At 54.0% G+C, this 278,305-nt stretch overlaps 13 protein-coding genes and 1 long non-coding RNA gene across 19 annotated transcripts; 6 read left to right on the top strand and 8 right to left on the bottom strand.

Annotated features, from left to right (window-relative positions):
- Positions 1-9,912: 9,912 nt before the first annotated feature.
- LOC118260403 (potassium voltage-gated channel subfamily A member 3-like) lies at positions 9,913-21,146 on the top strand. The gene is made up of 2 exons (XM_035570601.1): positions 9,913-13,454; positions 20,858-21,146. The coding sequence occupies exon 1, from the start codon at positions 10,075-10,077 to the stop codon at positions 11,809-11,811; it is 1,737 nt and encodes a 578-aa protein (XP_035426494.1). The 5' UTR covers positions 9,913-10,074; the 3' UTR covers positions 11,812-13,454; positions 20,858-21,146.
- Positions 21,147-39,986: 18,840 nt separating this feature from the next.
- KCNA2 (potassium voltage-gated channel subfamily A member 2) lies at positions 39,987-41,495 on the top strand. Its single transcript, XM_035570610.1, has one exon. It carries the CDS (start codon positions 39,996-39,998, stop codon positions 41,493-41,495), a length of 1,500 nt encoding a protein of 499 aa, XP_035426503.1. The 5' UTR covers positions 39,987-39,995.
- Positions 41,496-81,315: 39,820 nt separating this feature from the next.
- KCNA10 (potassium voltage-gated channel subfamily A member 10) lies at positions 81,316-82,866 on the top strand. Its single transcript, XM_035570611.1, has one exon. The coding sequence runs from the start codon at positions 81,316-81,318 to the stop codon at positions 82,864-82,866; it is 1,551 nt and encodes a 516-aa protein (XP_035426504.1).
- Positions 82,867-87,671: 4,805 nt separating this feature from the next.
- LOC118260411 (embryonic pepsinogen) lies at positions 87,672-91,072 on the bottom strand. Its single transcript, XM_035570612.1, has 9 exons — positions 91,017-91,072; positions 90,733-90,895; positions 90,299-90,416; positions 89,687-89,805; positions 89,382-89,581; positions 88,967-89,080; positions 88,339-88,483; positions 88,000-88,098; positions 87,672-87,809 (listed from the first exon to the last, which is right to left on the bottom strand). Exons 1-9 carry the CDS (start codon positions 91,070-91,072, stop codon positions 87,672-87,674), a joined length of 1,152 nt encoding a protein of 383 aa, XP_035426505.1.
- Positions 91,073-93,842: 2,770 nt separating this feature from the next.
- PROK1 (prokineticin 1) lies at positions 93,843-97,884 on the bottom strand. Its single transcript, XM_035570619.2, has 3 exons — positions 97,813-97,884; positions 96,431-96,721; positions 93,843-95,655 (listed from the first exon to the last, which is right to left on the bottom strand). The coding sequence occupies exons 1-3, from the start codon at positions 97,882-97,884 to the stop codon at positions 95,536-95,538; spliced, it is 483 nt and encodes a 160-aa protein (XP_035426512.1). The 3' UTR covers positions 93,843-95,535.
- Positions 97,885-98,235: 351 nt separating this feature from the next.
- Positions 98,236-104,133, bottom strand: LOC118260415 (uncharacterized). Its single transcript, XR_004782227.2, has 2 exons — positions 104,000-104,133; positions 98,236-98,864 (listed from the first exon to the last, which is right to left on the bottom strand). It is a non-coding gene; the product is annotated as an uncharacterized LOC118260415 (long non-coding RNA).
- LAMTOR5 (late endosomal/lysosomal adaptor, MAPK and MTOR activator 5) lies at positions 99,967-101,893 on the top strand. Its single transcript, XM_035570617.2, has 4 exons — positions 99,967-100,117; positions 100,235-100,296; positions 100,927-101,044; positions 101,536-101,893. The coding sequence occupies exons 1-4, from the start codon at positions 100,083-100,085 to the stop codon at positions 101,594-101,596; spliced, it is 276 nt and encodes a 91-aa protein (XP_035426510.1). The 5' UTR covers positions 99,967-100,082; the 3' UTR covers positions 101,597-101,893.
- Positions 104,134-104,142: 9 nt separating the features above from the next.
- SLC16A4 (solute carrier family 16 member 4) lies at positions 104,143-115,607 on the top strand. 2 transcript variants are annotated; one of them, XM_035570614.2, is made up of 9 exons: positions 104,147-104,352; positions 104,861-104,970; positions 105,939-106,071; positions 106,446-106,589; positions 107,066-107,227; positions 107,600-108,148; positions 109,400-109,611; positions 110,372-110,465; positions 114,736-115,607. In XM_035570614.2, the coding sequence occupies exons 1-9, from the start codon at positions 104,337-104,339 to the stop codon at positions 114,888-114,890; spliced, it is 1,575 nt and encodes a 524-aa protein (XP_035426507.1). In that variant the 5' UTR covers positions 104,147-104,336; the 3' UTR covers positions 114,891-115,607. The 2 variants fall into 2 exon arrangements, with proteins under 2 accessions (XP_035426509.1, XP_035426507.1); XM_035570616.2 differs by lacking the exon at positions 107,600-108,148 and having other exon boundaries at positions 104,143-104,352; positions 114,736-115,331.
- Positions 115,608-129,349: 13,742 nt separating this feature from the next.
- Positions 129,350-132,497, bottom strand: RBM15 (RNA binding motif protein 15). Its single transcript, XM_035570585.2, has one exon. The coding sequence runs from the start codon at positions 132,492-132,494 to the stop codon at positions 129,618-129,620; it is 2,877 nt and encodes a 958-aa protein (XP_035426478.1). The 5' UTR covers positions 132,495-132,497; the 3' UTR covers positions 129,350-129,617.
- Positions 132,498-155,509: 23,012 nt separating this feature from the next.
- On the bottom strand, positions 155,510-177,932 carry KCNC4 (potassium voltage-gated channel subfamily C member 4). Of its 3 annotated transcripts, none has more exons than XM_035570603.1 (4): positions 177,282-177,932; positions 169,775-170,711; positions 168,045-168,230; positions 155,510-155,627 (listed from the first exon to the last, which is right to left on the bottom strand). In XM_035570603.1, exons 1-4 carry the CDS (start codon positions 177,930-177,932, stop codon positions 155,566-155,568), a joined length of 1,836 nt encoding a protein of 611 aa, XP_035426496.1. In that variant the 3' UTR covers positions 155,510-155,565. The 3 variants fall into 3 exon arrangements, with proteins under 3 accessions (XP_035426496.1, XP_035426495.1, XP_035426497.1); XM_035570602.1 differs by lacking the exon at positions 155,510-155,627 and adding an exon at positions 162,002-162,138; XM_035570604.1 differs by lacking the exons at positions 155,510-155,627; positions 168,045-168,230 and adding an exon at positions 162,002-162,138.
- A 9,423-nt stretch (positions 177,933-187,355) lies between these two features.
- On the bottom strand, positions 187,356-198,221 carry SLC6A17 (solute carrier family 6 member 17). 2 transcript variants are annotated; one of them, XM_035570606.1, is made up of 11 exons: positions 197,936-198,221; positions 194,560-194,717; positions 194,167-194,293; positions 193,276-193,457; positions 192,055-192,165; positions 190,753-190,994; positions 189,818-190,017; positions 189,257-189,439; positions 188,903-189,062; positions 188,160-188,322; positions 187,356-187,724 (listed from the first exon to the last, which is right to left on the bottom strand). In XM_035570606.1, the coding sequence occupies exons 1-11, from the start codon at positions 198,219-198,221 to the stop codon at positions 187,356-187,358; spliced, it is 2,181 nt and encodes a 726-aa protein (XP_035426499.1). The 2 variants fall into 2 exon arrangements, with proteins under 2 accessions (XP_035426499.1, XP_035426498.1); XM_035570605.1 differs by having other exon boundaries at positions 189,257-189,449; positions 189,825-190,017.
- Positions 198,222-232,396: 34,175 nt separating this feature from the next.
- Positions 232,397-238,101, top strand: ALX3 (ALX homeobox 3). The gene is made up of 4 exons (XM_035570618.1): positions 232,397-232,634; positions 235,463-235,773; positions 236,897-236,991; positions 237,741-238,101. Exons 1-4 carry the CDS (start codon positions 232,397-232,399, stop codon positions 238,099-238,101), a joined length of 1,005 nt encoding a protein of 334 aa, XP_035426511.1.
- A 2,269-nt stretch (positions 238,102-240,370) lies between these two features.
- On the bottom strand, positions 240,371-251,282 carry STRIP1 (striatin interacting protein 1). Of its 2 annotated transcripts, none has more exons than XM_035570582.1 (21): positions 251,145-251,282; positions 249,836-249,905; positions 249,477-249,551; positions 248,804-248,938; positions 248,298-248,418; positions 247,293-247,361; positions 246,953-247,059; positions 246,364-246,491; positions 245,708-245,890; positions 245,358-245,575; positions 244,714-244,779; positions 244,436-244,499; positions 243,908-243,979; positions 243,556-243,630; positions 243,235-243,332; positions 242,842-242,968; positions 242,647-242,747; positions 242,420-242,486; positions 242,030-242,134; positions 241,523-241,727; positions 240,371-241,206 (listed from the first exon to the last, which is right to left on the bottom strand). In XM_035570582.1, the coding sequence occupies exons 1-21, from the start codon at positions 251,238-251,240 to the stop codon at positions 240,959-240,961; spliced, it is 2,430 nt and encodes an 809-aa protein (XP_035426475.1). In that variant the 5' UTR covers positions 251,241-251,282; the 3' UTR covers positions 240,371-240,958. The 2 variants fall into 2 exon arrangements, with proteins under 2 accessions (XP_035426475.1, XP_035426474.1); XM_035570581.2 differs by lacking the exon at positions 251,145-251,282 and adding an exon at positions 250,979-251,124.
- Positions 251,283-251,857: 575 nt separating this feature from the next.
- Positions 251,858-277,005, bottom strand: AHCYL1 (adenosylhomocysteinase like 1). Its single transcript, XM_035570579.2, has 17 exons — positions 276,764-277,005; positions 263,167-263,278; positions 262,287-262,430; positions 261,324-261,424; positions 260,971-261,073; positions 260,631-260,725; positions 259,674-259,780; positions 259,475-259,591; positions 259,218-259,281; positions 257,730-257,818; positions 257,065-257,135; positions 256,516-256,610; positions 256,341-256,439; positions 255,701-255,769; positions 254,397-254,475; positions 253,834-253,954; positions 251,858-253,710 (listed from the first exon to the last, which is right to left on the bottom strand). Exons 1-17 carry the CDS (start codon positions 276,869-276,871, stop codon positions 253,704-253,706), a joined length of 1,581 nt encoding a protein of 526 aa, XP_035426472.1. The 5' UTR covers positions 276,872-277,005; the 3' UTR covers positions 251,858-253,703.
- Between the last annotated feature and the right edge of the window lie 1,300 nt (positions 277,006-278,305).

The following is a 278,305-nucleotide window of genomic DNA, read 5'->3' as shown; positions in this document are numbered from 1 at the left end:
AGAAGGATTGTGTCCCATCACAGCGGTGGCTGTGAAGACGGGACAGGCTGTGGCATCACAGCTTGCTGCCACCCAGGGTGTGGGTAGAGCTCACGGGGGAGGCAGAACTGGTGTTCAGCATTCTACCAAATCCCCAGAGCCTCCGTACCCCTACGGCCTGGGCTTTGCCACCCTCGTGCATTCCCCAGCTGTGAGTCAGAGCTCACCCTCTGCTCTTCCCCCTCCCCAAAACTGTCAGGCACCACAGGAGGCTTTTGGAGGAGGATAATAATGTCTTGGGCTGGGTTTGTTCTGTTGCTCTGCACAAGGGCTAGAAACTCAGCCTTCAAGTGAACGGTGAAGTCTGCCATTGCTGCTGGTGGTATGAGTTGGGGTCAGAGTGAGAGGGGAACCAGCTCAGACACTGTGAAGTTGTCAGCAGTTTCACAGTGTGTTGGGGGCAGCTAGACATCCTCCTCATGATGGACTGGATCCTACAAAAGCAGAAATAAATCCTGGCAATTCCAAAAGCATCTCCAAGATTTGGTATTTCCTACAAGGGGTGTCACTGAGCTTTATTCCCATGGTGGCACCAGCAGGAGTGCATCCCAGTGGGGACCCGTGGCTCCCTCCCTGCTCGCTCCCTTCCTGCCAGACTCCCATTACTCTCCATCCAAAATGACTTCACCAGGAGGAAAAGCTGTGAGAAATGATGAAGTCTCTGACTTCCTCTCTCTTGGCTATTCTGGTTCTCATTTTGTGCTCCTGCAAGAGAGGAAGGGGAACAAAGCAGCAGAAAAAGTGCAAGATTTACATTAAAAAAGAAAGCAAGCAGCAGACAAAGAAATAAGGTCAAAGAAAAGGACAGAAGGGACTTTCAGTTATTTTTGAAGTTATTTAAGATGGTCTTCTCAAGTTTCCCCCCTTTTCTTGCTATATGTAGGCTGTTAATAATTCAGTGATTTAGATTTGCAGCAAAACCATCCATCTCGACAGTCATTTCTGTTTTTAATGACTTTAGTGTATTAATGGTGGGTACTGCCTTTTGAACTGAAATGAGTTCATTTGTGAAATTGAACTTGCCTTGGTGTGCACTGATACTTTTTTCATGTGTTCATTTATAAGTGAGATTTTTTTTTTATTTTTTTCTTTTTTTTGGGCGGCTGGGGGATACAGAGAGGGAAGGAATAGCAAGATTCTTCTGGCAATGCCTTTTATTAAGGGTGAGCTGCGAAAGCGAGGCAGGCAGTGAGTCAGCATCCTCTCCTGCCTCTGCTGGCTGCTGAACTGTTGCTGGGGTTACTGTCACAGGTGACAGCGGATCAGCCCTGCTGGTGTCCCCAGGCTGAGCAAGGACCTGGTTTTCCTGATATATCAGAGAAAAGGAAGCAAATGGCGAAACTGTAAAAAGACCCCTCACAAAAAAATCATCCCCAAGTTGGTTGCTTTGTCATTTGGGGCTTAGAGAAATGGAAAAAAGCAGTTGCTTTTACTTTTGCTTTGGAGGTTAATTAAGAAAAATCATTTGAGAGAATCTTGTGTTAATTGCTAGCAGATCCCCTTCATTTTCACTAGCCCTGCTTGTGCCTTGCCAAAAGACCACTGGCCAACAAAATGAACACAGCCACTGTGGCACCCATGGGTGATCTGGCAGGACAGTGCTACCCCGTTACACAGCTCCCAGCATCACACCCCTGGGTCCCAACAAAGGGCTTGTCTGCCTGCTTGTCTGCAACACAGTGACATGTCTGCCACCCTCCTGCTTTCGGTGTCTTCCTCATTGCAAATGACTCTTGTTGTGGAGGGAATTTCAGAGTGAGTTGCCAGTTTCTCAGAAATGGGCTCTGCAAGGAGGGGAATCCTCAGCAAGAACTGGTAGCTACGAAGCAGAAACCTGTAAAGGATTAAGTTTCAGGGCTGAGCTTCTGAGCTCAGGTCATTGAGCTCTCCTGCACATTCGGCAAGATGCTGCACAATCTCCTCTGGTCTGAATTTCTGCTGGTTTTGTTTTCCCAGCTGGGAATGTAGCCTTTGCCCAAGGGCTGGGAAGCACTAAGCAGCTCCAGCTTTACCTGAACGCAGCGCTGGCTGGCAGCTTTGCAGATTTACCAGGATCCAGATGTTACAGCTAAATGCAAACCAACTTGCTGCCTGGTTTTGAAAACTGTTCTGTGCTTGTAAGCCCTTTGCAAATGCAGAAAATAACATTCAGCTTTGCAACACACTACAGCTGAGGAGGAGTTTTTCATAACGAGCTGATTCCCAGCACTGGTGGTCATGGGATAAATTCACTGTGAAGATGTAGGAGGTAGACAGAAGGGCTTTCAGGTAGAAGTGAGTTTCTTCTGGACTACCAGCTAGAAAGTGAAAGATGACACTATTAGCGTTTAATGTAAGGTTGGTTTGCTTTTGTTTGTTTGTTTTTTGGTTTCAAAACACTGTACAAACATTAATTAGCTTAAACCAGGAAACCAGGGCTACAGTAATATATTTTGCCTGGTGATGTGTGCAAGTTTTAATTTTCTTTTTAGCTGTTTCCTTTGAGATTGAAAGCCTGAGGACCATGTTGCCAGGGGATCCAGCCACTGGAGCATCCCTGTAACACTGCTCTATGTTTGTAGGCACGCAGCAGCTGCCCCATTTCTTTCCTTGACTTTATCAAACTCGAATGGAAGTTGGATGGCTTCAGAATAATTTCACCAGTGAGTTCGCTGCTGTGTTTGTTAGAAGGTGGAAAGGGATGTGCTATGAGGTGTTTTTTTCTGTCTCCTCTCAGCTTTCTCATACCCTTCATGTTCCTCATTGTAACCACCAGCAATTTTACCTCTGGTAAAATCTTCAATGTGATTTTAGTGGAAACCAGAGAGCTTCCTGGATTGGCTTTTTGGGCTGCTTCTGCTACATGGGGTGGTTGGGACCCAGAGCTGGGTAGGTCTGGATCTGGACTCCCCAGTCCTGCCGGCCATAGGGGACTGGGATGCCCTGAGGGACCACCCTGGTTCTCCAAGAACCACACTTGCATGAAGTTGAGTTCCTTGTGCTGGCTCCTTCCTCATGCAAGATTTGCAAAGCCATAGCTCTTCCCCAATGATATTAAAGACCTGGTTAGTGGAAATTTGTACACGTTCCTCCCCCCCCAACACAATGTGATGCTAGCGCATCATCCCACGTTATTTGTTCCCAGGCTGTGTTGATCACACTCCTACAAGCTCAGAGTTCATCCCTCTCCTCTCCAACACAATATTCACTGAACTAGCAAATGAAAAGTCACAACACAATTGGGAGTACTGGGGAAAGGTGAAGAGATCCAAGAGATGCAACATGCTCGGAAAGCCCTTGCCTGCTTACCAGGTGGTGGTGCAGACATCGCGGGAACCTGTGTGCTGGTGAGACAGCTCATGTCCTCCACCGGTCTCCTCCTTGCTCTGCTCGCACTGACATCATTGCTGGGAGTCCCTGGTGCCAGGGACAGGAGGGATAAGGTGGGCTCCCATCCCAAGCACACAGACCGGGGAAAATCAGGCAATGTCTGTGATGCACTTTTTTTTTCTTTTCTGAATATAACTGGCTAAACAGTGGGAAAAAGGTGAAGGGCTCATGTTCCAAAAACAAACATTTGAGCCTTTACAAGGATGTTTTGTGGCATAGCGACAACTTGTAGATTCTCCAGTGTTTCTGTGCAAACCAAATGGTGTTATTTAAGAGCAGAACTGTTTGTGCAGCTGAACAGAGTTGGGCAGCAATTCACCCTGAATGTCTTGAATTTCACCTGAAAATTTCACTTAAAATATTGTTGCGAAGAGATCAGTCCTGTGGTTTAGGGCAGACTGCTCCAACCACATTGAGACGGATGGCTGGGCTTGGCTGTCAGAGAGGCTGGTATCAGAGTTTTTGCTGCTGTCAGCTTTGCTTGGCATAAGTAGGCTGCAAACGCTGCCTTGTACCAGCTCACTGGACGGGATGAGTGTCACCAAACCCAAGCAGAAGTGACATTCCTGGAATAAATTATTCAGCAAAGCACAAGGAATGACTCCTCCTGCCCCAAACAGGTGCTGTCACATTTCTGCACCCAGCTTTTGCCTGACTTAGGGCTGATGCTCTCCCTGCATCATGCGAGAGCCCCCAAGCAGCTGCTTTGCATCCTGCTGACTGTGCCAAAATGCAGCCGTCCAGCACCTGTGTGGATGTTTGTAAGTCCGTAATGAAAACGCAGCACCACTGCCATGCAATCTCCATGGATTTGTGGTTAAATTGCTTTGTCAATGTAATCTTATATCTTAATGACCAAATAATGGCATGCAACAGGAGCTGCATAAGAAGTCACTGGATATCATTTTGCTGTCATTGTGAAGGCCCTGGAACATGATCCTCATTACAGGGGAATTTGCATTAACATTGTTTGGCCAACATAATCCCACCCCATAATCACATTTTTAGTATATTAAAATAGGTCTAACTCTATCCTGAGTTTTAACCCCTTGGTCCCCAAAGCATTGGATGGGATTTAGCTCAGGAGCTCCATCAAAGCCAATGGAGCCACCACATGAAATCACCAGGCAATGCAGAGTAATTTGGCTGATCTTGTTTAGCCACAAAATCTGGTTCTTTGATGGCAAAGTAATGCAATACTCCTGCTAAATCCACAGCATCATGGAAAAAGAAAAAAAAAAAAAAAAGAAAGGAAAGTTCCTGTCTGTGCTTTGCTATTTTGGGATGGCAGTTTGATTTTCACTTCCCCCATTTACTAATAGTAATGATTGTTCTCTAAAGATGTGCTGCCTTTGTTAGCTGGATTGTTGCAGTAGGAGAGGACCCCATGTTTTTGGCACCCATTGTGATTGGTGCTAAATGCCCTGTTAAGGGTTTGTATGGATCTTGCAGGAACACTCTTCACCTGTGCTGACTTTTAAGCAAGCCGCAGTATTCAGAAAGCATTGATTTTTGCTCCCTATCCTAAGTTTCTGTATCTTTCTCATTTTTTCCAACCGTGAGCTCAGCGAAAGACTTCTGGTGCAGGATTTAAATAGACTGTAAGTGGGAGGCGAGAAGTATTCTCCTAGTGTACAGATGAGAAACTGAGGCATGGAGAGATTCAAGGATTTGTTCCATGACTGACCGACACTCAGAGTCTAAGACAGGGACAGGAGCAAGGACCACATGTTTTATGGTTAGAACACCAGATTCGTTTTGGGAAATCAAGATTCACTTCCCATGCCTCCTGCTGCCTCCTGGGTGGCATTGGCAGAGGCAAGTAGGGCAGAATTTGTCACCCCAGAGGTGTTACCCTCATTTGGTGCTTTTGTGGCTTGACAAGGAAATGATGGGATAAGATGCCTGATTTGAAGAAAGCCAGACATCTGTGAGCCCATCTCTGTGTACACTGGGATGACAGCACTTCTCTCCTGGATGGGTCATAGAATCATAGAACGGTTTGGTTTGGAAGGGACCTTAAATATCATCTAATTCCAACCCTCATGCCATGTGCAGGGACACCTTCCACCAGACCAGGTCATTCAAAGCCCCATCCAACCTGGCCTTGAACACTTCCAGGGATGGGGCATCCACAGCTTCCCTGGCCAACCTGTTCCAGTGCCTCACCAGCCTCATAGTAAAGAATTTCCTCCTTACACCCAATCTAAACCTACTCTCTTTTAGCTTTAAGCCATTAGCCCTTGTCCTATCCTTACACCCCCTGACAAAGAGTCTATCCCCAGCTTTCTTGCAGCCCACTGTAGGCACTGGAAGACTGCTGTAAGGTCTCCCCAGAGCCTCCCCTTCTCCAAGCAGAACAAGCCAAACTCCCTCAGCCTTTGTTGGAGAGGTGCTCCAGCACCTTCATCGTCTTGGTGGCCCTCCTCTGGACTTGTTCTAATAGGTCCATGTCCTTCTTATGCTGGGGGACCCAGAGCCGAAAGCAGGACTCCAGGTGAGGTCTCATGAGAGCAGAGCAGAGGGGGACAATCCCCTCCATCACCCTACTGGCCACGCTGCTTTTGGTGCAGGGTACGGTTGGCTTTCTGGGCTGCAAGCGCACATTGCTGGCTCTTGTCGAGCTTCTTGTCAACCAACACCCCCAGGTCCTTCTCCCCAGGGCTGCTCTCAATCCATTCTCCACCCAGCCTGTCTTTGTGCTTGGGATTGTCTGCACAAGAGAGAAGGTGGGGATGGCAGGACTGGTCACTCTGGAGCCAGAGGCAGCAACGTAGGACTTACTCCCCAGCTGCAGAGCAAAAAACTGTAATTAAATCAGGGATAAGCTGGCAGGGAAGAAACAGCTAAAGGTTACAGCAAGAGCAAGCAACTAAACCTGGCTGAAGCAAACTAAGCAGAGCATGGGTATAGCCTCCATTCATCTGCTTTAGCTGCATAACCTGTGTTACTCCAAGTTAATTTTGAGAAGCTGAGTTGGTGCTGAGCTCTCTGATGCTGAAGGTCCTCTGCAGACCCATTTGCAAAAGTTTCAGCTCTGCCCAGGAGGTAATGAGTGACCCAAGTGGCAGTGTTGACCCTTCACCTGTAATGTTTGCACAGAATTAGGATTGAGTATGGGTACAAGCAGCAGAGGTAGGTCAAGGTGAAGTCATGCTTCCAAAACAACATGAGAATTGTCGTGAGTGAGTTAATCCTGTCCCAATGGAGCAGCTGGAGCTTTGTGCTTTCCCTGCTGTGGGAGGAGAGACAATACATTTATGGTGCATTAAGGTATTACTGTAGCAGTGTTAGTGCTGAAAGGTTTCTGATCCTCAGAAATAAAAAATAGCAAATTTGTCCCAGATTTGTCAATGGAGACAGGTTCCCATTCAGAATGAGGGAGGGCAGAACTCTCCAACATGCACAGGTGGTGAGGCTGGAGGACACACAGCCCTGCATCGGGCTAGCAGGGGACAAGGCAGGGGTGGGGTGGAACAAGGCCAAGCCCAAAACGCTCCTTGAGATGGAGTTTGGCAAGGTTTCAAGGCAGGGAACCCATGCCTGGGACCAGCTGGGGGTTGGGATGAAGGGTCTGGAGGCTTTCTGTGCTCAGGGAGGAGTCTGAAGGAGTCCCCCCATGGGCTGGTCTGGCAGTGGGAAAGGTGAAGCTGTGTCCTCTCTGCTTGGAAATCCACCCTGAAAAGGCCACTGAATGAAGAGTGTTGCTTTGTCTTCTGCTTTGTAGTAACTGCAGCTGATGTTATAGGTCTGCCTGTAGATCATTGCACAGGGGAATTTCCTAAATGGCCTTTAGGAATAAAATTAAATTTGTTGAGAACAGATGCAACAGAAGAATTGGATGAAAAAGCAGAGAGGATCTCACAGGGGAAGGATGTGGACATCTTGCATTAAACAGAAAAGCCACAGCCTGGAGGAGCGTTTAATGCTGCACTTTGCAGGAAAGCAATGGGGAGACTGCAGAGATGTCCCTTCCCCTGGGCTTTTATCAGCACTGGTTGTCCTGGACCCAAACTGACCCCACGCCTCTGCAACCATGCTCAAATCTCCTGGTTTGGGACACAACCTGGGCTGCTTGACCAACTGTGGGCTTGGTGCTGTGCCTGTGTGCAACCCCCCCCCTCGGGGATGCCTGCAGGGCTGGCGGTGCTGTCACTCCAGCTGTAGTAAGCTGCTGGCCTGGCTGAGCTTAATTAGATTTGACAGGATTAGGTGGAAGCAGCGAGGAAGAACGAGGGCCAGGCGGCCATGCAGTGCCTTGGGCCATTGGGCTGGAGCCCCCCAGAATTCTTTGAGCCAGGTGATGCTGGACCAGAGCTGCCCAGAGCTGAGGGATTAATGTCTGCTGCTGCGCTGCAGCTGATGGGGGGACCGCTCCGTCCTCCGCCTGGTTCTAAGGGAAGGGCTTTTCCCAGCAGCATCCTGAAGGTACATGGCTCTCTCGATAGGGCTGGCACTGATTTCCAAAGAATTTACCCCCAGCTGAGATCCAGAGTAAACTGTTGCAATTACAGACGTTATGCCTTGTTGCCTCAAGCCTTTTGTCATCACTAAATGTTTATGGTATAAAGCAGCCTTGTTTGTTTGTCTTTGACCAGATGACAGTGATTTATTGGCAGAAATCCTAGCAGAGGAAAGAGATGAGCCAGACAACTCTGTAAGTGCTACACATGTATGCAGGGAGCAGATGATGGCTGTTGCATGATCATGAAACCTGCAGAGAGCAGTGCCTAGGTCTCGGATACGAAGGGTTGTTTCCAGGATTTTTTCCCATACTCTAAACAGTAATGGCACTTCAAGGGTTAAAGATGCCATGGAGCTCGGTTTCCTGCTTTGTCCCATGTGATGCTGTGTGGAATGGGAGGGATGCTTTGCTGGAAGCATGTTGCTGATTAGCATTGTTAATTGCCATAGGAATAATGGGGGAGCAAGGCCGGAAGCCTGTTGCCCTAGCTCCCTCATCCTGGGCGACACTCAGCCGTGAACAGCACAGGACTCAAAAAAGGGGCTTAAAGCTGAGGGGGTGGTGACAAGAAACGCGTGTCCAAGGCCAGGGCAGGGTGACATGGCCTGCAGATGAGTGTCCCTGCATGTGGCTGTCTTACAACGGCCATGCTGAGCTGCTGCCCCGCTGCCGGTGTGAAAAACGCAGCGCCAGGGCAGTGCTGCCGCTGGTGGTGGGTGGTTGGCCACGCACCACATCCAGGAGCTTCCTCTGGGCCAGACACCTCGCTGAGGCTGACAGTGGGGTACCTCCATGACATCTTCTGCCTGGGGGCTTGTAACTCCCTCTCAGACCTGTCAGCAGAAAGGGGAAGGCAGGCTGGGCTTGCTCAGATCTGTTTCCATGTCTAGTACAGACTCGGCTCCTACAGCAATATTTATTGCTGTTTTCCCCCATGGGTTTGTATATTTTGTACAGCTTGTTTCTAATTTAAAGTATAAATAAGTTTGATCTTTTCATCTGTTTCTCTCCCTACCTTCTGGAGGCTGTGCTTGTTAAAAATAACCACGGCGAGGAGCTGAAGCAGGGCTGCTGGCGGGGTTTTCGCCTCCTCCGTGGCGGGGCTCCTGCGGGAGTGGCAGCATGGTGGCCCTTCGTGCACAGCCCCGGCCCGCGCAGTCACAGCAATGGCCTGAATTCCTGCAGCCTCACCTGGCATGTGGCTGGGGTGCAAGTGCTTCTGGGGAGCCATCAAGGGGGCTTGGGAAAATGGGGAACCAGGGTGGAGGAGCAGGGTGCAAGGACTGTGGGGGGTGTCCCTCTGTGCATGTGTCGTGGGGATGCTGCAGTTGCCAGCACAAAGTACCTGCGGAGGGGGCTTCCTCCTTAAAAAAAAATCCCGTTTGACCAAAGCTGAACTATTTGCAAAAGAGATCATTTGAAGCAAGAAAAAAATTGAAAGCCTTAAGCTCTCTTGCAGGAAAGTCTGAAATGCAGACTGGGGTTCAGAGTGAAACTGCCTTTGTCGAGGTGGCTCAGCTTCACTTTGCCATTGATTTTGTTGTGGGGATGCACATGTACACATGCAAGTATGTGCATGCACAGACAGGCTCACACATGTGTGTGTACACATACTTGTGTGCATACATGCACACATGCATGTACAAACGTGCGAACAAGCACACATGCATGCACACATGCATGCACACACCCACACTTACATACATGCACACACACAGGCAAACGTGTGCACACGTACTTTTGCACACACACACCCTTGCACACGCACACAAGTACACACACGCACCCGCACCCCTCCTCCCCCCCCGCTCTCTGCCCTGCGCGCCCCCAGCCAGCGCCAGCTCCGCGCCCGCTCCCAGCCCCGCGACGCCCCCCGGCGCCCCCCGGCCAAGGCGCCGACTCCCTCCAGGCCGTGCCCGAGCCGTGTCCGAGGGGCTCCCCGGGTCGGGGGGGCAGTGCGGCGGAGGGGTGTCTGCGGGGCAGGGCCGGGGGGTGCTCTGGCGGCTGAGCGAGGCGGTGCCAGGGCTGGGGGCGGATTTTTTGAGAGCAGCCTCGGCTGCTCAGAGCCGCGGCGGCCGCCGGAGGAGCGGGGCGGCTGCTTCTGCCTCTGCCTGGAGGAGGAGGAGGAGGAGGAGGAAGAAGAGGCTCCGACCGCCGCCTCTCCCTCCCGCCCCCCCTTTCCCCTTCCGCCCCATACCTTTATGGACGAGCGCCGGAGCTTGCTCCACTCTCCGGCAGCTTCTTCCGCCGGCCGGCCGCCGAGCAGCAGCCACCACAACCTGGGCTACACCGAGCAGCCGCCCCCCGCCGCCCCCCGGCCCCACGAGGAGGAAGAGGGCGAGGAGGCGGAGGAAGGCAGCATGACCGTGGTGGGGGGGGGCGGCGGCGGAGACCCCCTGCTGGAGGAGCCGCAGCATCCGCACCCTTTGCTGGGGGGGGACCGCTACGACCACCCTCCGCCTCCGGCCGCCGGCCCCACCGGTCACCCCGCGGGCAGCGGGGAGCACGAGTGCTGCGAGCGGGTGGTGATCAACATCTCCGGGCTACGGTTCGAGACCCAGCTCAAGACACTGGCGCAGTTCCCTGAGACGCTGCTGGGAGACCCCCGCAAGAGGATGCGCTACTTCGACCCCCTCCGCAACGAGTATTTTTTTGACCGCAACCGGCCCAGCTTCGACGCCATCCTCTATTACTACCAGTCAGGTGGGCGCATCCGGCGGCCTGTCAACGTCCCCATTGATATCTTCTCTGAGGAGATTCGCTTCTACCAGCTGGGGGAGGAGGCCATGGAGAAGTTCCGAGAGGATGAAGGTTTCATTCGGGAGGAGCAGCGGCCACTCCCAGACAAGGAGTTTCAGCGCCAGGTGTGGCTGCTTTTTGAATATCCCGAGAGCTCTGGGCCAGCCCGAGGCATTGCCATCGTCTCTGTCCTGGTCATCCTTATCTCCATCGTCATCTTCTGTTTGGAGACCCTGCCTGAATTCAGGGATGACCACGACTATGAGGGAACTGGGGGGCCCTTCGGGACAGGCGGTGGCCCTCTCCCACCTGATGTCTTCACCAACTCCTCGTCCTCAGCCACTTCCATGGTGTCATCCTTCACTGACCCTTTCTTTGTGGTGGAGACTTTGTGCATCATCTGGTTCTCCTTTGAGCTGCTGGTCCGCTTCTTTGCCTGCCCCAGCAAGGCCACCTTCTCCAAGAACATCATGAACATCATTGACATTGTGGCCATTATCCCCTACTTCATCACGCTGGGCACTGAGCTGGCAGAGAGGCAAGGCAATGGCCAGCAAGCCATGTCCCTGGCCATCCTCCGAGTCATCCGCTTGGTGCGGGTCTTCAGGATCTTCAAGCTCTCCCGACACTCCAAGGGGCTGCAGATCCTGGGGCAGACCCTCAAAGCCAGCATGAGGGAGCTGGGCTTGCTCATCTTCTTCCTCTTCATCGGCGTCATCCTCTTCTCCAGTGCTGTCTACTTCGCAGAAGCTGATGACCCCAGTTCAGGTTTCAGTAGCATCCCTGATGCCTTCTGGTGGGCGGTGGTGACCATGACCACAGTGGGCTACGGGGACATGCACCCCATCACCATCGGGGGCAAGATTGTGGGGTCTCTGTGTGCCATCGCGGGGGTGCTAACCATCGCTCTGCCCGTGCCCGTGATAGTCTCCAACTTCAACTATTTCTACCACCGGGAGACAGAAGGTGAGGAGCAAGCCCAGTACATGCATGTTGGGAGCTGCCAGCACCTCTCGTCTACCGAGGAGATGAGGAAGGCACGCAGCAATTCCACCCTCAGCAAGTCCGAGTACATGGTGATAGAGGAGGGGGGAATCAACCACAGTGCATTCAAACAGGCTGCCTTTAAGACAGGGAACTGCACAACCACAAACAATCCCAACTGTGTGAATATCAAAAAGATCTTTACGGATGTTTAAAAACAAAACAAAACAACAGCAAAACCTGAGGATGTGGTAAAAAATAATAAATGCAAAGTGACTGTGTACTTGGTGTTGTGTGGAACATGCACCATCGTCAGTCTGTGTATGCCCTTGTTTTTATACATTTATTTTTTTAGATCTTTCCTTTCTAAAGATCTTAAAGGGATTTAAATTTCTCTGAAGAAAAGAGGACAGCTAACAGTTAAAGAGGTGGAAGATGAAGACAAAGCACTCTCACTGATGAAGCAGGTGTTTGTTCTGCAACATGTTGCAGGGCTGCTTTTGTTTTCTTGCTTTTGGGGACATCTTGCTTTGCTTCTGATTTTTTTCCCCCCTTCCCTACAGGCAGCGTGGAGCCGATTTCCCTTCCATCACATAAGCTCACTTGTTGGATTAGCAGCCCTGGATTGGGTGGGGAGACGAGGAAAACATGTTGCAGAGCACACTGTAAGGGGGCTGGGAGGAAACAACCATTTAATTTTGCAGAGAGTCTCTGTTACCACATTGTTAAATGGTGCTTAATATTGAAACATGTGGTGTGCCATTACGGGCACATCACAGATTCCCTTTCCTCCCCCACTAGATCATTTATGAAATTCTAATCTGGTCAGAGACCAAGTGCAATCAGTTCTGACTTAAATACAAAAAACAAAACGAAACAAAACCCACTAATTTTCTATTCTTAATTCCCTTCCCCTGCAGCACTATGGCATTATTCCATCCAGCATAAAATTTGTGGCCGCGCAGCTGGTCTGTGTGCTCTGGGGGGAGGCAAAAGGCAAAATTGAATGGTTATGGTGTGCGGGGAGCGATGCCGGCGAGGACCAGAAGATGCCAGCTCTGTGATGGGCTCCTTGCTGTGGCCGTGCAGCCTCAGACCCACCAAGCTGGACAAAAAGGGATATTTACACCTTTTTGCAATGCATTTGGGAGAGATACAGCTGCTTATCGCAAGAAGATTAGAGTGGCGAACACGCCTTCCAACGGAAGTCACTAATTTGGACTGGAGTGATGCAGTTGCCATGGCGACTCTAGTTTCCTGGGAAACCCCAAAAGGTTGTCATGGCATCCTTTCTCCCATCCCCCTTGGTTGTCGTCGTTCCTGCAAAAACCCTTCCAGATGGTTCCAGCCCTGCCATCCCGCAGGATACTGTGTCTCTGCACCTCGCAGGGCACCTGTCCCTGCATCCCCATCCTGTTGCTGCACCCCCTTCTGCACCGTGTCCCCATGAACCAAACACCCACCTGTAGGCAATAAGCACACCCCAAAACTCCCCTCTTCCTCCCAGAGGAGTTCACACCTTGGCGATGAAATCTGGGAGCCGAGCCTCGTACTGCAGACACTAGCAGCCGCTTGGACATAGCAGCAGCGGTGCTGCACCACCAGGAAAGAACCGTGCTTGCCCCACGCTATATGAAACCCCGAGGCTCCCCCAAAGCATCCTCCAAGGGCAAGAATGGCCCCGAGCAGCCAGCGGGAAAGCTCAGCTGGGAAAGCGTGGCAGCCTTTGGAAACAAGGGGGACAAATGCAGATCTATTAAGAGCAGGATTGAAAAGTAACCCAAACCCCGCCAGGGAAAGCGTGCCTCCTTCATCATTCCGTGCACACCAGGGGCCACAGGACATCTGATGGGATCAGGTGAGCTTTGAATGGGGTAGAGATTTTTTGCAATTTAAGGTAACATTGCTTTTGGGAACAAACCTCATGTTTTCCACTGCTTGGTTTTGTTTTCCAGCTCCCCCTGTTGCCTTCATGCATTTTTGTGCATGTCAGGTAAATGGAATACCATCCTATGGCTCCTCTGATTATATTTGCTTTCCACTTTGCTTTTTAGTGCTGCACAGTGAGTTCTAGGCAGGCAGGCGCTGAAGGAAAGCTGTGCTGCTTTTGTGAAGCGGCATTTCTTCAATTCTGCACAAAAAGTAGTTATTTGCAGAATTTTGGTGTTTCAGGCTGGTCCCTGTGGTAGAAGCAAGCTTATGGGGCTGGCAGGGCACAGGGCCTGGAGTGGCTTTGAGCACCTGGTCCCCAGCTGTGCTCTATTTCACTGGCTTTGGGGCTGAGAGCAAAGAGACTCCTTGCAGGCGGTGAAGTGCACAGGAATGCCAGCAAATTCCTCCTTCAATAAAGAACAATTTGACCCTAACCCGTGCAAGTCATGCATTTTCCTAAGGTATGGAAAGGGGGATTTGTTCTGAGAGAGACTGGCCACATTGAAATTGAAGTTTAGCTGGGACTTTAAAAGACCCAGATGTTACAAGGGTCAGGACAGTTTGTAACATATAACACTCTTCCTTAGCCCCAGTGTCCTCACCAGTTAATAAAACGTTAATAACCAAGGAAAACATCAAAGCAGCTTCTTAGCTAATGGTATGTGACAGCTTTATTGGAACTGTGGTAGTTTTCCCCGGCTGAGGATCTGCTCAAACCATCTTTATTAGGGGGATGCTCCACAGCATTGCAGGAGGTGACAGTCCTGGCATCCTTCATCCCGACAGCTTCCCAGGGAGCACTGATGTACATGAGGCTTTCTCGAATACCCCCAAGCACCTTTTTCCCAGGCTGCTGGCAGGCTGAGATGTCGTTTCTTGCTATAAGCTCTCACTTTTATTGTTATTAAAGCCTTTCCACATGCCTGTTTCTAAAAGGAGGATTTGAGTTTAAAAGCAGTGGAAACACTCCCCCTTGGGAGAGCTCACCAATGAGTTTTGCTTCTGCATTTTTTGCTGTGGCAGCTGCACAGAAACCACATGTTTGCCTGGAACTGGCAGCATACAATTTTCAGTTTCAATGCCATCTAAAATAAGCAGAAACTTTGCTGGTTGTTCGTTTGCTTTCCTGTCTAATCCCCGCCTTATTTCGTGGGGCAGAATAGCTTAAAACGGATTTTATTGTCAGTTAGAGATGCTATATCAGGGAGATGGTAAGGAAGCCACTTCATCCGCTGTAGTTGTTAAAGCACGGAATGGCATTGCTGAAAAACATCAAAGCACTGCTGCTCCATCTTTAAGATATGCACAGAAATTGGAGATGTAGTAGCAAGCAGAAAAACAGGGATATCCCTGCTATACTCTGCCCCATTTCTGTCTGCTCCTTCCCTCTGTGCTGTCAGTGTCTTGCTGGGTACCGTACGGTGAGAGAAACACTTCGTGCTGTTGCATGGTCTGACGCTCCTCTGAAAGCGGCTGCTGAGCGTGTCCTGGCAGGAATTGGAAGGAGTGCTGTGAGACTGCTCCCTTCACAGCCAGCCGGTTATTGGGCTTCCTGTGCTGTCTTGCAATGTGCCTCCTCTTCAGTTTTAGGACTGTTTTAACCACGACCTGGGAGCCAACAGTGAGCCCCAGTCTTTGCAGGCTGTGAAGGAACTAATTTATCTGGACACCGAGCATGCCCAAGGCAAGACACAGGGCTTGGATGGCACAGCTCGCTGCGTTGAGTGGAGAAAAGTCATTGCCCAGGGCTCCTGGCTGACATTTAGGGTCCCTGCCTCCCCAGACACTTTTTGGTCCTGAATGCCACCCTGGAACAGGGTCAGCATTGCCTTTGGTGCAGGGGGGCACAAGGGACATGCAGCAACCCCTTGCCTGGCCCCTCTGCTTGGTACTTTGATGTTCTCACTTTTTTCTCCTGCTTATTTACCCATTTTTTGTGTGTTTTCAGGCCTGCATTCTTCTAAAAAGGTTCTGTTGCTCTCCAGCCCAATAGATGCTCTCCAGGTACTAGTGGAGAGAGGACAGGATCTGTCCCGCCCAGGTGGGGACACATAGGAGGTCCAGGGGATATCTCTGCTCCAGGAGGGCCCGATTTCTTTCCAGGCGATTGTTGCTGCTCCATTACTTGACAAAAGGGACAAAAGAAACTGTTTTTTCTTTGTCATCACCAGTTTATGGGCTGTTTAGCGGAGATGAAGGGCAGACCAGCAGCTTCCCCAGCAGAAGGAAAGGAGCCATCAGGAGCTCGTCCGCTGCCAAGGGGTCTCTCCTGGCAGAGCAGGGCAAGGTCTCTTGTGGCAGTTTGTGCTTGTGGATAGCATTCTGCATGAAATCTGTTTAATTGTGTAGTTTGGAGCCCTCTTTCTGCCAAGCTTTTAAAATATGCATATCTGTGTAAGAGCACATGGAGGCTCCCATCCCAGCCGGATGCAAGGCACTGCCTTCTTCCCTATTTCGGTGCTTTAACAAGTGATCTCTGGGCAGGCTGCAAACCTGAAAATGAAAACAGACATATAGGATTTAACCACGAAGCATTCTACCCTTCAATCTCGTGCACTGCGTGTACTGGGAAGGAATGTTCAGTCTGTGGTACACACCTGCGTCCTTGTGCCAAGGCAATCAGGTGGGCGCAGGCAAATAGGGTTTTTCTGGGTGCGGATGTTCCCTGGTGCAGGGAACTGCACCTTCATTGGGGGTGGGGGTTGGAGGGGAGTGTTAGAATATTTTGTAGGAGTGGTGATTTAGGGCTTTCTTAGGGCACAAATAGGACTGGTGTGGAGCTCTGATGAACAGCAGAGCCATTGCACAGTGTGGGGCACATTTGCTCCCGGGAGAGCACTGCAGAGCAGCCCCAGCAATGGCCCCACTGCGGGCAGCTCCTATGCTGTACACTCCCGATTCTGCTGTGACCAAGCCCTGGACACAATCGAGACCTTTTACTTCTGCATTTGGCTTCCTGAGCAGGAAAATGAGTAATGGCGCCTCCGTCAATGCGATATTCATCCCACCTAACAGGACGCGTGTTTGCTGCTCTGTGCTTGGAAGGCGTCAGGGCAGCTGTGCTCCTGCTCTTTGTCACTGGGAGAAAGCAAATCATATTTTTTGCTCATGAGAACCATCCGCCATATGGAAAAAGGATGGGTGCGGGGTCCCATGCTGCTCTTTCAGATGGAGCCATGTTATCCCTGCTGCTGGCAAAACTCATCCAAAAATGCTCTGAGAAAATCCTCTGTGAACCCCCTGCTTACTTTTCCCTCCACAAACAAGGCACTGCTTTTTGCACCTCGCAAGTTTCAGGAATCCATCCGTGTCTCGTTACTCACAGAGCCTGACTATTCAGTGCTGAGGATGCTCTGCAGCAGGACAGGGAAACCTTCATGCATGAATGTCCCTGCAGGGCACCATCAGTTTTCCTCTTCTTATGAAGCAGGACATGCGCCAGTAAATTAAAACCTGTCTGCTATCTCGTTCAGCTTGTCACTGTGGTTGGGAGCAGCTAAAATACTTCCTGATAGCTGCTCTTCACCTGCTCATAACAGGAATAATGTTTGCCCAGACAAGCTGGCAAATGCAAAGACCCCTGGATAAGCGATGCAAACGGCAGCATGTGCTGCTGGGTTTGTTCGGTAATGATTCATTTCCTTGCGACTTGTAATTCAGATGCTTTTCCGAGTACAGCTATGCTTTGTCATGTCTGTTGCATTTGTTGCGCTTCATTTTTAGCATCTTTACACATACTGTGTGGGAAGACTTGATTTGGATGTGCGGCTCACACAACTACATCAGCCACTGGCTATCTCTGCTCTGGCTGTCAAGGAAGCAGAGTGCATTTGGCTTTATTTTGATGCTGACCAGCACCAGCTGTTCTGCTTGCTTCTTCCATAGCGGATAGATATGGAAAATCCTTTTGCGTTGTGTCATGGTTTGATCAGCTGCGGCAGCACTGAGGGCTCAGCTCCAGGGGGAGAGCAGGGCTCCTGTAGCAGCACCTTTGTTCAGGATCTTGCTCTCGTGAGCACCCAAAGGCTGTAATGGAGCACAGAAAGGATGAACGTGCACTTTGCAAAGCATTTTTGCATTTCTAAAGAGATGTATTTGCTGTTTGGCTAGGCGGTAGAAAAAAATGAGCTTAGTACACTGCAGTGTGGATGTTGATGCTGTGCTGTTTTGCAGCTGGTCCATGAAAAATGGCTTCACTGTGGTGCGGACCTGGAGTATGAGCGAGGCCTGGGCTGTGTTTGCTCCTGGCCTGCTGGGTGTTTTTTTGGGCAGGTCAAGTCCTCTGGCTTCAGTTTCCCTTACCTGTAAAATGACACTGAGTGACTTTGCTTAATGTTTGGAAATGCAGCAGTGAAATGTGACGTGGAAGGAAGAGGCAGTTTTAGAGCAAGAAGTAAGAAATCACCCAAAGACTTCATGGTTTTCAGCTTACTTGAAGGTTACAGACTATGCAGACCCCCCAAAACTCATGAACTGAGGTGATTTCCCCCATCTGGAGCAAAGCCCAGTTTTTAACCATGCTTCCCAGGGACACCAGCTCTGCACTATGGCTCCCCTTCCCATTTCCTTTGGTTTCTTCACTCCACATCTTTGCACTTGCATTTCCATCCCTATGCTCCATTTCTCCCAAAATCTCTGTGCATTTGTAGTCAAAATTCTCTTCTCCCTCCTTGCTGGTCTCTGCATCCATTTCACAACTCAGTAATGATTTGGACCTTGGGCTGTCACAGCAGGACAAAAATGCGTAACCCAGGACTTTGGGTTAAACATGAACCTGTGTGCTGTAAATTCAGACTTGGATGTTCATCTCCTGGGACTGTCTCAAAGTGACCAAACCTTTCAGCAATGTCTCTCTCATTCTGGCTACAAAATGTGCTGATCTGGGAAAGCAAAGCATACACAAGGAGAAGCAAAAAGTTATTGCAGCTTGGGTTCAGCTGCTTTGTGAGGTGTCCTGCAAATTGGCTTTATTGCTCCATTTTCTTAACCAAGATGTCATGCAGCTCCCTTACAGGAAAATATTACGATAGCACTTACCTTTATCAGCCATTCTTGGAGCTCAGTAAGAAGAGCTATCAAGTTAATGTGATTAGATCTGTTTTCCCCAAACCTGCATTAATTGTTATCAATTACATCCTGCATTTTAATTCTGTATTCAAAGCCTCAGCCATTCCAGTGTGTTATTTGGGATCAGAGAAAGACAGACAGACCCATCCTTTTGCAGGTCACTTTGTTTATCCCTTAAAAAGTTGGCCCAACAGGAGCTATTTTCCAGTCCTGGACTCCCCCCAGGTCCAGGACTCAAGAAATACTCAATGCACGCAATCTTGCGAGCTGCTTCACCAGCTCCAACCTCTTGGATACAAGTTATTTGGCTTCACCTTTTGAAAAACATCTAGTTTCCGTGGCTGCTGTTTAATATCCTCTTTTTCTGTTGGAGTAGGGAGGATTTCATCACCCTTGTATGCTGGGAATACATCTGCACCCCTTCAGGAATCAGAGCACCACCATCTATTGAATGCTCCTGACTTCTCACTCCCACTACTCTTCTAGCTGAATTTGGTGAAATAACATTATTCTTAGGCTGAGGATTTGGGGTTTCTGTCTTCAAGGGCAGGGATACATCCTGGAAAGACACTGGGGTACCCAAAAGTGCTGGATTGGGCTGGGTCAAGAAAGCTGGGCTCTGCTTGCATTTGTGTCCCTTGCTCTCCGTCCCGGTTCAGCTCACTACGTGCCGAGGTGTCTGTCTCAGCACTCGGGAAGTGCCTGGTGAAACGGCTCCTGCCTCAGCAAGCTTTGCTGTGCTGTAGCCCCTGGGGCTGAGCACGTGCCTGGAGTGTGCCCTTGTGCACCTAGTACTGGGTGTGCAGAGCTCACGCTCTGCCATCCCTCTTCAGTCAAATGAAGGGCATCTCCCAAGCTGCGGCCGTTCTGGCTGAGCACTCAGAGTAAGGCTTCGTTTGGGTTGTATTTGTGTAACCCTCCAGCCATGCTGGGGGATCCCAGCGGTGTTACCACAGATCCTCAGGAAAGCAGGAGTGCTTCCCTGCTGGAAGGGGGGGGTGGGCTGTAACCCCCCCTGTTAAAGGCCAAACCCCAGTTCATGTTCACCACATGACTTGCCTTTCTGGCACAGCAGGATAAGTGGGTGCTTGGGCAGCTGCCTGCCCTGAGACCCTTACAAGGAGCTCTAAGCCCTGCTGCAAGCATATTTCCCCAAATACCGTGCTGCTTTGCAAGGCATATTTGCTTCCTGTGGGAAATCCCACCTCCCTCTTTCCTCTCCCTGCTCTCATCGCCCATGGCATCCAACGAGCATGTCTGGCATGGATCCTGTCCTGCCTTGCCTATCTCCAGCCTGCCTCTCCCCTGGGGAAAAGCAGGCTCCTTTTGGGGAAGGGCTTGGTGGCTGAGCTGGGACCACTGGGTCTGCGTTCGTTAGCACTCGGCTCTGACCCGTTAACGCAGATCCTTCCCATGGCTGTCTCATCACCAGCTGCTAACGAAGCACCCGGCTCATGTAATCTGATTTGGTGGTAGTGCTCATCTTATTAGTGCACACCACACGCTGGTTTTAATATAGTTAATGAACCTCTCTATAGGAAACTTTACTAATTCCCACTTGAAAAATCACCATGAAGGAGGTAGAATTCAGGACCCATTCGGTGTGTAAGGCCTGTGAACCTGCAACACCCTCTAAAAATGGGGCTGTGTCCCATCCATGGGCGGGCAGAGCGATGCTCCCATTGCTGGGCTATGGACTGAAAGCAGAGGACAAATTTTCAGAAGATGAGAGTAATGCAGGCAATGGAATAAAGTTTTTATGTCAGGTTGGATCTCGGAGGGCTCAGCCTGTAGTTTGGGAGCAAGATCAGCCCCTGCTCCTGCATCCCCTTTGCTGATCTCAGCAAATCTGCACCAGATTTATGAGCTCAACCAGTTGCTTAATACCACGTAAATCATATCAAGTCGTCACAAACCCAGCTTGATTAAGATAAAAAAGTTATAAGGAAAACCCACTTCATGCTTATTATTTTGGATTGGATTTGGAACTTGTCATTAATGTGAGATAAGAGTTAATAATTGAAATACGTTTAATGAATCTTTTTCTAGCTTTAGCTCTCTTTAGACTGTGTTGCATTTAGTCCGTTAAGCAATTTTAATTAGCAAATTTTGACTTTTCATTTGTGAGGAATGAGGATATGGAGTTGTCCGAGGGGACCAATGTGCAAGATCTATTCCACTTTGCCTTGAAAAAATAACGATGTGTTGCTTGTTTTCAAAGCCAGGCTGTGCATAAAAACTGTTGTTTGATCTGCCCAACAGATAACAGAAGCTTCGAATTTAAGAGCTTCAGGACTGTGTTGAAGAATAGAACACCTCAAAGGAAATCACACGCATCCCAGCCTCGACTGATGGAAGGTCCGTCGTCCTGCACCCCAACATGTTAAACATTTGCTATGTTATCCGTGTCTTCTAACACAAGTGCATTATGTACCAGGGATCATCTTTTCAGCTGGAAGATTATTTTCAGATCATGTGCAATATGACGAAACTGAACAAAGCCAGAAAAAAGGCAGAGGGGAGGTGGAAATCATTTGGACATTATTTCATTAAAAAAAAATAAAAAAAAAATGAAAGATTAAGTAACCAGAAAGGAAATGTTAAGCAGAGCTGCTAATAAGCAGTCCAAATATTTTGCTTGGGGTGGGAGGGAAATGGGGAAAATTCAGTTGCTCACAGTGTTCCCTTTCCAATGACACAGGCTTTTTTCAGCAGTAGGAAGTGAATAAGTTCAGTACTATTTTTCTGACTTTCCTCTATACACTCTTTATAAGTAGGAATGTGCCACACCAAAGCTGTGATTTGCTTTAAGTCCTCATAATGCACCAGGAAAGTCCCATCTCTACCGACATTGAGGAAAATCATGTCAGACAGTCCACGAGTTGTGCCTTGCTTTCAGAAACTCTGTGAAAAAAAGAAGGAAAGACAGTTTTCCACGGCTGGAATAGCTGAAAAACCCAATCCTGAGTTGTCATGCCCTACTTCATTTCATGAGAGCTCATGTACCTGTCTCTGCTCCTACACAGTACTTTGGTCCCAAGTGAATATTATAGTATTTTATTCCTAATACTATAATAAAAGGGAAATGCATCACTGCTCTGCCCACCACTGGTTTATTTTTCACACTGGTGTTTTTTTGCTCAGCTGGCTTCCCCTGTGGGCTGTCCACTGTGAAGCTGTCAAAACTGGACGGTTCATAACCTCAGTGCATTTTCTAGGACAGTATGGGTAAGCATCAGCCTGGCTCAAGAGGAAAAATGGTCTGCAGAGGCACAATGCAAGCAGCAAAGGGGTAGATGCTCTCTCTTGCTTCTGACTCTTGCTTCATCCACCTCCCCAGCTCCATCTGCACGCTGCTGCCATCCCAGCTTTGAGGCTAAAACATGCCCAGCGCATGCTCCGTTGCAGAAGCAGGGCAATACTTGCAGAACGTTGGATTTCTGTGTGAAACTAATGTTGGTGGGATTGAGCTGGGCACAAGAACCTCTGCACCTGCACTACAATACCTCTCCAGGGATGAGAAAGATTCTTGTAGCTGCTGCAAAAGCAAGTCACTCATCAGGGCTGGCCCATGTGAAATGAACTGGCTCATTCTGAAGCAGAAGATGCACAAGGGGAGGCAATGGGAGCCCAAATGGGAGCATGTGTGAAGTAGACTCTTGAGTCCATGCTTGCTTCGTGTTCATGCCCAGAGGCAGCTTCAAGGTTCCTGCTCCATCATGGAGGGTGACAGCAAAACCTGGCTTTCCTGGGCTGCATCCACCAACGTGCTGGGAGCTGAGCTGTTCACCCACATTTCAAACAAGACCCTGGGCATGGACGGGGAATATCCACGGGAGATGTGTGGGATGCTCTGGGTCACAGCCCAAGTGAGGATGCTTTTAAAAATAAACATCTACCTGGAAGAAAGGCTCTGAAGGGGGAAAGCTCAGGGGAACACCCATGGCAAAGCAACCGTCTGTCTGCACCACATCTTCTTGCAGCAGAGCTTTGAAGACAAACGAAGCCCAGGTGTGCTTCTGAGCTGTCTTCTGGGACTGGGAAGGCTCTGGACTTGTCTGTACTTCAGCAGCAGACGTTGTCCTCATTTCTGGCTAAGCCCTGCATGCAAACTTCAACCAAAGTTAGAATTGAGAAATTCCCTCCACTGCGGGGAGTTGATGTGGTTCTCAAAGGGAAGTGTTGACTTTGGTGAGGTCATGTTTATTTATTAATTTAAAAACAAAACAAAACAATAGCAACAACAAACCACAGCTCATTTTTGGGCTTGAATTCCTCCTCCTGTCATGGCCCCTGCACCCATGGTGGTGGTGGAGCCACAGAAGCAATGCTCTGGGTTCCCAAAACAAAAGTCACTGAAGCTCTGCACAGGTGCAGGACAGGGAAAATGGGCTGGGATGGTGAGCAAAGAAAAAAAGTGAAAAAACAGCAGTGTTAGTCAAAGCTACATCGGTCACCTTGGGGAACTCAGAGCGAGAGTTCATCTGGCCCTTAGTGGGACAGGGTTTCTTGGGTTTGTTTGCATTTATTTCCAGTGTGGTAGGAACCCTGTAGCTGTGGATGCATTGGGAAGCGCCGGTGTGGGTGTGGTGCTGCTGGTACCAGGCTCCACGGTGGCTTCAGCAGCAATGGGGCAGAAGGTGGGCTGAGGGCCGAGGTTGCTGTCAGAAGCCCAGGAGCAGGTCCCTGAGCCCATGAGATGAGCTGGGGGTGCCAGGGAACCATGGCAGTGTAGCTCTCTGAGGTGTGAAATCCATCTGGCAGAAAAGCTCAAATTAAAGCTAATTGGAGCAGTGGCTCTTGTTAGCCTCACCGTTGGCCATGTCCTGCCTGAAGACCAGCCCAAGGGGGCTGGGAGAGGCAGCCCCTCCGCCCCATACATTGCTCTGCCAGCAAATCCCTGAGGATCTGGTGATAACCACAGCATGGCTGCTCTGAGGATGGGCTTGCAGGGATTGTCACCTCATGGCTAACTGTAACTTAACTTGGCACAGATAAAAACCCAATTTCCCAGGTATCCCGGGCATCCGTCCTCGTGCCCTGTAAAGGGGAACTGTGTCCTCTCCCTAGGCTGGTCTGTGCAGCAGTTCCCCTGTACCAAAATTAATGCTTGGACCACAAACGTGTGTCCAGTGTCTGGGGGATGAGCCTGCTTCCTTCACTGTGAGCCCCAAACAACCTAGCAGTGCTCTCTTCCCCACTGCAGAGGATGGAGCTGCCAGCAGGCTCAGGGGAGATGGGCCTGGACTCTATGGGATGATGTCACATCCCAAACTGCTAAATAGCTGCAAAAAAAATTTGCGGTTTCCTCTGCAGCAGAAGGCTTTTGCAGCCTGCTCCTGAGGCTGCAAAGGAGATTGAACAAAAACTTTGGCAAATCTGAAAATATCTTGAGGTGCAAGCACCTTTCTGCCATGCTGGTGGGTTTGAGCTGCAAATAGCCCCAAGTGCTCATGGCAGGACAGATCCAGCATCCCTCAGCAGGTTGTCTGTGTCGCCTGCAGGGCACCAGCACCAGACGAGGTCACACATTGGCAGGAGGAGAGTTGATTTTCTGGACTGCATCACAGCCCCGGCTCTTGGGAAGTCCTTGTCCCAAAGGTGTTAAATTTAGTTTCTTTTGGAACATGAAATAGTAGCCCTTAAAAGGGGGGATAGAATGTATCAGTACAAAAGTTATTTTTATTTTTCACTGGTGTTACAGAGAGTTTTTTTTACGGCATATGTGTGTGTGTGTAATACCCTGTCCAGTTTCAATAGCCACTGTGTTAAAGCGTCTCCCTGTTACGGTTTGAAATGTGTGCTTTGAAGAACAAAGCGACGGGAAGAGCAGAGCCCTTTGACGGGTCAGGTTTGAGCCAGAGCTCCTAAAGCAGAGATGCCCCACGGGTTCTGGCCACTCTTCTTCTTCCATGCAGCCCCAAACCTGCCCAACGGACATCTCAAAGTGATGGAAATTTGCCAAATTTCAGCCTGTTCTTGATATTGTACATAGTGGCTCTGGCAACGAAACCACCATTTGGTAAATGTGTGCTCCATGCTGTTGGATTTCTTTTGCTTGGTTGCTGAACCAGCTAATTGTTAATGTGCTTTATCAAACTAACTGAGAGTTTTATAGTCTTCAACTGTTGGTCCAGTATATTATCTGTGTTGCCACGACTCTGAATATAGTCTTGTGTGTTTTAAAGATAACCATCATGTCAGGAGAGCCATGTTGAAATGCCATTTTGGAAGGGGGGGGTGGGGTGCGGGGGAGAGAGAGGTCTGACTTTGGCAAGGGAAGACAAAAAAAATATATATATCCAGTCAATTAAAAAAAAATATATAAAAAAGAGTGATTTAATGATGGCTGACAGCAAGAAAAAATCCAAAAAAATAGCGTGTATTTATTCCCATAATCATCCTACTGCAGGCTGCTCATCTTTATTCATAGCCCTTCAAAGCTATGTTCAGATGATGAGAACTCATGCATTGTACGTGCTCTTGAGACACTGAACACGTATACATTCCTCCTGCTGTCTGCAGCAAATGCTGCCCACCATCCCTTCTCCCCTTTGATTTTAGGCTGTTATTAAAGTGAACAAGAGCTTTGCTGTGGGGCCCAACCTGGAAGATTTGCAAGGAAGGCCACTAGGATGCTCTAAGCAGCACTGGGAGGGCACTGGAGGGCTCTATCAAACTCCCAAGGGGACAGGGTGGTACTCAAGGCTGTAGGGTTGCATAAAGCCACTAGGATGATGTTCATGCACACCAGCCAAGGGATGTTGTAAGAAACAGGCAAAATTAGAAAGCAAAAGATTTCACAAGGTGTCTCAACTGCTACAAGGATGGTGCTCATGAACGCTCAGGGACACAGTGGATGGAATGGGGCTCAGCAGCATGGCTGGAGAGGGCTTTCAGAAATGATGCACACAGTGCTGTCAGGTTGCTCTGCTTGCTCCCCAAGATTTGGGGAAAAAGTCAGGATTCCTGCAGTACTTGCCTGGCCTCCAGCCTCTCTCCACAGGTGCTGGTGAGAACCCCCAAAAATCAGCCTTTGTGTGCAGATGGCTGTAATTACACACACGGATGTTCTCTGAAACAGATGTTCATGTGCTGCTACCACTACTGAAATCTTTTAAAATTAAGGAATTCATGGGATGGTTTTTCTCTCCCAAAAAAGCTCTGGGAGACAGTGTGCTCCCCACTCTATTGCTTTTCTTTCTGTTACACAGACTCCTCTAGAAGGTTATCCCTTGAGCTGAGATTAAAGCCACATAGTGGCCCCTTTAAATTGCAAAGCTCTGTAATCCTGATGTTTTTGTCTGCCAGCCTCCGATACAGGTAAATTGCCTTTCTTTTTCACACTTTTCTGCCCTCTCCAAGATGACATCATCAGTGCATCTTCAAAAGAAGTGGCCTGAGATGCTGCTGTCCCCATCAGTTGTTTTCCATACCCGTTTTCTCTGACAACTCTGAAGCCAGGCCACTGACACTGTTTCAGATGGATCCTGCAATTTCTGAGGGCGATTTTGGAGAAGAACACCTTACCCAGCATCAGGAAAGTCATTGAAATATCTGGACGTGCACATTGAATTATATTAAGAGAAGTAGCAGTGCCAGGAAATTGCAGACCAGTGCTCGAAATGGGGTGGTTTTAGAGCAAAATGTTGTGTTTGCTGCCATGCCCCTCTTGCTGCCATTAGTGTATGGGGAGGGGGACTTGGCCATTCAAGTTATTCAGGACTTGCAGTGCCAGTAAAGCAGTGCCTAAAAGCTTAATCTGTGTGCACCTAAGATGATGTGTTAGGAAGAAAGTTGCCTTTATTGTTGAGGCTGGAGTATTCCCATGGCTGAATTTAACAACTTTCAAGGAGGTCCCAAAAACATTGCAGGAGAGGGTCGCTGCAGCCTGACTGACTGCAGCCTGACTCCAACACAGGAGGAGGTCCTCATTTATTAATTTCCCATCATTTACTATTCAATTTATTTTCATGGTTTCTTCCTGGGACTGAGATGGCTGGATATAATTTTGACTTTGCTTTCCCTTGTCTGTGTGCACGTCACTGGGCTGTGTGTGATTTGGGTGGTACTGAAAGGTCTCCGTGACTGTTTCAGCAGGAACACATGTGGATATATTTGAACAGTGAAATATTGCCTTGTGAAATTCAGTGCATCAGACTGAAAAACCAAGCAGCCTTCTCTGCAAGGAGGCTAAATCCTGAGTAATCAGGTACCACAGAAACAATGCAATTTTTGACTGGAGACGTAAAGTGCAGTCTTGTTGCTCTGATTTCTTTTTTATTTTGGTTTGGCCAGTGAGCTGTGTTTCACTTGTTTCAACTTGTTCTGTTGATACTGGTCTGATGCTAAAACAAGCCAATGCATCCCGTTGTTCTGGTGACCTCCACTGCGCCATGGGTCTTGTGTTCAGTTACCAGTAAACACGAGTGATTTTTTTTGGTTGCGTGATTTTTTTTACCTGATGTTGAATTTATTTTTTTAATGTTTTTCATTAGAACTTAAAACTGTTATTTCATACACAAAGTTCAATAAAATAGCTAAAACATACCTTGGAGCATGGGGTCAGTGTTCTGCATGTGTAACAAAGGGGTTTGAAAATTAGATGGAGCAGAGGGGAGACATTCAGGTTACAAAGAGTGGGGCAAGGATAAGGTCTGAGATACATTCCCTGGACGAACTCACGACTCATTTTTCATAATGAAATAATCTGAAATTTACTGTGGTTCTCAGGAATAAAATTCACTGTGTTGGAGAAACAAAATCTTGGAGTAAAATCTGAATATTTCCAGCATCCTCACTAGCCTTCTGAAGAGTTGTGCTCTCTTCTTAGAATGATGTCACTCCAGGCAAAGACTTGAAATTTTGATTTTAAATGTCACACAAAGGGATGTCACTGGTGATGTTTTGGCAAAGCCAATGCAAGTGGAGGCACTGAACCACTCATCCTAATCGCAGACGGGGATCTCAACAAATGAGGCTTGAAGCTCATATGAAAACATTGACCTTGGCTTTCTACCACGTCTTTGGGCTGCACCCAAAAGCGAGTTTGGCCATGCAATGTAAGAGCTTTTTTAGGTTACCAGTTGTCTTAAAAATATCGAAGAGTGAGAGGGGAATGGAAAAATAAATTATGATTTTACAAGCTGCATTTAATCTGCAGCAGCTGGAAGCAGTCTCACTTCCACACTTGGGCAATCTGCAAGCAATTAGAGACTGGTGGGAAGCGGGCTTCCTGGAACAGTGAAGACCTGGAGACTTTTTGGGTTCTTTTCGCTTTTAAATCACCTGCCTCTGGTATTCACAGATTCAATTTAAAAAGCAAGAGGGCACATTCCTGCTTTGGGGTAAACATCTGGATGCCATAAAGCAAGTAGAGCCATGGCGCAGCTGAAACCCATGCTGAGATTTAGGATGGGTGATGTGAGCCAGGAAAGTGTGGGAAAGGCTGGGTCTGGTTCAGGACCCAAATTGCCAGAGGGGTCCCCTACATCAATTATCAGAGATGGTGTCAGCACGAGTTGAATTGCAGATGCAAACTCTGCTGTGTTGCATCCCAAAACCCAAGGGCCCCTGCAAGAGGGATTTTATTTTACTTCACTGCTGAGCTGGGAATGCGAGGGCTCCTGCAGTCTCTCAGGTTTTTATCCCAAGTGCTGGGTGTTTTTGCAAATCCCATTCTTGACACTGAAACCCTGGCAGACCCTGTACAAGGCTCCAAACTGATGGTCAGGGCTGGGAGCAGAGCAGCAGGATTGGACCAGGGGAACTCAGCAATGAAGGAGAACTTTGAAGTCTTCAGTTTTACAAATCATTGTCTGACCCTGCTGGCCTCCCTGTCTGCATGGAGCGGCACAGGGCTCTCCAGTGGGGTCTGAGCTCTGCCCTCACCTTGCCTGATAGCTTTGACTTCTGCAGTTGTGCAGGATCCTTGAAAAGCAGTGTTCAGCTTTTTTGGTTTTGTGTGGTTTTGCCTTTCTTCACTCTCTTGGTCTGCTGTCAGCACCAGGGCTGCTGGTGAGCTGGGTGGTGGTGGTGGTGGTGGTGATGGTGGTGAGCCAAGCTGATGAGCAAAATCACTTTGTACCAACTTCAGGGCAACTGTTTCCAAATTGTCTCCCAGTGGCTGTTCTGTGTGGGACCAAACCAGTTCCCAGCCAGAGCCAGCAGCAGCAGGAGGTTGAAAGCCAGGAGGAAGCAGCCTCTGTTTGGGGATGCTCAGAGACAGGCCGTGGGTTTAGCAGCCCTTGGTACATCTCCTCCTGCCCTGACGTTGATTTGTTCCTTTCTGTGTCAGCTCCCCTGAGGGCTGTGGTGCTTCTAGCTGCCGGATTCAGTCATTGTGTGGTTAACCAGCGTGGTGCTTAAGCAAGCGTGAAAAACAGGATGTCTTAAAGTATGAGATGTGAAAGGTGGCATGAATACCATCAGCCCAAACATCCTTGGAGAAAGGACAGGACCCATGTCTGGCACGTGCCACCTGGGTTTACATGAAAAGCAGCACAAGGCACTTGCCACAACACCTCTGATGTGCAGAGGGTGATGTGTCCATACCCAAGACATCACAGGACCCAGGGGTGACCCTTGAATTGAGGCACATGCCCAGACATCATGGGTTATGCAGAATTTCCAGTCCACACCACTACTTGGGCTGACGGACTGCATGGAGAAGACCTTGCACCTGAGCTGCAGAGGGTCTGGAGATAGTCGGTGCTGACAGCCAGGTCCCCCAGGCTGGACTTTCTTTACCAGCGTGGCTTTTGCAGGAGCCAGGAGGAACACACAGGCCATGGAAAGGGGCATGGTGTGACAACAGGATGGATGTCCCTGCTTCCTCTGTGGAGGTTATGAAGGGCAGAAGGTAAATGCCACTGTGGCAGTAACACCCCAAGCCAAGCTTGGTGTTCAGGCCTGGGACCTGAAGGTCGGGCAGCTGAACCCCGGCTGCCTCCAGCAGCTTTGCACACTGAAGCTATGTGGGAAACAACTTCATGTGCTGCCTTTACATTTGCTGCTTGGAAATTTCTCTCTGTCTTTTACTTTTTCTGTTATCATTTCTGTAATCATTCACGATGGTTCAGGATTTTAGTGACCTGTGTCATATCCCTTTCCTTCTCTCCGTTTCCCAGCTGGATCATCCAGCTCTCCCAGATGTGACTTTTCCAGGATGCTGGAGTCTTCTTCAGGACACTTCCTCTCTCGCCAAACCATACCTTCCTAAGGACACCTCAGATTTGATACATCACTTCCTATCTTTTAAACAGATGTTAATATCCAAAAAGATTTTCCTTTCTATTCCGACCGGTGAAGCATGGTTTCTTCCTGCAAGGCCTCACTGGCCATCCTTCTTCTGTCAGGTTTACCCATGGGATTGCTAGGATTATCATATCCTGCATGGAAATCTCTGCTTAAGACCATCTGGACCTGGCCATTTGTTACTATTTATTTTCTTGACAGACTCTTGAATTTCTTCTACCCATGCTTCAGCTCAGGGCAGCTCCTCGGACATCACCATGCTCCTCCAGCACCAAGGCTTTAGGCAGTGTTTCTGTATTTTTAATGCGATTGAAGTGCAAAAGTAGAATTCACCTTCTGCTCACCGAGGCAGATGCAGGTGTGCATGTCTCATCAGCAAAAAACGGGATCATGGACAGGATGAAGATGCCAACATATGCAATGGCACAGCTTGATTTGGGAGGAGGTAGCCCCCAGAGATTTCAGTGGTGGTGATCTCAGATTGACCCCTTGTCCTGCATGCCTCAGGGCAGCCTGTCCAGGCAGGCTTTGAAAGGACCTATCTGGAAGCCCCTCCTGTCTGGTGCTCACACCTTGCTCAACTGTGGAAGCCAGTGACAGCGGATGGACTCTGCTTGTCCCAAAGGATATTGTTGATCCTCTTAAACAAGGACCTGGCAGTGGAACAGTGCAGACTGCAGATGCTTCTGGGACCTTTCTGCAGAACAGAAGCTTTTCCTTTATTTCCATACCCCAGAAAATAAATAAATAAATAAATAAATAAATAAAAAATCAAGGGAAATGACAGGATCTGGGCTATGGACCTGAACATAAGCAGCTCTTTCACCAGCTATGTGGCACCCATGGGTGCTTGGTGGCAGCCGGGTGGGTGCAGCTCATTCAGAAAAGTGTGTGCTGAGAGCAGAGGGTGGGGAGGGGGAGCAGGGGAAGCCGGGGCTAAAAATAGCTCTTTTCTAAAGAAGCAGCTGAAAACCTCTTTGAAGACATGAGGGGAGAGGAGGAGGGTTTCCATAGAAACGGGGAAGTCTGTCTCATCACAAAAGAGGGGGTGGGAGAGGAAGAAATAGTAAATACAGCAGCAAGGTGACAGAAGAGGATGCTGCAGGGCAGCGGTGCTCAAGGCAAGGGCAGCTGAGGGTCAGACGAGGCTCTGCCACTGCCCCCTTGGATACGGCACCTCCTCCCCGATGTCCCTGTGGCTGTCACCTCCCTGAACCACCTGGAGCTGCTGGATCAACTGGGGATGGGCCTGCAGGGCCAGGTCAATGTCACTGCGAGGGGACATCCCCAGCATCTCCCAGGAGCAGGGTGACGGTGATAAAATGATGAATTTCTACCTAAGCTCCCTGTTTCTTCTAGGACTTTTCCACCCTGTCATGGCTCTTTCCAGCAGGGACCCCACAGGGACGGAGCCACACTGGTGGCAGGGACATGCAGGTTGGGGCTGGAAGCTGCTGGCTGCTGGCTGCTTAACATGATGTTGGGAACCAAGGCAGAGGGGGCTGGCACAGTGCGGGATTTGGCACGGCTTGTGATCTGGCACGCTCCCCAGTTTGGCACAGCTCATGACCCAGCGTGGCCCCCAGGCTGGCACGGCCCACACTTGGCACGGCTCACCATTTGGCATGGCTCACCACCCGGTAGGGCCGGCAGCTTGGCACAGCCCCTGGTTTGGCAAGGCTCACGGTCTGGCACGGCCTTTAAGTTGGCCCAGCCCACGATTTGGCACGGCCCGGCTTTGTGCCGTGCCACGCAGTGCCCTCTCCTGGCTGAAGCTACCATCCTGCCCACTCTGCCACCCTGCCCACGGCCTGAGGCCCTGCGGAAGGCACTCCCCAGCCTGAGCATCCCCAGCCCACACCTCTTCTCTGCAGCATCCTCCTCCTGTGGGAGGACGAGAGGATGCAAATGATCCTCACAGAGCACTTTTCCTGCTGCCTGTTTTGCAATCCCACCGCTTCCTGGGGAGGATTGCTTGTGGCCATGCCAGTGGCACCTCTCAGTACCCACAGCAGAGCATGGATTGACATACAGACAGGGAGGCACACAGACTTTATGCAGCACTTGTATGTGGATGCACTGCTACGGCAGCGCCTCACTGGGCAGAAAACAGAAGAACGGGGATAGCAGAGACCACAGTGGGACCCAGCAGAGCAGGATTTGTGCCAGTGGTGTGAGTACAGGCCACCCATGGGATGAACTTTTGGGGTGACAGTAGTGTATCACCCCTCTCCACAGGGCTTGGATCTGACCTTCAGCACCTCTTGGTCCCCACCAGCACCAGCAGATGCTTAGAGTGAGACCCATTAAGTCTAAAAAGAACATCTTCTCCTATCTGTCCTCTGATGGGAGATTCTGTCACCCATCTGGTAACATGCACATGATGTTCTCCATCATCTGCACGGGAAACCAATCCCAGGACTGGTGGCTAAAAGGACGTGCCCCATTATTCAGTGTAAAAGAGACCCCAAGGTCACCTACCCACTTGCCCCAAGACAAAGGTAATCTGTCTGCAGGTGTTTGCCATCTCCACTGGAGGTTTCTTTCATCTTCCCTTAGTCTTACTCTCTAAGCTCAGAAGTTTTCAACATTTGGCCCTATTTCTCTGCCTTTTTTTTTTATTTTTTTTTTTTTTGTGTGAGAATCTCCTTTCCCAAAACTGGAGGAGGAAAGATACACCTTTGGGCAGATGGGAATGACCTGGTTCAGGCCTAAGGAAAATTAATCATTGGAGAGAAAATGAAAAGAGTAGGAAAACTCATCACCTCTCCTCCATATTCTACGGAGTCACACGGGGAGCTCTGGTGTTTGTCAAAGCTGGCTTTCCATCAGCATCACAGGTAAAAGCAGCTATGGAGACCTATAGCCCTGTAGCAGCTCTACTTCTCACTGTGTTTGGAAGGAGTCAGAGGATGCAAGGATGCAGCTGAGTCCCCTCAGTTGCCCCCAGACAGCTCAGGGGAACACAGGGGCTCAGCTGACGCCTCTAATAAAGTCCCAGCCCCAGGGAGGGATGAGGGGTTTTATACACAGGCGAGCATAGGGAGTGAGAAGTGGGCTTGCAAGCAGGAGGGATTCCTTTCCAGAGATGAAAGCACTGATGCCTGGTTCGAAGGAGGTTATTGATTTCCTTTCTGCTCACTAATTTGGCTTGCCCTGTCCTTTTTGTTTGTGCAAGTAAAATAAAGCATCTGTGAGAGCCTTTTAACTGGAGTGGCTGGAGCAGCTGCTCGCCCCATGCCAGCCCTGCCCACCAAGCCGCACTGAAAGGCCATGGGTCCATTAGCTCTCCTGCAGTGAGTGGCAGCATGGCATGAAATATTCACAATCTCAGTGAGCTCCAAAGCCCTCAAGAACTGAAGTTCTTTACTGTTTTTTGGTCAGGCAAAATGTGTTTGTTTTTTTTCAATGAACAGTGCCTGGGCATTGCAACCACTGCCGGCTCCTCTCCAGGCATAATATCCATGCTGATGGGGCATCTTTGGAGGCAAAGGTGCTGCAGCTCAACAGTTTCAATCAAAAAAACATTCAGGGTAGAATCCAAAGGAGTTATTTTTTTAAAATAATCGTGCATTTTATTATGGAAAACACCTTGGAGAAATTCAGAGGGAGAATAACTTAACTTGCAGACAGGCAATACTGGCTGTCTTCCCTTGGGCCATGGTGCACTTTCCTAAAGACCAGGAGATCTTCACAGGGTAGGGACACCTTCCCAGGGACCCGATCTTCACAGGGTAGGGACACCTTCCCAGGGACCCAATCTTCCCATGGACAAGGAGATCTTCCAAGGTCCTGCAGAGCCAAACATCTCTTTTTGGTCTGTTCCTCCTTTCCTGTGTTACCTCAGACCATTCCTGACTTCCCCCCATATCCCCAGATGAGGGGAGCTGCTCCAACCTCTCTCATTATATTTCAGGACTCACCACCAGCAGCAGCTACAGAAAAGCAAAGTGTGCTCCACCTGTCTGTGACACATTGCTCCCTGGCTGCCTCCATTTTCTGACACCAGGCCACAACACCGGGGCTGCTGACAGCTCTCCGTGTCTCCATTTGCCACAACGCATTGATGCGTGGGTTCTCAACACTGGGGGCTCTGTATGAGAGCATGCACCCTGCTCTGATGGCCTCAGCAGGCAGGAGGTGGGATGCTTTCTCTGGAGGGTGACTCAGTCTGGGGAAGCCACTTATAGTTTTCACAGCTCCTAAAATGACATGGGACACTTCCCCATGGAGGCTCAGATCTGCTCAATGCCCTGGCCAACCTGCTCTGCTCAGGACTGCAGGAGCCCAGTGATGCTCATACACATGGACAAGCCATGGTCCAGATCAGCACGGCTGCTGAGGTCCCTCAAAGACCCTCTGACCTTGCAGAAGGTGTCTGGAGGTCCCCAGGAAGGACACCACAGGGATATGCCATTGTCCAGGGACATGTGGAGGTGGTGGGACAGGGTCTGTGAGCTTCTCTCACCACCCCCCAGGAGGGGTTGAGGGAGTAGTTTGGCTTAGGGCAGCGTGGGGAAATGCCAGTCACACGGTGTAGTGCTGGGGCTTGAATTTCACTGCCCTAGATGAAGTCAGACCTGGGGACATCCCACCCTGTGGGTTTCATGTTCGCTGCTGCAGCCATTGCCTTAAAACATCACCAAGCATCCCCAAACCCGCCGCATGGTGCAGTAAGGGAAAAAGGGAGAAAGGAGTTAGGAGTATAGGAGTAAATGTTTGGAAATTTTCAGGTTTTGTCTGTTTTTGGAGGGGAGCCTCGCAGGGGAGGAATTTTTTGTTGTTTATGTGGTGTGGGCTGCCTTCAAACTGCACTTTTCCATAGATATAATGTCTGAAGAGCCCTTAGCATAATGGCAGGGGCTCCCCTGGGACTCAAGGCTACAAATCAGGCGGAGCTCCTCTGCTTCCTGATGGGACCTGGGCACCGATCTCCTGGGACATCCTCACACCAGGTGACCAGCCCAAGTCACACAGGAAAGCTCCAGCTGGAATGGTGCAGACAGAAATTGTCCCCAGTACTCTGATGCCCAGCCCTCTTACACACAGCTAAAAGACTTAAACTTTTTTTTTTTTTTTTTTAGAGGTAAGTTTTTAAGTTAGGAAGGGTATAAATACATTCGGATAAAAGAAATAATCCAGAAGAGACTTTTTTTTTTTTTTTTTTTAGTTTTTGTTTTGTTACAATATTAATGCAAAGGTATCAGCCATTGAAATATTGAAATGCATGTAAAACAGTCTAGTGGGTGCAGTGTATCAGCTTGCTGAATTCTCTGAAATGCTAGGTTACTTCTCAAATTGACAGCGTAGTGGAGAGAGGCGGGTGCAGACATACACATTATAATAATAGCTCCACAATTAGGATAGTAAATCAGAGAGCATCACTCAATTCAGAGAAATTTCCCTGATTTGCTAGGGACAGGATTCAGTCTCTTTGTAAGGAGACAGTTCTGCTTATATGAAAAATCCCACTGGTTTTGCAAAACCTTTGCAAGGCAGAAGAAGGAATAACAAGTTATAAAATCAGCTTCACTTGAATTGTTCAGCCTCAGTTTCTGCATATTGCATAAGTGCTAGCCTTGGGCAAATCATTTTCTGGATCCAGCCTACCCTGCTATGGCAGTTCTACCTTCAGAAAAGACTGAAACAATGCACACAAAATTTTAAAAACCTTCTTCCAGAGTAGCCTCATACCCAGCAGGATGCACACAATAAAAAAACCCTTATGTACAAGGACTGTTCATGGCAGGGAGAGAAGGATTCCCTATTTTGCCATGGAATTAGAAATTCATTTCCAACTCTGGGATCTGGCTGGGAATAGGGAAGTATATCTTTGTTTCTGAAAGGCGAGAAGAGGTCAGGAGGGGCCTTGGGAGGAGCAGCGGATGATAGCATCCCCCTTGCACCCCAGTGATGCACCCAGTATCTGGCCCTGTGCCACCTGCTGCTCCTGGTGCCCCAGAGAGCTAAAATCATATGGTTAGGCCCTCCAAGTCCCCACATTCCTCTGACTGGGCATCATTCTTAGCATTGATTTTCTTGGACTTTCAGGGTGATCCAAGCACACCTTGGATTGGTGTCCTGGGGTGATCGCCTCCAGCACTGGCAGGCGCTTGCAAATCTGACTGCTGCATATGGGAATGGAACTGTTTCCATCAACTCCTCCAGTGCTTATATTTGCTGGATGCCAGGCATTTTGCGGTACTTGTTGCTGCCCTAGTGCTCTCCTTGGATGGTAATGGTGGAGTGGTCCAAGCATCTCCCGTGCATCCCCCTCATGCCCTAATGCAGTGACTGAGCCATAAGTCTTTTATGGCAAGTTTGTATGTTCTTGCCCATCTCCCTCCTTTAGGAATGGAAGATGCCTCTGTGTGCAGGGAGAAGGTCTGCAAATGTGAAGTGATATAAAATTACTGCTTTAAGGGTGATGGAGAAGAGAAGAGGGAATGAGGTTTCCGGGTGTGGGTGCACGGCTCATCCGAGGCTGTATGTGCCCCATGAGATGCTGTGCAAGCAGCTGGGCTGGAGCAGCTGGGGAGCCTTGCACCCAGGGACAGCAATCCATCTTCAACCCCAGCCAACGGCACCATGCCCCCCTGAGTCTGATCCTGCCCCATCACCTTCCCTAAAGGTGCGTGGAGCTGCTGGTTCTCCAGTCCCAGATCCCCCCAAGCAGATGCAGGCTATAACCGAGAGCACGGCATGGATTGGAGCCGCACATCAGAGCAGCAGCATCGCGCACCCAGGGATATGATTATTTCCCAGTGGTTGAAATCTAGGTCTCTTGCTTGGGAGGAGGGAGGGGGGGAGAGATGCTCATATTAATCTTATGAATATTCATTGAGAAGCTCTGCTGCCTTTGGAGGTTTGTTCCTGGGAGCCTGGGGCAAGTTTCAGGGCCAGCGGCGCAGGTGAGGGTGCTGTCAGCGGAGCGGAGCAGAGCGCGGCTGCTTGTGCATTCGCTGCATGCCTGACTGCAGAGCCAATTGTAAGTTGGTGCCTTTTTCTCCCCCTCCCTCCCCCTCCCCTTCCTCCCCGTTGTCCCTGCTTAAATAGCAGCTTGCCACAAACTGTGAAAATGGAGGCTTTGTGTTTTCGGTCGCTAAAGGGAAAGCAAACATGACCTTGTCCTCGAGGATCTCTGACATCCAAAATCCCAACCCTCTGAAAGATAGCCATGGCTCATGTCTGCAGTGATCCTGGGTTTGTGTATGCAGTGAAAAATTGGGGTCTTTTGGCAAATCTTCCTCTTCATCTCCTTCTTGCCCCTGCAGCCCCCAGATTTGCATGAAATAAACTCAGAGATGCTTGGAGAGGTGGCAGAGGTGTTTGCCTCTGAGCAAAGGGAGCCAGGACAGCATGCGGTGGGGAGAAAGTAGCAGAAACAGCACTGGAATCTGTGATGTCAAGCTAGATGATGCTGTAACCATCTCAGATAAGCACCAACCACCACCACTTGGGTTTGGGCTCAGAGAGAGGAGCCCAGACCTCATGCCAAATAAAAATCAACATGTTTAAAAATGAGAAAATGTCTGTACTGCTGAAGAAACTTGGGTTGTTTTGGGCTGGGAGAAAGGGGAGGAGAGAATTTAGGGGCAGGAGAAAAACTGTATTAAAAAAAATGATCAAGATTGGTTGATTTTTGGTGAGATGGGGGCTTGTGACTGCCTGATATTTTGGCAGCAGCAGACACCTGGTGTATGCAGTGTTTTGGCATGGTGCTCAGAGGAGCCAGGGAAGGTCAAACCCAGCAGAACTTCAGAGTGAGCTGGTGGGGAGAAAATGCAGGAAAAGGAGAAAAACTGGGACAAATGCAACCTCCTCTCCTCTGGGCCTGGCAGAAAAGGGTTAAGCGAAGCCATTGAATGCTGCAAGCCTTGTCAGGATTGTACTATTTTTTCTAGTGCATAAAGAGAAGGGAGAGGAGGGTTCCACAGGAAGGGGAAATTTCCAAGAAAAGAGGGATCTGCAGCAATATCTGCACCTGGGGTGATAAAGAGAGAAACCAACAGGCGTAAATGGCCCAGAGGAGAATGAAATCTTTGCCAAGGAGGCTCAGTTCACGGGGTTATTTTCCACCTGCCTCCCCTACCCGGTTCTGTAATCCTGGCTCAAAGTAGACAAGTCGAGTTGGAGCTGAAGAAGGGAGGTTAGAGGATTTTTTCTTTGGGAGAGGAAAAAAAAAAAAAGGGAAAATGAGAGTTTGGTTGGACTGCGAAGGCTTGAGCATCCCGTGGTGTGGGGCAGTGCAGGATGATCTAATTTAGGAGCAGGGAGGCTGATGAGCCGGCGCTGACCAGGGATCGGAGCCTCAGCATCCCCATGAGAAATTTTGCCCACCGGAGTCGAATTCCCAAGGGGGGTGGGTCGGCCGGGGGCTGGCTTTCGGGAGGATGGGAAGAGGGCGGATGCAGGTCGCGCGGGTCCTATGGCCGGAGATGCTTGGGGCTCCTCACCTGCTACTGGGGGAACAGATGGCCTTGGGGGGGGGCCAGACAGGGACCGGCAGAGGGTTTGGTCTCACAGATGACACCAGAGCATCCCGAACTACCCGGGAAGGTGGCGCGATGGCGTAGGGACCACCAGTTCCCGGGTGCTCGGCGAGGCGTTGCAGAGCATCCGTCGTGGCCGGGGGCTGCGTCGCTCCCCCTCCACCCGCTGCCTCCTCCCCTGCGCTGGCATCGGCTCCCGCGGGCGGCCCGGCCCCGCCGCCTTGAGCCGGAGCGGAGGGGATGGGGCTCTGTTTTTTTTCCACCTTGCCGCTAGCGCGCTCTCACCCTCATCTCGTGTTGCAGTGCAGGTTAGTGAGGCGCTGGGAAAACAGCTCGCAGGGAGGAAAAAGGGCTGCCTGGAGGAGCCAGGGCTTTGCAGATGATCCTTCCAAGCCCCCGGCAGCTTTCTACCTTCTCACTGTTTTTTCCAGGCAATGCCACACCTCCTGAGGACACTGGGGACATCAGGTTTTGCTGAGCTTAGCATCTTCTCAACGCTGTACTGAAGACATCAGACAGATGCTCATCTGCCCTGAAGTGCAGACCTGCAACAGCTACTGAGAAGACTCTGTCCCTCTGTCTCTCTTTCTCTCTCTCTCTCTCTCCAGTCCAAACCATTACAAGATCTGACTTCCATCTGGGAATCTCACCCCTTTTATGTCCCTTCTCCTTTTCTACGATGACTCACCATTATTTTTAACTTTGAAGAGAGAGGAAATTATGGGGATCTTGGAAGCCTCTATTTCTCTCTAGGATTTCCCCAAGGGTCAGATAATCGGTCTTACTAAGAGACACTAAGATTTGGCTTCTCCAGGTAATGTGATTTGTTTTCTGTGTGCCATGGTGCTTTGCAGAGAATGACAGAAGCCGGGATGCCAGCGGTCGAGGAGGGGGACTGCAGTGGTCCGCGGGGCAGCTTGTACCGAAATTCAGGCAGCCGCAAAGCCCAGGTCGGCGGTGAGCAGGGCGGGCAGCGTGGCATCCCGTGGCTTTATGGCGAGGGCAGGAGGATGGGGAAGGTGCTGAACTTAAATCAGAGCGGTTAGGGCTTTCCTGGAGGGTAGTGCCGGATTGTCTGCTATCGCATGGTTGAATGTTAACCCTTAGCTGCATGCCTGGAAATGAGCTGAGCCCGTGCTGCCTCTGCCGGGCGCCCTGCGGGTCCCCTTGCCAGTGTAGGGCTGGATGGGTTTTTTCTTCCTTTCCTTCCCTTCCCTCTTTTTTTTTTTTTTTTTAATTAAAATTTTCTTTTTAGTCAAAAATGTTCTGTTTTGCCAATGCCAGTTTTTCACACTGTTTGTGAATAGATGAAGGTTCCTCAGGTGTTTTCTCTCTTCCACCTAATTGGTTTAGATGGGAGTTCTGAACTCTGTCCCAGAGAAGGCAAATTAACCCCTTGAGGAAGGTGGTAGACATGCTAGTGCAGGGAGCTGCTCTCCTCCCCCCAACTTTATTTCATCTCTCTCTTTCTCAGCAGGGGCAATTTTCTTTCCTTTTTTATTTTCTTTTATTTTAACATCCCTTCGTTTTTCATGAGACACTTCCAAACCTACGTACCTGTCCTTCTGCAGGATAGTAGCCGTGCCCTGAGTCCGATCCCACCACCGGGCACTCGGAAGAGTTTAGCATAAGGATTTCTTTTAAACCCCAGTATGACAGTTGCTACCGGAGATCCTGCAGACGAGGCTGCAGCTCTTCCCGGTCACCCGCAGGACACATACAACCCTGAGACGGACCATGAATGCTGCGAGAGGGTGGTCATTAACATCTCAGGGCTGCGTTTTGAGACTCAGCTCAAGACACTAGCCCAGTTTCCAGAGACCTTGCTAGGGGATCCTAAAAAGAGAATGAGATATTTTGACCCTCTCAGGAATGAGTATTTCTTTGACCGGAACAGACCCAGCTTCGACGCGATTTTGTACTATTATCAGTCTGGCGGGAGGTTGCGGAGGCCAGTTAATGTGCCCTTGGACATCTTCTCAGAGGAGATTCGTTTCTATGAACTGGGGGAAGAAGCAATGGAAATGTTTCGGGAGGATGAAGGCTACATCAAAGAAGAGGAAAGACCACTGCCGGAGAATGAGTTTCAGAGACAAGTATGGTTGCTCTTCGAGTACCCCGAGAGCTCAGGCCCTGCCAGGATTATAGCTATTGTCTCCGTCATGGTGATTTTAATCTCCATTGTGAGCTTTTGCCTGGAAACATTGCCCATTTTTCGTGATGAGAATGAAGACATGCATGGCAGCGGGCTGAGCCATCCCCCTTATTCCAACAGCAGCATGGGGTACCAGCAGTCGACCTCTTTCACAGACCCCTTCTTCATCGTAGAGACACTTTGCATCATCTGGTTCTCCTTTGAGTTCTTGGTGAGGTTTTTTGCCTGCCCCAGCAAGGCTGGATTTTTTACCAACATCATGAACATTATAGACATTGTAGCCATCATTCCCTATTTCATCACCTTAGGGACGGAGCTGGCCGAGAAGCCAGAGGATGGTCAGCAAGGCCAGCAAGCCATGTCCTTGGCCATCCTCCGAGTCATCCGCTTGGTGCGGGTCTTCAGGATCTTCAAGCTCTCCCGGCACTCCAAGGGGCTGCAGATCCTGGGGCAGACTCTCAAGGCCAGCATGCGGGAGCTGGGCCTCTTGATATTTTTCCTCTTCATCGGTGTCATCCTCTTCTCCAGTGCCGTCTACTTTGCAGAGGCCGACGAGAGCGAGTCCCAGTTCCCAAGCATCCCCGACGCCTTCTGGTGGGCTGTGGTTTCCATGACGACTGTTGGCTACGGAGACATGGTCCCCACAACCATCGGGGGGAAAATTGTGGGGTCCTTGTGTGCCATCGCTGGCGTATTAACGATTGCCTTACCAGTGCCCGTCATAGTGTCTAACTTCAATTACTTCTACCACCGGGAGACGGAGGGAGAGGAGCAGGCTCAATATTTGCAAGTAACCAGCTGCCCAAAGATCCCCTCTTCCCCTGACCTAAAGAAAAGCAGAAGTGCCTCTACCATTAGTAAGTCTGATTATATGGAGATTCAGGAAGGTGTAAACAATAGCAATGAGGATTTTAGGGAGGAGAACTTGAAGACAGCCAACTGCACCCTAGCTAACACAAACTATGTGAATATCACCAAAATGCTAACTGATGTCTAGTTGCTAAAACCTAATAATGTATTTAAAGCTAAAATGGAACAATTGCAGATATCGAGTGCTGCTCTGCATTGTAGTCAATACAGTATTTTCTACGGTGTATATTTGGTTCTGCATGGGAAGCAATAGCTATGTAAGTGACTTTTAACCTTTGATTTCCACACCGAATAAGTGTTTGTGAAAGCAAACAAACAGAAAAACCAAACCAAACCATTTCGTTTCCCTTCTCCCATCCCAGGCTTGTGGGTTTCCAAAGGTGTGGAGCAGTTAGTCGAGCCAAGCACCGCTCCTGTTTGTGCAATAGCAGAGATGCAGGGAATGCTCCCCGGCTGGCTGGGGGCACGGCTGGGCACAGCTCTGTCCCCAGTGCTGGGTCACTGCCAGCTCCAGGCACAGGCAGCAGCAGGGAAAGGTCAGGCAGGGCTGGGGAGGGCGGCATGCTGCCGGCCACCCCAATTATTTGAAGGCTTGGGTTTCTGCCTTGGGAATGCCAAGTGCGAACGCATCACCCAGGCTCGCGTTTCATAACTGAAAATGCTGCATGCTGCAATAGTTTCAGCCACTGCAGTATGCCAGTGTGAGGCCCAGGGGAGGGATAATTAGTCTGACGGCACATTATTTATTAAGTCTTAAGTTTTCTATGCTAGGCATCAGGAGGGATGAGTAAATAAATCGAGCGCTTGGATTTTATTGATTTATTTAGATGACACTTCCATCACCACTGTTTCCAGGATCACCAAAGACACCTCCACTGACACATTGAAAATTAGTTGGAAAAAGCATCTTTTTTTATATATCTATATATAAAACTGGAGCAACTATGCTGTGGCCTATAATATATTTATAATGCAGTGAAATTTAACCAGTAATACAGTACAGCTGCATGGGTATTTGTTGCATGAATCTGAATATTCAATACACACACAAATATATATTTTCTTAGTAGACTATACAGTATTCATGTTTATAGTGTTTATAGATACTCCAGTGGCTCAAAGGAAATTTATGGAAGCTAAAAAAATCTCTAATATGTTTCAAACTGGATGAGGAAGGCATGTGCTGACAACAGTTTGATAGATAACAAGGCAAAGCCTGAGTGTCCAAGCATCCAGCCACAAGAGCCGAGTACTGCAAGCGAGGGAAGGTGAACTGAAAGTTAAACACCTGCACTCACTATGGGGTGAGTAACTAGTCTTTAATCGTGGTGTCATGAGCAGAAACCACAGCTGATCAGAGAAGGCACAGGGAGCAGGTGGAATAGCAGGTACTGGCTCTCCAGACTTGCTTGTTCAGAAATTTCAGCCATTTCCTATACAATTATTGTGTGTGTGTGTGTATAGATATTTAGAGGGCGACTATAGGGCCAACTCCTCAGCAAATGTGAGCGCTCAGAGCATCAGGGCTTCCTGGCTCAGGGGCCACCAGACATGACCTGTCCTGGGGCACGTTTTGGGCTGGCAAACCCTTTTACAACCATGTAGAGCCCTAGGGCTGGTGGTTTACTTTCCCGCGTGGTGGAGGCTGGGCTGGATCCAAGCTCGCACTTCCAAGACTTTGCTTTTGTTTTGCCTTCTCCCAGTTTTTTTTTTTTTTTTTTTTTTTTTTTTTTTTTTTTTTTAGGGCTGTGTCGAGGTGCAGAGACCTCAGGGCTGCCCATGTTTCTTCTTCATCTCTGATGTTATTTGGGGATAGCTGGGAGCTGTTAGTTCAGGGGTCTTATCTGCTTTCCCCATCCCACCTGGATTTCCTTCTCTGTCCCCACACTGCTGACAAAGCCCAGAATGGGCCAGGGCAGGGGAGAGGGATGCAAACCCCTGCCAAGGTCCCAGCCAAGCAAGTCCCTGGGTGAAGGCTGGCGTTTAGCAGCCCGTTAAGTCAGGGTGAATATAGCCAGAATTTGGGCACAGTCAGCATTTCACCACTGCTGCCAAGCACAGGTGCACGGAAGGAAGCCCATTGAAGAGCATGCCAGTGAAGTCAGCTGGACCCTTCCTGACTTCCAAGAGGAAAACAATATTCATAACAATACAACAAACGGTGCTAATGTATTCTACAGCAATGGTTCAAAATGCTGCTTAGGGTCTGATCCATCTCTTGTGCTGATGTGGCCCCACTCAACCAGGTGGGATCACTCATTTTTACTTAAGTGATTGATTGATTCAGGCCTGGCTCTAATTACCACCCAGTGTTCATGGTGAGCACTCCAGAGTCCTGGATCCTGCTTGGTGCAGAGCAGCACCACTGCACTGCACTGGGCTCTGGGTGCTCAGCACTGCACAGGGTTGAGCATGCAGCCTGTACTGAATTATATCTCATTGTGTTTAGAGTCCTCTCCTCCTCTCTGCTGCTGCAGCTCTGAAATGGGTGTCCCTGAAGCCCATAAACACCTGCAACACACACAAAAGAAGCAACACAACTGAAAGCAATAAATCTGTTTCCGAAGCTTGTTGTTGCATGGGATGGCATGGGTGTGATTTCCCAGCAACCAGCCAGCCTCTGTCAATCCAGCTCACTGCAGGTCTATGGGGATGCGACTTTGCACCCAATGCACTGGGATGCTGGCTGCCCACCCATGGGTGTCCCAGAACTGGGGCAGTCCCCACCCTGCTGTGCGGGAAAGCAGCAGTGCTAAAAACAGGCTGCTACAGGCATTTGGAGAGGATGCTGGCACTCAACAAGACTTTGCGAAGGGCCTGGTTGCTTAACTCGTGTGCGTTTCAGACCACTCACCTCCTGGCCTCTCTGGATCTGGATGGATCCTGCACCTCTTGCAGTCACCCAGGCAGATGCACGTAGGGAAACCAGCCCTGGAGGGAGAGCACCTCAGCACTGGTCCTGGTGCTATGTGTGGGAAGTAGGGGGTGTGCCTGGATGTGTGCTCAGATGGGTTTTCAGGGCAAAAAGGGTCTGTGGGGGCCGTGGTAAGAAGCCATCCATCAGGCTGCACGAAACAGAAGGGTCCAGATTTCTCCCCCGCATGGAGAAATGGTTCCCCTATAGCTTTTAATGGGATTTGTGCCTGCAGGTCGGAGCTCTAGTGCTATTTCTAGCTTTGCTTCTGACTCACTGATGTGATCTTGAACCAGTTTTCAGGAGGAGACTGGTTTTTTTTCTTTCATTTTTTCTTGAGGAATTTGGTTTGAGCAACTCTGGGCTTGCATCCGCAGAGAAAGCTGAGCATCCCAAACTTCCCTTTGCTTTGAATGGGTACAAAACTGGGATGGGAAGTGCCTCAGACTGAGGATGCCAAAATGCAGGGGCTGAGTCTCCCCTCCCTCCTCCCATGGAGATATTGGCCACAGTTGCGATGGAGAACTGAAGCCTTCTGCTCTGTGGAAGTGCCCCTGCATAGGCACCCAGAGGAGGCAGTAGCCATATCTTAAGTTTTATTCTTTGTGCTGTAGCTTTGGAGATGGAAAGTGGTGATTACAGTTGTTTTCTAAAAGCCAGCACTTGCCCGAGCCTATGAACAACCCGTCAGACCTTTAAAATCTTCTGAAATTGCTGTTAAGGGCAGTGAGGGGAAGTTCATGTACTGGCTGCACACTGCCAAGTGATTTAGGGCTGATGGAAAAAAATTATCTGTATGGGGTGATGTGTTTTATCAGGAAAAATAATCTCTGTAGCTTTGTGTTGTGTTGAAGTCTTACAAATTTGAATACAGAGCTATACCAAGAAAAGGATCTCTACATTAGTGTTATGCGAGTGTGGCATGTGGGAGTATAAATATGGGCATATTTGTGCATAAATACACAGAAGGAGAGAAAAAGACAGAGGAGGAGGAGATATTTCAGGAAGGGCCTTGCTTTGTTATCAGATAATTCTTGGGTCAACGTTGAAATTGCTGCCAAAGTCTTGCAGCCTTTCTGGAGTTTGCAACACCCCTAGGGATGGGCCCAAGTGAAGGAGGTCTGGATTTGGCCTTGGTGGTGGGGACCAGTGGCACCCATTTCCGTGCACCCCTGCATCCCAGCAGCTTTGCAGCATTTTTGGTCTGGATCCTGAATCCCTAGCTTGGGCCCATTCTTGATGTTTTTGTGATTGTTCAGGGAAAGCCAAGAAGAAGTTGAAGGGATTTGTTTGCGAGGGTGGTTTTTCTTTTTTTTTTTTTGTTAATGGAAGCACCTCTCCACTTTGGAGCTGGGGTGTGCTTACCTTGGGGTCTGTGTTCATGGGGGGCTCCCAGTGGTTTCTTCAGTTGGTGGGAGGTGGTCAGCATGCTGCTGGGGTAGAAGGGGCTGAGAGGTGAAGAGAGGAGGAGCCAGCTCCAAAGTATTTGTTTCCCCCCCCCCCCCCAAATTCTGTGGCTCTCTCCTTGCACCCCTGGCAGCAGCCAGAACATCCCCCCGTGGTCCCTCCCACTGGGGACTGGCTGCTGCCCTGCTCCAGGAGCCCCGAGGAGGACAAGGGTCTTCATGCCCTTCCCCATCCCTGGCATTGCCTTGGTCTCCCTGTGATGAAATTACTGCTTTGGCTGCCCAAATGTCACCCTCCAAGCTCTTTTTTTGGGTGCCTGCCATCCTGCTGCATCCCATGGTGAGGGCAAGGGGCCGGTCTCCAGCCGTGTAAATCAGCCCTGAGAGCACAGCACAGATTTACACCCAGGGATGAACTCCCCCTGACCCAACCGTGCATGGAGAATGGGAAACCCTTCAGCCCAGTTCCTCTTCTGGATGGGATGGTTTGCTTCCCAGAGCTCCTGGACATTGTATGACCATGGCCCTGTTGCAAGGTCCATGTGTGTGTTTAATGCCCTGCCTGGCTGCTCAGGGCTTGGGGGGCTTGGGCTTTTTTTTTTCTTCTTCTTTTATTTTTCTGTTGTTTATAAGACTGCAATTATCCATTTGCACTTGCTCCTTCATTGCTTGAGACTGTGCTATTGTCCTCCAATGTCATCTACTAATCATTGCTGGAAGCACAAGGGAAAAACAGGCATTGGATCAAGCCTGTGTTTGCTGCCTAATTTGAGCGAATCGATAGGAAGAGGAAATCCAAGAAGGACTCATCCTAACGATGCTGGAGCCGAACCTTTTGTTGCCATGGTTACGGGAGAAATGGGACCAGGAATGGAGAGAGGCCTATAAACTGGTAAAGGAGGACTCGTGGGAATTTCGAGTCATTTAATCATGTGTTTGCTAGACAAAAATTTAGACACCAGCTGTATCTGAATTGCACAGTGTGTATAGACGTTACTGCTCTTATTGACAGCGTGGGGGTGTCCTTGGGGTTGGGTGCGTCTGCCGTCTGAGACACCCGCATCAATAAGGCTGACCATTGTATATAGGTATACAGATCTGTGTATATACGTATTCCAAATGAGCATTTGCTGTCTGATTTATCATGAGTGTACATAATATATTCTTCACAGAGTATCACAAATTTTGTAAATATCAGCACTAATTAAGAGGAAATAAATATGTATATTATTGAGGAGTTATTTTGATATCAGTTCTGTGGAGGGTGGGGAAGAAAAAGACAAGCAAATGTATTTTTGGTAGACTGAGTATTTTTTTTTCTGTGCATCTAAACCTTCTGTAAGAAAAGGAGGAAACTGCAGGAACCATGGAAAAATCAGCCCAGGGGAAATTCCCCTGGATGGACTTCACTCTCGGTGATGGACAGTGGGGAGGACCTGGTGCTCTTCACCCAGACTGCTCCATGCTGTGTCTGCAGATCTCCCATGGGTGCTGTGCTGGGGGATACACCTCTGGGAAAACCTCCAGGCACTAAGCTAGTGGGTTTTAAGGCGGTGATCACTTTTGAAAGAGGGAGAAGCAAACAGGCAGGAATGGTGCTAGCAGCAAGTCCTCAGTGGTGTTTCAAACCTCTTGTCCCAAGATATGTGTCCTAGTAGGACTTCAGGCTGAGAACAGTCTCTGCCACAGGGAATGGGGATGGGTTCCCTGTGAAGGCATCAGCTCCTCTCACAGAGGGATGGTTGCTTTGCTAAATCCCCAGGGAGCAAACTCAGCCCTGCTTTCTCTGCTGCTTTGTCCTCACCTCTCCTACACGTGTTTTGGGGGAGCAAAGGGGAGGGAAGGAGCTGGAAGTTGGTACTTGTGCTTCAGGCTTTTGACAAACTTCCGCAAAAGAGAGAGAGCAATGGGGTCTGAAATGCAAATATTTTATCCAAAATCTGCCCAGGGCAGGTTCTCCTCTCCCTGAAGGGTCTGAGATGAATGCTCAGTGACAGCTGTGCTGTAGGTGTGTCCCCAGGTAGGACTCAGTTTTACCTGCACAGAACCAAACCAGCCCAGTTCTGGGTCGGCATTTTTTCATCCTCTTGCATCTCACTGGGACACTCTTAGCTGCACTAGGGACACTGTGGGAACTGCAGGCAGAGACTTGTTATTTTTCACTACTGCGTATTGGGGAAATGTTTTTTTCTTGCCATGGTGACAACCCAGGCTCTAAAAAATATCCTATCCTAGGCATGGCTTGTTTTTAGATAAAAAAGTTCAAATCTCTCTCCCCCAAGATGGGACTCTTGTCAGTGACATCACTAAAGCCTGTGTTGTAGATTGGTGCTGTTTGGCTGCGGGATGTGGCATCACTTGCTGGAGACCTTGGAAGGATTCAGCAGCAAACCCCGCTGAGCCAGCCCCTTGCTGCAAGCCTCCTGCAACAAGTTGGAGCTCTCAACTTCAGGTTTCCCAAGCTGCTTCCCCACCTCCAGGAAGCCCCCTCACTCTTGAATGTATACACGGAAGAGTAATAAGCCAAGGACAATGCGAAGAGCAGTGCTTAAATTTTGTCTAAACTGGCCAGACACGTACCAGTGGCATTGGTGCTGTTTTCAAGCCTCCTGGTCCTTGCAGAAGTCTATTCTCTAGGGAACCGCTGATTTCCATCTTCCTGGGGCAGCTCTCTCAAGCTCCAAGCCTCTGCACAGGGACTGAGCACCTCAGCATCCTCAACCCCCCTGGCTTCGGTGGTGGAGGCCCCGGGCTTGATGTTGAGGTCCTTGGGTTGGGGTGCCTGTCCTGCCAGCAAGCTGCTGTATGACCCAGGGAACATCACATCTCACTCTGTGCCTCAGTTTCCACACCTGTAACACAGCTTGCTATGCTGTGCCCCAGGAGCCAGCAAATTGCAAAGCTGAGCTCAATACTGGGGCAGAGAAAATACGTAAATGGGTAGAGGAGCCCATGGATGGGTAATTTAGCAGGAAAGGAAGTATTTAATTCTGAACATTTAAATACAGAAAGCATTTGAACCCATGCAAGGTAATACAACTATTTATGAGCAGTGCATCCTGAGCTAAATCGGCAGCACCCCTGTCGCAGTGTTTGCTGTAATGCTGGGTGGAAGCTGTGCCCAATCTGAGCCACTTGGTGCTCCTCAGCCCCATTTCCAAGCCCAGGAGAGGCTCTGGTCAGCTTCAGCAGGCACCAAACCCTTGCTCTTATCTCTGGCTGGCAGGATTCTGGGCTCATCAATATCTAAACACTGCTTGGTGCGAGGGGTTTGCAGAAGTCTGCTTTGCAGGCTCTCTGAGGGGATGTCAGGAGGAGGCGGCGAGGCGGATGCAGTATTTTAAATTGCCAGTCTGTCAGCATGCTGCACCATCCTGGCCATGTGTGGAGGATGCAGGAGATAATGTCAGGGGTGAGCATCCTTCTGTTTGGTCTTTTGCACCATTTCAGGGACAAGGGTGGGGAGGAAGACCTACACATCCAACACAGAGACCTCCCAGAGCTAGCAATCCTGGGTGTGCAGCTGACCCTGCCAGTGCTGCCTGACCTACTTTTCTGCACTTTCTTCACTGTGTGTTGCTTCTCTGCCAGGCAAGAGCCCATGAAACCCTTGTTTATCTGCTCCAGCTCATAAATTAAAGAGGCCTTAAAGGCAGTGGCACAGGGATGCTCTTTGTCTTGGGGAGGACTACACTGCGCACCTTTGCAAAAGGCATTCTGCTCATTGGGGTCTGCGGGTGCTCAAGCCCTCAAAATCCTGTCTGGTTACATCGAGGAAGGAAATGAGCCAAGTGCCAAGAAAACTCTTCCACTGCTGCTTGGGAAGCGCAGGTTGCTAAAACCCCATTACAGCCCATCACACATGCCCCAGGGGTGAGCGGGGATTTTTAGCTGCCCTGGCTGTCTATTACCAAATCCGTTTCCATTTGGCAAAGAGGGTGCTTGGATCCTGAAAGCAGCTTCTGGACCAGGGCTGCAGAAAGGCCATCAATACAATGCTGACAGTGTGAGGGTGGATGGGGAAAGGATGGAAAGAGGAGAAAGGAAAATGGCCCTGCAGCCGAGACACTGCTGCCCTCCCAGTGATGCCCATCACAAAGCGCTGGGTGTATGTCAGTGTGGCAGGACTCGAGCATGAGCTGGTGTAGGATTGCACCATCACTGCTGCAATGCCTCAGATTCAGGGTGGCCTTCACTGAGCAGCTGGGTGCAAAATTTGCAAGTGTGGGTGTGCGAAGAGGGGCCCCCGCAGCCTATCTTTAGGTAACCTCCAGGCAAAGGTTTGGCACTCGCACAGCTCTCGCTGAGACGCACACTTATCCTGCAGCTCTGGAAATCAGGCCAGGTCCCTCTTTTTCCTTCCCACTTTCTCTTGTTCCTTCTTCTCCCTCCTTTGCATTTGTGCTGGGTGTTGAAAAGCCTATTCCTGGGAGCCGTGCTCATCCACACCCCAGCACGAGGTACAGGGCAGGAGAAGGGGAGTTTAGGTAATGGCTACTGGCTGCTTTTTACATGAGAACTATATCAGGGTGTATTAAAGGAAGAAACACGTCCCCCCTTTTACAGATTTAGAACTGATACTGGTAAGGCCCTGGATCTTCAAAGCATTAGTGCAGACAGGGTAATGAGGAGTGATGCAAGGAACAACAGGATTAAAGCCAGAGATACCTAAATATTATTTAGAGATACCTAAACATTTTTCCTTTGCTCTGAGGCTACCCTGATTTCGTGGGGAAGGCAGGCACCCAGTTGCCTTTCTCAGCCCGACTTGCTGAGGTCCTGCTTGGCTGCCACATTGCCCTGTGCCGCTCTGAGCTGGGGAGATGCAGAAATAGAGACACAGGGAAAGTGTCTGAGCATTTAATTTTAAAACCCCGGGTGGGAGAAACTGTATCCAAGGCACCTGGGAGATTTAGCAAAGGCTCAGCAGAAGGTTTGCCCCCTAGCTCACCATCCCCAATGAGCATGAGAGAAGGGGATTAATCTCAAAATTGCGTGATACTCCACAGGTGAGTCTTCGGGATATCCTTGGTCTGATGGGTGATTTGCTGAGCTCCCAGGGATCCCAGGTGACTGGGCAGTGCAGTGTCAGGGTTTGCAGCTAGACCCCAGGGCTGGCGGGAACTCATTGAGTTTGCTTTGCTACTCCTTCAATGCAGCCAAAATCAGCTCCTGGAAGGAGCAGGGCTGACTTGGGGAGCCGGAGAGACAAGGTCACCCAGCTTCCTGCATCCACATGGAGATCCACCATGACCCCTGCATCTGCAGCCATCATCCTCCTGCACCGGCCCCCTTTACCTCCCTGGTGCACTGGCACCAGCCAGGATCAGGCCCTAAGGACATGTTTTATGCAGCAAGAGATGGAGGTGGGGGCAGGTAAGGGAAGCAGAACAAGCATCTTCTGCCAGGCACCTGCTCCCTGCCTTGCAAACACAAACAAAAAACAAACAAAACAAACCTCACCTGCCAACAGCACACTGTTTGAAAGCATAGCCTTTCCTGACTAGGCACAGAGTTGTCTTCCACTGTCCTTTTATCCTTGGCTAATTAAAGGCAAATCTCTGCAGAAGGAACACACTTCTTCACGTTTAAGCGTTAATAACTAGAAAGTGGCTGTGAATGCTCTGAGGCAGCTGCAGAAATCCCAGGCAGAAATAGCATTTTTATCTCACAGCTCACCAGCTTTGGCTCCAGGGATAATAAACTTCTGAGGTTTAGAAGGAGGCAACAGCAGATCCAGCCCCATACGGGTTGAGTTTACAGAAGGATCAGTCAAATGGGCAGACCAAATTCCCAAGTTATCCCTGGGCAGGACCTTGGAGGTGACATGGTCATGGTGAGCTCCTCCCTGTCTCCTGGTTCTGCACAGGTGCTGTGGGGAATGGCTTGGGTGAGCCCCAGGGGAGCAAACAAGGATGTTTGCTGGTCTCTGGGCAGGTGTTTCTAGGTGCAAGTCCTCCCACCCCCAGGGAGATGTTCGCATGGTTCTGTCTGCCTGGCACCTCCAAGGGATGGAGGGACAAGTCTCCCTCTGGCTCCTGGTCTCCCTCCAACAACTGCACAGGGGGTCCAGATGGCTGCAGCTCCTTCCACTTCTAGATTTGTCCCATCCACACTCTTAAGCATTCACATGCTGGTTGTTTCCACTCTTTTAAGGGCAGAATGAGAAATTAACCCTGAAGCACCTCGATTAAACAAGGAGAATGCTCTGGACATTTGTAACATCCCTAGCCAGGCAGCCCAAAGCACTTAATTCAAAGATGTTTTTAAAAGTGTTCAGTTACTAAAATGCACTGAAAACCATACAGATGAAAAAAAAAAAACAACAAACAAACAAACAAACAAAAAAACCACAGTTGAGCATTTGGTATACCAGTACATAACTTTGTGAAGACAAAAAAAAATATTGGTCGTGGCATCCAATAAGACTGGCAAGAGGCAAGTATTGATAGCAACTATTCTTATTCTGATGATGACATTACGTGGCTCTTACAGAGTGCTTTTCATTAGTAGCTCTAAAGTGCTTTACGAAAGAAGAGATTCAGATGTCTTGAAAGTCTGCAGCTATTTCAGCAGAGGAACACAGGTGCAGGGCTCATGCAGAAGCTCTTACCGCAGTTTTACTGGTTGCAGGGCAGGGACCTCCTCTGCTCAGCTCCCAGCCACCCTAATGGCATTTTAGTTATTATTCAGCTTCTGGAAACCTCTCTGTGTGGCATGGCCCTTGGGGGGGTGGCTCCTGACAGACCTGGATGGATCTGGGGAGGACACACTTTTCAATAAATAATGGCCCTGGTGAGCTCCCCAACTGTCCAATTCCACCTGCAATAAATGGGACAGACTGATGTGAAACCCAAGTGTTTTTACCCACTTGCACATTTACATGAGCACCAGCTTTGCCATGGTACCCCAAAGGAAATGCACCCCCATGGTTTTGGTCTCCTGCCCTGGAGGTGTTTGCTCTGCACACCCCGTACAGGGACAGAGAGAAAGGGCACTGCCAGAGCTGCCTGGCACAGCTCTGTGGTACAAATGCCCCTGAAAATGATAAGGTAAGCTGCTTTGGCAAGAACAAAAATCCCAGTCCAAAGGCAGCTGGTGCCTGAGCCTTGTTTTCGGGGCCTTCTGGGCATGCTTAGAGCTCTCATGGATGGCGCTGGGTGCCACAGGCATTCAGCACCCCAGAGGAGCGCGGCATTGATGTTGAGCAAAGCACTGGCACAGCTGGCTGCACAGGCTGTGTGGGGTGCTCGGCTTTGGCGGGGGCTTCCCACAGCTTGGGGGGGTGTAGGGATTTTGGGGCTGCCAGGCTGCCTTGCTGTTTGGCTCTTTTAGCATTGGAAAATGTCTGTGTTCATTGGCAGGTGTAAACCTTCAGCCTCTGCTCCACCATCGCGGGACATGCACATGGATGCACTCTCCTGTGTGCAAACACATGCAAATACATCCATTAAATCCCAGGGAGCACTGATTTCAGATCCCATCCCCTCCATGCCCTAGTTCAGCCTCAGTGACGATGCTGCAGTAGAAAATGTCCCAAGAGTTTGGGGACATCCCTCCAGTTGGTCCCAGGCAGGACTGTGCCACGTTGGCCATGGTGGCAGGTGAGAGCTGTCACAGGTAGAAAACAGCTCCTAACAGCTCCAGGAGAAGCAAAGGCATGTTTGAAAATAGCGCATGCACTGCTCTGGTGCTGTGCAGGATGAACAGGATGGCACAGGAATGCTCTGCTGGAGGAAGAGGGTTTGCTCCCCAGCTCCTCCCCAAGTTTCTGTGGGGGCTGCGGGGGGCTTGCTCCAGCTCTGCCGCATGGGTGCAGCTCCTGCTGGCTTGTCCTCTCCTCCCCACCGGCATCAGCAGAACTGCCAGCTCAGCAGAAAGCTGCAGCATCGCAGCTCAAGGATTAGACATTCATTTGCCATAAATAGAAAATTGGGGGAATGTGTTTTAGCGTATTAAATGTATTCCAAGTGGCTGCTGATGTACAGGAACATGACCGCACTATTGATCCCCGTCCTTGTCCTGCTCCCCAGCTTCCTCAGGCACAGATGACCCTGTCACTCTGCAACCATCCGAGGCCCTGATCCTGTGACCAGGAGCCAGGGATTTGTCACTGTGCTGGGACTCAGGAGCCAGGAGCCCCAGCCACAGCCCCTGACCCACTGGGCTGCTCTCCTGGGCAGTTGTCTCATGCTTACGGTGGGACCCCCAGGAGGACATCTCAATTCAGTCTCAGCGTCAGGAGCCCCATTACAGATAGTGGAGAGAAAAAGAAACTCCCCCGCATGATTCATCCAGCTTAATTTAGCCATGTGCCTCGGGGCCAGAAGAGGCATGCCTTAAAAGAACCCATTTTGCTGCATTCGTGGTGAAAGGAGTCGGGGAAACAAACTCAGATGGATGGAGATGCCTGCTCATGGTGTAAGAGATGCCACTCCGATTTACAGGGCACCAATGACTGAAAGCCCCTTAGTAAAACCTGTCTGCAAGGAGCTGCACAGGATGGAATGGCTTTGATACATGCCTAGGCACCATGGCAGTGCTGAGATGCAGGGTCAGTACAACTACAACTGCTCCCCATCACTGGCTCCAGGACTGGACCTCTAGTTTTGCAATGAAGCCATAAGGGCATAGCTCTACTCCATCAGCTGGTGCCTTTCATGCCTGCAAAGAGGAGACCCCTCTGGACGTTCTCATCTGGGCTGCACGCCTTGGGTGTACACCATGACCGTGTTGTGCCTTCCTTGCTGTTTGTGCCCCACCATCTGCTGCTGTGGCATGATGCCCACCTGCACCTTGATCAGATGTTCCCCAAGGCTCTTTGCAAGGCAAGATAGCTTGCATGGCTGCATGACGCCGTGGTGGCCATAGGGACAGTGGTTTGGGGGGCAGCAGAGGACTGCAGGGTTCTCATGTGGCTCTGCTCAGTGGTATCATGCACACCATCTACATCTATCTGAACTTGTTTCTCTGACTACTTTCAACACAAATGCAGAGAAATGGGTTTTTTAAGACATTCCTCTTCTGACCTGCAGGCAGATGCCTAAATTAAGCTGGATGAATGACAAGGAGGAGGTACTCTGCTGATCATGACAGTGCTGTTGGCAACAAGACCCCATGAAGTCCTCCTGGAGATACCTCCATATGCATGAGATAAATCCCCACAGGAGGTTAGCTGACAGGGCTGAAGGTTCCTGTAGGTGCCATCTCTCCCCACACCAAATATGAGCCACCCTCTCTGCTCGTTGCAGTGGTTTCTGGCAATGTGAGAGGAGGCCAGAGCTGTACCAAGGTCCCATGGCCATGCGAGGGCTGACAAGGCTTCATGGCAGCTCAGCACCCTGTTTCTTTGCTGCTGAGCTGATTCAGCCCCAGCTGTGCAGCTCAGCCTGCCTCTGGCTCCCGGCACTGCCAGAGCCCTGGCACCCCTCTGTCACTGCTCCAGTGCCCTGACCCTGCACATGGCCCTGGACTTCCTCCAATTTTATGCCTTATGAGGCTCAAGCCTTACGTTGCCAGTTAATGGACCTTAAAATGCCTAGAGATCCTGGCTCTCATCCTGGTCCTGCTTTTCTGGCTTCACTGAGGGTGAAATTTTGCTGTGGGGGGTAATGGTGAGGGTGCAGGTGCTCAAGTCCCATAGGAGCTGGAGACTCATTCCTTTGGGTCCCAGGGGAGAGCCCAGACAGTGCCTGGAGGGGAATGCTTTGCATGTGCTTCCATGCAGACTCCTCATGCTATGAGATGTTATTTCTAATGATATCCTGTATTGCTTGCTCTCTTAATAATTGGGTGAAAGCTATTTCCATGGGCATGACCTCATGGCTACACACTCCCAGACCAAGCTGGTGTGTCTTCTCCACCAGTTCTGTCTACAAAAGGATTTCCATGCTCAACAGAGGAATAAAAGGCACTGCGAGGGGGCTGATGAGGCATCCACAGGCAGATCAGGCTAAAGCCAAGTGTCTTGGAGTGAGAAACATCCTTCTCAGCATGTCCTGGTGATGTTTCCACCCTGGAACAAAGCCACTCCTTTTTAGTGACTTCCAGCTTATTTTATAAAAGCATTGGGAAGGATGCAGAGATCTTCAGTGGCCTCAGGAGAGACAAGAAGTCTCATATGGTCCTTCTTCCTATTGATCGGACCCTCCAAAAAAGACCTTCTCCTGAAAGCTATTGCCTTGACTGTCCATTTTTCTTCCAAAATCTTCCTGCCTTGACTGTATCTGGCTGCTGTCTTCAGCATTTCAGCTCACGCTCACAACTGCTGTATTCATAAATGAATGATGAGTGGATTGATTAGTCACTTCCCTCCGACTCCAGGCCTCTCACCCCTGACCATTTGTTGGCTTAAATGGAAACTTCCCCTAAGTCTTCTAGATAGTACCAGTGTGCAGTTCCCCATGGGATGAAGCAGGAGTGTTTAAGCATCAGGAAAATCTCCTCTTCACCTTTTTTTCCCACTTGGTTTGGACATAAGGCTGGCTTTTTCCCCTGCTTATCCATGGCATATGCAGACCCCTGGGATAGATGACCCACCACCAGGGTCCTCACTGCTGGGACTTGTCCAAAGGGGGCTAATTAAAGCAGAATCATGCCCGTGAGCCAGGCTGGCCCAGTGCATCACAGCAAGGGGATACTCTGCCTCTTCCCTGCAGGGCTGCGGACATGTTCCTTTGGCACAAACCCTTCTAAAAAGGGTCTTTGCGTCCTGTGGGTACTTCAAAAGCCCTGTCCCCCTGCAACAGTTCACTTCTTCGTGGTTATGCACAGTCTGATTTTATTGTGGGTGGGAAGGGGTGTTAACAGGGGTTTCCCCTCACACCCCCCATTAACCCCGCACCTGCTGCTAAATATGCTCGCTGCATGAAAAAGTGGGGAAAGAGCCAAGCTGGCAGCCCCTGCCTCTGTCCCCTGTCCCCCCATACCACATTTATGCCCTCCTTGATGTGGCGCACCAGCAGCTGCAGCCTCCTATTTAGAGGAAATCTATAAACCACTCAGTACAGAGCGAACCTGCCAGCCTACCAGCGGCCTTCTGCAGCAAATTGATCAGGTGGGGACTGAATCTTGCTGTCTCTTTTTTTCCCCCCTTTCTCTCTTTTTCTGAAACCACTTGGGACTACCTCCAGTGACAGCACCCAATGCACCCCATCCTGCTCCACCTCTAGTGCAGCGACCAATATTCCACGCCCAGCAGAGTGCCCCATCAGCCCTGGGGTCAGGAAACTACGGACAACAGGGTCTGGGGACCTTTCCACTTCATCTCCAGAGGTGGGGAAAGCAACTGAGAGCTGGGCACCCATCTTCAGCTGACCTGAAGGTTGGTGCTCTGTTCATCTGCATACTTTTCTTGCCCCTTGCAGGCTCCAAAATTGGTGGGTACAGATGGAATACACCAAACAGACAAAGTCTGCAATGCCAAGAATCTTGCAGGTTTGGATGTCAAGCTCAGAGAAAGAAGGAAACACTGCCCAGATAACCTCAACATACACCCATAAAACCCCGCCATCTGGCCAGGACCCACCACAAGTGCTTTGGCCGCAGGGGCTGGTGCAGATATTAGAGCCATTCCTGAGCAGGGAGCCTGGGGAAATGGCTTTTTTCACTGAAACATGATGACTCATTTACTGAATGCCTTTTTTCTGTTGCTGTTGTGGGAAACATATTGTTTTGATTAATATCTTGGCTTGGGAATGTAGACGATGAAAAAGATTTGAAGTTTTCAAAGCATCCTGTTGGGAATTTGCAAAATGAAATGTCACTTTTTCTAGAAAAAAAAACAAAAAAACAAAAAACAAAAAACCGACTCTCCTTGGGTTTAGATATTAAATTGGTTGGGAAAAGGCTTGAAAAAGGCTAGAATGAAGGGAAGCAGTCGGCTTAGGAGTGACACTTGTTTAAACTTTCAAACTGTAAAATTTTTGTTGTCTCAAACTCCAATTTTAGGGAGGAAAAACAACCAACACCCAAAGAGCATCCAGAGGTAGAAAAGCTGTTTCCAGCCCAGAAATTGTCTTAAAAGAAAGATAATAGGGATTTGTGACCAGATCTGCTTCTTGCCAGGAGGAGCACCAACAGCACCATGTGTTCATCCTCATACACGCAGGCTGGTGTAGGGAGAAGTGCAATAACAAAGGGCACTTTGTGCATTTAAAACCGCACTTGCAAAGTTGCAATACTCCTGGTGCTGGTGAAAATGACTTAAATCTCCAGGAAGAAAATGCCCAGAGTTTCCACTTTGGCACAAGCAGCTGAGTGCATCCATGAAGGAGACCTGAAGCCAAACCTTTGGGGGATGTGAGGGCCGGCAAGGGACATGACAGCTGAGGACCCAGGAGCACTGCAGCTCCACAGACACCGTGGCAATAATTGCTGTGAGCCATCACGTACAGAAGGACTGCAAAATACTGAAGCAGGAGGAGACACTTGGGCATGCAGCGGCTTCCCAAGGACTCACTGTTCAGCACGCTGTGAGTGAAAATAAAGTAAACCTGGTATCAGTATGGGGTTTGTCCCCAAACAGCATCCCTGACTCCTGCAGTGCTCCCAATCTGACATACTGGCCCACACCATAAAAGTCCCAAAATAGCTATCCCTCATGTCCAGGCCGGATGCTGCACCAAGAGCTGGGAGATGGCATGGGGCTGTGAGTTATTTTAATGCCAGACATTGTTTTCTTGTTTTCCAGATGAAGAGTAGAATGCAGGGAGCTGCACACCAGAGCAGAGGAAATTTGCTGGTCAGTTTTGTGGTGATTATAAATTTGTGTGAAATTCCAAGGTTTTGAGCCAGGGGAAGGCAGAAGAGAGCACTGAAAGCTGAACCATGTCATTTTGCTGCTCTTTCCAACAAAATGTGCACCTCTTTCCTAGGGTGGAAATATTACCCTTTCTGAGCTGCCCTTTTGTGGGTGGGCAGCAAGGCTTGGATATTTGCTTCTTCCCAAGATATACATCCATTTTTTCCCTGGGGCTCCCTTGTCCCTGCCCTAGTGCACACACCACCAAGGAAATGGCCCATCCTGTCCCCACCAGCTCCCTTTGCCTCCTCCCAGCAGCAAACCATGTGGATGTCCTGCAGGCAGCAGGCTGCAGGCTTGGGTTCACCCTCCTGAAGTTCAGCTCTAGACATCTTGATGCTATTTAAATATTTACAGCTGACGGTGGTAAAAAAGATTGAAACATGAATTATTCACAGATTCGCTTTTATCTTGGCCACGCATTTGTATTTTGCATGGAGGATTCCTCTGGTGGGGGATGTGCTGAGCAAAGTGCTAAAGAAAGCAGGGAGGGAGGGGAGGGTCTCAGGCTTACTGGGGCAGAGTCCATGCATGTAGCATGGTGAGAGGGACCTGGCACCAATACAAGTTTGTTTTTTTTTTTCTCCTCCTTGGACGTCCTTCTGAGTGGCATAGCCCTGGCGCATCAGCACAATGCTCTGGTACCCTGTGGATGTGCCTGGTGCCACAGAAGCTCCAGTCAGCACCAGCAGCAGGGAAAGCCTCCAGGCTCGGGTGCTCCTGTGAGCACGTCAGAGCACGGGATGCTGTGTCACCTGCACGACCCCATGTATGGGTGCAAGTCATGGCTCCAGGCCTGTCCCCAGACCTATTCGTGGGGCAAGGTGGCAATTTCATAAGGCTCTGCATTCCCCTGAGCTGCTACTTCTTTGGGCATCCCTAGCACCAGGTAACTGTAGCACAGCCTGCATGGCTTGAAAGGCAGTGATTTCCCACATAGGAGCAGTTTCCAACAAATGCGAAACATATTGCAAATCCCTCCATATTCTTGTTCACACCAAGTAACTTATCAGTGTGGTGGGGCCCCAGTGATGCTCACAGAAAACATAACTCAACCCTCTACAAGACACTTCTACTGGGGACTCTGAGGATTACTTCAGTCATCCCCTTGAGGCAAAAATAAGTGTTCAAAACCACAAGTGCAAAAGTGGGATGGAAAACCCCCTTTGGCCTGTCTGTCCCTGGCAGTTTCTCCCTGCCAGGATTGCCTCCTGCTTGCCTGCGATACCCAGAGCTGCTTGACCTGGTTGTCTCCCAAAAGGAAATAGCCCATATAGGGCTGCAGATGGGGGCAGGCAAGCTGATGCCTATCTCCCTTGCCTGCTCTGAAAGGAGCTGTATTTGCAAAATATTGTATTTTGCAAAACTGATACCTGTCCCATGGGGTGGGTGAGCAAGGCAGGAACATGCCTGGCAGCTGAGCCACGCTGGCCACAGCAGTTTGCAGTGGGCATGACATCCCTGGCCCTTGGCTACACTGAATTACATTGTGGGAGGATCTGGCCCTCTCTGGCTTTCCAGGTTGTTGCGTTTTATCTGTCTATAGTGGGAGGCACTGAGTGCTTCCCAGCCGCCTCCATGGGACCATTTGATTTGCAGCTCTGTTGCCTTCTCCATCCCCAGTGAGAGCAAAATTTAAATTGGGTTTTACAGCTTCTGCCTCCCTGTGGAAGCTGCAGGTCCTTGGTGGAGCAGCATGAGGGGAGTGTGCAGCTAAGGCGATTCAGTGCCAATTCAGCCCCAGTCAGGCTGCCAGGGTGTGAGAGCACCCCCCAGAGACTTTTTCTCTAAAAGGCATTTTCCCATTACTCATCCTCAAAAATTCCCTCCTAAGCCATCCCAGGCACGGGGGCCAGCCCAGCTCAGTGAAGATGGTCTGTGCAACCCCAACTGGGAATTAGTCTCCTTGGCTCTGGCAGAGGTAGCTGCCGTTGGGGGTGTTCCTACTCCCTGATGTGTTTTGCACCCTTTTGGCGTAGGGCTCAGATCCCATGGCCCCACTGAATATCTGTGCTGGCAGCAATCCCTCTGTTCCTCAGTTTCCCCATGCCTGCCAGAGCCACCATGCAAAGCTCTAGCTTTGCAACTTATGGAACACAAGAGCTTTCAGCCTTTCGTGTGTGGGGTGGTTATTTCCTTGTGTTCCCCTCCAGGTCAAAGTTAAAGGGGACTCTTGGATGCCCTGAAGCCCAGGTGCTCTGATGGAGCAGCAGCATTGCATGCCCAGCCAGAGGCTCAGTGCTATCAGTTTGCAAACAGACAAAACCTCAGGGTTTTGCAGGTAGGAAAGTATGCATTTCACCATTTGTGGATGAGTGGCTATGTACCAGCACCAGGGCTTCCCTAAGTTGTTATTCAGCCATAATCAAAAGAATACTAAATTGATTTTGCTTAATTAATCCCATGAAGATATCCCAGTGAGGGCAGGATCATTCCCATGGGTTGAGAGACAGATCATTCCTATTTAACGGGTGGGGAAATGAGGTGCAAGGAGCTTCTCTGAGCAGGGGAGAAATTCAGGCTACATTGAGGGTTTGCCCAGCCTTGTATTTAAGGGCCATCCCTTCCTTGGGAAAGACCCATAATAATTTCCTTGCTTCCAGAGCAAGGTCATTGCTGGCCACCAAAGGGTATTTCTGATTTTGCCCCTCTCCTTGCAGCAAGGACCGAGGGCCATCCCTCCCCACATGTCCAAACTGGAGGCACCCCATCAAGATGTGGGATTTCAAGGGGTTCCCCCAATGAAACCTCCAAAATCCATGCTCTGGCTACTCCAGTTTCAGCCCCTCCTCAGGCTCCCAGTGCACAGCAGCAGAGCTGTGTCCCGCTGGGAGCTGGGACCTGCAGCCAGCTGGGATTTGTTCGGGAGGTTGTAGCACATATGCAGTTTTATGGGCGCAGAGAGAGGCTCATCTCTCCCAGGATCCTATTGTCAGCAGTGACCAACACTGACTGTCCACAGAAGAACGTAGGAATGGGGACAGTGCCTGCAGACCCTTCCCATGTCACAGCTCCAGGGACATGCACTGCTGGCATTGCTGAACTGCAGAGCCCTGGCTGGCTCAGCATGAATTTGACCCTGCATGAGATCTGTGAGCCTGGAAAGATGTAGTAACCCTCAGATTACAGTCCATCACCTTCCAGTGATAGTCTGGTATCTTCACTACTCCTTTTCACCCTCTTAGTAGGGGCATAGGGAAGGAGGAGGATGCAGCCAGTGGTAGAGCTTGGTTCTAACGGGGTGCCCAATGTCATAGGTGTTCCTCACCATCAATGGCCTTTTCCTTCCTATTCCCTGCTCAGTTTCTAGATTTTCACCCAGATTTTCAGCCCAGCTAGTACATCTGCTCCCGATCAACAGGAAAACCTGCAAATTAGCATCACAAAAGGAGATGCAGCCTTCCAAAGCTGTGGGCTATTTGGGCACCAGAGGAGTGAGGCCAATAATCTGGTGAGCAGCTCCACCTGCCTGAGGTTAGAAAAGGGCCTTGGCCAGAAAGAAACCAGCTTGGGGGCACCCCTGGGACTACTGGTCCCAGTGGAGCATAGCCTAGGCCTGCTCTGGGGTTAAAGCAGGTGAGCAGGGCTAGGAAGAGCTTAGAGGGAAGCTGAGGCTGCATCAGACAGCAACAAAGCCTAGAGTGAATGTTTAAGGGTGTGGAGCTGTGTTTCCCAGACAGCAATGCTGGGGATGTGTGACAGGATTCTGGCAGCTTTGTCTGTGTTGTCCTCCCCTGCAGCATCCAGGGAGGGGGCAGAGGCTGGGTAAATGGCAGGGATGGGGTGGGAGGTGGGGTTCTTTGCTGTGTTCTGCTTTACACCAGCCTGTTCTGCTTTACACCATCCCATTTCACAGACTCGTTTCAGGGCATACGTTGTCAGAGTGACAGGGTGCTAGTGAGAGCTGGTGGATGTGGGAGGAGGGCTGGAGGGGCTGGGGAGGACCCTTTGGGGCAGCAATGAGAAAGTAGCCCCCAAGGATCCATCAGATGTCCATTTCTAACATTGCACCTGTGGAAGGCTGTGTGGTGTAAAGGCCGTTGGGCTGATGAGCATATCAGCATCCAAGTGTTCCCATAGTGTAATGTCCTGCCCAGGGAGTGTGTCATGGTGCTGAGTCCTTTCCTTTCCGCAGAGGGCATTTGTGCCTTAATTTCCAGGAGCTGGATTGAGGTAAGTTTGCACCTAGGGATGATCCATGGCAGCTTTCTAAACTCAGTCTGGAGGAGAAAAAGGAGAGAATGGATGAATATAAGCAAAGGTGCTGTCACTTTGCTGTCAGCTCTCCTCCCGTCACTGCTGCATGGTTGCACAAAGTGGTGGAGGGGGCTTATGGAGGCGGATGTGACAGGGCACTGCTGATCTGCCACAGTGGGGAGCTTTGCTGAAACCAGGTTTTAGAGTGTGAGAGCCCTCTGCTGAGCCTGTGTGATCTGTGAACTGGCAGACCAGTGAGTGGTTTTGGATCAGGTGAGCAAGTGGAGGGGGCCAAGAGAGGGGAGATGGGATCCTTCCGGTGCCTGCAGCATTCAGGCCAATGCAGACCTTGGCAGCTTGTCACCATTTCATAGTTGACAAAACACTGCTTATGTGATAACCTGGCTTTTCATCATGAGGGTGAGCAGTTTTTAGGGGACTATGTAAAGACTTGAGTTCCAGAATATGGAACAGCTGCTAGCGCATCCCTGCTCACCCCCAGCAGCCCAAGTCTGTTAGAGCTGAGGGGTTCATTCATGCACCCTGCTGAAAGTGGGGTGGGTTTTCATGGCTGAGAACATCCTCAGCCCCATGTCACACATGCTGTGTGCATTGAAATGGGTAGCTTTAACCATGAGGAGGCAGAACTGTGGAAATGAAACCTCCGGGACGAAGCTGCTGTATTTCCATCCCCCAGACAGGGGCGCTGTTGGATTTCGTTCTGAGTGCAAGGGATTTTGATCTTTCTAATTTTAGGGCCCTCTAAAGTTCCTCCAGGAGGAGTGCGAATTCGCCTGTGAGTTAAATTTAAGCTTACTGACAGTAACTTGAATTTCCTTGGTCGCTTTTCAGAGCTGTCATTAGCCAGCAAGACCCAGTAACCACAGAGCAAACAAAAATTGCTGCTTTGGAGACACCAGCAAGCACTTTCTGAAGTTACGGGCTTTAGCTGCTGCAGAAACTTCATTTGGAACCAGCAATTAAAACCAGGAGAAGATGAGTGAGGAGCAGCATATCAAGATAGGCCAGGTTTGGTGCCTAAAAGCATGAATGAAGCTTTTGGGTGGGTGGAGAGGTTGTCTTCAAAAAGTTAGTGAAGGAGGGATAGAGCCATGCAAAATACCAGAAGCAGTCAGCACTGCATGAATCCTTCTCTGAAAAATAACAAAGCTTAAGAACATCCAAACAGATCTGGAAAGGGCAAGCCTGGGAGGTACAGATCTCCCATGAAGCGACCCATTGGTGTCTGACCCAGTGCTTGCATTGGGGTCTGGAGCCTGAGGGCAGATTTTGCTGCTGCTTCGCTGCAGCCAGTCATCTTGTTTTTCCCCTGGCCAGATGGAGCTTTTTGTCGCTTCTGCAGCATTGGGAGTTTTCAGGAAGTCTTTGCTGCCTCGTCTCAGCTTGCTGGGAGCTGCCTGATAGTGCTAGCAGAGCAGTGGCCGCAGTGGGCAGAGCTGCTCCCCCAGTTTGCTGCCTGTGTTGGACACACCTGCACCTCCCTTGCTCCCTGCAAAGCGCCGGAGGGCTGATTTTGCAGCTCAGCTTCCTTGCATGCTCCGTGCCTCAGTTTCCCTGTTTATAACCTTGCCTTGGGCCAAGTTTTGAGACAACGCAATAATGTCATGCTTGGCCTAACAACTCTCTGTATGGCAGGAACATCACCTCAGATGGATGTTGCCTTATGCTTGTGTCCTGCACCTTGTCGCAGGAGGGAGCCTTCTCTCCACCATGGCTCCAGTGAGGTCAGTCACAGCCAGGGCATCAGAGCCATCTCCTCACCTTCTTCCTTGCTGCCTTGACCATGTATGAGGAGAAGAAAGGCTCTAGCAAAGGTCCCAGTTTCAGACTTTCCCCTTTGCTCCTCCATCTCTCCTTCCGTAGTTTGCAGGGGCACCAACTGAATTACTACCCTCTCTTCTCCATTACAGATTTTTATTTGCCATCCATCTCCTTTTGTCCCTGATTTTCTGAAAAAAATAAATCTCCCTCTCCTTTGCCTGACAGAGGTCCCAAAATGTACTAAACACGAGACAGCCATGTCCACACCCTTGCACAGCTCCGGCGGTAGAGACAAGGGGAGTGAGCACAGCTCCGGCGGTAGAGACAAGGGGAGTGAACACAGCTCCTCCTCCCTTTGCTACTGATTCCTCAGCCTTTACATGATACAAAATAGGCAGGCAGTGGCCCCTTCATGGAGAAGGCAATTGTGGGAATTAAATAAGGGTTGAAGATGGTTGCTTCAGTGTCCTCCTTCATGGGTGTCAGGGTGAGGCTTCGCTCTCCCCAGGGAGGAAACAGCAGTGAGAGCAGATGTGTGCTCAGGTCAGGGGTGGTGCAGAGAGTTTCCCGTTACTGATACAGAATAGCCTGATTTCGGTGGCCAGGAGCTGCCGTGACGTGAGTTAGGGTTATGCAAACCCAACGAGAAGGTAATAGGCAGGGAACAGGAGCCTGCCTGTTAATGGGGCAGTGTCAAATTGGGCAATGCAGACCCACAGGGTGGAACATCATCGGGGTCAGAGGGGGGTCTGGAGCAATTCGTGACAGCGCTCATAGCCCTCCTGGAGGAGGAGACAGTGATCGGATTGCCAAATGCTGCCCAGGCAGAGGGATATCATAGCACAGCGTCTGAGAACAGAGCAAGAAGAGAAAGTGATCACAAAAGAGTAGTAAAGGGGCAGCATCTGGGAAATGAGGGCTTAGGCACTGGGGCTGTTCCTGGGGGTGAAGAGATAGCACAGGGCCTGGCATTCTCCTCTGGGCTTTTCTTTGAATGCTCCTCACATCTGCTGTGTGCTGGGGATGGGAATTTACCATGGACATGGCCGAGATCCCCAGCTCACCTGAGAACATGGCTTTGTATCACCACCAGAAATGCTGCAATGCCCAGTGATGCGTGGGTGGGAGCTTGCTTCTGAAGGGTTTACCTGTATGAGCACCCCTTCTTTCCTATGCTCCTCCAGGTGGGAGCCAGCCCCAAAGCTCAGGGTCTGCGCGGCAGGCTCCAAGGTGCTCCAGAAGACACGCTGCTGTGCCCCACGCGGGCCTGCAGCAGGCTGAGCACACAGTGCTGGCACGCAGGCTCCAGCAGGCTGTGACCTCCCCCAGAACTGCTGCATGTGGGCTTGTGAGCGGTGTTTGCAGTTTGGAGATGGCGGAAGGATGGTAGTTGAGGTGTTGGCAGGTATCAGCTTCCCACCCTCAACCAGAAGGAAACTGTGGTGGAGTCATGCAGGCAACACAGAACCCAAACCTGCTTTTATGTACTACATTGGACTCAACGTTCCAGCCTCCTGCTTGGGGTTTTTGGGGTGCTGGGGTCTGTAACTCCCACGTGCATGCAGCCCCCTCCAGGTGGGTACGGTGCGCGCCTCTTCTCTCCCCCTGCAGCACTGCCCAGCCTTGTGCTCTCCCCTCTGCCTGCCAGGGACCTGCTGCAGCCTGTAGGGTGCAGAGCTGCTGGTGCTTGGCTGGAGGCACGGCAGAGCTTGGACTGCTCCTGCTGGGGCTGGGCAGATGGCAGACAGGCTGGGCCATATCCCACAAAGGGGCACAGAGAAAGCCTCTGCCAGAAGCTTTTGTTTTGCTGCCGGAGCTCTTCTTTCAGCCTTGGTGTTTCCAGGGCATCAACGGGGCCCTGCGAGCAGGAGCAGCCCTGGGGTGATGGGGGTGTCTGGCCCTCTTCAGGGAGCCTCAGCAGGGCTGGTGGTGTCATTTCCTGGTCTGGATAGATATGGACAACTGAGATGCAGGAGAGAGGCCGGGTTCACTGCTACAGCTTTGAAGTTTTCGAAGCAAACACATGCAAGTCCTGCAAAGCACAAAAATAAAGGAGAAGAAAGAACCAAGCGGGACAGAAACCAGGGAGAAAGGTGGTGATGGAGACAGCAGGGTGCAGCAAGGAGGAAGAAACACAATCCACCCAAGTGGGTACATAATTTATTTACCTATTAGCTATTAATAAGCTGGCCTTTTGTATCAAGTCTCCCGACGTCCTTGTAACAACTTCAGGCCTTTCTGCAGAGCATCACCCTTTCTGGGCGTTCCTATGCCACTTGCCATGCTAACATGATTCTTGATATGTCCCTCACCCGGCACTGCACCTTTGTTACTACCATTCAGCTGAACAAGTAATTAATGTGATTCCCCATTGCTGCACCGTAACTGTAACCTCCAGGAAATACCTGTGAGGTGGGAATATCTCCTAGGGACACTGCGCATGTATTGCTTTGGGTAGTGCCCAAAGATTGAGGGAGGTCTTTGGGCCCTCCTTGTGAGCTGTGTTAAAGCAGAATGGCCAAGTTGATGGCCTGGTTGAGCACTGGACCTTCCCTTCCACCTTTTGTTGTCCATGATTACTGCAGGACTGGTTGTCATACTTGATACCAAGATGCAGATCAGCTGAATGTAGTGAGGAGAAGACCCATCCATCTTGGTCAGCAAACTCACAGCTACCCTGCTGAGCTGAGTGAGTACAGCCTCCAGTGTGTGCCTTCCTCCATCCTCCTTGCCAAGCTTGAAGATGGACAAGAGGTGGGTTTAACCCTTCCCATGTATTCTTGGGAGAAAATGCACTTAGAGGCATATTTACAGGGTAGTGACCAGGACACCATACAGTAGGCTTGGAAGGACCCATTAGAGCAGCCAAGGCCTCCTGTGCCTGTTTCTTCATGGTTCAGGGAATAAGGTGGTACTTTACTAATGGGAAGACACTTCTGTGATCTGGGACACATCACCTCTTCCCTGACGTTGCCTAATGCTGCTGCTCAGAGCTGAGTGCATGGCTGCTTTTTTTGCATTTTCTTGTAGTGAGGGATGTTTGGTGCCACCTGGGAACCCCCTTGAAAGGCTCCCAGGGCCTCCCTGGGCCATGGAAGTGCCACAGTTCAACTGGTCCCCCAAGTATGCACCTGGTCCCCAGAGTATGCACCTGGTATCCCTTGGGCATTGCACAGGACAGCAGCAGTGAGGCCAGCACCCAAGCGTGGAGCCACAGCTCCCGTCAAGGTGGCAACATGCCTTGGTAGGACTGAGCTACAGACCACACCTGGGCAGGTAAAACTCCTTAGAGTCCTTTAGTCTTAAAATGTGAATGTTGCTTCTTGAAACAAGCATTGCTTCTAGATCCCCAAGTATGAAGTTCTTAGTGGCAAGGGGAATCCCTCTCCTTGTGCATGTGATATCCGTGGAGCAACTACTTCCAAGTACTGAAGCAATCAGCTGGGTGACCAGCTTGGGGGCTGAGCTCTCGGGGGTACACCCCTCTTGGGGTCAGTTGCAGAGGAGTTTTGCTTCGTTTGCGGCAATCATTACCTGTGAAGATGTGCCAGGGCTGTCAGCACAGCCCTGCTTGCAGTGCCATGTTTCTTCCCCGTGTTTCCTTTAAAGCCAAGGACAGCAAGGCAAGATAGGGTTTCACGAGGGTATAGGGTTTCTGAATCTGAGTCTTTCCTGAGACAAACTCTTTCTAATCCTTACCTGCATGTCAGAGCTGCACAGACACCGACCACATCCGTAACCACCCATAGGATCTTCTATTGCTGGAGGAAGAACTGTAATTTAGGCTGTCTGAACTTGGCTGCAGGTGAGTGACTGCTTTTAGTTTTATTTATTTTGCTTGTAAAAGTCTGTATGGCATTAATAATATCATGGAAATGTAATGGAGCTGACACCTGTGCAAAGCTCCTACCTACATTAAGCCACTCCTTTTATTTTAGTTCATCACCCATAGGATGCAGAAGAATCACCTGGTTGACAAGGTTCCCATTTATCTCCAGATAAAATGGTGCTTGGCTTGTGGCTGTATACCACAGCTTGTGCTGATACAGGATTTTTGGATGCTCTTGGGTTCGTGCCTGATCCCAGACAGATACGCTCTGTGCTTTCAGCATTTACAGCCTTTATTTCTTTTCCAAGACTTAAATAAAGTAGTTACTCTTGGCTGTGATCTTTTTTTAATGGGTTTGAATGCTTTGCAAATCTTCCATTGGAAATGATCAGCCATTGCAATCTGCTTTATTGGAGTGTATGCAACAAACACTGAAGACACAAGAGGAAATATTAGTTGCATCTAGTCCACTCAAACCGTAAGGACAAATAATTCATAGATATTTCTGACAGGCTGAAAACCATTGCTGCCAAGTGGTCACTTAAAACCCAAAAAAGGGGAAGGAGCATCCATTTGATTGGGATGAATTAAATGCAGAGTGGGTGAGATTCAAGAGCAGGTTACATTAGATTCAGACTGCAATAAGAAGAGATAATGGGGTCTTTCTTTTTAGGTTGGCTTAATCTCACCTGGAAATAAAGGAATGTTTTAGGCAATCTCATGGGACTGAGCATGAGGATCCCCACTGAGCCCTGTGAGGTTGTACAGTGATGCAGAGCAGAATTTGGGGAAGATTAATGTAATTTTGGGTCTAAACTGCTTCTAATTCTGGTGGATTTGGTACAGTTTGCATTTTACAGAGAATAACATGAAATTTTGGGGGAGTCCAGGTTAGGTCATCTTCCCTGGTCTTACAGATCAGTGCAGGAGTGCTGCCTCAAAGCTCTCTGCAACTCTCATACTAACTAGCGCTTCAATCCTCCAAATGCTAATGAAAAAGCTCATTGAAAAATCATCACTGGGGATAAAGGCGGTATGGAAAGGTTCAGAAGGGGCTAAAGAGACTTTCCTGGGTTTGTACTGGGTTCAGATGCAAGCAAGCATCAGCCCTGAGTTACTCTACGAGCACACCCGGGTGTGTTTCTGACATGCGATGAGATGCACAGTCTTGAGGCAAGGCGATCTCAGGGCAGGATGAGTGGTTTCTGGCCAACACGAGCTGATGCTGAGCCACTGTTCCCTTCCCCAGTGTGCACTGCCCAGCCCATGCTGGGGCACAGTTGCAGTTAGTTATCGTCCTATTTCAGGGGGAAAAGTCCAGCGTCGCACTGCCTCCCTGACAGTCTGAATCTGCTCACTCCCACTCCTCAGAGGGAAAGGGGGAGAAAATACAATACAAAGGGCTCAAGGTTTAAGATAAGGACGGGGATATCGCTCAACAATTATCGTGACAGGCAAAACAGACTCAGAGTAGGGAAATAGTAAGATTTATTACCTATTAATAACAAGCTAGAGAAATAAGAAACAAAAGAAAGAAACCAAAAACGCCTTCCCCCCATCCACCCTCTTCAACCTCTTTCCCCCGAGCGGCGTAGGGGAAGGGGAATGGGGGCTGCAGTCAGTCTATGGCACTTTGTCTCTGCTGCTCCTTCTCGGTCCCTCTCTGCCCCTGCTCCCTGTGGAGTCCCTCCCACGGGATGCCGTCCTTCCCGAACTGATCCCTCATGGGCTGCCCACAGGCAGCAGCTCTTCAAGAACTGCTCCCACACGGCTCCGTCCCACGGGGTCCATCCCCCAGGAGCAAACTGCTCCAGCACGGGTCCCCCACGGGCGGCAGCTCCCCCCAGACCCCTGCTCCTGCGTGGGCTCCTCTCCACGGGCTGCAGCTCCGGCCCGGGGCCTGCTCCTGCGGGGGCTCTCCATGGGCCGCAGCCTCCTCCAGGCCACATCCACCTGCTCCAGCGGGGGCTCCTCCACGGGGGGGCTGCAGCGTGGAGATCTGCTCCATGTGGGACCCATGGGTGCAGGGGGACAGCCTGCTCCACCAGGGGCCTCTCCACAGGCCGCAGGGGAACTGCTGCTGCGTGCCTGGAGCACCTCCTGCCTCCTGCTGCACTCACCTGGGGGCTGCAGGGCTGCTTCTCACTCTCCCCTCTGTCAGCTGCTGTGTGGCAGCATTTTTTCTTCCTTAAATACACTCTCACAGAGGCACAAACAACATCGCTTATTGGCCCAGCTTTGACCAGCGGCGAGGCCCTTACCTAACATGGGGCAGCTTCTGGATTCTTCTCACAGAAGCCACCCCTATGGACCCCCCTACCAAAACCTTGCCACGTACAGGCAAACGGGATGTCTCACCATGCCAACTGCCAGGAAAGTATCTCCTTTTGGCATCTGACATATATCAAATGGATGAAGATAGGTTTCCCTACCAGTGTTTTGTTTCTATTGTTCTTCTCAAATTGCCCACTAAAAAAGTTCCAAAAACTTGAGATGCTTCTCACTTCGGATTTCCAAAAATCAAAACACTTGCTTGAAACAGCAACTTCTGCATCCAACCTGGACTATGAACTTGTGCCCTGGTGAATAATTTCCCCTCACACATGGGAGAAGATGCTCAGCCCACAGCACAGCTTGGAAAGCTGTGGCTCTGCCATGGCCACTGCTGCGGTGAGTGGACTCACCACTGGGCTTGGCTGCTGCTAGGCTCAGACATATCTATTTCCCAAGGTCATGGGAAGGAGATTAGGAAATCACACCAAAACAGAAATCAGCTCCAACATGGCACAAGGAGCCCGGGGCTGCTTGGGGGAAATAGCCCTGAGGGGCCACATCTACCTCTGTGCATTGAGATCCTTTTCCCCACATTTGGGGGGAGATTTTCCAGGGCTGGTTTTCCAGCACCTAAAAAGGTAGTTGTGTCCCTTGCCTTTCCTTTTTTTCTTTTTTTTTCTTTTTTTTTCTTTTTTTTTCTTTTTTTTTTTTTTTTCTGAGCAGCACCTCTGGGAGACCCTGACTTTGTGTGCTCAACTGCCAGGGTGCTGCTGAAAGGGCTCAGCACAGATTCACCAGCAGAGTGTGGAAGCCTGTCCTGGTTGCACCAGCTGGAAGGAAGCTCGGGGGAAAGGCTCAGCATCTCAAGCCACTGGCAGGACGGTTTGAGATGCTGGGGTGGATGGGAAATGCCCTGGCTGATGCTTGCCCCACTCCTGTGTGCTGGGTACCCATCTAGGGCAATGCCCCAGTGCTGCCTTTGCTTGGCAAGTTCTGTGGCATGGAAGGTGATGCTGCCTGCATGGGCTGGAGAAAGAAATGGAAAGGGAAGTATCTGCAGTGTTTTCAAATCCTGCAGGATAAGCAGGCAGGGGCTTGAAACAGCAGCTTAGAAGCCTTCATTGAAGGCAGTAGATGATGCTCGCAGCCCTAACAGCCCTTTGGACAGACCCAGTGGCTATGCCTGCATCCAGCAGCCTCTGATCTGCACCTGGCTGGGGCTGCTTTTTGGTTGTGTCCAGGTATGGCCAGGACCCTGTGCTATGTGGGCAGGTAATGCCAATGCATGATCCACAGGGGTGCACAGAGGAATGGGCACCCCTGGACAAGGCAAGATGCAAACTGGATGCAAAAAGCACGCAAGGGTGCAACTTAGGCTCCAGAAACTTCAGTGGTTTGGGAGCCAACAGCAATTGCAGGTTCCAGGAAATGGATTTTCCCATGCACCAGGGCAGAGTCAGGCCCAGCTCTCAGCAGCAGCAGCTGAGGGAATGCCTGGTCAACAGGACCCGTGGCCAGAGGAGCCCCAAACCCCTCCACCTGGAACGGAGACATGCTGGGGGTGGGAGCACCGGAGGGGCTGAGCGGGGGCAAATTAATGCAGCCCATGTGAAACTGGCACCATCCTGGCTGCCAATCAACCCTGCAAGCAGCTCTGCAAAGGGGGGGATGGGGGGGGGGGGTGTATCACCCCATATTCCTTCATTTGATGCTGTTCCTTTTTCACTCTCACTTGGAAAGCAGAGGCCATGCACACATCTGCAGCCAAGAGGGTGGCAGGCTGGGAGCTTGAACACTGCTGCAACTTGCAAGCAGAACCCAGTGATGGAGCAAAATCCCATTTCAGGCACAAGGAGAATGAGGGCAAGGAGTCCCACCGGGCTCACGTGGGCACTGGCATCGCCTTTCCGCCCAGTGCAGGAGGGTACAAACGTCCCGCACCGCCACAGCCACACACTGGGAGAGGTGTGGGGGCTGGAGGAGGCAGCTGGAGGCAGTGGGACCGGGTACCCCGAAGCCGGAGCAGGATGAGGATGAGAATGATGCAGAAGCTGGGTTTGTTGCTCCCTTCCTTTCTTTTTGCAGCAGGTTAAAAGACAGGGGTGGAAGAGAGGAGGGGTTGGCAGGTGGCCTTGAGGGGGCAATTGTGTTCTGCACTCCTTTTTGGTGGTGGTGTTTTTTTATTAATTTATTGGGGGGGGGGGGGGGGAGGGGAGAGGGAGGGTGGTCCTTGGAGGAAAAACCAGGGAGTCAGAGGGTTGCTTCTGAATGCTGGGTGATTGTAGCAAGCAACCCTGGGGTTGCCAGGAGTTGGAGGGTCCCATTGACATTATCCCAGTCCCTTTAAATCTTAATTATGTTCCTGCTGTGCCCAGATTATAATGTCCTCCCCTGGGACCGCAGGGTCATGGTGACCATCCTGTGAGAACCACACCAGTCTCTGCTGAGGCTCCAGCTCAGTGCACGGTGCTGCCAGTATCAAGCGACCCCAGGTCTCCAGCCCCTGTCACTGCCTACTTTTTTGCCATTGATGCAAAAATCAGGATCAATACAGGTATCAGCATGACCTGATTAGCAGCTTCCTATTGTTTTCCATTTATACCACCCATCCACTTTTGGCTGTGGCCACAGCCTCCGGGGAGGGTTTGTACCTAGAGGCTGCCGGTGCAGAGGCAGCTGGTTTTGTTGGGGTGAGGTCGTTTGCTTGTCCCCAGGAGCAGGAGGAGGTCACAGCACTGGGCTCAGTACTCAGATCCCCATGGGGCTGGGCTCTGCCCGCACACACAACCTCACAGCACTTTTGGGCAGACCAGGAAAGTTTCCCATTGATTTGGCATCGACTTGTCTTTATCGCGTTACCTCCAAAAGCCCATTCAGCAGCACCAAAAGGCGCCAAGGCAGGTTTTGTGTTAAATACCCACTTAAACCTTTTTCTGAATCAAGCTAAAACACTGACTCTGGGCATGGGGAAGGTGGGGAGGGCTCCGTTTTAGCAGAGCTTGGATCAGGCCCAGGCGATTGCAGCCAGCCTCGCCGCAGAACTCATTTCACCCCATCTGTCTTTTCCTACTGCCCAAATGGGTTTGCGGCAGCTTTGTACAGGCACCTGAGATTGGGAGCACTGCAGCTTCCTCCAAGCAGGGATGGCTGCTCTCGACCTAGCTCGTTATTAAATTACATCCTGACCTGGTTAATCCATAGCTGATTAATTTGGGCTGTATGGCTGGGTATCAGAAAGGTTTCATCTGTCTCATGGTGTGTACTCTATGTACCAGGTTCTCTGTTAATCTGGTTTATATATATATATATATATATATATGGGGGAAAAAACAAATGGGAAGATGCGTGCAGGAAGGCTGGGCCAGGCATGCCACCCTGCCTGATGTGTTGGGTTGAGGCAGCGAAGGATGCCTCTGTCCTGGACTGGGAATCCAGCTTGGGAATTTCCTCCTATGCATCATTTTCCATGGGGGTCTGGACTGGCTGTGCAGCACATCATGAGGGCAGGGGAAACTGAGGCACGGAAAAGGTTGCAGCCCATAGCAGTTAGTGGCTGCCAGTTTAGACCAAGCATTTCTTTGGTGGTGGGATTAAAAGGTTTAAATGTTGGGGCTCATCCTAGCCTCTCCTTTTTAAAGCGAAGGCCTCTCTACACATGGAGATGTCACAGACTGGATTTTGGGGCCCACTGGTGTTGCGGGGCAGCAGAAATCACGCCTCTCTGTACCCCATGCTGACATGCTTGTATTTCACCATCTCTCAGCCCCTTTTCCATTCTTCTGCTGCTCCCACACTTGAAAGTGGAGGGAGCTTTTGCCAGACCTCTGTCAAAAATTTGAATTAGTATTTCCTACTTTTTATCATCCACAAACAACCAGTGACTCCCTTCTTGCCCCAGCCCTGCTTAGTCCCCTTCAGCTGTGAATATTTGCCTTGAATTTAAGGAACTTGATTTGAAAAGATCTCTCCTGAGGAGGGGAATGCCCCACAAATTTTGTCAGGGTCTTTCTTGGAAACAAAGTCACAAGCAGCTCACTGGTGCTGCCTGACCTCAGTTTTCCTGGAGGGATGACCCCTGTGCTGCTCCCCAAGCCTCTGAGGGTCCTCTGTGACTGAACCAGGGATCTGTAGCTCCTTTAATTATCGCCAGTTCCCCATTTTATTATCCTCGGTGCCAGAGCAGTCCGTCAGGCCGGAGCCAGTCCATTGACCCAGCCATACATTGAGGGGGTTGAAGTTTGGGTCGTGCTCATTCCACATTGCAGCCCTCGTGTGTTCCTCTGTTCCCAAAATCCAGCATTCCCTGGTGCTGGGGGTTTCTGTGATTTAGAGATACTTTGTGCAGCGCTGAGAAATAAGAAAAAGTCACCCCAACGTCTCAAAGATCCACAGAGGTGTCATGGAGTCAGTCCAGCCCCATCCAGTAGCAACATAGCTGAAATGAGTGCTGCACCCCCAGCTAATTAGTTCTGCCTAAAAAGAGAAAAATTAGAAGGGGCTCATTACTGCACTAAATTGATCTGTGGGCTGAAGCTCAGGTCTGGCTGGTGCAGAGCAGAGCACAATAGGCATGGCTGTTCACAGAAGAGTCTGTGAGCATCATTTTGCCCTAGAATTAAGGAAAAATCAAGTTGGGTGCCCTCACTTCATTGCATGGAGTGGTGATGGGGTCTGCAGGACCCCTCCTGGCTTCCCCCTGCTCCCACCCTCCTCCAGTTTGCCCCATGCATACCACAGGAGAAACTGGTGTGATGAGCTGGTTTCTCCTTTGCTGCCCCCTGCACATGTTATAAGCTCCCCACACAAAATAAAACTCGTGGACCTGCTGCAAAAAAACCCTCAGCCGGCAATCCCTCTCTGCAGGTTTGTCCTCCCCATCCGCAGCAGCACTGTGCGTGCGGAGCTGCTGGGCAGCACTTCCACAGCAGCGCTTGCTGGATGTCTGCCTGCCCCTCGGGGGCAAAGTTGCCCCTGGGACAAATCCCAGCAGATGCCAGGAGCTGCTGCTGGGGGGATTAGTGGGACAGAAGTGCAGGAGGAGGACAGGGCGCCCGGCTGTGGGTGTGGAAATCCTTGCGTGTGTAAAATCTCCTCAGCTGAATGTGAAGCAGAACTTTCCCATGGGGATGTGGCGGGTGCGTTGTGTAATGCTGCACGCATCAGCCTGCTTTGACCTCAGGGATGTTGCTGGTCACAGCAGCTTTTCCTGCCAGAGCTGATTTCTCAGCCCAAGCACAATCCAAACTATTGGCATCTTGTGGGTGGTTTGCATGCTTCAGGCTTCCCTCAGCCACAGATGCTCTTTGCCTGGGTGTAGGATGTGACCCTCATTAGCACCAGGGAGATTTGAGAGAAAAATAAATAAATAAATAAATAAAACAAAAAGGAAGTCATTTTTCATCCAAAAACACCATCACCCTGTGTTTGAAGTCCTCCCAAAGGATGGGTTTGGAGGGCAGACAGGCACTGGCTGGGGCTGAATTTAGGTGCTGGAAATATTGCTTTAGCTCCCTTCTACTGGTAGATTCCCAGCAGGTGGGTACATATAAGCACCATAGTCTGTAGGGGTGCAGAAGGGTATGTGCAAAATGATGAACCAGCCCTGAAGAGCCAAAAAAAAAAAATCTGCATGATGTCGTGTCCCATTTCCATCACTGGCTGCAGCTGCAGAGGGTTGGACCTGAGTATAAGATGCCCCAAGCCTGCGGGTCCCAGGCTCTCCTCCAGGACAGGGCACTTTAATGTGCTCATTAACCTCATGGGTGGAAAATATCTCTGAGGACAGTGGAGGGAGCTGGAGGGAGGGAAATCGAGGTGACCGGGTCCCTCAGGAGCAAAGGAGCATCACTGTGGAGTAATTCAGGCTGTGGCACATGGGTAGAAATGTACCAAAACACAGCGCTAAGGGGGGGGGGGGGGGGGGGAGGAGGAGGGTGTGGGGTCACCTGGGTAGGGGTGTAGATGGTATCCATCCTTGCGCGAGTCCACCCAACAGGGCTGAAACCTCCCTAGGGTCCTTATGGCAAGGATGCAGTGGGGTTATGAGTGCAACCAGCTCTAGGAAAGAAAGAAAGAAAAAGTGGGGAAAGAAAAAAAATCTCAGTTACTTCAGTGACTCACGCTGTCCTGTCTGGTGGCATTCCTTGGGGGCATTTATTTAGTTACTACTTGCTGCTCTAAGCCCAGTGGCGCTGGTGCCCCAGCCAGGTGTGCGGAAGGGGCTTGTCCCCGCTCTCATCGTCCCTGCCGATGCCCTCTCAGGACCGTGCTGGCTCTGCCTGCTGCTGCCCCAGCTCCTGGAAATGTCTGGGGGGACGGGGATGTCCCGCGTGGTTGTGGCACTGTGGCCATCCCCTCCTGGAAGGGAGCCCACTGTACCTGCAACCACAGGCAAGAGGTAGGTGGGCATCTGGGGATGCTCCAACCCTTGGGCTCTCCCCTCCCTCCTCATTTTAATGCTGTTATTATATACTAATAACAAAAACAACAACAAAAAAGCCTTATTCCCTGCTGTAAATCTGTCTCCTCATGCCAGCAGTGCTCGGGTCCCTGGCCCCCTCTCCACCTCCCTTCTGGGGACTGGCTCAGACCTCACCACGTCACGGACAAGACTTGTCCCCGCTGGACCAGCCGGAGCATTATTGGGGATTAAAGGTGGCATCCGCCAGAAGGGCACATCCCACCCCGGCCCGCTCCACAATGAGTGGGTGGGGGAAGAAGGTGGGGGGCCAGGGGTCCCTCCAGCCCCCCTTCCTGATGGACCCCTGGCTCTTTTCAGGGCAGAAAGGGTGCTTTTTCCCAGGGCAACGTTGGGGCCAAGGCTCCAAACCACATCGGATCCTGCCAAAGCCCATCCCCGGTGTGCTGGGCTGCCAATTATACAGTGAACCAAATAAGAGGAGAGCGTTCTAAATGACATTGCCTGCTTTATCCCAACGGGACCTCTCAAGGGTATGGCTGGACTTTTTTTTTTTTTTTTCTACTTCCCCTACACATCCCTATGTGTGTTTAATAACTCTCTTCCCAGATGCAGAGAGCATTGGCACTTCCATGCCCTGCGTGGGTAAGTCCCCATAGGTGATGACATGGGGGGGCTATGGAACAAATTGTTTCTTTTCTCATTGAGCACAGGGGTGATGGGGAGGGCATGGGGGGGGGGGGGAGGGGGGAGCAGTGCAGCACCTCTGATTTTCTGGGAGGACCTTGGAGAATTCTGTCATTTGCCCAGGCGTGTGAGGTTTTGCTGGGGAGGGAAGCAGAGCTGGTGGGAAGCAGGAGGAAGTTGTACATGGGGAGGTTTTGACTGCACAGATGCAGAGGGGCTGGTGGAAACCACAGACCCAATTTACTGATTTGCTAGCGGGATGTGAGGAGAAAAACACAAACTCTCTCTCAAATGACCTTTCTTTTTTCAGTCTCTCTCCCTTGCATTTTTTTTCCTCCCAGCCAGGGATTTTGGATGAAGCGTATTAGTTAATCAGATTCTGAGAAGCAGATGTTAGGTGATTTAGGAGGAAAAAATGAGACTTTCTAGTTCGAGCCTCTGCTAGAGCCTACAGTGCGCATTGCAAACCATGTGGCTCTGTTCTTTCTTTGAGAGATTGCTTTGTGCATTTGGGAAGTGCTGGTAATTTTAGCCTAAATCTGAAGTGAGACAGAAAGGATGGTCTGGAGTCTGGGGACAGGTGGGATACCTATCTCTGGTGATGGGGACAGGCAGATGTCAGCATACTTTGTGGCTCTGAATGCAATGAAAAGAAAGTCACAGCCCTGAACCCTCTGGGCAGCTCCCCGATGGCTCAAAATGGGACTAAAAAATTTGGAAAAGAGCTTAAAAGCTTGAAACTGAGCTAAAATGTTCCTTTCCATGCCCTGCTGGCAAAGATGAGCACAACTTTCCACTCCCAGCAGTGACCATGACATGCAAATTGTCCCTTCACAGCTCTCAAGCCTCCATTTTCCCATGGGGGATGATGCTGGGTGGGCTCAGTTCAATGTGAATGCAGGCTTTAGAGCTAAGCCAGATTTCTAGATATTGCAATTCAATATACCATGATTCAACACACCGCAATTGCCTCCGCGGTGGAAATTCTCAGGCTGAACCAGCCCTACCAAGCAAGGGCTTGGGAATTTCCTTGCACAGAGTGCCAGCATGCAGTATTAGGAGTTAAGCACCCTTAATGCTTTTTAAGGCTAAAATCATCTCACGGTGCTGACTTTGGATGCAATTTCACAGTCAGCTTAAGCTGCTCTAAGGTTGCTCTGGTGTTGAGAGAGCTCCTGGGCACAGGCTAACTTCTGGGCTTCCAGCAGGACCGAGGAGCGGTGAACGTGGGGTCAGCTCCCTGCTCTGGCTGAACAGTCCTGTTCTCCTCATTCAAACTGATTTTCTTTTTTTCTCCCTGATTTAAAAATCAGCTTTGGGGTTTAGTATTAAGGAAAAATAAGAAAGCACAAAACAGAAAGATGTGTTGCTTTTCCTTTTTTTCTTTAACACTTTTTTTTCCCTCTAAACGAGCTTTGTTCGGTCTGGGTTTATCTCAGCATCCCTTCTCCCAGCCTGGCTGCTGATGCTGCGGGGTCACTGAGGTGTGGGCTGTCTGCAGCTCTCAGTTGCACTGCACTGTCTGCACCCCGCATTGCCCCGATGCTACATCTCACCCTGTCCACAGCAGCTTTGAGCCATTGAGCTCGGCACCTTACCTTGGATAAGGACTCTGGCTCCTGCACAAAGTTTTGCTTTTGGGCTTATAATGCTGACAGCAGAAGAGCCAGGATGCTAACATCTTCTGCTGCAGATTTGGGTTTCTAGCTGGTGTGTACCCAATTTGGACACCAGTGATTCAGCACAGTTGGAGTCCTCTGCAAAGACAGAGGAACAATTTCAGAACCCCGATGGCTCCAGCTCAATAAGGAGGTTTGGGCACCAGCTGTGTCCCAAGCTGTGTCCCTGTGGCCCCAGCACGGGACCGGTCCCCGCACTGCTGCTGCTCCATGCAGACGTGGCCCAAATTGCACTGCTATTCTTGGCAATTGAGGGCATTTGTGTTTTTCACTCCCTTCTGCTGAACTTCACTGGGTAAGAAAGGCAGCGGGCCCTTGGTGATCAGTGGGCACGCAGAAATCAGAGCCACTCTGTGTCCTTGTGTGGTTTCTTATGTTCAGAAAATACATCTGGGGGAGAAAGAGCTGGAGGGCAAAGGAGGGGAAATAAATTGGGGTGGGGTGGGGTGGGGAACATGTGGGGAAAAGTGCATTTTGGGGGTAAATCTCCTCAGAACTGTTCTCTGTTAACTTCTAATTTCCCTTTGTGGTTCTCCCTGAGGCAGGACAGGTCCTTTCCCGGTTCTATAACGTGGCCTGGTCCCTGAGCTCCTCTTTGATTTTGCCATTGAGCTCAGCACTACAGTGGTGGCCTGCTGGGGATGAGGCCCAGGAGTGTTTTGGGGACATAGTGCCAACAGCACCTGCCGGCCCAGTCTTGGGAAAAGATCCACCCCATGGCCTGAAAAATGCTCTCCAGTCTCTCTGAGTAACCTGAGTGTTTAAACCTCATCTTCTTCCTATGGCTGGGAATATCATTTTTACCACAAGGAAGGCCTAGGAGAGCTAGAGAGGATGTTGGCCTCTGCCTACCCCAAATTTCAGATCAAGACAAGGGGTCCCCATTCATGTCCCTCTTCACGCAGAGTGGAGGGGTTCTCCAGGGCTGGTGGACACGTCCTTCTCCTCCTGACCTGCCTTTCTTAAGTCCCAGCCTGGCCCTCATTTGGGAATTGCTTTCTAAGTGCCAGGTGACCCAACTCCTGGGGTTCCACCAGTGACTCTCCCAGCTGGATCAGGGGCTGTGGCTAACCAGGACACCTGTGTTTAATACGCAGAATCACAGAATCACATAGAATCACAAAATGTTAGGGATTGGAAGGGACCTTGAAAGATCATCTAGTCCAATCCCCCTTCCAAAGCATGAACACCTAGATCAGGTCACACAGGAATGCGTCCAGGTGGGTTTTGAATGTCTGCAGAGAAGGAGACCCCACAACCCCCCTGGGCAGCCCGTTCTGGTGTTCTGTCACCTTCACTGTGAAGAAGTTTTGTCTCATATTTAAGCAGAACCTCCTGTGTTCCAGCTTGCACCCATTGCCCCTTGTCCTATCATTGGGTGTCACCGAGAAGAGCCCGGCTCCGTCCTCCTGACACTCACCCTTTCCATATTTATAAACATTAATGAGGTCACCCCTCAGTCTCCTCCAAGCTAAAGAGATAAATACCTTTGAATCCTGCTCCAAACACTGGACCTGCAGCCTGTGGATTAGTGCACACTTGGAAATGTCTGAAATAGCCCCTCTTGCTCTCAGGGCTGGGACTGGTGAGGAAAGTCTGCATGGGATACCTGAATTCTTCCCTGTCTTCTACTACTGCCTGACTTTTTATCCTTGGATGCTGTAAGCAGTATTGGGAGGTTTAGTGGTGATAGTGAAGCCGTCCCAAAAAGGGGCTTGCAGGATCTGGAGCTGAAAGATATACTGGAAGTATAATGCCCGTGAAATTAATGTTTGCATTAAAACATACAGGGTTTTCTGACCTTGGGTTTGTTTCATTCTTTCCAGTCAAGCAAAGCGATCCACATGCACAGTTCATCTCTCTCTCCCTGTCCATTTGCTTGCAGATCCTCATAGTGTGGGAAAGACGCAAGCTGCTGGTATCCGACCTGGGGATTTATGCTGCTAATCTGATTAGTGTATGATGGACGTGTCCAGTTGGAAGGAGATGGAGGTGGCACTAGTCAGTTTTGACAACGCTGATCAGATCGTGGAGGATCCCTGTTATTCAAATGACCTCAGTCCCGCTGGGCAGTCACGGAAAGGCCATCCCAGCTGCACAAACCTCCTCTCCAACTGGAGAATCCTCATCAACAGCGAAAACGCCAACAATGAGACCATTTTCTCCAGGTTCTCTGCTGAGTTCAGTGAGCACCTGGTGGGGGAACGGGTGGGCATGGAGGAGGGGGACCAACGAGTCATCATCAATATTGCTGGGCTGAGGTTTGAGACGCGGCTCAAGACCCTCAACCAGTTCCCGGAGACCTTGCTTGGGGACCCGGAAAAGAGGATGCGTTACTTTGACTCCATGAGGAATGAATATTTCTTTGACAGGAACAGGCCCAGTTTTGATGGGATCTTGTACTATTACCAGTCTGGTGGGAAAATCCGGCGTCCAGCCAATGTACCCATTGATGTCTTTGCTGATGAAATCACCTTCTATGAGCTGGGTGATGAAGCCATGGACCAGTTCAGGGAGGATGAAGGGTTTATCAAGGACCCTGAGACCCTCTTACCAACCAATGACTTTCATAGGCAATTTTGGCTGCTCTTTGAGTACCCCGAAAGCTCCAGTGCAGCCAGAGGTGTAGCTTTGGTCTCTGTCCTGGTCATTGTCATCTCCATCATCATCTTCTGCATGGAGACCTTGCCAGAGTTCAGGGAGGAAAGGGAATTTAAGTCCACCCAGGAGCTTTCTAAGAATCTGACAGACACCTTGCTGGCCCACAGCACCTTCACAGACCCTTTCTTCGTCATAGAGACTGCCTGCATCATCTGGTTCTCCTTCGAGCTGTTTGTCCGGTTCATTGTGTGCCCCAGCAAGACTGACTTCTTCAGAAACATCATGAATATTATTGATATTGTGTCCATTATCCCCTACTTTGTAACTCTCACCACCGAGCTTATCCAGCAGAGCGAACTCAATGGGCAGCAGAACATGTCCTTGGCCATCCTACGGATCATCCGTCTGGTCAGAGTCTTCCGCATCTTCAAGCTCTCCCGGCACTCCAAGGGGCTGCAGATCCTGGGGCAGACCCTCAAGGCCAGCATGAGGGAGCTGGGCTTGCTCATCTTCTTCCTCTTCATCGGCGTCATCCTCTTCTCCAGCGCTGTCTACTTTGCAGAAGTGGACGAGCCACAGTCCCATTTCTCCAGCATCCCCGATGGCTTCTGGTGGGCCGTGGTCACGATGACAACCGTCGGCTATGGTGACATGTGTCCCACCACCCTGGGTGGGAAGATTGTGGGGACTCTGTGTGCGATTGCAGGAGTATTGACCATTGCACTGCCCGTCCCCGTCATAGTCTCAAACTTCAACTATTTCTACCACAGGGAGACAGAAAATGAAGAGAAGCAAATTCTGCCTGGAGAGGTGGAGAGAATGCTCGCCAGTGTGGTGACAGGAAATGGCAGCATGGAGTCGCTCAATAAGACCAATGGGGGTTACCCTCGAGACAAGGCCAAAAAATGACATTGCCGTGATGGGACTGAGCACTGTCAGGTGGGATTGTCTGCATAAGGTATAAAGCATCCTCACGCTGTGATTTTTTTTTAAACTGAATATGCTGCTGCTATTTTTTTTTCTAGACATTTTTCAATCTCTGATTTCCTGTGGCTGTTCAAATAAATACCATCTTTCTTATCTCTCTTCCCTGCCCATCAGTCTATTTTTTTATTATTTGATGCTCATCTGCTTGACATTTAGCTTTTTTGTCCATGATATCAGAGTGCCATTCCCCATACGCAGAGATTTTCCCCATATACCAGAAGGGGAAAAAAGGCAAAATTACATGAAATGCTTTGCCTGGTGGCACCCAGCTGTCCAGGGGTGGAGCTGGTTGCCATCTCCCTGCTTTTCTTAATCCATTTTAAATATTTCCTCCACTACTCAGAATGTGGGTATCTGAGCAATCCCCAGATCTGGGAGTGGTCTGGCTGGAAAATAAGCTTTTATTTATTCATTTATTTTTCTGGCTGAAAAATAAGTTACATTTTTAGCTGGATGAGTTCCCTGGTATGTCTGCCTAAATAATTTGGGTGACACAGTAGGGTGGGCAGTGATGGATGGGATTGAGCCACTGGGTGTAGGGATTAAGACAAGAAGGATGGGGACCAGCTCCAGTTGCACAGCCACCAAGAAAGGCCTGGGGTGTGGTGGCTCAGTGCCCACGGGCATTCCTGGTGGACAAGCTGATCTCTGAGAAGGACAGGGGGGATTTTTTCGTGCCACAAATGCTTGATGCGTGGGTTATCTGGTGCACAAATGCCTTCAGGGATGAGCCTCTGCGACCTTGTAGATTTTGTTGTCACTTATGTTGCTGCAAATGGGGCACGGAGTAATGAGGGCTGACGTTTCCTGACAGTTTGGCTTTGCGTTGTAAAAATCACTTCTGGTTTTGAAAACATGCAAATTTCCATAGGCATTTTTAATGGGAGAAACAGAAACAAATCATTTTGCTGTTCTCTCTAATGCCAGCAGGTTTTCTTCTGACAAAAACGTTTTGTTCCAACTTCACTGTTTCAGTTGACTTTTTTGGTGTTTCTGCCTACATTAAAATCACAGTTTCTCATACAGTGTCTACACATCCGCTTTTATATCCCACATCTGTTATATATGATGTCTCATATCCTCAAGGTTCAGCATGATCATTGCACAATATGCCAACATCTTTGGTTTGCAATTTCATTCAGAAAGGAGTGATGAAAGAATGTTTATTTATTTTTATACCTGTTCTGATTGAAAATGTGAGAGAGGGTGTGCTGGGATTTTCCCTCTGGCAGAAATCCTGCACCAACCTGCTCTGCTGCAGAGCTCGGTGTCTGGGGGATTCTTATTCTGGTTTGGGGTAATTTTTTTTTGTGGGCTTTCTGCAACAACACCTTTGGTCCACCTGCACCCCAGGCAGGTGGATCTGGAACATGATCAGGACAGGTGTCCTTCAGGGACAAATCTCCCTTTTATCCTAATTTTCTCCCATCCCTCCATGACCCTTTTCCTCACCCCATCCCTTGCCACCCTCAGAGCATCATCACAGACAGAGGAGGAGCAGTGAGAGCTGTTTATGCTCCTTCCCTCTGTGCTCAAGGGGGAAATACCTCATTATCTGCGAGGACGGCTGGAAGAACAGCTGGGCACAGCTGGAGGAGGCACAGCTGGGCACAGCTGGTGAGCAGCATTCTGAGACATCCCCGGCTCCTCTCCAGTCACTCCTCATTTCTCTCCAGCTGTTCTGCCACTTCTCTATTTTTATTTCATAGCAGAAAGAATGAAACTTTTTAAATTCTTTTATTTTTTTGAGCTCTCCTTCCCAAACCTCACTCCCATTATATCAAAGCTGAAGCACTTTTGGTGTTTATTCCTTGGGAAGTGATCATGAGAAACACTGGTGAAAAGGTTTGGGTTGGGAAATATTCAGCCTGCTTCCTATGGAAAAGCTCTGAGCACATCCTCACTGCTCTTGCTCCCTTAGCAATCAGGGAGGGATTGAAATGGAGGGATGCTGGGATGGACAGATTGACAGATGGATGGATGGATGTGTGGAGAGATAGGTAGCAGGATGAACAACTTGATTCTTATTAACCTGTAAATTTTATTCTTTAATAAAAGAGTAAACGCTTCAAAGTAGAGCATACAGAAAATACTGGTTATTTGGAGCCAATGTTCTGTTCTTGTGATTTTGCAATTTCACAAACACCAGGAGCTGGTCCCTGCCTGGGAATCATGTGTGCAGGATGAGGCATGGGACGTTACAGACCTGACGGCACAAGACCTGCTGGATGAGGACAAACTCTGCAACAGTTTCCCCAGCAGTTCAGCTTATGCCAGCTGTCACGGGGTGGGGGACAGATGCAAGGGAGATCCCTAACTTATGCTGTGAGGATGGGGTCAGAGACATTAAACTTGTCCAGATACAACAGCCGATTTCTGATTTATCATAAACGGAACAGTAGAAAAAAAACGGACTATGAATATCCTACTAACACCCATCTAATGTCTGATTAAAAAAAAAAAAAAAAAAGCATTTTCCCAAACAATTTGCAGCTTAGCATTTTCCCAAATACAGCTCCAAAGCTCAAAGGAATCCATAAAAGGCTCTTATTAACTCTACATTTCATGAGTCAAGCCCTAATGAGGCAATCTATCATGTCATCTGGGACACAGGGAAGAATTCCCCAGAAAAAAAAAATAAAAAAAAATCTGAAGATGGCATGAAACCTCTTTCCTTTATCAGAAAGGTGTCCTGGCTACTTTTCTTTCCATGGAGCAAGCCTGAACCTTGGACATATTTGTCCACTAGAAGCATTTTTCTCCTCCTTCAAGCCATAATTTCCAAGCAAACGCTGGAACATCCTTTTGCCACCAAACAGGTATTTCTGTGCATCCCCTATGCACGGTACAGTTCTGGCACCGCAGCCACGAGATGGCACTCCAGGATAGACATTTCCCAGGACACAGTAGGAAACTACTACAGCAGTCCCAATGTGTTTGTTCCCCCTTTTAATTTTTGCTTGGAGGCTTTTAGCTGATTTCTTTCTTTATTGCCTGAGTGAATGCAGATGTGGGAAGGGCTCCCCTGGCCATGGGGGATGCTCACATGGAGAAAGCCCCTTAAAGGGCTGTTTGCCAAGGTCTTCTGGCATCGGTGCAGAATAGCCATGTCCAGAGGATCTGGCTATGAGGAATATGCCACCTGGCAGAGCATTTGGGATATTAGCTCTGCCCAGGCCAAGGGCACAGCTTCCCTTTCCCTTCTTGTTCATCATGAGCATGGGTACAGCCCCAGGTGCTCCTGCTGGAGCTGTGGTTCCAGCTGCATTGGGCCCATTTCATGTTGCTTATAACAAAGATGGAGCCAAGATAAAGCCCCATCTGCCCAAAAGTCCAGCCTTGGTCCCCACCTCTCATGCACTTTCCAACCCCCCGGCGTTAAGTGACCCGGGGCTATGTGAGCTCAGGGAGCCTGGGCATAAATCACATTTCCACCATCCCACATTATATACTCATTATGTTCTCATTATATATCATAGAATCATAGATTCAGAATAATAGAATCCTAGAATCACAGAATGGTTTGGGTTAGACTGTATGGGACCTTAAAGATCATCTGGTTCCAAACCCCCTGCCATGGGCAGGGACACCTCCCACCAGACCAGGTTTTAACAGTGAGGGGAGAGAAATTCCTTTCTGATCACCTGGGCTTGTCCCTCCACATCATCCAGAGCTGGTCCCATTGGGTAAACAGCCTCCTGGCCCATCAGCGATGGAGCCTTGTCTATCAATAAATAATGCAACCAGCCCCTAATCCCCCAGCCCAGCAGGAAAGGCAGAAGCAGTGGTCATGCCTGGAGCTCTCTTCCAGCCTCCTGCTGAGCACTTTCACTACAGCTGCTAGGGAGGAGAGAGACAGCCTCCAGTTTTAACAGGGTTTTATATGGATGGCGGTAATTTCCTTTTCAAAAATGAGAACTGCTCTTTGAGAGGAATGAAGCAAAATTAGAGAAGGAATCATCCTGACCATTGCGGGGAAAAAAAAAATATCATAAAATAAAAATATTAGTTGTTCTTTTTTTTCTTCCCAACAGTATTAAGGACTATAACTGAGGATTAGTTGGTGTTTCCAGTCTCTTAGTACCAGTCTGAGAGCACAGACTGGTTTGTTATTTGGAAAGGGACCTTAAATTGAGATTCTTCTGGGGGGAAACAACTAAGTGTAAATGGATCGCTCTAAACCATGGAAATTGAAATGAGACATCACTGCTACAGACAAGCAGCTGTGGATGCACTTCTGTAAAAGTTTCACAATGGGCAAGCACACAATGGCAAGAACTGTCTCCAAGCTGTCTCCCTGGGTGTGGGTTTGCAGGGATCTGCTCTGAGGTGGGCTGTGTTTGGGATGGAGAGTTTATCCTCCCTGGTAGGAAATTTGGGTTTTTCAGAATTGCTCATTTGATGCAGCCCCAGTACAAGAGCCAGCCTTGACTTGACCTAGTCTTCAGCCCGTCCTGGCCACAACCACAGCTCCCAAAGGCCCCAGCCTTGTGGAGCTGACTGAATGCTCCAAAGCCACCATGAAGCAGTAATTGTATGACACCTCCTTCATAATTCCTGCCTTTTTATCACAAATAAATGTGCAGCCACCATCTCTATATCATCAACACTTTATTCGTGTGTGAGCAAGGGATTCCTTATGAGAGAAGATCTCTTGCTGCTCCAAAAAATATGGTCGTGGTCTGGTTGAGTGATCAAACCACAGCACTGCTGGCATCACAGTGGTTTTAAACAGCCTTGGCCAGTCCAACACGGTTGTTGGCCCGGTCAAAGATGCTGTAGTACACTCTGATGAAGACATCTCCCAAGATCCAGAGGTCCGCAGAGGTGTTCTGGAAGCCACTGATACATGCTTCTTCATTGTTCTGCATTTGAGCAAGAGAAGGCAAATGGGAAAAACGTGGGTTAGTACCTTTTGTCAGGTTGCTCTGGAGGCCCATGGCCGTCCATCTGCTGTCCCCCACAGGAATGGGAGAGGCCAAAGTGATGAGAGCCATTGAAGAAAATAAAAGAACATGGAGACAGGCTCTTGGAAGCCGGGTACTCACTTCTTACCTGCTCAGTGTAAGCTGAGGCGGATACAGGATACTGAACCCCATTGATGACAAAGACAACATCAGGCATGGCAGAGATGTAGCTGCAATTCACATTGTACTGCAGGGAGCAAAGGAAAGAGGCTCTTAGGTAAGAAGCAACACATTCAGGTGGTGAGGAGGGAAGGTTTTTGATTTTTCTGGTAGAGTCTCATGGAGCTCTCTGTTGGAGGTGCCACTGCAGCAGGGCTGCTTTGCCATGAGCAGTGATGCTGTTTGCCTGTGTGTGGAAGCAGCCTTGGATCCAGGCTTGTGCCAGGCTGTCTCCAGGGCCACCAGAGCAAGACACAGATGCTCTTACCTCTCCATACGTGTTCTGCCTGGCCCCGACTGCGCTCTGGATGTCACTTATGTCAGAGGGTGGCCCAGCCACAAGGGACGTGCCCGTGTCAATGATGGCTTGGCAGCCACCACTGCACGCAATCTCCTGCCTGTTCACGATGATGCTGGCAGCAGGGAGGGAAGAACAAACAAGGGAGGGGCTGCTAGGCCTGCTGAATCTTCATGACACTTTCAGACTTGTTCTATAAGAGTTAGAGCTAGGACAACTTTCCTCTCCTTGAGCCCTCTGCTTCTTGGGGTTTGCAATGATGGCTGGTATCACAGCCCCATTGCATAAATGCAGACGGAGGCACCAAACAGCCAAAATCTGGGACCCAACCAAGCCCAGCAAAGTAAGTTGCTCTGCTCATCACCAGACACATCCCCGAGAGAAATAAGCTTTGTGCAAGAGAAGAACTAGGCTGTGTCCCAGCACAAAGCATCCCCAATTCAGATAGAAATTGCCAAAGTTCTGTGGGTTTTGGCTCCTTGGCTTTCTGCACCACAATGTGCTAAATGCCAGTGGAAAGCCCACGATGTTCATGGGTCTCAGTTCTCTTCAGAAGCGATGGCTAGAAATGAACATAAATCAGCAGTCATTTCCTTACCTGTCCATGGAGATCTGCCAGTAACCCTGGTAAGAGACAGGAATCCAGTTGATGGAGCCAGTGAAATAAGCTTCATCGATTCCCCCGAAGATGACCACGCTCCCCATCGTCTCGCTGGATGATGCATAAAAGGAAAACACCACAGGGTTTGCCATGTCTCTTCAGTGCAGTTACCTTAGAACAAGGGGACCGTGAGTCCCGTGGGGGAAGGTGCTGCCCGTGATGCCGCAGTCACATCCTCTCCCCACCTCACTGCTGGGACTACAGCAGCGTGCTCCCCTGCCCTTAGGCATCATGGCACAAAGACAACAGCTGGATAGCAGCAGTGACAGTGGAGGAGCTGCAGTGACCAGCAAATGATCTGAACCAGACACATCTGCTACCTCCCCCAGCTGTCACAGCTGATGCATCTTACCGGGATAGATAAACCGAAAAGAGGTTCTGCTCCAGCAAGCTCTCATTCACCAAGTTATCAAAGACTGGAGTGATCCCATCAGCAGCCAGACTTGGGTAGCCCAGTCCCAGGATCCCATCAAATGTAACATGGACAAAGAATTGGCCGGGCTCTGTGGTGCTCAAGCCAAAGAGCTGGTTGGTGTCCATCAGTGATGCAACCTAGGGATGGGGATGACAGTTAGTTGGATCAGGCATTGCAATATGGGTGTGAATTTGGTGGAGAAGGCACAGAGGAACCCTCTGAGATGCCATTGTGACACTCACAGTGACAGTGTCGCAGCCCACGATGCCCTCCATGTCACCAGTGCCATAGTGAATGGAGAGGTTCTGCCCTGTGCTTTTGTAGGTGGAGGACTGCGATGGGTTAAACATCTGATGGCTCTCTAGAAGGTAAGTGGGAAACCAAAAATGAAGATTTTCAGGAAGGCTGAGCCATCAAGAAAGCGTGGGAGTAAGAACCCTGCTGAATTGCTATTTAGACCTGCCATTTATTACTTGTGCTGCAGGAACAATTTAGCTGTAAACATTTGCCATACGTTACAGCTGCTTCTCCAGCATCCTAATGCCAGGGATCTGCAGGATATTCCATCTCCCCTTTGGGACAGATGGGGAAACTGAGGCACCGAGCCCTAGGAGTATCACCCTGTGGAGTACAGCACTGAGTAGGTGTTACATCCCAAATACTCATCCCAGCATGTTCCGCAGAGTTGACGGGACCCAGCACCATGGGGTCTGCTCATTGTACTGGCTAGGGGGCCCGTGGTCTCCCTGCAGTGTCACCACAAAATTTGGGCTTGATTCTGCAGAGATAAGCCCACGGTGTGCTGTTGGATCCCAACTCTGGCAAAATGGGGAGCCCTGTCTGGTGATACTTACGGCAAGCTGGGCTGGCACAGGAGATGGAGGGAACCCAGAGGTTGGAGGAGCCGGTGTCGAAGACCACTGTGAAGTCCTGCGGTGGGGTGCCAATGGAGATGGTCCCGTAGTACTCCATCTACATGGCAGCAGGACAAAAGGATGCTTTCAGGGCATGAACCCAGGCCTGGAACTGCCCCAGACCCACTTGTAGCTTTTGTGGTCCCCTTCTGCACATGCATGGGACTCATGGGACTCAGAGCTGCTGAGGAGGTATTTCAGAGTCCAGGCTCTGTCCAGGGCCAACAGTATGGGTGGGAAGGGGCAAAGGAAGTGAGCTGAGGGCTTTGGGGGAAAAAATATCAGGTTTGGCCCGCACATGGCACAGACACAGGGATGGGCATCCCACAAACAACCCCAGGGCTGCACTACTGTGGGTCAAAGCCAGCACTCACATCCAGGGTGTTCAGCAGGGGCTCGGCAACCACATCAATCAGACTGGGAAAAGCGTGCGGAAATTTCGTGCCGATGTCATAGCGGTGGTGTTGGAAGAAGTGGCGCAGCAACCCCTTCTCCCGGAGGATCTCTCTCAGTTTCTTCCCCCTTTCCAAGGGCAGCCTGGCACAGGAAACAAGAAAAACAGAGTTAGCCAGGAGCTCACTGCCTGCAGCTCCTGCAAGCAGCATTTGACAGCGTCACCGTTGGTGCTGAAGCCCATCATGATGCTGTGGGGACTTACTTGCTGAAGCCCTCAGAGAGGGCAAGGACCACGCACAGAAGGACCAGGGATTGCATCGTGCCGGGGCTGAGGGGGCAAACGTCCTGTGGCTTATATAGTCCCAGCGCTCTCTGGCTTTGGTGCCAAGGGCGGCTGGGACTGCCACAGAACCATCCCCTCCCTGGCGGGCACCCAGCCAAGACCCCCCCCGGTGACACCCAGGGACTGGAGCCCATGGCAAACAACACCCAATGTCATTACGTCACCCAGCAGGGGGGTGACGGCCAGGTGCTCTGTGCCAAATTCCTACAACCCCTGTGCTCCCCCTCCCTGACCCCCTCATCCTTTTAGCACCCCAAATCCTTCATCCTGACAAGGATCTGCACATTGTGGGCATCAAAATTAGCCATCGCTTTACACCTGGGCATCCAAAATGCAAGCAATAGTGGGTCCCCAGCTTCATGCTTCCCTGCCCCCACTTTAGGGGGGATCTGTCCCTGGTAGGAACAGAGAAGGGGGTCCCACTGGGTGCCACCATGTGCGTACAGTGTGGGGACGTGGGCGTCTGGGCTGTGCGCACGTTTTGGCCCTCCGCCACCTGCTGTTATCTGCAGAACTGATTAGTTAAGTCATATGCAAACAGGCTACGGGAAAGGTGCCCCCGCAGCATGCTGACCCCTCTCTATGTGCTGTGTGCCCAGCGATACAGGGACCATTAAACCAAGATTAAAAGCCTAATGAGCACCCTGCTATCAGCAACACCAACAATCGCTAAAGGCATTGGCTCACCTTTTGCAGTTGGCCAAGAGGGGAGCACAAGAGAGCTCGGCTGGAGGACGGAGGATGCAGGGCGATGCTGTACCCCACGGGATAAGGAGCTTCATATCAGCTCGGTGCTGGCGGCTTCTGTTTGAGTACCTCCAGGCCCCAAAATCTAGAGGCAGCCACCAGCATCGCAGCAGGGTGTAGGGTTTCTCTGACGACAGTGTGGAAAAGCCGTCATGTTCCTTTTACGTTTGTCATTGGAATCCCCTCTCAGACTTTTCACTGCCTGGGTTAGAAGTGATGCTGAGCGCCCCTGAACTGCTGGGAAGGTCCCCTCCCACCGCTGCAGGGTAAGGCAGCTTTCTGCAATGGGCCCTGCTTTTGTAATAGAGTAAAGCAAGAATTAATAGTGATTTCTTCAGCAGCGTTATGGGAACCAGCTGAAATTGTCCTGTTGATTAGTACAGAATTGGGAATGGGCTGGGCTGCACTGGATGGAAAAACAGCCCCTGCCTGCTCCAGGGATCCGTCCAGCTTTGGTCTCACACAAGGAAAGCCCCTTCCCATCTGGTCAGACCCACCATGGCACATCCCAGAAACCACCCTGGGAAACAAAATATCTCTCCAACTGAAGCCCTCAAAATCCACACTCAACCCTGCCTATACCAAATTGGCTTCTCGAGGGCTGCTGTTGGAGTTAGGGCTGTCCCAGTGCCGTTCAAAGAAGGGGTTGCAAGACCCAAACTGCAGCCCACAAAGGGCATCTGATCTGAAGCCCCAGTGAGCACCACGGTTTTGTCTTGCAGAGCCATGCCCCATGCCGCAAAAAAATGGCCCCATCCAACTGCCAGGAGCAGCAAACTGCTCCAGGGCACCACGAGTTGCTGAAGGGAGAGCTTTGTGGTGGGAGCAATGCTGCATTCCCAGACTTGAAAGAGAAATTCAAGTAGCAGGAGGCTTGATTTATTCTCGCTGTAAAAGCAGGGTGAATTTGATGTAGATTTTAGGGGGAAATTGCACGATGCTCTTTAGTAACCACATTGCGGTTACGTCGGGTGTTGAACATCCAGCCCCGGGAGCGAGCATCCCCTGGGCACGGCGCCGGCACTGCGGTGCGGCCACAAGCCGTTTGCTGCTGGGCGCGGTTCACCTTGAAGCCAGGACATTGCAGGGAGGACATCCCAGTGGGCAAGGGGGGGTGCTTGGCACCGCGCTGCGGTGGGAAACGAGCATGTGAGAGGCAAACAGCCACCAGTGCTCCAGGTTAAGGGCTGCGTCGGCTTTTCCCCACGTCCCACGGGAGGACATGAGCTTTTGCTTCGCTACATATGTTTTATCCCCTCTGGGAGTGTGCACAGAGGTTTTCTTGCATGGCAGCTCTTAGGATGAAAAAATGCAGGGGGGAGACTTGCTGCCGTCACTGAGTGATTTCCCATTAAATTGTGATCTCCCGCAGTTTAAAGCCATCAGGAGATTGGCAATGCCAATCTGTAGGAAAAACAGAAGAAGCAAAGTAAAGCAACGCAACATAATAAAAGAAACCTCAAATATGAAGCTATGCATTTTTTACACTGTTACAAAATAGTAACAGTGTTGTGGTTTTTTGTTTGTTTGTTTGTTTTGTTGTTGTTGTTGTTTGTTGGTTTTTTTGATTCCCACCACCCCCATCCCCCTGTTGCTATGGGACCCCTTCCATATGGGGAAAGAGTCTGTCCAGGACAGCTCCAGAGCCCTTCTGCCATTGTGTCCTATGCCAAGCGATGGGGCAAATGCCCTCGAAATCAATAAAATGTATTTGTTTGTTGTTTTAACCAAGCTGCCTATTGAGGTAAGTCTTTCTTCACATAATAAAATAAAATAAAATAAAATAAATAAAATAAAATAAAATAAAAAAATAAAACCAACCCAGCCATTGCAGTGTTTTATTTTCATCCAATTTACAATATTTTTTTGAGGGAGACACAAGTGTGGGGAAGCTTTCACCTAATCTCAGTTATTTTACATTCTCCATTAACACAGCGTCTGCCACAGAAAAACAATTGGTGTCCTTAGAAATAGAAATGGTTGCTACAATAGCACCAAAACCCATCAAAATCCAGCAAAAAGGGGTGCCTAGGCTACAGGAGGGGTTTGCAGCTCAGCTCCCTCCCACGACCCAAGGCGCTGCTCCCGAAGGTAAACCCCTGCAGCTGCCCAGGCAGCAGCTCTGCATACAAGCGCTTTCACACCCTAAAACAAGCTTCTCGCTTAAGCGTTGCCACTTCTTTAAAGGAAACAAATTTTTTTTCTGTTAATGCTGATTATTCTTTTTTTTTAATTTCTCCTCAAGCTGCTGGAGGTTACTTTGGGAAGTCAAAGGGATGGTCAAATGAGGCAGGCTTTTCCCACAATGTGTTTTTTAGGAGGGGAACTGAAAGCATGTGTCTGAGATAACCTTTAGGACCTAAGTTAACAAAAAACATTTAATTAAATTTAATGTCCCATTTTTCCTCTCAAATTTGACCAGCATAAAAAGAGGCCAGCATAGTGCCTGAACCTCAGGCAGCTGCTGAGCCTGGAAAACTTCTCCTCATGTCCCAAAGGCCCGCATCAGGCAGCTCCAGCCAGCTCTGCTTCACCCCCTGCTAAAGAAGTTGCATTGCAAGATGCTTTGCACCAAAGCTTGAATGTTGGGGAAAACCCAACCCTTAATTACACAAGACAATTGATGGACTTTTAATTGCAGGCATTAGCTCATTCATCACCAGCTTTCAGAGCTGCTTCCAGGAGGAAATATGTAGATAAGACACAATCACAACAGGAATTGTCGTTGCATAGATCACAAAGCAGATTTGTGCAGGAGGAACTGCACGGGAGCCAGCACAGCTGGGAGGCTACAGGGGCACTGCAGAGGCATTGGGTTTGTGTTGGCTTGGGAAGAAGCTGAAGTTTGGTTGTCAATCAAAAAGCTCAAATTCTCACAAAGGGAAATTTCTGCTCCTCTGACTTTCCTTTTGTTTTTTCCTTTTGTCTTTTCCTGCACAGTTGAAAAATGCAGAAATAAGCTTTCCATTCCCCTCTTTTGCCTGCAAAATGTGAAAATGGGATGGCTTGGCACTGCCAAAAATCTCCCCTTCCCTGAAATGAGTTTCTAGTGAAAGCAGCCAAAGATCACTGTTCATTTTGGAGGCAACAGGAAGGGACTGTGCAGGAAGGTGCCTTGAGCTCTGCAGCCAACGCCCTTCAGCCTCCCAGAGAGGAGCTCAGATTGCCACTGCCACCTCCTCCTGCTGGCCTCGCTTTGCAGACTCTTTGGCAGGTGAAACGGTGCCGATCAGCTTCACCTCCCAAGTTTTATTGTGCACTGGGGCAAACCCCATGGGAGGAAGCACTTGGCTGCAGAGGTGGGAGTTTTGTGTTCTCACTCTTCCCAAATTTCATCACCCTTTATTTTGATAAAATAAAGGATGGAGGTGAAATGTAGCGGACAGCATCCATTACAGCCGGACAATATCCTGTGAAATGTTTTTTTGAGGCCAGAGATGTGTCCTGTCCTCTGTCTGCTCCTCTGCAGAACAGGGCTCTGCTCTGGGGCAGAGCTTTGCTAACCAATGTGCCAGAGCAGCTTGGCCCAACTGTGCCTCAGTTTCTCCAGATACATAGCTTATAACAATGTTTTCTACCTTGGAAAAGCATTTTTAGGGTTGCCTTGTGGGACACTGCATTAAGCCACAGGAGGGAGCAAAAAATGGGCACTGAGGGCTGGCAGCCAGGATGAAACTCACAGCTCCATCACCTAAAAGTCAATGTTCTTGAAGTCAAGCGAGCAGCGGTAGCGGCCATCGAGGAACCTGGAGCAGATGAAGTTGGGCAAACAGGGGCAGGTGTGGTGCTGGCGCTTCCCCAAGAATGGGACCTACAGAGAGAAATGGGAGAGAGGATGGGGAAATGCCCCCTGCGTCACCCCTGTGTCAGCCCTTGGGATGCAAGCAGGTAAGAAAAACTATCAAATGTAACAAAAGCCCTGGGAATTTCTCTCTGCTGCTTCTCAGGAGTTTAATGGGTATGCCTGAAATGAATTTCTGATCCTTCTGCCTTTGCTCACTCCTCATCTGAGCAGGAAAAGAAGGCATGGCATCACTAAATCACTACCACCATGCAAAATCGATATGCGAGCCCGGAGGCAGAACCCCCTCCTGAGGCCGGGTGTCTGGCACTGAATGCGCGTGGAAGAGGAATGGCAGCTCGGGATAATCCAAATGCTTCGGGGCGTCTTATCCAACAAAGATTGCAGCGCCCGGGTGGCTCTGCGGTATTAACTTGGCTTCTCCTTGCTCGGCAGAGCATTTACAAGTCAGTTTGGAGCACTTTCCTTTAAACGGATGTGCTGGGCGACTCAGCCCCAGCTCCCCAGGCACTGCCGGCGCATGGCAGCAGGGTTTAGGGTGGCGGGGACAGACCGCGGGAGCAGAAAACACTTTAGAGGATGAAAGCAGCTGCATCACACCAGCCTGGGAACCCCCACAAGGCTGCCCCCAGCCTCCTCCCAAATCCATCCCAGCCCCCAGGGCATTAACTGAGTTTTCCTCCCAGCACATGGAGCTCAGTGCCCCGCAAGAGCCAAGCTGGTGCTTGGCCCAGGGTCCCTGAACTGCCCCGTTTCCCCCACCCATGGACCACCCCCCCGGTACCTTGTGGCTGAAGGGGTGGCACTCGTCCCCCTGCTGCCCCAGGGGGGTGCACATCCGCAGACCCCGGAGCCAGAGGCTGACAGCGCAGCACGTCCCGCTGCCGCACTGCAGGTCCCGCTCGCAGGCCTGGGAGAGACACAAAGGCAATGGGGCGGGTGAGGGGGAGGTCAGCGTGTCTGCCCCCAAAATCCCTTGGGGAGCAGCCAAGAAATCTGCTCCTGGCGACTGGGTGCAAATCCCGCATGGGGATTTAAGGGAGAGGTGAGGGATGCTCCCAGCTCTCCCATTCGGCTGCAGGGGTTTTGGGGCAGGGCACGGTCTGGATGCAGGGTGTAAAACCAAGAAAAACCCGTGTGCAGGGAGGGAGCCATCCCTGGGGGAGAAGTTTGCAGCTTCCCAGCTCAAACCCCTAAGGGAACCTGAATCTCGCCGAACACCCAAAGCACTTCTCAGCACCCAAATAATGTTAAAAATCAGGTCCCAGTAGTGATGGACCACAGCTTGGCTCTCGATGCAGCCCCTTTCCTCCAACCACCAGGGCTGCACGCTCAGCTGAGCCCCACCAGCACCCGAACACAGCAGAGAGAGCACCCGGCCTCTTTCTATTCAATCAGACATTTCTCTCCTCTTAAAAACTTGTCTCAATTTGGGAGGGTGAAGGACAATCCGAGATGCTCCAATCCCTTGCTTGGAACACAGTCCCCATCTAGGTATGTTTTTCTCCATTTGGAAAGCTTCCTAAACTTCCCCATTTTCCTGTGTGCTGGATCCAATGCAGTGCTTAGAAGAGAAACGGAGGGAAAAAGCTGTGCTCTGGGGTGACTTTACACTCGTGTGCAAGGAGCAGCACAATCAGAAAAGCAAGGATTGATAGGGAACAGAACTGACGCACTGAAAAAGCAAGTAATAAACTAAAAAATACCTAAAGCAAACAACGAAAGGCACCGCTGGCATTCCAGCGCCTCTCCTGATCATTTTCTCAGTGCAAATAACGGGGTGGGGAGAGAGGCAGGGAAGGAAGTTGGTTTTCCATCCAATTTGACTTTGTGCCACACGGGTGGGGGACGGCAGGGCAAGTTCAAAGCAACTTGAACTCAGGGTAGCAAATTCAGCTGCTGCTCCCTGCGCTACGCTCCACACAGATAAAGCAAGATAAACTGGTAATTGAAAAAGATTAAGCACCAAACCTGTGCAATGAGCTCTGGAGAGCAAGAAGATCTAATTACAGTGTTGTAACCGCAACCCACAGGGTGACAAGCACAATTGCTGCCCTATTTCAAAAAAAAAAAAGGCAAAAAAAAAAAAAAAAAAAAGAAGCATAACAACCCCAAACCCCAAAAGCCATCCCAAGCTGGGCACGGGAGCAGTGAGGCTGCACTTACCCCCGTGATGACAGCGCCACGGAGCAAGGGCAGCAGCAGGAGCAAGCAGAGGGTCTGCAGGAGCCGTCGCATGGTGCCGTCTGCCCGCACCGACTGCAGTCCTGCACCCTATATACCCCTTGCCCTCTCCTCCAATGTGTTTTTTTTTTTTTCCTCCTGATGATCTCAGAATAAGCAGATGAGACCTGAATCTCTAACGTCATAGAAGAAATATTTTCCCCACCTAGGGTGGGGGAAAAAAACCAACACCAAGCAGTCATCCACCCTCATCTATTTCCCAGGATTATTTTTCAGCTAAGCCAACACAGCTGGATTTTCCAAGTACATACATATTTATCCCTGACAGGTGTACTTAAGAATTGAATTAAGAATTTGTGATTATTGAGCTAAAAGAAAATAAAAGGAAAAAGTTAGCCCGGTACATCCATGATGGTAAGAGTATAATGTTTAATAACGTGGGTCTGTGATAAGTACCCTGTAGAAAGATAAGACTCAGCTGCATTTATTTGTGAGAATAAAATGAGGCAGGGAGTGAATAATATATTTTTCAGTAATGAAAGCATGTTTGTAAATGAACAGAATGTATAAATATCTTGATTTATGGTTTGAAGTATGTCCCCCATACCTGTATTTGGAATATCTCTTGAGAGCACGTGGAAACATGACTAGGGATTGCTAAAGTGGCTAAAAAGGCAGAAACAGGTGGAATTACTGCCTTCTGGTTTTGTTTATACATCCTGGGAGGGTGCAAGGGACAGAGCAGTTTGCAGATGCTGGCATCATAAAATAGGCTGTGCCAGCTCCCACAGTGACATCTTCCACATCTGCAAAATTTGCTTTTTTGCATGTGTGCATCAGCAAAACCCCAACACGCTCACTCTGGGGCCCTTCCCCAGAAACACCAACGTGCACCCAGGACTGCATCTGTCAGGTGAGAGAGGAGCCATAAATCCCCGCAGCCTCCACAAGGCGACGTCCCCGCAGAGGTGGGGCCGTTCGTCACTCACTGCCATGCCCCACAGAGCTCCGTGACACGAGCCCCCATCGCGGTCCTGCAACAAGAAATAACAACAGATTTCAGAAAACTGCATTAGTCCGTTTAAATACCCACCCGTGAGCATTGCACGGTCCTGGGCTCCCATGGTCCCGCCTGGATTTGGTCCTGACCGAGCTCATTCCCACCGGCCGGGGCCACGCAAGCCCAGGATGTGGTAAAGCTCCTTGGCACAAGGACAGGAAAGCAAAGCAGGGTTTGTGATTTGGATCTAGTGAGCCAGATTTTGCCAGCCCTGGACTGCGAGATACCACCCCCACGGCAGCTAGGCTCCCCAGCAACATCACAGATTTAGTCCCTGCTGTCTCTGCTAGAAAAGTTTCTCTTGCAGAGCATCAGTGCAATGCTAAACTGTCAACTTAATTGACTAAAAATAGCCCAGCCATTCTCCCTGCCAAAGACCAGCGCTTCCTTTGAAGCCGCAGCTGTTCAAGTCTCCTCCACCTGGCTTTGACCAAATTACTCCCGGCCCCAGAACCCCCCCGCCAGAAATCCCAAAGCCTTGCTCCAGGGAACGGCCCCGCGGGACGCGCCTCGGGGGCGGCTTCCTCGCCGAGGCCCCCGCGGGGCCGCCAGGCCGCAGCCCCGGCCCTGGGCGGGCGCAGCCCCCTTCGTGCCCCGCCCGCCGCTCCCCGGGGCCCCGGGCGGGGCCAGCGCAGCAGCGGGGGGGGCGCGGCGGGGAGCCCGCGGGCAGGAGCGGCCGAGGCAGCGGCTGCTGACTCCCGGCAAAGCCGAGGGAAGAAAAATGTAACAGAAAAAGAAAAAAAAATAATTAAAAAAAGAAAAAATCGCCGCTGCGCTGCACGCCCCCATCGATCGCAGCGTAATTTTCCAGCCCGACGCGGCGAGATCCAGCGCCAGGCGCACCCGGGCGGCCGCCAGCCGGCCCCGGGGCCCCGCCGCCGGCCCCCCCCCGGTGCCGCTCCGCGGTCACGCGTGGGGCTCACGCGCCGCTGGGCCCGGCTTGGGGGGGGGGGGGGGGGGGCGAGGAGCTGCGCGCCCCGCCTTTGTAGCCAGGCCCCGAGGGCTCGGGCCCGGAGGCTCCCGAGCGTGGGGGCCGCGGGGATCGGGTCACGCGTGGGGCCCCTCCCCGTGAGCCCTTCGCGCACTGAGGCCGTTTGGTCCCGCGGCGCCACCGTCCGCGCGCGTCACGTGACTGGCGCCGCTGCCAGGAGCCGCCGGAGCAGGGCGGAAGCGGGGGCGCGGGGCCGGCGGCATGGAGGGGACCCTGGAGCAGCACCTGGAGGACACGTGCGGGGGGGGAGCGGGGGGGGACGGGGGGAGCGGGGGGGGCGGGGGGGGCGAGGCCGCGGGGCGATGGGGGGGAGCGGGGTCGCCCCGGCGCTCACCGCCGCCCTCTGCCCGCAGCATGAAGAGCCCGGCCGTGGTGGGCGTCCTGTGCACCGACTCGCAGGGCCTCAACCTGGGGTGTGAGTAACGGGGCCGGGGCCGGGGCCGGGGCCCCCCGGCCAAGGGCCTGAGGGGAAGGCGCGCGAGGGGCGGCGGAGGGCCCCGGGTTGGCTCAGCCCAGAGCAGGCCGAGGGGAGGCCTCCTGGCGGCCTGCAGCTCCCTCACGGGGAGCGGGGGGCAGGCGCCGAGCTCTGCGCTCTGGGGACGGCGCCGGGGCCCGAGGGATGGAGCCGGGGCAGGGGAGGGTCAGGCTGGGCGTTAGGGCGGGGGTCTGCGCCGTGATTAGGGTCGCACGCTGGGACAGGCTCCCCAGGGCAGCGGTCACAGCACCGGGCCTGCCGGAGTCCAAGAAGCGTTTGCACAACGCTCTTGGACATAGGGTTTGATTTTGGGGTGATTCTGTGCGGGGCTAGGAGTTGGACTTGATGATCTGTGTGGGTCCCTTCCAGCTTGGGATATGCTGTAATTCTAAACCTCAACCTGTTCCTGACACTTAAAATCAATTTTTTTAGAGGGGCCACAGTTTGGGGAGATGCTGTGTCAGCCCGCAGAGGGACAGTGGGACTGGCAGGAGCAGACCCACCTGGCTCTGTGCGGGGGCTGCTTCCTGTGCACGCATGGCTTTAGTCAGCATCTCCCTTGCCTCACAGGCCGAGGAACACTCTCCGATGAGCACGCCGGCGTCATCTCTGTCCTCGCCCAGCAGGCAGCCAAGCTCACCTCCGACCCAACCGATATACCTGTGGTATGCCTGGAGTCAGACAGCGGGTGAGCATCCAGCCCAGGGGTGCTGCTTTTCTCTGCGTTCACCTTTCCCCCCATCTTTTGGGATCTCCTAGGGGGGTCAAATCTAGAGCACTGCTCTCTCTCTTTTAGTAAACCGGCAGGCTTGGAGGAAGCTCCATCTCCAAAGCTACATGGAGAGGGCAGTCACAAATAGGCATGGGAAATATTAGATTAATGGGACCTCAAATAACAGGAACTGTAAAAGCAGAAGGAAACCTTTCAGGGGCTGGTGGCTACTCCAGCATGATACTTCTTCCGCTGTTGGGATCCCCATGGATAATTTAGCCCATGACGTAGTGTCATTTTTTTGCCAGTTTTGTTAGTGAAGACTTTTCCAGCACTCTTCCTGGGAGGGACGGGAAGAGATGCAGCAACTGAGAGGTCTAGCACAGAGCTGCCCATCTGGTTTTCCACCCAAGTCAGCTTCTGCTCTCATAGCTGGCTTCTCAACTGCCTCACTTCCCTTGTTCTAGGAATATCATGATCCAGAAGCATGACAGCATCACTGTAGCAGTGCACAAGCTGGCATCCTGACCCTGACATCCTGATGCTCCACTCCAGACCAGCTCCTCACTGGACGACGACTCTCCTCTCTGTGCTCCAGTGCGAAACATGCTTCTAGTATCAAATCTGGGCTGAAGGCTCTCCCTCTCTATTTAACAGCTCCTGTGCAGCTGTCAGGGTTTCCAATTTGCATTTTAGCACGTGTGCTGCTGAGGATGAAATGTGGGTCACTCACCGAGCTTGTGTAATGATAGATACTACAAAGCGTGTGTGTGTATGTGTGTGGCCTTATTTGTTGGAGAAATCAATAAATGACCTGCAAAAACATGCCTTTGCTTCTCTTTGCTCCTACTTTGAAAACTGTTGCCCGTTGCTTTCCCAAAAGCCAAGTGAGGTACCATCTGCCAGTCCGTTCTTCATTAGCGTTTCTATAGAGAAAAGGAGTAATGCACAAAGTCTTGGATTAATGGCGGGTCCTCCAGGGGAAAAGGTACAAACACTTTCCTAGGAATTTCTCCTGGGAAATGTTTAGCCTCCTGTAGTTAAATTGTCCATGTGAGAATGAGTTGCTTATTAGCTCTTGGATTGAAGTTCAAACCTAAACTTGTTGGCCCTGTCTGTGCTGCCTGCCGTGGCTGCATGAACCGCAAATGGATGTTGACAACATCCTTACAAACCCAGGCCTTTCTTCACTTTATATATGAAATGGTACAGGGAAACAATCCTGCAGAAAGGCTTTTCCCTCGAAAAACTGCTACGCTCAGATGCTTCCTCCATACAGGGAAAAGGAGCTGGCCTGCAGCTGTCCTCATGCATAAAGCAGAAAGGAAGCTTCACGGCGGAGCACAAGCTAACAGGGCTGGGTCAGAGAGAAAATCTGCATTCACGCTGCTTTGACTTTACTACTGCACGTGTCGGTGACCCTCCCAATCTCATAGTCGCTGTTTTGGATGAAACAGGCACAAGGGACAAGCCCACCCTGCCCTACACCCCCGTGTTAAGTTCAATTAACAACGTGGCCTCTAAGCAGGAGCAGAGGGGGATCTGCGCCCGCCCCCCCCCCCCCGCCTTACTGGCTGCTCTGGAAGGAGAGCACTGCCACCGCTGCCAGGTGGCCATCCCCAAAGTCACCAGCACGCTGCTCAGGAAGATGCTGTGGGATGAACAGCTGTGTTTTAGGCACCCAGCCTGCAGGCGTGGAGGAGGGATGTCTGCTGCCTGCAAACTCGAGAATCCTTCTGAGAACTGGCTTTCCTGACTCTCCTCCTCCAGCCGTGGCCAGCCCCTGCCCGTGTCCTGCAGCCACGTACAGACACCTGCCCCAAAAATGAAAAGCTGCCATGTGCCTAAATCACCACGGGGATCCTGCCTGAGCTGTGGAGTAATGAATACACCAACCTCGGGCGCCCCAGTCTGCGCTCAGCTCCTCAAACCTCCCTTTTGGGTGCTATGAACATCCCCAAATTTTGAGCAATTTCATTTCCCATCCATGCCTTGTGTTTCCAGCACCATCAAGGCACAGCACACAAAGCTCTGTGCTATTAACTCATTCCCTCCCCCCTTTTCTTTGTTGTTTGATACTCAAGTTCCAAGCTTATCTACTCAGAAGAGAGTAATATTGCACATTTTAAATAGCCAAAAGCCAGCAGAAGCTGTTGTCCCTTGAAGAGCAAAAAGGCAAGGGGACGGGGCACGTGGCTGGTTTTCGGCACCTCAATGAGCACAGAAGGGCACAGCAGCACTCCGTGCTCCCAGTAACAAGCCCTGGGACCGCTGCACTCATTAACAGGGCCCCGCATTTGCTCCCTGGCCGCACGCAGAGCAGCTCGAGCCGAGGAGGCCGAGCGGTTCCTCCAGGACATCTGGGGCGCAGTCACTGCACCCGCTGCTGCCGCCGCCTCCTCCCCAGCACCCCCGGCCTCTGTGAGCTGCTGTCCTCCAAGCCTTTAAACCACACGCACTGCAAAACCCATCCCACTTCAGTAAAAGCTCAATGCACGCATTACCAGCCCTGCTACAGTGAAAGCTTCTCCCTAGCCCCTGAGTTACCCCGGTCCGTCCAACCCTGTCTTTCTGTCCTAGGATCCTGCAGCGAGCTGGAGTGCTGCCTGCTCTGCCAAGGCAGGGAGGGGACAGATCGTCAGGATCCTACAGTTCCATCTTACTTTAGGAACGTCAATCGGGGTGACAGGTCAGCCGAAATGGGGGCACAAAGCATAGCGGCTGTGCTTGCCCTGGACTTTGTGCATAGTTACAACGGAGGCACGGAGCGAACTCAAATGCACTCGGCTACCAGCTCCTGCCCTGATCCCGCTGCGGAGCACCTTGGCTGTAAAACGCGAAGCTTTCCAGGCTCTCTCCTATTTCTGGGGCCAAGGGCTGGGTGGCCGCTCGCCGCCCAGGGCTTGGCTTCAGGCCACCATTGCCACCTACCGCTCCACTCCATGTCTAGCAGGACCCGGAGCCTTGCCTGGAGCTGGATCCTTGCAGGCTTTTCCTCCAGAGGCTCCATTTCCTCCAGGCAGGATTTCTGCTCGGCGAAAGCCCCGGCCAGGGAAGGGGAGGGACTCCTGGCCTGGAGGCAGTGCAGAGGAGGAAGGCTCCGTCCACAAAGCCCCAGCGCCGACCTCCTGCCTTGGCTGTCCTCCCCGGAGACGGATGAGGGACCAGACCTGGGGGCAGCAGGTCCCAATGGGGGGATCTTGTTTCTGGAGCAAATGAAGAGAAGATTCCTCTTTGCAATCTGCTGTTTCAGGGAAGGTTTTCCAGCATGCAGCAGCAAGACGGTAAGGAACAGTTTCACGTTTATCAACCCCACCACGGGAGGTGCAGCACAGGCGAGGCGATGGGAAGGAGGGGAGCAGAGGAAGGTGGGAAATGGACAGCTTCCCCTGAGAGCTCAAAGACGGGTAACAGACATTGAACCCCCGACTTCGGGCAAACCTGTGCTCTAAAGCACAGACTGCGTGCTCTGAAGCAGCGGGGAGGTGCTTGTCACTTGAAATCACTGAATATTAAGTAGCTTTAGCAATTTGGTGGGAAGGAGAAAGGAGTCTAAGCTGTTTGCAGCCAGCGATTATGTGCAACCTAATATCCATTGGAAAAGGGCTTGGTAAAAGCTTCACCCATCCTCAAAAGCTTTCTCAAGTCGAACACAAAATGCTGCTTCCTGTTCAATGGGAAAGGACCAAAGGGGTTCAAGGGCAGCCGATGCTCTCAGGGAAGCAGCTTCACAGGTTAACTGCAACAGCAAGGAAGCAAGGAGCTACTGCACCCCAAAATTCTCATTTCCAGGGGAAAGGAAAGAGGAAAAGCTGGAGTCAGAGCCACCAGCAGCGATGGGAGACGCAAGCCAAGGCACAGGTGGAGGGTGGGCATGGGCAGCGGTGCTCCACTTCTTCCTGGTAAGCAGAGAACAAACTCATCTAAAACCTTTGGAAGCTGGGGTCTGTGGAAAGTCCCAAGTCTGGCGCATGCAGGACAGGCTAACCCTGTCCAACCGATGGCAGAATAAGATAGGCAATCACTAAGAGACAAAGTGCTTTGCCACACCGCGGACAGGCAGACAGTGGTCCCTGCTTCGCTGCTGGCTGAGCAAAGAGCTCTGTCGCCACAGGCCCCGCTCGCAAGGACGCGACCATCCTCACCTCCCCCGAGCCGCCTCTGTCCCCACGCTGGTTTTGTCACTACGCAGGAGCCAGGAAATCCCACCTGGAAAGCAGTGGTCCTGCACGCCCCCATGCCACGTGCTTCAATACCAACAGCCGAGCCCAGGCGATCCCCCCCGTCGGTGATAAAGAAAACCCCGGCACGCAGCTAGGAACACCGGGACGCGCAGGAAACCTTCCCCCCTTCCACCCCACTGCAGAGTGCATCTGGCAGTGTCCACAGCTGCCAATCGTTAACCCCAGCTCGAGGAGGAGGGAGGCAGGACACCGAGGGCACCAACTGTCCTTTGCCCCGTGGCAGGGCCAGCCAAGAAAATGGGGCTGGCAAACACCCGCGCCTGCTCTGCTCGTCTCCCATCCTCTGCTGGCAATGTTTCATAGCATTGAGACCTGTTCATTATTATTTTTTAATACTAAAAACACAATTTGCAAAGCAAAACACACTGGCAGAGTTAAGCTCTGGTGTTATTTTGCTCTTTTTCTTTGAAAAAGCCAGTTTTGTACAGGATTCGGGTGAGCTTAAAGCACAACGTGGCCACCACGAGTCCACCCTAACGACATTCCCCCAACACTCGCTGCACCCCTGCTCGCAGTTTCTTTCTCCCAGAACACAACAAATTATCCCGAACGAGGGAGCACACAAAGCAGCAGGAAAGCAGCACCTGTCCCCTGCAGCACCTGACCTGCTTCTGATCTGAACTCAGGTTAACGTGCTTGTGATGGGAATGCTCAAGACCTTTGGCATTTTCTTCGTGGCTTTTCAAGAGGAGGTGGGGGGCTCCTCGGAGCAAGTCAGCTGGATCGGCTCCATCATGTCCTCGCTGCGCTTCCTGGGAGGTGAGCAGGCACCACGGGGGCTGGGGCAGTGCTGCAGCCTCGGGTTGCTCTGATGGATGGGGCACTGGGGTGCTCTGGGGGTGGCACCTCCGTCCCCAGCCGCGGGGTCACGGCACCTTGCTGTAGCTGCTTGGTTATAGAGGACACGAGCAAATCCTCAGCCCTAGCAGCATTACTAATGTCTCCAATCAAACCAGCTGCTGAATAATTCACCAGAGCTGTGTTGTGCAGCAAGAAGCAGGTTAAGGAAATCTGGAAGTTTGGGCTTCAATTCCGTCCTCTTCCCCCAGATTTCCAGGGTCCAAGTTTCCAGGCCCTGCGGAGCATCAGCTGTCATTTTGGGGCACAAGAGCTCTGCCTCTTTTCCCTTGCAGCCCCACTGGTGGCCGTGGTCTGCAGGAGGCTGGGCGAGCGGCCGACCTCCGTCATCGGGGCCGGCTTGGTCAGCGGCGGCTGCCTGCTCAGCACGCAGGCCACCAGCGTCCCCTTCCTCTGCGTCTCCATGGGACTCCTCCTGGGTGAGCTGCCTGCGGCACACGGGCGCGTGGGGACCTCGCTGCACACAACGAGCAGAAGCAGCTCAGTTAAACCAGGCTGTGCCCCCACCGTCACCGGTCCCTTTACTGCCACCAGCTCCCTTCCATGAGATGTTGCACGAAACCCCAAAGCTTCGTGCTCAGGAACATAAGATACCAATTTCAACATGCTAGACCACACTAACTTTGTTTTGTTTTCCCCTGGACCCAACATATGCCACAAATCCTGGCCTTTTAATCCCTTCGTAAAAGTGCACAGCCTCAAAAACCCTGGACACTAAACAACATGCCCGAAATCCTGTTCTCCACTGATAGCAACAGCAGTCAGCCCCTGCTTTCATTTTCACCTCCATTGCAGGGAGAATAAGCTTAGGACAGCACGCCTCTGAATCCCCAGACCTCCCAATATGAAGCAGCCGCTTCTTGGCACTAACATCCCACTTCCACCCGTGTCGCAGGCATGGGGTTCTGCTGCCTTTACCAGGCAGCAGCGGTGATGACGGCCAAGCGCTGCAGGACGCGGCTGGCTTTCTCCAACGCCATCGCCCGCTCGGGAATGGGACTGACGTTCCTGATAGCGCCCTTCACACAGCTCCTCATCGATTCCTACGGCTGGCAAGGTGAGCGCATCTCCCGCTTTCCACATCCCTCAGTGTGAAGAAGGCACCTGAGGCTCTTTTTAAAAACTAAAATTGGATGCACCAAGGAACAACTTGGCCTCTTTCTAGGTTACTTTGGGGATATCTACTTTTACTATGCTGTTTCAGGACAGTCCATCATTTTTGATGAGTGAAAATAAAACAACCCACCCCAGATTCTGTTTTCTTTTTGCATGCATCAGAAAGAAAGGGACTTCCAGCCCAAAAGCCAGAACAACGGCTCCGGCAAGGCACCTTTACCTCTTTGCTGATCTTTCTCCATGTCCAACATGGATTACATCCTAAAAAAGATCTAAAAGAAAAAAAAAAAAGGCATCTTTTGTCTTTGTTTAGGTACTCTCCTGATTTTTGGAGGCATCATGCTAAACCTCGTGCCTTCCAGCATGCTGCTGCGTCCCATCAGCACCCAGCTGCCTCAACGCTCCTCTGCTAAAAATCACGACAATGAGTCTTCAGTGCCAAAAAAAGATTCAGAAACCCTTGCTAGACAGCTGGATGAAGCCCCTGACAGGGGAGTGCAGCTTGGCCACACACAGGACCTGCCCATCACAGAGCAACCCGTGGCACACTGCAGTGGACACATCTCTGGGCCGGCAATTGCAGAGGTGTCGGAAGGGCTGGAGAAAGCCCCTGCAGACCACAGCTCACCAGAAACAGCCAGCGAGGCCATGAGTAGCTGTAAACCCCTCCCAGCGACCAAAGAAGAAAATCCACAGCCTCTCCTCGACTTTTCCCCTTTGAAGGATCCCCTCTTCTGCATTTTTACATGGTCTTTTTTGTTCAGCCACTTGGCCTACTTCGTGCCCATCTTCCACCTGGTAGCAAGAGCCAGGACGCTGGGCATAAGCAGCATGGATGCTTCTTACCTCATTTCAGTGGCTGGTAGGCAAAAGAATCTTTTAAACACATTTATAATTACAATGATGCCAAAATAGGAAAGAAATACAACACAAATCTTGCCAAGAAATAGTCCCAAATGTGTTCTAGAATAAATCTTCATGGAAGAGCTTGAGCTCACAGCCCTTACCCCCCATTCTGTATATATAGTGTCGCCTTCTGTACAAGTACAAAGTTGCTCTCACATGGTGGGTGGTTCTCTCAACCTAAGCCAGATGATCACCCATCCCTTCTGCAATGAACAAACACAAGTTTCAAATTGCATAGGTGCTACCAGTCCTCCCAAGCCTTCCCACAAATCTCCCTGCTTTGCTTAAACCCACAAAAGCCACAGAAATCCAGAGTCACTCAGAAACCCAGGACCTCTAGTCTGACCCAGGAATGTATGCAGAGAGAAATACGGTATTAGGAGAGAAAAACAACAAAAACACACTAATAAATTGGATCTAGCCATTTGGATTTGGCATATTCACCTGAAAGGGGGGAAAAAAATACCACCCGCCCCCAAAAAATAATGACATAAAGAAGGCATTACACTGAAGTCACATCAGGTTAAAAAAGTGGCTCCATTCTCAGTCATGATAAAATATTTTATTACACAAAAATAAATTTGTCTTCTACAGTGCTGTATAACATTTAGAAATTATGCATGCTGTGGAAGAGTCTAGAAAGAGATCACAGCAATTAATCTGACATTTTGAATTAAGAGTAGGAGGGTCAGCAAGATAGAGCTGACAGTTATCAGTCCTTTCACCTTTAGTTTATAAAAACACATCCGGAAACATTAAATCAAGTATCAAAGGTTTGCTGACCCTTCAAAAAAATGCTGGGCTTTTGTCCTTTTTTGCTTCTTAAAAAAAACACACACACAAATGAACACTTCTCAGTAGTCTGCTTTTTCTTCCTCTTGAAAAAGATCAAGTGACAAACCTTTCTTTCCTATTTTTACTGAAGGGCACTTCAGAGTTTTCTGTTGAGTGCACAGCCCTTAATTGAATTTCTACAGACCACTTTTGTGCACCCGCAGGCAAAGAAGGCACCAAGGTAAAGAAAAAAGCATGAATTTTACAACAGCCTAAAAATGCCTTCCTGTGGCTTCTTGGCATTGCAGCCCTTTGTGGCCATATCCTTAAAGCAAGTGGCAGGCGGAATGCATTTCACAGCTCCTCACAAAATAGGGAAAAAAATGTAAAAAAAATATCTTCTCAGAGGCTCGATGACCTCCTCTTTCCCCAGGCATCACAGAGACAGTCAGCCAACTTCTCTCGGGGTGGATCGCCGACCAGAACTGGACCAAGAAGTACCACTACCACGCGGCTTACCTGGTGCTCTGTGGCATCACCAACCTGCTCTGCCCTCTGGCGACCACCTTCCCGCTGCTCATGACCTACGCTGTGGCTTTTGCCATTTTCTGCGGTGGATTCCTGGCTCTGGTGCTCCCTGTGCTGGTGAGGATATTTCTTTAAATAATAACAAAAAAATAATAATACACAGTGTTTCCAGCAATATTCCACAAAATACCTAACAACCTTTTCCTAAAGCTAAAGTGCCCTGGGCTGGTGCAGACTTGCATCAGAGGAGTCTCCCCTCCAGACCCCCCAGTTTGAGCCCCTCGAGAGCCCCAGTCTCCCCCCCAGCCTGCTGACTGGCACGCACAGCCCAGGTGCAACAAAAGCACCCAGAGTCTGCTGCAGATTGTCAGCGATTTGACTCAGCTAATTGCTTCCCACATCCTCCTTTCTAAAGGAGATGGCTCCAGCTCCTGGGAACCAGAATGAATCCATTCATTTACAAGCACTCAGGCAAAACCAGGGAGCTGTGAATATCTGGTCCCAACCCCTGAATTATCTGTAACACACAGACCAGTTCCAGCAGGATCTGGATAGGGAAACAACATTACAATTTGGGATTTCCTCCCGGGAAGGAATGCAGTCAGATTTTACACCAGCCTCCTCAAAGCCTCAGCAGCATTACCAGTTTCAGGAGATGCCCAAACAGCGGGATGAGAGCAACGCACCTTGCATCCCTGTAATTTCAGCGCCGACCTTAAGGAGGCGAGCGGATTCAAGGCTAAACCAGACCTACATGTGCAAAGTCCTCCCAAAATATTATAGCAGCTGAAAAGGAAACTCCCCAGAAAAGGTGCTTTGTGCCTTGCTCATTCACATGAACCCTACCAGTAATTATTGATTTGGTTTTTACAATCAGGTAGATCTAGTTGGTGTGCCAAAACTCCACAGCTACTTGGGATTTGCTTCCTTCTTTGCTGGGATAGCAGCCGTCGGTGGACCTCCTCTAGCAGGTAGCTCATACATTACATACCACACATACCCACCGCAGATATCCACCAATTAAATGTACTTCTGGTTCACTCTCCTACCCGTAAGCATCCACAGATGGTCTTTCTGTCCAAGTAGAAAAAAGCATATTTAAGAACATTATCTTTATGCACAGGCAATGTTTTTGCTCATGAATTTGCAAAGCCCAACCAGCAGTCTAACAGCTGCATGGGAAAAAGGATGCTGGCCTCCAACCCCCGCCTCCCCCCCCTTTATAAGCCTGACCACAACAGATCAATGGTGACCACACTACCACAGATTTTACCACTAAGAATGCATTATTAATACTGAGCTAGAAACAGAGGGACAGGAGGGGAGACAGCTTGATAAAGGCAAGGATTGAACAGGCTCAGCAGCAGCCCTACCGAGCAGAGGCACTGAAATGTACAGCGAAGTCCCAGTAATCTCCTGTTTTGAAGAAGATTACGCTACTTAGCCATGAGAGCTCCTGGGCCCAAAGGTAAGGAGGATGAAAAGCCTTTCCTCTTCTCCCTCTGCCAGGAAACCAAGACAGTTTTGAGTATCTGGCAGATTTCAAGCACTCAGAAATGAGCTTCTGTTCACAAGAGAGGGGCTCATTCTCTTCCATACATCCAGGCCAGGACAAAGCTCATCCTTTTCCTGACCCTTAGCCACACCTCATATCTGGAACGAGGATCTTAGCTGTTCCTACAATGAAAGTGAACAGAAAAAGCTGCAAGGTCAAACACTGGTGTGAACGATGCCCCATCACCCACCTAGCAGATGTGCCCTGAACTCAGCCTAAAACCTGGCAAGCTGTTCTTCATCTGCTGTTTCCTGCCCCGCGCTGGCAGCTGCCCCACGCCTGCAGGCACACTTGGCTCCAAGCTGCCAAGTATTCTGCAATACCACCTCCGTGCTGCAAAGTTTTAGCAAGCCTGCTGTACTGCGGGCACGAGAAAGATTGATTTCCCTAATCAATATCTCTAGGTTGGCCAAACTCTGTATATGGATGCAATTTCAAGCAACTTAAGTACTTCCATTGACAGCGTGCTTTACACTGTCACAGTGATACATAGCCTATACCAGGGAAGATCTCTTCTGCTGATACAAGATGTATGTCCACCACAAAGCAATACCTGTAAAACCATCTGAGTAAATTCTCTGACAGTACAAAAAGAAATAAGTTGGCAATCCTTTATCCATGCATCATACGTGCTAACACAGCAGCTACATTTTCATCTGCTTCCAATATATTTTTGCTAATTGGAAGCCTTCTGCATTCTGAAGATGCTAACCACTCACTGCGAGAATATGTCTGGATTTTGTAAAGCAAGCAGGTTTCTTGCAAAAGGCCTTGCACAGAAATCAGTCTTCTTAATACAGATGGGATAAATAAAGGCCAAACAAAGCCAAGAAGCAAAACTGTCACTGATCCGTCTCAATGTAAGCAGAGCAAGAGGGAAATGATTCAGAGATCAGGATCTAGGTTTGTGATACAAGATAATTTTCAGTTTTCTGCAATTTTCTCTTCCAATTCTTTTTCTTTCTTCTGCATTTTTCCTCCTCCAACACAGCTGTATTAAGCATGAATACTGAATGGGACTAGAAACTACTGATTAAGTTTCTAAAAGCAGCTGCTCCTTGCAGGATACAGAATGGGATTTAAATGCTTTGTAATATCTTGGGGTTTAGTGCCTTTGACTGCTGCTGACTTTCCTAAAAGTTCGACTTCAGAAGTACGATTTTTAGAATTTTATGAAGACAAATTTTTATAGCGAACCCCAAGACATAATATTAACACACATATTAAAAAATGCTTATTTTACACACTAGAGCAAAGCCTAATCACAATGCAACGAAAAGGTGACTTACCTGCAAATCTCTTTAACTTAAAGCCCTCGAGTCTGGAGGCAGCCAGCCCGACTGAAAGCCTGGGGCGAGAAGCCTGACGGCTTGCTCACAGCTGTTTGCCTGCCAGCACTGTTGGACGCTCCTGCCCTTCTGAAAAACAAAACCAAAGTGGAACAAGACAAAACAAACATTATTTTGGCAAGCCGCAAGCAAGCTAAGGAGGGAGAGGATATTTTATTTCCATAAACAGGACAAATCAGTAACTCACACTGCAAAAGGAAAAAACCAAACAAACTACGTAATCCGAGATTACAGAATAGATTCCAGCAGCCAGCACACAAAAACTCCAGCCCCAACAAACGTGCGGTGAAGGGGGAGAGGAAGGAATCATTTGAAAGCTGCATTGGCACATACATTTAGATGCTCTCACCTAAATTCTGCCTGTCTCTTCATGCTAGATATTGCTGCTAGGACATCTGTAATAAACAAAACCCCGAGGTGCCAGATCCCTCTGCTGATCACAGAGCAGTGGTGCAATTTCAACAACCCAACCACAGCCCACAGCATAAGCATGTGCAGTGCTTGTTTGCATTGTACCACTTTACATGCCAGGGATTTACCGGCATTGCTTGCAAAACTGCTGCTCTGTTGCACTTTGCAGACCATTGGCTTCTAATTCTGCTCTCTGCAGCAGGAATTTACTTTTATTTTTTGCTCAGGGAGCAGGAACGCAGGCTTTGAAGGCTGGGACGTCTGGTGGTGAAGGCATCACCATCGCTGCTCTGCCAGCCAGGAGGCTATGCTGGTGCTTCAGCACTAGCTTGAGCTTATAGAAAAAAACAGAAAAATCCCACATTTATAAATATCCAGAAGGCAATTTTTAAAAATAATAGAAATACTCAGAGCTCCACAACTAGAGCACTCTGTCCTGGACACCTACATCTTACAAATGACTACATTAGCATCCCTTGTCCACATCTCACAGACTTTCAGACAGGAAAAACTGATCCCACCTCTCAGAATAAACAACCCTGCACAACATACAGGGCCCAGGAGCGGGACCTGCATCACCATGTCCTACACCACAGGGTCCCCTTCCGACAGACAGCACCGTCACAGAATGGCCGAGGTTGGAAGGGACCTCTGAAGATCATCTAGTCCAACCACGATGGGTTCTTGGCTCTGCCCTCTGGCCAAGGCACATGCAGGGCTCAAACAATATCCCTGAGAAAAAAACAGAGCTGAAACCTCACAGCATAGGCATGGGATAACAAACCAAATGCCGCTGGCAAGCCCACAGGGAAGCGGCAGTAGAGCAAAGCAGCACGAGCCTTTCCCCCGTTCTACGGACCTCCATGGCCATACAAATCTACAGGAAGGAAACGTTAGCACCTCTTGCCAGTCACACAGCCACGTCCCGAGCAGCATCACTCCCTTTCCCACTGAGAGCTGGGGTGCTCACAGGTACAGCGGGAACAGTGCTCCAGTGCAAAGCCGGGATCTCTTGGGACAAGGTTGCTGTTTCCACTCCTTTCCAGTTTTAAGAATCCCAGACTCAGGCCAGATCTAACACTGGTGTAAATTGTGTAAATCTCTGGATGTCAGGGAGGAATTCTGGTGTAGACCAGTAGCAGATCTAGCTCAGCTGGCCACTCTGCTGCTAACCCACCTTGTGCATCCATATGCCAGATTTGGGAGTATGTTACAGAATTTATTACACACAGTAGCAACTCCTATTGCTTTGTATATTTTAGATTCAAACAGAGGAATTATGCACATTTAAAATGAAATGTCCAGATACTAGATGATATGATGTAACCAAACAAAACACTTAAAGGTCATTTTTAAAAGGCACTCTGCCCCCTTGCAGATACCTGAGTCTCTACTGAATGTAGGTTTTCCTTTTAAGTGCTGGCAAAGCTACCTTTAAGCAAGTTCACTCCCTGCTCTTGGTCTGGGATCTTTCATATTAGACAGGTTGTGTTAAATTGGGCCTGCTCACAAGGCAGCAGGTCTGGGGAATCCAGAGATTGCAGTACGGATGTTGCAAAGGAGTCAACTTGTTACCAATGGGACCTAACATCTGCTGCAGCAGCTACTTCTTGCCCACCTACTGAAACAGGAAAAAAAAGTTGGGGATTAAATTCCATCAGATTAAAATCCACTTCCACTACAAGGATCCGGCAACATCAGCCCCAGGAAGAACATCCTACACATTTGCCAGTTACACCTATCACAACCATCCTAACCTGACCAGGCACCAGCCGTCCGTGCTGCACAGCCATGGTTAAGGTAACCTAAAGAAAATATCGGAGGCATTCTGAAATGAGAACACACATCCTTCACTTCCCGCCCACCTCCCAAAAGGCTTTTGGTGAGAAAATCCAACAGCTTTACTAACGATCTTTCCTCCCACAGGGTGGCTGTATGACTACACGCAGACCTATGCCTGCTCTTTCCTCTTTGCTGGAGCCTGTGCTCTCATCTCGCCCATGTCCTTCTTCTTTGAGCCGCTGGCCCAGAAGTGGAAGCTAAAGGAAGCCAACCCGAGCAACGTCCCCACGCTGGGCTGAAGCTTTAAGGCAGCAGAAGCTTTGAAGAACCAGCTTCATTGCACCTGCAACCAGACGCAGCGGCCAGCACAGACCTTCTGCACCCAAAGCTACCAATGGCAGTGAAATCAAACCAGGGATTTTCAGATGTCAGACTCACCGTTAGCATTTCTAGATGTTTCTGGTCCACGTGTGATTAAAGCCACCTGAGAACCACGTAGGGTAACACACTGTTTGACAGGAAGGAACACAGCTGGCGGCCGGGGGGACGTGGGGGCTCTGCCAGCTCCCAGCTGGGGACAAGGGGCCTGGCAGCCCCCGGCCCCCCCGTGCTCTGCCCAGCACGAAGCTGCCTCGCCTCCAGGACATGGCGGCCAGGAGCTCCCAAGTGCCAAAGCACAGGGGAAGGTTTCAGCTTATTTACTCAGATATGACTAATTAGCAACGGGGAGGGATGCAGGGACACAGATTGGTACAAGAGATAAGGTTTTAACTTCCAACAGGATGAGAAAATCAGCTGGGCATAGAATATCCTGAGTTGGAATGAACCCATACGGATCATCGAGTCCAACTCCTGGCACCGCAGAGGTCTACCCAAAAATTCTGACCCTGTGACTACATGCACAGTCCAAACGCTTCTTAAACTCCGACAGGCCTGGTGCCATGACTGTGTCCCTGGGGAGTCTGTTCCAGTGGGCGACCACCCTCTCAGTGAAGAACCTCTTCCTGATGTCCAGCCTGAACCTCCCCTGCCTCAGCTTGACACCATTCCCGCGGGTCCTATCACTGGTGACTAAAGAGGAGAGATCGGCGCCTGCCCCTCCACTCCCCTCGCGAGGAAGCTGTAGGCCGCGATGAGGTCTCCCCTCAGCCTCCTCTTTCCCAGGCTGAACAGGCCAAGTGACCTCAGCCTCTCCTCACACGTCTCCCCCTCCAGACCCTTCGCCATCTTCGTAGCCCTGTTAGCCCTATTTTATTAGGCTTTGTGAAAGGAATTTGTTTAGAGAGTTTGGAAACGCTCGAAGGCCGTAGCCTAAAGAAACTCCAGTATGGCATTGGTTGTCATGGCAGAGGACTTGGAACCAAAACCCATGACAGGGCAAGCTTCCAGCCCCACAGCCGCTCATCATGCCCTCGCCCCCGCTTCCCAGCACAGCACCCGGAGCCTCGCTGGGGGCTCAGCAAGCCCGTGCTCTGCCAGCACCCTACAGCTTTCCTTTGGAGGGGCAGGGTGCAGCTGTCCTGCCTTTTTGTCGCTATTGAGGCTGCGATTTTCTGTGTTATCACCTTTAAAATTATTACACAGAGCTGGGATATCACAGGGGTTTTACATGGCCACCAACTCAGCCACTAGCACAATCCTTCCCCACTCGCCCCCTTTTCTTTTACAGCATCAAGAGTTATTCCCCTACAGAAACATTCCTTTAAACTGCCCAATGGGTTATTTCAAGCACAAAATTAAGCGGTCTACGTTTAATAAAAAGCTGCACAACTTCACAGCTGTATTAAGCAGCTCAGACATCGCTGCAGGCAGGACAGCTCACTCGCAGGTGATGGGCCATATTCAGCAGTTACACAACCAAACAAAGCCAAACTGAAATAAGGGAAATATTTTAGTCCTGAATTTGCACTCAGTGGGGAATATCAGTGGTATAAAATGCCTGGTTTTTCATAGATCTGCCTGTTCACAGCTTCCTCCAATTCCTGCAGAAATCCACAGGCAGCAAATGCTTCAAAAATTGTCCTTTCACATCCAAACCGCAGCATCAAACACAGCATGTAATCCACCTGTACCAGCTTATGCTTAGATCCACGAGAGGATCTCGCATGTCATTTGCTGAGCAACCAGGGTTTAAGGATAAAAAAAAGACTATTTGAGGTGTTTAAGGCACTGGGGATTGAAGAGGGACAAGCGGATCCCATGTAATTTGTCTCAAGCCAGTCCTGCACTGCACGTTGGGCTAAGACCTTCAGCAGGGACGAAGCTTTCATTTGCAAATTTAAGTTTTCACCTCTTGAAATATTCATGCTCCTACTGAACAAATTAAAGACTACTGGTTCTGTTGCTGTAATAGAAACTATTCAGGCTTTACTGGCTTATGCTTGGCTTCAGGTTTCCAAACTCAAGAGCTTCAAAAATCCCTCTCCTTCTGCATCTCTAATGCACATTTAAGTTCACTAGTGCTTTTTGCTATCCAACAGCACAAGATCCAGAGACCAAGGCAATGTGCAGATGAAGAAGAGCTGACACACCACATCCTCACCCTGCTGCACTGATCCCACCCTGCCTGATTTATAGTACCTGTCCTCATGCTCTAAGCTCTTCTCCCCTTTCCCTAGATAAACCCACTCTGCTGAACACCGCTCTCATTTCCACACAAGCACTGCTGTTTTCAGCTCTTTTGCTACCAAGAACCAACCCGCAGGATGCAGTGGGCACACCTCATCCCATCTGCTCCAACCTACCGCCCCAGCCTCCAGGATTTTGAGGAGAGTACCCCCTGTCCCCCTTGCTTGTGCTCTCCATCAGAGTAGCACAGGCCACCACTTCCTTACCCTTATATAAGAAAATTTAAGGTCTCCAACATGCTTGTACCCCCATCTCCTTCTGCAGACAGCTCAGGAGTTCCCATTTCCCACAGCATCCTACCGCACACACAGGCACCACCAGCCTTTATGTGCCTCAGAAATAACTTTGCATAGACAAGGTACCTTTCTCAAGCCCTAATCACCTCCTCTTATCTGTCCAAAAAGGTTGAGGAAAAGAAATCCCTGCTGCGAGAAGCTGCTCCCAGCTGCCCTGCGCAGTCCTACCATCAGCCGGGGTGGTAGGAGAAGTCTTCAAGCCGCTGCCTTTGCAGCTCAGCAGGCTCAGGATAACCTCTGCGGGTCACATCCACTCCTCTCCTCTTGTACCTTTTGCTGAGGAGGCAAACACAAAACAGATGTTTTAGTTTTCCTCGCAACACTGAAAACCAAAGCCATTTATTTACTCGCAAAGTACGCACAACACATACGTTAGAGAAACAAACAGCAACGACAATGGGAACATCTGCCCGGAGGAAGATTTTCCATCCCATTGAAGTCATCTTGCAAATAACTTCATAAAGACAGTTTTGCATAGTAAACAGCATCACACACTGATCGGATAAATGCTGAAGTAGGGTTTGCTGGGACACAAACAAGTTCAAAAGAAATCTAGCTGTAATCTCTTAGGCTGATAACAAATCCCCCTCATTCCTGCTCCCTTAGTCAACTGCAGAATATAGGGTGGAGAAAACAAGCAGTGTTGGCTTAACATGATCGTCAGCACGGACAGGGCTTTGCTCAGCACGCGGTGCCCTCCTGGTTCTGCCCAGTCCCAAGTCCCACACGCTTCACGGTGCCTCTCAAGCATCATCTCTGCCCTTTTTCTGTAATGCTCATTGCTACCAAGCCACTAGAGATCTTTCTCATGAAGTAATTTAACTTGTAAAACAAATAAAACAGCCTGGAGAAACCCAGTGCTTGTAGTCAGCAGGTACAGCACCCTCCTGTCCCAAGCTCATCTTTCGCACACGTGGTGCCCGTGGGTCACTCACCACGGTGGGCTGTGCCCCGCTCCCACCTGGATGACAAACCAGGTTTGGAAGCACTTCAGCAAAGAGCCTTTGGTTTGAAAACCTCCCTAAAATTCACACCAGGAGAACAGCGCAGAGAAACCAGATGCTAGAGATCTTGCAAAAGATAGAGCAAAGCTTGTTACTGATGCAGAAGAGTAATGAAAGCTTTTACACAAAGCCTAATGAAACAGCCTCCAGTTCTCACCATATCCCAACAGAAACCTGGTGCAACATCCCTGGGCGCCTTTGAAAAAAAAAAATCTACTTTATTTAGATAAAAAGCCTTCTAAGTAATGGCAGACAGGGAACCATTAGCCTGATTCCTGATTAATTTTAGCACCACAAAATTGAAGAAAGGCGGGGGGGATCAAACACAGGCTCAGCTTCTCCAGTGGGAAATTGCAGCACCTGCTGCTGTCACTACGCATCAGTTCCTGCTGGGATGTTGAGAAACGCACAACCGAGGCCCAAAGAGCTTGGCTGCGAGGCTGCAATCCTTCCGGGGAGCTAGAGGGGCGAAAAATGCTTTTCCATCATTACTCACATTCCGCGATCTCCTCCCACGTATAACCCCGCGCAGCAGCAGCCCTGGCCACAAGGGAGCGAGGAGCAGCAGGAGCTGGGCCGGGCGTCCCGCAGGAGGGAGAAGGCAGCACCTGGCGGACCTGAATCCCACACCAACAGACTTTGCAGAAGCCAAGATAAAACTCTGATTTAGATGGGATTTATCAGCTCTCTCTCTAAAAGCTAAGGAAGACACTGCAATTGGTGATCATATCAAAAAGCATACTGCGCAAGTCCTTAACTCATATTGGAATTTTTTATACAAAAGCACCCTCAGCGTATGCTTTCTAGGGCCCTGGCTATCGGCTGCAGCCTCCTCTTGCTGGTTGCGAGTTGGTGGAGGCCTCTTCTGCCTCATCAAAAGGCACGGCAAAGATTTAAAAACTCGGCTTTAGCCATTCCTCACTACACAAGCGAGCCTCTCCCATCTTGCCCTCAACACGCTCAGCCTGTCTTAACAAAAAAGATCTGCGATAACCAAGCCGGGGACTTCCCCCTGCTGCTCTCAGGTGCTGCCAACTGATAAACCCAGGCACTGAATGCAGGGAAAGCTGATCCCGATCTTTATTGCGTAATAAGCAACAATCTTTATCTCGGAATAAAATCTGCTCCACAGGCTGGGCTCGATCATTTCCATCCCTTCCCTCGTGTGCACAAGGTGAACTTTGAGCCCCGGCCAAGAAGCTGCAAGGCTCCGGGGGGCGCGACCAGGGCAGGACGCCTGGGGTCAGCCCCACCGCCTGCAGCCGGCTGCCCTGCGCACAGAGCCACACCACGGCTATGCCTGCAGCAGTACCGTGAGAAGCGCTGCCTTTGCAGGACGCTCATTAACTCTGAGAAAAATAAGGCCTACTTAATTCAGGGACAGCTTAAAGAACAAGAATGCTCGCTCGTTGCTCCGTGAGCCGTTTTGGATGGCGATACCCAGCACACCCGCAGCCAGGTGTGCTCCAGCCCACAGCGCTGCTGAGGTCTCCGCTTTTCCCTTAAGCCATAGGGACAAAGCGGAGGGCAATCTAAAATAGCTCGGTAAGGATATGACAACACGGCCTTCCAGCAACAGGAAACAAGGCTGTTCTTCCTTCACCCGCTTGTTTGGCAGATGCCGCGTGTGGTTTCTGCTGTTTACTCGCCCTTACGCACGCTGATACCAGGCACGCTGGGCTCCTGCAGTGCTCGCTTCCCTCCTGCCCGCAGCGCGCCCCGCGCCCCAGCCCCTCCAGCACTGCTCTGGTGCTGCAGGCTGCCACTGCGTGGAAATTCAGCACAGCCTGAGCTTGGAAATTTTACTTCCAGCCACATGAAAGCCACCCTGGGAGGTGAGCTGCTTTGTTTTTTGGTTTAAAAAACATCTTTAAAGGTAGCACAGCTACTTTCACTGAAGCTGATGGGAATTTATCAGCTACCCTAATGGAAAAAAAGATAAGATGTTTGAAAATACAGAAGTCTTATCTAAAGCAAAAATAAGTTTACAAAGCCTGATCCTCACTGAAATGCTTTCAAGCCTGCAGCAACCACAGAAGATGAGGAACTCACGTTCAAGCCCATGGGCAATTTCAGAAGCAATTCATACGTCGAAGTCCCTATTTCCAAAGCAATGCAGACTTTGCCTCCTAAGTCACCTCTGAGCTTTTGAGCACTTTCCCCTATAGATATGTCTCGCATGGGCAAGATAGGGCCAGGGAGGTGTCTGCACAACCTTCCAGTGACCCCATCACTCCAACAGCTCCATCCCCGTGTCCTCAAGCCTTTAGCCAAGCAAGGGAAGGGAACTATGGAGGAGGAAACAAAGTCAAGGAGGAAGAGAAAAGGCATTTGTTATCAGCTCTCTGACAGCCAGGAACACGTCACGCCAATTCGGTTTGAATCATGCCTTAGTGCAAGAGAAAGGGAGCCGGGCTGGCAGACACCAGGAACGAGGCCTCTCGTTCACCCACCCAAGGGACGGTGCCGTCCCCTTCCTCGCCATGCCCAGGCAGTTCAGGAGCTTACCCCGCACCAACGCTGCCAAAGGTGAGCACCACGAGCAGCTCCCAGGCAGCGCCGCTCCGCCACGAGCACCGCCGGGGCACCGCTGCTCCACCAGCCCCCAGAGCTCCCCAACAGCCCTTGGGAAGCTCGGCCAAAGGAAACGCAGGCTCCCTAGCCGACAAGCCTCCTGCACCCGCGGGTGGCCCCGAGGCACGCTGTGGTTTGGGATTTTGCAGGCCTGGAACACGGTGCTTTCATAGGAACGAAGACACAGACTGAAGTACCCCGATGCTCGCTTGTTACGAACTGCAGGCGTTACGGGGAAAGCTGCCAGCTCAGGACAGCACCCAGGGCTCTGGCTGAAGCAGTACGCACTGCTGAGAGTCAGCCTGCCCTACTGCTGCGTCTGGGGACAGGAAACGCCGGAGGCGGCTCAAAATCTACAGACCGACCTTCCAATCCGACTGCAGAACTAGGTGTGAAGGTCAAGGCAGGGAAGAAAGCAGCTGAAATACCCGGCCCCCACAATTAACCTGCGGCTCATTGGCAGAGCCACGGCAGCCGCGCACGGTCCCTCGCACGCCGTCCCGACCCGGGACAACACGCGCCAGCCCCACGCCAGCACGGGCACAGCCGGGAGCTCAGCGGAGAGGCAGCCGCAGCACCACCGCCGTGTCGCCGCACCGTTTAATTAACGCATCCATCACTGGCGGAAGATACAAAGGACTGTCAAAAGACATTGTCATAAACGTCAGTGCCGCCCCGTCCTCGGTCTGTGCTCCTCCTGCAGGCACCAGCAGCGCAGCCCCACGGGGCAGACCCCGCAACCTGCACACAGGGCGACGCCGCCAGCCCTCCAGCAGCTTACCCTGCCTTAACAGTTTACCTCACCCAGTTCTCAAGCTGGCTATAATTAAACACAGGCCCGCAGCTAACAGACAATAACAGGAGGAGATACAACAGGAATCACAAAGCCATCTGCCCAAGGTGCTTTCCACTCCTTTCCCTCGCCTTTCTGCGGGCGACTCGCCCGGTCAGCTCGCACAAGGTGGGACACGTGGCGGGAAGCCGATCCTCAAGGAGCATTTGCTATTTCACAGCAAACCAGCAGCATGAGGCGAACATAAGCTTGTTATTAGCTAAGAGCAGAATCTGGGCCATCTGATGTCTAAAACTCACTTATTAATTCAGCTGCGGCTGGTAAAAGCACAATTCTGAAAAAATGTGTGAATTCAAAGTACCGGTTCCCCATCTAAGCCACGTGCATCACTTTCTACTGCAGTGCAGTTAATTAAATGGTTCTCTTTACAAATCCACTTTCCCCAGATTGCTTGCCTGAAGTCTCATTAGCCAAATTAATATGATGCATATAGAGCACTTAACCCTTCAGAGGGCCCAGCTTTAACAAAAGCACAGGTTTTCCTGGAGCCAAAGCATCCCTCTAACCAATTCAGCAGGCAGACCCAGCACACAAAAACCAACCTGCTGTTACAGAACAGCCACAGGAGAATCACCCTACCCCACATCCCACAGTACCTCCAAGCCTCCAGAATAAACACGTAACATGAAGAGACTGCAACGAGCCCCCAGTTCAGTAACGGAGGAGCCTGAGTCAGAGCCACAGCACCCTCCTGGAGCAGCCACCGCCGGCCCCGCTTGCCGTACCGCAACGAGCCAAAGCACATCCAAGAGGTGGGAGCACGCCCAACCCCGAAACACACGCCTGGCTGCCCGAGCAGACGGCCAGCTTCTGAGAAGCATCTCCTTTACTTGGGGTATGCTCACAGACCGCTCATCTCCTGGGGGCATCAACCACCAGCCAAGCTGAAGCCGGAGAGGCTCGAGCACGCCTCCTGTTCCTGCTGCGGGCCCCGGGCCTTCCGCACAGTGCTTCGAGTTAGCACAGATTCAGAGGTGACATTTCAACAGAACATGAAATACGTCGCAAAAATATCAACTTCAGCTACAAACACCAGCTGCTGGAAGAAAATCCCATCTCAGAAGTCTCCCCTCTCTGTTTCCCTCCCCTCATTACCAGCAGTATCTAAAAACGCTCTCATTTGCCATAAACAGCGTCATTTAAATGCTTATACCAGCATCCCATAAACACATACATGGCTTTGCCTAAGCATCGCTTGGCTTTCCACATCGACATACACAAATTACAGATAATGCCTGGTTATAAGTCAGTGTTAATTCAAGCAGTTCATGAAGTTAAAATCGCAGCTCTAGCTCTCCACACCAAAGTCCTGCAGCTTCACTCCCAAGGCACCTTGCCCCGTGGGTGAAGAAACCTTGCGATCACCAACAGGAACCCCAAAGCAAACACAGAAGCTACATCGAAGAGTTTGATCCGTCGCTACCATCCCCAGCATGGATGGGAGCGGCACGCTGACCGAAGCAAACACACATTAGTAAAAGTTAGTAGGCGCTCAAGGCTGGAGAAGCAAAAAAAGGTGAACAACAAAACCATCTCCATTTACATTACAATTCAGTTCAACCTTTTAAACCCCCTTACCTGTTTGAGGGATTTACACAGCTCTTTGCCCCGGGAACAGAGACACCTCGCGGAGCACAACCACGGCATCCTTTTGCTGGAAGGCACCTGCAGCCTAGCAATGATCCTGCATGGCTGCAGGACAGCACTAGGTTCGTTATCCACAGGAGGTTAAAGTATGTCAAGGCAACCAGGGCAAGCTTGCATTTCAAGGTGTCTTCATCTGCATGTCACATTAACTCTAACAGACCGGCAAGCATAACACGAGAGGTGTCTGAAGCCAACGATGCCGCGGTGTTAGCTTCCTCTTCGGCCCAGCGGTCGTCAAATGTGCCCCGAAGTCTCCTGCAGCGAACACGGAGTTGTGCTCCTGCACTGGAACAGCCTTCCACAGCTCAGGAGCCCCCATACAGGAGAAGGCAGGACTACGGCACACAACAAGGTCAGGACGCCTCCATGTTTTCCTCTCACCATCTGTACTACACATTGTGGTGACTGCAAGCAAACATGCAGCCGTACCTGGGACGCGATCAGGGTGCATGCACATCCGAGGCGTGTGGAACATTTGCTTCAAAACCGGTCAAAATAAGGCACTGACACCAACGCAAAGGTTTTAAATTACCAACTCTAGCTCTCAGGAACTCTTCATCCATTCAGAACTACACCCAGCACTGCATAACTGCTGAAAAGCCCCTGGAGATGGAGGAGCGCCTCGCGTATGTCAGGAAAGGCTTTATTAACAGCATTTAAACACTCTTAAGGACTCATTTCGCTTTTTCTTTTGGCAATTTGGTGCAAAGGTTTACGTGCAAGATTCAACGCAATTTCAAACTTTTTCTTCAAACTTAAAAAAAAAAATCAGAACTAAAGCCAAACAAGTTGGGTGGGTGAACAAAATAAATCAGAAACATAAAATTCAGGAACTCCAGCTCGTCGAAGCCCCAGACTTGGACACCGTTCTGAGACGCAGGGGGGTGCTTCCCTGCTTCTTGCATGCCAGCATCAGCACCGCTTCCTCGTAAGGATGAGGAGTAAAGCAGCAAGTGACCCCCTTCACCGCAAACCAAGGGGGTGCCACAGCCAGACAATCAACTAGATTCTTCAGATTTGGTAAAACACGCTGGTCAACGCCAAAGTGCCAGTCTCCCTGCTTCTTGCTCAAGACCCGCAACTATCATTGAGCAGCAGCAGCAGCAGCAAGTACCCCTCTGCTGCAAACAAAGGGGTCAAACGTTTGTCGTCAATTCACTTCCAGGCAGAAAAACCATTTTCCTCAAAAGAAACAATTTATTTAGAATGAAACAAAATCAGCTCAACTGTGAGCGCATGTTTGAGTGACAGCTACTTTCAAGCTGTGTGAGCCATAAAAAGGGTATTCCTTTACTTTTCCAGCAATCTTGTGTACACAGCACAAAGCAAAGAGGTCATTTTTTTTCCACTTAAAACACGGGCATTGGCATCACAATAGCAGATACACAACTTTTTTTTTTTTTAAAGCTGCCATTTTAGTAAAATGCACAAATACTAAACAGATAAGCTTTCTTCCATCAAGGGGCCCATGTAAATTCCACACAAGCCACAGCTTCTCTTCCCAAAGGTCCATTAGAGCTTGGTATCCCATGCGGTTGTCTTCTGCAGTCCACCAGCTTTGCTTGCAGGAGGAAAGAAAATGTTATTTCAATACAAACATATACGACAGATTTTCGCCTCCCAACGTCATACCACCCACGGGCACAAAACCTTGCAATGAAGTCACCTTCTATGTATAGATGCATAACAAGTAGTGCAGGGCTTGGTTTTGGACCGAGGTTAAACCAGGCTTACAGTATTGATGGTTATTCAACTTTCGGCAACAGTTAATGGGACATGTCAAAATAATTAACCATGAGAAAAATCAACGGAATCTTTGACAATTCGGCTGACTTTCCTCAAAGAACATTTCCTGAAGGCAACTTATCAACAAAAATGTGAAATGTAGTGTTTACAAGGTTCTCTTTTGTTATTATTTTGCTGCATAATTCCAACAGCAGGCAATTCCAATATTAAAGAGGGCAAATCAAAGACACACCTAATATCATTTAAAACTGTTACTATTCAAGTAATATTTCTCATCCATCATTTTCACACCATTAAAACTACAGGAAGTTGTATATTCAATTAACCATTCTCTGAACAATACGGTCTGCTTTAAGCCTGATATAAAAATCATCTCATCATTCCTTTTATAACTCATTGGAATACCTGTCCTTCGGTGCTATCTGCAGAAAGTCGTTAGAAAAAGGGGAGACAAGGGGGAAAGAACCCCAAAAACTCTGTAATTGTAGCATGGCAACGATTTCCTCCACTCTTGTTTCTGTTCAACAGGCGTACAGCAGACTCCCCACGAGTACTGCCCTCAGCACTGTTTGTCTTAAAAGCCAGGAACTACGATTTTCCAAGCCATTTTCCCTGAGTCCTCAGAGTTTTTGAACCTGTCTTCACAATTTTCATCGATTCCTCCTTCCCATTAATACTTAAGGCCTTTCACCTCAGTTACCATCAACTAGATCGTTCCACTGCCAACGCGGGAAGCCTAAACTCTCTTCTCCACCCTCCACAGGAGGTTGAGCAAGTTGTCACCAAAGCATTTCAGTCTTTTGACAGCCGTATAAAAAACAGGGTTAAGATTTGCCTGGCACATAAATCGCTTCTCCCTCTGCAATGCTTAAAAGGATGCACCAGGAGTCATAAGCCAGGAGCCTGAAACCTCCAGAGCTGATGGTAACCTCGGTGCTCGTGCTGCACTCCCAGTCCGCAGCAGACCACGCACTAGACCGGAGCAAACAAAGCCACTGGCTAGCACCCAAGGAAGTTGCGTAAAGTTTCCAATTTAAAAAAAAAAATAATTAAATAAAATCTTAAACAAAAGTATGAGTCATTTGAGGTTCTTTCCCCAAAGCATAAAGCACAGCTACAAAATGATTCAGGAAAAGGACATCCTTTTTTCCACACTAATTCAACAAACTAACTCGTGAAATATAGGAACATCGGCTGCACATAAAGTTCGAAGAAATACTGAGCTCTGGCTAGAGCAACATAATGCCAAATACGACAAGAGAGCTGAATTCTGCTACATCTGTTTTGCTCTATACACAAGTGATATTATAGACGGACTTCTACTCGCGCTCAGCCCTGGCCAAGATGACTTTTAGTGGACAGCTGCTCCGATGGTGCACACTTGGGAGCCTAAGAGAACAGCACAGCCGCCAAAGCTGTACCAGACGTGGTGGCAGCACGTGGCTAAGTGCCGGCAAAAAAATATTGCCAGTCAACTATGTTTTGACATTAAATACCCTCAAAGGGTGTTAAAATCCTTGCTTACAAAACAAGAGCAGCAACCACAAATAAACCAGATTTAAAGAAGCAGGTACTCCGTTCAATAAGAAACCCGAAAACCTGGAGTCAAACACAGCCTTGCCTCTTCCTTATTGCCCTCCAGCGCAGCACAACTTTGACTTACAAAAGCCAGTGGCAGGTACAACCACTGTTATTTTACGAGGAAAAAAGGAAGGGCACCCAAGATGCTCCTCCTGAAAGGGATCCCGCACCGCCCCCGCTAGCTGTCAAGAGTTTGCTTTGACAAGCTGCGTTGACCCCAAGTTTTATGGGCTTTAAAAACAGGCGTCTGCTGTGTGTCAGCATAACGAACACTGTGCTTCACAACTCGAAGTGTTGGACACAAACGATGTTAGTGCTTCTTTTTTGGCGTTGGGCACGTTTGAATTCCCAGCAGTTAGTTTCTTTCCTTTAAAACTCTGCGCTTGCAAGCGACTCAGGTCAGATGCCGCTAGAGAACTCACTCTAAATGCAAGAAGCACTTCGAGCAAGTCTGCAGCAGTGTTGACCACACGCAAACACACAACAGACACCTGCAAGAGTTAAAACAGACATTCGTTGCGGTAAGTGGTAAATACGCTGTATCTTCTCAAACACAGTTATTTGCATTATTGGTGTCATTTCAAGAAATTCTCATTGTTAATAGTAAGATGAACAGCTGAGTTCTGCCATCTAAATCTACTACATTCACGTTGAAGGACAACAATCCAGAAATCCTGGATTTCACCCTGAAACACTTAAGAGCATTAAATGAGGCTTGTACGTTTCCACTTCAAAAGAGAAGTAGCTCTAAAACCAAAATCTGTTTTCAAGATACGCTGCCACATTCGAGTTCTCAGTTCACCGCGATGCCTGGGACACAACATCTACTCCTCCCGCTCAGAAAAAGGAAATCACACCTCACAGAAACGAGAGCGCTCTCTGAAGAGTGGCTCCGTAAAGTGGCGTTACAGAAATTCACCTCTCTGTGACAGCGAATCTCGAGCAAGTACTGCCAAACTCGACAACTTCTGTGGCCACAGAACACATTCAGTGCCTCTCCTCCTTCAGGTACTACTGGCAGCCCATCCCACATTTGAATTTGATTTTTGCGTCATCTAAGTTGAAACAGAAACCAGCTTGCCCCACAGCAGTTACCCAGGGGATGCGTCGGAGGACCAACTGAGTGAAGCAGCATCGCGTGTACGTTGCCCGCCTCTTAAAACGTGGCTAAGTGCAAGATTACATTCTGGCTTTAAGTGCAAGGTCACATTTTAGGGCCTTTATATAGATACAGTCAGATTTACACTTCAGCTGAGAAGCTAGCTGCAACACCCCTGCGGTTGTTAAACAGAACGAGGGACTTGGATCCCTTCCTCCCTCAGAGCTGCCTGTATTAGCCAGGCGTCCAAAACAGCTGGAGCAGAGCGCCCAGCGAGGGCAGAAACGCACACGAGAAAATGAACAAAGTTCTTTGGGAAAAAGGCAAACTGCTTCCTCCTAGGATAACACGAAGAAGAACTCTCACCTCAGCATCCCGAATTACTTTTAAACTTCTCCAAGATGCTGAAAGCACCTTGCTCCAGGTTATCACAGAATTATAAACCTCATGTAATGCCCACTGTACTGTACCTGAAAAGTCTCTAGCAGACAGCAGTTCCTTGCTATTAACAAAGAGGTAAAATGATAATGAGAACTTTTATGTAATTAAATTATTACAGAATTAAAACCATCTCTGGAGAGAAGCACACTTGCTCAGAGTTTGCACTGTGGAACCAGACCCCACTGTACCTACAACTCTTTGAAAAAGGCAGTAAAAACAAAAAACCACAATATAACTAAGGTTATTCTTAAAGCACCTCCTTGTTGCTTGCATACCAGAGTAAGCACAAGACATTCACGGTTTGTAACAAAGTCCTCAGCTATTTACCAAACATTGTCGCTGCTACAAACCCAAAGTGCATATATGGGATACGACAGAACTCAGAGAAATAGGAGAAATACACCTGTTAAAAAAGCATACCTTCAGTGCATGCATTTCGTGGGGCCGGATGAACTTATCAAACACCCGATAAAGGAATTCATGTTCTGCAGTGTACCCAAGAGCAGGTGCTGGTCACCTGAAAGAAATCAACCTCGAGCCATGCAACTCAAAGGGAAACCATTCAGGCTCCTGAGGAAAGGGATCGTGCGCGCCAAAGGGCCGCTGGCCTGAGGCCGTCACAGAATTTCAGTGACTCAAAAATGAGTTGACACCAGTCCACTAGCAGGGCTGTGGTTTTCCATTTAAAATACTGAGTGCTTTAAATCTGGTCTTTTAGGTTTGTAACTCTAGAGAATGAGCTATCGAACTTGCTTTAAAATACATGAAATGAAAAAAGGACACGAATCAAAATTACCAAGACGGGAGTTTGTTCTTCCACCCCCTCCCCCAGTTTTTTTTCTTTTTTTTTCCTTTTTTTTTTTCCTTTTTTTTTTTTTTTTTTGTAAATCAAAGCAGGCCTAGCCTCCCAGCTATCCCCACGGATAAGGGATTCTCAAAACTTCCTATTCACACTAATGGCTAACCAACCTTTCTGGCTTCTAACTTTATAGAAAAATGTAGTAACAGAAAAATGGGCAGGGAAAGTCACCTACAAACAAAGATCTAATTAAAAATAATGACAGGGCTGGCTAAGGCTGTATCCCATAGCACCTGGCACACGCTGGAGGGGCTGTGTGGAGGAGTAGGCAGGGTTGGGTACAGAGAACACGAGGGCCTTAGGATGCCCCCCGGACAATGATCATGACCAGATAGTCGTCCTCTGATTTGGCCAGCGCCTTGGCCGTGGAGTCCAGGAACTGCTGGGAGAAGTCGCAGGGCGGAAAGGCGTGCAGGACCCCGCTGTTCTCCTTGTCTTTGTTGCCCCCCACAGGGAGGCTGATCACCCCAGCAGCCTGCTTTTGCTTTAGGTAGGACACCAGATTCCTGAGCGGCCTCTGGGTGGAGGTCGTAGCGGCCTCGCTAGCTCCAGCCGCGGAGCGGTTGTCTGATGTGCCCGGCACAGCCAAAAGGATGGCGTAGCCGTTGGGGCCCGCCACCTTGATGCGGCGGTTCACCTCGTCCAGCTTGGGCTGGTCCAGACGCAGACGCTGGGTGATCTTGAGCTGCGCTACTTTCCCACCAGTCGCTCCTTCCACCAGGAGGCTGCTGGCAACTCCGAGGTCCCCCTGAAGCAGATGCATATTGGACGGGAAATTGCTGTTCTTCAGCAGAAGCATCCCCTGCCAAGCCAAGCACAGCTTGGAGGCTCCCCCGGCCTGCGGCGCTCCATCCTGCTGCTGTTTCTGAGGTGGAGGTTTGAGCCGGGAGCCTCCGCCACCTCCTTCTGCAGCGCGTTCATCCTTTTTGGCTGGACTTTTGCACTCCTGCGCGGCGGCTGCCGCAGAAGCGCGATGCTTCCGCTCCCTTTCAGCGGAATTCTTGCGGTCGCGCTTTTCGTTCTGGCCCTGCTCCAGGCTGCCCCTGCGCGACTCCCGAATGGGTGAGGGCCGCTCCAACAGCAGCAAGCGGGAGGACGAGCGCTCCGGGTCGCTGCTGTAACGCTCCCTCCCTCCAAGGAGCTCTGGGCTGCGGTCTGGGGGAGAGGTGGTGGCCAAACAGTGACGCTTTCGGGAGGAAGAGGAGCGCTCGCTGTCTGGCGAGCGGTCCAAGTGCCGGCCTCCGTCCTCTGCCAGCCTCCGCTTTCTAGGCTGCTCCCTGCTACTGCTGCCCAACTCCCGCTCCCCTCGGTCCCGCTCCAAGGACCAACCATCCCGACGCCGTTCTAGGCTTTCCAGGGGGTCATAGGCAGCTGCCCGGTTACTCCTATCCCGTACAGGGGGCGGGGGTGGCACCCACTCCGTCTCGGGATAAAGGTCTCTGTCACGGTCTCTATAGAGTAATGGCGGCGTCCTGTCCCGGGCCCCCCGGAGCGGATCAGGCGGGGCCCCCCGGTGAGCCCCAAAAGCAGCTGCCTCTGCCACTAGCTCATAATGAGCAGGGGGCGGCAAGGGCAGAGGCTGCAGGTAGGGCTGCTGGTACCGATGCTCAGTATCCGCAAAGTCCACGCGGAGCCGGCGATCCGGCCCGCCCAAGGGAAAGCCACGCATGTGGGCACAGGCCGCCTGCGCCGCGTCCAAGCTCTCGTACTGGATGTAGGCCCACGAGTCACCTTTGCGGTAATCAATAGTGCGAATGGTGCCAAAACGATCAAACTCCCTGGCCAGGGCAGCAAGGGGCACCCAGGGCCCCAGGCCACCCACCCAAAGCCTGGTAGTCGGAGTGGCTTTGCCATACCCGATCTTGATGGGGTTGCGCAGAAGCACCTTTCCTGACATGGCCAGCTTGGCCCGGTGCGCCATGTCCAGATTTTCAAATTTAAGAAAACCGTACGTGCTGGTTTGCCCCCGACCCGGCCTTTTGATGTCCACCTCAGTGATGACCCCAAAACGGTCGAAGGCTCGGCGTAAATCTGTCTCGCTCACGGTGATGTCCAGGTTGCCCAGGAACAACGTGCGGTTGGCTCTCTGGTCGTCCTCCGGGCTGATCTCCTCCTCGCCGGCAGCTCCGGCGCCGCCGCCTCCTCCGCGGAAGCCCCCGGCAGCCGCCACGCCGGCCACCCGCTCCAGCCCATAGGCCGGCCGCACTCGCGCTTCGTAGAAGCCCCCGTAGTCCCTCTCCCTCTCCAGCTCCCTGGGCAGAGGGGGCGGAGGCGGCAGGCGGCCGAGGGCGAGCTGCTGCAGCCGGTAGTCTCGATAGCCCAGGGCCCCGCCGCTGCCGGCGGGGGACAAGGCCCGCTGCGTCGCCCCGGCCGGGGGGTGCCGCACAGCCGCCGCCGCCGCCGCCGCGACCCCCACAGCCGCCGCGCCGTAGGGCGACTCCTTGTCCAGCAGCGCCGGGGAGCGGCTGCCGCGCCGCCGGCCGCTCCCTCCGCCGCTCCCCACGTAGACGGCCTCGATCTTCAGCGGGCGGTCGTAGAGCACGAGGCGGCCGCGGGCGTGCTTGGCGGCGCGGGCGTCCTCGGGCCTGCGGAAGTTGACGAAGGCCACGCGCTCGTCGGCGGCGCCGGTGCCGGGCGGGAGGCGGCTGATTTTGACGCTCACGTCGCCGAAGCGCTTGAACTCGTGGAAGAGCCCGTCCTCCACCGCCTCGTCGCTCAGCGCCGAGCCCAGCTCGCTGATCTTCAGCGTCTTGTACTCGCCGCCGCCGCCCGCCTCGGAGGACGGGGCGGCCGCCGCCGGGGCCCGGGACTCGCCCCCGCCGCCGCCGCCGCCCCGGCTGCTGCCGCTCCGCGACGGCTCCGCGGCTTTGCCGCCGCCGTAGCCGTGCCGCCCGCCCCCGCCGCCCGCCGCCGCCGCCGCCGCCCCGGCCTCGTACTCGCGGCTGCCGGCGCGGGCGGCCTTGTCCGGGTGCGGGCCCCGCCGGCCGCTGCCGCCGTCCGCGGAGGCCGCCGCCGCCTTCCCGCCGCCGCCGTTGGAGCCGCCGGAGCCGCCCGGCTTCTTGCCGCTCCGCTCGCCGCGCGCCGCCGCCGCCGAGGAGGAGGAGGAGGAGGCCGAGTCCTCGCCGCCGCCCCGCGAGCGCTTCGCCTTGGCGGGGGAGCGCTCCTTGCCCTTCATGGCGGCGGGCGGCGGCCGGGCCCCCCCCCCGCGCCCCGGCGGCCTCCCCGACTGCCCGCCCGCCGCGCTCACGCACCCGCCGCCATCTTGGAAGCCGCGGCGGCCGCCGGCCCCGCCCCCTCGGCGCCCATTGGCCGCCCGGCGCCGGCCCGCCGCCCTCGTTGGCCGCCTCGGCCCCGCCGGGCGGAAGGCCCGCCCGGCCCCGCGCTCTCCTCCCCGCGATTGGCTCGGGGAGCTGTCCGTCCGCCGGCCGGCCTCCCGCGCCCGCGAGGAGGGGGCGGGAGGAGCCGTGCCCACACCCCCCCGCCCCGCCCCGCCCGCTCACTGGACGGTTAGAAAGGGCGCGGCCTTCTGATTGGGCGCCTGGGCCTGTCAATAGCGGCTGCCGGGCGGGGAGGGGACCGCCTCCGCTCGCCGGCCGTTGGGCGAACGGATCTCTTCCTTCCGATTGGCTTTCTTACCTGCCAGTTGGAGCAGCCCCGCTGCGGCCCCGCCCCGCCGCTCCCCATTGGTCCGCTCGCCCAGACGCGGGTTCCCATCGTCCCTCTCAAGCTCTCGCGAGCAGCGCGTTACCCGCCCCTCTTCCCCATTGGCCTCCGCTAATCCGGCCCGCGCTGCTCTGATTGGCCGAACGCTGTGCCGCTCCCGAAGAAGCGCGGGCCGCTGCTCACGCCCCGCCCTTCGTTTACCATTGGGCGAAAAAAACCTCCTCCGGCATCCGATTGGGCGCAGTCAGATAGCTTGCCGATAGGCTACCGCGGTGCTCAGTCACGCGCTTTCTGACTCCGATTGGTCTTTGCGTGGAGGAGGGCGGGTTCCCGGCAGGCGGGCTCAGCAGGCGCCGGGCGGGGCGGCTCAGACAGCCCCCGCGCGGGGCTGCGGGCGGCGGGGGCGGGTGCGCGCCGCTGCGGGCTCGCGGGGCCCTGAGCCGGGCCGCCAGGGGCAGGCCGGCAGTCGGTCCGCCCGTCCCTGCTTCGCCCCCCCCGCGGGCCATTCCCCCAGGCCGCGCCCTCCTCCCGCTCGCAGCCGAGGGCAGGAGGGGGGCTGCGGCCCGCTTCTGGGGCTCGGGGCCGCTGGGAGCCCGGGCCGGGGGGACGCAGCCCCCCGGAGCGGAGGCAGCTGGGGCGGGCGGGCCCCTCTGTGCCAGCCCCGCGCTGAGAGCGGGGCGGGAGAGAGAAAGGCCCCCGGGGGGAGGAAGCTGCGGCAGACGGGCCCTGCTGCCGGCCGCGGAAACGCCGCCTCTGCGTCCCCCTGAGCCGTCCCCGCGCCCCCTCCCCGCGCTGTGCTGGAGAATTTCCCCGTCCTTCAGCTGCCCCCAAACCCTCGCGTTGATCCGCAGGCGCATCCGAGGGAAAGGCCCCCGCAGGCACGCCGCAGCGGGAAGAACTGCGTTTAACCCAGCGAGGCCGCGGCCCCCCCGGGCCGTGTCTGTAACCGCAGAGAGCGGCGCGAAGTGAGGAGAGCGGAAGGCGCAACGTTCCCTCGCCCTGCCGCTGACTGAAACGTCCCCGCAGCTCTGTGTCACCCGTGGAAATAAGATCTCTCCCCAGGAACGTCTTAACCTAACGGAGGGAGAATTGAATCAGATTTTTTAATAGCAGTCCGTTAGGCTGCGTTTCTCCCTGTCATCTCATCTCCTCCTGACAGAGGTGGTACACGGAGGCTCCCGAAAGCGTGGGTGGGTTCTGAATGGTGGGTAAATAGCTGATATCTAAATATAGACCTAGGAGCGATAGAAATTGTGTTTGAAATATATGCTGAGCTTTAGAAAACAAGTTCCTCCTATGTAACAACACTGAGTTAACCTAACAGGCGGATTGGAGACAGACCCACAAGGATACAGGAGATCGCTGGTGTGGGTATAATTATTGTAGCGTGTATGGGAGACATACAATTATGTGGGTGTGGGTCAGCCAGGTGAAATGACACAGAGGTATGTGAGGGAGGGGCAGCACCATGGGCACAGAAGAGCAATGGGTGAGTGAGACACCGAGAAGGGTCCAGGAGCCTGGCAGACAGGCTTATCGCAACCGCTGCTCTTGTCTGATCCGTGCTGCTTTCCTGGGGAGACACATGAGAAGGATAAAACACGGCCGCTTTTTTTCCGATAGGAAAATCACTGTTCTGTCAGGGTGCTACCATTTTACAGAAATGCCTCGCTTCCAAGGCCAGTGTTGCTGGAAAGGATTCTGGAGCCTGGGGTGGGATTGCCTCAGGAAAGAGACCTTGCCTGGCACAGCATGCTTTGGGGAACAGAATATCCCAGTTTGAAAGAAAAAGGAGCATCACCTTGTTTTGGAACAGACACAGCCACGTTCCATGCAGGTACCCTCCCTGCCAGTACCTCTCCTGCGCATTCCGTAGCGTCTGTCAGAGCAGAGGAAGCACTCCTCGGCCAGTCACGATAAAAAATATGGGGAAAATCTTATATTGCCATATTTCCGCTGCACCTTTGAGGCTACATCTGGTAAAACCTGGCACAGCTCCACAGGCTTGAGAGGAAATGCATCACTTTAAACAACTAGCGATAGAGACTTCTATCTGCCGAGGTTCTAACCGTTTCCTTGTGGTGCCTACACGTTGCGAGTGAAACCCAAATTAAAATTCCACAGCTGATGAGTCACAGTTTGAGAGACACCTTGGAGGAGCACTGGGCCACATTGCTGAAGGGACAGGCTCTCCTGACAGGCATTTCATCTGATTTCTGTCCTCCAAACCTGCTCCTTCGAAGCAGAGACATCTCCTCCAGAGTTTTTCCACCTCTGCGTCAGCCGGCAGCAGATGCAGATCTGTCTAACGTGCAGTTTGGCAGCACTGGTGCATTTGGGAGAGGGTTTTGGCAGCGGGGAAAGGCAACGCAGCACCCAAAATGAGCTCTGGAGAAAAGCACGCTTTGTCAGACCCAAGAAATGGTCCTGCGTAAGCAGGAATCGCTCCCCAGGCCCAGGCTAGATAACAAGCACTCTGTCTGTGTTTATTTATGTGTATGAATAATTAAGGAGCCAGATGGCCCTTGAGCCCCTGGCCTAGATAGAGACGTCTAATTACATTTGGTGTCAGCGGGAGCTGGGCATCGAGGTCCCTCTGTCGAGCTGGGTTCATCCTGGAGGATACTTGGGTGTTGCAGAACCAGAGAAACTTGCTGTTTTCTGCAGAAACCTCTCTCTACAGTTTAAGCGTGCGGCTCCTTCCTAAAGCCTGGATGGAGATGATGGCAGAGGAGCCAGCGAGCCTGATGGAGGAGAGGCAAAGAGGGCTCCCATCAGGGCACTGAGCCCCACAGCCTGATTGACAGGGGCTGAAGACTTGCAAGCATCTCAGCTGGGGAGGTGACTGCTTGTTGGCAGTTTTGCATTCAGACAAGCTGCCTTTCTTCCTGGAGATGCACTTGCATCCCAGCTGGCCATTAGAGATGTCAAAATACATTAGCTTCACTTAGGTGAGGCTACAAGAGCCCTCCCAGGAGCCGGGCTGCCAGCGCAGGAGCGAGATGGCTTGCACCCTGACCCTCAGCACCACAAAAGGGAGGCAAAAGACAAAAGGGAGGCAAAAGCTTCACCCGCACAGTCACTGCAGTTCTCGCCATGATCTCTGCCTCCGCCAGCAGAAAAAAAGCTGGAGAACGTCCACCCTGCAGGATCGTAGTGAGGTTTGGCAGCAAACTGCGAGGCAGCTCCCAGCACCTCGAGGAAAGCCAGGAGGGAGCAGGCTCCTTCCTGCAGCTGAAAAGGAGGTGCCTGGGGTTTGCCTGCAGCCTCCTGGGGAGCCAGCGTGGAGATGGGGGTGAGTTCAGGACTCCTCAACCTGCCCCAGCTCTTGGCTCGCTTCTCCTGTTGCGCCGAGTCGTGAAAGTCCCTGGGAACATCTCAGCCCTGAGGAATTGGCCTGAGCTTTGTTCCTGGTTTGTGCTGGTGTGCTTGGTGGGGACTGGTCCCTCATTGCCTGATTTTCCTCCCTCTGCTCTCCTCCCTGCGCAGCTCTGCTCCAAAATCAACCAGGAGCACTTGATAACTGCCCAGCTAAAGCCAAACTCTCTGCCCCGTGCTTCAGCCCAGCTCGGCACCACCTCGCGGCCTCTGAGGACAGCTTTTGCAGCAGCTCCCCAGGCAAGGTGCCCCCCTCCGTGCCCCAGACCTGGCAGCATCTTCGAGCATCCCCGGGCACCCCACTGCTGCCCAGCCCAGCCCCGCGGCCGGCAGAGGGCGGCGGCAGCCCAGGAATTGCCGGCCGGATCCGTTCCCCGTCCCTTCTCCATCCCGCTTCATTGCTTTTCCTCCCCTGCGCGGGGAAATGCACGGGTTTAATAAGTAATGAAGGAATTTATGGAGCCATTAGCACAGTAATTGTTCACTTTCCACCTAATAATCGGAGATTAATGGAAAGGGAAGAATAAACCCCAAAGTAGAGAGAGGATTCAGGCAGCATCAGGGAGCCAGGGCCACATCCTGCACTGAAGCCCAGTGCCCAGAGGACGCCCGTCACAGGCGTTCAGCGTTACAAAGTCTCGAGCAGCCGGGGCTCCTCTGTGCTCTTGGCCTCCTGCCCTTCCCTGTCCCCAGCTGCCCTCCTCAGGGACACGTTGGGGACAACCCCCCCCCTCTGGACAGCGATGTCCATATGGGATGGGAACCAGATGTCGGGTACCCGTCCCAGAAGAACTCGATGCACCTGCGCTCACACCAAGAGACGAGACGCATCCCTCTCCTGGCATCTTTAAGCACTGGATCCTCCGCTCCAGCCATTGCCGTGTCACTGCAGGGTGACACGCTGCCACACCGTGACACAAGCGGCCAGCACCGCAGCAGCCTTGCACGAGCTGTGCTCTGCTGGGCAGACAGCAAACAGGCGGCAGCTCCAGACGAGGAGGACTTCACATCATCACGGGGCCCCAAAATGCCCCGAACACCAGAGATCTGGGTTGGTCTCAGGCAGAGCTGTCAGGCACCTTTGGGGAATTTGGGCAGGGGAGGGCTCCTCTTGGACAGGGGATGTATGGGGGAGGCCCCCACCCCTGCTGCGAGCTGTAACGTCACCGCCAAGTGCGACGTGCTTGCAGGATGAGTGGCTTGCTGTGGAAGGAGAAGCAGTGCAAAGGGATGCTGTGGAAAGCCAGCCCTGCTCCGAGCCGCTGGGACCTGTGGCCTTTCCCTGCTGTCCCAGTGGGATGGAAAGCACGGACACAGCCTGTGGCAGAAGGTAGTTCTCAACCCTTTGCACAAGCAGCTGGGAAGGGATGAGCTGAGCAGCAGCTTGCAGAGCCCAGCACCTGCAGGGGGGGACCGTGGAGATGGCCCCGTGAGCCAGCCTGCACCCAGGCACCTCGCGCCTCTCCTCCACCCTTGTAAGCATCCTTACCTCATTCTCCATGGTGCCAAACACTGCCACACACATGCAAAAGTCACCCATCTCTACAGCCTCCGGGGTGCCCTGTGTCATATCTTCCCCGCGCCATGCTCCACGGGTGGGAGCAGAGAGCAGCGTGCCGAGCAGCAGGTCCTCTCCTCTAGCACAGCCTGTCCTGTCAGGGCACCTCTGCCTGCAGGCCTACAGCTGAAAACACCAAATCTTCACAAAATGTTCCTCCCTCTGACACCTTCCCAAGCAAAAATGGGGTTGTGCTGAAAGGCATCACCCCGGCGGCAGACAAGGAGGCCAGAAGGTGCCAGGGAGCCCTCCAGTCTGAGGACACGTGCTGACCACAAAACGCAGACTTCGTTCCCATTTATCCTCCTTCCCCAGCCCTTGCTACGCATGGGCAGCCTGACGCTGGTTTCTCTTCGCTGTCACCCAGGCACTGGTTCCCACCTCCTCCTAAGCACCTCCTGTGCCTCGGTTTTCCCATGCTGTGGGTTTTCAGAGAGGGCTTTTCCTGTGCTAGACAGGTGGGGAAAGAGGATTCTCCAACCGAGATAGTTCCCCCAAAATCACCAAAATGCCTCCAGCACCTCCCAGTTCAGGCACTCCAGCACAGGTTTGTTGTGCCTCTACACCGCTAGCGGGAAGGGAAGATGGCAATTAAAATAAATCAGAGGCTGGCAGCCCCATTTGTCATCACGGAGCAGTTACAATCTGAATAGGGTGGGAACTCAGGCAGGAGACAATCAATAAAGCAGGACTGTAAGGAGACACCCACCAACCTTCAGGCAGAGCCCCAAAGTCAAAAGCCTGCCTGACTTTGCTATTGGAGCAGCGCTGGCCCTGAGGAAGGAAGGTGCGAGTTGAGTTCCCTCCAGCCCTTGGGTTTCCAAGCTGGCAGCTGTGGGCAAGGCTTTGCTGCTCAAGGAGACCCTTTTGCACAGCGTAACGGGATCCTCTGCAACTTGGAGGAGCAGTGAATAATTCAGGGGCTCTGGCAGATCACGCAGCCCTGGGATTTTATCCTTCCTTCAGCCCAAGATGCTCCTAGGAACAAGGGGACCTTCCTACTCCTGAAGCACTGCAGGGCTGAAAAACACTTTGGGATCTCAGAGCCAGTGGGCGAGCTGAAGCCAAGCACCTTGTGCTGCTCCCGGCTGTCCCAGCGCGTCACCCACCACGCATCAGCCCTGCAGCAGCTTCATACCGTCCTCCTGGGCAAACCATGCTGAGCACTTGTCTCTCTCCTCGAAGGCATTTCAGGACCATTTCAATCCCGTGCATGTCCACCCCTCCTGGTCCACCAGCAGCTCCAGCGGTTCCCTTCCAGAAGGGCCGGACTCAGCCCTGTACCTCTGTGGCCATTCCCAGCCACTGTGGCCCCAGGAGCGAAGATGGGCAGCTCTCACCCAGACAGAGCTACTCCTGGGGGAGGAAAACCACGATGGACTGGGTGGTTGCACAGCAGCTGCCCTGGATTTGACCTGCTGATGGACCTTGAAGGAAGGTGACCTTGTTTCGGAAGCCCCGAAGGACCAGCACGCGGCCGCATGCTGCATCGAGGCAGTTGACAGGCACGGGGAGCTGGCTGGGAGCCACCTCACCGCCCCTGCCCCGCGTCTCCCCCTCCTCCACCCCAGCAGCCCCCGTCCCTCCAACCCTCACTGGATCCCATGGGTCTTCATCAAAAACCGTTCTGTACATTTGGTGCCTGGAGCTCCCTCAGCCATGGACTATGAATTCTTGCTAAATATATATTTAAGAGAGTCGTGGGGATATTTTTAAATGACCCCTGAAGCTATTTCTGCTTAATTTCCCTCACTTTTCCTCCGTCTCTCTCCCTGGTCTTCTCCTCTGCAGAGGATGAGAGCTCATTTTCATCTCTCCTGTCTGGGCGACGAGGAGCCTGGCTGACTGCAGACAAAAGCCAGTCTAAAAAAGAGCAGACAGAGCCGAGGGAGAACGGCACCCGGGTCTGGTCCAGCCCGGAGCAACCAGGGTGAAAAACCCCTCTGCAGCCCTGCCCAGGCATGCAAGGGGCTTTCGGCCCCTCTCTGATCTCAGAGGAGAGGAAACCCAACTGCCCAGCGCGAGACCTGCTGGCAGGCCTCGGGGCTGGGGCCAGCCTTCAGCCCATGCCCGAAAGCGAACGCACCCCCACTCGCGGCCCTGCCCCAGCCCCACCGCTGACTCTTCCCACCCGGCCCGAGCCATTTCACTGCTCCGGTCTCAGTTCCCCATCGGACACCTGGGGGTAATCACCCGGCCCTGCAGCTGGAAGAGGTTATTTTCTGAGGCAGCCCTCAGGGGAAGGGCACTGGGTGTGCACGCACACACATGTGGATTTATTACACCTAAATGCTGCCAGGAGAGGCATACAAATGAGTGAAAAAGCCAAGAAACTATTTGTTTAACCCTTTCAGCCCCATGGCAGTCCCCTGCCCCATCCTCCTGCTGGTGCCCTTGAGAAGCTGCCCTTGTTCATCGCGGGCAAACGCTCGTTTGTCTTCCCTGCAGGTGTGATCTGCCCTTCAGGCTCTGCCCACGGCCCATGCCATCAGTCCTGTTCACAGGCCATTAACTCCAGCACTGAGCTCTACCCCTCCCTCCCCTCACCCCGGCTGTTTCAGTTTGTGCGTTTCTCAGATTTTTGCCTGACTCCTTTGGGTGGGTTTAGTAGAAGCAGCGGCATTGCCTGATGGCTTCCAGCAGAAAAGGGAGAAATGTTCCTCCTCTGTTCTCTCTCAGTGGCTCTCCATTGCTGTCTTCCCTCCCAAATTTCCTCACACGGAGCCTGCCATTTGCTTTCTTCCAGCAGTTCCCCTGCTGCTCAGGCACTTCCAGGTGCCTCCAGTCTGCAAGGCGCAGACTGCCCAGGCTCCCTATGGGAAATGCAGACAAGAGCGGGTAGTAAAGCAGGAAGGGAATCAAACTCCCCGAGCCTGAAGCAGGATTTAACCCACACCTGCACCATCCTGGGTGAGCAGCCCCATTCTGAAGCCTGCATTTCACCAGTGAGATTTAACCATCAGGGTTCAGCCTGGACTTCCCACACAGACTCCTCCAAAACATCCCACAAGGCAGGTGGAGGAGCTGGAGGAGCATGGACATGGGAAGAGACATCTCACAGCCCAAGGACGCTCAGAGCTTAGGTTTTGATCCAAATCTCTCCAGAAAGCTTTATGAGACTCTAGTTGCTTTTCCCTGGTGTTTAATGACCCCGGGGTAGAGGCTGCCAGTAATCAGGTTACCGTCACTCTGCCGAGACGCAATAACCGCTGCCGACACTCTCAGTGCATTCATGGCAAGCTACACTGTGTGAGTTGGTGCAGCCTGTTCCTCCCTGGGTGCCTGCTACACATTCAGGAGTTTGGCACTGCAGTTGTTTCTCACACCTCAGTCAAAGGCAGACTTGAGCTGCTGCAAATATTTGTCTGCTTGCTGAAAAAAAAAAAAAAAAAATCAAAAATAATGGCTGGGAGGTGGGACATAGGAGCTGTGAACAGGGGAAACTGCATGGCTCACTTCTTACCACAGGTCCTTTGAAAGCCCTCTTGTGCATTCAGTCTTGGAGATGCTTCACAAACTGTTGCATCCACATTTCAGCACAGGACGGATCCAGGTTCCTTCTCTCTTAGGAGCTCAGCAGCACCCACATACTACATACAACCCAGCACATGTGGTGAGAACAAGTACGAATGGGCTGAGATGCCCTGAAACGCCTCTTGGAGGGGGAGCCTGACCCCAGGAGACCACTGAGATGAGGAGAGGAGACCCTACGGCTTCACCACACGTTACACCAAGTGAGAAAAGTCTTGTGCCGCGACCTGCATGCCAGACCTAACCGCTCTGCCTCCCCACTGCTGAGAGCCAGGCAGCCCCAGTGCTGCTGCTGAGGCTGGGACATCCCCGGGCCATGCCCACGGAGCAGCCAGGACGGCTGTAGCCGTCTGCCAAGAGCTTCTGTGACAGAATTGCTTGCGGATGCTCTTGGTGCAGGTCCAGGACACCCCGAGCTTCTGCAAGGCAGACCTGGGCACGCAGCACAGAGCAGACCTGCGCTGCCTCGTCTTGGCTCTGGCTGCGCTTCAACAGCATTGCTGCAGGAGGCCGAGTGATGGAATGACAGAGGGAGAAAATGGTCTCCTTCACTGCTTACTCAGTTTTAACTGAGGGACAGCAGAATATTGTGCATGATGCTGTCACCCTTTACACTTCAGAGGAACCAGAGGTTGCTGCTGCCTAACAGCAGCATTTGGGGGCATGGTGGGATGGAGAAGCTCTGCAGGACACAGAAACTCTGCGGGAACAACCCATAGAGCAGTGCTGGAGACGCAACCTCAGCTGGGGCACTGCAGAGCAGGGAGGTCTTTCCCTGAACTAGCAGCACCCCACTGCATCCCTTCTCTGGCTCCTGAGGGAAACCCAAGTATGTAGGCTGTAAAACAGGGCAGTTCGGAGCCCTCAGCATCCCCTCCACCTCACATTATTTTCCTTCTTGCCCACTTCTGTCACCCCAATCCTTTCCCCAGCACTGGTGATCTTCCGCACCTCCCACACCCAGCCCTCCTCTTCAAATGCTCCCCTCCTCCTGCAAAGGGCCCCTGCAGGGTGCTGGGGGCAGAGGGTGGCTCGTGGCGAGCTGTGCCCAGCCACCCACATGTCCCCAGCACCACCGTGGGGACCTGCTCAAAGACAGACTGCACACCACAGTACAGCGACGACGAGAGATGGGTCTCAGCGAGGAGCTGGCATGAAAACCTACGTCTTTTCTGCACCCAACCAGCTGCGTGGAGAGGATGGCTCCTTTTGGGGTGCTGACGCAGCACCGTGCACCGCATTGTGGGGAGGTGGCAGATGTGCACATTGCTGGGAGGTGACATTGCCACCACCCGGCAGGAGCAGAGGGGACTGGTTTAAAGCCATATCCATCACTGCAACCCCACTGCAGGGTGTGAGACTAGCTCCAAGCTGCCCAAGGGGAGGTGGAGCCCACCCAGCACCTCAGCACCCAGAGAGGCTTCATCTCTGGGGACATCCCCAGAGCACCAGAAGGGTCTTGCCCAGCTCAACAACACGGTGAAAAGCCATCCCTTTGCAAGCGCCGCTTGCAAAAAACCAAGCATACAAGCTGACCAAAACCAGGTCCTGCCTTGGTCATTCCCCTTGGCAGCCCTGCTGCCTCCGTCCCGGTACACCGGATGCCTTCATCACTCTGAGCCAAAGATTCACAGCGAGGGCTCTCAGCTCACCGCTCAGGCAGGTGCTGTGCTGCTGCCCAGAGAAGGACTCCCAAGGACGTGAGCTGAGGGCGGTCGCGCTGCAACTCGCTCTCCTCCATCAGCTGGATTAAGGACCAATTCCTACCTCTCCGCCAAGGACAGTGGAGCAGGGCTGTGACCACACCAAGGTGACCGGCTCCAGGTTGCCAGGGGCTGACCTCCAGCGCATGGAAGGGGAGGTGGCACAAACCTCCACAAGAGAGCATCACACACCCCAGGTCCCAGCTGGGGGGCAGCTCTGCAGCCTTTACCCCCCTTCTCTCCCCTCCTCCTCCGGCCGCTTTCCCCGCAGGGAGACAGGCAGCAGCTGAGATAATTTACCATTTAATGTGGGCAGATGGCTTAATTTAAACAAAATCAGAGAGGAGGGAAGCCAGGCTGTGAATGCCTTGATGAGTTCAGGCTGTTCTCCCTTCCCTCCCCCTCCCCATGCAACCTTTTTTCAGCAGCAGGTAAGGTGCCCAGTGCCAGGGTCCAGCCCCAAAGGCTCCTTGGGTCCTGTCATCCTCCCTGAGCTTCACTGTGCAGAAATAAAAAAAATCCAGGTGCAGCAAAAGTCAATATCCCTCAAGCCCTTTTGCAGCTCAGTTTGGAATACAGAGACCCTGGAGATCTTCACCTGGAGGGGTTGGTTTGGCTGGCAGCAGGTATGAGGGTGGTTAGAGGTGGTAGCACAGCCACCCAGAGCTTGTTCCCCAAGGATTATAGGGACAGAAACTGTCCTGCAGCAGTGGGGATAGAGACCAAGTAGGCAGATTTAAGGATGAAGCAGCTGTGGTGGGGAGGCTGTTGAGAGGAAGAAGGGATGGACAGAGACCAAAGGGACTGCAGCCCCTGTGCTGCACCAGGCTAAATCCCTTCCTTCACATGTTCCCAGCTCTTCCCCATCTCAGAGTCTTCCACCCCCAACCAAAGCCTGCTCAAGCTTCAGCCACGCGGGTCCCATCTTGTGCCCACTGAGCCCCTCGCACGGCGAGGTCCTGCCTAGGCTGGAGCTTCCAGGGCTGAAACATCCCAGCTCCGTTCGGCCACAAGGGCCAGCTGGGGTGGGGAGGCAGATCTGAGCCGAAACCATTGCTAGGGCCCTCTGGTGAACACGGAGGGTAATCAGCAAAGCTATCATCAAGCATTTGGTGTTCAGCACTGCCGTTTCCTACCCGGGTATTAACCCAGCACGGCTCCCTTCGCTCACCAGGAGAGCCAGGCAGCCAGCCCTGTTCCAGGCCAGCATCATCGACCACCGCCATCCCCTCCTGCAACCCTGAGAGGGGGAAAACACCCACAACAATTGCACCAACCTCCGTAATTTCCAGAACAAACACGGCGGGATCTTATCTGTCAAGAGACGGAGATTTTCCTATAATTACCCACATCCCCTATGCACATAACAAATCCATCTCGGTTATGCAGAGAGTTTTCATAACAGGTTGCATGGCCGTAGGTGATTGCTTTAAAAAGCTACCCACCCATGGAGTTGTGCTTTCTGTGCTCGTTCCCTCCACAGTAATAAACGCTAATAATAAAGCTTAGCACCACGCAGCATTTCATGGCCTGTCTAATGCAGGAAGTCAAAGTGGCTGAACACAATGGGCTCTTCTAGCCACAAAAATAATAATAATCCAAGGAAAAAGTCAATGGAGCCTTCTGGAGGTGGCAGAGCATGGTCTGAAGGGCTGGCAGCCTTGATTTGGGATTTAAAAGCTGAGTCTGGGAGTTACATGGCAGAAGCCAGGGCTGGAGGTTTGCAGCCCCTTGCTGCCCTCCCACCTGTGTCCATGAGCCTGCCTTGGGTGCAGTGGGCTTGTGCCAAACGTGGCTGAATTATTCCCATCTCCCTCCAGCAATTTTCTCCACCATTACCCTAATTAGCCCCCCCCCCCCAGCCCTGGCGGGTCACTCAGTCGAGGCTGCGGGGGTCTGGGGAAGCGGCTCGGTGTCGGATCTGTGCAGAGCAGCTGCTTTGAACGGTGGCTGCAGGCGGTGATGAGCAGGGCTGATAGCCAGCAAGGCTGCCTCACTGCCGCTGATCCGAATTTCAATCAGGCCAGGAGAAACCCATCCACCTGCATCCTCCACGGGGAAGAAAACAGAAAACAGTCCTTGGGAAGCTACTGGGATGCAATTAGCAATGGGGCATGGGGATGGAACATGGGGTAGGGTGGACTTGAAGGTACCTGCTGGGGAGGTAGGGGAGTCACGGAGAGTTTTGTTCTGCTGTCTGGACACCTGGAGCACAAAAGCAGCAAGGAAGTGTGGGGAGAGGAGCCAGGAGCAAAGGTGATGGGGCTCATTAGGAAGCTTCTCTTTTTCCTTTCTCCTGGTGAGGTTTTGGTCAGGGGCCATGGCCACAAGAGGCAGAAGAGTTTCCCTCCATGGCTCAGCTGCTTGCTGTGGAAGTCGGGGATGCACCTCTTTAGGATTGCCTATCTGAGCTGGCAAGGAGGGAGCATGGCAGTAAGGAGGGACCCAGGCGCCTCAGGGGCACGTGAGCCAGCTCATCACCCGCGCATCAGCTCGTCCCTGCTGGCCTGCCGCGATCCCGCCCAGCCCATCGCCCTGAGCCTGCCAGGGCAGTGCCAGCTCTGCAGCAGACACAACGGGATTTGCATCGATTTGCCGAAAGCAGCATCCTTGGCACGGGCTCCTCCGCGAGTGGCCAGAGCTCCCCCACCCCTGTGGGCAGTGGCTCCCTCCTGGCTGCTGCCCACCCTCTGCCCCCCCCAGCCACCAGCAGGTCCTTCTGCAGCGTCCCGACCCCATGCTGCTCCACCAGAGGGTACAGAAGTGGGTCCTGCCCCATATACACTGTGCAGCTTTGAGAGCTGAGCCCTCACATGCTCATCACTTCCCTCCTGCTGGCGTGACTTTTTGCTGCAACACAAAACTGTTCTCATATACGGAGAGAGAGAAAAGCATCTTTAGGACAAGCTATTTTACCCCAGAGAGGCTCATTGACTGCAGTAACACCTGGGCAACCCCAGAGGGACAGGAAGCCTCGTTTTGTCAGGCTCTCTTTGATCAGACAATGGAACCAGAGAGAGAAACTCTCCCTGTCCTCCTTCCCCACCATACACCTTCCTCTGTACACTTCCCACCCAAAAAGAGACAAATTTAGAAGCCCCAAATTATGAACTGCAATTATGGGACAGTGGACATGGCCTGCAAGCCAAGCAGCAGCCCCACGACCAGGGCTTTGGCAGAGGATGGGGGACATCAAGGGGGGCCCTCACTGTCCATCCTCCATTTATACCCAACATTTTCTGCAGTGCAGGAACCCTCATTCTGCTGCACAGGACCAGCAGGTTTTCCCATCAAAGCCACCACTAAGACCGGAGAGGACTTGCCCATCTCCCCCAGCCTCTCCCTAATTGCTTCCCACATCTGCTCTGCAGGGGTTGTTCCAGTTCAGCTCAGACTCTTAAAGCCCATTTATTCCCCCAGACCCAGCCCTGCCAAGCCCATCAGCACACACTGGCTTTTGGCTCACCAGTCAGCACTGAGGACACGTTTAAACTGGTTACAGGAATGTGACGTCCTTCTCTGAGAGGGACAAAGGCCTGGGGAGCACGAAGAGCCCCCGGCTCCAGCTGACTCCCAGTTATTCTGCTCAGAAATTGGCAGAGATATTTTCAGAGCCGTTAACGTCCAATTAGCATCGCCCCGTTCAGCAGGGCCCCGGGTGAGCTGGCAGGCGAAGCAGGGCAGATGTGAGGCTGGAAGGAACTGCAGCTCTCCCATTATGGTAAGTTTTCCAAAACCCACTGGTTGTGTCCCTAAATAGTTTCCTTCCGTGAACAGTGAGATGGTGTCAGCTGCTTTTTTTAAATTAACATCAGAAAATAACAAAGAGCTGCAACCGGCAGCTATAAATGCAAAGCAGAGGCTGGAGCGTTGGGGTCCCACGGAGAGGGAACAGGAGGTCTGCACTGAGAAGGGGCTCAGCGAGACAATTTGCAGCATTTAAAGGGGACGATGCTGGCACCAGCCCTGCGAGACGCTGCTGCAGCCTTCCAAAGCTGCTCGGACATGGTTGACTTCCCCTTTGCTTGCAAACCGGAGAGAGGGAGACGGTATTTACCCAGCTGGAAGTAACCGCAATATCCTTATGGCAAGGTGCTCTTGGGGTTCTCCCTTCTTCCCCTGGCCAAGCCTCCTGTAGTCCCACTGCACAAGGGAGAGCACGACGCCGTGCTGCAAACAGAGCAGCATTTCCCACAGGGCTTCAAGCCTGCAGCTCTCTGACATGCCCCATCCCATGCCCTGCCCAACCATCCCTGCCTCCCATCGCTGCGGCGTTGCGGATGGAACAGCAAAGTCCCCCTCTTCCCCAAAATCCTCTGCATGTTGGAGAATTTGGGCATGTTACAGAAATATTAGTGTCAATAGATATCTGGAGTGCTGCTTTTTTTTTTTTTTAATTATTATTATTTTCCTGCCAGCTGTTGAGCAAATATCATTTTCTGTGAGCAGAAAGCGAAGATGAAGAATAGCTCACCCCAGGAAGAAACAAAAGACTAATGACGGAGGGGACCCGGTCAGGCGGCGGTGATGAGAGGCAATTCACTTGCATGTGTTCCTGCAGCATCCTCGAGATGTGCGTTCAGAAAAGGCTGTTGTTACCATGAGCATCTGGCAGGGGGAAGAGTACAGCCCCATCACACAATCCCTGACCCCAGGGACACAGAGGACTCCTTGTGACACTACCCCAGCACCCAGCAGGGTCTCACCTTTCTGCCCGGCTGAACCCCAACCCCAACAACATCATGGGGGTCCTATACCAACCAATGGCAAGCAGTGGGGAAAAAAAGAAACAAAAAAGTTAAAAAAAAAAAAAAAGTGACAAGAGCTGAAGCAAGAGCCTCAGATGCTAGAGTACCTCTAGTAGAATCCCCTTGACTCCATGGGCACAGAAAATCTCCAGGACCACACAAACTCAAGGAGCTGGGTTGAAATGTGACTTATTCCATTTCACTACCCAGAAAAAGGAAAACACACCATTTTCTGAACAGAGCCCGCACAGTAGCAAGTCTATCTAAGTATGCCATGAGCATAGATAAGAGCCCATTGTGTCTGCTGCTTCCAGTGCTGGAGAATAACCCATTGGATAAGAGTTGTTTCAGGCATGCTGAGTGCAGCCTAGGGATGGCAGAACAGCTATTAATGAAAATGGAAGTGGTTTTCAATTAAAAAAAAAAAAAAAAAAAAAAAAAGCCAATGACAACAGTTTCTAGATCAAAAAAAACCTATCCACAGAAAGTGTTCTGTTTGGGCAAAAATGTTAATAAATCAGGCTGAAAAATGCTGCTGTAAAAATCATTTTTCTTATACAAGTTCTCAACTTGGATTTTATTTCAAGGACATGAGGTTTGAAACATCTATTTGTCTTTTATTGAAAAAGGCTTTGAAAAACTGAATACGTTTTTCTGCAGACAGGATTTCATTTTTTTCCTAGGTGAAAGATGGGAAAGCACAAACTCTGCTTTGAAAGCTGAGCGACTTTGTTCCTGCATGGCTATTCTCGACTGGTTTAAAAACCAAAACACCAAACTGTGTCACAGAGGCCGTGGTGGCTTAGGGGGCTGCTGCCTTGGGTCTGCCTGAGGCCTTGCTGCGAGGTCTCTGCTCCCTCTCCACGAAGCCCACCAGCCCCGAGGACCTGACCGCGAGCACTGGATCCGGGAACCTGCGGAGAGCCCTGCCCAGGAGGTGCCCGTGGTCACACCGCCGCTGCTCTGCCCCTGCGGACCCAGCAGCCCCGTGCAAGGAGCTGGGGGTGGGCTTGGCCACTCCAAGGCCTGGGCTTTGTTTTGTGCTGTTATCGCCACGCTTTTACTGCATGGTTTCAGCTTCTGTTGGGGCAGCGACCCGTGGTACCAAGCAGCTTTGTTGGGCTTCTGCTCATTCTACATAGGAAGAGAATTTGCTAATTTAACTCGTTTAACACAAACTGCTGGAGGTGGGGGGCAAATTTCCACCATTCCAGCAGGGCAAACCCAGACCCATCTTCCCCCGGGCACCACATTGCTCCCTCTCCCCACACCAAGAGCCTCTACCAGCCACCACCGACTTTGCAAATCCTCCCAAAAAGCACATCCAACCCCAGAAAAACACATACCAGGGGGATGGGACAGGATGAAATGCCTGGCTTGCATCCATCCACCTTTTAATACCATTTTGCAGCCTAATGCCCTCCTCTCTGCATCCCAGATGAGAAGGGATCGGGATTTACAGCCACCATTCGCCTTCTGGAGCCGGAGCTTGGCCGTGCCTTGTGCCCGCTCCCTACCTGCTGCTTCTTTACAAGGAAACGGGTTGCCCTGGAGCCGGGTCTCCATGGAAACTCGGGTTTTTCAGACACTCAATGGAAGATGCTGGCACAGAGAGGCTTGTGCAGGAATACTGATTCAGCCCCAGCGTCTGTAACACTGACTGCATTTTAATCCCACTCTGCTACCCGGCGAGCTAAAAATACCCCGCGCACTGTCGCCTCCTGAGCTCGCGTAAACAGCTTAAAGCAACACGGCACTGCCAGCATGGAAATTTCATGAATCAGCTAAAAAAAGGGAGATGGGGGAGGTGGTGGAGGGGTCTCAACCCTTGCTGCAGCATGGGAAGCATGTCCCTGCTTGAAGGATGGAGTAGAAGGATTGACAGGAGATAGGAGGCGCTGCACCACATGGGTCTGTGGGGGTTTGTTTCACCTCTCCAATATGCCCCTTTCCAGGGGTAAAGGCAAGAAAACAAGGTTGCCCTAGGTCCCAAGCCAGCTGGGAATGCAATGCATTAATTGACATGCCAGGCTGAACACGTAGCACAAATGTGGGCTGGGGCATGCAGCCACCTGCCCCCAGCAAGGGGCTTCAGGGTGGGCTGCGGAGGGGGTGACCTTGGTGAGTGGCAGCCTGGCACAGTGCTTTCCCTTCTCACTCACATCATCACATTGCAAAAAAGATGTTGGGGTCCAGCAAACAGAAACCCTGGGGATGGGGACACTGGGGCTGTGGATGTTGCCAGTGCCCTCACTGCACCCGAGCTGCACGTCAGCCCAGCATTACTGGGACCGTAATAGGCAAACAAGATCGTGCTCTCCTCTCTGCAGTTAGTCGAGGCTGTCCTCAGCTGACTCCAAGAACATCTTTTTGCAGAATACACAAACACCTCTCTTTTTTAAAGGCTTTCTCCCAGCAGCACACCATTCCCTGGGAAGCAACACCCAGATGAGGAAACTGAGGCATGAGCCTGCTTGCTCAGCACCACAGAAACGTGGCTGAAAGCTGGGAGTGAATCCAGGTTTCCCAACATCCCCAGGCATGCCCCAGATGCTGCCCTTTGCCTCCAAAGCCACTGCAGCCTGCAACACCCCTGCATGCATCACAAGCACCCTGCTAACCCCAATTAGCTCTACCTTCTAAACAAAAGGCTCCCAAAGCACAGAGCAGTAGGATGTGCCCACACCCAACAGCGCTGAGGATGCTCATCCAATGCAGCTGCTGGCTGTAGAGTTGCTTTTTCAGGGGGAACTGCATTTGTACATTTGCTTTTGTCCCTGGCATGGAGAAACAGCCAGCATTCCCAGGGCCTAGAGGAAGGCGCTTTAAACCTTTGCTTCACTCGGAACCAGAGAAGGGGCAGAAATGCCATCCCCAGCTCACAGTGGGAGGATTTAAGGTGGGTGATAAACAGGGCTTTGTAGTGGAAAGTTCCCCCCTTGCACTGCCCAGAGCAGGAAAAAACAATTTCCCAGTTAAAATAAATAAATAAATAAATAAATAAATAAATAAAAAATCCAGGCATGCACTTCTGGGGACAGGAGAACTTGCTACAGGGTTCCTTGCTGCTGGCTCAGAGAGGGGAACTGGCACCTGGACACCCTGCTGTCCCCAGGCATTGCCTCCCAACGCTCTCCCTGCGATCCGTCTGCTTTCTCAGCAGTGCTACAGGAGCGCGAGTAGGGAGGAGGGAAAAAAGAACATTTCAGGTCACTCTTTTTTTTGGGGGGGGGGGGGGGGGGGGGGGGGGCTCTTAGAGCTTTCCCCCAGTGATGATTAAGGACATTGGCTCTGAATAGCCAGAGGGGTAAAATAAACCCATGCAAGGCTCGCATGGTCTGGCCAAAAATGGGCTGCAAGCTCTGTTGCTTGCTGTAAAGAAAAGCAATTCCAGGCTTGATTTATTTATTAAATTTCATCACATTAAATGAGTGGGAACTGGACATAATCAACCCCACCATCCTTAGCCCTCCCTGCCAAAACCTCAGCACTAACCCCACTAGACTGAAGCGTCACAGCAGGGAGGGGGATGTGTGGGGACGGGGCAGCCGGGTGCCGCGGCCAAGCTCAGCCCCTGTGCTCGAGGAAGGGTCATGCCAGAGGTGCTGGGCCCCCGGGGACTCGCTGGGCAGCAAAATGCCTCCGGGCTCAGCCGCATTTATCTGCTCACAGCCAGGAGGCTCAGCACACGCTCCCCTCTCCTGGGCTTTGCCCCAGGCTGGTCCCTCAGCCCCTCGCTGCCTTTGCAGCCCCTTTGCCCTGCAGCACCCCCACCCCTTCCCGCTGCAATGAGGCCCCAGCAGGTTCTGGGCTCAGGGGGGCAGGGGGAGCCCCTTGGCCAGCACCCCAGGAGCCGCTGCCGGCCACACACTGCTCCCAGCCGACTTCCCGAGATTAAAAATAATGCATTCATCACGCTGGCATGGCACCATGGAGCCTCTCACGTGTTTTTATTGACAGCACCATCTTCGGCTGATTAAAATTCCTTTAAGTGAACCCACCAGCTGATCCCAGCCCCGAGGCCAGCAATGCTGTCACAGACTCCCCCCCCAGACTGGGGCTTTCTGCCCATTTTCCCTCCCTGCCACGTCCTGGCCTGCAGGCCCTGCTGCGTGCCCCCTCCCTGCTCCACCTGCCTTCCCTCCCCTTCTGTTCTTTGCTTCAAAAATACAGAAAGCGTCAAAAATGCTCAGGGAGTTGGGGGGGTGGGGAGCTATTTGGGAAAGGAAAGCAGGGGGTGTAAGAATGTGCCAGACCCCTTCCCCATCCCTTGTCGCCCTCCTCCTGCTTGGATCATGCTGGGTTTGTACCTAGAGGGGCCGTGAGCCAAGGAACGCCGGCCAGGAGGGGACTCGTGCCAAGCACGCCCGAATCCAAGCCTTGCTGTGAGGAGCAGCCGTGCTCGGGAGATCACAGGCAGCTCCCAGCAAGCAGCAGTGCTAGTGACGGCTCCACCTGGGGTGAGCAACTCTGCAGAGACGTGGGGAGCATCCTGCCGCTGGTGGCAGCGGTGGGGAGGTGACTTTTGGATCCCTTCCCTGCTCTCTGTTCGCAAAAGGTTTCAGGTCCTCGTGGGGACAGCAGAAGTGAACCCTCCTTCCTGCTCCGCACCGCGTTCCTGCTCAGCCGGGAGCTGTTGCTCCTCCATGCCTGGCATCGCCCCCCCTAACAGGGTTTTAGCCTGCCCAGAGGCCTGGCCTCTCCCATCTCCATCCCTCCACCTGCCCTGACTCTGTCGGGTCTCGAGAGCCCATCAGAAGTGGGGGTGCCCGTGGCCATGCCCAGCAGCCCAGTGCACAGCCCCAGCCCCACGGAACAGCCGGAGGAAGAGCTGGGGGGTGGGCAAGGGGCTGCACCCCCTGGCACAACCCTGGCCCATCTGCCCACCTCCACTCAGACCCCCACGGCGCCCAGGGGGAAGGATCTCACCTGGCCGATGTCTCACCCACCACACACGTGTCTTGGTCACTGGTTGCGCTCCAGAGGCAGCGTTGTCCTTCAGCTTCCCAGCCTTGGGCTCTCTGCTCCCCCTTCACACCTCCTGTGCCATTTGCTCATCTGCCCAGATGTTCCAAAGCCCCATCAGGATCCCCATCAGAGCTGCAACGGGAAGGGCTGCAAGGTGCAGAGCTGCTGGGATGCGGCGCCCCCATACCTCCATGGTGCTGTGCTGGGATTTGCAGGGAAAGTACTAGTCCCTACAAGGTTTCAGGGTTTTAGAAGCAAATGGAAAAAAAATCCAGACTCCTCCTAAATCAGCAGCGTGAAGCCATCCTGGGGGTGCTGCTGATCCCTGGGGATCAGCCACAGGTCCCTGACCAACAGGTTTGTGCCTCCTGATTAATTTGTGCGCAGGAGTCAGCAAGAAACAGGTTGTACATTTCTGCTATGACACAGACCAGCAATGGGAAGGGGCTTTGTCCGTGTTGGAGAAGGGACCTTGTCCTGCTGCCCAGGGACACCACAGGGGCATCTTCAGCCAGCTTTGGACCGTCTGCCCACCACGTGCCCACCTGTCCCCAAACCCACCTCCCACAGGGCCAGGCTGCACCTGCCCCCTGTGCATCACCGAGAAGCTCCGAGCACTCCTGCCACCACCCCAGTCTCCAAACTCTGTGCGAGCGCAGCCCAGGGGGATGCAGGTGCCCGACATCATTTGAATGAGCAGCCCTGACCAGACAACCCGAGCACTCGGCATCGATCCCAGCACGCAACCACCTCAGCGCTGGAGAAGGGCCACAGCGTTCAGCATCCTCAGGGACACGGCGGCTGTGTGCGTTTGGAAATGGCTCTCTCCAGCCGGAGTGGGAAGCAGAGCATCTCTCTCCCAGCCTCGGAGGAAGGCTCGCTCTGTAATTGTTGTTTGGCTACCAGCCACTGATTGCTCACATTTGTGACTGCTTTCTTTTCGGTTTTGTAGCAGCAGCTCTTTGGTTCCTCTGGTTTTAACCTTCCATTCTCCCCCTGCACCACCAGCCCCAAATAAAAGACCTCGTGCCCCTGGGCAGGTTGTCCCGGGAGGATACATCCCATCACCTTCCTCCACGGGGCTTCAGCTGAGGCCCCTCCAGCTCACTGCAGCAGTCGTGCCAGGCCTCTGCAGCGTTCTGGTGGCTCACGCAGCACCTGGGGGTGCAGAGGGTTTAAACCGTCTGTGGAGCTGTTCAGAAGGTGACACCAGCAGCAACCCAGCCCCAGAAGGGTGAAGTAGCAGCCATACACCCGCAAACCAGCTTCACGCTGTCTGCTTGGTTCTGCTGCCAGTCTGCCCAGGCAGCTCAGGGAGCACCGCTCCCTCCACCTCAATGCAGCGTTCACTCTGAAACATAAGGATGGCACCAGTATGGTCATAATGTTAATTATTTCATCTTTGCTAGTCAGGGCAGGCAGAGACAATGCATTTGTCAGCTCTGTGGTGCCTTTTCTTCAACAAATGAAGATTGCGTGGATGTTGAAATCAATCTGTCGTGGGCTTTCCAAGAGGGCTCTGATCCAAGCTGTGCAAGAAAGCAAGGAGCTTGGCCACAACATGCAGGCAACACAGCTGCTGGAATTGCGATCCTCACTGCCAGGGACACATGGGCCTGGGGCTTCACAGTGCATGGAGAGGAAACACCAAGGCAGGAGGGTACGGGAGCTGACTCAGCTCGTGGATGTCTTTATTAGAACTCTAGTACGGCTGGACAGGTAGAGGCATGCGTACAGGACAAAGGAAATGGGAGTAGTATTGCCTTGATCACAGAGATATGTAACAGCATTAGAAAGACACTGACCCTTCCAGGCCAGCCGGGCTCACCCCACCGTGGCACCCGCATCTGGCACTGCTATTGCTTCCTGTCCCTGTCCCCGTGCCCCAGCCAACCCCATCTGCCCCGTCTGCTTTGGGCACACCCACCAGGGGGGCAATGGTGCAGCAGCCCGCTTGTGGCACCCGAAATCATGGAGAGTCCCTAGTTTGATGACAGAGATGGTCAGAGCGTGGATGGAGCCACGGGCGGGAGCGAGGGGCGAGCAGCTGACGAGGCTCCGTGGCGGAGGCTGGGCTCCAGCCGGGTCTCTCCAGCGGGACAGCAGCGGCCAGGGATGCATCCGAAAGCATGGGCGAGAGGAGGGGTCAGTGTGCACAGAGGGGCTGGTAGCAGGCAGGGGAGCGGGGCAGCCCCCAGTCCCCTGACCTCCCCTCCTGGCCCTGCTGCCCCTCTCTGGCAGGGAACCCTGCTGCCAAGCCCCCCAGACACAGAGGGGGCAGTCAGAGCTTCGGGTTGCTGCACTGGGCAGGCAAAGCTCATTGAAGGGAGCATCCCCTGGCCTCAGGGAGAGCGCCCCTTGGGGGAACGTACCCCTGAGCCTTGGGCAGAGCATCCCTCGGCACTGGTGACAGCATCTCCCTTGGGCAGAGCATACCTTGGTCTTGGGCAGAGCATCCCTAGTGGGATGCATCACTTAGCCCTAGGAAGAGCATCCCTCGGCCTCAGGAAGAGCATCCCTTCGGGAAAACATCCCTTAGCCTCAGGGAATGCATCCCTCGGGGTTCACGTCCCACTGCCTCAGGGAAAGCATCCTTTGGGGTGCACGTCCCTCTGCCTTGGGGAGAGCATCCCTCGGGGAGAGCATCCCTCGGGGCACACATCCCTCGCCGGGGTGCTGCCTGCATCCAGCCGGGGCTCAGGAGAAGGTGACCACCTCACCCTGGGGGTAACTGGAAGAGAGGACATCTTGGCAGGTGTCTGCAATTAAAGACAGAGGTATTAAACACGCCATTAGAGATTGCTTTCATCAGCTATTTGTGGAGAAAGAGAAAGCGAGGGAGAGAGAGACCAGGCTTCATGGGGACCAACACTTTGTAGGGTGCAGAAAACAGCGGAACTGCTAAGTGAAACAATCTTCTCTGGAGGGAGAAAGTGCTGCTATTCTATCAGTCAAGCAGGCAAAACTGCTAAAAATGCCTCTGAATAGACCCAGAGACACCCCCTGCAAGGTGGAGACATTTCCCATGTCTCCTTGGATTCTCCTTAGTTTTCTTTCTTGGGAGAAACCAGAGAAACCAGAACCGGAGTTGAGGCAACTTTGAAAGTAAAAATGAAGAACAGAGGAAAGAAGTCGTTTCACTGCAAGCAAGCTGCTTGTGATCAAAAGTTTCCAAACCAACCCCAAGCCAGATGTCCCAAAGCCAAGCCTACTGCATTAATATCTCACAGTGTTTTTTCTTCTCTCTCTCTCTCTCTCTCTCTCTCTCAATCATCTGTTATCATTGAATTAATTAACATTGATTGGAACTCTGAGTCACAACACTGCCTCTACCAATGTGCCAGGTTTCCAGGCGAGGGGCTGTCAGACAGGGAGACAGCTCCTGATCCACCCGATAAGCCACGGAGCTGCCCTTTCCAGCCAGCAGTTTTGCTGCAAAACCCAATGCTGAGCTCCGATGGCTGGTTTCACCCTGGCTTCCCCCCCACAGCTCCAAAATCAGCTTGGATTCCCCAGAAGAAAGGTCTTATCCTCTGTCAAGCATCACTGCTGTGGAATGGGCTCTCCCTACCCACTGCAGAGCCTGGACATTCACTCCCCACACGCAGTCTTTGCAAGCCCCCAGACAGCCACTTCCCAGCAAAACCCCTGGGATTACAGTCCCTAAATCCCATGGTAGTTTGTCCCCAAATGATGAACCAGTTTGGGGGACCTAGATTCACCTCCATTAAGTAATTTGGGGTGGATTCTGATACACCCTGGGAAAAGACAGCACTGGCCATGCACAAAGCAGCTGCTGAAATATATTGCTGCTCCTGGTTCAATCACTCCTGCAAGCAGCTAAAAGCTCACTGCAGGTCTCGTGGTTGGCCAGAAACACTCCCCGTCAGGTCTATTGATTTACCAGGGACACGACTCGGCTTTTAACTCCCATCTCCTCCTCCCTGTTCAAAGCCATTTTGTGTGCTAGCTTGAGACCTGCTGCCCACATCCCCCAGGGACCTGCCTTGGAAAGCAGCTTCTCAGCCTCGGAGAAATTAGCACGACTAAAAATAAATAACAACAGCAGAGAATTTTGTTTAATCGCTATCCCCAGACAAAGCCACCACGAGAAATCCACCCTCCTATCTTGGCTCATCGTTCCCAGCTCGATTACGCACCACCAGCAGGTTTCCAGTCCTTCGCCCTCACAGCCAGCCATGAACCGGCCCCTCTGCAGCTCAGACCCGGCACAGCCTAGCCCCAAAATCCCCCAGGTTTGCTGGCGGTGCTGCCAAGGCCACCCCTCAAAAACTTCCAGGGACAGAGACTTTCGCCCTACAAGCATCTCCCCAAACAGCCCCAAGCACTGCCTCCACTGGCTGCCAGCCTCCAGCTGCTCCGGTGCAGCGTTTGGGTAGGTCCTACAGTAAAACTGTTTGCTCTGATGGTGGGTTTCCTTTTTTTGTTTGTTTGTTTGTTTTTCCTCCTTCCCATTTTAAGATCCATTTGAATACAAAAGGCCGAGGTGGTGCTGAACGTGAAATCTCTAAAAGCCAAAGCACTGCCGAAGTACCGGGTGCTGCCAGGCCGGGCGCTGCCTGATCCCACGGAGGAGCTGGTGTGGCCACCAGTGCAACCGGCAGCGCTGGGACAGCTCCGCTTGGGTCCCCGACCGCCTTTGAAGGCTCCCGCGTCCAACCCGCACCATTTTGCAGGTCCCTCTTTATTTTGCCACTGCAATGGGGGGGGATTTGCAGAGTGGGCAGAGGACCCCGGTCCCCATGAAGTTGGTGTGAAACGCCTCCCAGCGAACATCTGCCCCTCCTGCAGCGCAGCGCCCACCTCCGCCAGCCACAAAAAGCCGGGGCTTTCATAAAGATGGAGCAAAAGCCTGCTGCCACCCTGCTGCAAGGGGCAGGGAGGTGCTGCCCTTCTGCAAAGCCACCTCGGACATCATCCGCACAATCAGGACAGCCCCAGGAACGTCCCCGTGGGGTCATCTCTGAGCACTGCCACCGCCCAAAGAAGTGCCCAAGGTCTCAGGTGAGCCTGGCACTGATTTGAGCCTCCCCACTGGGGCAGGACTGTGGCCATCGCCTGCTGGCAGGGACCAGGAGCCACCACTGTTCTTCTAACAAGAATCAATTGCCTGAGCGGAGGTAACGAAGTAACAGACTGGGAGCTCGGAGGCTCCTATTTTTAAGCTCAGCTACATCTTATTTTGCATCTGCCTCTGCTCTCCGCATTCCTCGTCAGCATGGGCAAGGAATAGGGTTGCTTTTTTTTTAATTTTATTGTCATCAAATAAGCACTGAGGATTTTTCCTGGCAGTGCTGGGGAAGTCAGAAACAGGCTGCTTCTGGGTAGAGCAATTACTCTCTTGACTTCTTAACCTCCTGCCCAGCTGACGGACAGGCCTTTCTATTTTCTCAGCTCTTTCAGGCATCTCCCGAGAAACAGAGCGGTTGTTGCAACAATAACAATTAATACTTTGCACGCAACCCGGGCTCTCACCGCAGCCTCTGTGCAGCACAGGACGGTGATGTGGGGCCTCAGGCAAAAGAGAGGAGCAGGAGGCAACTCTTGGTTGGGGGGGGGGGGGGCTGAATTGCCCCAAAGCTCCCTGGCTCCAAAGAACGAGCTGCTTTTGCCCCTTGCACAGCTGCTTTGCTGGTCTCAGCAGATAGACATGCACATGGATACAGGACAGATGGATGCAAGGACTCCAGATAACAGCCTGGAGCTATGCAGGGAGGAAGAGGCATCTCTGATCCCATCCTCAGTACTGAGCATCACCTGCACCTGCAATGGGGAGAGAGGAGCACGGGACATGAAAGCTCTCCCTGGTGCCATGCCCTACACAGGCGAGAGCCCCATGCACGTGGTGCCCACAGCAGGGGCTTGCAGTGCTTCACACCAAACCAGATGCTTGTGCTCAAGCACAGCGTCCTGCTGGGACAGGGACAGCAGCAAACATCGCATCCCCAGCACCAGCCACATCCTCAAAACACGCCAAAGCTCTGCCTTCTGGGCCAGGAGGGCAGCAGCAAGCTCAATCACTGCACGCTGGTTTATTTTTTAAATGCTGTTTTAGGACTTGAGCAGAGGCAGCTGTACTCCTATTGATTTATTCAGTTTGTCAAGAATAAATCAAACAACCTTGCTTTCTCCCAGTGCGTTTTGCCTTAGCTGGAACGTGCACTCTTCTCCAGATCCCTAAACATAGATAAGTGGCTGGGAGGATATTCGGGGGAAGTATCGTATTCGCTTGCTCTATTCTTATCCTATTCTCCAGGCGGCCAATTTTGGCCACTGTTTGAGATAAGACTCTGGGCTACAGAGAGGTTTAGCAGTCTGCTCTCCCGAGCTGCTACAGCTCCTCTTATATTATCAGAGGGATTAACCCCTGCTAACTTACCCCCCAAGCCCACTGAAACCCCTCCTAAAAATAACATCTCTTTTCCCCCCTCCTGCATCCTCCAAATCACTTATTCAGAGGAAGGCGGGGGGAAGAGAGCGAAGATGCAGTGGGTTTTTTCAACAGTTTGGTGCCTCCCACAGAAATGCCTCTGTCTCCCATTCGGGGCTCTGTTGTTTTAGAGGAGCTTTTGCACATTAGTCATGCTTTCCACTGAGTTGCATAACGCCAAATCTAAAAATTACAAAGCACAGCTCCATGTCAGCTCTAATACAAAACCGGGGAGAAATCTCGTGGTCCACTGAGGGTTTTCCACACTGGACCTGTGGCTGTACCTGGTGCGGGGTTAATGCCCTGCTTGCAAGTGCCTCCAAACCCAAAGCTTTTCTGCATGATGCAGGGCTGGTTTCTGGGGCCTGGCTCATCTCCAAAGTCAGCATGTGACCTTGGGTCTTACCCATTTATCATTTATGATTCAGAGACCAGGGAAAGCGTGGAGGGTCACCTTCTGTCTTGTACGGACTCAGGAAATTTCAGCTCCTCCTGCTCCAAGTGCAGGAGCCCACTCCAAGGGGAGGATGCAGCATTTCACATGCCTTTTGCATGACTCACAAACCTGTGGAGTTACCCGAATTGTTGGGTGCACGAATGCACTTTAATTACAGGAATTCAATGAGCGCAGCTACACAAACCATACACGACGAGCCCATGCACTGCTGGTGAGAGGTGGCTCACCACAATGGGAACCCTACGGGACACCCTGGGGTGGACAGCAGGGGACAGCGTTCACCCTTAAACTCCAGCACCAGGTCTGTTTGCTGCCCGGTCCTGCCTTCAGGCTCCCAGGGAGCGGCTCAGCACTGAGCTGAGCTTTTCCCCCTCTTTTCTTCTTCCCTCCTTTGAATCTCCCTAATCTGCTGATGAGGCTGGGGCAGGAGAAGGCAGGGAGGAAGAAGTAAAGCAAAATGAAAGGTGAGGCTTTCTTGTCAGCTTCACAGGGGTCTGCCTTCTTCCCAAACGAAGGGGGACGTGTTGACTGGCTCCTCCTGTCAGCTCATTCAACTTGATGGAAAGGAAAATAACTGGGAGAGCATTTAACTTTCTCCTTGTGTAGCACCTCTTACACTGCGGTGGCAACAAGAGTTACTGCAGGATGCTCTCGTTGTTAGCCCCTTCTCTACACAGAGGGAAATTGAGGCATGGGGAGCCCAGGAAGGAGCATAAACATCCTGGCTGCAGCGTCTGCCAAAATACTCCAGGAAGCAGCCTTGCACCACGGGGATCCTCACTCTGCATCATCCGATGAGCACTGCCTTGGCTGTGATGAAGGAAATGGGCTTGATCCATGTAAACTTTTGTGGGTTTTTTTGTTTGTTTTTAATCATAGCCAAGGCTAAACTTTGGTCCCCATCCTCTGGCTGAAAGCCCCCCAGGCTCCAGTTACCCCAAGCTGGACTTGCTCAGAGTAAGGAAAAAGGATGAGAGTGTGCTGGGATGAGGGTCAGGGCCAGGGCTGACGGCACTGAACCGCCCCGTTTCCAGCCACCCAGGACCCAGCCACCTCTGAGGAGGCAGAGCTGGAGCAGCCAAGCAAGAAACAAGCCAAAATTCAGGGGACTGCAGGTTTTGTTCTAGGTCAGGAGGACATCCGAGATCATTCAAAATCCTAAAAATTGATTTACACGAGCAAAAAAACAGCAGTGTGCAGAGAGGAGTCCAGCACTCAGACATGACCCTCCCAGGACGGGAGGACCCGGGTCACATCCAGCTCCCATCCCATCAGACATGGGATTGCTCTGCCCCACCACCCTGGGCCAATCTCAGAAGACTCCCTCATCCATTCGGGCCTCATTTTGTCTCAACTCTTCCATTTCCCCACTGCTCAACAGCAGCAGCTTTCCCAGCTGCTCCAACAGACACACATTTCCCTCCCCATCATCTCCCAGCTCTTTATGGAACATCCATTGACATATTTTACTGATCCTTCATCCCAGCCTCCACATGCTCCCCACAAACATCCCAGGGCCCTGCAGCCTCCCACCTCCATAGGACCTCAGGGCTGGTATTTAGGGCTGCAAAACTACTGGGTACTGGCCTGGGACCATCCCCAAGGTCAGACAGAGAAGCAGACACAAGCAGGGAAGCAGAGTATGATTTAGGCAGAGAAAAGCACAAAACAAGAGGGGAATTGCTGCTGGGCAGGGAATAGAGATTTATTCATCTGTTGCCTCCAGAAATTCAAGGCTGATTTAAAAGAAAACCTAAAATGATATGAACTCAGCCATTTTCCACCACAATGATATATAATTTTATGAGTCAACATGTCCTTCTTGCGTTTTCAGCCTCCTTTGCCCAAGCACAAACAGCCCACAGGAAGGAGGGCTTGACACAGAAGGGGATCGCATGCCCTTAGCCCAATTTATTTAGGATGAATAAAGTTTCCAGGGGAAGAAAACCACTGAGCAGCCCTCCCACCCCCCTGGGAACTGTCCCAACACATGGACACGAGACGACGAGGTCAATGGAGACATGACACCTCCTGCAAATGGGCAGGGGGAGCACAGCTGCGGCGCTCGGCTGGAGGTCAGAGCCCACTTCTCAGCGATGGGGACGTCCCAGCTCGGGTCTCCTCTGGGCACAGGCACTGCCGGGGACATGGCGTCACGGGGTGGGGGGGGAAGAGCGACACAGGGAGCACGCGGCTGACACAACAAAGCAGGATCCAGGCGGCGTTTAGAGGATGGAGGGGACAGGAGAGCAGGGGCGCCGCAGAGGACAGGGAGAGCTGTAGCGCGACGCAAGGGGAGCCAACCCCACCGTGGATCCTGCCACACCATCTATGCTGCTTAGGCTCCGGGATTTTCCATAGCCTTTGTGAAGAAAACGGACAGAGGTGAGGTTAGAGCTGGGGAGGGAGGAGCGCAGAGCGCAAGGGGAGGCATCACCCAGCCCCTCACCTGACTTCAACCCCCTAAAAAATCCAAAAAGGGCAGCGTTGGTGCTTTGAGTGCAGCCAGTCTCTGCAGATCCTAAGAGGCTTCAGAGCCCCCCTCCCTTTCCCTTGGCTCCCTGCACAGCCAAGGGGGGCTGGCCAGATCCAGGACTGGAGAGTATGCACCCCACTCAGCTCAGGGCTTCCCTGCCAGAAACCCAGCCCGAGGGGCCCTGCCTCCCCCTGGCCCCTTTCCTCCCACCCCCATGGCCACCCTGGTTTTCAAGGCAGGAGCTACCCAAGAGCAAGGTCAGGAAGGATCCATGCTCCTGGACCAGTGGCCAAAACATCCACCAGCACCGGTGTTAGGGCAACAAGTAATCCCAACACTGGTCCGGGAGTGGGGGGGGGTGTTCAAGTTTTGTTTCCCAGATTTCTCTGAATGAGGCATGAGTCTGGGGATTTTGTGGGCTGAAGCAAACAGGGAAACAGCAGAATTCAAACAAATGTGAGATTTGAAATGAGTTATTCCCCTGGCTCTGGTTTTTAAGCCTGCTGTAGCAGCAAGCTGCTGCTGACACCTTTCTGTATGCAGAGGAGCAGGTAGAAATATTTGAGATTTTCCATGAGAAATTGCACTGAAGAGCAAGTATTTCTATTTCTTTAAGCATGGGAACCCTTCACGCTCCCCCAAAAAGCCAGAAATTGCTCAAGCTTATAATGAAACGCAACAGCCAGAACAAATGTTCTTTCAGGTCAAAAGTCACTTTTCTTTGGGAAAGAAACTAAGTATTTGCACTGAAAAATGGATTTTTAGATCCAAACAGTAGTCCTGTTTAAAGATGTTCCACATGAGCCCAAAGATCTGTTCTCTGGACTGCTGCACCTCACAGGGACAGCTCTGCTGCCAAAGTGAGGAAAGCTGAGGATGCTCATGGTCAGCAGAAGCCAAACCGCCCCGCAGTGCTTGCTGCTGTGCTCTCCGGGTGGGAGCAGTGGGGGACGGCACCCTGACAGCAGAAAAACAAAGCAACGGATGGTCCCTTCAGCAGTGCCAAGCTCCCAGACCATCCCCCCATCTCCCAGGGGGTTGACAGCAAGTCCCCGGGTTCTGCGTTGGTGCAGAGGCACCCACGGCGGGTACTGCTCTGGGCTTGGCTCAGGGCTGGCTGCACACAGCAGAGGCCACGGCTTTCTCCCTGCAAGCACCCCTGAGGAGGGTGCTGGCACGAGCACAGTATTGAAAGGCCCCAGAACACCTGGGGGGCTTTCACATCTGATGCTATCCCCTTTTATACTCCCCCCCCCCCCCCCCCCCCCCAACCACAGCAGCCAGCACAGGAGCTTTCAACTCCTTCCCATCAGCCAGCCCCCCCCACACCCCAGCAGCAGGGAAGGGGCAGGGAACCAAGGGCCACCTGCCTAAACCTGTTGCTGACTCCTGCAAAGCTTTTGTAGTTCCTGCAATGGAAGCAGCAGCAGTCTCCAAACAGAAGAGCAATTTCCTTATTTACGTTTTGGCATGAAGCCACTGGTCTGAATCCATGCAGCATGCCAGGGGGAAAGCGAGCACAGCCCTGGTCTGGGGGGAGCCCCGCGACAAGCAAGGGATGTTTCCCACCTATAGCAAGCAGGCAATGCAGAGCCCGCTTGCCCCAAAACACCCCCCTAACCACAGCACCGGGCTCATCCTTCAGCAAACCTTGCTCTTTTCCCAAAAGTGCTGAGGCTCTCTGAGCTGCTCACGCATTTCTCTGCCTGCTTTCTATCCTGAGAAACGCCCCTGGGAAGTGATCGTGCCTGGCTGCAGTCAGTCCCCAAAAGCTCGGGGTAAGTGATGGGTCTGCCACCCAAACAACAGAGGCAGAGAGGGCTTACAGGGCTGGGGCTTACTGGCCACCGCCCTGTTGATGCAAAGACCCACTGACGTGGCTGTGCACTTTCTAGGGGTGCTGTTCGCCCTCTTGATCAGATTGTTGAATTAAAAAAAAAAAAGTGGAAGGGTGTACAGAACCAGGGCCAAAATCATGCTGCCAGTTTTGATTAAGTCTTAAGCATCACAGTTTGGGGCCACACCTCATAAAGATGCTTGATCGCTCCAGGGCCTCCCTGAAACATGACTCCAAGGGCAAACCTGCCCCAAGCCCAACACTTCATTTTCCCCATCAGTTTTATTCCTGACACCCAGAGCCATGCACAAGCACCTGAGAACAAGCTCAGGATGATGTCCCTCAGCCCTGAAGGCTGTCATGGCTTTCCACCAAGCTCCAGGCCAGGTGCCACTAAGAAGTCAAGCTGCAAAGCACCCAAGGGCCATACTCTGCTAATTGCCACCGGTGTAGTTCATTAGCAGAGCTGGTACCCCAGCAACTTGCGTAGGTGCTAATGGAGGTCACCAGGATTGCTTTAAAAACAGGTTTGTTGCCAAGGAGCTGTGTGGAGGCATCTCACAAACAGCGGCAGGACAGCCTGTGCCCCGGGAGCTGGCAATGCTACGCTCCCCATTTTGCAAACACTTGCGGCGCAGGAGCACACGTGCACGCTCGCACATGCTTTGAGCCGGCAACAGATGGGGATGGGGTAATGCAAGCGGGCGGCATTGCCCAGAAACGTGTGTGTTTATAACGGCGGCCTGGCGCTCGCCTGCTGGTTGCACACACTTGCACGCATGTCCCCATGCAAACGTGGGTTTGTCCCTGCTCCTTCCCAGCTAAGCATCACTGGCAGATGCTCACATGAGCATTCCTGCACTCGATCCCACACCGTGCCATCCACATGCTGGTCACGACTCTGCACTAACAGCAAGCAACAGAGTAAAATCAGCCGCATGATGCACTGGGCTCTGGCAGCCAAGCTAAAGAACTGCTGCTTTACAATGCTGGGTGCTGTTGAAGGGAGGTGTGGAAGACCTGACTGGCCAGAAAGGTACATCCCCTTCCCTCCATTTAACCCCATTCCCTGTAGCTTCTCTAGAAAGTCCGCTCTGGTTTCAATCACTGCCTTGCTTTTCCTAGACCATCTTAACCCATCTTGCTTGCTGCTGGCCAGGGGTGTGCTGGACTCATCCTGCCTCCATATGCCCGCATGCAGGCAGAGGGCAGGTGCTCACATGCCAAGACAGACCCATGCCAGTGTTTGTGTCCCAGCAGGATGTATCTGGAGGAACTGTTGATCAGGCTGTGACTGCTGGAGGGAGATAAGGGGTGTGAAGCAGACCCCAGCAGCAGGGGAGCAAGGTAACACCACTACGAGCAGCAACAGGGACAAGAGACACATGCCATGGTGCAGGTGCCATGCTGCAGTACAGCCCAGTCCTCTCCAGGGCCCATGTCCAAGGGGTAGTGGGCAGGGGTAGCTCTTCTCTTCGAGCTGCCCCAGAAAAATCAACCACTGGCATTAGGCTCAAACCATGACGGATGCCAAGATCTGCAGCATATTCCTGAAGCAGCCCCGTCTCCTGATTTCCACAGCTTGTACAGACATCGGTACCTGTCCCAGGATCTGACAGATGGCCATCAGCAAATCGGGCTCAGAACCAAACTCATCTCAATTTGCAGAGCTGCCAACATCCCAGTACCAGAACAAACAGCCTCAGCAGGAGATAAATCAGGACTGAGAGAACAGGCGCCTCTGCGGCTCTCAGCACCTTTGGGCAGGAGCACAGGAGGATGCCCTGCCCCTCTGACCATCACTGCCCACCCCTAACTCTGACGACACCAGAGCATTTCACCAGCGAAGACATCAGGTTGGACCTCCTGGGGCAGTGTCCCACCTATCCATACCCAACAGCACAAGCAGGATGCAGATATCGAGGTTTTCTCTTCCCAAAAGCTCTCACACATTGCTTGGGCTCCTCTAAACACCAGAGCCACCTTTCATCCCCTACCTTGCTGAAAAGATCTGGTGAGTGAGCCATGTATACATCTGTTCTTAACTGTATGTAGCACTCTGATGTTTGCAGGAAGAACACCAGAACGAGCCAGGAAAGATCACTACAGTGCCCTTTTGAATATCTGTAGATGCCACCATGCATGGAGAAAAAAAAAATCTGGCCTTCTGCAACCCAGTAATGTTATTTGGGAGCCCAGCAAGAGCAGCATTGGATCCTCAGCAGTTAGATCTCCTGTAGTTCCCTTGGTTTCAGGGGACAAAGATAAAATGCTTCAGATGAAGAACTGCCTGACTTGAGCATCTTGTAAAGATAAAGACCAGCATGGGCTGTCATTCTTCTCTCCCATCCCTTCCAACTCAGTGTTCTCCCCAGGTCCAAGGCAGGACTAGAGCCCCCTCACCTCTGCTCATCAGCAAGCATTAAAAGAAAAGACCAACTTTACAGAAAATGGTACTTCCAGGAAACACAAGAAGTATTTCAAGCAAGTATCTGTAAAATACTCTTCTGCCCAAAGATGAACAAGGCTTTTCTTTTTTTTTCCTCCTCTTTTTAAGGGAGAAGGTTAAGCAGGAACACCAAAGGGAATCGTTGATTTCCCAGGACAACACAACCAATTTGCTTCTGCTCATGTAATAATTGTGATTTACCCTCAACTCCAGGACTGCAAGAAAGCCCGGACCAGGAAAGCCTGGGTCAAGCCGGGCTGCCTCACACATCAGAGTAGGTGACTCCCATGTAAGAGATGCCGCGGGCATGAGATGGACCAGAGCACCTAGGCTAGAGGTCACAGACCCAGAACCAAGATTCTTTCTACATCCTAAATCCATCCAGTCTTTACCATCCCAAGCAACACTAAAGCAGCAAACCCTTGAGGGTCTCTAAAGCACCAACACCTCGAGCCAAGAGGCCCCAGTGCACAGCTCAGAGATACAGGGCATCATCTTTTCTCCTGCCTGGTCCCAGGTCACATGCACTGATCCCAGTAGCTAGGACTAGTTACTGGGAGTAACTGGGATTAGGTGGTTCCAAGGAGGCAGAAGTAGGTCAGATCTGCAGCTGCATCTTCCCACGCCACCTTGGATGTACAAATGAGCAAGAAAACTGCAGAACTGAAGAACTGAGCTATGTCCTAAGAGTTAACCTAGCAACTGAGGGTGCAGACAGATTCTGCAGCTCAAGGTGGGCAGTGGGTGCATCCTCCTGGGGGCTGGGGTGCTGGGAGGGGGACTCCAAAGGCTAGAGGGCAGTGCAAAGGTTCCCAACTGAAGAAGACAGTCATTTTGTCACACGTAGAAGAGTTTTGTGTTTTCCTGACTGGTCTCCCCCACAGTTTCCCATAGAAAACCTCAACATTTCACAAAGCTCACTTTCCAAACCCGGAGGAGACAGCCTTTCTGGCAACCTGGTGCTTTTGGCAAGGCAGCAGTTGACACATCGCGGTTCCCCATGCTCAAACCCACCAAAAGACATCAGAGAGGGAGAAAAAAAGAAAACCCCGTGGGCTCTTCTGCTTACTGAAAACCTTTTGACCTGCCTCAGCCGTGATCCCAGGAGAGACATCCTCTCAACACCACCCTGAGATGGGTGGGTGAGGACCGAGGAGTAGAGCTGGAGAGACAAGACGAGCCAGATCACTGGGCAGCAAAGGGACAGGACTGTCCCCAAGGAGGGCAGTGTGACCAGCATGAGGTCACAGATCCCTGATGGTGGCAGCCAGGGGAGGAGGACTTGGGGGAGGAAAAAACAAGAAGGGTAGAGCTAGCACAGAGAGATGTGGTGGACAGGGATGAAGCAGATGGAAAGGCAGGAAGGCAAGTGGGTTTGGGGGGAGTGGAGAACAACAGCCAGCTGGGCAGATGGAGATGAACCACGGTCTTGGACAGATGCAGTAAACCTCCAGCTCCCTCCTCCATCTGGCCCTCCCCAGCCCACACCTCCAGCACCAGCCATACCTTTCTGGATGCCTCCATCCGCTGCGCAGGAGAAGTCACCTGTGGCCAGGAGGAAGCACGTGGAGGATTTCTTGTTCTTATCCCGGGTGCTAGAGCGCCGCATGGGCCGCTTCTCCTCATCAGATGGTGACAGCGGCTGCTCCTCATCTGATAGCACCACGTTGGCCTCGCCATTCTGCTTAGAGTCTGCAAGAAGGTGGCAGACACCCATCAGCAGCTGATACACCCACAGGATGACACGCTCAGGGTGGCCAGAGGGGGTTGATTAGACCATGCAAGGATGCAGAAGACCAGATTGCAGAAGGCCTAGAGCAACTCCCAAAAGTTCAGGCATGCTCCAGCTGGACGTGCTAACTAGGGAAGAAGGACCATGCTCAATTTTAATCCCAAGCAGCAAATAGCACCTCTTGCTCCTACTGAGGGTTATATACGCTGCACAAAGCCAAGCAGGGCTGGCCAGGAAAGAAACACCCCTGATCTTTGAAAACCATCCCCTCAGTTGATGGGAATTAGCTCTTCTAAATTCACACCAGCTGAGACTGGGGCTCTTCTGGGTGGTGGTGAAGTACTAATTTATGTCATCTGACTGTGGTTTGTTAGCTGAGATGCTGCACCTGGTGAGGACCTGTCCCAAGCTCCTGATGTGTAGGAGTTGGAGCTCCTAGTGTAGGGTTGGAGGGATGGGGTTGATCTGCTCCTGCAGAACAGCTCCTCTTGCTGCTCCCCACTGATGGGTCTCCTGGGGCAGATGGACTGTGTAGGCACTTGGACAGGACATTTATAAGGGAAAGCACCCATACAGGGCATTGGGATCTCCCTGTGTCCCCACAGATGAAGGGCCAGTGTCAGGCAGGTGGCCAGATAGGCCACTGCTCAGGGCTGACTTAGTGGACACCATGTAGGACACAGCTCTGTCGTGGTCCCTCCCCTTTCCTTGCTGCAAAACTGGCTGCTCTGGGGCAGCAAACAGGTGAGAAGGGCAAAGCAGCCTCCGTGGCAAGCAGAGACACCATGAAGAGGCTCCCTCGATCCCCCAAGCTCAGCCCAAGCAATGCTGCCCACCAACAGCTGCCCACAGCTGGGCTCAGAGCTCTCTCCTGACCCGAAGAAAAAAGACTGGAAAAGTCCCAGACTTCAGCTCCATGCACAAGAACAAAGAAAAAATGCACAGAGGCCGATTTTGCTCCTGCCTGAGCAGCATTGGGCTTGCCATGCAGGAATGCCATATCTACTAGAAGATGAATGAGAAGGTGAGGTCAGGCCCCAGGGTATATCTATGGATTTATCCATTTTGGTGAAGCTGGCCCTGATTTACAGTCGTGGGAAGTAAAAAAAAAAAAAAAAAAAATCTACCCCAAGGACTTTGTCAAACTCAGATGGGAATTGAGCCAATGGTCCAATCTCTGTCAAGCTGAACAAGGTAGGGACACCCTGAATCACACCGAGGGGGCTTAGTGCATTTCTGGAGAGCAGAATATGGCCCTTCCCCTGGGGCCATGCCCACCTCAGGTGGAGGGTCCTGATCTTCAGCATCCTGGTCCACCAACATAGCCCCCAGTACCCAGGTGTCTCGGCCCATTCTGCACCATGAGCTCATCTCCCCGAGAGCCAGGAGCCACATCCTGCAGTGGGGAAATCCCCAGGGACTCTGGGACACAGGGGAACACAGACGTAGCCCTGGGGGCTCCCAGAGGTCTCCCGCTCCCTCTGCCCAACCTTTGGGGTCTCACCTGACCGTTTCCGCTCAGCCACCCCTTCCTCTACTGCCAAGGGGCAGGTGTCGCTCTGGGTGCTGTTGCGGGGGGAGTTTTCCTCAGATTTGCAGTAGGCAGGGGAGTCCAGTGGGGCCGGACGGGGTATATGCTTTTTCTTCTTCTTTGGCAGCTTCTGCTTGGCCATGGCCAGGGAATAGTACATCCCAAAGTTATTGACAATGACGGGCACAGGCATGGCGATGGTAAGCACCCCAGCCAATGCACAGAGAGCCCCCACCACCATGCCCGACCAGGTTTTGGGGTACATATCGCCATAGCCCAGGGTCGTCATCGTGACCACAGCCCACCAGAACCCAATGGGGATGTTCTTAAAGTGAGTCGGGTCACTCCCACTGGAGTCGGATGTCTTAGCTCCGATCCGCTCAGCATAGTAGATCATGGTGGCGAAAATCAAGACCCCCAAGGCGAGGAAGATGATGAGGAGCAGGAATTCATTGGTGCTAGCCCGGAGCGTGTGGCCCAGCACCCGGAGGCCCACAAAGTGTCGTGTCAGCTTGAAGATCCGGAGGATCCGGACGAAACGGACCACCCGCAGGAAGCCCAGCACATCCCGGGCAGCTTTGGAGGACAGGCCGCTAAGACCTACCTCCAGGTAGAAGGGCAAGATGGCCACAAAGTCAATGATGTTGAGCAGGTTTTTAATGAAGAGAAGCTTATCTGGACAGCAGATGATGCGAACCAGGAACTCGAGGGTGAACCACAGGACGCAGACCCCTTCAATGTAGGTGAGGATGGGCTCTGTCTCCACCTTATGCGTCAGCAGGATTGTCGTGGTGTTGCCAACCACGAGGGTCTCCGTCACGTTGACATTGATGTTGAAGGCCTCGTGTGTCTCCAGGCAGAAGGTTGTGATGGAGACCAGGATGAAGAAGAGTGAGGCAAAAGCAACTACCTGCAAAAGTTAAATCACACGGGCCATTAGCTGAACTTCCTGGGAATACGTAGAAAGATTTGGGTCAACTGGTGGGGGAGAGCAGTGATTTTATGTGCCACGATGATGGTAACTGCAGGGCAGGCTGAGGCACACTTCTGGTGTCACCTGTGTTTGGTACATCTCTTCTAATCCCTGCAAGTGAACAGCACCAGCAGGGATGGGCGAAGGCCTCATCTGACAAAAATGAGGCTCCTAACACCCCACGAGCTGTGCTGCTTGCCATTCACTCAGTCCCTGCTTCCTCAAGACCAAGGATGGCGAATGGGGAGCATTCCCTGGACCTCTCCCATCAGTTGTCAGCAAACCTCAGAGTCTGGGGTTATTGGTCCAGGACCTTTCCCCAAGTGCTGTGATATGGACACAGGAAGGTGTGCTGGGCTTCAGCTGTGGCTGGAGATGTGCTGGGGATGACAGGGATGGGAATGAAGGGAGACCTGCAGCAGCCTGTGTTTGGAGCAAGCCTCCACCTGAGCACATGAAAAGGAACATGCATGAAAGGCAACTTTCAGAGGACTAATTCAAAGGGCTTTCCCCCACACTCATCCAAAATCCCACAGCTGAGATAATCTTGTAGGTCCCTTTCAACCCAGGATATTCTTTAGATTCTATGAATCTAACATGAGGTCTTGGCGTGGACCAGAGATGTATGTCCTTTTGCCCCCTCAGGGTCAGTGCTGGGTGTTGTTCTCACAAGCAGCCCCAGGAACTGGGAGGGCAGAACACAGAGAGCAGTTGGCAGAGCTCAGCCCAGCATCGTACTTATGCTCAAACCTAGTGACACACAGGTGGCTCCCACTGCTTCCCTCTCTCCAACATGAGAGACCTTCATCTCCTCCCCACGTCATGATGCCACTTCACCTCAGGTGTGAGCTAGGAGGGTCCAGCAGCATGCGGCTGTGTCACAGAAAACACTTTGTCGTTCCCCCCATCGATCCTGCTCAGCCCTCTCCTCCCCAACAGGATGAGCTCATGATGAGTCCATTCCCCAGAGCATCTGTTTGCAAGAGCCCCTGAAAAAAGCCTCTTGAGCAGAAAAACCTTCCTTCTACCTCCCTCCAGCACAAAAGCACGGTTGCTTTGGCTTCCCAGGAGCAGATCCTTTGCTGCTAACACAGCCTGCCCACACTGGGCAGGATGCGACCTGCTGCTCGCAGTGCTTCGCGTCTCGTTTTGCCATCAGACCAGCCGTCCGAGCTGCCACGAGCCTGCTGGAGACAACAACCCAGGTCCTCGGCTGGAGTGAATCAGCAGTGGAGACAGCCTGAGTCACGCTGGAGAAAAAAACAACCCCAGACACTGGCAGTAACGTGAGAGCATCCTCACAGGGTGTCCCCAAGGGCAAGCCTGTGCAGGTCCAGTGTAGGAGAATCATTCCTCCAGAAGTTAGGTGTGAAGTTTAAGCCAGACTCTAACCGAGGGAGAAATCTCTGGAAGGTGATTCTCCCCCCACCCCATGATGGACACCTGCCCAGGGATGGGCTGAGATGCTTCGTACCCCCCAGACCAAAGCATGCTGGACCACACGCTGTGAGGCCCCTCTTGCCGGCCAGCTGCGCCCAACCCTGCACAACTGGGGAAGCAAATCCGACCAAATCAATGTGGGATCTTAAACTGAAGCCCTTTTAACCAGACAAGAGTGCCTACGCAGGTGGTGGCATGGCCAAAATAATCTAATTTTCAGCTGGGTCCTGAGTAACATTCCGGAGTTTGCCCATAAGGGTAATCTGAAGGACACATAAAGATTAAAACCTTAGGCTCAAAGCAAAGTAGGAAAAAAAATTACCAAGGAAGATAGCAAGACCCTGCTGCCACTCCCCCAAAGGAGCAAACACTCAGGCAATAAAACAGCCCTGATGTGTGAACTGTGGAGGTGAGAGCTGATTTAGCCCCAGGTACAACAGCATCCTCTAAAAATAGGAGAGTCACGTTCACAGCCAGCGCCAACCACTGTTCCCCCTCCAAAGCCGACAGTGCTGCCCCAGTTTTACGTTAGCTGAAGATCTGACTTGAGACATCTTACATCAGCTCTAACCTCTGTCTTGCTCCCAAAAATGTCTTTAAAATAACACAAAATCCGTGTCTATACCTAGCAGTAACCAATACAGCACTAAAAGTCCCACCAAACAAGTTCTCCAGAATCTGCTGATCTGAATGGTGGCTCAACATAGTCAGTCTCTACAGTTTGGGATGGGTGCTCCCAAAAAACATGACCCTACAGGGTGGCCCTAGCCTGGAATTCCCAATGGATGTGAGGTCAGGTTTAGCTGCAAAGGGGAAAAAAAAAATAGGAGCTACACATGAGCTGAGCTTGGAAGCAGACCAAACACCAGAAGCAGAGCAGCTTCCGATGGGGAACAACAGAGTTTTACACTGAGCTGGGATAGCAACTACACTGGGCACCATATTTTCACTGGCACCTCTGAGACTGGATTAGATAAAGCAGGCAATGAACCCACGGGCATTGACACTACAAGGAAGAGCAGTTCAAAACGTGGGGAGAAAATTTCTAACCACATGCTCGTGCAGTTGCCAGGTCTGGAGGTGCAGGGATAGAGATGCTGGAAAGAGGGGAAGATGGAAATAGACACAAGACAACTGAGTCAGGGCCTGAGGGGCTGCTCTGGGGTTGGGGAGGAGCGAAGACCAGAGAAAATCAACCCTGAGACTCTTAAGCACTGCTGTCGCAAGATCTAGGGAGGGTTTTTATGCACACAACCTGGGACGGCTCTCCTTCCTGCCGATGCCAAGATTTGGCAAGATGCACCAGACCGGCTGCTCCAAGAACGAGCACCCGCAGGATCTACTGCTCCAAAACTGCCCTGGGGAGGGCCCAGCGCATCCCCAGGCCAAATGCTGATGGTTGGCACTGACCCTCTGCTTCCCCTCTGAAAAAGAGCAGAGAAACTCTGAAATGGGGCAGCAGAAAAAAGTCCCACTTCAGCCACTCCCAAATGGGGTGGCTCATTGGACACTGCACCTGCAGAGGTGCTCTTGGGTCTCAGAGCATCCTTGTGCCAGACAGTGACACCAAACCAGTGACACCTTAGTCCACCAGTGCACCCAACTAGTGCACCAATAACTGGGTGCACTAGACAGGTTGTTGTCAATTGGGTCAGGTGCACCTCCAGGTGCCTCAGTTTCCCCTTCTGCCAAAGCATTTTTCCTAAGCTGTTGCAAAACCACACTGATATCTCAGCATGGAAAATATGACCCAGGAGAGCCTGAGAGCATCACTGCTGGAGCGGCTTGAAGATGGCCATACCCACAGCAGTGCTAAGCTGAGCCCTTATCCTAGAGAGGCAAAAAAGAAGGAAGCGGGGAGCTCCCAGTACAGCCTGGTCCCACTCCATCCCACCATTATCTCCCCAGTCAGAGCTCACATCACAGCCCTCCCTGCTGCCTCCGACGCACTCCCGCCGCTTCTGTTTAGTGAATGCCTTTCTGAGAGCAGCCTCAGCACACACGAAAAGCAGAAGCAAATAATAGCATGAAAAATCTGAATTGAATTATTCTTCTTGGTTGTTTTTTGTTTGTTTGTTTGTTTGCTTGCTTGTTTTGCTTTGTTCTGTGTTTTATCTGAAGCATTTCAACACTCAGAACATCTCTCAGAGGCAACGCGCCCTCAAAGATGGTGAAAGGATCAGGTACCCCTTTTAAAATGAGTAAAGCTCTTGCTGCCCAAACATTTTTGTGTGTGTGCATGTGTTGTTCTTAGGTTAGCTGCAAAAACACCTCCTTGAGAAACCGACCCCCTGCCCTTTGAGCTGCTGGTGGGTGTGAAATGCCTGCAGGATTTCTTACCATTGATGTTTTTTTACACCTCTAAAGGCATCCAGAATTCATTTAGATCCCAAATGCCTGCATGTATGTGTGCGTGTGTGGCAGATTTCAAAGCTGGGCGTTACAGGGGGGATGTGCATGGATGGGACTGGATGGCTCTGGAACTGCGTGGGCGGGTGTCTGAGGGTCAGTGGGCAGCACTTTGGGGATTATCTAAGAGTATTTGCGAAAGGAGACACCCATGCAAGATAGTGGCTGGGCTGGGAGCCCAAAGATGCTCCTGGTTATGGGGAACACGTCCCAGGCACGTTGGTGTCTATGGATAGGGACTGTCTGCATGTGCAAAGGGGTCATGAGCTGGGTGTTAGCACCTGCATGTGCTCACAGTGTGCGTACACGCTGTACTGAGTCCCCAGAGATGTGCATGGATGAAAAGTCACACCGCCCAAGTCACAGAATCCAAAGGCAGGGACTGGGAGAGTGAAGAACCACCCACTGTAGGGGAAGATCAGGTGTGAGAGCATCTGAGGAACCTGAAGGTGCACAAGTCCATGGGACCTGATGAGATACATCTGCAAGTCCTGAGGGAACTGGTGGATGAAGTTGCTAAGCCACTGTCCATAATATCTGAGAAGTCATGGCAGTCCAATGAAGCTCCCAGTGACTGGAAGAAGGAGAATATCACTGCCATTTTTAAAAAGGGAAAAAAGGGAGACCCAGGGAACTAAGGGAACTACAGGCAGTCAGTCTCACCTCTGTGCCTGGCAAGGTCATGGAGCAGATCCTCCTGGAAACTCTAAGGCACATGGAAAGTAAGGAGGCGACAGCCAACGTGGCTCCACTACAGGCAGATCATGCCTTACAAATCTGGTGGCATTCTATGATGGGGTTACAGCACTGGTGGATAGGGGAAGAGGAACTGACATCACCTACCCGGACTTGTGCAAAGCACTTGACACTGTCCCCCATAATATCATTGTCTCTAAAGTCGAGAAATATGGACTTGACGGCTGGACCACTCAGTGGGTAAGGAACTGGCTGGGTGGTCGCACTCAAAGAGTTGCGGTCAACAGCTCGATGTCCAGGTGGAGACCAGTGACGAGCGGTGTCCCACAGGGGGTCGGTATTGGGACCGGCACTGTTTAACATCTTTGTCAGTGACATGGACAGTGGGATTGAGTGCACCCTCGGCAAGTTTGCTGATGAGACCAAGCTGCATGGTGTGGTCAACACACTGGAGGGAAGGGCTGCCATCCAGAGAGACCTGGACAGGACTGACAGGTGGGCCTGGGCAAACCTCATGAGGTTCAACAAGGCCAAGTGCAAGGGCCTGCACCTGGGTCAGGGCAATCCCAAGCACAAATGCAGGCTGGGCGATGAGTGGAAAGAGTATCCTTGAAGAGAAGACCCTGGGGGTACTGGTGGATGAAAAACTGAACATGAGCCAGCAATGTGCGCTTGCAGCCCAGAAAGCCAACCGTACCCTGGGCTGCACCAAAAGCAGCGTGGCCAGCAGGGTGATGGAGGGGATCGTCCCCCTCTGCTCTGCTCTTGTGAGACCCCACCTGGAGCCCTGCGTTCAGCTCTGGGGTCCCCAGCACAAGAAAGACATGGACCTATTAGAACAAGTCCAGAAGAGGCCCATGAGGATGATCAGAGGCTGGAGCACTTTTGTTATGAAGACAGACTGAGAGAGTTGGGGTTGTTCAGCTTGGAGAAGGGAAGGCTCCAGGAAGACCTTACAGTGGCCTTCCACTACTTAAAGAGGGCTACAGGAAAGCTGGGGAGGGACTCTTTGTCAGGGGGTGTAAGGATAGGCCAAGGGGTAATGGCTTTAAAAGAGGGAAGGTTTAGATTGGATAGAAAGAAGAAGTCCTTTACTATGAGGCTGGTGAGGCACTGGAACAGGTTGTCCTGAGAAGCTGTGGATGCCCCATCCCTGGAAGGCCACGTTGGATGAAGCTTTGAGCAACCTGGTCTAGGGCAAAGTGTGCCTGCCCACGGCAGGGGGCTGGAACTAGATAGGCTTTAAGGTCCCTTCCAACCCAAACCATTCTGTGATTATGTGATTCTAAGAGGGGTGTGTGAATGCGTGTTTCTGTGTGAGAACCACAGCTGCGAGCCTGTGCTCAATATGCTGATGGGGACCTTATGTTGCATATGGGCTGCATCAACATGGTGATGGTGGTGGACATGGGTGCAGGGCAAGGGTGTTGGCAGGGATGGAGAGGGCATCTTTTGGGCCTGAAGAGGGGTATGAGCTCCTTGGGGACAAATGTGAGGATCCCATTTGCTTCAGGACCCAATTTTAGTATTTCCCTACCTGACACATGTGCCAGGGCATAGGCCCTGTCCTGCATCATTAAACATTGTTTTTGGTGTGTGCACACATACAAGAAAGGGGAAACTAGACAGTCCTGCCTGTCCTAGAGCATCCTAAAACTCCACCAGGGCTCAGCCCTGCCAAAGGCTCTCCCAGACAATCCCTCACCTCCATGACAGGCCGGGAGGTGCCTGGCAGCACCCAAGGGTGTGAAAGTGGCCCCCAGTCTCAGCCCATGTGCAGTGCCTTGGGAGGGGACAGGGAGATGACAGAAGAGGCTTCCCATAGGATGGGAGATGGCCAACATGCCCCATGGCAGTAAGGGGACACCCAGTGGAGAGTCCATCTCACCCATGGAGATGAGGAGATGAAGGTATCACCAGCACGGCCCCATCCCCATCCGCCAGCACTTTTCGGGAGCTTACCCTTGCCGCCTTGGATGAATAGGGATCCTCAAAGAGTGCCCACATCCTGGGCTGCCAATTCCGACAGCAGCCACCCCCTCCGGCAGCCCCTGCCGCCCCCGGCAGCCTGTCCTCCATGCCCAGGCGTTGAAGGGCCATCTCCCTACCCCCTTCCTCTTCAGGCTCCTCTCCACCAGCCCCTCCACCAGGCTCAGGACTCTCGAAGATGTCCAGGGCCTCTTCGGCATCGCGGTGTTGGCGGTAGGTCATCCAGCAGCAGGGCTCCACGTCGGTCTCGTCGATGCCCCAGTAGGTCAGCTCCTCCTCGAAGAGGGGCCCGCAGATGTCAGCTGGGCAGTGCAGCTTGCCAGTGCGGTAGTAGTTGAGCACATAGGAGAAGATCCCAGGGTGACGGTCAAAGAAGAATTCATTGCTTTTACCATCAAAGTCAAAGTTGCTCTGGGCATCGGGGTCGGCGAGCCAGGCCAGACGGGTGCCCGGCAAAGTCCGCAGGGTACTTTTGTAGGTCTCATGCCGGGTGCCCCCTACATTGATGGTGATCTTGTCCGAGTCTTCCCCTTTGCCCATCTCTTCCTTCAGGCATGTTTTGGAAGGTGGTTTGTTCCCCGACTTGCGTCCACGGTAGGAGGAGACACACACCGAGCTGATCATAGATTTCGGTGGATGGGAGACGCACGCTTCGCGCACCCTTCCTCGGGGCGAGGAGCTGGGGGTCGGTGGAGGCGGGCGAGGGGAGCAGAGATGGGACTGGGGAGGGGAAATGGGGGGGCTCAGCCTTCGCTCCGGCCTCCGCCAGACCCAGTGCCGGGCGAGGGGGAGCAGGCTGGAGCCGAGCCGGACACCGCTGGCTGCCGGGGGCCGGCAGGGGAGGCTGCAACCTCCACCCCCTCTAAAACCACCCCCCCGGAATAAAACCGCCCTCCGCCCGCAGGCAGCCCAGCCCCGCAGCAACAAGTGGAGAAGGGGGGGCGCGGGGGGGGGAGCTGCGGGCAGTGCCGGGGGGGCCAGGCCGGGAAGGAGGAGACCGCCAAGGCCGGCGGAGGGGGGGCAGCCCCCGGTACCTGCAGCGTCGGCCGCGGGGGGGCCCCGCCGCCCGCTCCGGCGCCTCCGCGCTCCCTCCGCCCCCCGGGCCGAGGGGCAGGGGCCCCCTCCCCGATTCCCGGTGGAGGCGGCGAGGGGGGAATGGATGCGGCGCCCCCCCCCCCAAGCGGGGCCCTGCCCTTCAGAGGGGGCTGCGGTGGCGGCGGGGGTGGGGGGTGGGGGGGTGCTCCCGCGCGGCCGGCCCGGGGGGGCCTGTTGCGCCCCGGAGGCTGCCGCCCGGTTCGGCTCGGCTCGGCCGGGGAGGCGGCGAGGGCTGCTCCGGGGCTTCGGCGGGGAAGCGCCGCCGCCCGGGCTTTTATAGGGCTGGGAGCGAGCGGCGGGGTTACAGGAGCCGGCGCCGCCCCGCCGGGGGGCCGGGGACCCCCCGCCCCAGCGCCCGGCCCCACGGCCCCCCGCTGCCGCCGGCACCCCCCGCTGCTGCCCTCCCTCCCACCCTCCCCGCCGCGCTCCTCCATCCCCGCATCCCTCCCTCCATCCTCCCAGCCATCCACCCCCCCATCACACCCATCCGTCCGTCGGTCCGTCCGTCCGTCCCTCCATCCCTTCCGCTCCCCCTCCAGCCCCCGCGGCAGCCCCCAGCCGCCGGCTCACCTCCCCGCGGGGCGCGGCGTGCAGCGAGGCTCGGGGGGCTCTGTGTCAGTGCGGAGGGAGCCCCGGACACCCCAGCTCCGCTTCGCGCCGGAGGGGAAATGCAGCCCAGAGCTGCCTGCGGATCTGGAGCCAGCTCTTGGCAGAGGCTCGAGCAGATCCCATCCCTCCCTGGCTCGCAATCCCTCGCTCACAGAGAGGTCAGGAGAGACCGACCCTAGGTGCGGATCGGCGGCTGACAGGGAGCCCGGCAGCACCAGTCAGCCCCGGCCCTTCCCTCCCACGACCCCCTCCCCGAGCACCCCTCTGCCCTGCTTCGGCTCCCGCATGAAATTTGTCCCTTCCCCAGAGCTGTGCCCATGGGTGCTGGGACTGGGCACAGCGCAGGACGCAGGGCATCACCCACCCCAGCCCCCAGGCCCTTCCCCTAAGCCCCCTCGCTGGGGGCTCTTCCAGCCCCGGGGGCTGGTGAAGCTCAGCTCCTTCTCCTGGGACTGGGGAGGAGGTGAAGAGGGACAAGCCTGTCACCAAGGCGAAGACCCCAGGGACCTGTCAGCGGTGTTTACTCCAGCACTGGCACTGCTGGTGTTGGGGGGGGTGGGGGGGTGGAGGCGGAGGGGGTTGCAGGTGGGTGCTTTGGGGTTATAAGTGGGATCAGAGCCCAACACAGGCTTGGTCTGGGGGGGGAGGGGGGGGAGCAGAGGACACGACTGAGCAATGGGTCAGCACCTGGGTAAGGGAGTCCTCAGTGCAGAATGAGGGGACAGCGAGTGGGGAACGCTGCCCCACTCCCGCACCAATCTGCACCTTCCTGGGCTCTGCAGAGGGTCCCCACGGGGTCCTGAGCCCCCTCCTCACCCCCTGCCCAGGTTTGTCCCCTCGGTGACATGATCACCCCCATGCCGGGGGTGCTGGGGCAGACACTCCACCCAAAAGGCATGAGAGACATCAGAGCCGCGCTTAAAATCTTACCACCAAGAAAGCCCTGCTCCAACTGTAGCTGCAACTCGACAGCTTCCAGGGCCGGATCCTGAGCGGGTGGAGGCTGGCACGGCTCCACACCCAAACCACCCGGGGCTGCACCAGCAGGGGAGCACAGAGCCCGAGGGAAAGCCGTGCTGGAAAAATCGAGCCTTGCATCACCGGCCAGGCATCACAGCTCGACTCCTCATCATCAGTAATGTGAGTTTGGCCAGGAGGAAGAAATGCTGCGACCTGATGCTAATATTTTATACAGTGCCTTTCATCCCAAGAGATCACCGTGCACCCAAGCACGGCCGCTCCTGGGGTGGGAGGGGGTGGCCAGGCAGACAAATGGGTTGTATCTGGGGAAGGAAAGGATCTTTTAGCCAGCAACACCCGCCCAAAGCTGTCTGCTCTCTAAATATGCCTTCAGATTTTTAATGTCCATGAAAAAAAAAAAAAAGGAGGGAGAGAGAAAAAATAGCAAGAGTTTGATGAATAAGGGTCTTTTTGGAGAGAGAGGGAGTCACTTCTGCAGGGACCTCCTTCGTCCCCACTGCAAGGCTGACAGACAACCTCTGGGTAAGGGATGGATCAGTAGGATCTGGCAGATTTCATGGAGGATCAGCACCAACCTGAAAAGCCAGAGCCCTTGGGTGGGTCCCAAGGATGAGGTATGGGGTTCCCAGGTTCCCCCCACTGGTCTCTGCACTGTCACAGGGCCCACAGCCCAGTGGAAGTGGCACATCCCCAGCTTGGCACACAGAGACTGGCATGACAGCCTGTGGGGTGCTTGGAGGGCTGCATGACCTGAAGGAGAGGACAGGGAGATGCTGGGAACATGTGGCAGCTCTGCCCATGGAGGGGCAGAGGAGGTAGGGGAACTGCATCTCAGTTTAGGGAGACAATCCAGCTTTGGGGTAGAGATGGACAAACCAACCACACCATGTATTTCAAGGCTAGGATCCTATTACTAGAAAAACATGTTGACAGCAGACTACAGTTGCCCCAAGGTCTCTGCCTTCTTCCCTTCGTGCTTTTGGCGGGGCAGGCCAGCTTCTGGGCAGGGGGCGGTGGCACCCACAGCAGCACCCCAGGGTGCTGCTGGCACAGAGCAGCTCCCCAGGGTGCGAGCCCACGCAACCTTTCAAGATGCTCTCTCGGAAGGGGGTTTTCGCAGGGAACCTATCGCAGGCTGTGAGCAAGGCACGTCTCTGCCGTGCACCTCTGTCGGGGTGAATTTTTCAGCTCCGCTTGCTCCTCGCCGGCCGGGCACGGACAGCGGGGGTGCGCTCCCTTGGGAGAGCAGGTTGCGCACCCCGAGTTTGCCTCCCCGTCCCCCCGCCACCTCTGCCTCGGGGGGGACACGGCTCGTTCCCGGCCCCAGGCCCCCCCCCGGTCCCCGCGCCGCTGTGACACAAGTGCCACCTGGCGGGGCTGCCGCGCAGGGAAAGCGGGCGGCGGAGGGCGGCTGCGGCCGGCGGCGGATCTGGCTCCATCCGTGGCGTCGCTGATGCAATTTTGCTCCGCCAAAGCAATTTCGGGGCTGGAGGAGGCTGGGGCTGGAGCGGGAGCAGCAGAGGTGCTCCAGTCGCCTTCGTCTGCCGTTTGGATGGCTGCGAGCAGCTCCTGGCCGCGTGCCGTGCCTCGGTTTCCCAGTCTGCAAGAGCCGGCATCACAGCTATGGATTTCTTCCAGCGCCACTTGGAGACCCACGGCGGGACTCTACTCATTCACAGGAGCACCCCTGCACTGTGTCTGTACCCACCCCATGTCCACACTCCAGTCCAGGGACGTTTTGAGGTGGGACACCCAGAAATCACCCCCTGATCCAGTGGCACCATCCTCTGCCTCCTGCCAGGCTCTGTGCCTCACTGTCACAGGGAATCTGTAATAGTGTTTTCTTTTAAGTACACATGTGGCTCAAATTTACCATGTTTCTCCAGGGCTTTTTTCCAGCCCCGTGTGGGCCAGAATCACCCTTTGCAATTTGTTTCAGGAAGGTTTTGCGTGGAGCCCCCGCACCAGAAGCTGAATGTTTCTGCCCCCAGCTCACTTTCAGCCCTGGGACTCCCCAGAGTGAACAAAGCTGAAGCCTGCACCACTCTCACCCTCCTGGCCTGAGGCTTTTCCATGGCAGCAGCTCACCCTGCCCATGCAGTAACTGCAATCCCAAAGATGCATCATCACCTGCTGCTGGTTTTTTTTCTTTTTTTTTTCTGGGTTTGATTTTGCAGATAGCTGCAATATTTCCCTGCCTGAGTGAGAAGGGGATAAATCAAAATTACTCCCTTTCTGTACTGTGGGGTGACCTGGGGACAAGGCCCTCATGCCAGCCAACCACTGCTCACACACAGTCCAGCAGTGGGAACATGTGTCCCCTCCCTGTGTCCCAGGTCTGAGCCTCTTCCAAGTCCATAATCACGCAGCACACACTGCAGAGTGAGCACAGGTTCAGGCTGAGGCCTGACAGCTCAGCACAGCAGTGTGCAGCCACAAGTGGGTACCGCAGGGCCTCGGACATCACCCTGAGCTGGATGTGATGGGCTCTGCACCCGTACTCCTTCATCCCTCTCTGCTCTGCCTCACTGGGGATGTCTCTGGGGCTGGGGAGGAGCTGGGAGCATCTCCATCCCTGCTCCCACAGACGGGGCTGTGCTGGGGCCAGAGCTGTCCTCTGTGTCCCATTGTCCTGGCCATTGCCCTGCAGGATGTGCTGCCCCAGAGCCTGGTCCTGGAGGGACCTGTGTGCCTCCTCCTGCCTCCGCCATGGGCAGTGCTGCTCCTCCAGCCCCCAGTGCAGGTCCTCACCCCAATGCTGCACCAACATCTCCAGACAATGCAGCACTGGAGATGCTCAGAAAACCCGACCTGCTCCTATGCGGCTGCCACTGCAGAGGGGACGAGCACAGTTCACAGCAGTGAAGTATCCTGATGGCATCCCCACTGCTGGCACATCTCTGCTGGTCCCAACCAGCCTCTATTCTTTTACCTCTCTCCATGGCTAGGGAAGCCAAAGAAGCTACAAAAGATGCAAGAGAAGGGAAGCTTCCCATCAAGCTTGTTACTAAGCTGATACCCAGCAGCTGAAGCCATTTGGGTCTGCTGGAAAGCTCCAGTCCTTCTCCAAGGTGGCTCTCCACACTCCCAGCACCTGCAGTGCTCTGAATGAGACATCAGCAATGTTAGCAGGGCATTGGAAGAGGAACGTATGTCTTACCAGTGTATGTGCCCCATAATGCTAGTGTGTACTGGTTGAGCTGGTCCAGTACGGAAGATCACCTCTGTGATGCTCCTGGAGAGCCTGTGGGCAGCTATGCCCAGAGTGGGCTCCTTGCAGGGGCTGATGGAGGCACAGGAAGGGGATCAGAGAGGAGAAGGGGAGCCAGAAGGACAATATGGGTGGCTGGACAGGACAGGGAAGGACAGAGACATCTATGTCCATGGGTGCTGGCAGCCCTGGAGCCCATTGCTTTAGCCCTTTGCAACCCCAAACCTCAGAGAGACCCCAAAGCCCACCCCAAGAAAGGAAACAGGCAAAGAGACTTGGTAAGAAGAGACTTTTAATCGGACTCCATTACGGCTCTTACAGGGTTTCTCTCGACTGCCAAGGAGTCCGGCCAGCACGGCACGCGTGTTAAATACACTGGCTACGAGGATACATGGGAGGAGTTTCTACCAGATCTGTGCTTTTACCTGTACAGAAGGGCTTTGCCAGCCTTGTGCTTACCCACAGGGGAACCGGCCACAACCCGTGTGCTGCCATGTCTCTGCCCAGGCTGGGCTGTGTCCCCTGGGGCTGGCAGTGCCACCGAGGCCACCCGGCCCTGCCACCTGTGCCCCATTCCTGCTGGCAAGACCCAGGCTCAGGGGAGGACAGGGACAGGAGGGAGGCAGGGGGAGCAGCTCCCAGGAGGAGCTGGGCTTTAATGTGAGCTGCCAGGGTCTGTGTGGGGGCAGGAGGGTAAGCCCCTCTCCCCCAGTCAGGACTTCAACCCCTCCTGATTCAGCCAGCATCTCCTGTCGAGGACACTGTCCCCTTCTGAGCAGCAGGATCCAGGCTGGGAACCAGGCAGGGAGTGAGAGGAGGGGGCAGGAATATCAGCAGCGGTTCCCCCCTCCTGCTCTGACTGCCTGGATGAAAACTGAAAAGTGCCTGTGCTCACAACTAGCAGCTATTCCCTGTGCCTCTGAGGGGGAAAAAAATAAAAGTGGTTGCCAGAGCTAAAAGTCACTGGGTTTGGCCCGATCCACAGCCCCGGGACCCCAAGAAGGTGCGTGGAGGGGAGAGCCGGCCCTGGCAGGTGGGAGAAAGCCCCACCGCAGGCTCCAAAAGTGGCCAAGAACAGCAAGAAGTGACCCCAAACAAAACACATACGCACACACCTACACGCGCACACCCCCACGCACAGCATCTACGGACGAACATGCGCACGCTCACACGGCCACGACACGGATCACCTAAAACTTACCCCCCCACAGACCCCTGTGCCTAACACCAAGCAAATACCACACAGAAATACAGTACTTCCACAGATAAAAAGAAAGGCTTCCTCCCCCCTCCTCCTCTCTGCGGGGTCCCCATGCTAGGGGACCCCCTGGGGCTGGGGAGGGGCACGGGGGGAGGGATGGCCACCCACCACGCACAAGAAATGAAAAGGTAAAAATATGTCTGATATACAGTGAGAATTGATCTGTACAGCACTGGGAATGAAAATAGGTCATGGGCCACTTTGGAATACATTTTGTCATTTAACATCATTTACAGTGACATTTACAGAATAAATATACAATAGAAATAGAGAATCTCTAGGTTATTATTCCATCTCCTCTCTCTGTATATATTTTATATATATATAATATAGCTTTTTGTTACCTTCTTATTGACTTTGCCTCTTATTGGCGCTGCAAGAAGAGGGGAGGAAAGTAAATGCCTCCCTGGCTGGTTTGGGAATAGTGATGGGAGAGATGGCGGGCCGGATCCTTCCCCCCAGGGTTTGAGGAGCATAGTGCCATGGGAACAGATGGAACCACATGCGTTGGCTGCGGGAGGCGTCCTGCCCCGGTAACTCCATGGGAGCTGCAGTGGGAATCCCCTGGGCTCAGGGGCGAGTCTGACTTGCATTGGGAAGGTGACATTTTGCAATGATTTGGTTCATCCTCTGTTCTGCTGGTCAGGAGGAGGAAATCAGGGACAGAGGGAGAAATAAGAGATGGGAGGGAACATCTTGCCTGGTGTTGGGGGGAAATGCATAGGTTTTGTGCTTCTCCCATTCAGAGGTGGTGCAGTGGGGATATTTCTGTGTTCTTCTGTAGGGGCAGGAGAGAAAGACCAAACTCACTGTGGAGAGGATGGTGAAGAGGCTGGATGAGAGATGAGAGCATGGCTGATCCTGGGGATGGTGCTTCTCAGAGCCATCAGCAAAGGCTGAGCTGCTTTGGTTCAATCCATGCCTCCATTTCCACCTGGAAAAATGGCTAACGAAGGTCCTGTGCTAATCTCCCAGACAGAGCCCCCAAGCCACCAGCTGAGCTCATGACAAAAAGGAGAAGGACTATAAATAAAGGATTACAACCCACAAGAGAAACGTCACTGTGGGGGACGTTGTGCACCCTGGGGTGCCAGGAGAAGTCAAGGACGTGGCAAATGGGCCAGATACTGTCTGCTTTTGACTCTCAGCCAAAAGGAGAATCAAGGTGGAAGAGAATCTATTGATAGGAAAGCGGAGGAGAGAAGGGCTCGTGGACAAGCAACCATGAACTTGGCCTTCAAACTAGCTTGAAATACCACCACACATCATCTAAGCCCAGCAGGACTGAAGCTAAGGAGCTCCCTCAGCTTTTGAGACTGTAGCAATGTGCTGAGAGGGAGAGAGGGCATCGAGCAGGCTGCTTCTCCCCTGTACCCACCGGGAAAGGAGGAAAAGGCCACGTAATACTGGTACCCTTGACAGAAATGCTCGGCCATATGTATGATTCAGGGAAACAAACGTCAGTCCCAGTGAGAAAAACTCTGAGCTGGGAGGCCCCAAACTTTCCTAGACAGCTTGCGGAGAAACAACATAGCATCACCTCCATCTGGTCCCCGTAACATGGATGGGCATGATAGAGGCTCCTGGGCTCTAACAGGAGGTCACCAGCCTGGATCAAGAGCTAGCAGGGACGTTGGGACCCGGCACCGACTTCTGGTCATTGCAGCTCAGAAGACATGTCCTCCATCTGCTGTCCCAAAAAGCTGGTCACCCCCTTCTAAAGGCTGGTGAGCACCTGCGGAGGTGCAGCAGCAAGGCAATGCAGGCACCGGCTTGATGCTCTGAGAGGTGAAGACATGTCCAGAGATAATCACTGCCCAGCTCACCTCAGCTGGTGGGTGCAAGGGAGGTAAGTTAGGGGGGGTGGTTTCCTGAGAGCTACACCAGGACTGTGGTAGGACTGGATGCCCCACAGCTCTGCTTGTCCCACTGGGACATCTAAAGTAAGCGGCAACAGGAGACGATCCCACGCCAGGGATTTTGGCTCAGCAGAGCATCCCACATGTCAGGAGTCATTCCAGGAGAATGCTCCTGACACCCATCACTGTAACCCTGGTCCAGACCTCACACATGCTCACACATCCAAAATCACTCACTTCAGAGGTCCTGCTGCCTCTCAGCACAATAACCGCCCAACCACAGAGCATGCTGTCCACGTTGTCACATGGACATGATCTCTCCATGTCTCAGAACAACCTGCAGACGCCGTCACTGTGCTGGTGGTAACAAAGCAGACACCAAGGATCCACCAGCTGCAGTCCCACACACCACAATGACTCAGCCAGCCCCACACTGCTCCCTGCCAACCCTGCTCAAAATGTTGGGGTTATCTGGGTGTGTCCACAGCTATGAAAACTACAGGAGATACAACAACAACAACAACGATGGCAACAACAACAGCACCCTTTTGTGCTATGAACATCGATGGTTAATTGTGCTCGCTGGAATAAGGCTGTGACTCCTCCCAGCTGAAGGACAATGGACAGGGAGGGCAGAGCACTGGGTTGCAGGAGGAAGCATGCTTGGCTTTCCACCTGACACTAGGTCCTTTTTCCAACTATCAACTGCTTAGAAAGAGAGGTTCTTTGCTTCAGATTTGGGCTGCGAGAGAAGGACCCTCAGAGAGGTCCTGCATCACCTCTTGTTCCTCCTCCCTTCCCCGAAGGCAAGCCCCGGAGATCCTGCTGTTCAGCCCAGGGTTGTTGGAGGAGTCCTGCCCCTCCCGCAATCCATTCTTCCCGATGTCATCTTGGAAATGGCTGCTTTGGGTTACGATTTTAAGAGGGGTTTCTTCTTTGTCTTGCCTTTATTAATTTTCCCATTGCCTGGAAAGCCAGGATCCACTCCCCAGTGACCTCCTCTCCTGACGGGGGTGGTCGGCAGGCAGCCGTCACAGTTCGGATTCAGGGGTGCTGGCCATTAAGTACCCGCTCCCGTATCGTCCGTTGGGGGCACTGCTCATTTCCATGGGGGAGTTGCTCCCCGGACCCAGGTAGGAACGGTGTGTGGGCATGGGGGACGGGGTCTCGCTGGGCACTTTGCTCAGGATGAAGCGGGTCTCATCATTGTCTTCCAAGTTGGAGATGTCCTTCATCATCCGGCCCTTCTTGTAGGTGACCGAAAGTGTGTTGGAGCCATCCGACACAAGGTGGAACTGCCGGAGGATGAAGACCAGAGGCAGAGGGAGAGATGCCAGGATGATCAGAGAGATGAGAATAGCCATGGCCCAGGTTGGGTAAAAAAGGAACTTCTCTGCAGCCTGAAAGAGAGAGAGAGATCAGTGTCAAGGGATTGTTACAACAAAGGTGATGCACGTCAGGTACAATATATCCTACGTGCTAGTCAGTCCCTGCTGCCTCCTGCCAGACTTCATCTTTAGGGGCATCACATGAAACTAGCAGAAAGAAAGTTAAAAACAGGAAAAAGGTCATGGTCCTGCACACAGAGGGTAGCTGTGGAACCGAGCCAAAACCCAAAGGCCAAACTTCAGCCCGTGGTCAGAGCTCGAGACTTCTGGGCAGCATTGACAAACCTGACTGCCTGCAGAGGACAAGCAGCCTCAGACAGGACATCCCGCAGCGGGAGGAGAGACGAGCAGAGGAGGGAAGAGCAAGGTGGTCTGCAGCCCTCAGCTCCCCCCCTGCTCAGCCCAGGCCCGGGTGGGGGCAGCAGCGGGGGCTGGGGCTGTGCTCACCTCCTCTCTGATCCAGGCGCTATAGCCCGGGGGGCTGACTCCCAGCTGGATGATGCTGGCGGTCATGAGAACGGCCATGCAGATGGGAGAGACGTACTTCCAGGTGTAGTAGTAGAACTGATAGGGTCGGAAACCCAGCATTTCTGTCAGTTCCTGCATGAACCTGCCAAGGGAAAGAGATGGAACCACACTGTTCCCACTTTCAAAAGAGAAACTCCCTCCCAGGAGTCCCTGTTGTAGGTTGTGCTCAAGGTAGAGCCTGAAGAAGAGCCCAGCTGATCCAGGCAAGTGTCTCAGTGTCCTTCAAACCTGTAGCACTGGTTGGGAACCTCTCAAGGAAAAGGCCTCCTGACATTAGCCTGAGCCTCCCTTGCTCCGGCCAGCACTGGGGCAGACAAGGTGCCCTTGGGAGTGACCCAGGAGCCTCGAACAGAAGCGTACTGACAAATAAGAGAGCACCAAAACCAAAGCTAGATACCCGCTAGCAGGACGTGTTCCTGGGGCTGTGTTACGCCTAGGGACGGGCAAAGGATTGATCCTAGACAGCAGTGAACAGACATCCCTCCTCTATAAGGTAACTGCTATCGGGGTATTTGTTCCATCAGAGCTTGCCTCCTGGGAAAAAAAGTCCTACAGGCAAGAGCTGGAAGGTAGTTTTTTTGTTTGTTTGTTTTTTGTTTTTTGTTTTTTTTTTAGCCAGGAGTTACAGCACAGATATTCTTTTCCCTGTGCAAAAGCCTTACTTCTTGGTGCCATATATCCAGGCCACAGCAATGTTCTCCAGGATCACTACAACCGTGAGCGGCAGCGTGGCTGAGTAATCATCAAACATGGTGACAAAGTAATTCCCTGAGCGCTGCACGAAGATCAGGCCGACCACAAAGGCGAAGATGCAGCAGCCGACTGCAGGGAGCAAACAGGCACGGTCAGCAGAGCACCCAAAGGGGAAGCAAGGCCTTCCCTTGTGGAACCAGGTGGTCCATTCCCTCTGTTAACAGGACCCGGTACACCTCCACCACAACCATGCTCTTCTGGAATGACCCCCAGCGCACTGGGGACCTTCCACCCCTTCCCCAGGAGGATGCAGAAGACCTCACCTGTGAACACTTCCTTCCGCACCTTGAAGGTGTCGATGATGGGCGTAGTGATGCCTGACATGGTCCCAATCATGCTGCCCAGCCCCAAGTTTATCAGCATCAAGAAGAACATGACAGACCAAAATGGTGAGGCTGGAAAATGGGTCATGGCTTCCGTGAAGGCGATGAAGGCCAGCCCAGTTCCTTGCACTGACTGTTTGGGGGAGAGAGGCCAAAAGGAGAGAAGAAGCATGTCAGAGACAAAGCCTGCAAGCCCCTGCAGGCCTCAGGTCTCTCTTGTCCCACTGAACAATTCCTGAGGGAAAGAAAAATCCACTCCTGCACCCCAGCATGGAAGTGATGATGTACCTGTCAGACTCACTATGGGCAGACCATTTCTGCACCCCAGGAAAGATCCCTGTGCACTGGGAAGACCACAGGGAAAGGGAATTCCCATCCCTGTGGAGGGTCTATAAAAACAGTTCCTCCAGATCCATGTGCCAGGAGCAACCCAAATAAAGTAGCTCCTACCTGGGACTGGCAATGGACAAGGCAACCTGCTTCTCCTGTTAGGAATGCCACCGGGTACCTTGTCGAGTTCGTCCTCCAGCAGGCAGGCATCCAAGCCCAGTTCTTTGAAGTGCCCCTCTTTCACTGTCATGATCACCCTGTACATCTCGTTGTAGTCCTTGGCCGTGAGGTGGGAGAAGTTCACGTGGGGAGGGATGAGGTCGTGGCTTAGCACATTGGTGTTCAGGTAGCCCAAGATCTTCTCAGCGTTCCTAAGGGAGAGCAGAGCCCAGTCACCCGGAGATGTCCCCTTCCTCCTGGGAAGGAGGACAGGGCCTGACCTTGTGAGTCCTTTGCATCAGGCAGGATAAACCTGCCTGGGCCACATTGCCCAGGTCCCAACTGTGATGTGCTGTCCAACCTCTTAGCAATTTGCACAAGCAGACATTGCATTAGGCCACAGGACAGAGGATGCAGCCGGGACCCTACCAGGGGACAGGTTCTCTGCAGCCCCTCCTTAGCCACATGTTGTTGTGGCTTCTCTTCTGCTTTGGCACAGTCAGGATTTTTATGGATGCAGCTCACTGTCTAACAATAACGCGAGGTGCACAAATTCACCTTCTTCCAGCCGTTTTTGGGGTACAGCACAGTAGCTCCTTAACCTCTTGCAGACAAGGAGACCCCACCATGAGTAGAAACTCAGGGAAACCCAGGTGATGCGATCAGTCATGGACTCACCAACAATGTGCAGACTAACAGTCCGCCTCATGGCTGAATTTTAGGCTGGAGGAGCTAAATGCCCAACTCCCTGATGGAACTAGAAGAATTCATGCCCTCAGCTACAATGGGACATCTCTGGAGATCCAGGTCTTGACCACAGAAAGTCGGGTCCACCAAAACACAACGTTACCCAATTCTAGATCACTTACTCCATTGCCTCAGACCCACCCCAACTGGCAGGAGCACAGATTTCCCACCCCAAAGAGACAGAAAGCAAATCCACCTACTCCACCACACATTTCTCGTTCATGATGTTGGCCTTGAAGCCCAGCACGGCAAACACAACCAGGGTGGCCAGGACAGAAGTGAAGAAGTTGATGAAGGAGACGAGCGTGGCATCGAAGTGACAGTTGTTGTCCTGCTTGTTGTAGCTGGAGAAGGCGATGACCCCCCCAAAGCCCAGGCCCAAGGCAAAGAAAACCTGCGTGGCTGCCTCCCGCCACACCTGGGGGTCCAGCATTTTGTCCAGCTTGGCGGGGACACAGAAGAAGAAAATAGGTGGTTTGGTGGTGCCATAACTCATCCTCATGGAGCCAGAGCTAAACTAAAAGGCTGCTGTGCCTGCAGCCTGGGCTGGCTCTGGAGCAGCCACGGGCTGGCTTCGTGCTGCCACAATCAGGTTCTGCGTTACACAGCACGTGGAGGTCCTTTTTCTCTTTCCCACACAGGAGGAAACTGAGACATGGAGAAGGGCAAGCAAAGATTTGGACCACAGACCACCCGATATCCCGGTTCCCCCACCAAGGGAGCCACATGCTGCACAGCAACGGGGCCGCATCCTGCCCCTGCCATTGCCCACCTCCATTGCCTGGAGCGTTTGGAAGCCAGCGGCTGGGCTGGGGGTTTGGTAACTGCCCATCCCCTGGACATCATCCCCCCTGCCCTGCTGCAGGCTGGAAGCCTCCAAGCACCATTCATCATGAGATCACAATTAATATCTTCTAACAGCCTCCCTGGCTCAGCTGATTCATCTACATCTCTGCTTAATTAATTAATTAGCTGGTTAATTGCATAACACCAGTGGAGATTTTGCTACCAGCCAGTGTCATCTCATGGAGTCCTTAAATACGTCACCTAGGGGACCCCTCTAGCCCACCCTGTGCCTGGACACCTGAAGGCAACAGGAGCGATGCCAATGCTTGAGGCAGCACTAGGATGGCAGTCTGCGAGTCCTGGCTGTATTCAGGGTGCTGCTAACACCTGCTGGCTGATTTATCGGGACCTGCGAGATCATCTGGGGTTGATGCTCTATTTTTTGAGGTGGGGATTATAGAGGAAAAGTGGGGTTCTGTGAAATGATGTGTGTGTGAAGGGCTGAGCCCCAGGTAAAGGAGCCCTCTGCAGGCAGCTGTTACCCAGCCTCAGAGGTGAGGACGCAACACTTGCTTGCACCAGAGCACATGGGCACAGCGAGGGTGTGCTGTGGGGTACAGGGAGGTGACTGCAGCCTCTGGGACAGCTAAACCTCCCCCCTGCAAACCAAGCTGGTGTGACCAGCCCGGAGGAGAACCTGGGCACGGGGTTCTTACCTTGGGTGTGAACATGTGCATGATCCCATCCACCGCCCCACGCAGCAGAAGTCCCCGCACCAGGAAGCAAACCAGCACCACGTAGGGGAAGAGCGAGCTGAAATACATCACCTGGGGCAAGAGGGATGCAGCATGGGCACAACCTCATTTACTGCCCCCCACGCTCAGCTCCCTCCCCATCCATCCACAGGACAGCACAACAGGGGTGAGAAGGGGGGACATGGCCCAAGGCAGGACATTACAAGTGCTGAAGCCTGGGTGGATCTGTAAAGTGCTTGGACACACTGAGGAGAGAGAAGGAAAATCTGCTGGGGCTGCTGAATGCAAAGATGTCAGAACTAGCTCAGAAAATCCCTGGAACACAACTGCCAGTGTCTGGCAAGCCCTAGGGAAGGCCAGCTCTGCCTCCCCACCCCATTCTCTTCCCCAGCATCAGCCCAGGGCTGCAGGCAGAGCAGATGTGGTTGGGGCTTCACCCGCAGCAGGGGGGACGTGCTGCCCCGGCCCCACTCCTGTGCCATATTCCCATCCCACAGCTCTTGGTGCTGCAGGCAGCAGTCTCCTTGCCCTGTGCTACCTGCTAATGTGCCAGATGTTTTGCAGAGCCCATCTGGAGATGAGGATGTTTGAGAATCCCATGGGGACGGTACCCTTCTGCACCTGATACCACTGCTTTCACAGCCTTCCTTAATACATCAACAACTCCAGCAAGGTCTCAGCATCCCTCTCCCAAAGCTTCCTGTTCCTCTCTGCCCTGCTTCTGGTGTGCTGTCCCAGTGCTTCCCCCATAGAGGAAGGCTCTGCTCCCACCCGTTTGTCCTATGGGTGAAGCTGCCTTTGGGATCTGCAAGGGAAGGAGCTGCTGCCTCATTCAGATCTTCCACACCTCTTTCAGTTACAAGGCTCCTGCTGCTCAGAGCATCCATTTGGGTGGTCCGGACATCTGACGGCCCCCAAACACAGGGACCTGGACAGGTGCTTTGGCTGGCTTGCGGTGGCATTGCTGCAGGTGTGCTGGACGAAACCCCTCCCCTGTGACCCTCTCTGATCTCATTCTGTGCCCCCAGGAGATGTCCCCAGCTCTGGAGCAGGTGTGATCATCCCAAAGAACACAGCATCCCCCAGACACCCCAGAACAGGGCAGGAGAGTGTGGACCTAAAGATTTCTGCCTTCATGTCATAGGAAAAGCCTGATCTGGAGGATGGACTGCAGATACCCACCTTGCCCGAGGACTGAATTCCTTTGATCATGGCCAAGCCAACAAGACTCCAGGCCACCAGCAGGCACAGGGTCATCTTCCAGTTGAGTCCCCCGCTCTCTGAGATGGAGTTGGAGATGTCCAGGGCCTCCCGGTACCAGAAGTAGGTGGTGGCTGAGCTCCTCTCACATTCAGCCTCCACGACTGCAAGTGAACAGAGGCACCAGAGGGTGAGGGGCTGGGGGAGAGTCATCCATTGTCTATTAGGGGATGAACATGAATTAATGTCAAAGATGTGCCAGAGCTGGCCAGGGAAGGTAGGCATCCCTGGGAACTGAGGGACAGGAAAACAGCGCTGATTTTTAGCAGGAAAAAGGGAACAGAACATAAAGCCATTGTCATGTCAAAACCAAGGCATCAAATACAGTTGAAGACATTTGCATTTACTATAAAATTTCCCAGATTGTCCCAAGGAGACACTCAGATGCTATTGAGCACCACTAGTTCCACCAGAGTCTCGGTCGGGCACTGACGAAGCAGCCAGACAAGCCCAGCTCAGTTTCCTGCACAGCCCAGGTCAGTTCCTGGTCCCAAGCACCAAGGCAGCCTAGAGACCCAAACTCTGGGTCCTCGAAGGGGCATCGAATCCCAGCCATGGGGAAAGAATCTGGCTGAAGGCATGGCCAGGACTTGTCTGACCCGAGGAAACATCTCCATGGGGCCAGGGCACCTGGACTGCAGAGGACCCAGTGGCGCCTTCTCCCATCCAATCCATGCCCTCAGGAGACTCCCCAGCCTCCAGTGTCCCCAGCCTCCAACAGATGCAGACATCAGGGGCCCCCAGTGTCCTGCAGCCCCCCCCCCCCCCTCCCCAGGAACTGCTCCCTCCCAGCTGCACCTCCCCAATCCTCACCAGCCACCGAGCCATTCCTGGCGATGGGGCACTCGCTCCAGGGAAGAGGGTACTGGAAGGACTTGAAGAAGTAAAAGATGCTCCAGCCAATGATGACATTGTAATAGAGACCGACAAAAAAACAGACCTGGGGGGAGTAAGGAGGACACGGTGTGAAGTCGCGGGGCAGTGACACAGTCTCTACCACACTTCCTGTGGGGCAGTGACCGAAGGGGAGCAGGGATGGGCTTGTACCCAAACCAGCCCTGCACCCACGGATGGAGCTGGAAAAGCTGCCATCAACCTCTCAAATGCCCACACTGGGCTCCTCCAGGCCACCCCCCACTTTGCAGATTGCTAAGCGTCCCGCACAGCCTGAGGTGGGGGATGGAGGGGGCCCATGGGTGCACTCACCAGGCAGCTGGCATAGCCGATGCCCCCAAGGCGGGGACAGACGTAATTCCAGACACCGATGCTGCCCCGGCGGATCCGCTGCCCCACCGCCAGCTCCAGGAAGAACAAGGGGAGCCCAATGATGATGAGTAGGACCAGGTACGGGACCAGGTAGGCACCTGGCAGGGGAGAGAAAGCTCATCACGGACCGTCTCTGCCTGCTCTCGTGCAGCCAAGGACAGACAGGGAGGGAGGGACAGGCAGAGCTCAGACAGGCTCTGTCTGGTCCATTCATTCGCAGTAACAAACACACGTGCACGGAAGGGAACAGTGCAACATCCCCGACAGTGTGGGTACTGCAGGATACACCCCTACAGCACACCACGCCCGTGCAGACCTCAGGACACACCGGGAAACCAACGGGTCCTGCCTGCACACACGCCTGAGCACAACCAAACCCCCTGCACTGCAACAGCCCCGTGGCAACACTGGCCACGCCACATGCTACCCTGCACAGTGAGGTCCTCTGGTAGGGGCAGAAATAGCTCAAAATAGAAAGGCGGTTAATCTCTGCCTAATTGAGGAGACCAGAGAGAAATTAGCAGTTCATGAAGCATAACCAAATGGCCGTAAAGGATGCGATGACTCACGCTGCAGCGCCCGGCTGATGAATTACTCCAGCCTGCTGCCAGGGGCTGCGGGATGGGGCTTGGAGCACGTGGCTGCAAAGCACATGCTGGAGCCCAGGCACTGTGGGCAAGCTCCCGGCTGGATTTATGCCCCGGTGACAGGCATCAGCCCTGGGCCAGGGCAGGACCTGGTGCTGATGCTCCACCAAGCAGCAGCGCTGCAAAGCAGCTCAACCCCATGATAGTGCCACGAGGCTGCAGCGTGCTCTGTTCGCAGGACAAGTGCCCTCGCAGCAGGTTAGGGATGGACGTTAGAAACACAGGGAGGTGGTAAATCAAGATGCAGCCACCCAGGGTGATTAGGAGGGTGAAAGCAAAGGCAGAGTGCAGCATGGAGCTGGACCCTGGGAACAAGCATGAGCTTCACATCTTTGCAACACCCTCCTGTGCATCTGCACCTCAACCCATCAGCAGACAGAGCAAGAAAGAGATGGACAAGTTTGGAGACAAATTTCTCCAACATCAGAGATTTTCCTGCTGTGACCCCTGGGAAGATGGGCACCAGCTAATGCCCATGCATCATCACCAGCCTGCAGTGGCTCCCAGCACACCAAGTCCTGGGAATTTGGCTCCGACACATCTTGCTGCCAGCACACAGCCACTCTCCCCCACAGACGCCTGTAAGGTGAGCGGGAGAGAGAACAGCCACCGCCACCACCTCAGCAGCCCAGAAGTGGTCTGTCCGTCACTGCCCAGCTCCCGCATCTGTCTGCCTGGCACCAGGCTCCCTGCCCAGCAGGAATGTCACCTGGGGGCCAAGAGGGTTAAATGTGGTGGGGAGAAAAGGCAGAAAAGCAGCATCCACACCAGGGGACAGGCAAGATGGTGCCACTTATCCAAAAAGCTGAGGGGACTAATGTGGGGTTCAGGAGAGCTCAGCATTCTGCTGCTCAAGCCAGTTCCTAGCTCTGTGCCTCAGTTTCCCCATCTGTAAAATATGGAGGCAGTCTTTAAAGCCTGTCTGGAGACCTGCTGCAGGAAGGTATTATACAGTAGCAAGGAGCTCCTAAAAGCTGCTGCTTGCCCTGGTACCCACCTGGCTTTGTGCCCCTGTGTCCCAGTGCAGGATGTGGCCAAGCTGTCGGGTTCAAACCCAGCACACCCATCTCCATCACAGCAGGTCTCACAGCTGTCGGAGGTACAATTCCCCATCCTGACATCACATCCCATGTGGCCTTTTGACTAAAAAGCAGCTGCTTAATGCTCCCCAAACACCGTCAGCAAATTCAGCTCTGGTTCTGCTAGGTGATTCTGATCAGGAATCACCCCAGCCTGGGAGCACGCGCTGCCCCTCCCATTTGCCAGCACTTGAGGTGGACGAGGCTAAAACCCCAGGATGCCAGAGACCCTCAGAGTAAGCTGAGAAAATTTCATTCCAGGTAGTTACTGGCTGTTGTGGCAATGTGGAAACTGAGGCATGGATGGGTTAAGAGAAGCCTGGTTTATAACCTCCTGCCCCAAGCTGGGCCCTGATCCCATTTAATCAAGAAAACCAGGAAATAACAGATGTGAGAGCTCTCTACCGAAGGCAGCAGTGCTCCATCAATCTATCCCAGCCCTGCATTTACCCCAGGCTCAGCCTCCAACCTCCTCGGGCCACGCACAAAACCCGTCCTGCTGCAAGTGATGCACACGTGTGCCAGCACGTGCAATGCAGCCAATGCATGCATTCAAGCCCCGCACACCTGCAGATGAGTGCTGCAACCTGAGACAACGTGCAAAAGCCCCCCCAAGCTTTGCAATACCACGGCTGCATCACGCAAAGCCGCGCTGCACCAAAACCCAGCCGTGCACCTTCTGCTTGGAAACAAAGCAGGGCACTGGGAGCTGTGGGTGTCCCCTCGCCACAGGGACCAGGTGCTGGGGATGTGCAGAGAGGCAGGGGCTGGCCGCAGCCGCAGTGCCCCAGCCAGGACAGGCCGGCAAGGGGTGTGGGCAGCCCTGACAGCATGGGTCCACCTGGGAGGCTGACTCATCGCAAAGATGACACCAGAGATCTTTTAATTATTGAGGGCACTGCAGGCTTGCTGGGGCTGGGGGCACGTTGAGCGATGCAGTGCCAGGAATATGGTGAGTGCGAGGTGAAAGCAAAGCAGAAAGCTGGACTGATCCTGGCTCCGTTAAACGCTGCTCTGCAGGGGACGCCTCCATCACTGCAAAGGTTGGTGCTGCGGTGGAGAGGCCTTGGGGTGGGATCTGGATTACGGACAAGCAACCCACCCTCCCATCAGTGCCACGAGCAGTGCTGGGGCTCAGCACAGCTGGAAAAGACCTGTCTGCTCCTGAGCTGGCTGGAAGTTGGATTTGGGGAGGGGCAGGAGCCTACACAATGCAGATTTTTGACAGGGAAACAGAGGGATGCTCTCCTCTTTTTTTCCCCCTAGCTCCCAAATTGCCCCAGCAGGAATCAGGGATGTAGTGAGAAATCCTGGCTCCTGGCCTGGGACTTGTCTTGTCCTCGGGGCAGGAGGGTGAGCATCCTTTCAGAAGAGGCTACCCTGCGGGTTCCTGCATCACTGCACCAATACACGCTGCAGTGAGCAGCACCCACACCAGGCTCTTCAAGCTCTCCCAGCTGCCCCTTTCCTCCTTCAGAGCCCAAACAAACCACATTGCTCCCTCCTTGCCCAGCAATCCTCACCCTGATGGAGGCAGGACCGTGCCTAAACCCACCCAGGACCTGAGCCCATTCCTGCCTCATCTCTCACCTCCTCCATTCTTCTGGCACAGGTAGGGGAAGCGCCAGACGTTGCCTAGCCCCACGGAGTAGCCAATCTGTGCCAGAATGTACTGCAGCTTGCTGTTCCATGCCGGCCGGTTCTCTGCATCCAGCTCCTCCTCCCCGTCCTTCTGCTTGTCCCAAGCCTCCCCCGTCACATTGAGGACACTGCGTTTGTAGTCCACAGGCTCCTCATGAGCCAGCAGGTCGGCCACCGACTCGGTGACATGCTCGCTGCTGTGCTCCCGCTGCGTCACCTTGCTGTTCTTCGGCATCAGGATGGCTCCGTGTGGCCCCGGGGGGCAGGATGGGGCAAGAGGAGAAGACAAATGTCCCACAGGGCACACACCTGTGCAAGCTACGGCTCAGGGCTCACCTCCTCTTCATCAGCAGGACCTGCACGGGGAAGAGGTCAACAGAGAAGGAGGTGGTTTTGCCCCAAGGCACCGCAGGGTCTCCATCACCCCCATTTAGCTGGGGTTAGAATCCCTGGCTGGGGGGTGCTAACAGGGAGCACTCCCCTGGTCCTTCATTCATAGAGAAGAGCCTCCTAGGCCCTCAGGAGGGACCTTCCCCAGGCGCAGGGGGACGGTGGCAGGTGACAGAGACACCTTTTATCCTCTAACAACCCCATTCCTGGCCAGCAGCACCGGCTGGTCCCCTCTCTGCCATCCTGCATCCATCACCAGCAAGGGCTCTGCCCCTGACTCCGCTCCCTGCCCCTCAGCCAAGCCTGGCCTCAGCCCTGCGAGGGCTCAAAAGCGTGCAGGTGACAGTGACGAACATCCTCCCTGGACATTATCAGGAGCAGCTTAAAAGCCTGGGAGCTTGCAGATAAATCTTCCTGGGCAGCTTTACAACAGATAAAATCTGCAAAACAGTGATGGCTAACACAAAGCCATCGATCATCCCAGCCCCTCTGCCTTCCCAGCCTTCATCGTGGGCCATACTTGGCCAGAGAAAGCCACGCCACAGGATCCGTGCACTTCAACCAGTTACACCAGTTTGCCGCCCCCACTTCACCTGCCTCATTCCCTAAACTCCTGCACCAGCCCCTGTGGGCACAGGGCTGGACAGGCACAGGTGGGTTTATTTTTGGACCCACAGAGGGGAGCGTGGGGTGAGTGTGGGGTTGCTGCCGGTGCAGGGACAAGCGGGAGGTGAGGAAGGGTGTGTTGGCAAACACAGCCTGCATGTTTGCGCCAGGGATGACTCTGGCTGCACGAGCAACCCCGACAGCAGGCATTTCAGAGGGTGCCCATGACCCAGCTTAGCCCCACAGTGTTCATCCCCCTTGAAAAGCTGTGAGGCATCAGGGAGGTCTATGCTGTTCCCCAACCCAGGAAAGCACCAAGCCCTGCCCTTCTTAGCCGTACTGGAAGAACTGGGGCCAGACTGGGTGTTCCTGCCCCAGCTGGGACCATGGAGCTTCACCAGCTGGAGAGAAGATGGAGAAAACCCACAAGAAATCCCAAGTCTTGGAAAAATGATTCTGCCAAAGGGTCACGCTTGCTTTTTTTCTCTCTTGTCCATCTCAACTTTCTAGGGACCTCAGGATGGTCACCAGTCCCTGGAAAAGCAATAGTGTTGTGCCCAGGGACCCATCCTGCCCCAAGCTGGTCATGGGGTCATTTCACCCTCACCGGTGGCTTTCTCATGTAGCTCAGGGCTGGTGCAGCACCCGTGTGGCTTCCTGAAGGTGACACTGCACAAACAATCCATCCCTTGGGTCGGTGACCCTCAGCACAGGCAGCTGATCTCCCCTGGGATGGGCAATATGGGACAGACCTCGTGCTCTCCATCCCGGCGAGCAGGAAGAAGACCCCCCCATGTTTTCCCTCAGCTGTCCCCAGCTCTTCTTCCCTTTGCAGAAACACCCAACTTTTTGATTCAGCCCCAAGCAAATCTCACAATCCTGAACCCTTTCAGAGCGGGGGCCCAGGCCAGACAGCAAAGCCGATCCCCAGCCAGCGGTCCTGGTGCCAGAGGGGAGCGAAGCGTCAGCCACAGCAGGAAACCTCACCCTCCCTCACCCTCACCTTGCTGCTTTCTCACCCTGAAGAAAGTTCCCCATCTGCCAGGCCCCGTTCCTATTACAAAAGCTATTTTCAGCTGAAAGCTGCATCCGTCGCCAGGCAACAGCATCGGCTCCACCGCCTCAGCTGGATCAGCTCCTCCGGAGAAGCCAATTGAATTATTCTTTCCAGCCTGGTCCAGCAATGTTTAATTTCCTAACAAGAACCATTCACGTAAACTGTTCACAGCTCGGCAGCAGCAATTACCGCACGCGGCTGCCCGTGACAGAGCATCCTCAGCCCCTGGCCAGGGGCTGGCAGCTGCTGGGACCAGGAACAGAGGGCAGAGAAGGTTTCATCCAGCAGCCAGGAAATCACCGTGATTTCCATCGATTTTGGATCAGATTCTGCGCAGATGAATGTGGACCTTGAATTTAGGCACCCAGCTGAACTGCCTATGAGTAGTTTGCTGCTCCCTGTCTGCTCAGCTCCTTCCAAGGGTGACTCAGCCCTCAGTAGGACTTAGCCTTGGGGGCTAAAGTCTCGTCTTTCATTAGGGCCTGAGCCTAGAAGACCTAGGATCTGCTGGCCAAGCCCCAAAGCTCAGCGCCCCGTGGCCCTCCTGGGACAACTCAACCCCCTAGAGCAAAGCCTGGGAGATGCCCAGCTCCTGGAAGAGCGCGTGAAGCCAGGCCAGCGCGATGGGGACAGGGCAAACCCCCAGCACCTCTCTGGGTCTCTGGCTCTCCCCTCCTCACTTCGGGTCAGTGCTGTCCTTAGGAGTCACGGGGCACCAGGACACGGTGGTCCTGGAAAAGGAGGCTTCAAGCACCTCCAAAGCCACAAAGGCTCTCAGCTCCTTGAAAGAGCAACATTCCCAAAGGATTTGGGGATCAGAATGGGTGCTGAGCTTTTCTTCTGGGTCTAGGTAAGAACCAGCCACCCTGCACGGCACCGGGACCCAATCCAGAGGACAGCAGGGCCCTTTCTATTAATTTCCTCAGGATTTTACATCAGCCCCAAGGCCTGCACCCCTCAGACTGGAAAGTGCAGTTTGAATCCATCTGAGAAAGGTATTTCTGCACATTTATTTGACTGAATGGGGAATTTAATAAAAAAAATCGTTTCCTAAAATAATAACTACGATGCAAGAAAGATGAGGCAGATCAGCTGACAACCAGCAGCTTTCTGAGCTTAAGAAAGATAGAAACCCCTCGTCACTGGCAGATGGAAATTCAGCTTGTTTACTAAGCCCCTATGACCTTAATTTTCTTAAATGTGCATTTTTCCTTCTTTAGAAGGAAGACTGGGGCCTTCCAGAGCCCACAGCTGCAAGAGCCCCCCTGCGCTGCAGGACCGGGTGCCTCTCCCAGACACGACCCGCGCTGATGCCCCCAACGTGGGTGCTCGGAGAGGAGCCGGGCAAGGCACCAGTTTGTTCTGGGGTCAGCACTAGAGCCTGAAAAATGACTCGGGAGCAGTGGCCAACATCCCATGGGGAGCCGCAAGGGGAGAAGCTGGGAAGAGCATCACTGGGTTGTCCCTGGGGATTACCCACCTCCTGCACCTCCCACCCTTTAGCATCCGCAGGACCTTCCTTGAAGACGATTCTCACTTTCACACACCTCATCCACCACGTCCCTTTGCTCTAGCAACCCAGGAGCATCAGATCGAGCGCGCACAGCCATGGATGGCTGTGGAATGAGCTGTTTCCATCCCTTCCAGGGAAGGGGCATGGAAGGAAAGGCTCCTGTTCTGGTACACCCAGGGGTCTGACACCGCCAGGAAGCTCCCATTGTTCTCAGATGGAGATGGAAGCCCCCACTGTGGGAATGCCGCTGTTTGGGAGCTCAGGGCTGTGCGTCCCCCAGTGCTGCCAGCAGCCCCCACACCCCTGCATGCTTTAGCAGGGGAGGGAGCTCCGAGCCGCGTGTCCTGCCTCGGCCCGTCCTTGCTTTCTCAGGGAGGCGGCCGGGGAGCAATAACACAGGCTGGAATCACGTCAGTAGAGCTTTCAGCTAGGCCAGGGAATGCAGACGCAGGCAGGGAGGAAAAGGGGATTTACAGCAGCCTCCACATAGAGCAGGCACCAGCAGCAGCTGTGCTCTGGGTCTGGAGGGTGGGCAGCAGGGAAGGTTTCTCCTCTCCCAGAGACAGATCAGCTCCTGTGTCCAAATTCTGCACTTATGCCCCATTTGGGTCCATAAAGAGGAAAGTGAAGGGGGGGGCGGAAGGGGTGGGAGGGACAGGGGAAGAAGAAAAAAACAGACTGGGATTTGGTGAATTCAAAATAACATTTAAACCATGGGGACTCTGCTGGTCCTTCCCTACCCCACCACCTTTGCTCCTTCTGCTGCTCCCAGACAAGACCCCAGCAGCTCCTAAAGGAGAGGAGATGATGCTCCCAGCACAGCCCCTGGATGTCCAGACCCAGGAAGGTCCAGCTTGCTCCGGCAAGATCGCAGAGCTGGGAGAAGGGAGAACAAAGGGTCCAGGGCACAGAGGAATTGCAGGAGGTGGAATGCCATTCTCTGGTTCAGGCTGTGAGATCTGAGCATCTGTTTGCAGCTCCCTGTCCTCACAGTCATGCACAGAGACAGGGAAACCTTGCACCAAGGGCTGGGCTTTTTGGTGCAGATGGGGAGGCTGAAGCAGGGAAGGGACGGATCCAAGGTCACCCAGGGAGCCAGCGAGCCCAGGAAGGAGAGGTGGAAGGACAGAGCAGACACCTCTCCCATCTTCCCTCTGTACCCTGCAAAGCCAAGCAGCAAAGGGAAGGAACTCGGCGTGCATGTCCCAGCTTTGAGGCCAAACCACGAGAAAAGCAGCTCCAGGACCCTGCCTGCCCCATGCCGCTGCCCAAGGCTGGGAGCACAGCCCAGCTGGGAGCAAGATCACCTCTGCAAACTGCTTCTCTTGTGAGGCATCGCAGTGCAGGCCTGTGGAGCCCCTTGGCCGCAAGAAACCAGGGGCAGAACCCTCCAGGCAACATCTAAACTCTACTGCAAAGCCCCAGGAAGAGACTTTTGCCCCATAGGGAGACACCTCAGCTCTGATCCCCACAGCCCTGCTCCAGGGGCCTTTCTGCAGTCTCCTTCAAGCAAACCTCCTGCCATGAGTAGAGGCCGGGAAGAACTGCCTCCATCTTAAAGCTATTCAGTGCCGAGGCTTGCTTACAAACCAGGAAATTCAGAGCTCCAGCTCGGATCTTCCTCTCCCCTGCTCATCCTCCCTGGCTCCACAGGGAAGGTTTTTGCCATCTGGGCTCGTTAGGGCTGCTCCCTCTTTCCCCTTCCTTAAACAATCCCTGCTAATTAGCGCCAGGCTCTTGCCACCCCGCAGAGATGACACGCGGTGACTCAGTCACACCATCCGCACTGCTCGCAGTCCCGCATCGCGGGGTCCCACGGTGCTCACCCCTTGCGCCCACACGTGAGGAGGTGCAAAATTCAGACAGGGACAGTGTGAGCACACGCGACAGCACAGGGTAGTCGAGGACCACACACATGCGAGGAGATTTGCAGGAAAGCAGGCTTCCAGCCCCAGCAGACGTTTGTAAGCAGCTCGGCGGCACGCACCAGGAACTTCCCTGCTGGAGGAGCGGGATGCTCTGCGCCGTCCTTCCTGTGCGAACGTTCAGCCCCACTTTAGCACCATGACACAGGATCGATTCACATTCGCTGATGAATCAGAGCTGCCTCCGCTTCTGTCTTACACCTACCCAAGTGCCATTCGACAGCCAGAGTGTCCAGATGTTATAAATAGTCCCCAGCTCCTTTAAAGGCATGCCGAGGGGTGGCTACCACAGCCGGGCCACCACTTGCCACCTGCTCATCCTGGAGGTGGGTGCGTTTCCCACAGCCCCCAGCTCTGGTCTCCTACCAGCGATGGCAGGCTGTGGTTCTGGTGCAACTCTTTTCTTCAGTGGGTGCCAGAAACCCTCAGAAAGGGCAGTTTTGCAGATGGGTCATGAGACAGACACAACAACACCGGAGGAGGGGGAGCCTCAGCGCCTTGTTTGTCAGGAAGTGTATGAGCCCATTGATTTATCGGATTTGGTCTCCTTTCATGTCTCATTTAGTATCATGAAAACACACATCAGCTGCAGCAGTGTGACACCATATCAAAGCCAACCATCATATGATTCCTTCAGGGCTCCACTAGGCTCACAAGATGATCTTTTTCCAGTTAGCTCTCAGTGATCCCTCTTAACTCACCCGATCTGGCTGAAGGTTGGTGACTGAACCCAAAAGCAGCCCAGGTTTATCCTGAAAGGCAGCGAATGGGCAGCATCCAAATCCCTCTGCAGACTCTGCTCTGTAGTTCATGAAGCATCCATGTTTGTAAACAAACAAATCCAAATGCAACACAGGATGGGGTAAAATCGGAGCCCCTCCACCCCAGGCAATGGTTTAGTCCGGATGTGCGTAGGTCAGCGCCTGATTTGGGGTAAATTTAATCCTCGTGACGCTCACCTGGCTTGGCTCTGCTCTGACTCCAGATTCCAGGCTCTGTGCAAGCCTGAAGTGGCACTCGAGTCATTCTAGATTTAAACCAAACCCATTTATTCCTATTGATTTCTGTGGAGCCACCTCTCCATTTTATCCTGGAGGACAGACAGACCCAAATTTTATTTCACTTCCGAGCAGCTGAGCTGCAATCAAGCCACCTTCCAGCTTCCCTGACCTAGTCCCAACACCTCTAGAGGGAGATTCACAAGAAACTCTGCGCCCTCCCGAGAATAGCTCAGCTGCCTGGCGTCTCAGGTTTTTTCCTACCAAAACCAGAAATAGTTGCATCAGCTCCTGACGGATTCAAACCTCAGTTGCCTCTGACACAAGGCAGGATCCAAGAAGCAGAACAATTTCATTTTCTGTGTCCTTTACAAAGACCTGGGACCAGATTTCTCAGCTGGTTTAAGCCCCACATTCCCAGAATGTTGCAAATCTGCACCTGGCCGAGATGCCAGCCCAAAACACACACCTTTGGGCATACCCAGCAATGCAATAAATGCAGAGAAGAGAATAAGGACTCCCCACACCCGATACAGAGAATTGCATGAAACCAGGACCCCAAACCTCATTTTTCTGCCCCAAAAGAATCCATCCATATTCAGAAAGTACTAATTAAAAAAAAAAAAAAAAGGAGGGAAAATAAAGCCCCAACACTTTGCTGGCTGGGAATTAAATATTCATTGCAGCCAAGTGCTTTCTCTTCTCCCAATGTTATTGTCAAGGTCAGCCTGGAAGCTGCATTTCTACCCACCCTCAGGCAGCGGCTTGGGGGGAATAAGCCCCCCACCAACCCACACCAGGTGGCCGGTGCCACCCCCGGGGTTACCGCCCGCTTCCCCAGCTTGCCTCTGACGGTTCCCCCCCAGCCCTCGATGCCGGCAGCCGCAGGGCCGTGCCTGATGCCTCCAGGCTCAGGCATCCCCCCCAGCTTCTCCCCGGGCACCTTCCCCCCAAAAAAAACCCCGACAGCTGGGGGGGGGGATTAAAGCGGCCGGCGGGGAGCGGGGCCCGGGGGGAGCATCCTTACCTCTGCGCTGCGGCTGAAACCGACCCGGCGCGGCGGGAAGCGGAGCGACCTCCCGGCACAGACTGACCGGGGGGGCCCGGAGAAATTCACCGGGGTCCCCCCCCCCGCCCGGGCGGCGGCGGGACCGGGCACCTGCGAGGCCCACCGGGGGAGCCGCCGCCGCCGCCGCCTCCGCACCCCGCGGCCGAGGGAAGCTGCGCGGCACCGGGCTGCTGCCGGCCCCCCCCCGCCTCCGCCCCGCGGATGCGCGCTCGGCTCGGCTCGGCTCGGCCCCGCTTCCCCTTCGCCCGAGGGGAGGCAACTCCGCTCGGCTCGGGGAAAAAAAAAATTAAAAAAAAAGCGCACACTAAAATAAATAAATAATGAGGGACACGCAGCCCCTGACGCAGGCTTGAGTCACCAGGGCTGCACGTCAAAGCCGGGGTGGCGGGCCGGCCCCCCCACCTCTCCGAGGGGGCTCTTGCGTAAAAAAGAAAAAGAGAGCGTCGGGTCCCGGCAGGAGAGGCGGGTTCGCTTCTGCCCACCTTGGTGCCGCAGGGAAAGGCACAGCCTCCGTTGTAACGCCGAGAGGAGCAGCCCCGGAGGTGCTGTCCCGGCCGCCGCCGTGACTCTGCCCTGGGGAGTGCTCCGAGGTGGGGGGCACAGTGCTGTGACTCTGCCCTGGGCACCACTTCGGGGGTGGGAGGTGGGTTTTGGTCACCCCTCTCCTCCAAGAACTTGGTGCGCTGGAGTCGCTGCTTTGCCTCAGACCACGCAGGGAAGAACGGCAGGAGGAGCGGTCAGGACCCGAATTCTGCTCCCCATAACTCGGGTGCTCATCTGGAGCCCGTCTGCAGAAGGCAGCGATGCTCAGGGCTCGTCCAAAGCCCAGTGGCACTCAGGGGCCACAGAGCCAGAGCTGGGCTCAGAGGACACCACGTCTTCTCCAGCTAAACCAGCTGCCTCTCACCCCAGAGCCCATCCCAGGAGCAGCACAGGCTGGAGCAGGGCTGAGCTGGGGGCTAAGCCAGGTTTGGGGATGAGGCAGCAGCACTTATTAGTCCACCTTTAACGCTGAGGATGAAATTCTGCGAACAGAAGTGTCCCACCCAGTGATCCAATTCCCCTGGTCCATCTCCCAACTATCCATGGTGGGATATGGTGACTCCAGGTATTTTATTAGGACGAAGACATAGATACATGTGCCCAACCAGCTCTTTGAGACAACCAAACTTCAAATCCAGCTTCTTTCACAGGCTTAATTTACCACAGCCCTTTAGGCTGCTTTGATGCTGTAGCATGTCAAACAGAAAGCCCAGGCACACCTCTGGACATCAGCCCTCACCCTTTATTCAGTGCTGTGGAGAGACCTGCCATCAGAAAGCACCTAAACGGGTCCATCAGGAAGGCCAGAGGGCTGTTAGGTTGGTTTACTGGTGGGGAAAAGGAGTATTCAATAGAGTTCATTGCTTGTTCAGCACATGATGGAAACTATTAAGGTCCATGGGAAGTCCTGAAGACCCAAGTTCAGCCCATCCAAACCCCAGTGGTGTAGCCTGAACACTTTTCTCCAACTAGTTTGTTTCTGGTGCAGGGGTATTGGTACCAATATCCATCTCCTGGAGCCTGTGAGAAACCCTGGCAGAAGGAAAAACGCATTTGGAAGAGAGAAAAACCATGGAGGATTCAGACATCCAGCCCCAAGACACGCTCCCTCCAGCCCCTGGATTTCAATGGTTATACACTTTCCTGGCCTCTGGACCCATTTCCCTTTCCAGCCTATTAGGCACAAAACGATCAATCCTCCCAGGTACTTGGGAGCTCAGCCAGCACCTGCACAGAGATCCAGCTCCTGAGAGCAATGGTCATAACTCTTCCTCCTGTCCCCCAGGAGAAGCAAGGCCATACCTCATTAGATCTGCACCCTTACCCATCCCGGGCAGGAGCGAGGCAGAAAGGGGCTTGGTTTTTGCTTGTGTTTTACTACCGTGCAAAATCCCCAGTGCCTGCTCACTGCAATGTCCCTGCACTTCTCACGAGGGCTGGTGCACCTTGGCAGAGGTGAGGAGGCTGGAGGTGGGATAAATCCATGCCTGAGGATTTAAAGAAATCCCTTTGGCTGGCTACACAACCACCAAAATGTATTGCCGGTTGGTAAACTGAGGCAAAGAAAGGTCCCCAGCTGGATCAAAACTATTAAAAAAAAAAATGACCAGGCAAGGCTGAATGTGGACTCATGAACACACTCAGAACCAAATCAAGCAAAAATTTGACTTATTTCCAAGCCACATGGTGCTGCCCAAGCTGTCACACTGTGGACGGTGCCAGTGATGAGAGCAGAAGATGCCACAGGCAGAAGCGAGAAGCTCTGGCTCCGGCTGCATTTGTCTCGCCTTTCACAACGGCAGGGACCAGGTGGAGGCTGATCCAAAGACTCAGACTCAGAAAAAAACCCAAAGCCCTGTACTTTTCCGCCGCCAGCCCGAGCAGCCAGCATGGGCAATGGGAACAGGCTGGATGAAAGCGGAGCATGTGCATGAGTAATGTCTCTCCTGGAAGAGCAGTGCCCCGGAGAGCCAGTGAAGGGCTGATATCACGGTCCAAGACAGACGCATTTCCATAAACGCTTGAGCAGCAGCCTATAAATAACCGCCTGAATTTACCGCTGCTCTCATGTGACCCTGATCCCTGCATTTTCGGCTGCCATCTGTCACCATGGCAATGGCATCACAGGGCCACCAACCATTCATTCATAAGACTGGCTCAGGGGAGGGGGCCTGGCACAGGGGAGGCACCGCCAAGCTGCTTTAAAGGATGAAAGTTGCAGATTCGGGGGAGGAAAAATACAGAAGGTTTAACAGGAGCATGTGACGACCGAGCAGCCCTCCCCACCAGGGATGCAGCAGAGCCCGCATTTCCAAAGCGCTGTGGAGGGTGCGTGCTGCAGGCAGGCAGGAGCACCTGCAAAACGCACAGGCAGAGCTATGGGAAGGGAGGGCCGACAGCTGAGCATGGACAGACAGACATCTGCAGGGAGCACAGGGATGAGTGACTCCCTCCCAGATTGGCCCCGGGAGTTTGGAGCACCATGAGGGTGCTGCCAGCATGGGGAGAAGTTTTTGCCCAAAGCAGGGTGCACACGGAGGGGATTAGTGGGGCAAGTGAGTGTGGAGCTGCCGGTACACTCAGAAGATGGTTTTCCACCTAAGCTGTCAAGCCAACCTACATTCAAGTGATAATAATCTAAGGGGAAAATGCCCTCCAGTTTCTAAATATATATTTGCCTGCAAAGCCACAGCCTGTCATGGCTCATTCATGGTCCAGCACTGCTAACACAGAGGGAAAGGGACGGAGCCTGGAAAGGAGCGCCCGTCCTGGCTCAGAGCAGTGGAATTTCAAGCTCTTATGTAGCATTTTCCACCCAAGGATCCCAACTCATTTTGGGAAACCCAGCCTGCCTCATAATGTTGTAGACTGAAGGGACTTACTCAAGGTTCCAGGTGCCACAGCTGAGATCTATCCTTCACCCCTCATGGAGAGGCTCAAACACCCCTTACAAAATTATGAGCTCCTCTACTACAGGAATTGGAGATGTTAGGATGTAAAAGAGTGCATCAGAGGTGCCAGGCATGGCTGTGATTTGTCCAAGCGTCATCATGGCAGGGCCAGCGCAGCCCCAGCAGCAGCAGGTGACATTTCCCCTTGGGCTTTTCCCTGCCCATCCCTGGGCAGGGGGGGAACATTTGGGCCAGTGACTGTCACACCTGGGCCAGCACAGGCGTGGTGGCACTTCCAGGGCTCCCACACCCAGACCTCACACTTTCGCCGTCCAAAAGCAGGCTGCTGACCCTGTGGGGTGTTGTGCCCCTATACAAGGGATGAATGCCAGGCAGCCCCAGCTGGAAACATCAAGAAACATGGGAAAAAATGACCTTTAGAAGAAATAAATGCCATTTATTAGTGATCTCAATAAAACTCTCCCCTTGCCCCTCTGTGCTCACCTGTTGGCCATTTTTCCCCAGGGCTGTAGATTGCTGGGGAGCTGGACTGACTCTTTTTGGCCTGTAGATCATGTCTGAAAAACAAAACAAAACAAAAAAGGGAGAAAGGCAATAAGCCATGGCTGAGTGGAAGAAGGAAAGCACACTGATTCACTCAGCCCCGGGGGAGAGGCATGCAGGGAATAAAGGGGACTGCACAATGGAAGGAAAAATAATAAACACCAGCACAAGCACAGGAATGAGAACCATGTCTCGCTGCCCCTGGGCGAATGCTCCTAGCAGCGGGACAACACTCTTTAAAGTGCTGCTGCTCCTGCTTTCTGGTCTTAATTTTCTTCACATGCTTAGCCCCCATCGGATCAGATGCAGCCGAGTTTGCATTGTGCAACGGAGGGCGAATTTGTGAGTGCCAGGCCCGTCAGCGGCACGCTGTCGGCAGCAGAAGGCGGGTGGGGAGCTGCAGTTTCCCACCCCCTCGGAGCATCGGGCTCAGCTCCCAGGTGGTTTTGGTGGTCAGTTAGAGAGGGGCCTGGAGTGATTGCAGCTGGGGTTTGGGAGGGCTTCTCCTGGAGCTCTGCTGCTGCTGCTGCTTTCCACCCCAGTCCTCCAGTTGCCCCAGCAGTGTGTCTCTGATGGATTTGCAGTGGGGCAGTCCCCAGCCAGCCCCACAGGTGGGTTTACGGGGAGGTACCCAGCACCCAGGCATTGTCCCTCGCAGGCAGCAGCACAAGCCCTCCCTCGTGGCCGGATCCAGCTCAGAGGCTGCTCAGGGGACCTGGGACAGTCTCAGCAGTGCCTGTGGCTCCCGGACCCATGGGGTCTTTGGACGTTTTGTCCTTGGAAATGAAAACAAATCCCTTCAAAGGGCTGCTCAGCCTCAGATCTCCCAGCAAGGACGCTGCTGGCTGTGAGGCGCGTTCCCAGGGGAACAGAGACCTCAGCCTGCCTTCGGGCTGGCTCCTTTGAGAGGGGACATGTCCCCTTCCCAAATCCCAAAGGACCTGGTATGAGAGGACACAGCCCAGAGGGGAGGGCATTTGCCACGGCTGTGCCTGATGCTGCAGAGACCACCATGTGTCTCATTCCTCCTACACTCATTTCAACCATGCAACCTGCCTGCCATGCAGAGCTAAAATTGCCCAAAAGTGCGGAGTTTACACCCCAGTGTGCATCCCCTGGGGGAAAAAAAAATGCCCTGAGCACAGCCCCTGCACCACCACCACGCAGCTGGACCTCATCCCCCCAGGGAAACAACCCCCAGCAGCTTGGCTCCCAGCACCCTCCCCTCCCAGCTAACGAGCAGCAGCCAGATGCCACCCAGCCAGTCCCCACCAGTAGCTGCTGTCACCAGAAGTCACCCAGGAACTGCCTGGGGCTGTGATGTTGCGGCTGGCGGGGAGCAGCTGGGAGAGAGCCGGCCACCTGGGGTACCCGCGGCCGTTGCCACCAGTGTCCCTCCCCACTGTCCCCAGCCTGGCACAGCCACTCCTGGGTCATGGGGGGACCCAGGGAGTGGTGAAAGCAGAGCTGCCACTCTGCATCCTGCAGGTTCCCGCAGGGTTCCGTGCGTGGAGCCCGCCAGCTTGTGTCGCACCAGCTGTCGTGTGATTTTGCCCTGGGTGTATTTTAAGCACTGCCTTTGACGTCACGCCTTCTTCCCCATCTCCCCAGGATGCTGCTTTCTATATGTTTCCAGAAAAAATGGTCCCCAAATCTCACCTTCAGCTTCCCCCACTTGGGCTCTTCCTGCAGCATCACCAACACACCGACCCTCTGCTTTCTGCAAGTGCTGCACAGCCAGGTCACCCCTCAGCAGCTGAACAGAGATGGGGAGGAGAGAGGTGATATTTAATCTTTTGGGAGAACAAGGAAATGTGGAAAAACACAGGCTGAGGTGGCCTGTTCACCTGGCACTCAGACTCATGGCAGGAACAGTCCATTGGCCCCAAAGGGTGAATGGGGAAGCTTCAGGAGACGCATCCACCCTCGCTTTCAGAGCTGGGTACAAGTGAAACATCCTCCCCACACCCCAAAAAGCCCCATGAGGAGTCAGACCCCATCCCCTCCATCCCAGCCACCCTCCTGGACTGGCCCCAGCCCCAAATGAGCTGTGTCCTGCCCTGCCAAGGAGCAAGAGAGAAAGTCCCTGACCACCTCCCATCCTGGATGGGAGCAGGATACGGCCATCTGGGGACGTGGAGGCATGCAGGGATGGAGCAGTGTGGCCATTGTGTTGTTCCAGCAGCTGGGGCACCTTTCACAGCACTGCAGTGCAGGTACACACTGAGCTTTTTGCTCGCACATCTTGTCCCAGAAACAGTCTCTGGAGATCATCATCATCTGAACTGCAGGTCGCCTCCCACCTGAGCTGTTTGGGTAGCGCCAGGAATGATGGAGATCAGCACAGGGCAAAGATCAGAGCTATTGTTCCTCCTCCTGAGAATTTTTACTAGCAGCTCTGTCTTAACAAGTCCCACCGGATCTCAGTGCCAACACCAGTCACACGAGTGCCTCCGTGTCCTTCCTTAGGGGTGCCCAAGGTCGAGAGCATCCATCCCAGCTTGGGGTTACCCACTGCCTACCTTGGTATCCCTGCCCCAAAGAAGGCCCAAAACATCTGGCTGAGGGGCTATTTCCTTATCCCAGACCCCAGGCACACCCTGATTTATCTCTGAATCCCTTGGCCATAAACCCAGATGGGCATTTCTCCACCTCACCCATGGCGGGACATCTCACACCCCATCCGAGGTAAGGCAGAGCTGGGAGGGACTGGTGGAGGGGGAAAAGCAGGAGGTCTTGGGCTTGGGAGAGGTCACGGAGAGGACTAAAGCAGCTGATAAAAAACCCATCCCAGCGCCCCAGCTGGAAATAATCATCCACATGAAGACAAGCGGGTTTGGGCAAGCCTCTCCTCCCTCGTGCCCCCCAACCCTCCGAGCTCACCACGCACGGGGTTTCACTGCGCTTTAAGGACAGCACAGGCCCCAAGGTATGTGAAACACTGCTGGAGAGAGGAGTCTGGATGCCATCCCGTACTCTCCCCGCTGAGCTCCCATCGCCAGCCCTTTCATACGGCAGCTCCCATCCACCCAGCGAGACAGCCGCCTGCGGGGCCGCTGCTCCCCGCCTCGGTGCAGAGGAGCCCGCGCCCATCAGGGAGAGCCGGGCTGCCCCTCTATAGCTGGCACAAGCGAAGGCATCTTCCTCCCGTTAACCCCCGCAGGGTCGATTCTTCTCTCTCATAGAGCAGCACAACAGGGCTGGTTGCGGCACAGACCCAGCCCAGCTGCAGCAGGGCAAGAAAGAGGAATCGGGCTCAGGAGAGCTTTCAGGAGCACTTTTGCCTGGGTAGCACCCCTGGGCTGAGCCGTGCAGGTCCAGCACAGCCACGCTGCCCCAGCCAAAGATGCAGGCTCATGTCATGAGCACCCTGCAGCGAGGCTGTGTTTGCTCCAGCTTTGCAAGGAGCTGGGAGGGGGGGATTTTCCTTCCCAAACCTCCTCACTGGGATGGGGATGACAGCAGGAGGCGGCTCAGCTGCAGGGAGAAGTGCCGGCTGTGCAGCATGATGGGATGCAACCCTGGCTGTAGCACGGCTGGCCGTGGTGTGGGCTCTGGCTTCATACCTCCCTGCTCCCAGTGTGTTTCTCACTGCTCTTCTTCCCCCCAGTTCCCAGAGCTTTCTGTGCCAGCTGCATGGTGCAGAGGTTCCCCTGCCCGATGGGTGCAGCCCGGGGACAGTGTCTGTGCCCCATGCCACCCCCAGGAATACACCTCAAACCCAGCAACCCAGAGACCTCCCAGGGCATCCTCTGCCTCCATGCAGGAGCTCACCCAGGCCCAACTGCCTGCCGGTCCCCATCCCATCCCCCCCGCTGCCCCACGGCTGTCAGCACGCAGGGCCACTGCCAAGACAGCAGCGCGCTGCATTGTCCGGGTCAGGCCCAAACGCTGCCACCCGAGGGAAGCTTTGGATGCACAACAAAACTGGCAACACGAAAGAGACCCCGGAGGGGGGAAGAGACAAACAAACAGAGGAATAAACCCTAAAAAACAATGAATCTTTCTGAGCCGGGACAAATCCCATCGTCCCCGCTGCAGGGCTCGACCTCTGCTGACTGATGTGGCCACCACCTCTGAGAAAGGGACCGCAGAGGAATGCAGCCACATGGGGTCCCCCGGGGGGGGGGTCGAGGGATGTTCGTGTCTGGGAGGGGGCTGGCACAGGGATTGCAAAACCTTTCATGCCCCATCCCCATCGGAGGCGAGTGCTTGTGGCCCAGTTTTGGCTGCAACACCTGCACGTCTCACCCCTGGGCAGAGCAGGAGTTGGGGAGGGGAGCTGCAAATCAAGGGGAGGGCAGCAGGATGCAGAAGGATCCTGGACCTGATGGGAGACATTTGCTGAGGATAATTTTATGGACATTTTAACCTCCCCTTCTCTTCATTACCTAGAATTTGCAGCCCCTTCAAGAAGATGCTCAAACCTGGAGCTAATGGCACGGAGCATGTAGCACGGACTCTCTGCAGCTGGGAAAGGGGGCAATTGGCAACACCCTGGGGCCAGGGTGTCCCCAGACACCAGGGCTCTGTGCCCATCTCTGTCAAGGGGAACCCAGAAAGTCCCAGCCCCCATCACGCCTTCATTTCCCCATGAAGATGAGGACTTTCCTTTTCCAAACATCCAAGCTCAGCGGATGAGCCTTTGGCTTTGCACACTGAGCCTCCCTTTGGGTTGGAAATAGGGGCTGGTGTGCAGGGGATGGTGGGGTCCCACCTTGAGGAAGGTCTGGAAAGTCCGTGGGAGGAAGTCAGCAGAAACAAGAATAAGACAAGCTGGAGGAGAGGCTGGGGAAAGGGAAGAATGAGGAGGCGGTGGCAGGGAGACAGACTGCACCGACCATCTGCCGCGGGCACTTGCAATTCCTTGGGCTCGTTTCAGCTCCGCTGCCTCAGCTTTACTGTGGAAGCTGCCACCGACGGGAGCTGGTCCCCAGCACCAGCCCAGCCCTCAGGGGACACGTGGGATTGGGCAGGATGGGACCCAGCCTGGGACAGACAGACGGAGGTGGCGTCTGTGCCTAGGACAGGACCAGCCAGGGCTCCTCCACCAAAGCACCCACAGGGGTCAGGGACCCTCAGCAACTGACTCCTGAGGCTCAAAGCCAGCCTGGAGCTGCCCAGGGGAAGGAAAATCTGCTTGGAGAAGCCGGGATGCTTTACACCATGAGGCAGATGCCCCTTGGGGCATTAAAAAGCCTTGGGGGCTTTTTAATGATGCCTCAGTTCAAGCACACAAGCCTGGACAGGGGACACATACCTGGGGCTGCCAAGTTCTATTCTGTGCTATAATTGCTCCCCACCTCCCCAAGCAGCTCCTTTGAAACCATTTGCACCTTCCAATACCCCCCTCGCCCTCCCCAGTGCTGCCTTCCTGCCTGTCCCCACCTCAGCCCCTCACCCCGGCCCTGGGGGTTCCCATGGCTCCCACGCCAGCCAGCAAGAGCACACACAAAACTCTCCGGCCACAATTTGGGTACCCCCTGTCCTCCTCCCTATGGGATTTGTCTCACCAGACCAGAGCCCCCCTCACGGGGCCAGCGCTACGCTGGTGGCTAAGGCCACCAACCCCTGCCATGCTGCAGCCCACCCTGGCTGCCTTTGGGGGGACCCCACCCTCATGAGGGACCCACAAGGTCTTTGTCTTGGCCCTACCATAACAAAAGGATAACAACAAGCCATTGTGCTCTGCACAGCCCGTTTATCCCCTATTTGAGGGATCAGCATGGGAGGGAAAACCCAGCTGTTAATTATTCCTTCATCACATATGCAAAAAGCAAGCTGCCCATTGGCCACACCACAGGAATCTACTCACATGGTGCAGCGTTTGCTCTCCCATTGGCTTTGTGGCCAGCAGTGATTTAGGAGCCCAGGCATCACCTCCCTCAGGGCTGTCCTTGCAGGTCCCCAGGGTCCCTGAGGGACACAAATCCTTTGCCAGTGCCTGCACGATGCCCACCTCTAATGCAGACCAGATGAGCCTGATGTGTGCCTTCGATCCGCTGCTGGTGCTGCAGGGACCCGGGTGCTCCAGCTGCAGCTCCCGGCACTATGGGCTGTTGCAGCAGGATCCCATGGGGAAGACAATTGTCCCAGTGCCTCCACGCTGGGAGTGCTGACTGCCCTTTGTTGTCTCATAGCAAGGCTTACCTTTATCCTACAAAACTGCTGGGGTTTAGGAGTTCAGAGGGAAAAAGAGTTTGCCATGAAGGCAGCCCAGCTCCCCATGTCAGAGGGGCATGCTGGGCAGCAGGGACCAGGGTGGTACCCAGGGGACCAGCACACACCCCAGTGAGTGCCACCAAGTCTTTCAGCCCCCAAATTGCACCCGTCTCACCTTGAACGACCCAAAGTACCCCAGGCTGCAGTGGTGGCTGCTTGCCGAGGCACTCAGAGCCGCATGCCCCTCGCCTGATGCTTTGCACCCAGGCTCAGCACTGCTGCGGAGGAAACACACTGCGCCTGGGCTTTCATTTCCCTCCTCGGGCAACCTTCATGTTTAGCCCCAAGACTAGAGCAAGCTGCAGCACTGTGTGCTGGCCTGGGCTGATTCTCTCCAGCCTCTGTGTGGGTGCTCGGGCTCTGAGCCATTCGCCAGCACCACAGGGTAAAACCAGCAAAGCCAAAAGCTGCAGGTGGTCCTGGGGGCATGGGCAGAGGCAATAGCTTGAGGGCAGCAGAGGGGATTTGAGAAAAGTGGGAAGATACATCAAAAGTGATCACTCACCAAATGGCTTAACACAATCAGCTTAGAGCACTAACAAGGAAAAACAGTGGCTGAAAGAAGTCAGAGCTTTAATCTTGGAGCAAATCCTGGCACTCCCCTCCCTGCCCCATCCATCCCCCAAGGACTTTGCCGTCTGCTCCCCAGCAGCCCAGGGGATGTTTATTTGCATGGACTGTGGTGAGCAGGGTCTGCCCAAGGCTGGGGACACCACCACAGGAGGACAGGCAGCGGGGAGCCAGGGGGGGATGCTTTGTGACCCCACAATAGGAAATGCAGCAGGAAAGCAGGTAAGGAGGCAACTGGAGGGAGAGGCCATGGTCGGGGGAGAGCCGCTGCTACTGGAACAAACCCCACAGGTCAGGATTTTGAGCGTTACAGGGTGACTGGAAAGAGTGTGAGCAGGATGTGGCCAAGACACCATCCCACAAATGCTGGGACACCAAGCCAGCCCCTTTTCCTATCTCATTTCACCAGGTAATTGCCTCTTCCAATTACACAATTACTGTGAGCAAAGGTAATTACAGAACGGAGGCGTATAATCATGCAGCGACTGCCATAACTCAGGGTGGCAAACTGAGGAGTGAGACACAGCCAGGAAGATGACGCTGGAAGGGAAATCACCTCCAAAAAGGAGGGACGGGGACAGCACAGCAGCAAGGAACCACTGACGACCCCAGGGCCACAGAACAAGCTCCCCTTGGCACAGAGGAGTGCAGGCAGCACATGCATGTTTGCACACACGTGTGCACCAAAAGGCGGTCTCTTAACTTTAACAGCTGGGTGGAAGGATAAATCACAGAGCCAGGCAGCTACCAGCGGTTTGGCATCATAGTGTGTTAATTATTTTAACGTATACAGGTCTGCTGCCCCATTTCTTCCTTTTCCCTAGGCACAGGGCTTGGTTTCGCAGCATTTTTCTGCCAGGTCAGGGCTGCTTTATGATTGCCCAGAGGGAGGCAATAATGGCTGGGTGGAAGAATGAATTACAGGGCTGGGCAGCTGCTAGCAGTTTGGGATTGCAATGTGTTAATTACATTAAAGGCACTAAATACTTTCCCTGTGCTGATGAGGGAAGGTGGAGAGATACTCCAGGAGGCTGTGGCACGTCCAAACCACTGGAGGGAATTGGGGTGCACAGACAGCTCGTCCCCGCCAGCTCCTTTGGAAAAGGCAGGGTTTTAACACCCTGACCCCAGAGATCCACAAAGCCGCAGCACCACGCACTCGCCCTCCGGACGGTCAGGACTGGAGAAACCATTTCCCCTCCAGTTTCTCCAGCGTTATGCAGCCAGGTGCCCTCCGGAGCCGGTGCTGCGGCTCGGGGGCAGAGGGAGAACCTCCGTCCTCGCAGCACAGAGAAAGCAGCCTCCTCCCCCGCGGGGACAAAAGGCCCAGCTCCCGCAGGGCAGGGGGTGGCCCCGCAGCCCCCGGCCCCCTGTCGCTAGGTGGCGGTGCCGCATCTCCGCCCGGAGCCGAGCCCGGAGCCCGCTGCCGCAGGGGAGGGGGGCGACGGGGGGGCGGATCGCGGCAAAGCGAAGCCGCCAGGCATCTGCGTTGCCCTGGAAACGGCCCCTTTCCTGGCTGAGGCTTTATTTGGGTGGGAAAAGGAGGATTTTGGCTGCTGAGCTGGGATTGCTCCTGAAACAGTCTCGGCTCTGCGCTCACGTGCACTGCCCACGTTTCTGAGCCCAGGCACGAAGAGGATGCGGGCCCCAAATTCCCCGCTCGGTCCCACAAATAACCTACCAGGTCCTCGTGCAGACCCCAGCTGTCCCCTCGCAGTGGGGACGGGGCCCCGCGTTGTACGAACTCTAAGTCGGGCAGGCAAGAAAAGCTGCCCGGTGCTGCTGCCCCCCCGCCTGCGCCCACACCCCTCTGGGGTACAAGAGGACCACGCAGCGCAGGCAAACACCCAGTGGCAGCAGAGCGGCCGATGCCAGCGCTCCCAGCCGGCCTCCCAGGCGTGGAACCCCTTAAGGAAATCAGTTTATTTCAATCGCATCTGGCACACGGTACAAACCAATCTAGAAACCAGTTCCATTAAATCAGTGTAATTTCTGGGCGTGTAACAGCTCTGGTTTAACAATGCTTCACGCAGGAGGCTCAATCCACATCAGACCATGCCAGCCAGACTTTCAGAGCTGTTTTTCCTGCCTAAGCCTCACACCTCTGCCCTCCAGGACCAGCAGCTGTGATGGGGCAGGCACAGAGCTGAATCAGTACCTGCTTGGGAAAGAAGCAGCAAAACCTGGAGATGGTTTCTCTCTGGTGTGGTCATGTCTGGGAGGTGCAGCTGCAGACTGAAAAGCATGGTTAAAATGCACAGGAATAGCTGAAAGGGGAGAAATTCTCCTCAAATTCAAGACAAGCTGGGAAGACAAAGCCCACGGCCTTGGCAGAGCAGAGAGATGTCACGGTGCAGGCACAGGACACTGCAGCACTGGGATATGGGGATGGAGGTGAAGTCAGGGAATGGGAATAACCTGGGCTCCAGCACAGGGTTGATGAAGGATGGGAGCAAATAAGCCAGAATTGCTCAGCTCCTCTGGTTCATGCTGTGCAGAGAGCACCGAGATGCAGTGAGACATTGCCTCCGAGCCCATAAATCCAGTATCCAGCCAGCATCTTCATCTGGCAAAATCCACAGCACTGACCACCCACCCAATGTGGGCGGTTCAGGGAAGAGATTTTAGGGCTTGCTCCCTCGTTTCAAACATGGTCAGGTCAGACCCCAGATGGGATGATGGGAGGTGAAGTGGGACAGGAAAAACATAGCCTTTGTCTGCAATTCTTGTTTCAAATCTTACCAGAGAGCAGGTGGGACCCATGAGTCCCTGGGTCTTCAGAGGCAAGGTAAAGGGACCACAGCAAAGCCTAAAAAAGGGATGAAGTTAAACCACAACGAATACCCAGTTATTTCCTGGATGCTTTCATGTCCAGCAGCTTTTAACCACACTGAGAACAGCACCACCAGCAGAAATCAGGGCAACGCGCTCCAGCCTCATTGCTGGGGAGCTGCACTAAGACCATACACATCCTCCAGCCACATTCGTTTCTTTGGCAGAGGGGACAAGGGAAAGCAGCAAGATCTGCTCATTCTCAGCTGTGTTTCCACAGTCCCTCAGGATTTCATTCCCTGACATCAGGGCATCGAATTTCCATGACTGAGGATCAGCCTCTTATCATGGGGGCCTGCAGGAAATTGGTGCTGATGGGAGGCCATGGGAGCCCACAAAGCATTTGCAGGCTGAAGCCTTCAGACTGAAGTCACCCACTGTCCCTGCTGCTGCTGGGACAGGCACAGAGCCCAGGCCCCTTTGGGGCACCAACACTATGGGCTGGATAGAACACATCAGGGTGCACCCAAGTGGGGCAATTAGGATTTATCCTGGGAATTGTTCATTTGGGGAGGGCACAGCACTCACCTCCTGCTTTCTTACATCACCACACAGGTGCTGGGATGGGTACATTAAATGGAGCAGGTACATGAGACCTGGGGCAATCTAAGGAGGGAACGCAGAGAGAGTCACCGGCCTGCTGCAGCCAGCATGGCACAGACCCCTCCTCATCCTCTTCTACAACGAGAAGGAAGCAGAGACGTTTGCAGGGAGCCCAGCCCCATGCACCATTACCCCAGGAGCAGCACTCAGCCCTCAACCCCTACCCTACACCAAGAAAAGAGCAGACAGCAGCAAGTTAACAGGAGCCAACCCCCTCCACCTGCTGTCAGCCGCCCTGACCCAGGACAGCTGATGACAGTGACTGACAGCCACTCAGGAGGGATTGATCCCCTTGGAGGAGGAGGAGGAGGAGGAGGAAGAGGAAGAGAGCTTCCCCCACACCGGGCCTGTCTGCTCCGTATTTATTGAGACAACAAACACGGGCTCTGCCTCCAGGTGCCCCTGCACATTCCTGCGTGGCTGGCAGAAGCTGGAGCCAGCAGTGGGTGTGATGCAGCTGGCCTCCTGGAAAAAGGCATCATCCCACAGCCAGCTGCTCCGCATGTCCCGCAGAGCTGCACCGTGCTCGCCGCGGGCAGGGAGGGCACACCAGGTCTGTTGAGCGGAGATGTCCAAGCAAAGGGGTGGTAAGATGTGGGGTGGTGGATTTCGTGTTGCTCCTGCACCTATGGAATGGGCAATGTCCTGCAGACTAGCTGCATTTTTCTTCCCATAGCAAATGCTCTTCCTGCCCCATTCCCATCCAGGGAAGGTATTTCTGCTGCTATTTGCCCCACACACACACACTCTGGAGCTAGATCCAACCCTCTGCTCCTTCTGAGAATAAATCACTGCCTTGGGTGGTTAGTAAAAGGCTGCCGCGCTCTCACCCAGAAGTGCTCACATTAATGGGCAGGGGGGAATTAATCCTCCATGCTCAGGAAAGGGCTCAGGGATGTCCCTGCTGGAATCAATGAAAGGAAGGATTTCAGCCCGCAAGACATCACGGCCTCAACAGGGTTAGTGTGTCACACACTGCCGCAGGCTGCCCCGTTTGAATTAAATGAGTTAATGAGATTACTGCAAGCCAGGACGGCGCGGGCAAGAGGCTCCATGCCCCCCTCTGAGGAAAAGTGTTCCTGCACGCAGCTCACCAGCACTGCCTCTGTGCCAGGGACCGCGGGATGCTTCATGGGGCAGGGGCTGGGGGAGACGCTGCTAAACCCCCCCAAGACTCCTCTCTTGGTGCCCTGCTCTTGCCAGGGCTGGCAGTGAGGTAGAGAGGGTGGGAGCAAATCAAATAGCACTGCAGAAACCTGGACAGCAAAGAAAGGTGCAGCAATGTCATTGTTCCCTGCTGCAAATTAACCTTCCTGTGCAATTTTATCCTCTGGCGGGATCACCAGGTCCCCATGCATGGTTTGGGTTGGGTGGTGAGGATGAGGCAGCCTCAGCTCAGCTCCCTGGGGTATAAGGCTGCATTTTCCAGGGCAGCGGCACAGAGAGTGACATTCTGGATCCCCTCTGGTGCCGGCAGCCCCAGCTAATAGCCGTGACTCCTCCGTATGCAGAGGAAACAGGGTTAATGCTGAGGGAAGACTGCCCTGGGTGAAGTTATTGAATTCAGTCCCCTGGAGGAGCAAGCCCAGCACACTGTGCCTGGGAGCCAGGTGGGACCCATTAAAGCCTGTCCTGGGGACAGGGCAGCGCCAGCCCCCAGGTCACACGTGCTCCTGGATCAAACATGCCCTCAGGAGAAGGGAAGGAAGGAGGGGAGCCAAGGGGAGCTGCTGGTGCAGCCTGGATCCTGCTGACAGGGTAACTCCACCACCTTGAGAGCAGCGAGGGGTGTGCTGGGACCCGCATTACCCCGGTGGGCAGCTTTAGACACAGAGAAGGTGGTCACCTGAGCTGCAAAGTGTAGCCTGCATGAGCCCCATGGTGCTCTGAGACCCTCTGCCCCTACAAACCTCGTCCCCCAAGACCCCAGCACCAACACCCACATCCCTCCAAGCTCCATCCCAAGCTCCCCACGACACTGGGGTCCCCTTGTGGCCCCTTCCCTTTGCAGCATGTTTGAGGACACCATGGGACAGGGATTCACCTGGTACCTCTTCCACCGGCCACGTGCTCCTGGCCACATGCTCCTGGCAGCAGCGAGGGGTCCCCCAGGAGTGGGGCAGCCACACTCCCTTCCCTTGCACCTTGCTCCAGCTCTGGGGACTTCAGGGGGAGCCCCCATGGAATTTCATGGTCTGAAATTTTGGGTAGACCTGTGTGGTGCCAGGAGTTGGACTCGATGATCCTTGCGGTCCCTTCCAACTCGGGATATTCTATGATTCTATGACTGAGAAGAAGCAACATAAAAACGCCAACAACAAATCAATGCGTTTCCCCAAACACAGCCTGATTCTGCTGATCTCATTTTATCACTGAACGAGGAATGTAGTGATCAGATCCCATCATAATGTTTACTATGACCCAGTCCCCTAAAACATTAACTTTCCCTCACATTACCTGGATCTGAGGACTTTCCCACAGAGTGCACAACCTGGGACCCTGGTTCTCCAAACCCGAGCCCTGGTGATACCTCCCAGAGCATCCTCTCCACTAACTCACAGGATCGGCTGCTGGACCATTATCCATGCTCCCTCAGGTAAGGGGCTAAGAAAGGGCTGATCCTCATGGTTTCTTCCTCCCCAGCTACTCTGGGCTCAGAGTTTTAATGTGAAAATGCTGTGGGTTATTTCAGGAATGGGAGGAAGACATCTTTTACTCCAATTTGGCAGGGGTCGCCTCCACTTATTGCTCTGAGCTTCCCCCCCTGCTGCTCCAAAGGCTTTGAACCGGTTCAGATCCCATTAATGCGGTTAACCAACAGCAGGGAAAATGTAGGTTTAATATCAGGGGAAATATAGGGTGCCTGCTGGTGTTTAGGGCCTGATTCTGTGGGACAGTCAGGCTCTCCATCACCCAGACAGCCCCCTGTTTCATGCATGGGTGCTGTTCTTGATAAACACCCAACGCAAGGAGAAAGAGAAGCTCAAGTCATGGAAATGAAGCAGATCTGCTGGCCTCAGTGCCGCCACGTCTCCCGCTGTTGTGTTGATGCCAATTAGCTTTCTTAGAGCAATTAAAGAGCTCCAACACTTCCAGCCATCACCTTCCTATAGCTGCAACAGCCTGGAGAGCAACACACGGCTCCGTTACAGGCTGCGAGCTGGCCCACGCTGCTTTGGGCTGAGAGAACGAGCAAGGAAGGAGATTTGCATCGTGCGTCTGCTGAAATCTCAAGGCTGAACTGGAAGTCTCAGGGGAAGGAGGGAGCACACGCCCAATATGCCAAGCAAGTGGTTAACCCAGGGCACTGCTCATATGAGTAGTACATGCTGGCCTCGTTCCTCGGCAGGGATACAACCTCCCAGTGATATCCAGCTGAGCTTTCCTTGGGTGCCTGAGAATTTTTGGGGGTGAAACTGATTAAAAGTTCAGTGGCGTGGTTTTGTTTCCTATCAAGGGACCTTTGAGGCATGGAACAGCTTGCAGCTCCTCTCAGGGAGATTTGCAGTTGAAAGGTCAAAGCTGTTTCTGGTTCCCCTTATCAGAGTTGGCCGAGCGAGAAGGAAACCTTTCTCTGTCTGGGTCGGGAAGGGGAGGTCATGCTGAGGACAGAGCACCGAGGCACTGGGGGTCCGGAGATGAGGCACCGATGGCAGAAGGTGGGAAGAAACCCAGGAGACAGGAACTATGCCCTATCCCCAGTCCTACAGACAAGGCAATGGAGGGGAAGGCAACCCCCACCACCACCCCAGCATGCCCCCATAGTCCCATCCACAGGAGAACTAAGGGCACTGGGGTGTGATGGTTCAGGCACCATTGCCCAAAGTGGATTTGAGCAACATAACCATGGGGTTGGCCCCACTGGTGGTGGTGGTGGCCACTCAGCTCCGTGAACCTGCCCCATATCCCTCCCAGCACCACTGGATTGGGTTGGGTTGGGCTGGGTTTGGTTTGGTTTGCATCATTGACGTGGATGTGGTTCGGGTGCTGGACCCCTCCAGAGCTCTGCAGGAACAGGGCAGTGTTTCTGCACAAATCCCCCAGAGAAAGCCAGAAGCAGCATTTGCTTTACAGGACCAAAGTCTCCTGAGGTTAAACAGTTCCTGGCACCGAGGGATGTGTTTCTCCATGGCCAAGTGAGGTGATGGGTGACCAGCCTGGACAGCTTGGCCCTCCTGGCCCAAATAACCAGATGCTAGAAGCAATCTCCTATGGTAGCAAAGCTTAAACACTGCTGGACTCAGCTCTTACCCAATTCTGCCTCGTTCTCAGACCTCATCCTCCTCTCTCCAGCCATCCCAGCCTGTAGCAGCTTGGAGACAACCCAACCCATGCTCCAAGCCACGGGGCACTAGGATTTCCCCTCTGCCTGCTTCCAGCTGGCTCCCAGCTCCTTCCCGTTCCCACCCGAGCGGGTCCTCGCTCACCTTAAATCAGGCAGCAGCTCGAGGCTGGGAGCCAGGGCAGGCAGGCGGCGAAACCGGGGTGGGAAGCATGAAGCCTTGACAGCTCATCTGGTGTTCGCTTGGCGTTATCACCTTTCATTCACCCTGACAGGTACAGGGATCACCACCACCCCACTCTCTTGAAGTCCTGACACGCACAATTTGATGACAGAAGCATGAAATGCCTGCCGACGTGCCTGCTGGAAAAGCGCTCACCCTCTGCAGAGCGTGCAGCCGGGAGAAAGCATGGGATGAGGAGGGGAAGAGCCCCAGGCATCATCACCCCAGTGAATCTGCACGAAGATGGGCCTCTCTGAGGCTCCTCAAGGCCAGCCTCAGTCCCCAGCTTCCTCTGGCTGTAAGCGCAGCCCAGCACCACCAACCCACCACGAAGACACCAGGTGGAGGGATGGTGGGGTGTCTTCAACATTTAATACAGCAAATGACCAATGCTGGCGCCCCGTGCCTCAGTTTCCCTGTCTGAAAGGGGAACCTCTGCGCCCCCTGCTGAACTGCAGCTCGAGATGCTGAGAGCCAGAGGCTCCCGCATGCATACAGCACCACACGCCGTGCAGCCGCTCGTTCCACACCGCGTCCGTCTGTCTGTCCCAGCAGATCCCAGCCGGCAGCGGGGCTCACACCTAAGTGGAAGCGACAGCAGCGAGAAAATACGGCTCTGCCCAGGCTCCCTGCCAAGCCCCCGGGGATGGCTCCCTACCACACCCCCACCCCCACCAAAAACCGATTGCTTTCAGGTGTCGGCCAGTTCATAAAATAAATCTTCCCCTGAAGGAAGGGGGAGGTTTGCAAGGGAGTATTTTTTCCAAAGGCTAAACACAAACCAGAAGGCAGCGGACTGCAGCACGTTGGCTCCGCTTAGATTTCCTTGTCCTTTCAGGACATGGTTGGAGACACACAGCTTCATTTTTCCTCTTGTTTTCTCCCCCCCAAAAAATTCTCCCCTAATTTCTAGGGGCTGCTCCAGATTTGCCCCAGTAAGCACAAGGCGATGCCAACCCAGCCCCGGGCGTTCCTCGCATCCCTGTTTGTTGTGGACTTTTCTCCCTGCAATAAATTTTCCACTTACATTTTAAGGGAAGAAAATGTTTTCCGGTGCTTTTCTGGCTCTTTGTCGGGAATGATTACTCCCAGATTTATTGGGATTTGCAAGGCAGGCGGCGATACCTGGGATCTCCGAAACGCCACTCACCAGGATAATGATGCAGGGAGCACTTGTCAGCCTCAGATCTGATTTATGGAGCAAGGTTTCATCCATCCTGGTGCGTATAATTTACTGGGCTCTGGAAGTGGCTCATTAGGGGATGAGACGAATAAATCCATCAGTCCCACGGGGAGGGGAAGAGCTTTGTCCGGCCAAGCTCCATGAATGGCTGGCGAATCCCGGGGGGGTTTGGGGTTCTCCCAGAGGGCTTGACTGAGCCACCAAGGGGGGGAGCGTCCCGGCACAGCGCGGATCTGGCTCTGGGTGCAGATCAGGGGGTGCTTCACAGTGCCATTTGGGAGCTGCTCCCCGAACACCGAGCATGCAGGAGAAGTTCAAGCCGAGCGCATTTGCTCCTACAAAGCCGATTTCTGGAAGGACTTGGGTTTATTCTTGGTCTGTCCTGGCATCAGAGTCAGTTCAGCCCTTTCTCACTGCACAGAAAGTGCAAAAAAAAACCCTGCTGCATTCTCTCCCCAACACCATCTCCCTTTTTCCCTTTTCCTTTTTTTTTTTTTTTTTCTCATTTGCACTATTTTTCAGGTGACTTTCCAGGTAAGAGCTCAATTCTGCCTACAGTCACCCCATATAAATGCAAAATAACTGCAATCGGGTGAGCCCAGCCCTCCACAAAGGGGAGTAAACCCCCAGGGGGACACGCAGCCAGACGGGCAACTGAAATCTGCAAGAGCCCTGGCACGGAGTTACTCTGATTTAGACCCATTTAACCAGCTGCTGCATTAGATCAGGGCCAGATCCAGCTCCCAGTTACATATTTGTTAATTCTAAGTGATACTGCTTGTTTAGTGTCACTATTTCAAACTTATGCTGTATAATGGTGATATTCTAAAATTAGAAGTAAAAATCGGCACCCTTGAATCCTGCCACAGCCCGGCCACTTCCCAGCAGAGTCAATCTGGAATAAATTCCATTTAATCCCTAGATGCATTCCTGATTTTGCAAATGCTGTCAGAATTTAGGAATTGAAAGTACTATTTCCATGACTTTCGACAGGATTAATGCCCCAAACCCAACCAGGGCATGTCGAGCCCAGCATCTCCCCTAAACCCTGGCTGCCGCCACTTCCAGGCTTCATTTTGCTTTTTTATTTTTTTATTTTTTTTTTATACATTTGGAGCAGCTCTGAGAAAAATCAAGCCTGAACTTGGCACCCCACAGCACTGTCCAAGGCAACCTGGAAATCTCCCGCGTGTCTGGCGCACAAAGTACAAATCTCTCCTTATTACAGCACAGAGCAGCCGGCACGGCGCTGCCAACCCAGGGCTGCAGCCGCTCGGCCGCGGGCAGATGGAGGGGACGGTGTCCCCGCAGGGAGAGGCTCTGCTCCGGCATAAAACCGAGCTTACAGACACCAAACTGCCCGGCTAACTCAGCAGCCAGGGAAACCCAACCAGCCGGCGTGAATCCACCCCGGGTTCTCGCTTGCAAAGACATGGCCAGATCCTGTGCGCGTTTAAAGCAGCCCGGCCACGCTGAGCCTGGGGGAATTAAGCTGATTTACTCCTGCAGCTCCTCTAAAGGCCACTGCATCACCGAAGCACTTTGTAAACACGTGTGTTTTTTTTTTATTTGGCAGCTACAGAAAATGGCTAGATTTTACTCTGCTCTGAGTCAAGCCAAAATAATACCGCCGCTTTTTTCTTCCCCTCAATCTATCTCCGTGAAATGCAAACGAAAACAAAAGCAGTTCAGCTTGGCTTTCGTGCTGTGTTTAATCCCATTCACAGTCATGCAGTTTTTCATGGGTTTTGTTGCCTTGATTGTTATTGCTATTGTTAATTTAAGGCATGCTTTGACACCGAATGTTGTTCTGGAGTAAGAACTCAAGCCGCTGCCGGGACGACGCAATAACTTAGAGATTTCGGTACTGATGCTGAAAAACTCACCCAGAGCTGTACTCTCAACAAAGCCACGATTTGCCTGAAAAACTCCCCCCATTACCAGTGCTGAGGGCATGCATGTACTATTGCAGCACACAGATATCACTCCTTGGCTATTTCTACAGGGCTGTAATCCAGCCAGGCAGGGCTGGATTATATAGGAAATATGATCACAATATGTTTGTACAAATTTAGATATTTCTGCCGTTGTGCGGGTGCAACTGCCACCCGCTCATCTGTCTCCGCAATCTAGATGCATGCTTGCACGATTTTGCTGTCCATGTGTTGGTAACACACACTGATAGAGAAATGCCCTGTGCTGTGTGCACGTCTATAATACACATTTTCATGCAATTGAATTATCTGTGCATATAACTGGACGGCTATAAATACGCGTGTGTATATAAGTATTTGTGTAAAGCGCGTGTGTGGCACGGAGGCTGCCATTGCCTTTGTGCATTGTTACTACATGCAGGGATATGTTTGTGCCCACGCTTTTCCTTTGTGAGACCTGGGAGCGGGACCATTTTCTACTTCGCCAGCCTCATTAAACAGCAAATCTGGCCCCTGCTCGGTGGAACCGATGGATTTCCGGCAGGGTCAGGCCGAGGGGCTCTGTCTCCCACTCAGCCTAACGCAAACCAGGATCGCGAGCAGCAAGGAAGATTTCCCCAGGTGAATTAATAAAGTCATTTTCCTGCCATCACCACGCACATTTCTGAGCAAGATCGAACTTTGGCTGGAGACAAAGCTCTGCAATGAATCAGGCAACAGAAATCGGGGGATTTTCTGGGGTATTTGTGAGGAAAAGAGGGATATGCAGACAGGCAAAGGCTGAGGGTTGAACCCATGGTACTGCTGCAGCTTTAGGAAAAAATGTGAGCAAAGAAATGGATTCCTTTGCTGCTCAAGGTTGGCATCAGGCTGCCTGGGAATATGGAAAATGCCCCTGCCCCATGCTACTGCTGACCCAAACAAAGCAAAATGAGATCCGTAATGAAATAACCACCCGAACAGAGGCAAAGCCCTTTGCCATACAACCCAATGGAAAGGATGGGGAGGAGCGTGATGAGGAGCCCTGCACGGAGCAGAGCCCTGCCTGGCCGCACTCTGTCACAGTTCTCGGGGCACACGTACGTGCCCAGCTGCTGCCCCCGGGCTGAGGTCGCTCCCCGTGTCCCAGAGGGTGAGAGGCAGGGACGTGCCCGAGCCCCGCACCAGAGCACACTGAGCCCAGCCGGGGTGAATCCCCGCTGGGGACCAGGAGAAGGTTCCTGCCCTGGGGCGCGGAGCCTGGAGGAGCCCCGGCTAGGGATGCAGGCAGCCAGTATGGCCGAGTCCCACATCTTCCTCGGTGGAGGGAATAACCTCTTGGGATTCCCCACAACACGAGTCCTTGCCACAACAGGCAGAGGCCTGCGGCACATCCCAGCTCCTTTTGTCCACACATGGCAGACACGGAGATGCGAATCAGAGCTGCACAACAGCCTCCAAGCCCTGCTCCAGGCTCAGTCTGCAATTGCCCAGCACAGCCGGGGATGCCACAGGCTGGGCTTTGGTGCCCCAGTGGCATCAGGAGGGCAGTCGCCCCTGCACCCAGCCCTGCCCTAACCCTGAAGCCGAGGCACAGAGCCACGCTGAGCTGAGCTCCCTTGTGCTTTCCAGAGGAAGTCGTGGCTGTTTCTCAGCAGGCTCCCAGGAAGTGCTTTCTTCCCAAACTGCAGATTTCTCAGGGAAAAAAAAAAAAAAAAAATCAAAATCCCTGAGACAAAGTCCATTGGTCAAAGTGGGGCCGCTGGCCCCCGCTCGGCGCTGCCTGCTGCTCCGCTTGCCCTTTGCTTGCTCGCAGCGCTCCAGAGAGGGGCAGAAAGTGGAATTGGCTCTGGCTGAGGGCTGCCAAGGGGCTCAGGCTGGCCCTTGCCTCCTGTAGCCTCCATCTGCTGAACCCGGGGAGTTTGGGGTGATTTGGGCACTGGGTATGCCCCGGTGGAGGTTGGACGTGAGGCTGGTGCAGCCCAGCACCTTGGCACATCCCAGCATTGGTTTTGAGGCAGGGACCCCAAATCCTTCAGGAGGCAGGAAGGGCGAGAGGGAGAGAACACATTCCTGATCCTGCGCAGTAGGGATTGCTCCATGCCGTGCGAGCTTTTCCAAGGCTCTTGGTAGCTTTACAAAGTCTTGGCTGTGCAGGGATATTCCTACAAACCACAGAGCTATGCAAACCCTCCCGGACTCCTGCCGAGCACTGCAGTGACATCTTGTGATCTCCAGGGAGGCAAGGCAGCTCTCTGGGATGGCTTGAGATGGTTGGGAAAGCCAATGGGATACAAAGAGGGAAAAAATCCTCTTCTGAGCCAGCAAGAGAGAAACCGAAAACAAAAAATGTTTTCACTCCAAGCATCCCACTGGAGTCCTCCTGCTGCACTTTGCAGATCTTTTGCCATGGTTCATCTGGTAGCACAAGTGCAAATAGACAAAACTGGGACACAAAAGGACTTTTCCATCCGAGAGCAGAACCAGTGGCATGTCTCCTTGCAGAGGTGTCATTTGGATGCCAAGACAGTGTGAAAAGTTTCTCCCTGAAGGGTCACGATCATCCTTCTTCCACAAATACTCTGGTTTGTGACAAATGAACCCCATGAGCCCCATGGTGACCTCCCTCTCCTGCTCAGTCCTGTCCCAACACCTGTGCACAGGGCAAAGGGCAGAGCCCCAGGCCACAAGGAGGGCCACAAGCAGACCACCACGTTGCCCTCCCCTGCAGCCTTTTCCCTGATCTCAAAGCACGCAGCCCATCCGTGTGCCAAGCCAGGAGGATGAGGCACCGTGGTCTGGCTCCACAGACGAGAAAGCGCAGGGCAGAGGGGTGGTGGTGGGCCCGGGAGACCCCAGGAGTCCTGGGTCAGCCCTACCGGCTGGGCTGATGGGACAAAACCCACCAGCACCTCCACAGGCTGCCATCTGCACAACAAATACCCAAAAGAGCTCACAAACCTCTCTCCCCACCACTGCCTTCAGCACCCAGATCCTCCAAATCCCTGCTGGCTCTAGACCAAGCACCTCCCAAGAGCCTTCTGCCTGCCCAGGAGGGCCCCAGCCGTGGATCCAGCCCAGAAGGACAGAACATCCCCAGGCAGAAACCTGTCCCTGCCGCCCCCCCCCACACACCAGCAGCACACATGGATAGACTCATCCCTCTGCTATTAAAAGTCTCTAAACGCCAGCAGTAAAACTGGGAGAGGTTCTTTGAAACTAATAAATCTTTACAGGAGTTATGCTATGTTTAATAACACTTAATGACTTGTCACATGCCAGAGGACTTAAAGTCCCTATTTAGCAATAATTTACAATGTGCAGTGAGCTGAGGACAGTCGAACAGGGAAAATCTCAGCAGCTCCAGCTGCTGCGAAGGGAAAGTGTTGGGCAGCACTGCGTGCAGAGCAGGATGTGGAGGGAGCCATCACAGGCATTTGGGGGGGTAAGGAGGGGACACCACCAGAACAAGCCGGGGTCCCACATCGCAGCCCCACAACTGCTTTCCTTGCTTTTCCAGCTTCCCTCCCCGGGGGCTGGAATACCCAGCCGTGATTTACAGCACACGCTGCGGACCTGGTGTTCCTGCAATAACATGGGGCTTTGCAACGACCTGACACCATCGCATCAATCCTGCATCTGCGGATGGGACATAGGGATTACATTATATTTTTATCATAATCTTCAAAGCAAGATTGCCTTTTGATTTCAGATTTGTGCCACGAGCTAACAAAGCACACCTATACTGCCTCAGCACCGCCAATAAAAGCAATAGCGCGCTGTACAACATTATTTGTCAGTGTTATGCTGCTGTTTGGTTGTTTATCATGTCTGTGACCCACCTGGTTCTTCTCCACCCGTTTTTGCTACTCCAAAGCAGTTCATCCCCTGCCCTGCTACCCTGATACCCACAGATTTTTTTTTTTAGATTTTTTTTTTTGAGATCCTAGCACAGAGCAATGTCCCAAGATTAGCAGAAAGCTGTACTGTGTGCCATGCATATGGGAAAACAGCAAATGGAGGCACAAAACATCATCCTGCAGCTTGGCTATCCGCTCGTTTCTCTGCGTCTGTTACCTAATCTCCTCTCTGACATTGATCTTCCCTGCTGTAACACCCAGCCTTTGAATCGCCAAACCCGACCTGATCATTTTGCACTTAACCACCCCCAAAGCTGTATAAAACCTGTCCCCAGCCCCCAAATCCAAACGCCGGGGCCCCAGGATGCAGCTGAAGTGGCTCTGATGCAGATGGATGCAGAGGAGCAGAAAGGGAGGAGAGAGAGGATGGAAGAGGAGCGAGCCCAGGCGAGCCCCGGCCCCTCGCCTCGCCATCCCTGCGGCAGAGAAGGGAGCTGGGAGCTCTGCGAAGCTGGGCTGGGGGCACGGCGGTGCTCAGCCCCGCGGGGCTGCTCCGAGGGCAGACAGAGACACGGAGGACACGGAGCCGTGGGTCTGGCCTCGGCAGAGCCCTGCCTGCCCCGGTGCCGTGCCTCGGGGTCAGCGCCTTCCCTGACCCGGCCTGCCCAGGCCTCAGCCGCAGCCCCGAGGAGGGAAGGGCCGCAGACAGCCTCCCGTGGCCTGCGAAGGGGAAAAAACCTAACGGGCGTCTGAAAGACCGAGGGCAGAGGTTTATCCCCTTGCCTGGGACTTTGAGCTGCTCCCAGGGTTGGGGTTGAAGCTTTGAATCAAGGAGGGGCCCTGGGCGTTTCCTGCAGCCCGAAGACCCCGGGGAGCGGCGAGGACCAGACCCCGCAGCCCCCGCCCGGGCACGGAGCGGGTTTGTGCCTGCAGCCCCGGGAGGGGGCTCGGGGCACCCGGGGCTGGGGGGCACCGGGATTCGAGGGTTAATGGAGCGGGTGGGAGGGCGCACGTGACCCGAGCCGTGCGGTGGGCTGGGGTGGGTGGGTGTGAGTGTGCCGGGGGTGCTGGGCGAGCCCTCCCTTCCAGCCCCACACCCCCCCCTCCTCCCCAGCCCCGCACAAAATCCGCTCCCCGCGGCCGCCCCGGCCCCTCCAACCTGCGGCATGGAGGCGAGGGACTGCCCGGCCTTCCCCCCGGGCCGCCGGGCCGAGCCCCCCCCGGGGCCACCGCGGACCCCCGGCCCCTTCGTGGCCGGGCTGCCGGGACCCCCCCGGCACCCGCCGCCGCTCAGCCCCCACTGCCCGCCGGACAAGGCAGAGCCCCGGTACCTGGGGGCCGCCGGCCCGGGCCCCCTCGCCGTGGCCGTCAGTGGGAAGCCCTTCTACCCGGCCGGGGCTGCAGGTACCGGGGCTTGCGGGGCGGAGGTGGGAGCCGGGGCCGTTCCTCCCCCACCCCTTTTCTTTCCTCCTTTCTGCCCCCGCACGGAGCCCGATCCTGCCGTCGGCCCCGGGGATGCGCCGGGCGGGCTGCCCTCGGTGCCTCCGGGCCCCCTTATCGCCGACACGCTCCCGCTGTCGCGACACGGCCCTGTTAGAGCACAGACCGCCACGGCCCGGGCGGCCTCGACCCCGGCAAGCCCGAGGGGAGCGGGAATCCCGGGCAGGGCGGCGGGGCCGGGAGCGGCGTGAGTTCAAGCTACGGGGTTGGAAAAGCGGCCCCGTCCCTCGGGGGGATGCGTCCGGCCGCCGCCCGGGCCGGGCCTCACCGGCAGCGACCGGCGGCCGACGGCAGCTCCTGGGCCGGGAGCGGCGGGGTCCCGGGGGGTCCCGGCTCGGGGCCGCCGCCAGGCTCAGGCAGGACGCGGCGCCTCCCCCGGGCGCTCCTCGTCGTTTCCCGGTCTCCACCGGCCGGGCAGCGCCCCGGGCCCGCTCCTCTCCTCGCTCTTTCCCTCCCGGTCGAGGCCGTCGGAGACCACCGAAGGCTCCGGTTCATCCCGTCCCGCGGGCCTTTTATGTCCCCGTTCGCTTTAATAGACGCAAAAAAAAAAAAAAGGAAAAAAAAAAAAGGCAGCACCGCAGTGTAATGGGAACCAGGTGGGGCTCGGCACAACAGGTAGAGAAAGCCTCGGGACACCGGGGACCCCCCCGCCACCCCCCGGGCCGGGCCGGGCCGTACCAGGGCCGCGCTTACCTGCTCCGGGTGCTGGCGGCCGCGCTCTCTCCCCCGGTTCCCGGGAGCCCTTCCCGTGCCCCGTCCCTTTACTAATGATCCCTCTGAGCGCTCCTTTCCCCTCCCGGTTCACCCAATAATCGTGCAGCTGCTCCCCAGCTGCTGGCTTCCCCAGCGCCACAAAATTGGTCAGGGGGTGTTGGTTTGGGGGGTATCTGTATCTTCCCTTTTTCCCATCCTCTTTGTCCCCCTGCGACTCTGTTTATTTAGCTACACGCCCGTATCCTGCTCCCTTCCTGCCTTCTCCTTTCTGGTCATTTATTTATTTGTCTCCAATGCTGGAACCCGCTGGTCGCTTGGAAATGTGGTGCCTTTGGAAAGGGGGGAAAACCCCAAACCCGCCGTGTTTATCGGACCAGTTTGTGCAGCGGATTTTTTTACTTTGTTTTTCCTGATTTTCGGTTGCTTTTTTTTTTTTTTTTTTTTTTGCCTTTGCTCCGCTCTTTGGTGGGGCTTGTTTTTTATCGCTAAACCCCCTGGCCCAGCTCTAACCCGGGCTCAGCCCGGCAGAGCCCTTTGGAAGACAAAGCCGGGAGGAAGCGGCAGCTTGGCCTCGTCCCCTCGCCGTTACCCGCCGCCGGGGCACGGACACAGGTCGGTACCGAGAGGGAAGGGGAGCAGTCGCCCCCCCCAAACCCGCCCCAAGATAACATTTTCCCATTAATTCAAAGCAGATGCACCTCGACTCGTGGCTGTGCGCAGTAACCCCCAAATTGCCTTAATTATGAAACAACCAAAAATCAGAAAGGAAAGTCCAGAAAAGGCCGCTCTGGGGGCTGGTTGCGGGGAGGCGCAGAGCCCCACGAGGGTGTGCGGGGACGGGGACCCCGCTCCGCCGAGATGTGACGGTACCGGGCCAGGAAGGAGGATCCGTCCCCAAGGAGGTGACTTCCCCCCTCGCCGGCCCCAAGCGCTGCGCTGTGCCCAGCACCCAGCGGTGGGCCGCATCCTGCCCCTCTCCAGGGCTGAGCCCACCAGGGGGGCTTCTGGCCTCCACCTGCTGCCAGCCCAAGTCTCTGGAGGTGGTGGCTGGGTGGGGGCAAAAGAATGGATTTCAGTTCATCTCCCGTCCGGGTAAAGCCCCTGTGTGTCCCCTGCGACTGCTGGGGGACCAGGTCCCCTTCACCAGTTCTGCTCCTCAGGGGACCCCGCAGCACCTGGTCCTGGCCAGAGCCGCTCAGATTCACTGAGCTCTGCACGTCCCTCCGTGGGGACAAGCACCCCTCCCTGGGGGACAAAGGCGATCGTGGTGCCTCTGAAACACTGGCAGGGATTTATCTCCTGGAGCCCATTCTGTGGGACTCCCCACAGGCAGAGCAGCAGTGAGGGGAAGGGGGGAACCCCAAACTTATTGCTCTGGCTCCCATCGTGCAGGAGGGAAGGGAAAGGAGCAAAGAGGGTGGTTTTTTTGTTTGTTTGTTTTTTACTCCTTTTCAAATCATTTCCTGAGAGTTACGGCTGAGGGAAATGCAGCACCAGCGGCAGGCAGAGGCTTTTTGGGGTGCACTGTGCCTGTCCCCCCTTGAACCGAGCTGAGCCATAGGGCTCTGGATGTGGCCCAGGCGCTGTGGCTCCAACGGCTCTGCCCCAGGGGGAGGCAGCAGCCTGCGCAGGAAGGGAGCAGGGAGAGCTGAGCAAAGCTCGGCCAGGAAGGTGAAACCGCGCTCGCCCGCCTTTGCCCCGCCGCACACCCTGTACCCATCAGAGCAGCTCCTGAGAGGCGCCCCGAGCACGGGTCCTGCAGTGCCGAGCACCCACCGAGCTTTCCCCTGGCACCCTCGGGGAGCCAGCCCCCCGCTCCCTCAGAGCAAGGGCTTTGCCCTCCACGCTCCCTGCCATGGCTTTGACCCAGGCGGAGCCCCTTTCCCCTGGAGCTGCACCCACACATCTCATGGGGTGACGGGGAATGCTCCTGAACTGCAGTCTTCACCCTCTCCCCGCAGGGACGGGGGGGCTCCTTGCTGCGTTAACCAACCCATCTTGTGCCTCTCCCCTCCCAGGTGGTGAGAAGGGATGCAAAGGTGAGTACCAGGCGGTGCCCGCATCCTGCCGGGCCCCCAGCAAAGCCCCGGGACAGCTGGGCTGCGTGCAGGCAGCACCCCTGGGCAGCCTGCGGGAGCACCCGGCTCCCCCGCTGCCCGAGTCCCTGCCGCTGGGCAGGAGCAAGAGCAAGAAGCGGAGGAACAGGACGACCTTCAGCACCTTCCAGCTGGAGGAGCTGGAGAAGGTTTTCCAGAAGACGCACTACCCCGACGTCTACGCCCGCGAGCAGCTAGCGCTGCGGACGGACCTGACCGAGGCCAGGGTGCAGGTATGGCTCGGGGCTCTCGGCATCTTGCTGAGGGGTTGTGCCAGGCAGGGCTGGAGGACACTTTCCTCTCCTGTGCAGCAGAGCTTGCGGAGGTGATGCTGAGTGAGGAGCTGTTGCTCCCTGGAGGATTGGGCCAAGCCCCAGGGAGGAAATCCCAGCCCCGGTGCTCACTGCACCCACCACCGCAGTGGTGCCTCGCTGCGCCTCTTCCTTTGTCCCCTCCAAGGGACAGCAAAAGTTAAAATGTGGGAGGCTGCTGCCAGCACCCCCCAGCCTCCCCGTACCCAGTTCCCCACCAAACAGCCCCCTCACCGCCCCCTGGCCTCCCTGCCATCCCAACCCCGGATGAGCAGCGATGGAGCAGCCCCGCACCCAGCCCAAGCCCCCAGAGTGCAGCCTGGGTGGTGCTGGGGATCCCATCCCGGGACCCCACTTTCGTGTTGTGAAGCAGCGCGGGTGGGGGGGCGAACAGAACAGGGCACGAGGCTGGGGGCGTGTGGCGCGAGGCTGGGCACTGACTGCCCTGAGCCACTGAGCCCTGGGTGCTGCCCCCTGCATGGGGCAGGGGCTGGGGACAAGGCAGGGGCAGGGGGCACTCACCCCAAGCCAGCAAACACCCAGCCTGGCAGCGCCTGCCGTGGCCTCTGAGAGAGCTCCAAGCCCTGATTTGGGGTGGATTTGGCTGAAATGAACAGTAGCATTGAGAGCTGTGTGGCGGGAATCCCAGCACCACGTCCTGCTCTCCGGGACACGTTGCTGGACCTGTACAGTCCCAGCAGCACGGAGGGGGTGTGGGGTGGGGCGTCTTGTCCTGAAGAGCCTCCTGCAGCAGAACCTGGGGTAAATGAAGCCCAGAATCACAAGGGAGAGAAAATCACCACGCGTGGAGCAGGACTGCTTCTTTTCCAAGAGAGATGCGCCATTTCTGCTCTTTCGCTAGAGAAAAAGTCTGGGGAGCTTGAGGCTGGCCAGGGCTGCCCGTGAGGGAATTTTCTCCATTCCCCACCATGGAGAGAATCAGCAGCCTTGGCAGGGGAGGGGAGGGATGGGGGGGCCACGGGCTGCTCTTCCTGCCGGGACAGGCAGGGGTCTCCATGCCTCAGCCCCCTCCTCTGCCCCCCAGGTCTGGTTCCAGAACCGACGGGCCAAGTGGCGGAAACGGGAACGCTACGGGAAAATCCAGGAGGTGAGAAACCCCACAGCTGCCCACACACCCCGGTACCCCCATCGGTAACCCACATTGCCCAGCTTTTGCCTCTGCCACGAGCTGTGTGGTTACGTCCACCCCCCGGCAAGGCACCCGGCCCCCCCCGGGAAAACGGGGAAGATGCAGCGTCACCTTCTGCTAGGGCAGGACGAGGCCGCTGCACGGCCCTGCCGTCTCCCCTGGGAACGTGCCCCTCCGGGAAGGTTTTGGGTTCCCCCCCATGAAAGAAAACCCCTTTTGCAGGGCCGGCGATCCACCATTCCCATCAGCATCCCCTGATGGTGCGTGGTCACCCAGGGTCTCCCTCCTCTTCCTCATTGCCCTATAAATCCATCAGCGTTTCATCCCTCCCTTTTCTGCAAAGCCGCCTTCTTTTCAAACACTGAAAAGCATAGAAACAGTTTAAAAAGCAGCTTCGTGCACATCCCCGAGGCTCTCCCGTGACCGCCCTGCTTGGTGTAGGGGCTGCAGCACCACAAGGGAACGGGGCTGGGGGGGTGCCGGGGGGACAGCAGCGCTGCGAGCAGCCCACCCTCCAGGGCAGCCCACCTCCAGGGCAGCCCACCTCCAGGGCAGCCCACCTCCAGGGCAGCCCACCCTCCAGGGCAGCGTGCTGCGCGGAAGATTTCTGTCAGGATTCGCTCCCCCAAGCAATTAAAGTAAAGCAACGGCAGCCCTTGCATTGCTCGCTCGCTGGGGGCAAGGGGGATCCGAGGGCTCGGGGGTAACATGGTCCCCACCCTCGCCTGGGCGTACGCAGCCTCTCCCCCGCCTCACCTGGGGCCTCCTGTGCCTTTTTGCAGCTGCAGAGCAACCTGTGGCCGAGCCCCGGCCCCGGGAGCCCGGCGGGGCCCTGCCTCGTGGCCCCCGAGAGCATCCCGTCCCCGTGCGTGTCTCCGTACCCCCACGCTCACAGCAACGTGGCCGGCTTCGTGGGCATCCCCGCCTCCCCCGGGCACCCCCCCGGCATCAGCAGCCTCTACTCCCTGCACGGCCTCCCCCCGGCCCTCGGCGGCCGCCCCTTCGAGCCCCCTCCGGAGAACGAGTACAAAGCGCCCGCGCTGCTGGCGCTGCGGATGAAGGGCAAGGAGCCGGGCAGCCTGCTGGGCTGGACCACGTAACCCCCCCGCGCGGGACACAGAGCCCTCGCCCGAGCCCCCGCGGCCCCGGGGCACGTCCTCCCCCCCGCCTCCTCCCTCCCGAGGCGCTCGGCACCGCGGCAGCGGGGTCACCCCGTCCCCCACGCGCCCCGATCGCTGCCAGCTTCCCGCGGCCCAGCCCTCTCCGTCGTGCTACGGGGGGCAGCGAAAGGGTCCCCCCCAGCACCTCTCTGCCCCCCCGCAGACGCAGAGGAGCAGCAGGTGGCTGGCGGGGACCCAGCTGTCACTGCCTCTGCCGTCGGGGCTGCTGCTGGGACCCCAGAAATCAGCTCCGGAAAACCCTGGGACCCCCCCCAAGCACCTTCGGCCCAGGGCGAACAGGATTTGATGGCAGGGGCTGCTGTGCCCCTGCCGGTACCGGCCTGGGCGCCCCAGCTGCAGCTGCCTTGGGAAGAAATGGGGGGGGAAGAAATGGTCATTTGGGGGGGGGTTCCCATTTTTGGAGTGGCCTCAGGCATCAGGGGGAGGGGAAGGGACACGACTGAATTCCCCCATGCACTTGCTCTGTGACAGGGGGGTCCCAGGGCAAAAGCAAAGCACCCCCAAACACCTCGAGGCAGTGCATCCGAGCTTACTTTCCACACAGTAAACACCCCCCCCCACGGCCAAATTGCCCAAATCAAGCCAAGAACAGGTCTCTTCTTGCTCCTGCTGACCCCATCTTCAGAAGATGCTGTTACACCCCCTTGTGCCAAAAAAAAAAAAAATATCCCAAACAGCCCTCCCCCTTTGCTGCCAGTTCCGCTGCATGCCAGTGCTGGGGAAGGAAAGGGGAGACGCTCAGAAGGGGCCCAGCCTCACTGACCGGCCCAACTTGGGGCAAAAAAACCCCAAGGTTTCCATGCAAAACCCTCCAAAACTCTCAGTACCCCAGGAGCACGATGGCCACAGCAGGTGGACAACCCCCAGGGGCCCCACGCTGCACCCCCCCTCCCTGCAGCCCCTGCCATCTGCAGGGATTTTGTTACTCATTTATAAACAATAAAACACACTTTTAATAAGTTATTTATGGCTGGGGCCGTGCTGTAAAAGCCACGGTCTGTGATCGCCCGCACAGCTGGGGAACATTTCGGAGAGGCGTGATGGAGACGCAGCTCGCTCACACCTCGGCCGCCGGCTCCTGCCCCGCGAGCAGAGGCACAAGGTGGGTGCTGGGGGGTGCCCGCGCCCCGGCAGGAGGGAGGCAGCCCTCAGCGGTTCAGCTTTGCAGACAAACACATCACATCACCTCCCCGTCCACGCTGCTCAGCGGGGGACCAGGCCAGGGTGCAGCACTGGGGGTGGTTCGTGCCACGGGACACCCAGCAGGAGCACCACGGGTTCGGCCTCTGCCCCTGTCCTTGCCTCTCGCTGAAATCAGGGGTGAATCTTTTGGGATTCACCAACCCAAGCTGCCCACAGCTGCTGCTACTCCTCGGTCAGGGAAACTGAGGCACAGCAAGGCACAACAGGGAGCTCTGCTGCAGCCAGGCTCCAGGGATGGTTTTGGTCTCCAGCCCTCCACTGAATCACGGAATCGTTAGGGTTGGAAGAGACCTCCAGGATCACCTGGTCCAACCACCCCCTGCCACCAGCACCCCCTGAACCCTGTCCCCGAGCCCCGGGCCCGACCTCTCCTTGAGCACCCCCAGGGACGGGGACTCCACCACCTCCCCGGGCAACCCGTCCCAACGCCTGACCGCTCTTTCTGAGCGGAAATGTCTCCTCATTTCCCACCCGAACCTCCCCTGGCCCAACTCGAGGCCGTTCCCTCAGGCCCTATCACAGTTACCTGCGAGAAGAGGCCGACCCCCAGCTCCCCACCCCTTCCCCTCAGGTGGCTGCAGAGAGCAGCGAGCTCTGCCCCGAGCCTCCTCTCCCCCAGACCAAACCCCCCCAGTTCCCTCAGCCGCTCCTCACAGGACTTGTGTCCCAGGCCCTTCCCCAGCCTCGCAGCCCTGCTCTGGACACGCTCCAGGGCCTCGATGTCCTTCTGGTAGCGAGGGGCCCAAAGCTGAACCCAGCACTCGAGGTGCGGCCTCGGCAGAGCCGAGTACAGGGGGACGATCACCCCCTAGGCCAACAGATCTGGTCCACCGTAAGCGTGCCCTGAGGACCGTGTGGGGACAAGGATGGGAAACACAAGACCACGAACCTGTGCACCAGCTCAGCCCCACCACTGGCTTCGCCCCTTGCTGCTTCCCTGGGGCCAAAGGGATGAGGACACGGACAGAGTTCAGACACGCTCAGCTCAGAGGTATCGCGAATATATATATATATATGTACAGCTCATCCACCCCACCCAGCGGGGCAAGGGAAGACTGCAGCCTCCACCCCCCCCCAGCCCCTCGGCCCTGTCACCACCATGTTCCCAGCGCCCCTGGCCCCCTTGCTGTGTCCCCCAGCAGGGTCTGGTGGGGGGACACAGCTACGGTTTTCCTGCCACAGTAGCCCCGTGTCCCGCAGCATCACCTCACCTCGATTTGCCCCACCAACTGCTCTCCCTCCTCGGCCCTGGCTGGTGAGATGAGGTGGGAGGGCGATGGCAGTGCCACATCTGAAAGGCTGGAGCAGGGGCACGGTGTCCTCCCTCTAACAGGAGACACCCAGGGAACCGTGGCCTCTTTACAAAGCCTTCACCCTCAGCACAGGATTGAGGATGGCAAAGCCTGGGAGGAGGCAGAGGGGCACGATGGCATCCCGGATCCCTCCCAGCCCTGCCGCAGGGGGCCAGGCACCCACACACCCTGCTAAAGCCGCACACCTGTGGCTTCACCCCCCAGCCTCGAGCCTGTCCCCAAACGCCTCCTGCTTCCCCACCATCCTCGCTGCGGGGCCATCACTGCAGCAGCTCCTCCCAGGAGATGGGCCGGGAGAAGACCTCCCTCTCCAGCCACAGGTCGTAGTTGACCTGGAAATCCTCAGGCAGCTCCACGCGCTGGCCCAGCACGCTCTGCAGGCAGTTGTCCACGGGCAGGAAGTCAGGGTTGCTGTGCGCCCGGTCGTAGCGGCGCGAGTTGAAGCGCTCGATGCTGGCGCGCAGGGCACACTCCTCTGCCTGGAAATCCCAGGGCCGGGCATCCAGGTCTGGGCAGAGGGAAGAGGGTGTCGGAGGAGAGTTGGGGCACTTCAGGCAACCAACATCCCCCAGGATGAGATTTTGCAAGTCCTTACAAAGAGCAGTGTGCGTGGGCACAGAGCAGGCAGCCACCACCGTCTCCAACACTGGCCGCTGCCAGCTCCTTCCCCACAATGCCATCACCCCAAATCCTTCCCCACAGGCCAGACCTAGGGGCTGCAAAAGCCCTAAGCAGCAAAGGGACAGCTCTGGCACAAACACACCGCTGCATGGGGTGGAAGGACTGAGGGTAACAGGACGCTGTGGCAGCTGCCGCGGACGTACCGTTGCCGTAAGCCCAGTCGTCATTGAGCCGGTGCCGCACTTTCTGGTAGATTGCTGACATGGTCTTCATGTTGCTCTTCCTCCACTGCCGACCCAGGTACTTGGTCTGCACCTTAAGCAACTTCAGCACGTAGAGCTGCATCATGGCCTGCTTCACCTTCAGTGCCCGCTTCAGGATGGGCGCAGACTTGAACACCACCAGCATCTGAGGGACAGGAGGGCCAGGTGGCGGCACAGCTGGGGACACCCGGGTGCCCCCTGCTGCACAGGTGCCAGCCCCCTCCTCCAGCCCAGGCGCACACACAGACCTTCCGTGCAGCACGCACGCACCCTCCCCAGGGGTCTCCCACTCCCCATCCACCTCCCTCCACCCTGCAGGCACCCCCATTGCTCTCCCGCTCTCCAGCGAGTTCTGGGTTGCAGCGTGAGGGGCACCCCAAGGTACCCACAGTCCCCTCACCCAATCTAGTCTGCCTGGGCTGAGCCCGAGGGGTCCCCAGCCCTCACCATAGTGCGGGAGTGCTTCCACTTGGTCAGCTTGTTCAGGATGCGCAGGAGGTTTATGCAGGAGAAAAGGTTCCTCCAGCAAAACTGGTTGTTGTCTCCTGCCTCCTGCAGGAAAGCAGAGGCAGAAGTAAAGCATGAGATGGAAGCAGGGATGCAGATATGAAAAGGAGGGGCTGTGCTGGTCCCAGGACCGCTGCCCAAAGAGGCACGGCACAGCAAGCAGCCAGCCCAAGGGTACCCACGGAACCCCCAGCAGCGCCAGAGGCCGAGCACAGAAGTGTTGAGGGTGCCAGGGCTGGGTGCTGGAGCCCTGCTGCCTCCCTGCGCCCACAAACCCCTCTGGAAAGCACTGCGGGTCGCTGGGAGCCAGCAGAGAAGGGAGCAGCGTACCAGGCTCTCCGCCGTCAGCTCCGGCAGCTCGTGCACCACACAGTACGGGTAGTCCAGGACGGAAATGCTGCAGAAAGGAAGGAGGGTGTCACGCTGCTCCCATGGATCACACCCCATGCGGGGCTGTGGGGCAATGCAGTCCCACAGCTGGGCCTGCCTGCACCCAAGCCCTGGCCAGGGAGGGAGGAAGCAAGCAGAACCCCCTTTCCCATACCCTCCTCCACTACCTGTTCTTGGCAGTGATGTAGGACATGATGTTCTGGTTGAAAAACTTCAGGATGAGGGGGATGCAGTTGGCAAAGACCAGATGCTGGGCCATGTACTCAAACTGGGGAGAAAGGCCAAGTGGGCAGGTGAATGCAGACCCATCCTGGGTGCTGCCCGTCCCAGAAGCTTGGTGGCCAGACCCTGGCCCAGCTCACCTGGTAGATGTGATTCAGTTTGAAGTGCTTGAGCAGAAGGAGCAAGACAGCAGAAATGGCTTTGACGATGATCTCCTTGTGCCGATTGACATCCACTCCCAGCTTCATGCTCTGCAGCACTGTGGTCCTGGGGCACACAGAGGAATCCTTGGGGCAGTGCCTGCACCCTGCCAGCCCCAGAGGCTGCCCCAGAGGTGTCCGCGGGCAGTCTTGCCATTCCCTGGGCTATCAGCAGGCACCTGCAGTCAGGTCCTGCTACACCACAAGATGGTCAGATTGCCCAGGAAGCCTCAGCACAGTCCCAGCCCCCACGATCCTGCCCGGCTCCAAACCTTTCTTCCTTCCCTCCCCATTACAACTGAGCACCTCAGCTCGCCCTCCACGGTCACTCACGGCATCTCCTCTGGCAAGACATCTGCCAGGATGTTGATGGAGTCCGTCTTAGCCTTGGATGTGGGGGCTGCAGCAAGGAGGATCTTCAGGAGAGCAATCTGGGGAGAAAAGAGAGAGATGGAAAAGGGGGTGGGGGGGACCAGCCACAGGCCACCCTCCCCACCAGACGACAGAGGAACAGCGACGCAGATGTTCAGAGGGAAGAAAACCTGGGGACATGACCAGAAAGGGACAGAACAGCAGAGGGAGACCCCAGGGCGAGAGGCTCCCAGATCGGCTCCAGGAGGATGGAGCAGAGCCGAGGAGACCCGCAGTGCTCACCATGTACTGCGGCAGACTCGGCAGGAGGCCCTGGTACAGGATCTCCGCAGGGACTTGCTCCACTTCTTCTTCCCCCTGGGGCCAGGAGAGATCAGAAAACCTCACGCCAGGAGCAGCCACCAGCACAAAGGGTCTGTTTCAGCCCTGGGTGCTCTGACCCTGAGGGTAGGATATCCCCGGCTCCTGCCCGATGTCCCCTCGCATACCCCACTCTGTCCCTGGAGAAATTGCTCCTCCCTCCCTAACGAGCCGCAGAGCAAACCCAGCCCTCCCGACTGCTGAAAGGCCAGGCAGAACCACATGCCCACAGCTCCACCTCTGGAGCCCCATCCCACCCCCACCCCACACTCACCCCAGAGAGCGGGGAGCGCAGGTACTCATCCTCCATGTGCACTTGCACCTCTGCGATTGACGTGTATTTGTGCTGCAGAGAGGAAGAAGAGGGTTCACACCAAGGGCCGGAGTCCCCCACCGATGTCACCACTCCCTGCCTGCCCCACAGCACATCCTGAGACTGCCCCAGCATTGCTGCGTTTCCCGCTCTGTCCTCTCATCTTTTTAAGTCCCTCCAGGAACCTTTGCTATTCCTATCCTAGTGGCGACCCAACACTGATGGGAAGGGAGGCAGGGGAGGACGGTGGCTGCTGGTCTCACCTCTGGGACAACCCCAGTAAGAAAAGGATGAAGCCAGTGAGGAAAGAGGCTTGGCCAGCCTGGGAAACCAGGGAAGAGATGAAAACTTGAGATCTCTCATCTCACAGGACTGAGCGAGGCGAAGAGAGGTCAGGAAAACGCACCACTGGCCCTGACCTGTGAGCAGTGCAGGGGGAGGGGGACCCACACAAAGGCACGAACTGGAGGAGCCCACCAACGTACTCACCTGCTTCAGGGTTCGGATGCTTTCATGGATGGGCCTGGGCAACCCCACCACTGTGTTGGTGTCACTGGAGAGAAGGGAAAAAGCCGGGCTGGTTGCAGACGGGAGCAATCATGAGCCACCCACCCCGTGGGCAGGTCAGGGACCACCACCCAGAGGAGCTGGCAGCAGAGCAGTCCTGAGCTCGCCAGTCGGAGGGTGGCGGCAGCCCCCACGCCAGCAGCCTCTGCCACAGCCCCCCCACACCGACAGTTCCCCGGGATGGCTCTGCAGGAACCCACCTGCCCAGAGTGTAGCCGATGAACTTGCTGCGGCTGGACTCCAGGAACATCTCGATGTCCTTCTCTCTGCAGCAAAAGGGACAAGAGGAAGAGTTGCATCTTCCCGTCAGCCTAAATCCCCCTTGCAGCTGGGGACACAGAGCCAGGTTCTTTTCAGTGGTGCCCAGCGCCAGGAAAAGAGGCAACGGGCACAAACTGGAGCAAGAGGTTCCATCTACACATCAGGAAGCACTTCTGTACCGCGCGGGTGGCAGCACTGGTACAGCTCGCCCAGAGAGGTTGCGGAGTCTCCTCCTTGAAGATCTTCAAGAGCCACCTGGGCATGGTCCTGAGCAACCCCACCTAGGTAACCCTGCTTGAGCAGATGGGTTTGACCAGACGGCCTCCAGGGGCCCCTTCCATTCTTAACCATTCTGTGACACACCGCAGCCCCCAAGCACGGGGCATCAGGAATAAACAGCCTTGCGGCCAACTAAAGGGAACAGTGGGTGTCAAGCCACTGACGTGACCGCCAGATTGACCGCCCCATCTCCAACATCTTCCACACGCCCCTGCTGAAGTCACAACACGTAACAGCCTCTATTTTCCTTGAGCAGCTCCAGCTTTCCCTGCAGCCCAGCCCAGGATCGGCCCCACAGACTCACCGGACCTTGGGGGCCCAGGGCAGCCCCTTGGGGCAGGCGATGCGGTCACTTGGGGGATGCTGGGTGGGCGGAGGCATCACCTCATCACGTTCAAGGGGAAAGGTCTCTCCCTCCAGGCTGTTGTCATCATCATTTTCCTCCTCTTCCTCACGGGAGTCATCAGCTTTGTAAGGGTCCCGCTCGTTGAAGGCATCGAGGTTATCCTGTTTGATCAGGGCCTGGAGAAAAAAAAGAGCAGGAAGGCGGGTTCTGTCCTACTGCTCACTGCCAGGGCACAAACTGCTCCAAGATCAGCGTCCTGACCCCAGCTTTCCCCTGATTAACGCCGCTGGCCCCAGTTCTGGACTCACCTTGTGCTCCCGCCGGCCTCGCTTCTGCTGCTGCTCGATAAGATCGGAGGCTGACGCTGGGGGGGAGGCAGCTCTCATGTTGCGGATGACTTTAATGCTGTCCTCCGGGAGCGGTGGGAGGCCCAGGACCTCCCGCTTCTCTGCTTTCATACTCTGGAGCTCCTCAAAGCCCCCCAAGGTGCACTGCAAGGGAGACCACGGCAACCTGAACAGAGGGGTAGGACTCCTCTGTACATGGCATTGGGGGCATCTCCACCCACCCTCCCAAATCTGCTCTCTGGGAGTCCCAAATCCTTCCCCATGGTCTAAAACAAGACCTGTCTGTCTCCACACTGCTTTTGTCATCGCGAAACACAGCAGGGATGGGAGGGTGTTCGTGCAGCTGAGGTATCTGGACCTTTTTCTTTACATGGACCCCGGCTAAGGGCCTGAATTGGGTCCATCCTTGGAATCCAACTCCAGAGACCAACACCCAGTGCTCCCCCGTTATGGGGTGAAACCTGAGAGGTTTTTAATCGGGCACACAACTACTCGGCTAAATGCCAGAAAGGAGAGGATGGAGCAATTACAGACAGCTCTGAGGGCAGAACTTCCTTCCTCTGCTCAACATAAAACTGCAAGATGCACGCTGGCACGCCCCGCGTCCCCTCCCTTACCAGCACAGTCTTCCAGAGCAAGAGCAGCACCTTCTTCATGGGGAAGTGCGGAGCGTGGCCACTGCAGAATTTAGTCACCATCCCAAAGAGCATGACAGAGAAGGGCTCGTTGTTGTACAGGGGGGCTCCTGGAACCAGAGAGCAGCGATAGCCAGGCCCTCCTCACACCCTGCCCTCACCCATCCTCCTGCGCACCGGCACCACTGCCCCTGCACCTCCCACGGCCCTGACAGGCTCTCACCCCCATCTCCGAGGTCCTCATTTCACCCCAGGCAGCTCCTCTTTGCTTTTCCATGGCCTTGTACCCTCCATAATTTCTTACCACTGTTTCGAGAGGAAATGACAGCCCAAATATTCAATTTTGTTCCCCAGGTAGTGCGCACACAGGTTGCAAAAAAGGCTGGCTGTCTGGCCGGCCTCCTCTGCTCCCCTCCTTCACCCCCTCCAGCAAGGTTCAGCCTAGCAGAAACCAACTCAGAGCCACCAGTCCCTGCTACCTGGGGCCTGGAGCCAAACCTGATCTTGCCCTCTTGCTCTTCAGCCCCAGGAACCCCCATCCCATCATCCCCAACAAGCACGGGGTCCTCACCTAGCTCTGCTCGGAAGGTCTGTCGCACGCTCTTCCACTCAGCCTTGTCCCCCTCAGCCTCCTGCCGGACTGTCTCCACGATCAGGTACATGATGTTCAGCAGCACCCTGCGAAGAGCAGAAGATTGGGCTAATTACCAGAGGCTGAGACGGGTTAAGGAGGCTGCCAGCAGCCAGTGCTCTGGGGGAAGGCTTCATTTGCCACAACCACAGCTTGCCTCCCCTTCACCCACTCCACACCAAGGAATTTGGGCTCAGGCACAGAGGAAAAATGCAAGGCAAAGCACGCCAGCAACTCTTGTCCCCCTCTCCTCCAAACCCTGCCAAACCCTGCTCCATACCTCAGGTCCGTGCTGTCAGCCAGGGAGATTGCAGGCTTCCTCACAGCACTGCTGCAAGCCGCGCTGTTACTGCGGAGGGAGAACAGCCTCAGGGAGAGTTTGGGGACATTTGAACTCTGCCACGAGCAACCCACACACCAGAGCCAAACCCTGGAACAGGCATTGTTGCAACAAGCCCCCCCATCAACAAGAAAGGAGGAACACAGCTGTTTCATTCACTGCCAGACAACACAGCTCTTGGCGAATTTCTGCATTGATCGCATTTAATTCTACATGACGTGACCCAAAACAATGTGTGTCACTCCGGAGGCTCCAGGAATCACATTAGGGATAGACCAGGAATGGGGCTGGGGACAACACACGATGACCATGAGCCAGCACCGTGCCCTTGTGGCCAAGAAGGCCGATGGCATCCTGGGGTGTATCAGAAGGGGGGTGGTTAGTAGGGCGAGAGAGGTTCTCCTCCCCCTCTACTCTGCCCTGGTGAGACCACATCTGGGATATTGTGTCCAGTTCTGGGCCACTCAGTTCAAGGACAGGGAACTGCTTGAGAGAGTCCAGCGCAGAGCCACGAGGATGACTAAGGGAGTGGAGCATCTCCCTCACGAGGAAAGGCTGGGGGAGTTGGGTCTCTCTGGCTTGGAGGAGACTGAGGGGTGACCTCATTAATGTTTATAAATATGGAAAGGGTGAGTGTCAGGAGGACGGAGCCGGGCTCTTCTCGGTGACACCCAATGATAGGACAAGGGGCAGTGGGTGCAAGCTGGAACACAGGAGGTTCCGCTTACATTTGAGATGAAGCTTTTTCATAGTGAGGGTGACAGAACACCAGAACGGGCTGCCCAGGGGGGTTGTGGAGTCTCCTTCTCCGCTCCGGCAGGGGGATCGCACTTTTCGCACCTTTCAAGGTCCCTTCCAATCCCTAACGTTCTGTGATTCTGTGAAAAAACCCACCCAGGGAAGAGCTCCGGCGCCACTTCTGAAGTGCCTGCCCACAGTACTCACTCGATCTCCATGTTCAGCAGCTCTACCAGAGCATTGAACGTCCCCACTTCCAGCAACAGGAAGATGTTATACCTCATCCAGGCCTGCACCTCAGCCTCAGAGCCGCACTCCCCAAACGTGCCTGCAATGACACCTTCACTGGATCCCGTCTCTGCAGGGACCCCAAGGCCCTCCCGTGCAGCCAGCACGCTTTGCAGAGGGAACAACAAACTGTCTTAAATTTAATGCCAAAAGTCAGATGCAGAGGGACAGAACTGCTCTCTTGTGGGTAACAGAGCCCAAATCAGGCAGAGCAGGGATAGCACACAGAAGACTTCTAAGTTTTGGACCAAGCTCCTACAAACTGTCTAGTTCCCTCGAGAATTAGCTTTGTTCAAGGCATCCCAAGTGGAATCAAAGATGCAATGAAAAATAAACACTTTAAAATATTTCAAATCAATAGCTTCCAATCCTTTACCCAGATTTAGGAACAGGGTAAAGGCCGCCAGCCCAATGTCAGGATGTACCTTGGGCAACATAAAGGATTGCTCGGGCAACCCTCAGCCGCTTCTCCCGCGCGGTGACCTCCAGCCCGTCGAGCAGCCGCATGGCGTGGGTGCGATGCTGGTTCTTGTCCAGCTCCGTCCACTTCTTGTCCCGCACTGGAAAGCCAAAGCAGCCAGGCTGAGGGCATGCAGCGCCTCTGTCTGCACTGGGCACAAACATCACAGGAAGAGCTCAAAAGGATTCGGCTTGAAGGAAAACAGGGCTGGGCCAGCAAACAAGATGTCGCTGGGAATAATGCCCAGGCGCATGTGACCAGGGCAGAGGGACCGTCTCCTGCCTCCCATCACACGGCTGGATGAGTCCCATCCATCCGGACTGGCACTAGCAGCAGATGGAAAATGAGCTGGATGCTCTTGCTGCTGCCAGCATGTTCCAGCACAGCTGTCCTGGCACCGACGAACCTCCTTGGTCGTTAACACCAGCAAATGCTGATCTGATCGTGCTGGACACAGTGAGCTGTGCACCAGGGCCAGCCCACACGTGCTAACGAGGCCTCCAATACAAAACACACGAAGACTGCCACTGCCTGCTCAAGCTCTCTGACACAGCATCAGTGCAGCAACCCCTGCATCCCTTCCATGAGAGCCCCATCCCACCCCCAGAGGGGCGAGCGCTCCAGGGGAAAGGTCTTACCATGGATCCTGAAGTCCTCCTCAAAGCACTTGCGGTTGAGCAGGAACTCTGGCCCTTCCGTGTAGCTGTACAGCTCTGTCAAAAGAACACAGAGAAAAAGTCTCCACAACCTGCACCAAGCCATCAGAGAAAGCTCCAACCCTGACAAGTTAATTGCTATTTAAGATGAGGGAAATGCAAAAAATAAACCCAGTGTACGGCAAAAAAAAAATCATTACATGGTATCACATCCCTTTTAACACCAGTGAGGTATTCAAAGACAGTAACAAAGGAATATTGGAGTCGACAGAATTCCTTTAACCACTACCAGGAAAGAAAACCATGGCTGATTAATTGATTCATCGGGATGAGTCCCTTACCTGAGAGCTCTGCTGCCCATTTATCAGTATCTGCATATTCAAATTCCAGGTCTGGGGACTCAGAGTAGCCCTAAAAGCAGAAAAATTCAGTTCAATTACAGCATTTTTCAGTAAAATCAACATCCCCAAGACAATCACAATTCACCTCATCCTCCTGCAGATCCAGGACTATATCTTCTGTTTAAGAAGTAAAAAAATTTACCCGCAGCAGCGTAAACGTTACCAAGGCAACCCCCAGCAGCGCTCTCCCCAGCCCCGCTGCCGCATCGAGCTGGGCTGCGCCTCGCTGCTGGGCAGCCCCCGCCACCGCGCCACCCCCGGAACGCTCCGGGAGCCCCAAAACACCCCAACGCGAAGCAGCAGGTGCCCAGCCCCGGGAAAGGAGGGGGTTAGGCGAGATCGAGCCGCTCACGCTTTTTGCACAGATTTCGGAAAACTCAGCCCGAGTCCCCCAGCGACGGGCAGCTGCCAACAGGCGCGAAGAGCGCGCACGGAACCCGAGCTGCGTCGGCGGGGCTGGGAAGACTCCCACGGGAGGCCTCCGAGGACCGAAGCCCGCCCCGAGCGGCCCATCGCGGCGGGCCCCCAGCGACCGCTGCCCGGCCTCGGGGGGCTCCCGCTGCTGGGGGGGCTTCCCCTGCCCCGGCAAGGACAGCTCCGCAGCCCCGGGGCCGGGACGCTTTGGGGCCGCACCGGGAGGGCCGGGGGACGGGGTGGGGACGAGGCAGCGCCCCGGCCCTGCCCCGCGGCCCCTCCGAGGGCTCCGGCACCTCTCGCCCGGGACGGGCCCGCACCGAGCGCCCGAGGGGTGCCGGCACCGGGGCGCTGCGAGCCCAGAGCAGCCGGAAAGGGGCTGCCGGGGCCGGGGCCGGGGCCGGGGCCGGGGCCGGGGCGGGCCCCGCGGGGCTGAACCGACCCGAGCCGTGCCCGCCGCGGGGCTGGGAGGGGCGGCACCGGAACCAAGCGGCGGGGCCCAGCCCGGGGGGGCCGAGACGGAACCGGACCGGGCGGCGCACCGGGAGCAGCGGGCCTGCGCGGCCGGGACCCACACGGCGCCGGGACCGGCGCCGGGACCGGGCCCCGCCCCTCCCGGGAAGGCCTCCGCCCGCCCCCCGCGGAGCCGGGCCCGGCGGCGGCGCTGACCTCGGAGTCCTTGCGCGGCGGGCGGCCCAGGTCGCGGCCCTTCCCGGGCGGCGCCGCCCCGCCGCGGGCCTTGTTGTTGCCCGGGAGCGGCCCCGCGCCGCCGCCGCCGCCCGGCTCCATGTCGGCCGCCCTCCGCCGCGCGCGCCGAGCTCTCGCGAGGACTCACCCCCCCTTCTCGCGGGAGCGGCAGGGAGAGCCGGGGCAGCGCCGCCGCCATGTTGGGAGTGGCGCCGGGCTCCGGCCGCTCGGGCGGCTGCGCCATGGCTCCGCCCGCCCGTCCCGCCGCGGCGGCCGCGTCACCGCTCGGCGTCGCCCGCCCCCGGCGGCCACGTCCGGTGCGGTACCCGGCCGGCACCGAGCTCCGCCCCCGAGCCGCCACGTTAGGTGTGGCACGGCCTCCGCGGCCCCGGCCCGGCCCGCAGCCATGCTGGGAGCGGCGCTTCCGCCCGCGGCTCGACAGCTTCAGGCCGCCATGTTAGGGGTGGCAAGACCCCAGAGCGGGACAGACCCCAAAAGGAGGGGCCGGGAAGGAAAGAGAGGGGCCTCGAAGCAGCGACCCCTCAAACCGAGGGGTCCCCCACTTAGAGGGGGACGAGCTGCCAATAGAGGGGCCCCAGGGAACTCTCGGCCCCTCAGAGGGCCGAGAGGGGCTTGGAGAAGCCCAAAGCCCCCCGCAGAGGGGTCAGGGAGGCTCAGACCCCAAACGCAGGGCGCTGGAGGAGCTCCCAGGGGCTGGGCAGGGCCAAAGCACGGCCCAGAGCTGGTGCCGGGCAGAGCTCCTGCCGAACACGGGGCTCAGGTGCAACCCCCAGGGACCCCAAGGGGTTGCATTCGAGTGCTCTTCAGACAAAGGGCCCACAGGAGGAGCGCTTTCTTTTTCCTAATAGTTTAATTAGACTTTAATGATTTATTGCTCATCTGCAAGGATTAATATTGCATTCATTAAAAATCATTCATATACAAAATAAACCTCTCCCTCCCAGCCCGACGCTGCCACCGCCGCCCCGGCTGCCCCGCACAACATGGCTTATACAGAGCTGGAGCCCCGACGCCCGGGCTCGAGGGATGGCACAGAGGGGGATGCTGTGCTCCCAGGGCAGGGGGCCCAGCCCAGGCCCCCAGAGACCCAAGCCCAAGTCCCCTGTGAAGTCCGAGGGACAGCAGAGGGCTCCACACACACCTGCCGGGCAAGCGCGGCCCAGCAGAGGGATAATCAAAGGAGAAGGTGGGGACAAGAGGGTGATCAAAGCCACACCATCCACGCTTAAAACACCCTCCAGTCCCCACCAAGAGAAAAGGAGCGTTACACCCTCCACAATGAGCAGCGCCCACGACCCAGCACTAAAACAGCATCCCCTGTCCCTGGGGAGGGGACGGCCAGAGCAGCCCTCTCGTGGGTACCACAGCATCTATCTGTGTACCGGGCGATGCAGGCTGCACAGGCAGCAGGGGAACAAGTGAACCCAGAGCTAGGGTCCTTCCCGCTGTGCTCTGGCCTTTGCCAGGTGAAGAAAGAGGCATTGGGGAAGGAAAAAAAGCTAAGAGAAACCTCACTGGGTTGCAAGGACTTTTCCCTGTCCTGGGGCTAGCTGCAAGAGATGGAAAAGAGAAATATTTGTCACTGGCAAGGATGGGGAAGGAAAGAACGAGGCAATGAGAGCAGCTGAAACACTATGAGAGGGCAGGGGAGGCAGCTGAGAAAGCCCAGCTCGAGGGATGGGGCAGCAAAGGGGAGCCCAGGGCTTTGTGCAGGGGTCCAGGGTGCAGAGAGCCCAGGCTGGGACAGGGGGAAGGTTCATCTCTGCATTCATCTTGAAACAAAAGTGAAATGCCCCCCAGAAAAACCCAGACACCCTTAAAAACCACCCACACTGCTTGCTGGGAGATGGGGCCGCTCTGATGCAGCAAGTGCCCAAACTCTGCAGCCAGACGCATCCCCAGTGCTTTTCCCCTCTTTAAAACATCTTTTTAAGAATCAAAAAGGAAAAAGAGGAAAAAAAAAGTTTTAAACTCAATTAAGGTGCAGTTTGGCTAAAAAAAAAAAAAAACACTAGAAGAGATGAGGATAATGCTGGGTGAGTGACCCCCGTCCAAATTCAGATTAGCACCCTGGAACAGTGAACTCCCCCGTACCCAGCCAGCCAAACCCAGGCCAGCGGCCACCTCCGCACAGGGACCCTGGCCGGGTGGGGACAGTCACCTATTCACGAGGTGGCCAGCAGGCGCCACTCTGCTCCCAAGCAGAGCTAGGAGCATAGGTCTAGCAGCTAAAACTGGGCTCTTTAAGGCAATTTAGAAGTTGCAGATAATCCACACAAAGAAAGAAAATGTAAGATAAGGTAGAACAGCATCTCCATATCTGCAGATATCCTGGACAAGACTAACATGGGCTGGAAAGGTCAAAAAAACACCACTGCAGGAATTAATTGCCCTTCGCACACCAGGAAAGGGAACCAGGGCTGGGAGCCACCAGTGGCTTCAGCCACATCAAAGCAGGAAGCAAATCCCAGGTTGTCTGCCAAGATCAGACAGAGATGTGATCACATAAAAGGGTGAAACTCAGGAGGAAAAAAAAAAAAAGGTGACCTTAAAATCACACTGATAAATGTAAAAACAGGTTTCTTTGTTGGTTTAAAAAAAAAAAGTAGGCCAAAATAAAATGATTTTTAAAAATAATCTCTCTAATGTTGCCTTGTGTGGTCTGGTCCTTCATAGGTATGGTCCATCAGTATCTAGAAGAGAAGGGAGGTGACAGTGAGGCCATGAGCACCTGAGGACACGGCTCCCATCTGCAAAGGGGTCACAGAGCTCGCAGTGGAAGGTGATGTCCCCAGCAACACCCAGCCAGCACTGACCTGTAGTAGTTGGGTTTGAAAGGCCCGTTTTTGTTGAGTCCCAGGTATTTTGCCTGATCATCCGTCAGTTCCGTCAGGTGGGCATCGAATGAAGGCAGGTGCAAGCTGGCAACGTACTCGTCTGGGAAGCAGGAGAGGGAAGCGGACTCATCACACCGCAGCAGGGCAGGGGAGTACACACAGCGGTCTAGCTAGGCTGTCCTTGCCGTTTAGTACCGCGAATTCACCATTAGGCAACCCAGTGGCAGAGCTGAGCCCAAGCCCTGGTGCCGAGCAGGGCAGGATGTGCACCAAACAGCACATGAAAGCCTCCGAGCAGGAAGCCTGCAGGACAAGGGACACCTGGCACACCACAGAACATTAAAGAAAATAAAGGGAACAAGGTGCAGGTGTTTCAAGGTTGCTGATTGCTGCTGCTTCCCTGAACTCATCCTCTCGCTGGAAGATTTGTTCCACCCAGACCTGAATTTCTCCTTACATCCAAAACCGCTGCCCCCCATCAGTCAGGGGACAAGTCAGTGCATAAAGCGGCTCTGGACACAGCAAGCAGTTTCTTCACTCACCCATCTTCTTCGGCAGCAGGTACACGTCCTGCTTGTAGCGGCCCTCGGGAGCATTGTAAAGCTCAATCAGAGCCAGAGCCTGCAGAGATCACAGGGGACAGACCGGGGACAGTCAGGGACAGCCACCAGCCAGGCAGCACTGAACACCTGCAACCAGCACAAAGCTCCCAGCAGTGGAGATAAGGGTTTGGAAGCCTGAGAGAGGGGGGAGACCATTTCCAAAATGCCCCAAAGGAGGTACTTCTACCCAAGGGTGCATCCCTGTTCAGGTTCCAGGACCCTACCACCACCAGGGGAGGACCAGAGAGGTCAGAGATGAGATGCCACCCAGCCTGTTTGCAGCACGGCGCTTAATGCCCAAGGGAAAACCAGAACACAAGGATGAAGGAAAGGGGAGCAGCTATAATTCCCTGAAACCGTAAGGCTGCCACATCGCATGGAAATAAAAGGATTGCTCATTTTAAGCTGGTGGCATTGCTCCAAAACCCACAGCCTCTCCTTTGACAGAAATAAAACTGCGTCTTCCCGAGGGCCAGTTCATGCAGCTGAGAACGAGGTCCAAAACACAGCCCCTGTCCCCACCACAGACAAGCGTGAGGAAAAGAAGATTCCCCACAATTAGCACAATCCCCTCGATCACAGCGGTGATTTTTGCCCAGACGTTGGTCCCCCCCCGTGTTTGCAGCCCCGCGATTTCCTCCCACCACTTGCAGACTGAAGGCTGCGCTGGCCTCGGCTGCCCACGGCACCACGCTGCTCATGCGGCCAGCGCTGAGCACAGATCGCAGAGCGGAGCCAAATTCGATCATCGTTTTCTTTGGAAAGGTGGAGTCAGGGCAAACAGTGCAGGACACAAGCAGTGTCCGCCCAGCTGAGGCGGTGATGATGCTCAAGAGCACTTTAACCACTGACTCCCAGATCTCCAAAACTCACTCCGGTTACGTGTTTTTGTTGTTGTCATATAGAAAGCAGAAGTCCAAAGACAAAACAAAGCCTTGCTTAGAAGTAAGCTTAAACCTGTGCTCAGGGAGCTCTCCAGTTGCTTATGGCACAACAGGAACTTTGCCAGAACAAAGCCTGACTCATTTAAAAGTTATCTCCCAGCTGTAACCCAAGCAGTAAGTTCACGCCATCATTAACCACGTTCCAGCCAAGAGGTGGTGGCTACCACATCTGCGGCGCCAGTGCGATCCCACGCGCTGCGGGTTCCCAGCTTCTTCCAAACCGCCCCCACCCCGAGGCTCCTACAAGACCCTTAAGGCACCCGCCACCGCTCGCACCCCTCAGCCCCCCAGCGTACAGACCTGAGTGGTGGCTGTGATGGAGAGGACAAAGGTGGGAACCGTGGAGCAGCTCAGGTTGAGAAGACGGCCCTAGGAGACAGCAGGAGAAGGGTGCCGAGAGCTGAACTTGCCTCCAAGGCAAATTGAATCAACTGAGATAGGACTCACCTCTACCCCCTCCCTGGGCCAGGGGACAACCACAGGACAATGATTCAAGGGCCATGCACGTGACCAGGCTGTTCAGACTCTGTCTTAGTTTCCACCCTACCCCTCAGCTTTGGTGCAGGGAGGTTTTGCAGTCCCTAAAAACAGGGAGCCCCTCCTAGTGCCAGTAGAGCTTGAGTGGTAAGAGGAGACACCCAGCCAGTTTGCTGCGTGGGAAACCCTGTCAAAGCCAGATGCAGACGGCGCTTGGCTGACAACAATGGCTCCTGGCTCAGGAGAATGAACCAGATACTCTATGGCTGCATGTGGTACACAAGACCTCCCTTACCTCAAGAAAAAAAAAATATCAAGTAACCCTTTCCTGCACTCTGAACCTCCTCCTAGGTTCCAAGGGTCCCAGCACCTTTCCATCTGCTTAAATCTGTTTCAAACTCCGACCCGCAGTGATTTCCAGGCAGACGCCCAAAGCAACGTGGCGGCACAGCTCGCAGCGCACCTCGGCCAGCAGCACCACCCGCTTCCCGTCCGGCCAGATGACGTGGTCCACTTGGGAGCGGACCCGCTCCCAGGTCAGCTCGGGGGTCCGGAGGCTGGTCTGCAGGGGCAGGAGGAAGAGGCTGGAGTCACCGTGGGAGGACCACAGGGCAGACGCAGCCAGCAGGCACACTCACCACATCGATTTCCGTGTTGGAGTGGCCCATGTTGCACACAATGCAGCTGTTTTTCATCCGATCCAGGTGTTCTCTGGTCACAACATTCTTGTTTCCTGCGGCAGGGCACAGATGAACCCAAGGCAATGGCAATATAAACCCTCAAATTTCTCCTTCCCTGCACTAGGGTCTGAGAAGCCCAGCTTGGGACAACATCAAGTGGACCTCAACCAGGACGAGCACCCTCCTGGCTGCCCGCAGAAAAACACATGCTGAATGCTGGTCTGTGGTCCTATGAATTCTCCAGGTGCTGGGAGAGCCCCAAATACCTTTGAACTCTGATGTTCCTCATCCCAGGGGCTGGGGAAGACCACGATCAAACAGCAAACTGGGGGTTAAGACAAAAAGCTCTCCCCACAGAGTAGCTATTGCTGGTGTAGAATCAGCAACACGTGGCAACAAACTGTCCTCCACCCCCAACAGCCCCAGAGCCCTTGAGACACCTGCTTGGGAACGACTGCTCCTTCTCAGCCTGCTTCAAGGCTCACCCAGGACCTTCTCCATCCCTACCTGTGCAGGTGATGACGACGTCAACCTGACGGATTACTTCACTCAGCTTCACCACACGAAACCCATCCATGCTGGCAAAAAAGAGAGAGAGGAACCGCGATAAGGAGGAGAAGCCTGGTCCCTCTCTGCCTTAGGCCAGGAGGGGTCTCAGTGCTATGACGCACAGAATTGCGGGGGTTGGAAAGGGACCTCAAGAGATCATCGGGTCCAACCCCCCTGCCAAAGCAGGTTCCCTACAGCAGGTTGCCCAGTTAGGTGTCCAGACATTGCTGGAGCAGCTCTGAATCGCTCACGACAGCAGCCAGGCTACCTTTCCACACCCCCAGAGATGCCAGATGCAAGTGGAAGGGCTGTGCAAAGGATCTGGCATCAAACCTGCTCTCACAAATGCTGTAAGAGCTGGAGGATGAATGAAACACTTGGTCAGCCCTGCAGGAACCCTTAAGCAGCCTTCCCAAGCCAGCTAGGCAGGTGTCTAGCAGCTGATATCCCACCACTGAACCAGTCCTGAAACTGCCCCAGTACTTCCCCATCACACCCCAAAAAGATGTACACTCTCTGAGACCAGCCACAGATTCTCCTGGCTCTGTTTAGCTTCTGTCAGAGTTTAAAGGAGGCCAGAGAGCAGAGGAAGAGATGCTCACAAGCAGCATTTAACATCTCACCAGGCCTGGAGAGCACAGATGGGGTCGATCTCTGTCACGTAGACTATCGCTCCCAGGGCTTTCAGAGCAGCACAGCATCCCTTGCCGACCTGCAGAGGCAAAGCACCAGTGTGAAGCCAAATGCAGGACACACCGAGCACTGAAATCCCTTCCCCAAAACAGCCCGAGCACATCCCAGGTTGGGCAGCACTACAGCTGCCCATCTGCCTGACGCCAGGAGCAGCTCAGCAAGGCAGAAGCCCCACTTGCTGGGTACCATGTGCCCAGCTCCCTGTTCGTGGCCACCTGCCCCCCAGCACAGCCAGCAGGAGCTTCCAAAAGCACCACGCTCCCAGCCAGCACAGCATGGATTAGCGTGTACTTCCTGCAGTCCCCCTAAACCAAAGGACTTCTTTGACATTCAGAGCTGTTCTGCATTGATGGGGGGGACAAATCCTCCTTCCCATGCTTCCCACATCAGCGTGTGGGAGAGCAGAGCTCCTCTTACAGCATCTCCAACTCTAGCCTTCTCTCTCCACTACAGAATTACACAGGACATCCCAGCGAAGCCCTGTTCTCCATGCCACTTACCCACACGAACACCTGGCTAGTCTCCACATGCCCGTGCTCAGCCCTGTTTTTGGGCCAGCTCAGTGCTGCTGGGTAAGGAACGTCTCCAGAGACGCCCTCACTTATCACCCAGCTCCAACCTCAATTACCGAAAATAGCCAGGAAGGACAAACTGGGACTCCAACCCACACCAAAAGGGAAAACCATTGAGGGTGGAAGGGCTCCCTTGATGTGCAGAAATCCAGTAAAACTCGGGACAGGCCCCAGAGATGACAAGTCCCAGCACGACACACGGCTAGAGAAGCACACAGCACCCTAGAGGGCCTGGGCAAGAGTCAGCGCAACCTCTTGGTCAAGCAGAGCTGGGTTCCACTGGTGTCTAAATAAATTAGTCAGTATGTTCCTGCCGGGAAGAGTATTTGCAGCTACTGCCAGGCCTTTCGCAGCGCAGGAAGATAAACACCCACACAGACAGCACACAGATGGAGGGAAGGTGTCAGCTCCCGGCTCCGTGCTCTTCCAGGGCAGCATCATTTGCAAGTTTGCGGTATGATTCCCCCCTGCCAGAACATTATCGACCAGCAAGATGCAGCCTGCCCCTCCACCTCCTCTGTCACAGTCAGAGCAACAGCCAGGCTGGATGCTGAACTTGGTCCAGGGACAGCAGATGGGTGCACCCATGGGTAGTTATAATTCAGGCCAGCGTTCCCAGCAGCCGTCATATTTACAGCCCAGCTAATCTACAGGCAAGCTGGGAAATCTGATGCTTGTTCTCCAGCCTCCCAGTAGGCTCTAGCAAGATTTTCCCCGTAATGGCTCACCCGATCTGATCTCCTATATCAGGCAAAGGTGAGTGGCCTTTGAGCAGGGAAGGAGCAGGAGACAGCTTGGGGGAAGGATGGCTGGGCAGGAGGCTGACTCAAAGCTTATGAAACTCACCTCCCCATAGCCACAAACCACCACTTGCTTTCCTCCAAACATCACATCTGTGGTCCTCTTCAGGCTGGGGGACAGAGAGAGACCTGTGTTGGGATTAGTCAGGCGCACACCGCTGACAGCAAGGGGCCCCAAAACCAGATCCTGCAAACACACAGCGAGGGCGAAGCAGCAAAGAGCACAATCTCCTCTCGAGGGCAACCAGAGCCAAATCCACCATTAGGAGTTGAAGTGGGGATGGGCAGAAGAGATGGACTCACCCATCCAGGATGGATTCCCGGCAGCAATACAGGTTGTCGAATTTCTGTTTGGTGACAGAGTCATTCACGTTCATGGCTGGGACACAGAGCTTCCCGGCCTTGGAGAGCTGGTACAGCCTGGAAGAGGACAGAGCCAGGTCAGAGCAGAGAGCAGCACCTGGATAAGCGATCTTCAGATCAGCCTTCCCAAACCTCCTACCTGTGCACACCAGTCACACTCTCCTCCACAATCCCTCGAATCTTCTTGAATATGTTGGGATACTTCTTATAAACCCAATGGGTCAGGTCCCCACCATCATCCAGAATCTACAGAACAGGCAAGTAAGAGCATGGGGCAGTCAGTCTTTCCACTGGGAACAGCACTCGCAGGGGACAGGATGGGGATAGAGATGGAAAGCATCTCCAGGCACTGACGGAAGGCTATTTGGGCAGAAGACTGGGGACCAGGACTACCGGGTTCTCCTAGATGCCAGTGATTCAGGGTCTCCTCTGGAAAGGAGCATTTCTTACCCACTGTGCGGAGCTGATGAACCCTAGCAGGGTTTTCTGCCCCTACTATTGTTCTGCAGCCTGGAAACACGACCACAGACAGCACTAACTAAACAGTCTGAGATTAGAAGGAAGACACAACATTCATGCTCCAAAAGCAAACAGCCAAGAAGAAAGGCTACAGGAGGTGTCACAGCCCTGTGCCACGTGCTCTTGCATGACTAGTCATCACAGACCCCAAGCCAAGGCAGCGAGAGGCATCACTGGCTCTCAGCAAGGGAAAGGTCTCCCTCAAAGACCCCTGCAGACGGGATCTGTGTCAAGACAGCGGCAGTTGGGGCAGCTCCCATGGGGCTGCCCTTTGGGGGAAAGGGGTCCCGTGATTTCTCAACTCACTGGCAGCTGTGGCAGGAGATGCTCCTGTGCCATTGGGCTATACAACTCTGGACACTGCCTCCGCAGCTCCCATAACCCTCACTTGGCCCCCAGCCCAGCTCCAGCTGCCGTTCTGCAGGATGCCCGCTTTAGCAGGGTCTCAGAGGCCTTTGCAACACCAGCAGGTGCCCAGGCAGCCCCAGCACGCTCCTAGGAACAGCCCCAGGAAGGGAAGGGTGAGGAGCCCCCAGTGACCGCTCCACAGAGGAAGGGCTGGAAGAAGGCTCATTACCATGTTGGCCTGCCAGCCTTCTACGTTAACACAGCGGTCAATGCACCACCAGAAGTCATCCTCTGACTCCCCTTTCCAGGCAAACACAGCAACACCTAGAAGGAGAAAGAGGAGTATCCTTGGCACCCGCTGAGTTTGGCAGAGCTCTCTTCTGCTTGGCCAGCTTGGGAAAGCCACAGACAGGAGGGCCACGCAGGGATCAAATCCCAGCCCACACCAAGAGCAGACCTGCTTACCCCTCCCTAAAAGATATCTGGTCCAACCCTTCCCTAGAATAAGGCCACGGAGCCAGGAGAGGGACTGGAAGGGACTGCGCTCACCCAGGCTCAGCTGTACTCACCTGCTTCCGCCAAGGCGGCCGCCACCTCGTTCTGGGTGGAGTAGATGTTACAGGCAGACCAGCGGCACTGCGCTCCCAGCGCACACAGCGTCTCGATCAGCACCTGCGGGACAGCGGGGTGAGCCACAGCACCAGCACAGCCTTGTGCTGTGGGCAGCCCCGAACTGACCAAGGACCGGCTTCAGCAAACATTGCCCTGGGAAAACGTAGGCAGCAGAACCTCTCTGAGAGGTTACCAGAAAAGTGAAGGTGCCTCCACCAATTCCCCAAGGCTAGGAGACTTCAGAGACTTTCCTCTCCAGGGAAAAGCTGGTCTCTCCCACCCCAGATGCCCCAAACAAGCAGCCGCTCACCGCAGTCTGTGCTGTAATGTGTGTACAGCCTACAATTTTAGCTCCAGCCAAAGGCTTCTCCCCTTGAGCTCGCTTCCTGAGTGAAATCAGGGCAGACATGTCTGCAAAAGGAAAAGAGGGGTTTTAATGATGGCTTACTCCAGAGGACTCCCTCTCTGCCAGACCTGCTCCCCTCTCAGGGGTCTCACAGGACACATCCAGCCCCACAGCTCTTGCTGTAGTTGTCATACAGCCAGTGAGAAAACTCCCCATCCCTGGTCTGGCTGCTCCGTCCAAACTGGGATCAAGACATAAGCATCATCCATCATCTGACAGAGCCATTCAGGACACAGCATCCCCCCAACCACGTAACAGAGGGTGCAGGGCAGGCACTGCCCATGGCAGGTAACCAGTGTGCCCCAGCTAAGGAGTCACCAGCCTTGCAGCAGAATTACACTGAGGAGAAGCACATAAAGAAGACATAAATGGTGCTGCCACATCTCAAAAGAGCTGCTCTAAGTGCGCCTGTATCGTCTTCCCCTTCTCTGGCTTTGTAGCGTGTCTAAAAGGAGCCTGAAAGCAAAGTTACCCAATCAGCCCTGCTGGAAATGGTAACTCGGCTTCCCGCAAGCCCCAAGGGAGGGGGTTGGGGCAGTCAGTTTCAGTGTCTCCAAAGGCGTTGCAAGATCCTTGCCCATTGAGGTTTCCCATCCAAAGCCACCAGGACATTAAACCCTACAAGAGCCCTTGCTGTCATTAGAAGATGGACACAACACATCGTTAATGTTTGCTACTGTCTCTAGCTCTTCTCCGCATCATCTGCTGATTGGGGGGGGGGGGGGCGGTGGGCAGGAGACAGTGCAGTCGAGCTATCCAAGGCCATAATGAGAATTTTGGGAATCACCTCGGCTCAGTTCTTGCCCCCGGTGTGCACAGGACCCGGCCACAAGCCCCACAAACCCCTCGCATCCCACACTCCCTTACCCTGCTCGGCGATCTCAATCTCCCGGCGTCCAAACTCTGCCTGCTTGATGTTCTTCACACAGAAATTGCTGCTGCCTTTGGAGTTGGTTTGCTGCTTCTCACGGGGGGACACCTCATCATCAGAGCTGTCTGTGTAGGAGGCAGCTAAAGCCAACAGAGGAGCGCGTGTCACCCCAGGTCCTGGCCGTCTGGGGACCTCTGTCCAACCCACCCTTTGGGCAGGTTTCTGTTCCGTTTCGCTTCCCAGCTTTCATGCACACACATGCTCATGGCTCAAACTACGAATTTCACAAGGAAAGCCAACGCCCATAAGGGATTTTGCACTCTCATTCTCTAAAACAACCCAGAGCCAAGTGATGCACTGAAGTTTAACTATGAGAGTGAATAAGGCTGGTTTACCCAAACACAAACCTCTGAAAGGCAGGTAAGTTAAAACCCAACTTTGTGGAATATGGATGAAGTCCACATAGCCAGAGAAGAGGCAATCAAATAGTATAACCCCCTCCCCAACATCTTCTGGAGCTCACTAAGAGACTTCCTCACGCTGCGTGTGCCCGGTCTCACCGTACTGTGAGATCTGCTCAGAGCACGGGGCACTGCCAGAGGGACAGCTCTGCACCAGGCTGGATTGCTACAAAACCCAGCGCTCAGCACGCAGGGAAAAAAAAAAAAAGAAACTTTTGACAGAGGAAGACCAAGAGAAAAGGAAAGGAAAAAAAAAAAAATCAATGTCTGAACTTCAGAAAGCCTGGGAATTATCCCCTCCACGTCTGAGTACCACCCAGCAGCACGGAGCATCCCGACACCTGGTACGAGCAGCATGTGGCCCTGGCACCGACCTGGGGGACAGCCACGCAGGCACGAGGAGCCCAGAACCTACCAGAGCTGTAGCTGTCTGTGGAAGACTGCGAGATGGAGCGGGACAGGGACCGGCGGCCAGTCTTGGTCGGGAACTTGGTGAACTCCTGCATGTCATCTGCAAACTGGATTTGCTGAGATGTGCAAAGGAAGAGAAGTGCTAAGTCAGCAGGTGCTCCTCACGGCAGGCCATCAGCCAGGCTATACGGGCCCAGGGCTCCCTTCAGTCCACCCCGACTGCTCTAGACACAGAAATGAGCAGTACCGAACGGATCGAGGAACAGATCTGTGGCTATGAACAGATGCCCAAAATTGAACCTCCTCAGCCCAGCCATCTCTGCCACCAGAAGGTTAAAGCCAATTTGACACCTAACACCTGAGGTTAATGAAAAAGAACAAAACAAAAAGCACCCAGCAGGCCTGGAAACATCCCCTTCAGCCCTCCTCTGGCTCACAACGCTCCTCCAGGAAAGGTCTGACTGCCCACACAACACAAGTACCGTGCAACCCTCCGGACACGCGCTGGGCAGGCAGAGGTCCCCGCGCAGCTCAGAGGAGCCCAGGCTCCAGCAGCCCCTGCCCCAGCCAGGTCCACCTGATCCTGCCCGAAAACGCTGCAGCAGCAAGAAAGCTGGGGTGGTCCCAGCAGAAACGTAGATCCCTGGTGCTTCCGGGCTCCTTCCCAGGAGCAGGGCATCCCGCAGGTTAAAAACATGGCACATCCTTCCAAAAGCAATAGTAAAAGCAGGGGGAAAACTCAACGAGAGAACATTTCAACAAGAAGCAGTTGACATTGCATTGACTTTCAATCTCCTCTGTGTTACAGATGTTTCCATTGTAAAAGAAGTCCTAAGTCAGCCACCCTTCCTTCCTAGCTCAGCCAGAGGCAACGCGAGGCTCCGGCACCTACAGCAGGCTCATCAAAGCAGGGGAAAAACAGCCCCAAACTGCTCTGCTGCTGCTGACACGCCGTGCGATCAGGCAGCAAAAGCCCTACTGCTGCTTCTGCAAGAGAAAGACAGCGCAGATTAAAGGGAATTAGGAATAGAGCCTGATGCCCCCTCCCCGGCACGCTGCCAGCCAGGAGACCCCCAGCCTGCTGACCAAGACCCCCAGCGTGGTCTCTTCCCTCTGATCGTGTTGCTGAAGGATTTAATTTTGCCACTTAACAGGGATGAAACATCATCACAGGGAGTGGGATTAACAAAGCGTCCCTATGGACCCAGGAGACCTCGAGAAGAGTCCTGAAGAGATCAAGATGATGGGAAGAGACAAGCCACAGTGGCCTCGAGGAGGGGTTTTCCATGTCACAATAACCCCAAAAGCTCCCCAAAAGCTTTGATGCAGCAAGCAGTCTTCATGGGGAGAAGAATGAAGCCATTTAGTTGAGACCATCTGTCCCAGAAAGGAAGAATCCGCAGAGCCTGAGACGGGGCGGCTGCTGCGCTGTTACGGCTATTTGGGTTGTAAAATGGAGACAGCTTCTGGAGAAAGCCAGCTGAGGAGCCAAAAGCAGCACTGGTATTCTGCTCAGGAGGGGAAGCAGGGACGCGAAGCCCACTGCACAGTCCAAGCTAGCAGGAGGACACGCGGGTGAAGGACACAAACCCAGCATCTCCTCCAGGGACAGCCTGAAGACACCCTTTCCGCAGGCCAAGTCCATCAGCGCTCCCAGACAAGCGTCCCAGGCGTTTCTGTGGGTGCTGCTGCTAAAAGGTTTTCAGGCAGCTCCTCTGCACTGGGTACGTAACAGCCTGGCATCTGCTGCCCAGAGCAGCCTTCCCAGCAGACGCCGCGTGATTCAGACACAAATTGCATGAATTTGTATTAGTGGAAGGAAAAAGAATGCTAAATGGAATTTGCAGGTTTGGTTTTGCAATCCTTTTAGGCTGCTCAGCGCAGAGGGAGGAACCCGAGGGCATCCTAACACTGCAGGATGCCAGGAGAGAAGAGGTTCGGGAACGCTTCCAGCAAGCAGCGTCGGGCAGGTAGCGGCAGTGTCCTCGGGGCTGGAGCTGGTGTGCAGGTCCCCAGGCAAGGAATGGCGTCGCTGGACCCTGTTCCGACGTCTGTCGCTCGGGTCAATCTTCCACTGGAGAGCCGGAGAAAGGCCCGCGTCAACTCTGCATCGGCAAATTGCTGGTGGGCATTTCCAGGGGGAAAACAGCAACATCGGCATAGCAAGATTTCCACCCTGTCCTTCCCAACTCTTCCTCTGGCAGCTCATCAAACCAGAGGGTGTAAACACGCCCCATAAAACAGCTGCTGGCATTAAAACAGCTTAAAGTGTTAGCTGAGGAATTTTCTCCATCTCAGAGAAACATTTCCAGGAAAGTTGTGAACCTAGGAGGTAAAGAAGAAAAAAAGGAGGAAAAGAAGAAAACCAACAGAGAACCCAGGCTTCGCTGCTGCAGCCCAGGTCACAGGCACACATCTGTCCCCGCCAGGACATCGGAGCCCCAGGCCGGGGCACAGCATCTGTGTGGCCTGGATGGCTTCTTGGAGGAAAGCTCACCGGGGCCGTGACGGGAAGGAGGGTGGGGATGGATGTGAAAGTGCTGTGCCCGCGCTGCCACGACAGGCGAGATCTCCCTGCCACCGCGTGCCGCCGGCCCCTTCAGGCTCTGGTCCCTCCTCAGGGACTGGCCGCGGGCGCTGAGCCAGCTCCAGGGCACAGCCCCACTTTAGGGGAAGCATGCAGTTCTGGAACCAGAGTCAGAATCCAGGGAAGAATAAAAATCACTGCTAAGGAAACCAAGCGCTGAATTACCCACAGTAATCCCCGCCGTGGCTTTACCAGGGCTCATCTCAACTCTGCAGCTTAACAAAATCTGCCCTGTCTAAAATTATCACCGAACATCGCAAGCAGCTCCCAAATCTAAGGCCCAATTTGCACATCAGACCCCCTCCGAGCCCCGCAAATTAACGCAGCCTCGGCAACCTGCCGAGAGGCAGATGAGGGGGGACAGCGGGCGCTGCGGTCAGGTGCAGCGCGTTACCTTCCACGTGCCGGGCTCTCTAGCTGCATTAAAGCAAAGGAGAAAATCTCCTAATCCCGTGGATGGCGCAGGAGTTCGAACGAATGGCTGGGGGCTGCGGAGGCAGCTGCACGACGCCGGGCTGGCAGGGGAAGGGGGCAGCAGGAGCGAGGGGCTCCATGCCCAGCTGCGGGGGCACGCTCACAAACCGCGTCCCAGCCTCCGTCCCGCTGGAAGCGGCTTTTCCAGCTGGGTGGAGCACAATGGTTGAGAGCAAGGAAAATATCGTTCGGCCCAGCAATTCATGACCAAGGAGACAAAACAACATAGCACTGATTTCTCTGCACAGGACGCCCCAGAACAGAGCCCGTGTGTTTTCCGGGGCAGGTCAGCATCGCTTCCCCACTCGGGCTGGGCAGCAGCAGATGGGAACGGGGTCCCGGTGGGCACCAAGCCCCGCGCCAAGCTCCTCGCTTGGTACAGCAGGGTTTTGGGGAGAAGCCCTGTAGGATCCGACCCCAGTTGGCCAAATTTCAGCCCAGCAGTGCTGAATGCTGCCGGCTCTCAGTCACCCCCGCCGAGGCTGAAGTACATTTTCTCCCCTTGCGAAACCTGGCACGTCCGTACCCATTCCCATGCCGACCGATGACTCCCAACAGCGGCCGCCTGTTTTCAGGGGCGGGGACCCCTCCGGCTTGGCGCGGCAGGTGAGGAGGGAGCGCCCCCCTCAGCGGTGCAGGACTGCACCCCAAGGGAGGCCCAGAGAGGTGCCAGGCACCCCGAGGCAAACGCCAGCCTCCTGGCTTGGCTGCATTGCCCAGTGCGTCCCGAAACCACTGCAAAGCTGAAAGTCAGCCTCAACAACCGGCTCGTCCCGATGTCGTAAGGCACCCGAGCAGAGGCTCGTTGGCCAGGTACTCGTGAAGCCAGCAGCACAAGTGCCCCCAGCATACGTAGCCGCAGCTAATCGTTACAACACAGGAAGGGCTGACAGATTCAAGGATCTGGGCAGCTAACATCAGAGTGAACCGGCACCTCCTGACTGGTGCCACCCTCAGCAGTTTATCCCGCGCTCTCCCCCACCAGCCAGGCAAGAGAGCAGCTTTTGGTGCCTATCGAATACGAAAAGCGCCTCCTGCCTTTGAGCCACAGAGGAGTCCGTAAATCCGGATGGATTTACCATGGGCACAGATGATCCAGGCACGTCCATATCACAGAAGATGACCCCACTTTTAATTTAAAACTCTTTCTGTGCCCAGAACAGCTCCAGAGAGGAAGCACGGTGCCACGCATCCCCAGTTGCGCCTTGCACAGCCTTGGGCTGTGGAAAGAGAACGTGGGTTTGAAAAGGCATCAGCCAGCTCCAGGCCAGCCGCCGGCCAGGCACTGACCCAGTTCTCCCAGGCGCAGGCTCCACGGGGAACAGACACGTGCCGGGGAGCAGCGCCAGGCTTCCACCATACCCCAGGGAAGGAAGCCACGGGGTTTACCCCTTTTCTTCCTCTCCTTAGGGAGAAGGTGAGCAATGGTGCAGCCACAGTGGGACAGGAAGGTGCCCTTGCAGCCACTTCTGCCCTGCAGTAACAACGCAGACAAGAACAGGCTCTGAGCTCCAAACAAGATGAGGAAGAAGCAGCAAACCACCTAAAACTACTTAGGCTCAGCTGCTGCTAAGGCACACAGGCTTTATCAGCAGCTTTTTGAGTTCTGCAGGCTTGGAGATGGGAAGCTTCAAACACCCAGGCTACTGCTGAGGGTTCGTTGTCTGCAGAAAGCCCATTCCCCCAGCACGGTTTCCCCCAGGGAAGCCGCGACTGTTTTCTCATGCAGAGCCGAGTCCTGCCGTGCTGGCGAGCTTGGACATTTCTAAACAGCAATTGTTTAAATTCACTTATTTTCAGAAGCAAGTCAGCACGTTCAGTCAATGCAGCAGGAAGGAAGGGAAAAGGCACCCCAGGGGCTGAGGTCTCTTCAGCCACACAGCAGCCAACAGAGAGAGGAGGAAAAAAAAAAAACAGCATGAGACTTTTCTTCTTTTCTAGGTCAATAAGAAGAGCAGAGCAGCAGGTTTGCCTGGGCCACCTCCCCGGAGAGGGGACAGCACTCTTCTGGGCTCCGCTCCTGCAACCACGGGGTCTGGAGAGGGCCAAAATGTCCTACCGGGGAGCAAACAGCCCTCCCCGAGGCGACCCGCAGCCTCCTGCCAATCGCTGGCAGCAGCCCCGAGCAGGCGGCGCTGCCGCTGTCCTCAGACCCACTCTGCCCTACTTGCAGGCTGCGTTAGCCCAGCCCCGTTCCCGCGGCCTCCCAAAGGACGGCAGCATCTAGACGAGGGGCATGGACCCACCGTGGGCTGGCCGCAGCCCCCAGCACGTGGGGGACACGGATCCTGCTCAGGACCCAGCGGGACACGTGGTTTTGGGGTAGAAAGCGTTAAGGCAGCTACGGGTGTTTTCAGGTTCCTGCCCTGTGAGGGTTATCCAGCCCCAGAGGGCATTTCTAGCCTGCAGCATCCTGCAGGGACTGAAGGGAAGAGGAAAAATCAGGCACTCGGATGGGGACATCAGGGCCAGCGAGCCACAGCAAGCAGCTTCCACCTCAACCTCCTGCCATCCCTTGCCCCAAACCTCCAGCAAGCGGAGGCTTTCAGAAGGGCTTCAGAGGTACAGCTGGCTCCACGACCCGTACTAGCAGCCCGTTTCATCTCCTCCCAGCTCTGGCCAAGCGAGCCAGCGCAAGGCCAGCAGACAAGGGACAGCACGAGTTCGCAGGAGGCTGTGGCCAAGCTCATGGCACAACCAGACCGCCAGCTCGAATCAGTTCGGCAGCAAGAGGCACCCAGGCAGAGCAGGAGGCAGGGCAGACCCAAGCAGGGGGTGCGTTAGCAATGCCCAGGGCTTCAGCCATCACCGCCTGCTGCCACACACAGCCGGCCAGGGACACAGGAGGGAACAGCCCCGCATCAACGCCGGCATCTTCCGAACCTCCCCACACCTGGCAGAGCACCAAGGGACAGCAAGCAGGGGCATGGCACGGGCTACAGGCATCGCGCGCACGAGCAGGACCCGCTTCAGCTCCAGGCACGGCCTCCACAACCGGAGGACTTCACCTGCAACTCCTCGGGGACGTGACAGCTCCCCAGCCCAAACCTTAGAGGACAACTCAAAGTGCTTCAGTGCGCTGACACAAAGAGCTGCCGGGCAGATTCGCCACCCAAGGGTGCCGCTCGACTTTGCAGACCCAGGTGGGATCATCGCCACGTCCAGTGCCCCTCCGACCCGTGCCTTTGGCTCCAGGAGGGCTCACGGGGCTGGTTTTTCCACCGGCGAGGCAGAGCCAACTCCCTGAGCAGGAACCACAGCCAGACCTCTGTCTGGAAACCTTCACACCGTTCCCGACAAGGAAATAAAGGGCACTGAGGTCCTGGCAAAGCAAACCAGCCAAGCCCTAATACCAGCCTCCATCCTTCACTGGCAGACGAGGGCTGGCTGGGTAAAGCACTGGGAAAAAAAAAGTTTCCATGAGTACAAGAGGAAAATTAAGAACTTTCACACGAGACCCAATGCTCGGTAGAAAAGAAACACCGGGAACAAAACGGGCCCGTTCCAAAGGTTAATAGGCTGGAAACCGCCACAAGATTTCAGCCATCACTTGAATCACTGTGACTGCTAGTTAAGGGAAAAATAAACAGAACACAGGATTAAATAAAGTAAATGTGATTTTAAGTGTCCAACTGTTAAAGAGTAACTGGGAGTAATTGCTGCCTTATAAACGCCTCGAGGTCAAAGGTGTGCTCCCTCCGGCAGGAGCCGAGCGCTCTCCCCCAGCAGATAAGGCGCCTGGTCCTTGGACTCCAGGAATCGAGGCAAAGGATCGCTCCCGCCGTAACGCAGAGGGATATCTCCTGCGGAGCAGGAGCTGCACAGGGCCGATACCCGCGATCTTTAAGGGCGGTGAACGCCCGTGGTGTTTCAGAGGTTAACGCTAGGAAACCAGCACGGTGCAGCGTGGGGCTGTGGCTACCCAGGCAGGCAAGCATCGCCTCCCGCAGCGCAAAAACCAACCTGCTCTGCTTGCTGGGTCAGCTAGTTAGCTCACACCCCCCCCAGCAGAGAGAGCACGGGACGCAGAGGACGGATAAGGCTTGGAAACAGGGAAAGCACAGCCCGGGAGAAGTCTTCAACGGGCTTCTCGCTCGGAGCTGGCTGTGATGGGTGTGAAGACATCACAGCCTCACCGCCTGGCAGCACATCTGCAGCAACTCCCCAGCTGTGCACCTGTGGCAAACCGCAGGTACGGGCAGCGAGGTAACTGGTATTAACTGGAGTCACCTTGCTGGGTTAAGTCATTCACAGGGGCTGGCAGGCAGATGGAGGGCTAACAGCCCCAGGTGGGTGCCTGGCCACTTTAGAGCCTGAAGGCCACAGAAACTTGTTTGTGTAACGGGGAATTAACTGTAATTAACTCTGATTTTTGAATTAAACAAAACTCATCTACAATCACAGCTGGCCAAGACCACGGGAACATGAGGAAGCGCTCTCAGAGGGCTCGCCCAGCCCCACTGCACAGGCCAGAGCGAGGGTTAGCCACAGCTGGTCGCCAAGCACAAGAAAACCCCAAACCTCTCCCTAACCCTAAGGCATCATCACGTGTGCTTGGGGAGCGAACCAGCCTGTTCACGCCCCGCTCCCTGCACCGTGAGTGTCCCATCTGCCCCCGTTTCTTCCCCAGAACCGGCCTGCAGAGTCCCAGTATTTCAAGACCTTTTTTGCTCTTTCAGGAGGTTAATATGGCAAACACCACCCCACCTTGACTGCAGCCACACTTAAAAGGTGTTCCATCCCTATGCCTTGGCTCTAGGGAAGAACGCCTGGCAGAATCTGCATCAAAACAGAAGCGGCCCATTTGCAGCACATCCCGGCGAGTCGGGAAATACAGCCACGCAGATGGAAATGTAAGAACAAGCTCTTCCATTTCCTCGTGTTCCCTGCCCTGGCCAACTGCCCACCGGCTCCTCGCAATGGTATTTCCATGAGCGCATCACCTAGGGCTGCCTCCCACTCACACGGATGCTTTCAGCCTTAGAGAAGTCCTGGTCGGAGGGGCTGCAAGGCAGGGGAGGAACACCAGGCTTCAGCGCAGGCGGTTTGCTGCTCAGGGCTCACTGCCAGGACGGACGCACGTCACCCTCCTGGACACCGACCCACCGTGCCAGGGCAGAGCCGACCGCCTCCTGCAAACAGGATTCATTCAGTTAAGGTAAAGGCTGCAGGAGGGCTAAGAAGTGAACTAGCTCTCCTTGAGGGGACAGCAAGAGCAGAGAGTGTTCGGAGAAGAAACTGAACCGTACGGAGACACGGGCTGCGCTGCCTGCAGGAGGCAGACAGCTCCAAGCCAGGTGTTCTCACTCCAGAAGCTGCCCAGGTTGCACACAAGCCTCTCCCCATGGTGCAAAACTGTGTAATATTCGGGGCTCCCTGCAGGGAGGTGAAGGAGAAGAGAGAAAACTGCAGGCGTAGGTTGAACCTCACACCGCAGGCCATCAGGAAGGCAGGAACCAAACGCGAAGCTTCAGCGAGGCAAAGCCCCGAGGAGCCTCCTTTCCACGCCGCCTGCCTTCCCTCTCCCTGCAGAGGCTGGAAGGAGCCGTTCCCCGCGCCCGCACCCTGCTCGTAAACCAGCAGCCGCCCAAAGCCCGGCCCGCGAAGCCGAGCAGCACCCGCGGGCCCTGCCGGCGGGCTCCAGGAGCAGCCGAGGGCCGGGGAGCCTCACCCGGATTACAGCGCGCCCTGTTTGACTTGCGGGAACATCGTGTCCTCGGCCACCAAAGTTCTTTGGCTGTCACCCACCTGAAGTAAACAGATTCTGCAGCAGCAATAAGCTCGTTACCAAGGCCACCATATTGATCCCCGAGCGTAATTAAAATGCACAGCTCAAGCAGCCCAACGCGGCAGGGCAACCAGGGCGGCCTCCCAAAGGCACAAACAGCTCCAGCTCCCACCTCCCGCCCCGACGGGGGGGGCTCCCTGCCGCTCCCCGAGCCCCCCAGCAGCCCCATTGGAACCACCCGGCCGTCCCCGCGCTCCTCGGGAAGGGGAGGCCGCGTGCTGCTGCAGCGCTGGCGCGAGGTCCTCTGCGGCCCGCGCTCCGTGGGAGCGGCAGGGGCTCAGGGCCGGCCGCCCCCAACGTCACCGCGACTGCCGGGTGGACGCGGGTCAGAGCTCCCAGATCAGCAGCCCCAGCCCGAGGGCCGAGCAGGAAGCGCAGCGAAGCCCTCCGCAAACAGCGGCGCTGCCCGCAGGAAACTCCTGGTGATAAAAGGCCCGGCCAGATACGAGCAAATCTCTTTGACTAAGCACTGCTCAAACACCTGGGACAAGGAACACGCTGGCTCCCGGGAGGAACGACGTGGGCAGGGTCCTCAGCTCACAGCCCTGCGCTGAGCCGGCTGCTTATCTGCAAGGGGCACCTCCAGGCCGGCCTCAGGGAGCCGCTTTCCAGAGCGAGACCCCAGGCCCAGCAGGGAGCACGAGAGCAGGCTCCGGCATCTGCAGGGGCCGGGAGCCGCACAGTGAAAACGGACGGGGTCCCGAAGGAAGTACCGGCGTAGGCAAGTCCTTCCGCAAGGCAACTGCGCGTTTGGGGAGAGGCCAAGGGCAAACAGCACCCTCCTGCCGCCAGCAGGCTTCCCAGGGTCCAGAGGGAAGGAGGCTCCCGGCGGGGCTGGGAGACCCAGTGCCATTCAGGCACACGGCCCCGATGCCCGCACACTCGCAGCCCGCGCCGTCAGGGGACAGGAGCTGCTTTCGGGTGTCACTGGGAAGGGACACGCACCTCCTCCTCCACCTCCAGCACCAACCCACCTCGCGCGTCGCAGGAGGGGGAGAACGGACAAGCAAGACTCGTCTGTTTTGAGACGCTTCAGGTGCTTCACCCTGCGACATCGCTTTGAAGATGGTTTGTGTCAGAGCCCAGAAAGTCTCCTCTCCTCCTGCTCTTCAGTTCAATGTTAATTAATTAAGCGCTTTCTGACCCTGCAGAAGTGCTGGGTCACAAGCAGAGGCCTCCCTTACATACATCACTGAGACTCTCCAAAAAGTCAGAGCGACGAAAAGGACCCAAAGAGCAACTTTACCAGAAATAATTAAAGATTCTGTCATTTAATGAAGCACCACCAGTGACCTGCCTGCTCCCAGCCCCAAGCAACCACCAAGTACATCACCTCGGTTCCCAACACCCGTGTGGCTTGCACTCGCCAGGGGTCCAGCCAGATCAGCCCCAAGCCCTCTAACCCAGCAGCGTGCTCGCTGCTTCCCTGCACCCCGAGAAAGGCCAGATCCACCGCACTGGTCTCTGCAGAGCGGCAGCCCTCCAGCAGCACCCCAGCCTGGGCAGCCCAGAGTGGGAAGGAAAATCCGCTGGGAGAAGGTGATGAGAAACCGAACGAGCAGATGGTTTGGGCAAGGAAGCAAACGCAAGCAAGCACACCACGTCTGGTTAAACAGCCAGCAGAGGAGGTGGTGGCCAGAGCCGTGGACAAGCTCACAAGGGCAGACAAGGATTTATAAGCAGTCAGTCTAAGGGACGAAATTAAAGAAAAAACGAGTGACTCCAGGAGCTGTGTCAATACACACAAGGGCAGCCCTGTCCCCCCAGCACACCGAGGGGGAAGGTGAATTTGTCAGCACCTGGCCCCGGCAGGACAGCAGGGACCAGAGACAAGTCAGGACCGAGAGAAACGGGGCAGAAAACCCAGCCCCGGGAAGGGGCCGCACAGCAAGAAGCAGACCGCAGCAAGGTCGGACGGAGCTCAACAGCGGGAGAGCAGCTCCGCGGGCGACCTCAAAAAGCCCCAGCGGAGAGGGTGCTCGGGGGATGGCGGCCGGCCCTGCCAGGGGACTGCAGGCACTCGCAGCTCCGTCCCCTGCTCCCACCGCCTGCCACCCCCGCGCGGCTCCGGCTCAGCACCACTGCAAAGCTGCGGCGCTGTGCGTTAGCATCCCCTGCCGCGCAGCCTCCGCAGGGACACCGCACCGACCCCAGCGGGCCGGCAACGGGCTCGCCGGCTCCTCGGGGCGCAGGGCTGCCGTGCGGCTCTCACCTCCCCGAGGGCAAATCCGAGGCCGCAGCCCATTTCACGCTCCAGCTGCGTGAATAAGCAGATCTGCCTGCAGAGAGGGGGAGCGTCTGCCTGTCCGTCTGTCCGTCCATCCGCCCGCACCCGGCTGTGAAGGAGCGGGCTGCACTCGCACAGGAGGGAGGCACGCGAAGGGCCCACGCGACAAGGACACGGCACGGATCAGGTGCAGACACAAACAGGGCCAGGGCTTACAGAGCCACCCCTGCTCTGCCACCAGGCCCCAAGGACAGCGCCGCATCCCCCAGGCTCAAGGGCACCCGCAGCACAGCACGGCCAGGAGTTTAAGGCTCCGCCAACCGGCCGATGCAGGCTGGGAAAGAAACCGCTGCCAAGGGCACCTGCGGGTCCCCGGGGCGGAGAAGAGCAGGTGCCCAGGCGCACACGGAGCTCTGGAAGAGCGCACCCTACCCTCCAGCTCTCCTTCATCCCCGTGCCCGTTTCCACTTAACCTGGGCAAGACACAAGCCTCAGCATCCCCCAAATCCCCCTGCAACATCAAGGCACACGTTGGAGAAAGTACAAGGCTCAACAGCACTCACCTCTGCCTTTAAACCACTCCCCACCAAGGAACCGCCTCGCTCTGACCAAAGCTGGTGTTATTTCGCTGACAGACCAATTTCCCATAAACAGTCGCGAAAAAGGAGTTTCAGTGGAGCCAGGCAACCCCAGACCCTGGAGGAAAACCAGCCGCATTTCTGCGTAAAGGCTACAGCTCTGCTCACCGCTACTGCTGCGGCTCCAACTTAAATCCAGAGTTGATCATATTTAATCTTTTAATCTCTTACCTCCTGCTGTTTCACTTTTTCACCTTAAACAAGTCGATGACAAGAGGGGAAAAAATACGTCAGCGATCCCCTGGGTGTGCTGCGCTGCTCGGGCTCGCGCCGGTGCCCGGGGCAGCGTTACCAATGGCAAGGGAGACCCAGACTTCACAGCATCCCCGGGGCCGACGTGCCTCCAGCTGCGCCCGAGATCCTCCCCTCAGTCCGAGAGGGGCCTCAAGCTGGGGACGGCAACGTGGGCAGGCTCACACCAGCCCTCCCGCTGCACGCTGGCACTGCCCGAACACCAGCACAAGCCAAGGCTCCTCTCTGAAAACCCCTTCAGCAGCGGGTCACGCAGAGGAGACCGAGCCTGTGCTCGGCTTGGCCACACTGCCACCCTCCCCACCTCCGAGCATCTGATGCGAGCTGCAGCCCCAGGCTCAAGGAGCCCAAAAACCTGGAGGCCACGCACGACATCCCCCACCTCGATGCAGGTAAATCATCTCTCAGCCCTCATCTTCGCAGGCCACACTGAGAACTGCAATAAGCAGCTTTGACTTGCATTAAAACTGGAAGGCATTTTAATGGTTTAATTGCCATCCTGCTCCGAAGGCATCTGAAAACGCCTTGAGCTGGAGGCAGTCAGTGTCTTATCTCAGGAGGGCAATTCTCCCGTCCCGGCCTTTCATCCTTCTGCCAACGCCTCCACCATTACCGAGCTCTATTTGCAGGAACTAGCCAGGCAAGGAGAACAGTGGCCCGAAGCGTTCTGTTCCTTGACCTCAGCTGCATCGCACGCTCCCCGAGATCTCGCTGGCTGCTGATGTTATCAGCCTGCAATGCCTCGTGCTGCTCAGGGCGCCTTTAATATCAGCACCCAGCTGGGAGAGGCCGCAGCAGCCGCAGTCGGACGGCTGCTCTTCGCACTGTGCAAGGAGCCTGTGCGTACAGCAGCAAATCGAGGAAACAAAAATACCCCCCACCCCCCAGGAACAAGCAAACCTCGCCTCTCAGGGTGCTGGGACGGTCCCCCCCCAAGGCACACGGGGCGTTTCTTTTCCCTACGTGGATTTCGGCCCTGCAGGATGCTTCAGGATCCACACTTCGCTCTTCCTCCCAGCTCAGCCGGCCGCAGCCGCACGCTGGTAACTTCCCAGCTTGGTGGGAGAGAACAGCAACAAGAAGGAGAAAACAGCCCCTGAGCTGGAGCTGCGCCGGGCCTCCCCTGGAGGAGGCAGATCCCAGCCCCGCACTCCTCCGCTCCTGCCTCCGGGCTCCGTCCGCAGCCCGCATAAAGAGGGCCGGGCACGGGGACAGCCCCCAGCGGCCGGCCCCGGCCCCGGCCCCGGCCCGGGCAGGCAGCGGTGCCTCCGGGGCGGCCGACCCACAGCGGCCCCTCCGCGGGCCGGCGGCTGCCACGAGCCCCCCGCAGGGCCGCGCCCCGGGGACGGCACGGGAGGGACGGGACGGGACGGGGCGGCTCCGGGCACCGGGCGCCTTCGCGGCCCCCGCGCCCGCTCCGCTTCCAGCCCGCGGCCCCGCGGGGACCTCGGGCCGCGGCCGCGCGGACCCGGGCGGCGCTGAGCGCCCCGCGGCCGGGACCGGAGCCCCGGCGGCGCGGCCCCGAGGCCCCCCCGCAGCCCCCGCCCCCGGTGCCCGTGCCGGGAGCGGGCCCCCGGAGCCTGCCGCCGGCCCCCCCCGGGCTGCGCCCCCCGGTGCCGGTGCCGGTGCCGGTACCTTCTTGGGCGCCTTGGTGACGGTGGCCATGAAGGAGTACTTCTCGGCGTCCTCCGCCTCCTTGGCCTGCTTCGCCTCCTCGCCGCCGGCGGGCTCCGGTACCGACATCCTGCGGCGGGGCGGGCCGGGCCGGGCCGGGCCGGGGCACGGCGGGGCGGGGGCGCGGGGCGGGGCGGGGGCGCGGGGCGCGATCCCGCGGCGGAGGCTCCGGCGCCGGCGCTGCGGCGGGGACTGCGGGAGCCGCGCTCGGCACCGGGGGCGGCCCGGCCGTGACGTGGGCGCGCGCTGACGTCAGCGCGCACCCGCCGGGCGAGCGAGGCCGCGCGCGGCGAGGAGCGGGAGCGGCGCGGGGGCGCCCCCTGGCGGCGGCGGCGGGGAGCGGGGGGGCGGGAGGGGGCGGGGGGGGCGAGGGGGCGAACCGCGGCACAAAGCCAAAGGGCGGGGGGCGAAGGGAGCCTGGGGGGGGCGGGACGGGACGCCGGGCAGTGACAGTGCCAGCGGGAGTAACACCCGCAGCAACGGTCACGGTCACGGAGAGGGTAACAGTGAGAATAAAAATAAATAAAAATAAAAATAAAAATAAAAATAAAAATAAAAATAAAAATAAATAAAAAAAATAAGAATAATAAAAATAATATACAATATACACATATATATAATATACAATAAGAATATCAATAACAATAATAATGAAGTTACAATAAAAAGAATAAAAAGAATAAAAAGAAAAGATAGAAATAAAAATAATAAAAATAACAATTAAATAATAAAAAGATAAAAATAGAAATAGAAATAATAACAATCGAAATAACACAAAAAAAGAAATAAAAATTACAATTAAATCAAAATTTAAAAAATAAAAATAAAGAAGTAAATCACGAGAGGGGGAATAGATTAGGAAAATAAACCACCGGAAAAAGCCGCAGGGGCGGGCTGGCCTGGCGGGCCCGGCAGCAGCAGCAGCCCCGTACCCCCTGCCCCGGCCAGCGGGGCCTGGGGGTGCCCGGCCCGGGGGGGTCCGGACCCCACGCCCCACTCAGGGCCGGCACCCGCAGCTCCGCAGCCCCCGGCTCAGCGGTGGTGCCGGGGGGCCGCGTCCTGCGCCCTGCTGGGGTCCCTGGGGGGCCGCGGGCTGTGGGCACCCCAGGCCCCAGGATCTGACCCGCGGGCGCCAGCCGCGGCCCCCCCAGGCCTGACCCCGCCGGGGCGCGGCGTTGGCCTTCCCGCAGCACGCGGAGTGGGCCAACATCAGCATTTTGGTTAACGGCCCACAGGGGCCTGCAGATAACGTTTTTAACCAAAATCGCTCTGTCTGGCCACAAAACGGCCCCGGGCTGGTTCTCGCCAGAGGCGGCAAGCACCACGCCAGGGGTGGCCGGGACCAGCTCGTGCCGCCCGAGGGCCATGGGGGATACGCGGCCCCACGGTGCTGCCCCGTCAGCAGTCTGCGGCCAGGCTGCCCAGGGCCCCTCGGGCCTGGGGGCCGCGAGCCCCCCACGCTGCAGGGAGGGTGCCCCCAGGCCGAGCCATGCGGTGCCCAAG

The sequence above is a fragment of the Cygnus atratus genome, chromosome 24, assembly GCF_013377495.2.
Source record: "Cygnus atratus isolate AKBS03 ecotype Queensland, Australia chromosome 24, CAtr_DNAZoo_HiC_assembly, whole genome shotgun sequence".
Classification (NCBI taxonomy): domain Eukaryota; kingdom Metazoa; phylum Chordata; class Aves; order Anseriformes; family Anatidae; genus Cygnus; species Cygnus atratus.
Note: the sequence above shows the minus strand (reverse complement) of the source record. Positions and strands in the feature narration are given on the sequence as shown.

Coding starts and splice junctions, on each gene's coding strand:
- LOC118260403 (XM_035570601.1), top strand. CDS start 10,075: ATGGACGAGCGCCGGAGCTTGCTCCACTCTCCGGCAGCTTCTTCCGCC.
- SLC6A17 (XM_035570605.1), bottom strand. CDS start 198,221: ATGCCGAAGAACAGCAAGGTGACGCAGCGGGAGCACAGCAGCGAGCAT. Junction 189,450..189,824: donor TGGAGGACGAACTCGACAAG/GTACCCGGTGGC, acceptor TCCCCCAAACAG/TCAGTGCAAGGAACTGGGCT. Junction 189,063..189,256: donor GCGGAAGGAAGTGTTCACAG/GTGAGGTCTTCT, acceptor TGCTCCCTGCAG/TCGGCTGCTGCATCTTCGCC.
- PROK1 (XM_035570619.2), bottom strand. CDS start 97,884: ATGCGACGGCTCCTGCAGACCCTCTGCTTGCTCCTGCTGCTGCCCTTG. Junction 96,722..97,812: donor GTGGCGCTGTCATCACGGGG/GTAAGTGCAGCC, acceptor AAACCCCTGCAG/CCGAATGGGAGAGCTGGGAG. Junction 95,656..96,430: donor GCCACCCCTTCAGCCACAAG/GTACCGGGGGGG, acceptor TTCTCTCTGTAG/GTCCCATTCTTGGGGAAGCG.
- SLC16A4 (XM_035570614.2), top strand. Junction 104,971..105,938: donor CGGTGCTCCACTTCTTCCTG/GTAAGCAGAGAA, acceptor ATCTGAACTCAG/GTTAACGTGCTTGTGATGGG. Junction 110,466..114,735: donor CGGTGGACCTCCTCTAGCAG/GTAGCTCATACA, acceptor TTCCTCCCACAG/GGTGGCTGTATGACTACACG.
- KCNC4 (XM_035570602.1), bottom strand. CDS start 177,932: ATGATCAGCTCGGTGTGTGTCTCCTCCTACCGTGGACGCAAGTCGGGG. Junction 170,712..177,281: donor ATTCATCCAAGGCGGCAAGG/GTAAGCTCCCGA, acceptor TAACTTTTGCAG/GTAGTTGCTTTTGCCTCACT. Junction 168,231..169,774: donor GGCTGAGCGGAAACGGTCAG/GTGAGACCCCAA, acceptor ACCTTCTTGCAG/ACTCTAAGCAGAATGGCGAG.
- LOC118260411 (XM_035570612.1), bottom strand. CDS start 91,072: ATGCAATCCCTGGTCCTTCTGTGCGTGGTCCTTGCCCTCTCTGAGGGC. Junction 89,582..89,686: donor TGGGCTGCGACACTGTCACT/GTGAGTGTCACA, acceptor CCCCATCCCTAG/GTTGCATCACTGATGGACAC. Junction 87,810..87,999: donor CCTCAGCTTACACTGAGCAG/GTAAGAAGTGAG, acceptor GCTCAAATGCAG/AACAATGAAGAAGCATGTAT.
- KCNA2 (XM_035570610.1), top strand. CDS start 39,996: ATGACAGTTGCTACCGGAGATCCTGCAGACGAGGCTGCAGCTCTTCCC.
- STRIP1 (XM_035570581.2), bottom strand. CDS start 251,098: ATGGAGCCGGGCGGCGGCGGCGGCGCGGGGCCGCTCCCGGGCAACAAC. Junction 249,552..249,835: donor ATGGGCAGCAGAGCTCTCAG/GTAAGGGACTCA, acceptor TTCTTTTGACAG/AGCTGTACAGCTACACGGAA. Junction 242,969..243,234: donor GTCTTGCCAGAGGAGATGCC/GTGAGTGACCGT, acceptor TGTGTGCCCCAG/GACCACAGTGCTGCAGAGCA.
- AHCYL1 (XM_035570579.2), bottom strand. CDS start 276,871: ATGTCGGTACCGGAGCCCGCCGGCGGCGAGGAGGCGAAGCAGGCCAAG. Junction 259,282..259,474: donor CGGGAATCCATCCTGGATGG/GTGAGTCCATCT, acceptor TCTGTCCCCCAG/CCTGAAGAGGACCACAGATG. Junction 256,440..256,515: donor CCAACACGGAAATCGATGTG/GTGAGTGTGCCT, acceptor CTGCCCCTGCAG/ACCAGCCTCCGGACCCCCGA.
- ALX3 (XM_035570618.1), top strand. CDS start 232,397: ATGGAGGCGAGGGACTGCCCGGCCTTCCCCCCGGGCCGCCGGGCCGAG. Junction 232,635..235,462: donor CTACCCGGCCGGGGCTGCAG/GTACCGGGGCTT, acceptor CTCCCCTCCCAG/GTGGTGAGAAGGGATGCAAA. Junction 235,774..236,896: donor TGACCGAGGCCAGGGTGCAG/GTATGGCTCGGG, acceptor TCTGCCCCCCAG/GTCTGGTTCCAGAACCGACG.
- RBM15 (XM_035570585.2), bottom strand. CDS start 132,494: ATGAAGGGCAAGGAGCGCTCCCCCGCCAAGGCGAAGCGCTCGCGGGGC.
- KCNA10 (XM_035570611.1), top strand. CDS start 81,316: ATGATGGACGTGTCCAGTTGGAAGGAGATGGAGGTGGCACTAGTCAGT.
- LAMTOR5 (XM_035570617.2), top strand. CDS start 100,083: ATGGAGGGGACCCTGGAGCAGCACCTGGAGGACAC. Junction 100,118..100,234: donor GAGCAGCACCTGGAGGACAC/GTGCGGGGGGGG, acceptor CTCTGCCCGCAG/CATGAAGAGCCCGGCCGTGG. Junction 101,045..101,535: donor TGCCTGGAGTCAGACAGCGG/GTGAGCATCCAG, acceptor CCCTTGTTCTAG/GAATATCATGATCCAGAAGC.